The sequence below is a fragment of the Hyla sarda genome, chromosome 7, assembly GCF_029499605.1.
Source record: "Hyla sarda isolate aHylSar1 chromosome 7, aHylSar1.hap1, whole genome shotgun sequence".
Taxonomy (NCBI): Eukaryota; Metazoa; Chordata; class Amphibia; order Anura; family Hylidae; genus Hyla; species Hyla sarda.
The window spans coordinates 215,758,278-216,018,454 of NC_079195.1; the positions used below are offsets into that span (position 1 = coordinate 215,758,278).

At 44.1% G+C, this 260,177-nt stretch overlaps 5 protein-coding genes across 32 annotated transcripts in view; 2 read left to right on the plus strand and 3 right to left on the minus strand.

Annotated features, from left to right (window-relative positions):
* The window catches only part of NEXN (nexilin F-actin binding protein), a 48,908-nt gene extending 31,630 nt beyond the window's left edge, over window positions 1–17,278 (minus strand). For 4 of the 12 annotated variants that reach the window (XM_056532642.1, XM_056532637.1, XM_056532636.1 and 1 more), the window contains exons 1-2: window positions 17,029–17,277; window positions 626–707 (exon numbers count right to left, since the gene is read on the minus strand). In XM_056532642.1, coding sequence (XP_056388617.1) covers window positions 626–652 — 27 coding nt within the window. In that variant the 5' untranslated portion in view covers window positions 653–707; window positions 17,029–17,277. Of the gene's footprint in view, window positions 1–625; window positions 708–5,557; window positions 6,273–13,040; window positions 13,152–17,028 lie in introns of those variants that run through there. The other 8 variants (XM_056532641.1, XM_056532638.1, XM_056532632.1 and 5 more) reach the window with 5 other exon arrangements.
* Window positions 17,279–27,891: 10,613 nt separating this feature from the next.
* Window positions 27,892–126,058, minus strand: MIGA1 (mitoguardin 1). 5 transcript variants are annotated; one of them, XM_056532647.1, is made up of 16 exons: window positions 125,704–126,058; window positions 98,388–98,511; window positions 97,649–97,826; window positions 95,282–95,412; window positions 91,189–91,315; window positions 87,002–87,138; window positions 85,811–85,934; window positions 73,999–74,099; window positions 61,637–61,755; window positions 60,904–60,976; window positions 54,484–54,570; window positions 52,052–52,150; window positions 50,055–50,189; window positions 41,186–41,239; window positions 30,222–30,338; window positions 27,894–28,956 (listed from the first exon to the last, which is right to left on the minus strand). In XM_056532647.1, exons 2-16 carry the CDS (start codon window positions 98,493–98,495, stop codon window positions 28,747–28,749), a joined length of 1,800 nt encoding a protein of 599 aa, XP_056388622.1. In that variant the 5' UTR covers window positions 98,496–98,511; window positions 125,704–126,058; the 3' UTR covers window positions 27,894–28,746. The 5 variants fall into 5 exon arrangements, with proteins under 5 accessions (XP_056388623.1, XP_056388622.1, XP_056388621.1 ...); XM_056532646.1 differs by having other exon boundaries at window positions 125,602–126,058; XM_056532644.1 differs by lacking the exon at window positions 125,704–126,058 and adding an exon at window positions 117,535–117,560.
* USP33 (ubiquitin specific peptidase 33) lies at window positions 112,048–184,642 on the plus strand. Of its 6 annotated transcripts, XM_056532625.1 has the most exons (24): window positions 112,048–112,172; window positions 119,638–119,741; window positions 125,668–125,721; window positions 125,809–125,871; window positions 138,051–138,188; window positions 138,280–138,382; window positions 139,817–139,886; window positions 142,281–142,394; window positions 143,261–143,339; window positions 146,711–147,125; window positions 147,214–147,342; window positions 149,191–149,303; window positions 151,090–151,262; window positions 151,354–151,424; window positions 152,875–152,908; window positions 153,686–153,731; window positions 153,903–154,083; window positions 155,776–155,902; window positions 157,160–157,329; window positions 163,917–163,998; window positions 167,053–167,161; window positions 176,285–176,387; window positions 177,716–177,784; window positions 179,855–184,642. In XM_056532625.1, the coding sequence occupies exons 2-24, from the start codon at window positions 119,661–119,663 to the stop codon at window positions 180,004–180,006; spliced, it is 2,676 nt and encodes an 891-aa protein (XP_056388600.1). In that variant the 5' UTR covers window positions 112,048–112,172; window positions 119,638–119,660; the 3' UTR covers window positions 180,007–184,642. The 6 variants fall into 6 exon arrangements, with proteins under 6 accessions (XP_056388600.1, XP_056388603.1, XP_056388605.1 ...); XM_056532628.1 differs by lacking the exons at window positions 112,048–112,172; window positions 119,638–119,741; window positions 125,668–125,721; window positions 125,809–125,871 and adding an exon at window positions 126,148–126,223; XM_056532630.1 differs by lacking the exons at window positions 112,048–112,172; window positions 119,638–119,741; window positions 125,668–125,721; window positions 125,809–125,871 and adding an exon at window positions 126,219–126,310.
* Window positions 184,643–196,473: 11,831 nt separating this feature from the next.
* On the plus strand, window positions 196,474–241,856 carry ZZZ3 (zinc finger ZZ-type containing 3). Of its 6 annotated transcripts, none has more exons than XM_056532650.1 (12): window positions 196,474–196,560; window positions 211,272–212,752; window positions 220,443–220,581; window positions 224,687–224,834; window positions 225,458–225,567; window positions 226,600–226,668; window positions 227,866–227,967; window positions 228,134–228,229; window positions 230,233–230,394; window positions 232,629–232,763; window positions 240,016–240,116; window positions 240,308–241,856. In XM_056532650.1, exons 2-12 carry the CDS (start codon window positions 211,323–211,325, stop codon window positions 240,450–240,452), a joined length of 2,637 nt encoding a protein of 878 aa, XP_056388625.1. In that variant the 5' UTR covers window positions 196,474–196,560; window positions 211,272–211,322; the 3' UTR covers window positions 240,453–241,856. The 6 variants fall into 6 exon arrangements, with proteins under 6 accessions (XP_056388625.1, XP_056388630.1, XP_056388628.1 ...); XM_056532655.1 differs by lacking the exon at window positions 196,474–196,560 and adding an exon at window positions 205,458–205,507; XM_056532653.1 differs by lacking the exon at window positions 196,474–196,560 and adding an exon at window positions 205,595–205,706.
* An 11,791-nt stretch (window positions 241,857–253,647) lies between these two features.
* Window positions 253,648–260,177, minus strand: part of AK5 (adenylate kinase 5) — a 230,351-nt gene continuing 223,821 nt past the window's right edge. For all 3 annotated transcript variants that reach the window (XM_056532657.1, XM_056532656.1, XM_056532658.1), the window contains one exon: window positions 253,648–256,034. In XM_056532657.1, coding sequence (XP_056388632.1) covers window positions 255,966–256,034 — 69 coding nt within the window. In that variant the 3' untranslated portion in view covers window positions 253,648–255,965. The remainder of the gene's footprint in view (window positions 256,035–260,177) is intronic.

The following is a 260,177-nucleotide window of genomic DNA, read 5'->3' on the forward strand; positions in this document are numbered from 1 at the left end:
TCTCTCTACAGCCAGCATCCTGCTCTGATATATCATATAAAAAATTAAGCTATCATAAAAATCCCATCTACACCAAAATTGTACTAATAAAAACTACAGATCACAGCGCAAAAAAAAGCCCTTATACAGCCGGGTATAAAGAAAAAATAAAAAAGTTTAGAATAGGGAAATTATGTCAAATAAAATAAAAGCTATGTACACATGGGTGTCATTGTAACCATATTGACCCACAGAATAAAGAAAATGTATCATTTTTATCGTAAAAAGGTAACCCCACAAAAGTTGCAAAATTAAGGCAGGATTTTTCAATTTCTTCCCACAAATTATATATATATATTTTTTTGTTGTTTCGCTGAACATTTTATGGTAAAATGAAAGGCGTCATTGCAAAGTACAATTGGTTTTGCAAAAAATAAGCCCCATATGGGCCTGTGGGTGGAATAATAAAAAAAGTTATGACTTAAAATGCGAGTAGGAAAAGAAATGCAAAATTTAAAATTGGCCACAAGGGGTTAAAGTAGCATATTGAAAATCATGATACCAGTTCTTACAGTATAACAATGGGTCCCATAAACACACAAGTACACGTCATGCACTATTACACAGTCATTTGTAATGTACCTACCTCAGTCTTTTGGGCCACGTCATTCATGATTATTTTCCCTTCCCTGAGGTTCCCCCGTAAGTCAGATATTTAAATTTTAAACCTAAAATTGAAAATTTACATTAATTTTCTTCATATAGACAACCATTAGGAGTAAGGAGTCCTCAAACCATATTTTCTAAACTAACTAAATTACCTAACTACTCCTAACACCCCTCCTGCCCCTCTGTATCATACCTTTGCCCTTAATCACATTGTGTGACCTCCCGGCAAGAGAAATTGGGCGTTCCCCAGCAGGCGTGACGTCACTGAAGCCTGTGAGAGCTGGGCCTCACCGTGCCCCACATGCATTTCCTCAGTTTGGTCTACTGCCAGGCCGGGAAAAGACCAAACTAACTGTTTGACTTGTGCAGGGTACAGAACAGAGCCACCTAGTGGCTGTTTTTTCAATCACATTAAAAACATAAAGGATGAGAATTTTAACAGCAAGTTAATAGCAAAGTGTCTTATAATTACACTCATGGCCGTAAATGATGGCACCCCTGAAATTTTTCTAGGAAGTATTTCTCACAGAAAAGGATTGCAGTAACACATGTTTTGCTATACACATGTTTATTCCCTTTGTGTGTATTGGAACTAAACCAAAAAATGGAGAAAAAAAGCAAATTGGACATAATATCACCAAACTCCAAAAAAGGTCTGGAGAAAAGTATTGGCACCCCTTCAAAATTGTGGGAAAATAAGATTGTTTCAAATATGTGTGGGCATTGTGTGTCAGAAAGAGGAGAAGAGAACTGTCTGAGGACTCAAGAACCAAAATTGTGGAAAAATATCAACAATCTCAAGGTTACAAGTCCATCTCCAGAGATCTAGATTTACCTTTGTCCACAGTGCGCAACATTATCAAGAAATTTGCAACCCATGGCACTGTAGCTAAATCCTTCTGGGAAAATGTCTTGTGGACAGATGAGACCAAGATACATGAGGCCTTCAAAGAAAAGAACACAGTACCTACTGAGGATTACCAACGGATTTTGGGTCGCACTGTATAGCCCAGTGTCAGAAAGCTGGGTTTGCGTCCGAGATCTTGGGTCTTCCAGCAGGACAATGACCCCAAACATATGTCAAAAAGCCCCCAGAAATGGATGGCAACAAAGCGCTGGAGAATTCTGAAGTGGCAGCAATGAGTCCAGATCTAAATCCCATTGATCACCTGTGGAGAGATCTTAAAATTGTGTTGGGAAAAGTCGCCTTCCAATAAGAGAGACCGGGAGCAGTTTGTAAAGGAAGAGTGGTCCAACATTCCGGCTGAGAGGTGTAAGAAGCTTATTGATGGTTATAGGAAGTGACTGATTTCAGTTATTTTTTCCAAAGGGTGTGCAACCAAATATTAAGTTAAGGGTGCCAATAATTGTGTCCAGCCCATTTTTGGAGTTTGGTGACATTATGTCCAATTAGATTTTTTTTCCTCCCTTTTTTGGTTTAGTTCCAATACACACAAAGGGGATAAACATGTGTAAAGCAAAACATGTGTTTCTGCAATCTAGGGATCGACCGATTATCGGTTTGGCCGATATTATAAGCCGATAATCACGATTTTGGGCATTATCGGTATCGGCAATTATCTTGCCGATAAGCTGATAATGCCCCGCACCACGGCCGCCCCGACCCGCCGCACTGCACTGCGACCGCCCCCCCGAACCCCCGCACCGCCCCGGCTCCATTGCCTCCCCCAACCCCTGTTTTATTATTACCTGTTCCCGGGGCCCACGCTACTTCTGGCTCCTGCTGCGTCCTGCGTTACGCTGTGCGCAATGACGAGTGACGTACGCGACGTGACGTCACCGTCAGTGCGCACAGAGACAGCTCAGGAGGACGCCACCGGAGCCAGATGTAGAGTGGACCCCGGGCCCAGGTAATTATAAAACCGGGGATGGGGGAGGCAATGGGGCCAGGGCGGTGCGACGCGGCGGTAGGGGGTGCGGGAGCGGTGGTGATAGGACTCAGGACCCCCGGACAGGCAGGGGGAGAGTAGCGGGTGGCGGCGGCAGTCTATGGCACCACAAAAGCCACTGCAGTGCATTGATTTAAAGCGGCCGCTTTAAATCAATGATCTGCAGCGGTGTCGCAGGGGGATAAATAGCCGATAACTTATACCGAAATATCGGTATAAGTTATCGGCTATCGGCCCTAACCTCCACAGATTATCGGTATCGGCAGTAAAAGAACGATATCGGTCAATCCCTACTGCAATCCTTTTCGGTGATAAATACTTCATTTTCTAGAATAATTTCAGGGGTACCAACATTTACGGCCTTGACTGTACATAAGGAACAATATATTAAAAGTTTGGTGACAGGTACCCTTTAAGTTCATGAACAGTATAAATACATGGAGAGAAAAAGGTCCCATAGCAAAGGTTAAAATAGGCCTCTTATTAGGGTGTATGATTTTGCCCCCTAAAAGAAAGGTGTATATTTTCCTTGGCTTTCCATGACCCATTGGTCTGTACTGCCCTCCATTAATTTGGTGACAATGCAGTTCCCCGGAGATAGATCTGTGCAGTTTTTTTTACCAATAGAAAAAGAAATAGGGACAACTAAGACAAGGGCCCCATAGCAGTCACATGGTCTGCTGCTATGCTATGTACGCCGTGTAATTTCACTTATGTAAAGGTATAACATGACTCCTGACACTAATAGCTATTACACTGTGTCAGCGGTTTTATGCACTCAAGCTAAGCAACGGATCCACTTTAAAGGGGTACTCCGATGTCCAGTTCAGAAACCACCAAAAATCTATTTGTGTTGTGCATCTGTAATCCTCTCCTATACCATGTCAGAAACACTACTTGCTTTGCACTAAAATTCCCAGAATGAATTGCTTTTCCTCATCATGGCTGTCTTCTGGTTCCCCACCAAGGGCTGCTGCAGAACATTGCTCTACAGAGGAAATCAGTCTGCAGCACCTGCTGTATTCACTCCTTGTCTGCTCCTCTGCCTGTGACATTGTTCAGCACAAGGCAGCACGCTGATATCACACCCAATTTTCCCTAAATGCCCCAATAAACATGTATATGTGTATGTGACAGGAAGATAGTGATATAGGCTGAAGGGACTGGTCAGGGGTGGTGGCATCACTCAGGGGGCAGGGCTAAAGCCAGATCCAGCCACGCCTTCTGAGACAGCAGAGGACAATGAATTGTCTCAAAAGAGAGGCAGGAGTCAAGGAGCTGGAGACAACACCACATTGACCATGAGAGGACTACACAACCTTCTTTTTGGAGAGAGGAAGGAGTCTGAGAGGACCTGAAACAACACCACACTGACAAAAAAGAGGACTACACAACTTCTTGTCAGTGGCGAATTAAGCAAAAAAACATGCTGCCCCCAGAACAATTTGTGATAACACTATATCAGTAAATTATATGAGGTGAGTTATTTTAAAAACAACTTTATAGTATCGGAACACCCCTTTAAGCACAGAAGCATCATTTTCTAGAATAGTACTGATGGGAATTCATGGAGTGTCTGGTATCTGACATTCCATTATTCTTTTTGAAGCCCTGCACTTGGCGGCTCGTGTTCATAAAGAGATAGGAATGAAAATAGTAATGAGGCACCGTACGGAAAAAGAACTAGAGATATGGCCGAGGGGCCCCGCACTCTGTATAACTCATAATCTGCTACCAACTACTGACACTGTCTGGACAATCTGCTAAACGACCTGTTTTTACATTTAATATTTTACTTGCCAATAGTAACAAACAAGAGCTCAATATTATATTACACATTTTTGGAAAGCAAAGCAACAATACACAGGAGTCACATGGCTTCAAAATATGTAATGTCAGCAAAAAGTACGGGATCATTGCATTCCCTATCCCAAAATCTGTTTCTCTCTCACACATACAGTGGGGTCTAGCTGAGGGTCACTCACACATACAGTGGGGTCTAGCTGAGGGTCACTCACACATACAGTGGGGTCTAGCTGAGGGTCACTCACACATACAGTGGGTTCTAGCTGAGGATCACTCACACATACAGTGGGGTCTAGCTGAGGATCACTCACACATACAGTGGGGTCTAGCTGAGGGTCACTCACACATACAGTGGGGTCTAGCTGAGGGTCACTCACACATACAGTGGGGTCTAGCTGAGGGTCACTCACACATACAGTGGGGTCTAGCTGAGGGTCACTCACACATACAGTGGGTTCTAGCTGAGGATCACTCACACATACAGTGGGGTCTAGCTGAGGGTCACTCACACATACAGTGGGGTCTAGCTGAGGGTCACTCACACATACAGTGGGTTCTAGCTGAGGATCACTCACACATACAGTGGGGTCTAGCTGAGGGTCACTCACACATACAGTGGGGTCTAGCTGAGGATCACTCACACATACAGTGGGGTCTAGCTGAGGATCACTCACACATACAGTGGGGTCTAGCTGAGGGTCACTCACACATACAGTGGGGTCTAGCTGAGGATCACTCACACATACAGTGGGGTCTAGCTGAGGGTCACTCACACATACAGTGGGGTCTAGCTGAGGGTCACTCACAAATACAGTGGGGTCTAGCTGAGGATCACTCACACATACAGTGGGGTCTAGCTGGGGGTCACTCACACATACAGTAGAGTCTAGCTGGGGGTCACACACATACAGCAGATTTGGGTTATGATCTTATCTGGGGAGGTAAGCTGTCGCCAGAGGTGTCTGGCAGTGGTTTCCTCCCCATACAGAATGCTTGGCCCAGCAGAGCGTGCATGTGTATCTGTTGGCTGAATAGATATCTGAGAATGTATGTCCAGCTTAAGATTCTCGTGGGGATGTGGACTGGGACTAGCGATGATGTTACTACTATCATGATGAGATCTCTAAAGCCATAGACAAAGATTTAATCATAGATAATAGATACATCACATAGACAAAAGTATTGGACTCTACCTCTGAAACACCGAATTTAGATTTCATTCAGCCCCATTCCCAAAAGTGTATAAAATCCAGCACCAACCAATGCAGTCTTTTTACCAATATTTAGGAAAGACTGGGTCATTCTAAAAAGCTCACTGTACTCCAATGAAAGTCAGGTCCTGGAGTTTCTTCCCCCTAGATCTTCCCCTATCGGCTGTGAGCTGTATCATTGAGAAGGTGAAGCCTTTAGGAACGAAGTGGAGACTAGAGAGCGGGGCCACCAAGTGCTGAGGCGTATAGTGCAGACCTAGGTATGCCTGATGAAGATCTCAGTTCGGGATTGAAACGCGTTGCAATGAATACTATTATCACATCCACTGGGACAGGCAACTTCATTCAGAGGAACCCATTTCCATATTGTGTCCGTACGGGACAGACTGACGTCATTCCGGGAAGTTCCTCGTGGCAGCGGTCCAGCAACTTTCTCTCCAGACGCCACTGTAGGTGTTGTGCCCTGAGCGCAACACTTGGGGGTAAGGACACTACAGTTTTTTCAATTTATCTGTACCCCAAAAAAGTCCTCACTAGGGGCGCACCCCGTGTTGTTTTTTCTGTTTCATTCATTCACCAAGAGCTTCATGGCAATGGCGTCCATAGCTGATTAGCTGCATGCCGGCCCTACATCACCAAGCACCGGATGGAGAGTCTCCAATGGACTCCACCAAAGCTTTGTAGACATGTTCTGGGGAGCGATGAATAGCACTTCTCTATCTGGCATCTGATTTGTGAATGCCCGGAGAACGTCACCTGCCTGACTGCAATGTCAGGGGGAGATTTATCAAAACCTGAGTTACCCATAGCAACCAATCAGATCGCTTCTTTCATTTTTAACAAGGCCTCTGCAAAATGAAAGCAGCGATCTGATTGGTTGCTATGGGCAACTGGGCAGCTTTTCCTCTGCACAGGTTTTGATAAATCTCCCCCATTGAGGGGAAGTCTGATGTGGTAGAACTTGACTGGCCAATCAGAACCCTGACCTCAACCCCATCCAACACGTTTGGGATGAACTAGAATGGCGATTGTGTACTAGGTCTTTTTCTCCAACATCAGTGTCTGACCAAACAAATGCTCTAAGGGATGAACGGGCCAAAAAATTATCACTTACACCTCCAAAATCTTAAAAGGGGTACTCCAGTGAAAAAAAAAATATTTTTGAAAATCAACTGGTGCCAAAAAGTTAAACAGATTTGTAAATTACTTCTGTTAAAAAATCTTAATCCTTCCAGTACTTATCAGCTGCTGTATGTTCCACATGAAGTTGAATAGTTCTTTCCAGTCTGACCACAGTGCTCTCTGCTGACACCTCTGTCCGTGTCAGGAACTGTCCAGAGAACCAAAACCAACATAGTAGATCATAATGAAACGATACTAATTCAAAAAAGAATTTTATTGAAATACAAAGATCCATAAAAACACATAAAATTTTATATTTTTTATGTGTTTTTATGGATCTTTGTATTTCAATAAAGTTCATTTTTATTTGAATTTGTATCGTTTCATTATGGTCTACAATGTTGTTTTTTTAATTGACCATATGATATAGGGTCTCAGATAGTCATATATCTTTTTGGGTAACTGTCCAGAGCAGGAGCAAAAATCCCCATAGGAAACCCCTCCTGCTCTGGACAGTTCCTGACACGGACAGAGGTGTCAGCAGAGAGCACTGTGGTTAGGCAGAAAAGAACTACTCAACTTCCTCCAGAGCAATACAGAAGCTGATAAGTACTGGAAGGATTAAGATTTTTAAATAGAAGTAATTTACAAATCTGTATAATTTTTTGGCACCAGTTGACTTAAAAAAAAAAAAATTCCCACCGGAGTACCCCATGGACAACCCTTGGAATATGCTTATAATTTATGGTTGTACTTATATAGCAAATGCAACGAAGCAGAAGAACATTTCAGAACATTTATCTTTATAATATCGAGCGGCACCTAATGTGGGGGGAACACTGCTGCACCTAATGTTGGGGTAACACTGCTGCACCTAATGTGGGGGGAACACTGCTGCACCTAATGTGCGTCGTATCGACGTTCGCTCACGTTGCGCTCCCAGAATTCAAGGGCCGGCGTTACTATGTCTGCCGGCCCCAGAGCGTGACGTGTGTGAACATCAAGGGGGGGGGGGAGGCAAATTCCTTCAAACTGCCCTGAGTACAAAGACTGAGTATGACCCTGAACGTGGTATTATAATCCCGGCCTTCTGTGTTTTGTGTATTAATAAGCGATCAGATAAACCTTTCCCGCTTCTCCTAGTATGTGAACATTAGGATGATCAGCTGATCACAGAGCATCCGGCTGCTAGAATGGTTGTGATTAGTATAGAATGACTATACGTTCTGTTTTATTTAATTTTTTTTTATTTCAAGACTTTCATCCTTTTATTAAAACAAAACAGTACAAGATTAACATTTCAGCTTTTTTATGCGCTTCACCAGCTACTAATCCCTGTTCTTAAAGTGACCACAGCCCGTGCTGCCTGATGCACCTGTACTGTGCCGGATGACTGGTGATGCGGGGCGGAGGCTCGTGATGTCAAGCCCCACTCGTGGTGTCACGGCCATGCCCCCTCAATGCAAGTCTATGGGAGGGGGCATGATGGCCGTCACCCCCCCCTCCCATAGACTTGCATTGAGGGGCGTGGCTGTCACGCCACGAGCAGGGCGTGGCTGTGACACCACGACCCTCTGGCTCTGCACCCGCAGCTTTAAATGAACACCGGTTGTAGCAGCCGGACCCCCGCAATCAGACATCTTATCCCCTATCCTTTGGATAGGGGATAAGATGTCTAGGGGCGGAGTACCCCTTTAAACTAACGTGAAGCCTCCTAAGTGCTCCAGAGAAGCTCTCTTTTCTGGATAAAATAAAGGAGGGACCACCTTCTATTAACTCAGTACAGCCTTATAAGTTGTTTCTTTGTTAGTTTTTTTTAGTTTAGGTTTACATAAAGTGCAGCTTCCATTATTACTGGCATCCAAGCTGCATCTGTCACACAAGCCTGTGGTATCTGTGTTTCCTTGAAGCGCTGGGATCCTGGGTTCGAATCCAGCCAAGGGCAACATCTGCGCAGAGTTGATATGTTCTCCTCGTGTTTGTTTGAGTTTGCAGTTTAGATATAAACCTATTGATGGGTTCATTGGGTTATGTATGTGATATATGCAATGTAAATATTTTGTGTCACTGTCTATACATGACATCTGCACCATATCATCTGGCTGAAAGATTTATATCCAGAGTATGAAAAAGCCCTAACAATCAGGGGAAGATCGTTCTCCGCCTTAGAAACTTACTAACTTTGTATTCGCTTAGCAAAATGCAAATCATTCTACTAAAAATTACTAAAGGTTTCTAGGTCGTTGTTTACGTTCTAGATGACATCGTCGAAGACCAGATCTCGGAACTGTGCAGCAGAAACAACTACAACAAATGGACCGGTCCGCTTGTAGAAGAGCGGGTCAGCTTGATGTAGGGCTAAGTGTTTTGGTTAGAAATAACAATGGAGAACAAAAATGGTTTCCTGGAAAGATCACGGCACAAACTGGCCCACAAGTACGGCGTCCATTTTAGGACATCGTCAGTCGTCAAACATAACTCCGTCCTCAGTCAGGGGAAACGGCGTCCCGCCTCGTCCCTCGGACCAATCGCCATCAGTCGTCAGCCGCAACTCCGTCTTCCATCAGGTGAAACAGCATCCCGCCTCTTCCCTCGGACCAATTGCCGTCAGCCGCAACTCCGTCCTTCGTCATTTGAAACGGCATTCCGCCTCCTCCCTCACACCAATCGCCATCCTCCCTCAGCCACAACTCCCTCCTCCCTCATCCGAAACTCCGTAGTCCAAAACGCCGTCATGCCTCAGACGATTCTCCCTCAGATGCAACTTCCTGCCACGTAGCAGAGCCGAAACTGAAACTTGCTTGTGTTCTACAGACACTACATGTGCTACAGAGTCTGTATAGCAGAGCCGACACTGAATAGCGTGTACAGCAGAACCCGTATAGTAGAGAGACGACACTGACTCGCCTCTGCTACACAGCAGGAAAGTTTTTCGTCTGAGGGATGACACAGTTTCGGATGAGGAAGTTTAGGATGACAAAGGAGGGAGTTGCGGCTGACTCGTGATGGAGATTGGCCCGAGGGAGGAGGCGGGACGCCGTTTCACCTGACGGAGGACGGAGTTACGTCTGACGACTGACGATGTCCTAAAATGGACACCGTACACAAGAGAACTATGTTCACTAGATTGTTTGAATTGGACTCTTATCGTAGTGAGGATGTAACTTAGATAACCACTGGTTCCAACCAAGGTCTGCAGAATACCATCTCTGACCGCACAACACATCTAACCTTGAAGCAGATGGGCTACAGCAGCAGAAGACCACACAGGGGGCCGCCACTCCTGTCAACTTAGAACAGGAAACAGGCTACAATCCATCCTGCCTTGTATCAGCGGTTCAGACTGGTGGTGGCGGTAAAATGGTATGGGGGGCATTTTCTTGGCTGGACACAGAGGTGGCATCTAAGGTTTGACCTCATAGGGTCCAGAAGCCACACTAAGGATGCAAAGTGCCACCAAAATATATTGACAACACTTATAAAACTACAGTACGAGTCAATACCTGATATTTCTGGCAGGACATAGTGGCTCAAAGGGTCACATGGACCATGGACTAACACAACATACTCCATGAGAGAAGAGGAAATAGTTAATGGATTTCCTAATTATTTACAAATAATAAAAAATCTGAATAGTGTGGGTATTTTTCCCTTTAGGTTGGGTTCACATGTTAAAGGGGTACTCCTAAACTGTGCCGAACGCTGGAGCCGGCGCCGGGAGCTCGTTACGTAATAGCCCCGCCCCTCATGATGTCACCCCCCACCCCCTCAATGCAAGTCTATGGGAGGGGGCGTGACGGATGTCACGCCCCCTCCCATAGACTTGCATTGAGGGGGCGTGGCGTGATGTCATGAGGAGGTGGGGCTATGACGTCACAAGCTCCGGGCTCCAGCGTTCGGAACAGTTTGTTCCAAACACTGAGCAGCGGAGTACCCCTTTAAGATACCACAGCTAATTACCGTGTGCATTTTTCCTGGAACATCCAAAATCGCAATAAAAATTTTACATTCACCCCAATTATGTTAATAAATGAAATTGCACAACTTAATTTTTTTACGCGATTTTGGCAATTCCCTGCAAAAACGCACGCGGTACTTAGTTGCAGTACCGCAACGTGTAAACACAGCCTGACTGTGAAACCCCTAACAAAAATCTGCAACATAACAAGTAACATAATTAGTAAATAGGATCCTCCTGTCTGTAAATGGATCTTTTGTACAGATACACCTGTTCTGTGAAGGCCTCATAGTTTGTTAGAGAGCATTACTGAACAAACAGCAGCATGAAGACCAAGGAGGTCTCTTCTGAGATGTTCCATTGGATTCGGGCTTTGGCCGGATGTTCGGACTATTGAAGGGGAACTCCGGTGGAAACAAGTGGAAAGCAAATGTTTTCAAATCAACTGGTACCAGAAAGTGAATCAGATTTGAGAATTACTTCTATTTCAAAATCTAAACCCTTCCAGTACTTATCACCTGCTGTATACTAGAAAATTGTGCAGTTCTTTCCAGCCTGACCACAGTGCTCTCTGCTGACACCTCTGTCCGTAGTACAAGCAAATCACCATAGAAAACCTCTCCTGCTCTGGACAGTTCCTGACACGGACAGAGGTGGCAGCAGAGAGCACTGTGGTCATACTGGAAAGAACTTCACAAATTTCTCTGTAGTATACAGCAGCTGATAAGTACTGGAAGGATTAAGATTTTTAAATAAAAGTAATTTACAAATCTGTTCAACTTTCTGGCACCAGTTAATTTGAAAAAAGAAAAAAAGAAATTTCCACCGGAGTACCCCTTTAAAGTTAAAGGGGTATTTCGGGATTATACATCTTATACCCTATGCAAAGGATAGGGGATGAAATGTATGATCGCAAAATTGATGAACTTGGTGCAGCCCCGGGCCGTCACGCCCCCTCCCATAGACACGAATGGAGGGGGCGTGGCGTAATATCAAAAGGGGCGTGACCGTGACATCACAGAATGCCGGGGACTGCACCGAGAGCCCAGCAGCGGGACCATTGCAATCATACATCTTATCCCTATCCTTTGGATAGGGGATAAGATGAATAAACCCGGAATACCCCTTTAATGTGGGGGATTTAGCAAAACCTGTGCGGAAATCAGATCGCTTCTTTCATTTTTTTTTTTTTTTTTTTTTTAAAAGGCCTCTGAAGAAGCGATCTGATTGGTTGCTATGGGCAACTGGTCAACTTTTCCTCTACACAGGTTTTTATAAATCTCCTCCAATGGCTGCACCACAGGTTATCCGAAATGCAAGTCAGTGATACCTTATTGCAGTTACCCCATCGATCTACGCTGAAAATGTAATGTGAATGGGGTCTTAGCAACATTCTCCAATAACTACTGTATTAGAAAATACCATAACAGCCACGTTGCATTCACGTTCTGGTTCCAACTATAATAAAAAATATTCGGATCTCGTCATTGGCCTGAAAAACATCAGGTATTTGCTGCCAAAGGGAGCGCGTAACATATTCACGAGTCTCCGTGCGGGATGTAGAATAAATATTGTTCTTTTTTCAACATATACAGATATTGGGGGAGATTTATCAAAGCCTGTGTGTGATAGCCTGGGGGAGTAGGGTATCTATTCGTGACGCCAGGGTGAGGGCTCCTCTGTAATGCTTGTCCTACCGCCACACTTCCCAAGAGCGATAGGGAGGTAGAGAATAATTGAATGTCCACAACCGGAGAGTTTGCTGAAAACAGTTGGAACTTTACTGAAGATTTTATGCAAGCTTCATAAGCGGAACAGTCTCTATACAGGCAAAGTCTCTTAGAGATTGAAAGTGGTTGGGACCTTAAGCGTTTTAGAGTCCGTAGACTGATATGCGCTGTTCCACTGGATTTAGGGGATTTAGTTGCAGTCCAGTAGTCACGCTAGCTTTAGCGGGGATTAGTTTAGAACTCACGGTTTAGTTTAGGCTGAGGCCTTAGGTTTTATGGCCTAGCGTGTCTTTGAAAGTTGCGCAGATCCGTCCTACTAGTCCGGCATCCACAAGAGCAGCCACCCAAGAGAGCGATCATTGGCTACAGCTCCCTTATATGAGCAGGGGCTGGACTAGAGATAATGGGTCCAATACTTCTGTCAATCACCTTCACATAGAATTATGGGTAGCATGTGACCCAAGGACCTCCAAAGGTCCTCTAACATACCATAGAGGAATTAACATAGTCACATGACTGAAGGTCCTGCGACGCCAACAAGGTAAGCATACTATACATTATATTAAATATACATTATTAAATATGTACATAAAAACATTATAGAATTAGAGTAGAGAAGAGGCGACTAGGGGCTGTCCCACCTGGGGGACCCTACCTGAGCGTAGTTACTCTGACTTTGGGGACCACCATACAAGGTACGGTATGCAATACAGTACCGGGACACCACATGTGCAAAGGAAAAGTTACCCAGTTGCCCATAGCAACCAATCAGATCACTTCTTTCATTTTGCAGAGGCCTTGTTAAAAATGAAAGAAGTGATCTGATTGGTTGCTATGGGCAACTGGGCAGCTTTTCCTCTGGACAGGTTTCAAGAAATCTCCCCCATTGTTATATATACTTCTACGGTTTGAAAAAAAAGTATTACGAGACACGCGTCACTATTGTTTTCCTGTACAAGCGGCTCCAAGTGTGTGGAAAGGTCTAGAAAAAAAAAAATCAGGAGCTGCCGGGACGGCGAGGGGAGGGGAGGGGGTGGGGGTCTCAGCTGTGTGAGGCCGAAAATAGCCAAACTGTGCATTGCTGCCTGTGCTGACCTACAGTCTCTCAGACAGGGCACGGGGCCAGGACAAGAGGCGGCCAGGACCTCCCCGCCCCCCATGGGGCCGCATAGAAAATAGAAAGAACACAATTAAATTATTAACGCGGTTCAGCAGGTCCACAGAACGTATACAGTAAGCCCGGCGAGTGCACAGAATCTACAGAATGTGATACCGTAACAATAAACACGCGTAGAATACACAGCTGTAGGTAGGGCCGGGGCTACGCGAGGATAGAGGTCGTCAGATGTCGCGCTGTGTGCGCCGCCACACCTCGTCGGGCCCTATTAGAAACTATTAACCCGCACTAAATGCTCGGTACTTTAGGGTCAGCTCTTCCAGATCCACCCCAATAATGAGATTTTAGGGTTAACTGACGCGCGCAAATTGCAGTAAATTCACGGTTGCGGCCCGACAACTGTTTCCGTAGGGACGAAAGTCAAAAGTTCCGTTATTGAGAAAATGTAAGTACAATTAGCGTCCGCGTTCGATTTCCCCCTGCTGCGCCGCCACAGGAGTTAATAAACAATTACACCAGTATCCATTCAAATTCAGTGGGTTGCCATGGTAACGAAGGACAGGATGGGTCCTCCAGAGAGAGAGAGAGAGATGCTGTCCGGGCATGCTGGGAGTTGTAGTTTTGCAACAGCTGGAGGAACACTGGTTGGGAAATACTGCCTTAAAGGGGTGTTTCAGAGGAAATAAAATGTTTTCAAATCAACTGGTGCCGGAAAGTTATGGGAGCGGCCAGTGACGGGAGCGGCAGCTGTCACCTGTTGTAAGGACTCATCCCGTGTCCTGTGACATTGCCCATACTCTGCAGGGACCGACTCTGTTCAGACTCGATATAAAGCCTGAAATCCTATATTAAGAAAATGTACATGGTGCGGTATAAGGTGACCGGCTGTCCCAATCATTATCATGTGACTGCGAGGACTCTGCTTAATAATATTACCGCCATATCATCTGCATTAAAACAAACAGAACACAGGTTCTCACGAAGAGAAACATGGAAAGCTGTGTTTTCTTAGGATTTGTGAAATGGATATTACACAAATTATTTCATTTACTTAAATTTTTTTTCAAAAACCACAGACCCATCGCTCAAGTAATAATATCCGGTGACCAACATTTTTTATCCAAAACAATAAGAAATCCAGTATAAATAGTAGTGAAGAGCGGCAGGGGCCATATTCGAATTCGCGATATTTTGTGAATATATGGACAAATATTCATCCTATGTTTGCGAAATTCGCATATTCACTATGTTTGTTCTTTTTTTTTTTGATGCAAAAATTCGTAATGAAATTCACATAGTGCGCATGCGCGATTATATCTTTCACCTAAAACAAGGGAGGGATCAGCGTCCTCTGACTGGAAGTGTCGATATTCGTGAATATTTGCATATTCGCATATTCTCATATATTCGCAAAAAAAAAAAAAAATATTCGTCATTACAAATATAAATCACTATATTCTAAATATTCGCGAAGTGACTATATTCGCGGTAAAAATTCACATTTCGAATATTCGGGCTCATTGTGTTAAAGTTCACCATAATTGTAATGCCCATCTTCTTGCATCCCAGTTTTCTAATAATTTCAGCACATTAAAGGGTAATTTCGCCATATAGTGCCAAGGCAATAGTGCGATATACAGATCACATAATAGAGTCCTATCATTATATGGGACCACGACAGTACTGCTATGTATACAGACGACATCATATTGCCATACAGTGCCAAGACAATACTGCTATAAAGAGATCACATAATAGAGCCCTACCATTATATAGGTCCACAACAGTACTGCTATATACTGACCACATAATAGTGCCTTATCACCGTATCGCGAAGGCAATAGTGCTGCACACAGATCACATAATAGTGCTATACCATTATATAGTGCCAAGACAATACTGATATATACAGATCTCACAATAGTGCCATACCACCATATCGTGCCAAGACAATACTGCTATATACAGATCACATAAAAGTGCTATACCACCATATAGTGCTAAAGAAATTCTGCTATACACAGCTCACATAATAAGCCAAACCACCATATAGTGCCAAGGCAATACTTCTATATACAGACAACATAAAAGCGCTATATCACCATCTAGTGCCAAGGCAATAGTGCTATATACAGCTAACATAATAGTGCCATACCACCATATAGTGCCAAGGCAATACTGCTATATACAGATCACATAATAGCAATATATCACCATATAGTGCTAAGACAATACTGCTATATACAGTGCTATACTACCATATTGTGTCAATGTAATAGTGCTACATACAGCTCACATAACAGTACCAAGGCAATAGTGCTAATTTCTCGCTAACATCATTTCTCGCTAACATAATAGGGCCATACCGCCATATAGTGCTAAGACAATACTGCTATATACAGTTATATACTACCATATTGTGTCAATGTAATAGTGCTACATACAGCTCACATAACAGTACCAAGGCAATAGTGCTAATTTCTTGCTAACATCATTTCTCGCTAACATAATAGGGCCATACCGCCATATAGTGCTAAGGCAATACTGCTATATACAGCTCACATAATGGTACCATACCACCATATAGCACCAAGACAATACTGCTATATACAGCTCACATAAAGGTGCCATACCACTGTAGTAGTGCCCAAAAAATAATGGTATATACAATCCCCATACTACCACCAAACAATGCGCAGCATTTAAATAATACTCCCATAAAAAGACCACATAATACTGCGACTTAATTCTAACAACTATTATCAATCACTGTTCAATAACAATTAATTTCTATTTTATTAATTTCTCCTCCTAAAATTGCTGCTGCCGACAACAAACCCCCATTGGTTTTGTGGTGCCCGATGCTGTTGTGGGTCTGGGATATTTGCCTGGGAAAAGCTGGCAGCGCCACACTGGGGCCTATGGCCGACACCGTGGCCTTCTCTATCCATCATAATGACAGTCGCTGGATTATAACTTCAAAGTCAACGGATGGCGACTGCTCCCTTCAGAAGTATCAATTAGTGCCCCCCATTAAGGTACAGTACTCGTCCTATCATTTCCATTCATCAAGGCAAAGTTTTCCCAACCAACGTGCTTTCAACTGTCTCAACACTACAACTCCCAGCATGCCTTCGGCTGTCCAGGGATGCCGGGAGTTGTAGTTTTGCAACAGCTGGTTGGGACACACTGATCTAAGGAAGCACTAGCACCTCTCTCCTTGTAGTATATCTGTTATTTACAGAGCTGGGTAAGATGGATTGAACTTTTCCTGGTGCCAAGTTGAAAGGTGTCCACGCCTTAACTGGTGCCATGCCACAAAAAAAAACTCATTTTAATAGATTTCACTCACACTTTCAAAATCTTTCTACAAGTTCACACGACAAGTAATTCCGAAGCGATAAGTCCAAGAAAGAACAATGACCAGTCCTTATAGGTGGGCAGGAACACCCGTTTGGCCAGACATGCCCTTAGTGCCCCCTTGGGCTCTTGTGGCACCCCTACGTTCATGCATTTGAAAACTTACCGTGCTCCAGTGAAAGGGCCCAGTGCCCAGATGAGGGTCTCTAGACAAGGAAAATCAGTATCCCTGGCGGAGCTGTCCTCTCGCTGTGCCAGGCCGGGTGACCCTGTGATGTGTGGCCCCCCCAGGCAGTGTTATAGAGAAGATGAGCACCACACTCTAGTCCCTAGTCTGAGCTCTTCTGCTCCTCTCATCAGACTGGATGCAGTTTGGCTGCAGTAACTCCCCAGCCTGTGAGTTTCCATAAAAGTCCTGCTTGTCAGGTCATCTACCACATTCCAGACAATCCAAAAGCAGCTCTCAGCTGTCGAGTGCTCAAATGTTCCCAGTGCGACCCCCTGCACGGGGGAAACCACACTTCATTCTTCAGCTATGAATGAGAAGAAGGGGTGTAGAAAAAGGGGTTCGGTCTGGAAGGGGTTAATTCTTGTTCAACCTTTTTTTTTTCTTTTTTTTTCTCGTTACGGATCTGTAGGACTGTTTATGGGGATCGGTCGCCTTATTACCGTCGCTTACTAGGTCGGGATTATAGTTCTTAAAAAAAATGAAGGTTCGCCGTTACTTTGGAAAACAAAAAAATAGAAATAAAATGTAAAAAATAATGTACAAAATTATATATATAAACTTTCAGAAACATAGAATGTGTCGGCAGATAAGAACCACTTGGCCCATCTAGTCTGCCCAATAATCTGAATCCTATCAATAGTCCCTGGCCCTATCTTATATGAAGGATAACCTTATGCCTATCCCATGCATGTTTAAAGGGGTACGCTGTAGCCAGGAGCTTGTGACGTCATAGCTCCGCCCCATCACAACGTCATGCCCCACCCCCTCAATGCAAGTCTATGGGAGGGGGCGTGACGGCCGTCACGCCCCCTCCCATAGACTTGCATTGAGGGGGGCGGGGAGTGACGTCATGATGGGGCAGAGCTATGACGTCACAAGCTCCCGGCTCCAGCGTTCGGAACGGTTTGTTCCAAACGCTAAGCAGCGGAGTACCCCTTTAAACTCCTTCACTGTATTTGTAGCTACCACTTCTGAAGGAAGGCTATTCAATGCGGCTACTACTCTCTTAGTAAAGTAATACTTCCTGATATTACTTCAGAATCCTTTGCCCCTCTAATTTAGGGGTTAGGTCTGGAAGGGGTTCCTTTTTGTTCAACTTTTTTTTTTTTTTTTTTTATTGTTGGTTACGGATCTGTAGGACTGTTTATGAGAATCGGTCACCTTATTACCCTCTCTCACTAGTTCTGGATTTTTTGCCCTTGAAAAATGAAGCTCTGTTGTTACTTTGCAAAACAAACAAAAAATGAAAAAAAATTAAATATAAATATATATATATATAATTTTTTTTTACTTATATACACTGGTCAAAAAAATAAAGGGAAGACTTAAACAACACAATGTAACTCCAAGTCAATGACACTTCTGTGAAATCCCACTGTCCACTCAGGAAGAACACTGATTGACAATCAGTTTCGCATGCTGTTGTGCAAATGGGACAGACAACAGGTGAAAATTATAGGCAATTAGCAAGACACACCCAATAAAGGAGTGGTTCTGCAGGTGGTGACCACAGACCACTTCTCAGTTCCTATGCTTCCTGGCTGATGTTTTGGTCACTTTTGAATGCTGGCGGTGCTTTCACTCTAGTGGTAGCATGAGACGGAGTCTACAACCCACACAAGTGGCTCAGGTAGTGCAGCTCATCCAGGATGGTACATCAATGCGAGCTGTGGCAAGAAGGTTTGCTGTGTCTGTCAGCGTAGTGTCCAGAGGATGGAGGCGCTACCAGGAGACAGGCCAGTACATCAGGAGATGTGGAGGAGGCCATAGGATGGCAACAACCCAGCAGCAGGACCGCTACCTCCACCTTTGTGCAAGGAGGAGCAGGAGGAGCACTGCAAAATGCAAAAAGCAGGTCACAAATGTGCATGTGTCTGTTTCGGTCAGAAGCAGACTCCATGAGGGTGGTATGAAGGCCCCATGTCCACAGGTAGGGTTGTGCTTACAGCCCAACACTGTGCAGGAATTTACCAGAGAACACCAAGATTGGAAAATTTGCCACTGGCACCCTTTGCTCTTCACAGATGAAAGCAGGTCCACACTGAGCACATGTGACAGACGTGACAGAGTCTGAAGACGCTGTGGAGAACATTCTGCTTCCTGCAACATCCTCCAGCATGACCAGTTTGGCGGTGGGTCAGTAATGGTGTGGGGTGGCATTTAGTTGGGGCCACACAGCCCTCCATGTGTTTGCCAGAGGTTGCCTGACTGCCATTAGGTACCGAGATGAGACCCTCAGACCCCTTGTGAGACCATATGCTGGTGCGGTTGGCCCTGGGTTTTGCTAGATCTCATGTGGCTGGAGTGTGTCAGCAGTTCCTGCAAGAGGAAGGCATTGATGCTATGGACTGGCCGCCCGTTCCCCAGACCTGAATCCGATTGAGCACATCTGGGACATCTCGCTCCATCCACCACAGACTGTGCAGGAGTTGGCGGATGCTTTAGTCCAGGTCTGGGAGGACATCCCTCAGGAGACCATCCTCCACCTCATCAGGAGCATGCCCAGGCGTTGTAGGGAGGTCATACGGGCACGTGGAGGCCACACACACTACTGAGCCTCATTGGGACTTGTTTTAAGGACATTACATAAAGTTGGATCAGCCTGTAGTGGGGTTTTCCACTTTGATTTTGAGTGTGACTCCATATCCAGACCTCCAGGGGTTCATACATTTGATTTCCATTGATAATTTTTGGGTGATTTTGTTGTCACATTCAACTATGTAAAGAGGAAAGTATTTCATACGATTAGTTCATTCATTCAGATCTAGGATGTGTTATCTTAGTGTTCCCTTTATTTTTTGAGCAGTGTATAAATAAACACTCGGGGAGATTTATCAAAACCTGTCATGAGGAACAGTTGCTGAGTTGCCCATAGCAACCAATCAGATCGCTTCTTTTATTTTGCAGAGGCCTTGTTAAAAATGAAAGAAGCGATCTGATTGGTTGCCGTTCGGCCCTTTTTTCTTTGTTGCTCTAAATGGCCCCAAAAACGAGTCAGAGCACAACGGACTCTACTGGGTCCCGACAGATCCCACTGACGATTTGAATGGGGTCCATCAGAGATCTGGTAGATTACACTATGCGTTATAATTTTTTTTCTCTGCTAAAGGTGATGGAATTGCCGACAGAGCTCCACATAGCGGAGCCCGACAGCAATGTGTAAGAGGCCTAAGTATCGTACAATCACATATGTGATCACAATTATTGTTTTACAACTTCTTAATTGTGGTTGTAGTACAGAATAAGTTATTAAACTACTAGAAAATGCTGGAATTTATATAACCTACTAATATGATTAGAGATGAGCGAACTTACAGTAAATTCGATTCGTCACGAACTTCTCAGCTCGGCGGTTGCTGACTTTTCCTGCATAAATTAGTTCAGCTTTCCGGTGCTCCGGTGGGCTGGAAAAGGTGGATACATTCCTAGGAAAGAGTCTACTAGGACTGTATCCACCTTTTCCAGCCCACGGGAGCACCTGAAAGCTGAACTAATTTATGCAGGAAAAGTCATCAACTGCCGAGCCGAGAAGTTCGTGACGAAGCGAATTTACTGTAAGTTCGCTCATCTCTAAATATGATAGAAGTTCAAAGGAAATATATATATATATATATATATATATATATATACACACACACAGAATCACTGATTTGGTAAGTGCTATTTATGCAATTTCCTATTATAGTTTATAGGATCCTCAGAGATGGGCGGCATTGCACAGTTAGGCTAGGTTCACACTACGGAATTTCCGCCTGCAATTCCGCTTTGAAATTGCGCTTGCTAAAATGTATAGTGTAGTGAATGGGTTTTGCGTTCACAAATTCACACTTCGGAATTTATGAAGCCGAATTTGTGAACAGAAAATCCGCTTGAAAATTTCCGTCTGAAGAATGGTGTTGCTCCTTTTTCAGGCGGAAATACTCGCGGAACACATTGCAGTCTATTGGAGACTGCAGTGTCCACGCGGTCCTAGCGCCGACCGATTCAGCTGGCCGCACTTGGAATCTCCGGGCGGAAATTTTCTGCCCGGAGATTCCGTAGTCTGAACCTAGCCTTTAGGGTCTATTCACACTAAGGAATCTTTGGGCAGAATTTCTGCCGGAGACTTAGCCGGCGGCACTAAGACCGCACGGACTGCATTGCCGTCCCCATGGACAGCAAAGCATTTCTGGGTGGATCTTTTGGGAGATCTGCTCAGAAATGCATTGACGTCTATGGGGACTGCAATGCAGTCCGCGCGGTCCTAGTGCCGCCGGCTTGATCTCCGGTAGAAATTATGGATAGAAATTCCACAGTGTGAACCCAGCCTTAGGGTCTATTCACACGGCAGAATTTCCACTTGCAAAATTCCACCTCAAATTAAAGCCCATAGTCTCCTATGGGATTCCGCACTCCCATTCACACTTCTGAATTTCAGCTTGCGGAATTCCGCCAGCGGAATTCCGCAAGCAGAAATTCAGAAGTGTGAATGGGAGTGCGGAATCCCTTAGCAGTCTATGGGCTTTAACTTGAGGTGGAATTCCTCGAGCAGAAATTCTTCCGTGTGAATAGACCCTGTAAGAGCGTCACCGTAAATACAGTTTAGTAAATAAAACAATTCCAGTCATCGCTCAAAGATCTCTTTTTTTCCAATAATGTTTTTATTCAATAACCAAAACATATGAATATAGACATAGCAACAGCAGTGATTTACATCGGTACAAACGTTCTACGAGACGCACGTGAAAATAGATGCGTATACATTGTATATAAACATTCACTGCAAATCTGGGTAAAAAGAGTCAAATATCAAAACAAGAGGTCGGCGCAGCGACAAAGCGAAGTGTCAGCCTTCATTAATGTTGGTTCTGTCGTCCACAAACCCTGCATCTTTATCATATATCTATTGCTATTTTCTTTTTCTTTTTTCCACTTTTTCCCTACACCATGCAGAAGTTAGTTACTACATGGAAACCATAGGTTGGTTTTCTAGTTGCTGTTTTTTTATTTTTATTTTATTATTATTATTTTTTTATTATTTTTTATTTTTTTATTATTATTATTATATATATATTTTTTTTTCACTGCACCATGCAAAATTAACCATATGGAAACCATCAACAGGTAGGATTTCTGATGTTACCAGATCTGATAGTAGCTTTATGTTCTAATTATTGTCAGGTCTGCTGACATTTGTAGTTCTTCCTTCCTTGTGTCCCAATTGCTTAGACTCTAACGTCTCCTACGACTGTATATAAAGCAGCTTCTTGTAATAATAATAATGTTATATAAGACGAAAGATTTTGCATTTGCTTACTACAAAGCCAACATCCATTAAAGGTGAAGCTTCTATTTAATGCAGCATTTTCCAACCAGTTGCAAAACTACAACTCCCAGCATGCCCGAGCATGCTGGGAGTAGTAGTTTTGCAACAGCTGGAAGCATCCTGCTTGGGAAACACTGCTTTAAAGGAGTACCCCGGTGGAAAAACTTTTTTATTTTTTTTATTAAATCAACTGGTGCCAGAAAGTTAAACAGATTTTTAAATTACTTCTATAAAAAAAAAAAAAATCTTAATCCTTCCAGTACATACTAGCGGCTGTATATTACAGAGGAAATTCTTTTCTTTTGGGATTTATTTTCTGTCTAACCACAGTGCTCTCTGCTGACACCTCTGTAAATCTACTGTTGCCAGAAAGTTAAACAGATTCGTAAATTACTTCTATATAAAAAAAAAATCTTAATCCTTCCAGTACTTACTAGCGGCTGTCTATTACAGAGGAAATTATTTTCTTTTGGAATTTATTTTCTGTCCAACCACAGTGCTCTCTGCTGACACCTCTGTCCATGTCAGGAACTGTTCAAAGCAGGAGAAAATCCCCAGAGTAAACCTATCTTGCTATGGACAGAGGTGTCAGCAGAGAGCACTGTAGTCAGACAGAAAAGAAATCCAAAAAGAAAATAACTTCCTCTGTAGTATTCAGCAGTTGATAAGTACTGGAACGATTAAGATTTATTTTTTATAGAAGTAATTAACAAATCTGTTTAACACTTTTTTGGCACCTGTTGATAAAAAAAACAAAACAAAACAAAACAAAAAAATATATAAATATATATATATATATTTTCCACCGGAGTAACCCTTTAATCAAACCTCTTTACACCGAGAAAAATAGATATATTGTGATATATTATGCCAAACATAACCAGGCCTCATGCATACAATCTACCCAAAAAGAAGACGCATACAACAACCAATCGAAATCAAGCATTTTCTAATAGCACTGATCTGATTGGCTGATCAACGTTTCCCCTTTTAATACACAAGGCCCATAGAGCACAGACATTCTGTATGAAACGGTATAAAGGGCATCTATCATCAAAAAACTAAATCTACTCGTACAGATGACTGTAGCCCAATCTTTCCTAATCAGGGTGCCTCCAGCTGTTGGAAAACTACAACTCTCAGCATGCCTGGACAGCCGAAGGCTGTCCGGGCATGCTGAGAGTTGTAGTTTTGCAACAGCTGGAGGTGCCCCAGTTGGGAAACACTGACATATACACAGGGCTCAAGTCCTGCAGGAACGTGAGGGAACTGAGTTCCTGCACTTTTTCCAGAGCAGGAACACCATTCCCATTAGCAGGAGTTCTGCAGAGCCAGCCCTTGAGTGGAAATCTTGGGCGAGTTCCTGCACTTTTTTTCCCCAGGACTTGACCCCTGCATATACACCTATATTACGTACCCTGTAATGACTCCATGATGATTGCCTTTTAAGTTCACACAGCTTAGTAACTGAATTAAAAGACAAGGCCACATTACGTATCCATTCATACCACGTGCTATAGATTGTAGATAAACGCACACGTCATATATATATATATATATATATATATATATACACCATGTAATGACCAATGCTGCACTCCGCTTCACTCGCTCCCAGCAGTTAATACCAGGGATATAGCTTATTTTGGCACCTTGGTAGACCACCCCAGACCATGCAGCGCACGTAATGTCCGCCAGCAGTGCCTTCCCCCCAGTCTGTGCAAAACAGGCCGCAACGTTCTACCGTCACATACTGCAAGTCCGCAGTGCACATCTATTACACACCGGATTAACAGTCCGCCATAATAAGACACACATAGGTAACAGGTAGATAACAGTCTCCTTCAGGGGCTTATTCACATTTGCTCAGTCGCACATCAGAACTACATTCATTCAGGTGTAACCCCCTCCCCAGGCCGCCATATTGTACGGTATTACTGGTTGTTACTATCAAGGCTCATCCTTACGAAGGAATGTCTTCTCGGAGACATTCCACATACAGCAAACACCACTATAATAAATTGTCGCTATGACATGCACCCCCCACATTGACTGCAATGTACTACGGGCAAAACAGCACCCAAAAATGAACGTGAAATTCCACCGCGTGTGCAGATAGACGATATGTTCGCTTCATTGCAGCGGAATTTCCGGGCAGAATTCTGCTCGGAAACTTCATCGCGTCAAGATGTGCAGATGTCAACGTTTTTACGGTATGCGTCTCTGGTGACGTTTATTCTGATGTATATTATTGTGCGGTGAGCATTTTGGCATTTTTGCTATTAATATTGTACATTAGCATGGTTGCTTGTGGCTATTTCGGAGGACTGTGACTTTCAGGATTGCAAATTGAGACAAGAACGCCATTGTGTACATTCACGTACATGCGTCACGGTGACATCCAGGTATCTTAATTCTGTTCAAAAGGTTTAATGTAAATAAAGTTTATTGGGGGGGAAAAAAATAACAAAAATACACTCTGGGCCTAGTTTATCAAAACTGATTAACAGATGAGCAGGCCTTGTTGTCCATGGCAACCAATCAGAGCTCAACAGTAGTCTCCAAACTGTGGACCTCCAGCTGTTGGAAAACTACAACTCGCAGCATGCCGAAACAGCTGCTGGCTGTCCGGGCATGCTGGGAGTTGTAGTTTTGCAATAGCTGGAGGTCCACAGTTTGGAAACCCAGAGTATAAAGAGTATATTACATATTTGAGGTACTTGGGCCTTATTTATCAAAACTGTATTATATTAAGGCTATACTTGTCGCCCATAGCAACCAATGAGCCCTCAGCTTTCACTTTATCTTACAGCTGTGCTATGATAGGTTGCTATGGGCGACGAATAGGCTTTACTGACAATTTTCATTAAAGTTTTTTGTCAATAAACTTTATTTACTGTGAACTGAACAAACACGGAAAAAAAAATGCTTTTTACTTCATTGCTTAGGTTAGATTTGCCATGAAATCCTAATTTTGTGGAGAAAGAATGTCCCATTGACTTCAATTGCAGCGGAAATCTTCAAAAATATTAAAAGGGTACTCCGGTGGAAATTTTAGCTGCGTAACGTCTGCAGCGAAAATACTGCAACGTGAATGGGGCTGCGGGATCCTATTGAAGACAATAGGCTATAAACACATGCAGAATTTCCATGTGGATTTCCAGGCGGAAATTCTGGTGTGTGAACATAACCTTAGGGTAGGTTTACGTGGGATGGGATCTTCTGTGTTTCACGTTGCGAGTTTAGCCTCCGATGATGGTCCTGGCAGTAGGATTCATGCATGAATTTTACAGGAATTTCAGAGCCCAACACTTGTCTCGAGGCAACGTGATCAGGAGACGGATTTGACAGAAGTCCAAAAGACTTGCATGGGACTTCTGCAGCCGGGACCATGATCAGAGGTACACCTTTAAATCTTGTAAAATGGCAGACACCATGACTGAAACCCAACAGACCCCACTCAAATCAATGGAGGTCCATTGGGTTCCGTTGGTGTCTGGTGGGCAGTAGACCCGCCGGGCTCAGTTTACTGCCCAGATTTCAGCTTTCGGCGACCATATGATCTTGTCCTAGTAGGGATATATGTATACATTATTTGATGTAGGGTGCGTTCACACGGCCGTCTGTCCCCGTTTTTTTTTTTTTTTTTATCACAGTTTCAGTTCCGTTCTTGCAGGCTGTAAACGGATTAAAAACAGTAAAAAAAAATCCCATTCATGTCTTTTTAAAGGGGTATTCCAGGAAAAACTTTTTTTTTTTTTATATCAACTGGCTCCAGAAAGTTAAACAAATTTGTAAATTACTTCTATTAAAAAATCTTAATCCTTTCAATAATTATCAGCTGCTGAAGTTGAGTTGTTGTTTTCTGTCTGGCAACAGTGCTCTCTGCTGACATCTCTGCTTGTCTCGGGAACTGCACAGAGTAGAAAAGGTTTCCTATGTGGATTTGCTTCTAAACTGGGCGGTTCCCGAGACAGGTGTCATCAGAGAGCACTTAGACAGAAAAGAACAACGCAACTTCAGCAGCTCATACGTACTGAAAGGATTAAGAATTTTTTTATAGAAGTAATATACAAATCTGTTTAACTTTCTGGAGCCAGTTAATATATATTAAAAAAAAAGTTTTTTTTCCTGGATAACCCCTTTAAATCCGTTTGTACCAGTCTGCACTCATTTCCGTTTTTTGACGGCAGAAAAAAACGGCACATGCGGTATTTTTTCTTCCGTCTATGGAAAACGGATGAGCCTTTAATGTCATCCACTTGCATCCATTTTTTGATCCATTTTTAATTCTGAGCATGCTCAGAACAAAAAAAAAATTTGTACAAAATGTACAAAATCAACAAAAGATGTAACGATAATAAATGTTGCACACCGCTAATAATCAGGGGACCTCACTGCCAGGCCAAGTGCCATAAAGTGCAATAATCTGTGACACTAAATCAACCGCATACACAGACACACACACATATGTACACGGTATATACAACATGTAAACCAGGCCAACGCAACATACAGCTCTCCAGCCTTGTTTAACGGACATCTCCCAGCATGCTTTTGAAGCAGGATGTATTGCTGGGACATGTAGTTTAAATGGTGACTCATTAAAACTAATTTTTGCTATTGCACTCCTTATGGTAAATAAAAAATATTTCTAATATACTAATATACTTTCTAAAAATATTTCTAATATACTAAGTTTTCTAGGTTTTATTTGTGCTTAAAAAAAGCTCAAGAGCATATTTTCCCCCATCCTATACACAGACTTTGGACCGAAGTCCAAACACAGGAAGTGCAGCCTGAGGGGGGGTGTGTCCAACCAACAGCATATGGCAGTTAAGTGTGAGAGGAGCTATGATTGGATGAGGCTGGACACACACCCCTCAGCACTCTAGGCTGCACTTCCTGTGTTTGGGCTTCGGTCCAAAGTCTGTGTATAAGTTGGGGGAAAATGTGCTCTAGAGCTTTTTTAAGCACAAATAAAACATTGAAAACATCATTTTTTATTAAACAAAGTATATTAGAAATATTTTTTTATTTACCATAAGGAGTGCAATAGCAAAAATGTATTTTAATGAGAGTGACCCTTTAAGAAGAGTCGGAGTGCTGCAGGCCGCTTACCTTTGACGTAAACATCAAGTCTTGGTCTTATTGTCTGCGACAACCTCCCTGAGCACCAAGTAAAGCGACATTTACAAGGTGTACAATTAGCACCCTTCATTCAAGGCCTCCACGCATCCCAGTAGATGTAAGGACAAAACGTAAAAGGCATCTGGTCCCCTCACATGGTGCATGCAGCCATTTTTAGGGAGGGTGGGTATACCCTTTACAAGAAGGTAAGCTACATATATATATATATATATATATATATATAACAGTGTTTCCCAACCAGGGTGCCTCCAGCTGTCGCAAAACTACAACTCCCTGCATGCCCGGACAGCCTTTGGCTGTCCGGGCGTGCTGGGAGTTGTAGTTTTGCAACAGCTGGAGGCACCCTGGTTGGGAAACACTGATATAGGAGATAGGGAAACTGCACAAAACACTCAAAATGCAACAATGTCTGCCACCAGACACGGGTAGAGGAAGGAAATAAAACAAAAACAAAAAAAGAACGCAAAAGTAGAATTCACAAATTTCGATCAAGTAAGTTAAACAGTAAAATTCCAATAGGACCACTAAAGTGCCTGACCATTTCAGATAACTAGAAGTTGTCCCAGAATTGCCCTGGTAACAAGAGGAGATGACGTACTTAGTTGAACAGCGGCGAGTGTTGGACCGCGCAAAAGTGAGCACTGAAAAATAAAATGGTCAAAAGTAAACCAGAACGTTCCGACAGGAAAAACTGTGGCTGCATCATTAAAAGGATGGATCAGAGTCAACCTCCTCTACAAATGGTTGGTTGTGCTCCTCACATAGGTCAAGGGGAGCAAATTAGCCCCAAAAGGAGCCAAATGACAGGGCTGCCAAACTGGCACTGAGCATCAAAAGTCCAGGAAATTTTAACTATTTACTGACAAAAGAAAAAAAAAACAACTTTATGTATTCTTGTAGGGGAAAGGCATATCATTTATTATGGGAGACCTATTTGGGCAGTAGGCGAACCAACTTCTCCACAGAATAAAGGGCAGTGTTTCCCAACCAGGGTGCCTCCAGCTGTTGCAAAACTACAACTCCCAGCCATCGGCTGTCTGGGCATGCTGGGAGTTGTAGTTTTGCAACAGCTGGAGGCACCCTGGTTGGGAAACAGTGATATAGGGTGATACTGGAACAAGTGTTATCTTTACATGAAAACTGATCCTTTATAAATAGTAGTGCGGTTCAGGGGATGGCTGCTGGCAGGCGTGCAGACCCTAAATGTGATTTCGGGGATCAGTTTTAGCAGATCTATATCTATGGGGATGGACACAAGTGGACTTCGAAGAGTATTCTCCCACGTACAGCCCCAGTGACTCTGCACGCTGATAGATGTTCTGCAAAATGTCTTCCGACAAATTTTCGACGCTGGAATAGCGGACCTTCTCCAGGTCAAAGATGTCTTTGAGGAAGTGCAGGATCTGATCCTATATACAAGAGAGATGGGAAAAAAGGAAAATCAGTCATATTCCTGTTCTGAGAACGCTACATAACGCAGTCATCCTAAGTGCCCATTCACATGGCGTCATTTCCGAGCGGAAACTAGTGGGAAAAATTCTGCTCGGAAATTTTGATGCAGCAGCCTCCCATTGTTTTCAATGGGATTTGTCTGCCCCCTGAACACAGCAGAATTTCCGCGGCGGAAACATCTGCCAGGGAAATTCAAATTCCGGACTTAGCAGAAAAAAAAGTAACCTATCAGTCTGTGGAGACGCCACATTTCTGAACTCTTAGTGCTGACTGATTTGGCGCCTGCGACGGACAGAATTCTGTGCACCTAAAATTTTCCCAGGCAAGCATTCTGCCATGTGAATGGACCTTAAAGGGAATATCCAGGAAAAAAAAACTTTATATATATCTCAATATCAACTGGTTCCAGAAAGTTAAACAGATTTGTAAATTACTTCTATAAAAAAAATCTTAATCCTTTCAGTACTTTTTAGCTGCTGAAGTTAAGTTGAGCTCTTTGATTACACGTGTCTCGGGAACTGTCCAAAGTAGAAGCAAATCCCCATAGCAAACCTCTTCTACTCTGTGCAGTTCCTGAGACAAGCAGAGATGTCAGCAGAGAGCACTATGGCCAGACAGATGAGAACAACTCAACTTCAGCAGCTGATAATTATTGGAAGGATTAAGATTTTTTAATAGAAGTAATTTACAAATCTGTTTAATTTTCTGGAGCCAGTTGATATATATAAAAAAGTTTTTTCCTGGAATACCCCTTTAAGATCTCCCACAGGTGCCGCAAAACAGCTTTCCTAGGGTACCCAATAGTGTGTATGTATATTTATATATATATATATATATATATATATATATATATACACACACACACACACATACATACATACAGATATATAGCAGTACAGTATAGGAGATAATGCACTAATAATAATAAAGTAATTATTATTATCATTATCAATAATACTAATAAATATATATTACAATAATAATAATAATAATAATGATGTTGTTATTATTATTAATTTAGCGCAAACAGATTTCGCAGCACTGTACACTCATATTAGTTCCTGTCCCCATTGGGGCTCACAATCGGAAATGAAATGGCTGTCGTATGGGATGTCTCACCCAGCTTTTCCAGAGACAGATAAAACTATGATAAATAATGTTTTTTATTTATTTTTTGGCCAGAGTGAATGAGGGAAAACAAAGTGCAAATGTTTACTTCTACCTTATAAGAGCAGCACAGCTCATATAGTGCATTTCTGGGCGCAAGAAATCCCCAAGCCAACACCGGGCATATCTCCTCACAGACGGCGTAGAAATGTGCAAAAAATCCATCTGGTGACTAAAAGTAAAAAAAAGATAGCGTTATGATCATCGGTAGTGGTGGTAGAGAGGTGTTACAAATAACTTGAATAGAGTTTAATCCATTTGGTAAAAGTAGCAGGAAGGTGCCATAGACAAGGCGGACACATCCCCTGGTTTTAAGCTACCAGCCGGTCTCCTAGGGGCGCACCTACGTGCAATGCATCTTAGTAACTCTCCTTGTGTATGTCCTGTAGCCTAGAATAGTGGTCTCCAAACTGCAGACCTCCAGATGTTGCAAAACTACAACTCTGGTACAGAGTATAATAGGATTGTATTATACAGTGGTCCCTCAACATACGATGGTAATCCGCTCCAAATGGATCATCGTTTGTTGAAACCATCGTATGTTGAGGTTTTCGTGCTATGTAAAGTATAGGACAGTGGTCTACAACCTGCGGACCTCCAGATGTTGCAAAACTACAACACCCAGCATGCCCGGACAGCCAACGGCTGTCCGGGCATGCTGGGAGTTGTAGTTTTGCAACATCTGGAGGTCCGCAGGTTGAAGACCACTGGTATTGGAGGTTATACTCACGTGTCCCCGCCGCTCCGGACCGTCACCGCTGCCCTGGATGTCGCCTTCCATCGCTGTCGCCGCGTCCCCGAGGTGTCCCCGACGCCCCGGCAATGCCTCTGCCTCCCCGGCATCCTCGCTCTCAGTCGCCACCATCACATCGCTACGCACGCCGCTCCTATTGGATGACAGGACGGCGTGCGCAGTGACGTGATGACGACGATGGAGAGCGCCGACGATGCAGGGGATCCCGAAGAGTATGCGCCAGAGCCCCGGGGACAGGTAAGTGATCGTCAGCGGAGCACACGGGGCACCGTAAACGGCTATCCGGTGGCAGCTGAAGCAGTCTGCCCTGCCGGATAGCCGTTTATGCGATGGCCCCGTAGGTCGGGGGGGTCATTGTACTTATGTTAAATAGTTGGGCCTTTTTGGGAGATGTAGTTTTCTATGTATAAAAGCATTGTTTTATAGGTAAGTTAAATGGTTGGGCCATGTTGAGGGTTGTAGTGTCCTATGTATAGAGTATAATAGCATTGGAATATAGGTATGTTAAAGAGTACCTCTCATGATCTTGTTAAATTTTATAATCCCCCCCAGTTCACTGCCCCCATCATGATAAACCAACCCCTGCCTTTATTTTTATTATTTGTTAGTTTTCTACCTTGATATTGCTCTGTATTTTCTGCTCAGTCAGATTCACAGACTGGGAAGGGGTGTTCCCCAGCAGGCGTGACATCATCTGAAGCCATACAGGGGAGAACTTCCTCCCTCACTCTGCTACACACAGCCCAGAGCAGTTCAGCGTGAGATGAGCTATGATTGGATAAGGTTGCACCCCCCCCTCATCATTTCCTGATTTTGGACAGGCCGGCAGGAGTCCAAAGTCTGTGCAAGAGATGGAGGGAAATGTGCTCTGGACAAGTAGGGAGACACCTAGTGGCAGCTTTTTTAAACACAAATAAAACATAGAAAACATCTTTTTTTTTTTAAAACATAGTACATAGTATGCTGGAGGCAGCACCGGGAACTCGTGGCGTCATAGCCCCACCCCCTCATGACGTCACATCCCGCCCCCTCAATGCAAGTCTATGGGAGGGGGCGTGACAGCCATCACGCCCCCTCCCATAGACTTGCATTGAGGGGGCGGGGCGTGACATCATGAGGGGGTGGGGCTATGATGTCACAAGCTCCCGTCTCCATCGTTCGGAACAGTTTGTTGCAAACGCTGAACAGTGGAGTACACCTTTAAGGGTTGTATTGTACTATGTATAGAGTATAATAGCACTGTAATAATGGTATGTTAATTGGTTGGGCCATGTTGAGGGTTGTAGTGTACTATGTATAGAGTATAATAGCATTGTACTATCAGCACTGGCCTAGAACAGCACAGTTGCAATACCCAAAATGTGCATAGTGCAGTGAGTGTAAGTAAGTCCATCAGGATACTAAGGACTCATTCTCACTACTGAAATCCGGAAGCAGCATTTTCCATTAGTGGCACTGGGAAATCCCGCTGCACAGTGCACACTGCAGAGTTTTCGGGGTAGACTTTCCGCCCGTAAAATCCCCTTTGAAAAATTCCACCAGAATGCTGAACAAGTTCAATGTTCAGGCAGAATTTTTCAATGGGATTTTCCGGATTTCCGCTCCGCAGACACTGACTTCTATGGGGATGGCAATGTCTGCGCGATCCTTGCACCGACAGTCAGCGCTGGCCTAGCTATGAATCTCCGGGCAGATTTTGGAAATTCCGAAGCGTGAACCCAGCCTAAAAGTCCATTGAGGTCAATGGGACTTTTTTTTTATTTCTGAAGAAATCAGTTCGGAGCGGAATTGAAGTGGAAATGGACGAACTTTCTCACTAACATCATTTGCTTCTCCTCCTGAATTCTGGTTGCAATTCCTGCTTCAATTCTGCTTCCAATCAGCGGCAAGCAGAAAATTGCAAATTTCATTATTTTCCTGACCAAAATGATTCCACTTCAATTTCTCAGGAGAACGCTGGCGAAAACCAACTTATTCCCAATCCACAGAATAGAGGAAAAGTAGCTGATTGTGGGGGTCCGACCGGTGGGGCCCTGCAATCTCCAGGACGGGACTCTTGCGCTCTCAGTGAGGAGCGCTTATCCTCTACCGGTAGACAGCACACGCTCCATTCATTTCTATGGGAGCGCCGATCATGCCCGAGAGCTGTATTTGGGTCTTTTTGGTGCTCCGACAGAAATCATTGGAGAATGTGCTACGTGCCAGGTCTTGTCCCGGAGATCGCAGGGGTTCCCAGTGCTACTTATTAGGGATCGACCGATATTGATTTTTTAGGGCCGATACCAATAATCTGTGGACTTTCCGGCCGATAGCCGATAACTTATACCAATATTCCGGTATAAGTTATCGGCTATTTCACCACTCTTCCCCCCCCCCCCACCCCAGCCCTACAGAAGCTGCTGCAGATCAATGATTTAAAGCGGGCGCTTTAAATCAATGAACTGCAGCGGCCTTTTCGGGGCCAGAAACTGCCGCCACCACCCGATACTCTCCCCCTACCTGTCCTGGGTTTAACCACCGCCGCTGCCCCATTGCCTCCCCCATCCCCGGTTTTATAATTACCTGTTTCCGGGGCCCGCGCTACCACCGCCGCTGCCCCCCCCTGCCCAGAGACCGCCGTCGCCCGGTTCTCTCCCCCTACCTGTCCTGAGTTTAACCACTGCCACTGCCCCATCCCCGGTTTTATAATTACCTGTTCCCGGGGTCCGCGCTTCTTCTGGCTCCCATCCTGAGCTGTCACTGTGTGCACTGACGGTGACGTCGCGTTGAGGTCATTGCGCAGCGCACAGGGTAACGCAGGACACCGCAGGAGCCACAAGTAGCGCGGACCCTGGGAACAGGTAATTATAAAACCGGGGATGGGGGGGGGGGCAACGGGCAGCGGCGGTGTGGTGGGCGGTGCAGTGGGGGACGGGCATTATCGGCCCAAAATCGTGATTATCGGCCGATAATATCAGCCAAACCAATAATCGGTCGATCCCTACTACTTATCCCCTATCCTGTGGATAGGTGGATAAGTAAATTTTTGCCAGAGAACTCCTTTAATCCATCGGTGCTAGGAGCGCATTGACATGTGCCGTCACCACTGACCCCAATGCAGTTTGCATGGAATTCTGACTAAAGAATCCTTAACCGCCGAAATTCTGAAGTGTGAACAGGTCTATGGAAAGCCCAATCACACCAATGTTATCCTAATGCAGCGGAATTTCCAAGCAGGATTTCGGAGCAGAATTCTGTCAGGAAATTCTGAAGTCAAAATGTAGCCTAAAGGCAGAGTACCATTATTTTCAATGGGATTTGGTTGTTCTGTTCAGGCTGCGGAATCGCCACAGCGGAATTCTGCCGGCGGAAAGTGCGTCCGGTCAAAGGATGAACATGTTTCACTGGGACTACATTGCAGTCTATGGAGATGGAACATCCGTAAGGTCCTGCTGCCGATGGAATGTCTGACGGAGAGGCCTAATAACCGGCCACAGCTCCTGTCCATACACTGATAAATAGTAAACTCCGACACTGCCTAATATTACCGCTCACACTGGAAGCAGCATGTATTATAAACCCGTAAGGACTAGTCAGGTGTAATTTGTGGCTCCCATTTCCTGAACTCTTTGGCAGAAGTCGAGGGACATGAAATCCTTTTCAGCTGCCTCTTATTCACCGCGAGATCCGAGTGTTGTTTGAGGTTCTCCAGTTACCGCAATCCTCCGAAGTACATGGAAGACAACTGCTATTTACACCGATCCCGAACCTGACGGCAGCCGCGGGACAGGTCACAGTTCTTCCCTTACAACGCTCTCCAGACCCCAAAATTTACATTAACTTATGGGTAACATAGAATGTGTCAGCAAATAAGAACCATTAGTCTAGTATCTAATATAAATAGTCCCTGATCCTATCCTATATGAGGCATAGTCTTATACCTATCCCTATCTTATATGAAGGATAGCCTTATACCTATCCCTATCTTATATGAAGGATAGCCTTATACCTATCCCTATCTTATATGAAGGATAGCCTTATACCTATCCCTATCTTATATAAAGGACAACCTTATACCTATCACTATCTTATATAAAGGATAGCTTTATACCTATGTATATCTTATATGAAGGATAGCCTTATGCCTATCTCTATGTTATATAAAGGATAGCCTTATACCTATCCCTATCTTATATAAAGGATAGCCTTATACCCATCTCTATCTTATTTGAAGGATAGCCTTATACCTATCCCTATCTTATATGAAGGATAGCCTTATACCTATCCCTATCTTATATAAAGGACAACCTTATACCTATCACTATCTTATATAAAGGATAGCTTTATACCTATCTATATCTTATATGAAGGATAGCATTATGCCTATCTCTATGTTATATAAAGGATAGCCTTATACCTATCCCTATCTTATATAAAGGATAGCCTTATACCCATCTCTATCTTATTTGAAGGATAGCCTTATGCCTATCTCTCTTATTTGAAGAATTGCCTTATGCCTATCCTCCTCTTATATAAAGGACAGTCTTATGCATATCTCTATCTAATATGAAGGATAGCCTTATGCTTATTTCTATCTTATATGAAGGATAGCCTTATGCCTAGCTCTATCTTATATGAAGGATAGCCTTATGCCTATCTCTATCTTATATGAAGAATTGCCTTATGCCTACACCTATCTTATATGAAGAATTGCCTTATGCCTATCCCTATCTTATATAAAGGATAGCCTTATGCCTATCCCTATCTTATATAAAGGATAGCCTTATGCTTATTTCTATCTAATATGAAAGATAGCCTTATGCCTATATCTATCTTATATGAAGGATAGCCTTATGCTTATTTCTATCTTATATGAAAGATTGCCTTATGCCTATATCTATGTTATATAAAGGATAGCCTTATACCCATCTCTATCTTATTTGAAGAATTGCCTTATGCCTATCCTCCTCTTATATAAAGGACAGTCTTATGCATATCTCTATCTAATATGAAGGATAGCCTTATGCTTATTTCTATCTTATATGAAGGATAGCCTTATGCCTAGCTCTATCTTCTATGAAGAATTGCCATATGCCTATCCCTATCTTATATAAAGGATAGCCTTATGCTTATTTCTATCTAATATGAAAGATAGCCTTATGCCTATATCTATCTTATATGAAGAATAGCCTTATGCCTATTTTTTTATGCTTAAACCCCTTCACTCTATTTGCGGTGGCGGTCCCACCTCTGGGACTTCTAGCTATATGCTATCACTTGACTTGATGGGAACAGCTCTATATAGAGGTAATCCATTGCTTATCCCCTATCCATAGACATGAATGGTGGGGAGCGTGGGGCAACGTCATGAGGGGGCATTGCGTCACATCACGACCACAGCCGCCCCAACCCAGCGTTCTGAACGCCGGTTGACTGCACGGAGATTGTGGGAGGGTCCCCAACGGCCGGACCCCCGCGATCAGATATCTTGTCCCTTATCCTTTGGATAGGGGATAAGATGTCTAGCAACGGAGTAACCCTTAAGCTGTAGGCAGGGTCGGTAGCTAAGACAGCAAGAACACCAAAGATTTATCTGTGTTTGGTTAGAACAATACCTAAATCCAAGTCTATCGCTGATGCCAGATTTCCAGGCAGGAACATCGGAACTGCTGAAATATTTATAGATAAAGAGCATCACATACTAAACTAAAACCCACATGTGTGCTCGGATATATCCCTGAAGTTTGTAAGAACGGAACGTATGTGATATAAGAGGGGTATAAGAGTATTAGGCCAGTGTTTCCCAACCAGGGTGCCTCCAGCTGTTGCAAAACTACAACTCCCAGCATGCCCAGACAGCCTTCGGCTGTCTGGGCATGCTGGGAGTTGTAGTTTTGCAACACCTGGAAGCACCCTGGTTGGAAAACACCGTGTTTAGCAAAATTAAATTCACAACGCCCCTCCTTAATAAGAAGCCAATATGTAAGCGCTTACTTCTCACAGCTGAGGTTTTGCTGCAACTCTATCCAGTCTACGCAATCCTTTGTAGCAGCTAAACATAAGTGCAACACAACAGGTGATCTTATAGTTTGCTATAAGGTGTCAGTGCAAGTAAAGAGCTGTCTAGGCTGGATGTGACAGTATTAAGTCCTCATAGGCTTCAATCCCCCGGAAGAAAACAGGAATACCCTCATTCACTGACAGCAAGCAGGGATGTTACAAAATGCAAGCTTTTCAAGCACAAAAAGGGGGTACTTATTCATGTCTGCGCCCTGCGCGGACTGCAAAGGGTCTTAGAATTTTTGCAAAAGTTCACGGCAAGTGCCGAAATTTAACACTGGGTACTGGTGCCCAATGGATCCCACTGACTATCATTTAAAGGGGTACTCCACTGGAAAAACATTTTTTTAAAGGGGTAATCCACTGGAAAACATATTTTTTTTAATCAACTGCTGCCAGAAAGTTAAACAGATTTGTAAGTTATTCTATTTTAAAAAAATCTTAATCCTTCCAGTACTTATCAGCTGCTGTTATGATCCACAGGAAGTTCTTTTTGAACTTCCTTTCTGTCTGACCACAGTGCTATCTGCTGACACCTGGTCAGACAGAAAGGATCATAACAGCAGCTGATAAGTACTGGAAGGATTAAGATTTTTAAACAGAAGTAATTTACAAATCTGTTTAACTTTCTGGCACCAGTTGATTTAAAAAATCCAGTGGAGTACCCCTTTAGCAATTGTGTTGCATACAGCAAATCAACAATAGAGGCAGTGAAGATACAAAAAGACCTTGTGCAAAAGTTCACGGCAAGTGCAAAAATTTTGCACTGGGTACTGGTGCCCAATGGATCCAACTGACTATCATTTAAAAGGGTACTCCACTGGAAAACATATTTTTTAAATCAACTGGTGCTAGAAAGTTAAACAGATTTGTAAATTACTTCTATTTAAAAATCTTAATCCTTCCAGTACTTATCAGCTGCTGTTATGATCCACAGGAAGTTCTTTTCTTTTTGAATTTCCTTTCATTCTGACCACAGTGCTCTCTGTTAACACCTCTGTCCATGTCAGGAACTGTCCAGAGCAGGATAGGTTCTCTATGGGGATTTGCTCCTGCTCTGGACAGTTCCTAAAATGGACAGAGGTGTCAGCAGAGAGCACTGTGGTCAGACAGAAAGGATCATAACAGCAGCTGATAAGTACTGGAAGGATTAAGATTTTTTTTTAATAGAAGTACTTAACAAATCTGTTTAACTTTCCGGCACCAGTTGATTTAAAAAAAAAAATAATAATTTTTCCAGTCGAGTACCCCTTTAAGTCAACTAGTGCCAGAAAGTGAAACAGATTTTTAAATTACTTCTATTTAAAAATCTTAATCCTTCTAGTACTTATCAGCTGCTGTATACTACAGAGGAAGTTCTTTTATTTTTGAATTTCCTCTGCTGACACTTCTGTCCATGTCAAGAACTGTCGAGCGCAGGAGAGATTTGCTATGGGGATTTGCTCCTACTCTCGAAAGTTCCTGACATGGACAGAGGTGTCAGCAGAGAGCACTGTGGTCAGACAGAAAGGAAATTCAAAAAGAAAAGAACTTCCTCTGTAGTATACAGCAGCTAATAAGTACTGGAAGGATTAAGATTTTTAAACAGAAGTCATTTACAAATCTGTTAAACTTTCTGGCACCAGTTGATTTAAAGAAAATGTTTTCCAGTGGAGTACCCCTTTAAACAATTGTGTTGCATACGGCAAATCAGCAATAGAGGCAGTAAAGATACAAAAAGACCTTGTGTACATGATACAAGAAAACCACTTAACTCCACAGCAAATGGTGAGAAGACAAACTATAGGTTTACTGCCCCTTTAAATGAGAGTCAGCTGACAGGAGTCCTATAATGAGTTTACGGAGCCCTGATATATGGGGCGGCTGGTAACACAACAGATGGGGTCAGGTGACAGCTGACAACAGCAGTGATCCTAGTGATTGAGGCTGCGGCCTGCTGTATGCACTCGGGTGTATGTGCTTCCTCACCCATCCCAGGTGCTCTCCTGTTCTCATTACAAGAAGCACAATTAGGTGAGGGCCACGGGGCCACGGGTGCACAACATGAAGATCACAATGTAAATGTGGCGACTTGCGACAGTTGTCCAAAATCCAAATTGGATGGATCTTTGCTTGTAGGTTGAACGTGATTCTGTCAGCACTGACCTCAATGCAATTTGGAAGCGACAGCGACCTGCTTGTGACCTCTTTGCCATTTGACTTTTTTGTTTGTTTCTTTAATTTTTTACATTATTATTACAGTCAAATTGCAACTGTAATAAAGTCGTGAGACAGCAAGTCGCAGAAATATTTTGATCAAGCGTCTTAGATCCACATTTCTGTCCTGCAACAGATGTCTATTACTGTGTTCTACTATTTCATACACTAAGACCTGACACTGGAGTAACCTGCTTTCCTGGTGTTCCTACCTAAAACTTGTGGAAGAGGAAAAGCAACAATGACGCTTTTTATCCTCCTATTCCGTCCTCAAATCTCATGTCCTGTCCTTATACCCCGATCTCGTATAGTGGACAATCGTCAGGGTGTGTTAAATTCCTGGGCAAGCTCTGCAGCCTGAGTGTAATGTGATCAGGAGATGTACCAGAAGCCCCGTAGACTTGCATGGGACTTCGGAGATGAAACCCCCCTCCCCCACACCCCATTAGCAAAGTCAGTTTGCATTAAGGGTGCGTTCACACGCTATTTGTTTTTGAGGGTTTTCCGCTGCGTATTTGAAAGGGGGCGGGCTCTTCTCGGCTTTCCGTAGCAGATTTTCCGCGGTGGAATTTACGCTGCAGAAAATCCGCCGCAGTCCCTACTGACTTCACAGGGGTTTGCGGCGGATTTTCCACAGCGTAAATTCCTCCATGAAAAATCTGCTGCGGACAGCCAAGAAGAGCCCGCCCCCTTTCAAATACGCAATGGAAAACCCGCAAAAACAAATAGCGTGTGAACGCACCCTAAAGTTTTCTGGGACTATAATATTTATGGCAGATTCTCCTCAGCCTGTCTAGCTGTAGCTTCATAGCGTTTACCAGACACAATGCTAAACATATGGTCGTGGCTGTGCCCGGTACTGCAGCTTTAGCCCCATGTAAGTAAATGGAACTGAGCTGTAATACTATGGACAGACTCTACCAATTGCATGGCGTTGCTGCGGACTCTTTAGACCAATCGGTGGGGATACCTTGAATAAGTTTCCCACAAATCTGATTTCAATGGCCTATTCTGGGAATAGGCCATCAATGTTAGAGTCACTCTTTAAAGATGCTTTTCTCATGTTCATTTTGCAAAACGCTACAAGAGGCCCTAGTGTTTAAAGGGGTACTCCACCGCTAGACACCTTATCCCCTTTCACTGGGGACCCCCGCGATCTCCCTGCTGCACCCGGTGTTCGTTTAGAGCAGTGGTCTCCAACCTGTGGACCTCCAGATGTTGCAAAACTACAACTCCCAGCATGCCCGGACAGCCAACGGCTGTCCGGGCATGCTGGGAGTTGTAGTTTTTGCAACATCTGGAGGTCCACAGGTTGAAGACCCCTGGTTTAGGCTGCATTCACACCTCGTTTATTACATACAGGTGCCTGATCCGGCTGGTGGAGGTGCAAACCGGGCGCTCCCGTACCCCAACCGGATCAGCCCGTGACTCCATTTACTTTAATGAACCGACTGGAATAAAACGGTGACTCCGGTCGGCTCAGTTTTGACCCGTATGCGGTTTCCTGACCGGACCTAAAACCGTAGTATACTACGGTTTTAGGTCCGGTCCAAAACCGGATAGGGGTCAAAACTGAGCCGATCGGAATCACCACTTGACTCCGGTCGGCTCATTAAAGTAAATGGAGTCACGGGCTGATCCGGCTGGGGTACGGGAGCGTCCGATTTGCCCCTCCCCTGTATGTAAAAAACGAGGTGTGAATGCAGCCTTAGAGTGTCAGGTGCAGTGCAGGAGGCTTGTGACATCACAGCCACGCCCCCTGAATGCAAGTCTATGACACGCCTCCTCCTATAGACTTGCATTGAGGGGGCGTGACCATGACGTCACGAGCCCCCGCCCCGCATCGCCCAAAGTTCGCTCCGTGCACCGGATGTCTGGCATGCATTAGCCGAGATCAGACATCTTTAGATAGGGGGTAAGATGTCTAGGGGCGGAGCAACCCTTTCAGGCTGATCCTCAGGTTCCCCGGCCAATATAAGAATCGCAAAACTGCAGAGGTCCCAAAAAACATGGCAGTAATGGCGACTTACCTTCACCTGCTGTTTCTTTTGCTTGATAACAGTCCAGCAGCTGGAGGTGACAGCCTGGGGACGAGAAGAGTGACACCTACAAGTGAGCGCAGCAACTGGACAAACAAGAAACCTCAATATATAGAAGTGCTAATTAGAAACAAACAAATAAAAACGACAGAAAAATAAGAAGAAAAACACCCAAGACGCAGAAGAACGCTAATCCCTATCTACAGTACAAAGACTTTTATCTGCAATTAAAGGGAGACGAAACACAAATAATGATCAGATATTAAAATGTCCATGTAAAAGAAATATAAAACATTCCTATCGTTCCAAAAGAAAAGCATACGCTGCCTGTTCGGTGATCGGGTCCAGGCCTCAGTAATACCGCAATACACATGCCTGAACACAGCAATGCAAGGACATACCGCGAGAAAGAGATCGGATCCATCTAGCCATCTGTCTTGTGTCTGTCTGTCTCCATCTTGTATCTTTCTCCCATTAATTTATGTAAATACGGCCCAAAGATGTATTTACAGAATACAGAATGCAAGAACCCCCCAAATGGCGCAAATTCCCATTGAAAGCCGCTCAGGTGAATGTAACCCTTTCCGCTGCAAGTTTGAATGGGGGCAGGCTCTCCGCGGGAAATTTTTGGCTAGACCCCATTGAAGTCGATAGGGTCTGCAGCTGATCTTTAACAGCGGAAATTCGCTACGGAAAATTTGCTGCGGACAGCCTGTCTACATTCGAACCCGCTGCGAGTTTGAAAGTAATTATGCTGGTGTGAATTCACACTTAGGATACGCCCCCACACGTGCGTATTTTGCTTCGTAATATGCTGCATATGTTGCTGGAAAGCAGCAGGAAAAGAAAAACAAAAAAACTGCTGCAGCAAAATCTGCCCATGTGAACGTACCCTTAAAGGGGTGCTCCGCGGCTCAGCGTTTGGAACAAACTGTTCCGAATGCTGGAGCCGGCGCCGGGAGCTCGTGACATCATAGCCCCGCCCCCTTTATGATGTCACGCCCTGCCCCCTCAATGCAAGTCTATGGGAGGGGGCGTGACGGCTGTCACGCCCCCTCCCATAGACTTGCATTGAGGGGGCGGGGTGTGACGTCATGAGAGGACGGGGCTATGATGTTACGAGCTCCCGGCTCCAGCGTTCGGAACAGTTTGCTCCAAATGCTGAGCCGCGGAGCACCCCTTAAAGGTTTGTTTACAGGGGCTTATTTTGCTGCAGATTTTCTGTTGCTTATTTTCTGCTACCTTTTTTTACCATTTTCAAACAAGCAGAAAATAAGCAGAGAATAAGCAGCAGAGCACACGTACATAATTTGCTGCAGATTGTTGCAGCAGATTTAATGCAGACCCACTGAAGTCAATGGATAGCAACATAATCTGAAATTACGCAGCGGATTATGTATGTGTATGTTTGCACAAACTGCAGATTTTATGCTGCAGCTTTTATTTTGAGGATTTTAGGATTGATTTACCAGCATTAAATCTACAGTGTAGAACATATCCTTACATATAATTGCCAGATTTCCACTCATGGCTATATATCTGGGTGATTCTGACAGTAGGTGTACATATCTTTTAAAGAGAACTGTAGTGCAAAATACCTTATCCCCTATCCGAAGGGGGTCCGACCGCTGGGACCCCTGCGATCTCCTGTACGGGGCCGCGGCAGTATGCTGGAAGGGGGTGTTCTGTCCCCGCATGATGCGGCGGCCGTCACGCACCCTCCATGTATCCCATAGAGATACATGGAGGGGGCGTGTCTGCCGCGGCTTTCTGCTGGGGACAACATGGCGCTTCCTGCAGACTGCCATGGCCCCGTACAGGAGATCGCGGGGGTCCCAATAAGTGATATTGCACTCCAGTTCTCCTTTAAGGACACCAAATCCATTCACCGCTTATATTCACTGACTGGACGGCTCTCAGGAGTTGTCCCAACGCCCATGGACCCAGCACCGCAGCTTCTGTGACGGCTCCAATCACAGTATACAAGCTGCTAGAAACGCCATTCTCTGCATATTTGTCATTTGAAGAATCTCCAGTAATAACATTATAATAGGCGATTGCTCATAATGCAATTCCCTAATGTAATTAAATGGCAAAGTCAGCGTTTTTCCAACCAAACATTCCTTTAGTTATCAGGGCATTACTGGAAGTTGTAGTTTTGCAACAGCTGGAGGCACCGAAAGCATAATCATAAGTCAGTTTCTGCCTTGTGCAGGCAAGAGGGTCTTAAATTAGAGCAATGTTAACAAACCAGGGTGCCTCCAGCTGTTGCAAAACTACAACTCGAAGCCGAAGGCTGTCCGGGCATGCTGGGAGTTGCAGTTTTGCAACAGCTGGAGGCACCCTGGTTGGGAAACACTGGTGTATGGATTTTGTTGTACCGCTATATACTGTATATGGATTGTGTTGTATATCTATATACTGTATATTGATTTTGCTGTACCACTATAGAGTGGGTTTACATTGTGCTGTACCTCTGAATATACTGTGTATGGCAGTGTTTCCCAACCAGGGTGCCTCCAGCTGTTGCAGAACTACAACTCCCAGCATGCCTGGACAGCCTTTGGCTGTCTGGGCATGCTGGGAGTTGTAGTTTTGCAACAGCTGGAGGTACCCTGGTTTGTTAACATTGCTCTACTTTAAGACTCTCTTGGCTGCACAAGGCAGAAACTGACTTATGATTACGCTTAGGGTGCCTCCAGCTGTTGCAAAACTACTGGATTTTGTTGTACCTCTATATACTGTACATGGATTGTGCTGTATATCTATATACTGTATATGGATTGTGCTGTATATCTATATACTGTATATGGATTGTGCTGTATATCTATATACTGTATATGGATTGTGTTGTATATCTATATACTGTATATGGATTGTGCTGTATATCTATATACTGTATATGGATTGTGCTGTATATCTATATACTGTACATGGATTGTGTTGTATATCTATATACTGTATATGGATTGTGCTGTATATGGATTGTGCTGTATATCTATATACTGTATATGGATTGTGCTGTATATCTATATACTGTATATGGATTGTGTTGTATATCTATATACTGTATATGGATTGTGCTGTATATCTATATACTGTATATGGATTGTGTTGTATATCTATATACTGTATATGGATTTTGCTGTACCACTATATACTGGGTTTACATTGTGCTGTACCTCTGACTATACTGTGTATGGCAGTGTTTCCCAACCAGGGGGCCTCCAGCTGTTGCAAAACCACAACTCCCAGCATGCCCAGTCAGCCAAAGGCTGTCCGGGCATGCTGGGAGTTGTAGTTTTGCAACAGCTGGAGGCACCCTGGTTGGGAAACACTGGTGTATGGATTTTGTCGTCCCTCTATATACTGTATATGGATTGTGCTGTATATCTATATACTGTATATTGATTTTGCTGTATATCTATACTGTATATGGATTGTGTTGTATATCTATATACTGTATACTGATTTTGCTGTACCGCTATATACTGGGTTTACATTGTGCAGTACTTCTGAATATACTGTGTATGGCAGTGTTTCCCAACCAGGGTGCCTCCAGCTGTTGCAAAACTACAACTCCCAGCAAGCCCGGACAGCCAAAGGCTGTCCGGGCATGCTGGGAGTTGTAGTTTTGCAACAGCTGGAGGCACCCTGGTTGGGAAACACTGGTGTGTGGATTTTGTCATACCTCTATACACTGTATATTGATTTTGCTGTACCACTATATACTGGGTTTACAATGTGCTGTACCTCTGAATATACTGTGTGTGGCAGTGTTTCCCAACCAGGGTGCCTCCAGCTGTTGCAAAACTGCAACTCCCAGCATGCTGGGAGTTGTAGTTTTGCAACAGCTGGAGGTAACCTGGTTGGGAAACAGTGGGCTAAGTGAAAGTTCCCTTTAAATGGAGTCAGACTAGGGATCGGGAGAAGCCAATTCCTGATAATTGAACCCACCAGTCTGGCCCCGGAGCAGATGTGTCCGTGCCGCTTCTCTCCGCCCATATGCTTAGCATTCTGCTGCTTCTGTTGCGTGCGCTCCGGTGCCAAACTGAGCGCATTAGAACCAAGGAGATCATTCCAATGGAAAATACAGGAATGTGGAGAATATGATATTTCTCTTTTTTTTTTTCTCTTCAAAAGTTTCTGATGCCAAACATGAAATAGTTTAGTCAGGCTCAGTAATTTGCCCAAATATGGACTCGAATCTGTAACGTAAGGATCAGGGACGGCAGATGCGGTATTATTCACAGAAAAGAGACGTTTTCTTTACTCAGACTTTGTCGCCGGTCCGGTCATCCATCCTCCCGTCCTGTAAGAGACGGCAGTAAAAATCGCTTCCTAAATACAATACAACATAAGGCGGTGGAGAGACCGCAATCCCTTCCTTGTGATGTATACAAATAATACCGCAGGGAACACTGGGAATTGTACTGCATAGTTTGGGGTCTGTGCGCTGTCTGGGGGGGGGATGTGTGGAATTAATTTATTATTAGTTTTTGTTTCATTGCAGCGTGTTCTGCCAGGATATTCTGAACGAAAACCTCACACTGCATTTCAGATGTACAGATTGTGGATCCTATTCACACTACGTATTTTCCGAGCAGAATTCCGTTGTGAAAATCTATTGCAGCAGCCTCCCATTGTTTTCAATAAGATTCTGCTGCACCGTGCACACTACGAAATTTCTGCAGTGAATGGTGCGCCAAAAGAATGATCTTACGATCTTTTTTTTTTTTTTTGTCAGAATCCTCTCTTAAAGGGGTTATCCAGGAAAAAAAAACTTATATTTATATCTATCTATCTATCTATCTATCTATCTATCTATATATAAAACTGGCTCCAGAAAGTTAAAACAGATTTGTAAATTACTTCTAATAAAAAAAAAAATCTTTTGAGCTGCTGAAGTTGAGTTGTTCTTTTCTGTCTAAGTTCTCTCTGATGACACCTGTCTCTGGGACTGTCCAGAGTAGAAGCAAATCCTCATAGCAAACCTCTTCTACTCTATGTAGTTCCCGAGACAAGCAGAGGTGCCAGCAGAGAGCACTGTTGCCAGACAGAAAAGAACAACTCAACTTCAGCAGCTGATAATTATTGGAAGGAATAAGATTTTTTAATAGAAGTAATTTTACAAATCTGTTTAACTTTCTGGAGCCAGTTGTTATAAAAAATAAAGTTTTTATCTGGATAATCCCTTTAAATGCATTGTTGTCTATGGAGATGGTGCAGTTTCGAGTGGTCTTAGTGCCGGCTTGTTCTGCCCATGCTTGCTGCCTATGGTGTCTCCCAAATTCCTTCCAAATTATTAAAGGAGTACTCCAGTGGAAAACATTTTTTTCTAATCAACTGGTGCCAGAAAGTTAAACCGATTTGGAAATGAGTTCTATTAAAAAATCTTTACCCTTCCAGTACTTTTTAGCAGCTGTATGCTACAGAGGAAATTCTTTTCTTTTTTAATTTCTTTTTTGCCTTGTCCACAGTGCTCTCTCTGCTGACACCTGCTGCCTGTATCAGGAACTGTCCAGAGCAGGAGAAAATCCCCATTGCAAACCTATGCTGCTCTGGACAGTTCCTGACACGGACAGAGGTGTCAGCAGAGAGCACTGTGAACAAGACAAAAAAAAAAGAAATCAAAAAAGAAAAGAATTTCCTGCTAAAAAGTACTGGAAGGGTAAATAATTTTTAATAGAAGTCATTTGCAAATCTGTTTAACTTTCTGGGACCAGTTGATAAAAAAAAAAAAAAAAAAATTCCACCGGAGTACCCCTTTAACCCCTTAAGGACTCAGCCCATTTTGGCCTTAAGGACTCAGACAATTTAATTTTTACGTTTTCATTTTTTCCTCCTCGCCTTCTAAAAATCATAACTCTTTTATATTTTCATCCACAGACTAGTATGAGGGCTTGTTTTTTGCGCGACCAGTTGTCCTTTGTAATGACATCACTCATTATATCATAAAATGTATGGCGCAACCAAAAAACACTATTTTTGTGGGGAAATTAAAACGAAAAACGCAATTTTGCTAATTTTGGAAGGTTTTGTTTTCACGCCGTACAATTTCTGGTAAAAATGACATGTGTTCTTTATTCTGAGGGTCAATACGATTAAAATGATACCTATTATTATATACTTTTATATTATTGTTGCGCTTAAAAAAAAATCACAAACTTTTTAGCCAAATTAGTACGTTTATAATCCCTTTATTTTGATGACCTATAACTTTTTTATTTTTCCGTATAAGCGGCGGTATGGGGGCTCATTTTTTGCGCCATGATCTGTACTTTTTTTTTATACCACATTTGCATATAAAAAACTTTTAATAAATTTTTTATAATTTTTTTTTTAATAAAATGTATTAAAAAAGTAGGAATTTTGGACTTTTTTAAATTTTTTTCGTTCACGCCGTTCACCGTAGGGGATCATTAACATTTTATTTTAATAGTTCGGACATTTACGCACGCGGCGATACCAAATATGTCTATAAAAAATGTTTTTTACGCTTTTTGGGGATAAAATAGGAAAAAACGGATGTTTTACTTTTTTATTGGGGGAGGGGATTTTTCACTTTTTTTTTACTTTTACTTTTACATTTTTTTACATTTTTTTTACACTTGAATAGTCCCCATAGGGGACTATTCATAGCAATACCATGATTGCTAATACTGATCTGTTCTATGTATAGGACATAGAACAGATCAGTATTATCGGTCATCTCCTGCTCTGGTCTGCTCGATCACAGACCAGAGCAGGAGACGCCGGGAGCCGGACGGAGGAAGGTGAGGGGACCTCCGTGCGGCGTTATGAATGATCGGATCCCCGCAGCAGCGCTGCGGGCGATCCGATCGTTCATTTTAATTGCGAACTGCCGCAGATGCCGGGATCTGTATTGATCCCGGCACCTGAGGGGTTAATGGTGGACGCCCGCGAGATCGCGGGCGTCGGCCATTGCCGGCGGGTCCCTGGCTGCGATCAGCAGCCGGGATCAGCCGCGCATGACACGGGCATCGCTCCGATGCCCGCGGTTATGCTTAGGACGTAAATGTACGTCCTGGTGCGTTAAGTACCACCTCACCAGGACGTACATTTACGTCCTGCGTCCTTAAGGGGTTAATGGACCCTAAGATGGAAATGGAGCATTCACTTTCCTTATAACATATGTTGTCGGTATGATAGCTAGCAAGGGTCAAGTACTGGGAAAAAAAACTCACCCAAGATTTCCACCCTAAAGCTGGTCCTGCAAGAATTCCAGCTAATAGGAATGGTGTTCCTGCTGTGGATAAAGTGCAGGAACTCAGTTCCCATTGGTTCCCATTGAGCCCTGATAGTTGGGTTCTGCCTACATGACATTTGAGCCCTACATCCACACCAAATACATATATACTGGATACATGGGGTCAATGTAGTGACCCCTGGCGATGATGTCAGACGTCTCCCCATGTTTGCTATGCATACAGCTGTAGTGCAAGATTTTTTTTCTCGCACTTTCCATTAGTAAAACGCCTATAAAATCTTTATTAGTATCAAATAAAGATAAAAAAAATACATGCGGGTAAAAATGAATGAATTACGGCAAGTAACAAAAGGAGACACCATGGGACATCCAGGCAAAAATACACAAAGTTCAGCGCACAAACGTATTAGGTAAGGCTAAGGTGGGTGGGCAGAGGTGGGTCACCGCTGTGGCCAATGATTGATTGAGCAGGCATATCCTATACAGGTGTGTGTTGACAGTGAAGACTGGCGCAGTTGGAACGGTACCAGAAGTGGATCGGCAGCAGAAGAGTAATATAGGTTCTTTATTTTATCCCTTACTTTGAGAAGTTTAGCAATAGTTTTCCGGAAAACCGCTTAAAGGGGTACTCTGCAGTTTATACAGTTTGTGCGAACATACACATACATAATCCGCTGCGTAATTTCAGATTATGTTGCTATCCATCGCCTTCAGTGGGTCTGCAGTAAATCTGCTGCGACAATCTGCATCAGATTATGTACGTGTGCTAATCTGCTTATTCTCTGCTTATTTTCTGCTTGTTTTAAAATGATAAAATAGGTAGCAGAAAATAAGCAACAGAAAATATGCAGAAAAATAAGCCCCTGTAAACAGACCTTAAAAGGGGGTACTCCGCTGCTCTGCGTTTGGAACAAACTGTTCCGAACGCTGTAGCCAGCGTCGGGAGCTCATGACGTCATAGCCCTGCCCTTTATGACGTCACACCCCGCCCCCTCAATGCAAGTCTATGGGAGGGGGCGTGACGGCTGTCACGCCCCCTCCCATAGACTTGCATTGAGGGGGCAGGGCTATGATGTCATGAGGGGGCAGAGCTATAATGTGCTCCTGGCACCGGCTACAGCGTTCGGAACAGCTGAGCGGCGGAGTACCCCTTTAAGGGTTAGTTCACAAGTCCTTTTTTGGCACAGATTTGCTGCAGCAGATTTTGCTAACCATTAAAGTCAATAGGCAGCAAAATTGCAGAAGCAAAAAATACAAATAAATAAATATATAAATAGACTCCCACATATAGTATCCTACACATATTTGATGCTGCCTAATTCAGTGTAAATCTACAGCATAAAATCTGCGGCTATAAATATGCACAGGATACTGTACGTGTGAATACGCCCTTGCTGATGAACCACAAGTCCCAGCATACAGACTTGTCCTAATGGACGTTTAGCTCGCTATCAGTCAGTGTTTTATAAGGCTGCTCTGTACTAGTTCACACTCGGTGCTGACAGAACAATAGCCCAGATATGTCAGCCCTTTATCTGCACTCACTTCCATACTTGGGCTGACAAGTTTCCTATCGGTATTTATCTGCAGACACCATTAATCGTTGTCCTAAAAATAGCGAGCACTCACTGTTTCTTTGAAGGAGGAGTTTAACCAGCGGTTATTTACAACGTTCTGGATGGACAATGGCGGATTTTCTAAATCTTCAAAAGAATCCATCACAATGAAGTCCAGAAAGATGTCGTAAAAATTTATATTCTTCACCTGGCGGTAGAGAATGGACAGCGGGCAATGTTACATTAAGACACAAACAGTAGTATTCTATTATTCTACCATATAATACAATCATCCTGCGCTATCTGATACCTGATAATCCAACATTCTGTAAAATCAAATCTGTCAAGTCTGATCATGTGGAATATCTGATGTGAATGTAGCACAGGTTGTAGTTCCTGTATACTGGATGGAGATGTAATGGTCATGTGACAGCTGCACGCCAAGTAGAGGTGTCTACACAGGGGTCAAGTCCGGGGAAAAAAGTGTGGGAACTCACCCCAGATTTCCACTCAAGGGCTGGTCCTGCTAATGGGAATGGTGTTCCTGCTGTAGAAAAAGTGCAGGAACTCAGTTCCCACACGTTCCTGCAGGACTTCAGCCCTGTGTCTACATAATGACATGCATATGCCCTAATAAAAGATGGCTTAGATGGGTATAAAGAAAAGGTATAAGGTGGCTAGAATCATTATCATAACTCCGCCTCTATGGCTAGCATCATCATAACCCTGCCTCTATGGCTAGCATCATTATCATAACCCTGCCTCTATAGCTACCATCATTATCATAACCCTGCCTCTATAGCTAGCATCATTATCATAACTCCTCCTCTATGGCTAGCATCATTATCATAACCCTGCCTCTATAGCTAGCATCATTATAATAACTCCTCCTCTATGGCTAGCATCATTATCATAACTCCTCCTCTATGGCTAGCATCATTATCATAACTCCGCCTCTATGGCTAGCATCATTATCATAACTCCGCCTCTATGTCTAGCATCATTATCATATCTCCGCCTCTATGGCTAGCATCATTATCATATCTCCACCTCTATGGCTAGCATCATTATCATAACTCCAACTCTATGACTAGTATCATTATCATAACTCCGCCTCTATGGCTAGCATCATTATCATATCTCCACCTCTATGGCTAGCATCATTATCATAACTCCAACTCTATGACTAGCATCATTATCATAACTCCGCCTCTATGGCTAGCATCATTATCATAACTCCGCCTCTATGGCTAGCATCATTATCATAACTCCGCCTCTATGTCTAGCATCATTATCATAACTCCGCCTCTATGTCTAGGATCATTATCATAACTCAGCCTCTATGGCTAGCATCATTATCATAACTCAGCCTCTATGGCTAGCATCATTATCATAACTCCGCCTCTATGGCTAGCATCATTATCATATCTCCACCTCTATGGCTAGCATCATTATCATAACTCCAACTCTATGACTAGCATCATTATCATAGCTCAGCCTCTATGGCTAGCATCATTATCATAACTCCGCCTCTATGTCTAGCATCATTATCATAACTCCGCCTCTATGGCTAGCAACATTATCATAACTCAGCCTCTATGGCTAGCATCATTATCATAACTCAGCCTCTATGGCTAGCATCATTATCATAACTCCGCCTCTATGGCTAGCAACATTATCATAACTCCGCCTCTATGGCTAGCATCATTATCATAACTCCGCAACTATGTCTAGTATCATTATCATAACTCCGCCTCTATGGCTAGCATCATTATCATAACTCCACCTCTATGGCTAGCATCATTATCATAACTCCGCCTCTATGGCTAGCATCATTATCATAACTCCACCTCTACGACTAGCATCATTATTATAACTCCACCTCTATGGCTAGCATCATTATCATAACTCCACCTCTACGACTAGCATCATTATCATAACTCCGCCTCTATGGCTAGCATCATTATCATAACTCCGCCTCTATGGCTAGCATCATTATCATAACTCCGCCTCTATGGCTAGCATCACTGATGACTAATCTGATCCTTTCTGTAAAAATTCTAAACTTACCCCTCTTCCGAAGAGCTCATTTTCCATGGTGGACCAGGAGTGGGGATTGTTCAGAAAGCAAATCATCTCGTCATAAGCCGCTTCAAACTTCCTGGGATTCTGTAAATGACATCAGAACATTGAGGGCCCGTTCTGCAGAATCCAGGTGTATAGAAAACAACATGAATAGAACAATGTCGTCTGCACATCACACTACGGTCAGTGATGACTGCAGCCTGCAATAAACTTACAGCTTCCTAAATGGCTGCCTCAGGGGTCAAGTCCTGGGGAAAAAAAATGTGGGAACTCACCCAAGATTTCCATTTAAAGGGGTACTAGACATCTTATCCCCTATCCAAAGCATAGGGGATAAGATGTCTGATCCCGGGGGTCCCGCCGCTGGGAACCCCCATGTTCTCCCTGCTGCTCCCGGCGTTCGTTTAGAGCGTTGGGTGCAGCACCGGAGGCTCGTGATGTCACGGTCCCTCAATGCAAGTCTATGGGAGGGGGCGTGAAGGCCGTCACGCCCCGTCCCGTAGACTTGCATTGAGGGGGCATTACTGTGATGTCACAAGCCTCTGCCCTGCATCGGCAGTCATCCGGCATGGACCGAAGTTCGCTCCATGCACCGGATGTCTGGGGTGCTGCAGCCGAGATCGTGGGGGTCCCCAGCAGCGGGACCCCAGCGATCAGACATCTTATGCCCTATTCTTTGGATAGGGGGATAAGATGTCTATGGGTGGAGTACCCCTTTAAGGGCTAGGCTTGCAAGACTCCTGCTAATGGGAACTGCATTTCTGCAATGGAAAAAGTGCAGGAATTCCGTTCCCATGAGTTCCTGCAGGACGTGAGCCCTGGGCTGCTGCCAGGCTAAAGGAAGTGTCCACCATTTATAAATTTTAATTGTTATGTCTAAAATTCTGTACATAGATCGCGCTCCATATCAGAAAAGAAATGAAGCTCTGGCTGCTATAAAGATACATAAAAATTGGCAAAAAAATATTTCATCTATTTAGATTTAAAAAAATATATAAATAAATGGCAAGTGATGCCTATAAAGGCTATTTAGAGTACACACTCACTGGCCACTTTATTAGGTACACCTTCCTAATCCCAGGTTGAGACTATTTTGCCTTCATTCTTCGTACAATACTCTCTACAAGGTGCTGAAAACATTCCTCAGAGATTTCACTCCATATGGACATGATGACATCACACAGTTCCTCCATATGGACATGATGACATCACACAGTTCCTCCATATGGACATGATGACATCACACAGTTCCTCCATATGGACATGATGACATCACACAGTTCCCCCATATGGACATGATGACATCACACAGTTCCTCCATTTGGACATGATGACATCACACAGTTCCTCCATATGGACATGATGACATCACACACTTCCTCCATATGGACATGATGACATCACACAGTTCCTCCATATGGACATGATGACATCACACAGTTCCTCCATATGGACATGATGACATCACACAGTTCCTCCATATGGACATGATGACATCACACAGTTCCTCCATATGGACATGATGACATCACACAGTTCCTCCATATGGACATGATGACTGTATGAGATGATGTCATGTGACCTCATTGTCCTGTATGAGATGATGTCATGTGACCTCATTGTCCTGTATGAGATGATGTCATGTGACCTCATTGTCCTGTATGTGATGATGTCATGTGACCTAATTGTCCTGCATGAGATGATGTCATGTGACATGGGGCATTATCCTGCTGGAAGTATCATCAGAAGATATAGTGTCCACTGTGGTCATAAAGGGATGGACATGGTCAGTAATAATCCTCAGGTAGTCTGTCGTGTTTATACCATGACCGATTGGTACTAAGGGGCCCAAAGTGTGCCAAGAAAATGTCCCCCGCACCATTACACCACCACCAGCCTGAACCGCTGATACAAGGCAGGAGGGATCCATGCTTTATGTTGTTTACACCAAATTCTTAATGTTTCAGTTGGAATCGAGACACCGTACACCATACACCGTTCTTCCATCGTGGCCCCAGTTTCCTGTTCTTAGCTGACAGGAGTGGCACCCGATGTGATATTTGCTGCTGTGGCCCATCTGCTTCAAGGTCAAGATGGTAGTCTGCATACCTTGGTTGTAACTAGTGGTTATTTGAGTTACTGTTGTCCTTCTGCTATCACAAACCAGTCTGCCCATTCTCCTCTGACATCAACAAGGCATTTTTGTCCACTGGGTATTTTCTAGTGTACCTAATAAAGTGGCCATTGAGTGTATTTTTTTTATTTTTTATTTTACAGGATATCGATTTACACAGCTAATAAACAAGACACCAAATACCTCCTGCCTCACTATGTAGAATTATGCCCTGTATTAAGTAAAATGTGGGTGAGCACCCTGAACGCCTCCATATATTTTCATTTTGGCGCTGATAATTTACCTTTTTGGCCTTGAGAATCACCAATGATAAGATTCTTCTACAGACGCTTATCAGAAATTCTCTGTTTTCGACTTTCGAAAGTATCATCTGCAACAGGAAAAATGTCAGAATCAGCCTGGCGGGAGTCCACCGCAACCTTATTACCTCAGGGGAACCAATCGATAAATCGCTAATCGAAACAGAGAACGCTCTGGAGCAGGAAAGCAATATAAATCCCCGCATCTTGTACTCACATGAACTCGGCCGTCTCCATTAAAGGGGTATTCCAGGAAAAAACTTTTTTTTATACATATCAACTGGCTCCAGAAAGTTAAACAGATTTGTAAATTACTTCTATTAAAAAAATCTTAATCCTTTCAGTACTTATGAGCTTCTGAAGTTAAGGTTGTTCTTTTCTGTCTAAATCCTCTCTGATGACACCTGTCTCTGGAAACGCCCAGTTTAGAAGCAAATCCCCATAGCAAACCTCTTCTAAACTGGGCGGTTCCCGAGACAGGTGTCATCAGAGAGGACTTAGACAGAAAAGAACAACCTTAACTTCAGTTGGTTTAACCCCAAAACTCAGCGCAACTGGACTTTTGGGGTTAAACGATCGGACTGATTTGGCAGCTTGCTTCTAGATAGAAGGGTAACTCCCCCTCCTTCCCATGTTATCGGGTCATGTGACCCGGATTCAGATGAATGATTGGAAGCGCACCTTCACTTACCTGTATATAGTCACAGTCTAAGGTTTGGTTAACATGGCCGGAGGAAGCACGATCACCGTGCGAAACGGAGCTTGGTCGCCATCCTGTGTCCCCCCAGTACCCTCTTCCCATGTAACATATTAGTGAGTATGAAATAAAAGAAGATTTCATTCAGCTGGTTGCGGTGAGTTGCCGATTATTTTCCTGCTCTCTTGAAACGTCTTCTACTGTCAATCAGAGCACCACCTCCAGCATTCCTAGTCCAAGTCTGCCATTTCATCATTGTTCTATACTCAGAAAGGGAAGCAGTGCCGTGCTGGCTATCTACGAACTGTGTCTAAATACATATTACTACCTCACACAATATCACAATACACCTCTCCTGATATACTCTGTACTGATATAAATACATATATTACTACCTCACACAATATCACAATATACCTCTCCTGATATACTCTGTACTGATATAAATATATATTACTACCTCACACAATATCACAATATACCTCTCCTGAAATACTCTGTACTGATATAAATACATATTACTACCTCACACAATATCACAATATACCTCTCCTGATATACTCTGTACTGATATAAATATATATTACTACCTCACACAATATCACAATATACCTCTCCTGATATACTCTGTACTGATATAAATACACATATTACTACCTCACACAATATCACAATATACCTCTCCTGATATACTCTGTACTGATATAAATACACATATTACTACCTCACACAATATCACAATATACCTCTCCTGATATACTCTGTACTGATATAAATACATATTACTACCTCACACAATATCACAATATACCTCTCCTGATATAAATACATATTACTACCTCACACAATATCACAATATACCTCTCCTGATATACTCTGTACTGATATAAATACATATTACTACCTCACACAATATCACAATATACCTCTCCTGATATACTCTGTACTGATATAAATACATATTACTACCTCACACAATATCACAATATACCTCTCCTGATATACTCTGTACTGATATAAATACATATATTACTACCTCACACAATATCACAATATACCTCTCCTGAAATACTCTGTACTGATATAAATACATATTACTACCTCACACAATATCACAATATACCTCTCCTGATATACTCTGTACTGATATAAATATATATTACTACCTCACACAATATCACAATATACCTCTCCTGATATAAATACATATTACTGCCTCACACAATATCACAATACACCTCTCCTGAAATACTCTGTACTGATATAAATATATATTACTACCTCACACAATATCACAATATACCTCTCCTGATATACTCTGTACTGATATAAATACATATTACTACCTCACACAATATCACAATACACCTCTCCTGAAATACTCTGTACTGATATAAATACATATTACTACCTCACACAATATCACAATATACCTCTCCTGAAATACTCTGTACTGATATAAATACATATATTACTACCTCACACAATATAACAATATACCTCTCCTGAAATACTCTGTACTGATATAAATACATATATTACTACCTCACACAATATAACAATATACCTCTCCTGAAATACTCTGTACTGATATAAATACATATATTACTACCTCACACAATATTACAATACACCTCTCCTGATATACTCTGTACTGATATAAATACATATATTACTGCCTCACACAATATCACAATATACCTCTCCTGAAATACTCTGTACTGATATAAATACATATTACTACCTCACACAATATCACAATACACCTCTCCTGAAATACTCTGTACTGATATAAATACATATTACTACCTCACACAATATCACAATATACCTCTCCTGATATACTCTGTGCTGATATAAATACATATTACTGCCTCACACAATATCACAATATACCTCTCCTGATATACTCTGTACTGATATAAATACACATATTACTGCCTCACACAATATCACAATATACCTCTCCTGATATACTCTGTGCTGATATAAATACATATTACTACCTCACACAATATCACAATATACCTCTCCTGATATACTCTGTACTGATATAAATACATATTACTACCTCACACAATATCACAATATACCTCTCCTGATATACTCTGTACTGATATAAATACATATATTACTACCTCACACAATATCACAATACACCTCTCCCGAAATACTCTGTACTGATATAAATACATATTACTACCTCACACAATATCACAATATACCTCTCCTGATATATTCTGTACTGATATAAATACATATTACTACCTCACACAATATCACAATACACCTCTCCTGAAATTCTCTGTACTGATATAAATACATATTACTACCTCACACAATATCACAATATACCTCTCCTGATATACTCTGTACTGATATAAATACATATATTACTGCCTCACACAATATCACAATATACCTCTCCTGATATACTCTGTACTGACATAAATACATATTACTACCTCACACAATATCACAATATACCTCTCCTGAAATACTCTGTACTGATATAAATACATATATTACTGCCTCACACAATATCACAATATACCTCTCCTGAAATACTCTGTACTGATATAAATACATATATTACTGCCTCACACAATATCACAATATACCTCTCCTGAAATACTCTGTACTGATATAAATACATATATTACTGCCTCACACAATATCACAATATACCTCTCCTGATATATTCTGTACTGATATAAATACATATTACTACCTCACACAATATCACAATACACCTCTCCTGATATACTCTGTACTGATATAAATACATATTACTGCCTCACACAATATCACAATATACCTCTCCTGATATACTCTGTACTGATATAAATACATATATTACTACCTCACACAATATCACAATATACCTCTCCTGATATACTCTGTACTGATATAAATACACATATTACTGCCTCACACAATATCACAATATACCTCTCCTGATATACTCTGTACTGATATAAATATATATTACTACCTCACACAATATCACAATATACCTCTCCTGATATACTCTGTACTGATATAAATACATATTACTACCTCACACAATATCACAATATACCTCTCCTGATATACTCTGTACTGATATAAATACATATTACTGCCTCACACAATATCACAATATACCTCTCCTGATATACTCTGTACTGATATAAATACATATATTACTACCTCACACAATATCACAATATACCTCTCCTGATATACTCTGTACTGATATAAATACACATATTACTGCCTCACACAATATCACAATATACCTCTCCTGATATATTCTGTACTGATATAAATACATATTACTACCTCACACAATATCACAATACACCTCTCCTGATATACTCTGTACTGATATAAATACATATTACTACCTCACACAATATCACAATATACCTCTCCTGATATACTCTGTACTGATATAAATACATATATTACTACCTCACACAATATCACAATATACCTCTCCTGATACACTCTGTGCTGATATAAATACATATTACTACCTCACACAATATCACAATATACCTCTCCTGATATACTCTGTACTGATATAAATATATATTACTACCTCACACAATATCACAATATACCTCTCCTGATATACTCTGTACTGATATAAATACATATATTACTACCTCACACAATATCACAATATACCTCTCCTGATATACTCTGTACTGATATAAATATATATTACTACCTCACACAATATCACAATATACCTCTCCTGATATAAATACATATTACTGCCTCACACAATATCACAATATACCTCTCCTGATATACTCTGTACTGATATAAATATATATTACTACCTCACACAATATCACAATATACCTCTCCTGATATAAATACATATTACTACCTCACACAATATCACAATATACCTCTCCTGATATAAATACATATTACTGCCTCACACAATATCACAATATACTGCTCCTGATATACTCTGTGCTGATATAAACTCATTGACAGGTCACTGCCTCACACAGCTAGGGTCGTCAACTTTCATGCAAAAAAAACATTCCGCCCATGTTAATTTGCATAATAAATTATATATGCATAACATCAGAGGATATACATATGTGGGGGAAATTTTGTCCTGTTTTGACCCCTATAACTTTTTTTTATTCCTCCTTATACGTGCCTGTATGAAGGATCATTTTTTGCACCCTGATCTGTAATTTTTAAAGGGGTACTCCGCTGCTCAGCCTTTGGAGCCGGCCCCAGGAGCTCGTGATGACATAGCCCCGCCCCCTCATGATGTCATGCCCCGCCCCCTCAATGCAAGTCTATAGGAGGGGGTGTGACGGTTGAGCAGCGGAGTATGTTTTTAACAGTAACATTTTTGTTTTGATGTGACCTTTTGATCGCTTTTTTTATTATTTTTTTATTAAATTCGGGAGTTGCAGTTTGTTACTAACTACAACTCCCAGCATGCCCCGATACAGCCTGTGGCTCAGCAGCTGCCCCAAACAAAAACTACAACTCCCAGCATGTTGGACTATATAGTAGTATATAGTATAAGTCAGTGTTTCCCAACCATGGGTGTCTCCAGCTGTTGCAAAACTACAACTCCCAGCATGTTGGACTATATAGTAGTATATAGTATAGGTCCGTGTTTCCCAGCCAGGGGCGCCTCCAGCTTTTGCAAAACTACAACTCCCAGCATGTTGGACTATATAGTAGTATATAGTATAGGTCAGTGTTTACCTACCAGGGGTATCTCCAGCTGTTGCAAAACTACAACTCCCAGCATGTTGAACTATATAGTAGTATATAGTATAGGTAAGTGTTTCCCAACCAGGGGTGCCTCCAGCTGTTGCAAAACTACAACTCCCAGCATGTTGGACTGTATGGTAGTATATAGTATAGGTCAGTGTTTCCCAACCAGGGGTGCCTCCAGCTGTTGCAAAGCTACAACTCTCAGCATGTTGGACTATATGGTAGTATATAGTATAGGTCAGTGTTTCCCAACCAGGGGTGCCTCCATCTGTTGCAAAGCTACAACTCTCAGCATGTTGGACTATATGGTAGTATATAGTATAGGTCAGTGTTTCCCAACCAGGGGTGCCTCCAGCTGTTGCAAAACTACAACTCTCAGCATGTTGGACTATATGGTAGTATATAGTATAGGTCAGTGTTTCCCAACCAGGGGTGCCTCCAGCTGTTACAAAACTACAACTCCCAGCATGTTGGACTATAAAGTAGTATATAGTATAGGTCAGTGTTTCCCAACCATGGGTGTCTCCAGCTGTTGCAAAACTACAACTCCCAGCATGCCCGGACAGCCAACGGCTGTCCGGGCATGCTGGGAGTTGTAGTTTTGCAACAGCTGGAGGTGCTCTGGTTGGGAAACACTGGTATAGTATATGGTGTAACATTCCGGGAGTTGGAGGATTGGTTGGATAAATACCAACCACTGCTTTGCCTGTATTTCTAATATATAAATACCGGCAGGGTGGCCAAAATACCGGCCAGGTGGCAACCCTACACACTACGTTAGAGAAGTCTTCTCCTGAAATACTCTGTGCCACTATAAAGACTGACAGGTCACTGCCTCATCGCACACTCCTCTCCTGAAATACTCTATAAATACATGGGATCAGCACTCTGGTCTTCTTCCCACAACATCATCATCATCTACAACAACAACACCATGCACAAAGGTGAACAGACATTGTACCTGAAAAGCCTGACGGACGCAGTGAAGCTTCGCAAGGAAATCGCTGTCCCCGCCGCACTCCAGCAAGTCCGTCCTAAAGAATCAAAGAAGGTCAATCAGACAAAAGACGATAACCCAGGGTTCACACCACGCTTTTGCAATACAGTTGCCGTTTACGTTTTCAATGTGAAACCCGTACAGAACCGTATTGAAAACCGTATGCCAAACGATGCATCCGGTTGTGTCCGTTTTGCATTCTGTACGGTTTTGTCAGTTGTTTTCCCGTACCCAAAACCGTAGTCTACCACGGTCAATACGGTGAAAAACCGTATTGAAACGTATACGTTTTTTTTTTTAACATGGGAGGCAATAGGAACCGTACAGAACCTTATGTGCGTACAGTTCCATCCTGTTTTCACCGTACGGTTTTTGACTTTGCACAGTTTTTTTTTATTGGAATTTCAATCAAACAAGTGAAACTTTATTCATAATGGAGTGAAAAGTAAAAAATTTATACTTTTTTTTTCTTAAAAAACTGATGCAATCGGACATAATTTTTAAAACTTTATACTGTTTTTAATTGTATATGGATTAAAATTTGTACACAGGTTTTAAGGAATCCGTTTTTTTAATCTAAAAAACCTGATACGGGAACTGTATTGCAAAAACGTGGTGTGAACCCAGCCTAACACAGATGATGAATGCGTGCAGGGCTCAAACCTATACACTGCAGAACATCTCTCCTGTGGCTTACCTTAGTGCTCTGCAGTATATTCCCCCCTCCTCTGCCAGTAACATGGCTTCCTCGTATAGGGGGCAGTGGTAAAGGGACGGCAGGCCGCCGCTGCCACTCATCTCTCTGTTCTCCGTCAGCTGTGAGGAGCAGAACATATACATCACATTAGTACAGGGACAGTGGAATTTATTTATTAGCAGGGACACGGCAAGGCCTGGTTTAAATAGAAATAATAGATTTTTTTGGGACATTATTATGAGGGTGTCCATCTTGCCCAAGCTGGTTTTTTTTTACAGCATTTAGGGATATGCTTTAAGGCAAGCCTCATAGGCCATGTATAACATAAGGCTGAAGCTGTTCTATTCACATGACTTGGAGACTGCACTGAGCATTTTCTGTGACCTTTTCACACCACATGGAGGGTGAGGCTGATCCGTGAGCAACAGCTATTGTGTGTACCTCTATTATCTATACACTGGTGTCACCAGTCTGTACTCCTAACTGTGATGATAAGGAGGAGACAGCTTAGAAGTGATCTGTACAGAACAGCAAGTCTCAGCTTAGTTTTGGGCCTTGTGGCCAGCATGGAAACTGCAAGATTTTGGGATTATTACAAAAAATCTAGATAGTAAAATGGAAAATTTGAAAGAAAAAAAAAAAAAAGTCACCTAAAATTCGTAAAACATATTTTGACATAAAAACTTGATTTAAACAGTAGGTAATGACACATTCCCGTCAGACCTGACCAATTATAATGTAATAATGTATGACAGGGTTTCCCAACCAGGGTGTCTCTAGCTTTTGCAAAACTACAACTCCCAGCATGTCTGCACGTATACATCTATAGGTCTTAAAACCATTAAAAGAAGCATATACTGAAGCATATTCCCTTACCTGCCCTCGACATGGCCATAGGCCTCAATAGACCGAACATAGGCTACAGCACGATCCATATACAGTATATTCAGAGGTACAGCACATTGCAAACCCAGTATATAGCGGTACAGCAAAATCGATATACAGTATATAGAGGTACAATAAAAATCCAAGCACCAGTGTTTCCCAATCAGGGTGCCTCCAGCTGTTGCAAAACTACAACTCCCAGCATGCGCGGACAGCCAAAGGCTGTCCGGGCATGCTGGGAGTTGTAGTTTTGCAACAGCTGGAGGCGCCCTGGTTGGGAAACACTGCCATAGGGTGCGTTCACACTGGGTAATTTAAGAGGAATTTACTCGAGTAATTCCTCTTGAATTCTCCGCTTAGAAATAATTAACATCTGCTTTGCCACTGACTTCAATCTATTTTACTCTGCACTGTTCATACTGTGTTAATTCCGCTCGCGGAATTCCGCCGAGGAATTCCGTTCCGCTAGAAGAAAGAACATGTTCATTCTACTTGCGGAATACGCAAGCAGAAGTCCATTGAAGTCAATGGTAAAAAAAAAAAATTTCTGCTTAAAATCGTTTTTGCACAGAATTTGCACAAAATTTGCGTGAAGCTTCTGCACGAAAAAAATAAATAAATAAATAAATAAAAAGGGAAACTGTAGTTGGTGGTTGTAGTCCAGCACAAAATATTCTATATTCACTCCTATATTCCACGCATACATTTTTGGTGCAAATTTCACCCGAAAAAAACCCCCTTAAATTCCGTGGGATTATTTCTTAGTGTGAACGCACCCTTAAACAGTATATTCAGAGGTACAGCACAATGTAAACCCAGTATATAGCGGTACAGCAAAATCAATATACAGTATATAGATATACAAAACAATCCATGTACAGTATATAGAGGTACAACAAAATCCATACACCAGTGTTTCCCAACCAGGGTGCCTCCAGCTGTTGCAAAACTACAACTCCCAGCATGCCCTGACAGCCTTTGGCTGACTGGGCATGCTGGGAGTTGTAGCTTTGCAACAGCAGGAGGCACCCTGATTGGGAAACACTGCCATACACAGTATATTCAGAGGTACAGCACAATGTAAACCCAGTATATAGTGGTACAGCAAAATCAATATACAGTATATAGATATACAAAACAATCCATGTACAGTATATAGAGGTACAACAAAATCCATACACCAGTGTTTCCCAACCAGGGTGCCTCCAGCTGTTGCAAAACTACAACTCCCAGCATGCCCTGACAGCCTTTGGCTGACTGGGCATGCTGGGAGTTGTAGCTTTGCAACAGCAGGAGGCACCCTGATTGGGAAACACTGCCATACACAGTATATTCAGAGGTACAGCACAATGTAAACCCAGTATATAGCGGTACAGCAAAATCAATATACAGTATATAGATATACAACACAATCTATATACAGTAGAGGTACGACAAAATCCATACACTAGTGTTTCCCAACCAGGGTGCCTCCAGCTGTTGCAAAACTACACCTCCAAGCATGCCCGGACAGCCAAAGGCTGGAGGCACCCTGGTTGGGAAACACTGCCAAACACAGTATATTCAGAGGTACAGCACAATGTAAACCTAGTGGTACAGCAAAATCAATATACAGTGTATAGATATACAACACAATCCATATACAGTATATAGAGGTACAACAAAATCCATACACCAGTGTTTTCTAACCAGGGTGCCTCCAGCTGTTGCAAAACTACAACTCCCAGCATGCCCGGACAGCCTTTGGCTGTCCGGGCATGCTGGGAGTTGTAGTTTTGCAACAGCTAGAGGCACCCTGGTTAGGAAACACTGCCATACACAGTATATTCAGATGTACAGCACAACGTGAAACCCAGTATATAGCGGTACAGCAAAAGCAATATACAGTATATAGATATACAGCACAATCCATATACAGCACAGTGTATCCTGAGAATATGAATTCCCCCCAATGCACTGCAGTGATAACCCGCAGCTTCTCCATACGAGAATAAGCAGACTGACAATAAGGAAAGCGTTTATTTTAATATTCCAGCTCCATGTGGATGGGGTTTGGAGAACACCATTTACTTGTATGGTCCTGTAAATTGCTGCAGATTTGTGGGTCAGAATCCACCCCCCACCCATCATCTGAGGAGACCACCAACACATCCCCATAGAGGAGGATGAAGACCAATCAGAACGTTCCTCCGCAGTCAGATCCTCAGATACAGAACAGGAAATATCTCAGCCATGAAAAGCTGCCGGACGTTTACCCTACAGCGCTGATGTATACGCCAACTATATTCTCATGCACTTATGATTTATGTCATCCAGAAGCCAGAAACAGTGACATTTTATTTGCAATATTTATGTCTACAATCCCAGTCGCGCTGGAGACTCTTGGCTGACTTTCCAGTAATAAGCAACATATAAACATCTGATGTTTGGATTACAGCTCCCATGTTAATCTGTCACATTAATCCGGATTCTCACTGCAGGAGATCCATACCGTACAATAAGCCATCAGGAATTTCTTAAAAAAGGAACTGAATACCAGGATGAGTTCTTTTGGATACATACTGCATGCCCCCCCAACTGTCCTGATTTGGGCCGGAACGGTCCCGATTTTGGGGTGCTCTTCCCCTGTCCTACATACACTGGTCGCTTCATTTGTGCAGGACCCAGGTGCATGTATATGGCAGCTCCTCTTCCAGTAGGGAACCCGTCAGTAAAGTCCGGACATGCTGACGGACTCCACAGATGGACATTTTTCGTGGTTCCAGCATACAGCTGCCATAGGTCCTCCATTTTTTTAATTGGAAGATTCACATTTTGTAAAATAGAGCTTGAGAGAGGGGATTAAAAAAAAAAAAAAAAAAAAAAAAACAGGGGGCGCTCCCTGATAAGGTGTATCCACTGGTGCGTACCCTTCACCACACCCAGGTGATGTACCAACCTAGTAGGTAGCTGCGCTGGGATGTGCAGCGCTGGGGAGAGTAGAGATGTTTGCGTTGACTGGCTGCCGCACTCTTGCCGGTATCAGACCCCAATATTGGTGACCGATGGAGAACAGTGGAAGAAGTAATATGGTAAAAAAAAAACGGTTGGGTGAGGCGCTGCTTATTTTGGTCAAGAAAGAAGGACTCGAGTAGCACATTAAGTGTTTCCTTACCGTGTGCCCCCAGCTGTTGTAAAACTACAACTCGCTATCTGGGCATACTGAGAGTTGTAGTGTTGTGACAGCTGGAGGCACACTGGTTGGGAAACACTGCATTAGATGATCAGCTGGTCCCGCCAAAATCTTATGGGCATCTATAGTCGAGTAGCACAGGACAATAATTTTTTTTTATTGGTATAGCAGGGACAACGCGTTTTGGCATACACTAATGCCTTCCTCAGGTCCACTTACAGTTCTAAAAGCAAAATAAATACATATATACACACAGCTTTTAGAACTGTAAGTGGACCCGAGGAAGGCATTAGTGTATGCCGAAACGTGTTGGCCTGCTATACCAATAAAAAAAAATTTATTGTCATGTGCTACTCGACTACAGATGCCCATAACATTTTGGCGGCACCGGCTGATCATCTAATACAGTGTTTCCCAACCAGTGTGCCTCCAGCTGTCACAAAGTTCAACGCTCAGTATGCCCAGATAGCGAGTTGTAGTTTTGCAACAGCTGGGGGCACACGGTAAGGAAACACTTAATCTCATGTGTATGTGTGCATCTCAAATTTCCCTCAGCCAGCAGATTTTGACTTTCATCTTGAAGTTTTTATTTAATTTTTTGTGAACCTTTATGGGGGCTGCCATCTTGCATGAGCTGTTTACAAGAGAAAATAGTTCACCCTCGCTATATATCCGGATAACAACGTGTATGCCGGGTCTCGCCTCTATTGCGAAAAGCCAGCTAAGAGCAATGGAGGCTGATACGACGAGTATCCTCAGAACTGGATCACAGATTCGGGTAAGTGATACCACATTGTAATCCCGTTCACCCATAGTAGAGCCACATTTCTTTATTTGGCTTTTTTTTTATTTTTGTTAACCAACAGGCATAAGTTCTGGCCATCAGACCTCCGATAGGCAGTAGTATGGATGCGTGTGCAAATGTAATACCACCCATGTGAATCCGCCTAATGGAACACTCATGGGTGATGGTCTAGCTCTTGGATGCCCCAGTAAGTCTATGTTCTTGTCACATATACAGGCTGGGGTTGTCCTGATGGAGATGCCATTAAATCTTTTAAGACTATGGGTGGTCAGCACAAACATCACCTTGGCCTTATTATTTGCACCCACCTGGGCTGTGCGCCCCCTTCTCTCCTCTCTTCTCTCAGCCATGTCTGGTCTTCAACTGTCAACTGTAACCTAACAGACTGAGGATGGTATATACCCTGCGACTTATATTTATAGGGACGGACTGGTCCATCATGGCTGGGGAGGGGGGTGCCAAGGATAGAATCTTGGTAGACCCCAAGATAATAATACTATGGTCAATTATTCAGATGCCCCCAATTTAAACCTATGATGTAAATAACAAAGAGAGAGCGAAAATCTCTTCCAATCTGCACATTTTTGGGAGGGTGGGTGGGGCTAAAGAAGCTTTAAATGTTTTTTTTCAAGAAGAAAAGTTGGTATAGTCAGAAGTGTAGCACATACAGTATGTAGAGGAGGACAAATTTTACGTAAAGTAACTTATATCCCTGTGGAGTTCTTCTAGCCCGTGGACATGATTACTCCATGGTTTTCTACAAATGGTTGTCAGGCAGCATGTCCCTAGCAACCAGTCAGGCTCACATTTCTCAAAGGTGAAATGGCACTAAGATAAGGGTACGGAAGAGACAACATGGCTCGGTCAGGCTTAAACCCACGCCATCCTCTTTATCACATTACCCTATTTATCTGATTTTTGTAAGAATCGATCATGTTGAGAAAAATGGACTTTCACACATCGTTCCTTATTATTTCCCCTCAGGGTTGTAGTAGGGTTGTAGTATGCACCGGCCTTGTTATACGTAGGGTTGTAGTATGCACCGGCCTTGTTATATGTAGGGTTGTAGTATGCACCGGCCTTGTTATACGTAGGGTTGTAGTATGCACCGGCCTTGTTATACGTAGGGTTGTAGTATGCACCGGCCTTGTTATACGTAGGGTTGTAGTATGCACCGGCCTTGTTATACGTAGGGTTGTAGTATGCACCGGCCTTGTTATACGTAGGGTTGTAGTATGCACCGGCCTTGTTATACGTAGGGTTGTAGTATGCACCGGCCTTGTTATACGTAGGGTTGTAGTATGCACCGGCCTTGTTATACGTAGGGTTGTAGTATGCACCAGCCTTGTTATACGTAGGGTTGTAGTATACACCGGCCTTGTTATACGTAGGGTTGTAGTATGCACCGGCCTTGTTATACGTAGGGTTGTAGTATACACCGGCCTTGTTATACGTAGGGTTGTAGTATGCACCGGCCTTGTTATACGTAGGGTTGCAGTATGCACCGGCCTTGTTAAACGTAGGGTTGTAGTATGCACCGGCCTTGTTATACGTAGGGTTGTAGTATGCACCGGCCTTGTTATATGTAGGGTTGTAGTATGCACCGGCCTTGTTATACGTAGGGTTGCAGTATGCACCGGCCTTGTTATATGTAGGGTTGTAGTATGCACCGGCCTTGTTATACGTAGGGTTGCAGTATGCACCGGCCTTGTTATATGTAGGGTTGTAGTATGCACCGGCCTTGTTATACGTAGGGTTGTAGTATGCACCGGCCTTGTTATACGTAGGGTTGTAGTATACACCGGCCTTGTTATACGTAGGGTTGTAGTATGCACTGGCCTTGTTATACGTAGGGTTGTAGTATGCACCGGCCTTGTTATACGTAGGGTTGTAGTATGCACCAGCCTTGTTATACGTAGGGTTGTAGTATGCACCGGTCTTGTTATACGTAGGGTTGTAGTATGCACCGGCCTTGTTATACGTAGGGTTGTAGTATGCACCGGCTTTGTTATATGTAGGGTTGTAGTATGCACCGGCCTTGTTATACGTAGGGTTGTAGTATACAGCGGCCTTGTTATACGTAGGGTTGTAGTATGCACCGGCCTTGTTATACGTAGGGTTGTAGTATGCACCGGCCTTGTTATAAGTAGGGTTGTAGTATGCACCGGCCTTGTAATTTGTAGGGTTGTAGTATGCACCGGCCTTGTTATACGTAGGGTTGTAGTATGCACCGGCCTTGTTATACGTAGGGTTGTAGTATGCACCGGCTTTGTTATACGTAGGGTTGGAGTATGCACTGGCCTTGTTATACGTAGGGTTGTAGTATACACCGGCCTTGTTATACGTAGGGTTGGAGTATGCACCGGCCTTGTTATACGTAGGGTTGTAGTATGCACCGGCCTTGTTATACGTAGGGTTGTAGTATACACCGGCCTTGTTATACGTAGAGTTGTAGTATACACCGGCCTTGTTATACGTAGGGTTGTAGTATACACCGGCCTTGTTATACGTAGGGTTGTAGTATGCACCGGCCTTGTTATACGTAGGGTTGTAGTATACACCGGCCTTGTTATACGTAGGGTTGTAGTATGCACCGGCCTTGTTATACGTAGGGTTGTAGTATGCACCGGCCTTGTTATACGTAGGGTTGTAGTATACACCGGCCTTGTTATACGTAGGGTTGTAGTATGCACCGGCCTTGTTATACACACAGAGATATTCTGAGATCCTGAAACATTTAGGAACAGCTGAATTCTTCAGCAAATGCTTTCCCTAAAAAAAATTCCTAGAAATCTAGAGAATGTGGAAGGAAGGGAGAGGATGAGAGGGCTCTGGTTTCAAGTTCAACCAATATATATTTTATTGGATTGTTAGTCTATAGTGGGGTCACACTTGTCTATAGGGGGGCATTTATTATTGTCATACTTACATTGCAATGATTCCTGTACAGGGCAGGAATGGATGCTATATATTATAAGAAGGGTGCGGAATAGGTTTCCAACTCTTAAATAATCAGATACTGAATTGAATTTGATGTATATTACTAGCTGAGGTATAATTGCCCACTGAGGTATATTACTAGCTGAGGTAGAATACCTGCTGAGATATATTACCCGCTGAGGTATATTACCCGCTGAGGTATAATTGGCCGCTGAGGTATAATTGCCCACTGAGGTATATTACTAGCTGAGGTATAATTGCCCACTGAGGTATAATTGCCCGCTGAGGTATAATTGCCCGCTGGGTTATATTACCCGCTGAGGTTGCCAAGTTTTCCTACCTAAATCTTGTAGGAGAGGTAAAGCAACAATGATGCTTCTGTCCTTACATCCTGACCTCAAAACCAACGTTCCCTCCACCGGCTAAGGTGGGACATCGGTGTTGTCGGTGGCTGACTGGGCCGTCACCCCATAGACAGGTACGTCTAAAGAAGGTTAACTACTAAGGAAAACTACTAAAGGTGGGTGTTCCCCATTATTAATCAGACACCAATTTCAAGCAATATGAGGAAGAAAAATGATCTCTCTGCTGCCGAAAAGAGTGAAATAGTTCAATGCCCTGGACGAGGTACGAAAACATTAGATGTTTCACGAAAACTTAAGCATAATCATCGCACTGTTAAGAGATTTGTGGCTGATTCAAAGCACAGACGGGTTTGTGCAGATAAAGGCACATTGAGAAAGAGTTCTGCCAGATCCATGCATCAGATCAAGAGAGCAGCTGCTACAATACCATTACATTGCACCAAACAGATATTTGAAGCTGCTGGTGCCTCTGGAGTCCCACGGACATCAAGCTGTGGAGTCCTCCAGAGTCTTGCAACTATGCATACATTTTTTATTTGGCCAAGCAGAAACGGCTGCAATGGGCAGATTCATTATCAAACTGTCCTGTTTACTGATGAGTGCCATGCAACCCTGGATGGTCCAGATTTATGGAGTAGTGGATGGTTGGTGGACGGCCACCTTGTTCCAACAAGGCTGTGACAACAGCAAGGTGGTGGAGTCATGTTTTGGGCCGGAATCATGGGAAGAGAGCTGGTCGGCCCCTTTAGGGTCCCCAAAGGTGTAAAGATGACCTCTGCAAAGTATGTGGGATTTCTGACTAACCACTTTCTTCCCTGGTACAGAAGGAAAAATTATGCTTTCCATATTAAAATCATCTTCATGCATGACAATGCACCATCTCATGCTGCAAAGAATACCTCTGCATCAATGGCTGCTATGGGGATAAAGGGAGAGAAAGTCATAGTGTGGCATCCATCCTCCCCTGACCTCAATCCTATTGAGAACCTTTGAAGCATCCTCAAGCAAAAGATCTATGAGGGTGGGAGGAAGTTTACATCCAAACAGCAGCTCTTGGAGGCTATTCTAACATCTTGCAAACAAATTCAAGCAGAAACTGTTCAAAAACTCCCAAGTTCAATGGATGCAAGACTTGTGAAGCTGCTATCAAATAAGGGGTCCTAAAATGTAAAAATGTAACGTGACCTGTTAAAATGTTTAAAAAGTTAAAATGTTGTTAAAAGTTTGATAGAAAAAGCTTTTGATTTCAGTAAATGCTGCAAACACAACAAATGACAATTTTCAGTTTATTTACAACCTATAAAGTGCTTTGAAACTTACTGTGCGTAATCATTTGGAACAGTGTATTGTGACTTTTTTTATGTTTAAAAATAATACTGTTATTAGGAGGTTTGTTCAATAACATTTTAATTGTACTCTTAATAGTTGATAACATGAGAATTATGCTGAATGTTATTTACATCAATTATTTAGGTAAATGAGAAAAATATAATTTGCATAATAATTTGGAAGAAGGTGTATTCCCTATACACATATGATAAAGGATACGTTTTTACAAACTGGAGTCCCCCTTTAAGGCAGAGTTCACACAGTGTGTGTTTGATGTGTTTTTATGGCTTTTGTTCTGTTTGGATTGAAAGAAAAATTCTTATGTGTTTACCACAAATTGCTGTGGTTTTGCAAAGGAGTTATTACCAGTGGCTTTTTTAACAGGATAATCACAGTAGTGGGGTTCCACCTCTGTAATACTTTAAAGAGGTACTCCGCTGCTCAGCGTTCGGAACAAACTATTCCGAACGCCGGAGCCGGCGCTGGGAGTTTGTGATGTCATAGCCCCGCCCCCTCAATGCAAGTCTATGGGAGGGGGTGTGGCGGCTGTCACGCCCCCTCCCATAGACTTGCATTGAGGGGGTGGGGGCGTGACGTCATGAGGGGCGGGGCTATGACGTCACAAACTCCCGGCGCAGGCTCCAGCATTCAAAACTGTTTGTTCCAAACGCTGAGCAGCAGAGTACCCCTTTAATATGTCATGTCTACAATTTTGTGGGTAATGTTCCAGGATAACTTGTCATTTATTCATGTAAATCTCTGCTCATTCTGGGCTTAGTAGTCATGTGGTTGGATTTGCAAGAATACAACACATTAAAAACACAGTAGAAATGCATGAAATCACAATAAAAAAAAACAAAAAACTCTTGGTGTGAACCCCGTCTAATAAATCTTCCCTAATTCTGCTCAGACCTTCTTCAGGCATCTTGGGCCAGTCAGTGAAATGGACATCTGACCATTCACCCAGGTTTCAGGACCCCTTTATTAAAGGGGTACGCCACTGGAAAACATTTTCTTTTAAATCAACTGGTGCCAGAAAGTTAAACAGATTTGCAAACTACTTCTATTAAAAAATCCTTCCAGTACTTATCAGCTGCTGTATGCTCCACAGGAAGTTCTTTTCTTTTTGAATTTCCTTTCTCCCTGACCACAGTGCTCTCTGCTGACACCTCTGTCCACATCAGGAACTGCCCAGAGCAAAAGAGGTTTGAAAAGGAGATTTGCTCCTGCTCTGGACAGTTCCTGACATGGACAGAGGTGTCAGCAGAGAGCACTTGTGGTCAGGCAGACAGGAAATTCAAAAAGAAAAGAACTTCCTGTGTATTAAACAGTGGCTGAAAAGTACTGGAAGGATTTGGATTTTTTTAATAGAAGTAATTTACAAATCTGTTTAACTTTCTTGCACCAGTTGATTTAAAAGAAAATGTTTTCCAGTGGAGTACCCCTTTAAGGGTAAAGGTGGGTGTTTTCAGGTAGCTTCCTATGGGGTTCAATCTCGGTAACACTCTGATATGTCTATATCAGTGTTTCCCAACCAGTGTGCCTCCAGCTGTTGCAAAACTACAACTCCCAGCTTGACCGGACAGCCAAAATCTGTCCGGGCATGCTTGGAGTTGTAGTTTTGCAACAGCTGGAGGCACACTGGTTGGGAAACACTGGTCCAGGGTCCCATTTCAAAATTCTATGGGGAATCTAAAAACTACAAATGTGAAACAACTTACAAGTCTAAATTAATCAAAGGCTGATCCATAGAGGTCAATTAAGCAATGCCCCTAGTGACAACTTTATGGTATTGCTCCAAAAAAAAAAAACACCTAAGGAAAGTGGTCTTAGAGTTGAAGATTGGAGACCACTTTCCTAAGGTGATTTTTTTTATTTTTATTTTTTTGGAATAATCCCATAAAGTTGTCACTAGGGGCATTGCTTAAAGGGGTACTACGGTGGAAAACGTATTTTTTTTTTTAATCAACTGGTGCCAGAAAGTTAAACCGATTTGTAAATTACTTCTATTAAAAAAAATCTTAATCCTTCCAGTACTTATTATCTGCTGAATACTACAGAGGAAATTCTTTTCTTTTTGGAACCCAGTGCTCTCTGCTGACATCACGACCACAGTGCTCTCTGCAGACATCTCTGTCCATTTTAGGAACTGTCCAGAGCAGCATATGTTTGCTATGTGGATTTTCTCCTACTTTGGACAGTTCGTAAAATGGACAGAGATGTCAGCAGAGAGCACTGTGGTCATGATTCAGCAGAGAGCTCTGTGTTCCAAAAATAAAAGAATTTCCTATGTAGTATTCAGCAGCTAATAAGTACTGGAAGGATTAAGATTTTTTTTATAGAAGTAATTTACAAATCTGTTTAACTTTCTGGCACCAGTTGATTTAAAAAAATAAATAAATAAATAAGTTTTCCACCGGAATACCCCTTTAATTTACATTTATGGTAAAGACATAGGCTACATGCAAGAGGTTGCAAGTAGTTAAGTGAATCTACACTAAGATTCGCCAAACCAGAATCTAATGGATCAGCCTTTGATTAATTTAGCCCTGTAAGTTGTTTCGAGTTCCTAGTTTTTAGATTCCCCATAGTTTTTTGAAATGCGACCCTGAACCAGTGTTTCCCAACCAGAGTGCCTCCAGCTGTTGCAAAACTACAACTCCCAGCATGCCCGGACAGCCTTTTGCTGTCCGGGCATGATGGAAGTTGAAGTTTTGCAACAGCTGTAGGCACACTGGTTCGGAATCACTGGTCTAAATAGGCCAGAAAAATGCTTTGCATTCTGTCTGGATATCTCAGTCTGTAAAATACACCATGTAATTGGTCCCAGGTGCCACATAGCAAATAAGTAAATCCCCCTCTGTACCTCCGTGGCAGACATGAAAGAGTCGTTTGAAGCGGTGCTTAATGTGTCTCTCATCCCAAAATCACCTCCGTTATCCATCACCGTGACGTCCGTCTCTTTATCTTTAAAAAAAAACCAAACAGAATAAAAGTTTGAATAATTTCAGATAATCCATTGAACTATAGGTCAATGATTCATGTACAGTATAAAATTATTTTTTGGTACATAAAACCAAGAACCTGGCTGAATGCCTGAACTGTGAGGTTATCCGAGGAACATTCTTGTCCTTATGACAACACTTCCTGCTCTGGCTTCTTAGTTGTATCACAGGTCACTCATCAGTTGCTTTGCTTGTTTAGTAAAAAAAAAAAAAAAAATCAATCAGTCAAATTGGATTCTAACATAAGGACTGGTGTCCCTATGACAAAGTTTCCCAACCAGTGTGCTTCCAGCAGTTGGAAAACTACAACTCCCAGCATGCCCGGACAGCCAAAGGCTGTCCGGGCATGCTGAGAGTTGCAGTTTTACAACAGCTGGAGGCCCCCTGGTTGGAAAACAATGATGAAGAACTTGGCAGGTGTTCAATTCCACAACAGCACTCCCAGAGGGGAGATTTAGCATTGCATGCTGGCCATTAAAAGGAAAAGACTATCCATGCAACTGATCTCTGCGCTTTAAAAGGGTTATCCAGAAAAAAACTTATATATATATATATATATATATATATATATATATATATATATATATATATCAACTGGCTCCAGAAAGTTAAACAGATTTGTAAATTACTTCTATTAAAAAATCTTAATCCTTTCAGTACTTATGAGCTTGTGAAGTTAAGGTTGTTCTTTTCTGTCTAAGTGCTCTCTGATGACACGTGTCTCGGGAACCGCCCAGTTTAGAAGAGGTTTGCTATGGGGATTTGCTTCTTAACTGGGCAGTTCCCGAGACACGTCATCAGAGAGCACTTAGACAGAAAAGAACAACCTTAATTTCAGAAGCTCATAAGTACTGAAAGGATTAAGATTTTTTAATAGAAGTAATTTACAAATCTGTTTAACTTTCTGGAGCCAGTTGATATATATATATATATATATATATATATATATATATATATATATATATAAAAGTTTTTTCCTGGATAACCCCTTTAAGTTCACTTGCTGCCAAAGGCTGTCTGGGCATGCTGGGAGTTGTAGTTCTGCAACAATTAGAGGCACCCTGGTTGGGAAACACTGGTCTATAGGCACATTGGCATATACCATAGATACGGTGACACTTTATTCTCACTGTCAACAGAGGTTTTACAGGTCAGGGTCAGGTTTACGGTGGAGCTGGAGGCGACGAGATGCTGGACAGGTGTCCTCCATCTGTGGATGGCTTAGTAGTGAGTATTGGTTTTCATTGGCCAGGTCTGAATGCGTTGTAGAACTACAAGACCCAGCATATGAGCTGAAGAGATGGAGGTTGTATAAAGCTGGGAGTTTTGCAACAGCTGGAGGCACACTGGTTGCGAGACACTTCCCTAAAATAATACTGAGTGCCAGGACTATAGGTTCAGGAAGTGTCATCATGAGGAACAGAAATGAAGGCTCATCATAAACAGGATTAAAATAGATCCTAAAATATTTTAGTCTAGTCCTACAAAATAAAAAAAACATAAAAAAAAATATTTCCCTTTCTCCAATTTAAAAAGTAAACAGTTTCTGAACAAGCCATAATGAAGCAGAAGATACAAATAATCACAGCAGCACAAAGTATTTCAGGAGATGCATGTGTTACAATAAAATGTGCCGATGACTGCCTGGGAATGCTGGAACTTGTAGTTTTGCAACAACTGGAGAGCCAGAGTCTCTTCAGCTCTTGTGCTGGGTCTTGTAGTTCTACAACGCATGCAGACCTGACCAATAATAACCAATACTCACCACTAAGCCATCCACAGGCGGAGGACACCAGTCCAGCATCTCATCGCCTCTAGCTTTACCATAAACCTAACCCTGACCTGTTGCAGTGAGAATAAAGTGTCGCCGTATCTATGGTATATGCCAATGTGCCTATAGACCAGTGTTTCCCAACCAGGGTGCCTCTAATTGTTGCAAAACTACAACTCCCAGCATCCCCCTTTGGGAACAAGTGAACTTAAAGAGTACCTATCACGATCTAAACTCTCCCTAATACCCCCCAAATCTGTCCCTGACTCTCACTGACACTATCCCTGTGTTTCTTTTCATTCAAAACCCCCTCTTTCTCCCTTATTTATTGTCTTCTTGGCTGCTCATTCAGCTGTCCTAGTGTGAGGGAGGAAGGGGGCGGGGCCCAGCATAGAGGCTGTGAACACAGCAGCCGGCAGCTCTGAATCTTCTCCTCTCTGTTTACAACTGCATGTGCAGAGAGAAGAAATATCTGAGCTCAGATAGTAAAATAAATGAGGGCATGCTGTAAGGCAGAGTCAGGAGTATGCCCTGCTGTGCTATGAGCACAGTGCTGGCTCCTGCCCGTCTGACTCACAGGCAGGGAGCAGTGCTGAGCTTGTCTGTGTCCCGGCTGCAGTCTGAGATTTAGAACTCCAGCATGAGTCTGAAATAAAATAAAAAAAAAATTAAAATAAAAAAAAAAGGCTTGCTTGCGGCCAGGACTGCTAGGGAGACCCCTAGTGGTAATTTTTTCAAAATGGAAAATTAAATAGAAAGAAGCTTATTTTTTAATAACATGCTATTGGAAAGTTATCTTGCATACATTAATCTATAATATATCAAAACGTTTTTTTTCGATGAAAGGTACCTTTTAAAGTGCAGAGATCAAGTGCATGTAGAGATGAGCGAACTTACAGTAAATTCGATTCGTCACGAACTTCTCGGCTCGGCAGTTGATGACTTATCCTGCATAAATTAGTTCAGCTTTCAGGTGCTCCGATGGGCTGGAAAAGGTGGATACAGTCCTAGGAGACTCTTTCCCAGGACTGTATCCACCTTTTCCAGCCCACCGGAGCACCGGAAAGCTGAACTAATTTATGCAGGATAAGTTATCAACTGCCGAGCCGAGAAGTTCGTGACGAATCGAATTTACTGTAACTTCGCTCATCTCTAATTGCATGGATAGTCTATTCATTTTAACGGCCAGCATGCAATGCTAAATCTGTGGAATTGAACACCTGCCAGGTTCTTCATTAGTGTTTTTCAACCAGGAGGCCTCCAGCGGTTGCAAAACTACAACTCCCAGCATGCCCGGACAGCCTTTGGCTGTCCGGGCATGCTGGGAGTTGTAGTTTTGCGACCGCTGTAAGCACACTGGTTGGGAAACACTGTCACAGGGACACCAATCCTTATGTTAAAATCCAAATTGAGTGATTTCCTTTTTAAACATATGGAGGTGCACAGTCTTACAGTCCTGAAAACATCCATACTTCCTAGACGCCCAAGCGAGTTCCAGGACTACGGTATTACGGTATTACATCCTATACCTGTACCAGCAGACCCCGTCAGGCCACATATTCTTCACCACAAACCCCATCTCCTCCAGGACGTGCAGAAATCTTAGACTCTGGCAGCCGTCAGATGACTCAGGAAAACTCTGCGACATTTCAGTTTGACGAATATTTTTAGTAATATTAAACCAGGCGCATAAATCAGAATATTGTTTCCTCTGCGGAACGATGGATTTCATGGACTTGTATGGTGAATGAGATGTTAGTTTTACCCTCTGGATCATTTCCATTCTTTTGAGCTTTGAGACCGGTTCTGGGGGGGGGGGGCAGTCATACATCATGATGTCTAAACCTCAGACATTACGCGCCGGAGTCTGCTTTACCTCCGCCAGCCACAGGATCTGACGCTTTATCGGAATAACACTCAAATAAACATAAAAGACTGACCTAGAAAAAGACTGGCATGTTATGTATTACTACACTGAATTCTAAATAGCTCATTACCCTATTATGTGCCCCCACCAACATAAAATTTTAGGGTACCTACATTTGCCTCTAGGGGGAGCTTACTGCATACAGATTTATTCAGCTCCCACTGTGTCCATAGTAGTTAAAGGGTTTTATCCAGGAAAAAACTTGAGATATATATATATATATATATATATATATATATATATATATATATCTCAACTGGCTCCAGAAAGTTAAACAGATTTGTAAATTACTTCTATTAAAAAATCTTAATCCTTTCAGTACTTATGAGCTTCTGAAGTTAAGGTTGTTCTTTTCTGTCTAAATCCTCTCTGATGACACCTGTCTCTGGAACCGCCCAGTTTAAAAGAGGTTTGCTATGGGGATTTGTTTCTAAACTGTGCGGTTCCCGAGACACTCGTCATCAGAGAGCAGAAAAGAACAACCTTAACTTCAGAAGCTCATAAGTACTGAAAGGATTAAGATTTTTTAATAGAAGTAATTTACAAATCTTTTTAACTTTCGGGAGCCAGTTGATATATATATATATATATATATATATATAAAAAAAAAAAAGTTTTTTTCCTGGATAACCCCTTTAAATAAATCTATATATGTTGAAAAACACAGCCCCCTAATAAAGATATCAAATTCAGAATTTTGGATCTAGAAATGGAGTCTTGCTAAGTGGCCCTATTTTTTTCTGTGTACGCTCCTGGTCCAAAATGTGTGGTGTCCAAGTACAGCAGCTACGACTGCTAACCGCTGGACACACTAGGACCCCTGTGGTATATCACCACCACAGGGGTCCAAGCGCATCTTAGCCGTGAGGTCTCCAGGGACTTACGGCCTCTAGTGATGCTGCCTATATAGATAGATATTTGATAGGAAGATAGATAGATAGATAGATAGATAGATACATAATAGATAGCTAACTAGCTAGAGAGATAGATGAGTTAATGGCAGTGTGACTATATGTACTCCACACAATGTGACATCATTTCCATGACGTGAACGACAATCCACGTGATCACAATGGTTTTCACTGACGTTGTAAATTGTAGTGCACGGCCCCAGAACACGGGGTGAGAGCAGCCTGCTTACAAGTGTCTGAGTAATAGGGGCAGGTGGAGGGCGGGGGGGGGGGGGGGGCATCCAGCTATCATACGCCTAAAATTAACTTGAGGGCGACGGGTGACAAAAGTCTGCTGCCAGGCGTCACGTCGTATTTTGTGCCGTGGTTCACTGCGTTTGGAAAGTATACAGATAATCTGCTCAGCAGATGTGTGCGGGGGTATATAAGGTCCCCTGGTGTCTTACACTACTACTACCTCAAATATAGAGACTCAAATATAGGAAACAATGGCTACCTTGTAAGAATGCTGTGCGAGGAAAGGGTTAAAGGGTTTCTTCCACATAACACGACAGACCATGCAAGTCCCTTCCCTATATCAGTCGTACACATGGCAGCTCACAATATTTAGGATTATATGGGGTTTATGAGCTGGTACAACCATCGGCCTACCAAAATGCAAAGGTTAACTCCATCGGCGCTGAATGGATCAGAGAAGCAGGACAGCAGGACCTTCAGGTAAGTATCTTTTATTGTAGTTCCAGCATGCAACGCGTTTCGCTGCGCATGCGCAGCGAAACGCGTTGCATTCTGGAACTACAATAGCATTGCTTCCATCGGCCAACAATTCCTAGTTAAAGGGGTACTACGGTAGAAAAGTATTTTATTTAATTTATTTTTTTTAAATCAACTGGTGCCAGAAAGATTTGTAAATTACTTGTATTAAAAAATATCTTAATCCTTCCAGTACTTATTAGCTGCTGAATATTACAGAGGAAATTATTTTCTTTTTGGAACACAGAGCACTCTGCTGACATCACGAGGACAGTGCTCTCTGCTGACATCACAAGGACAGTGCTCTCTGCTGACATCTCTGTCCATTTTAAGTACTGTCCAGAGTAGGAGAAAATTCCCATAGAAAACATACGCTGCTCTGGACAGTTCCTAAAATGGACAGAGATGTAAGCAGAGAGCACTGTGCTCGTGATGTCAGCACAGTGCTCTCTGCTGACATCACAAGGACAGTGCTCTCTGCTGACATCACAAGGACAGTGCTCTCTGCTGACATCTCTGTCCATTTTAAGTACTGTCCAGAGTAGGAGAAAATTCCCATAGAAAACATACGCTGCTCTGGACAGTTCCTAAAATGGACAGAGATGTCAGCAGAGAGCACTGTGCTCGTGATGTCAGCAGAGAGCTCTGTGTTCCAAAAAGAAAAGAATTTCCTCTGTAGTATTCAGCAGCTAATAAGTACTGGAAGGATTAAGATTTTTTAATAGAAGTAATTTACAAATCTGTTTAAAGGGGTACTCCGCCCCTAGACATCTTATCCCCTATCCAAAGGATAGGGGATAAGATGTTAGATCGCCGGGGTCCCGCTGCTGCGGCACCCCGCTATCATTACTGCGCAAAGCGAGATCGCTCTGCACGTAATAACGGGCAATACAGGGGCCGGAGCATCGTTACGTCACGGCTCCGCCCCTCGTGACGTCACGGCCCGCCCCCGTCAATACAAGTCTATGGGAGGGGGCGTGACGGTCGTCACGCCCCCTGCCAGACTTGCATTAAAGGGGTAGTCCAGTGGTGAAAAACTTATCCCCTATCCTAAGGATAGGGGATAAGTTTGAGATCGCGGGGGGTCCGACCGCTGGGGCCCCCTGCGATCTCTCTGTACGGGGCCCCGGCTCTCCGCCGAGATAGCGGGTGTCGACCCCCGCACGAGGCGGCGGCCGACACGCCCCCTCAATACATCGCTATGGCAGAGCCGGAGATTGCCGAACGCAGCGCTTCGGCTCTGCCATAGACTTGTATTGAGGGGGCGTGTCGGCCGCCGCCTCGTGCGGAGGTCGACACGCCCCCTTCCAGCGGGCTGTCGGGGCTCCGTACAGGAGATCGCGGGGGGCCCCAGGGGTCGGACCCCCCGCGATCTGCAACTTATCCCCTATCCTTAGGATAGGGGATAAGTTGCTCACCACTGAATCACCACTGGACTACTCCTTTAAGGGGACGGGCTGTGATGTCATGAGGGGCGGAGCCATGAGGTCACGCTGCTCCGGCCCCTGTATCGCCCGTCATTACGCACAGAGCGAACTCGCTCTGTGCAGTAATGATGGCGGGGTGCCGCAGCGGTGATCCCCGGGGTCCCCAGCAGCGGGACCGCAGCGATCTAACATCTTATCCCCTATCCTTTGGATAGGGGATAAGATGCCAGGGGCCGAGTACCCCTTTAACTTTCTGGCACCAGTTCATAAAAAAAAAAAAAAGTTTCCCACCAGAGTACCCCTTTAACTGCAGCTTTGCTTCTTCGTTAAAGACTGAATTTGAGAATGGAGGCCTCGGTTCAGGATCCTCATCTCTTGGCCAGGTAAGGAGTTACAAAGAGCGTCTCTGGCTCTGAAGGATCTGTTCTCTCCTGTATTACACTCCTGCAATTCTTACTTTTCCCAGTGGTGGCGCTGTAGTAAAAGTGAACACTGCTTGTTGTTCCCAACTTGTCTTTTGGACTTCCCAGCCCCTTCCAAACTTCCTGCATCTACCGAAGGTGGTCAGGAAGCCGAAAAACAGTCGAATCGGGTGATTAATGTAATTTGCGTAACTCCTATTGACTTTTAGCCCCACGAGCAATGTTTTAAAGGACTCCAGGAGTTACGTAAACAGCATAGATAGCAGGGCTACGACATTTGCGCAACTTCCAATAAAATCAATAGCAGTTTTGATATTTGTGTAACCCACCTGCTTTGGCTGTTTTGGGCCCCTGCAGTGCCACCACTGGAAAAATTAGGAATTACACAGTGGCCCTCATTTACTATTGCAAACCCGACATGTTTTGTCGGGTTGTGCGCCAGATTCTGTCGCATTGCACCAGAAATTCTGTCTGCGCCAGAATTTGCGTCAGAATTGAAAATACCCCAACTAACTCCCCATTTTGCTGTGAAAACCCGAAAAGGGGCGTGTTCCCGACATTTTCACAAAAAGACAACATATTCACTAAGGTTTCTAAAGAAAATGTGGTGGATGTGAGCTGGAAAATGTAGGGAAACCTTAGTAAATACCGTAAAAAAAAATTAATTGTTGGGAATTAAAACCCACAAAGAAACCTACACAACACTCTTAGTAAATAATGGCCACTGTCTATTGAAATCAATGGACTGTCTGTGTAATACGGGACAGAACAGGTTCTTTAGAGACAGATATGCCCGTTGTAACCTGTACGGTTTTGTCAGTTTTTTTTCCCGTACCAAAACCGCAACCTACCACGGTTTTTGGTCCGGGTGAAAAACCATATTGAAACATATACTTTTTTTTTTTTTTTTTACATGGGAGTCAATGGGAACCGTACAGAACCGTATGTGCGTACGGTTCCATCCGGTTTTCACCATACAGTTTTTGACTTTGCACAGTTTTTTTTTCTTGGAATTTCAAACAAACAAGTGAAACTTTATTCATAATGGAGTGAAAAGTTAAAAACGTATCCCTTTTTTTTTTCTTAAAAGACGAACGCAACCGGACATCATTTTTCAAACCATATACGGATTAAATGTGTACACATGTTTAGTCAGGTTTTGAGGAATCCGTTTTTTTTTATCAAAAAACTGATATGGGAACTGGAATTGCAAAAAACGTGGCGTGAACCCAGCCTAATTCACCGACTTTTATGGCGACTACCATGACGGTAGAATGACAGAACCCACCGACTTATATAGGATGCATTGGGTTCCGTTGTAATGTAAAACATTTTGACAGCCTCTAAAGGTTATGTACATGAATGTTTGTCTACTAGTCTAATGGTCTCCAAACTGTGGACCTCCAGCTGTTGCAAAACTACAACTCCCAGCATACCCGGACAGCCGTTGGCTGTCCGGGCATGCTGGGAGTTGTAGTTTTGCAGCAGCTGAAGGTTCACAGTTCGGAGGCCACTGGACTAGTCATCCTGAAGGGACTGATAAACATGAACAACGAGTCCTAGATATTAATGGAAATGTCATAACACACATCTCATAGGTGCAGCATGAGAATATATATATATATATATATATATATATATATATATATATATATATGTTGTCAGTCTGAGCAGATGCACTATCTGAGGATATATATAGGACGTGCTGTCAGCTGCTGTGAACCTGGAGAGTGTCACCCCTCCCCCAGTCTCCCGTGCAGCACGTGAGAAAACCTTTCCCATGTGCTGGAACAATTTATGGATCCCATGCATTGAGTGTCGTAGTTACAATTTCCATATAGTCAAGGTGTGTAGTCAGTTGCATGCTGAATTATAGGAATAACCAACAAAACCTGGTTTAAAGTATTCCTTGTGTGTACATGAGGAGCTGCACTACTTCTGGCCATTATATTACTTGTATATAATATTTTACAGCAGATTTCTGCTCTACAGGCTTCATCTATAATTTGCAATTCTGTAAAAGCTAGTGGGTGGAGCTCCTGCCATAGACTGGTATTGCTTATCTTAAGCTCCCCGTCCAAAGACTTGTATTGCTTGTCTTGAGCTCCCTCCTCCCCCCTCTATAGACTTGTATTGCTTATCTTGAGCTCCCTCCTCCCCCTCCATAGACTTGTATTGATTATCTTGAGCTCCCCTCCTCCCCCCCTCTATAGACTTGTATTGCTTGTCTTGAGGTCCTCTTCTCCCCCTCTATAGACTTGTATAGTTTATCTTGAGCTCCCTACTCCCCCTCTATAGACTTGTATAGCTTATCTTAAGCTCCCTCCTCCCCCCCTCCATAGACATTTACTGCTTATCTTGAGCTCCCCCTCTATAAACTTGTATTGCTTATCTTGAGCTCCCTTCCTCTCCCTGTATAGACTCGTATACCTAATCTTGAGCTCCCCTCCTCCCCCCTCCATAGACTTGTATTGCTTATCTTGAGCTCCCTCCTCCCCCTGTATAGACTCTTATACCTAATCTTGAGCTCCCCTCCTCCCCCTCTATAGACTTGTATACCTAGTCTTGAGCTCCCCTCCTCCACCCTCTATAGACTTGTATACCTAATCTTGAGCTCCCTCCTCCCCCTCCATAGACTTGTATAGCTTGTCTTAAGCTCCCTCCTCCCCCCCTCCATAGACTTGTATTGCTTGTCTTGAGTTCCCCTCCTCCTCCCTCCATAGACTTGTATTGCTTGTCTTGAGTTCCCCTCCTCCTCCCTCCATAGACTTGTATTGCTTGTCTTAAGCTCCCACCTCTGTAGACTTGTATTGCTGGTGTTGAGCTCCCAGCTCCCTCCTCCCCCCCTCCATAGACTTGTATTGCTTGTCTTGAGTTCCCCTCCTCCTCCCTCCATAGACTTGTATTGCTTGTCTTGAGTTCCCCTCCTCCTCCCTCCATAGACTTGTATTGCTTGTCTTAAGCTCCCACCTCTGTAGACTTGTATTGCTGGTGTTGAGCTCCCAGCTCCCTCCTCCCCCCCCCCTGTAGACTTGTATTGCTTGTCTTAAGCGCCCCCCCCCCCCCACTGTAGACTTGTATTGCTTGTCTTAAGCGCCCTCCCCCCCCCCCCTGTAGACTTGTATTGCTTGTCTTAAGCCCCCCCTGTAGACTTGGATTGCTTGTCTTGCAGACACAGGACATTTCAGAGTGGAATACACTCTCATAGGAGACGGAAAAAGGTTATTTACTGGAAAAAGAGGTATATTTCTCTAATAACATATATTACAAAGTTTTTTGGTTTTTTTTTTATATTCGCATGTACTATTGATCTACACAAAGTTTATTCATAAGACACAGCGCCTGTTTAAGTTACAATATACCCAAGTGGCAACTTTTTGAGATTCTCCCACTTCACATCCTCTATTCCAGACTAAACATGTAGATGGGCAGCGACCATCACCTTAACACTTTCCAGACTCCATTAGGAGATTCCAGGCGGGTTCTCTGCCGTGTCAAGAAGAGAAGATTCTCCATTTACTATAATACGGCTATAAGAAGTATTTAAAGAAGAGTAAACACAGATATCGCCTGTAGCAGGGGATTTTTATCTCTGTGACACTCTGCCATGAACTTCTAGAAGCTGTATGTGAATACTTCATCAGATTGCTACCAAGATATTACAGAGCTTGTCCAGGAATAGAAAAACAGATGTTTAATGTCTTCCAAAAACAGCGCCACCCCTGTCCTCCTGTTGTGTGTGGTATTACAACCTGGCCCCATTTGCTTCAATGGAACTGAGCTGCAATTCCGCTTGCAACCTGAAGACAGGTGTGGAGCTGTTTAAAGTGGTTATAACAAGAAAACAACTTATCACCTAGCCACAGGGTAGTTGATCAATATGCAGCGGGGGTTCCCAACACTGGGATCCCCAGTGATCATGCAATTTCAGTTACCATTCCTCCCCAGATTAAAGGGGTATTCCAGGAAAAAAACTTTTTTTATATATATCAACTGGCTCCAGAAAGTTAAACAGATTTGTAAATTACTTCTATTAAAAAATCTTAATCCTTTCAGTACTTATGAGCTTCTGAAGTTTAGATTGTTCTTTTCTGTCTAAGTGCTCTCTGATGACACGAGTCTCGGGAACCGCCCAGTTTAGAAGCAAATTTCCATAGCAAACCTCTTCTAAACTGTTCGGTTCCCGAGACAGGTGTCATCAGAGAGCACTTAGACAGAAAAGAACAACTTAAACTTCAGAAGCTCATAAGTACTGAAAGGATTAAGATTTTTTAATAGAAGTAATTTACAAATCTGTTTAACTTTCTGGAGCCAGTTGATATATATATATATATATATATATATATATATATATATATATAAAAGTTTTTTCCTGGATAACCCCTTTAAAAACTGGTTAAAAGTGATATCCAAAGCACTAGCCATAGCTACAACAGCCATGTGCAGCCTAATCATTACTTACCAATATCATTGGCCAAAGACGCCGGATCAGAACCTCCAAGAGAGGCCTCGAATTCCTCCTGGAGTCGGTAAGCGCGCTGCAGTAAAGATTCCAGTTTGTGGATAAACTCAGCACTTATGATATCCTGGAATAACACAAATTATAGAGGATTTAGGGCTGATACTGGGAAGAGTCGTAGACCGCTACTCATCTAAGATGTCCACCTGTGCTATAGAGAAAAAGAATGAGGGGCTCCAAGTGAATGGGGCTGAGCTGCAGTACCACACACAACCTGTAGACAGGAGTTGTGCTGTTTTTGCAATAAATGGGCAGTATTTTCTAATCCTGGACAACCCCTTTAAATGGACACTGTCATAAATAATGTGATATGTCAGAGCGAACCAAGAGAATTGTGCTTTTAGCGCGTTCTCTCCTGGCTTTGTTTTAAGTGACCCTGAAATAAACTTAAAGGGGTGCTGCGGTGGAAAACTTTTTTTTTTTTTTTTAAATCAACTGGAGCCAGAAAGTTAAACAGATTTGTAAATTACTTCTATTAAAAAAAAAATCTTAATCCTTCCAGTACTTATTAGCTGCTGAATACTACAGAGGAAATTATTTTCTTTTTGGTACAAAGAGCTCTCTTCTGACATCACGAGCACAGTGCTCTCTGCTGACATCTCTGTCCATTTTAGGAATTGTCCAGAGCAGCATATGTTTGCTATGGGGAATTTTCTCCTACTATGGACAGTTCTTAAAATGGACAGAGATGTCAGCAGAGAGCACTGTGCCCGTGATGTCAGCAGAGAGCTCTGTGTTCCAAAAAGAAAAGAATTTCCTCTGTAGTATTCAGCAGCTAATAAGTACTGGAAGGATTAAGATTTTTTTATAGAAGTAATTTAGAAATCTGTTTAACTTTCTGGCACCAGTTGATTAAAAAATAAAGTTTTCCACTGGAGTACCTCTTTAAAGTTTTGATCGGGTGAGGTTTTGGGTGCTCAGACCCAGCTAAGAGAAATGTGCACTAAGGGCTCATTTACACTACGGAATCTCTGCCCAGAAAAATTCTGTCTGCGCTTTTCCACGCTCATTTCAACTTTTCACATATCACTACCGCGTCAAAAGTTTCTGGAAGTTAAAGGTCCGCTTTGAGTTGTCATTCTCTGCACTTATTTCTATATTAAACCATCAAAATTGGCGCAAAGCAGATGGTACCTCCACGTTTTCTTCAGCAATGGCATCACCAGCCCCCATTCTGATAGATTCGCAGCCCGCCTCATCTTCCGCCTGCCTATTTCGGAAGGAGAGGGCTTGTTCCCACCTTCTTAGTGCCTCTTCAAATAATTCCATTCCTTAACAAAAAATAAAAAATAAAATAATATGTTTCTGTAGAAAGGTATTCAAATTTGCAACTAGAGTCAAGCGATGACATTTGCAATAGCAATAGCATTTGTTGAACCCAAACCTAATAAATTGTCCATTGATTCTTTCAATCTTGTAGAAGTAATTCCGCTTTTACAGAGATGTCAGGCATGAGACAGTCCAGGGCAGTATTTCCCAACCAGGGTGCCACCAGCTGTTGCAAAACTACAACTCCCAGCATGCCCGGACAGCCTTCGGCTGTCCGGGCATGCTGGGAGTTGTAGTTTTGCAACAGCTGGAGGCACCCTGGTTGGGAAACACTGGTCCAGAGTCCCATTTAAAAATTCTATGGGGAAACAGATTTGCTAATTACGTCTATTAAGTCTATTAAAAAATCTTAATCCTTTTAGTGCTTATGAGCTGCCGAAGTTGAGTTGTTCTTTTCTGTCTAAGTGCTCTCTGATGACACCTGTCTCGCGAACTGTCCAGAGTAGAAGCAAATCCCCACAGCAAACCTCTTCTACTCTGTGCAGTTCTCGAGACAAGCAGAGATGTCAGCAGAGAGCACTGTTGCCAGACAGAAAAGAACAACTTAACTTCAGCAGCTGATAATTATTGGAAGGATTAAGATTTTTTAATAGAAGTAATTTACAAATCTTTCTGGAGCCAGTATATATATATATATATATATATATATATATATATATATTTAAAGTTTTTTCCTGGAATACCCCTTTAACTCTACCTGCAACCTCTTGCATGTTGCCTATGACTTTACCATAGATGTCAACTAAGCAATGCCCCTAGTGACAACTTTACGGTATTGCTCCAAAAAAACACCTTAGGAAAGTGGTCTCCAATCTGCCACTCTACAGCTCCTGGGAAAATACACCAGCCAAAATATCCTTACAACCTGGGGCACAATGTAAATGGTTTAGAAAATTGGTGTTAAAGGGGAACACCACTGGAAAAAAATGTTTTTTAAATCAACCAACTGGTGCCGGAAAGTTAAACTAAAGAAGTAAATGACTTCTATGAAAAAAAAAAAAAAATCTTAATCCTTCCAGTACTTATCATCTGCTGTTATGATCCACAGGAAGTTCTTTTCTTTTTGAAATTCCTTTCTGTCTGACCACAGTGCTCTCTGCTGACACCTCTGTCCATTTTAAGAACTGTCCAGAGCAGGATAGGTTTTCTATGGGGATTTGCTCCTACTCTGGACAGTTCCTAAAATGGACAGAGGTGTCAGCAGAGAGCACTGTGGTCAGACAGAAAGAAAATTCAAAAAGAGAAGAACTTCCTGTGGATCATACAGCAGCTGATAAGTACAGGAAGGGTAAAGATTTTTAAATAGATGTAATTTACAAATCTGTTTGACTTTCTGGCACCGGTTCATTTAAAAAAAATAAAATAAAAATGTTTTCCAGTGGAGTACCCCTTTAATGCTGTTTGTTGATATGTTCAGTGCATTAATGCAGATAAGGCAGTGTATTCAGTGAATATCTGATGAAGTAATGCACACTGTTTGCATTCTTTATCCAAAATCATAACAAGGCAGCTGCTGATCCAGCATTAAATCCAGACACTGATCCTAATCCATACAAACAATAGGGGAGTCGGGAAGAAAGATTTCTGTACCCAATGACTAAAACCAGACTCTTCATGTTGTTTGTGTAAGTTTAATGCTTTATACTCTGCGTCTCTCTGCCGCCATCTACCATGGTCCAAATAAAATACACTGCCTGCAAAAATAATAATAGCATTGGAGCATCGCAGTAACGGTGCTGTAATACAGAGACACGTAGAGAAGACTAAAGCTCGGGGTGGATCGGATAGATAAACATAAAGGTACAAGAAAAAAAAAAATTACTATTACATACCGTATATACTCGAGTATAAGCCGAGACCCCTAATTTCAACCCAAAATCCCAGGAAAAGTTATTGACTCGAGTATAAGCCTAGGGTGGGAAATACATCATCCCCCCCTGTCATCATCCAGACCCCCGTCATCATCCAGACCCGTCATTAACATCCTCATCATCATCACCGCCTGTCATCATCCAGACCCTCATCATCATCACCTGTCATCATCCCACACATCCCCCCTTCATCATCCCCTTGTCATCATCCCACACATCCCCCCTTCATCATCCCCTTGTCATCATCCCACACATCCCCCCTTCATCATCCCCTTGTCATCATCCCACACATCCCCCCTTCATCATCCCCTTGTCATCATCCCCACCCCCCTTCATCATCCCACACACCCCCCTTCATCATCCCACACCCCCCCCCTTCATCATCCCACACCCCCCCCCCTTCATCATCCTCTTCTCATCATCCGCCCTCAGTGGTCTTCAACCTGCGGACCTCCAGAGGTTTCAAAACTACAACTCCCAGCAAGCCCCGGCAGCCATCGGCTGTCCGGGCTTGCTGGGAGTTGTAGTTTTGAAACCTCCGGAGGTCCGCAGGTTGAAGACCACTGCGGCCTTCGACATCATCCATCCCCCTCTCACCCCCTTTAGTTCTGAGTACTCACCTCCGCTCGGCGCTGGTCCGGTCCTGCAGGACTGTCCGGTGAGTAGGTCGTCCGGTGGGATAGTGGTTCCGGGCTGGTATCTTCACCGGGGGCACCTCTTCTCCGCGCTTCCGGCCCGGAATAGAGGCGTTGCCTTGACAATGACGCAGAAGTACGTTGGCAATGAACGCACCTCTGCGTCGTTGTCAAGGCAACGTGACTATTCTGAGGCCGGGCCCGAAGCGCTTAGAAGAGGCCTCCCCGGTGAAGATAGCAGCCCGGAACCAGTATCCCACCGGACCACCTCCTCACCGGACAGTCCTGCAGGACCGGACCAGCGCCGAGCGAAGGCCGCAGTGGTCTTCAACCTGCGGACCTCCGGAGGTTTCAAAACTACAACTCCCAGCAAGCCCGGACAGCCGATGGCTGCCCGGGCTTGCTGGGAGTTGTAGTTTTGAAACCTCTGGAGGTCCGCAGGTTGAAGACCACTGCGGGTGGAGAGTTCACTCGAGTATAAGCCGAGGGGGGTGTTTTCAGCACGAAAAATCGTGCTGAAAAACTCGGCTTATACTCGAGTATATACGGTAATAAGTGATAAAGCATTGTGTGAGGCTACGTTCACACTGCCGACAGTGTGAAGTCCGTTATTTTAGGATCGAGAAAACAGTCTCTTTCTACGGTTTTTCTCTCCAAAAATAACGGCGGCTATAGAATACAATGGGGTCCATCGGGACCCGTTATTTGCCAGTATGCTCTGGCAAAATTACGTCCGGCAAAATGCAAAAAAAAAATATAAAAAGAGGCCGAATTTTTGCAGGAGCATACCGACAGTGTGAAAGAGGCCCTAAAGTGATACTAAAAAAAGATTTGGAGCTATGGTGAACAGTAAACTCAACTTTAGCAATCAGTGCCAGGCCGCTGCTGCCTGACCACATAAAGCTACCGTATATGATGCATGGAACAGCAGCATAAAACACTAGACAAAGAGAAAAAAAAAATGAATTCTGTATACGAACACATTGTCTCCGTGCAGCATCCGGCATTCTGTGCCGGGCCGCTGCTCCAGTCTTGGAAACCTCTGATTTTCCGAAACTGGAGACATGAGACAGTGCCCCCTTGTGCCTTCACGCCACGCCCCCTCCAGACGAGAGCAGAAGACCCCGGGAGACGGACGGAGCCAGGTGAGGGGACCTCCGGCCGCCATGCTGGATGATCAGATCGCCACGGCAGCGCTGCGGGTGATCCGATCATCCATTCAAAGTACCGTATTGTATTGATCACGGCATCTGAGGGGTTAATGGCGGACATCCGCGCGATCGCGGATGCCCGCCATTACCGGCGGGTCCCTGGCTGCTGATAGCAGCCGGGACCTGCCGCGCATGACGCGAGAACCACTCCGTTGCTTGCGATCATGGCGGCGCGTAAACGTACATCAGGGTGCGCTAAGTACCAAGTCACCATGACGTCCATTTACGTCCATTGTCGTTAAGGGGTTAAATCCATGAGCTCTTCCTTCACCTACCCATCAGGTAGAGGTTCTCTGGTGTGGTGACTGGGATGTTTACAAGCTTAATATCCTCTTCTTCCCCTTTGTCCCAGGGATTTGAGTTGACACAGCCGCAGCTTTGGTAGGAGTTGATACTTCGAACCTAAAAATCACAAAACATTATAGCGGACAGAGGAAAGTCAATATAGGGTGGAAATAAATATACCGCAGGGAATGAGTAAATTCTACTGTCATATAGTCCCCCATGTACCAAGAATAAAAACAGACGTGAATACAGATAAATATTTTATTAGAATATTCTTGTGTGTAATAGACTATTATGGTACCAGATAGAATGTAACTGTATGATGGACAGTAGAGATGAGCGAACTTACAGTAAATTCGATTCGTCACAAACTTCTCGGCTCGGCAGTTGATGACTTATCCTGCGTAAATTAGTTCAGCTTTCAGGTGCTCCGGTGGGCTGGAAAAGGTGGATACATTCCTAGGAAAGAGTCTCCTAGGACTGTATCCACCTTTTCCAGCCCACCGGAGCACCTGAAAGCTGAACTAATTTATGCAGGAAAAGTCATCAACTGCCGAGCTGAAAAGTTCGTGACGAATCGAATTTACTGTAAGTTCGCTCATCTCTAATGGACAGCTGCATGGAATAAGATTAGGGCCTCCCAAATACAGATGCGGAATAGGCTTGTGTGAATAAGGGCAGTGTTTCCCAACCAGGGTGCCTCCAGCAGTTGCAAAACTACAACTCCCAGCATGCTCGGACAGCCAACGGCTGTCCGAGCATGCTGGGAGTTGTAGTTTTGCAACAGCTGGAGGCACCCTGGTTGGGAAACACTGGTCCAGGGTCCCATTTCAAAATTCTATGATTTTGCTGTACCACTGTATACTGTACCACTATATACATTGTGCTGTACTTCTGAATATACTGTGTATGGCAGTGTTTCCCAACCAGGGTGCCTCCAGCTGTTGCTAAACTACAACTCCCAGCATGCCCGAGCATGCTGGGAGTTGCAGTTTTGCAACAGCTGGAGGCACCCTGGTTGGGAAACACTGACATAGGATGGGGATGTGGCTTGACGCCGAATGCACTTACCCACCGCAAAGGGCAGTGATCTGCAACCTATGGCTCTGCAGCTGATGCCGAACTACAACTCCTAGCATGTCCTTAAAACCAAAAGCTGTACTATAGCAGTACATTAATTTTATTCTGTAAGGCCCCTTTCACACTAACAGTTATCATCCTGGGAAAAACCTCCGTTCTTACTCCCGGCAAAAAGTCCTGAAAACGGCCGTCAAAAAATCCCATTCATGTCAATCGGATTTTTTAACCATCCTTTTTCATCAGGCATGTCCGTTTTTTTACTAAGGTCAGTTATTTTTGCTGGCACAAAAGACGGTGCATGCACTTATTTTTGGTCCCACAAAAATTTTTTTTTATAAAAAGGTGAAAAACCGGACATAAAAATTTAACATTGAAGTCAATGGAATCAGATGTTCAAAAAAAAAAAAAAATTAGTTATTGTCAGGTTTTTTAACATTCGTTTTTTGTACTGAGCATGATCAGTACAGCTTTACAAAAAAAGGGTTAAAAAACTGATAAAAAAAAAACCCCGAATGTAACTGTTAATAAGAGATGATAACGGATAAACAATTTTAGTTTTTTTTAAGAAAAAACCCATTAAAAATAACGGATGATGGTCATCAGTTATCATCCGTTATTACCAGTTATTGCATCCGTTTTTTTTTCATCCATTATTGTAAAATAATGGCAGTAAAAAAGCAGGATGATACCTGTAGTGTGAAAGGGGCCTTACTGCTGATAAGATAAAGACAACGTGAAACAGCTGGACCAAATTAAAAAATAAATTTTAATTTTCTTTTAAATCAACTGGTGGCAGAAAGTTAAACATATTTGTAAATTACTTCTATTAAAAAATCTTAATCCTTCCTTTACTTATTAGCTGCTGAATACTACAGAGGAAATTATTTTCTTTTTGGAATGCTCTCTGATGACATCACGACCACAGTTCTCTCTGCTGACGTTATTATAATAATAATAATGCTTTATTTATTGCTGTCCTTAGTGGGATTTGAACCCAAGTCCCCAGCACTGCAAGGCAGCAGTGCTAACCACTGAGCCACCATGCTGCCCTTAGCATACATCTGCTATGCATCTGCTATGCATGGTTGCTAAAATGGACAGAGATGTCAGCAGAGAGCACTGTGTTCGTGATGTCATCAGTGTTCCAAAAAGAAAGGAATTTCCTCTGTAGCATTCAGCAGCTAATAAGTACTGGAAGGATTAAGATTTTTTAATAGAAGTAATTTACAAATATGTTTAACTTTCTGCCACCAGTTGATTTAAAAGAAAAAAGGTTTTCACCGGAGTACCCCTTTAATTGATTAGGCAAAATTACAATGAAACACGCATATACATAGCATCTCCCACATATCCCACCGGCATATGCAATTTGATCAGATAACAGCATTGTCTTTGACGGTACGTTCCCACCTGGCGTATTTGCTGCGTATTTTATTTTCCCATTGAAGTCAATGGGTAGGAAAATACGCAGCAGCAAATACGCAGCAAAATACGCCAGGTGGGAATGCACCCTAAGGGTGCATTCCCACATGGCGTATACTCAGCATATTTCACGCTGCGCAAAATTTACGGCAGCAGTGGGAAATACGCTGCAAATTCCGTGCCCACTATACACACAGGGCTTTCCGGTGGGAGCCCTATGTGTGTAGTGAGTTTTGGAGGCGGAGCTGCGCGTCACAGTCACGCCGGGACACGGCCCCGCCTCTAAAACTCACTGCACACATAGGGCTGCCGCCGGAAAGCCCTGTGCGTACAGTGAGCAAGGAATACGCAGCGTATTTCCCACTGCTGCCGTCAATTTTGCGCAGCGTGAAATATTTCACGCTGCGTATACGCCGTGTGGGAACGCACCCTTATAGTGTAAATTGTCCATTATGACATAGTTCAGCCAATCCGGAGACAAAAAACACCTACATTGTATAGTCTTCATACCTTCATTCCATATGGTTCTTGCCAGGGCGTGAGGACATGGGCGTATTACACTCATAAGCAAAACTTGGAAGGAGTAAATTTTGTAAGAAAAACAAAAAATTCTCATGACAAAGCGAAGTGTAATTGTTTCATTGTCTTTTAAGAATCAACTTGATATTAAAGGGGTATTCCAGGAAAAAAAATATTATTATATATCAACTGGCTCCATTAAGTTAAACAGATTTGTAAATTACTTCTATTAAAAAAATCTTAATCCTTCTAATAATTATCAGCTGCTGAAGTTGAGTCGTTCTTTTCTGTCTGACAACAGTGCTCTCTGCTGACACCTCTGCTTGTCTCGGGAACTGCACAGAGTAGAAGAGGTTTGCTATGGGAATTTGCTTCTACTATGGACAGTTCCCGAGACAGCAGTCATCAGAGAGCACTTAGACAAAAGAACAACTCAACTTCAGCAGCTCATAAGTACTGAAAGGATTAAGATTTGTTTAATAGAAGTAATTTACAAATTTGTTTAACTTTCTGGAGCCAGTTGATATATATATATATATATATATATATATATATAAAAAGTTTTTCCTGGATAACCCCTTTAAACTCAGGAAAGGTGGGAGAAATTCATTGATTTCTTTAACACTGTCCCTTATGCATTGCTGCTAGTTGTACTGGGAGTTGTACTGCTGCACCGGCCACATGTTGCAGATCACTGTTCTATAGCACAACCTGCTGGGAGTTGTAGTTTTGGGTCCAGTTCAGCCAAGCACTTCCTAAATTTTCGTTTTCAGCCCCAAATTTTCAGTTCAGTGCCCCACTAGTCCTCGTGGTGAAGCATCCTGAAGGAGATAGGAGGGGTACAGATGGGCATAGCGATGCCTGAGGGATAAAGTAGTGCCCCCAGTGCCCCAAACAGCTGATTTGTATACTGAATTAAAAAAAAAAAAAAAAAAAAAAAAACGCTTTCCTGTGCCAGCAGATGGCGACACTAAAGGTGGTTTCCATTACACAGTAACGTCCCCTATTCTGCAATACTAGCTGTTTAATACTGTCAAAACTGGGGGTAAAAAAACAACTTACTGAAGCCAGACTCTGCACAGATCCTGAATATCTGCTGTTCAGTCCTCCATTAATATGGACCTGGGATCCCTTGTCCTTCACCGACATCAGGGACAGGGTCAGGTTCTGCCGGCTACTGGAGCAGCTGGATCCTGCAGGACAGAAACGAGGAGAAGATGTTGGAATGTCTCCATTCTCCTCCACATTGTCCCTCTCACATACAGTCATTATTACTAATAAAATGGTCACTGCCTCCCAACACACTCCTCCTGAAATACTCTGTGCCGCTGGGACCCTGCTCCTACTATTTATTACCTGCATCCCTCTTCACAAGGTTTCCCGGCTAAAACCAATTCTGCCATTATCACTGTACCCTAAATCACGAGTAGACGTGGTCAGAACGCTACTCCTGAAATACTCTGTGCTGCTGGGCATTCTACTCTTTTCTTATTTATGAGATCTCATGTAAATTTAGACCCTCTTCACATGAAGACATTGCCCATTTTATGTGGTCTTGTTACTTGTGACATAATGCCCTGGATGCGGTGGGCACACTCCTCTCCTGAAATACTCTGTGCTGCTGTGGGCCCTTTTCTGTCACTATCTAACTCTCAGCTTGTACTCTATTCCCATTTTCTACTCTTTTCTTATTTATGAGATCTCACGTAAATTTAGGCCCTCCTCACATAAAAACATTGCCCGTTTCATGCAGTCTTATTTTTGACATAAATGCCTTGGACAAAAGCACAAAAGCTCCCCTCCCGAAATACTCTGTGCTGCTGTGGACCCTGCTTGGTCGCTACCTAATTCTACTGTGGTGACCTCTCAGCTTGCACGCCATTCCCTCTTTTACATGACAACAATAATCACATCATTGGACAAGTCTATCACATGTCTCTCCTGAAATACTCTGCGCTCCTGTGAACACTACTCCCTCACTATATACATTAGTTCTATGGCTGTGGCCTCCCCATGTCTCCATTCCTTCTTTTACACTCCACTTTTCAACCTGCTCTTAAAGGGGTACTCCGATGGAAAAAAAAAATGTTTTAATAAAATCAACTGGCGCCAGAAAGTTAAAGGAGTATTCCAGACAAAACCTTTTTTTTTATCTATATCAACTGGCTCCGGAAAGTTAAACAGATTTGTAAATTACTTCTATTAAAAAATCTTAATCCTTCCAATAGTTATTAGCTTCTGAAGTTTTCTGTCTAACTGCTCAATGATGATGTCACGTCCCGGGAGCTGTGCATGATGGGAGAATATCCCCATAGGAACTGCACAGCTCCCGGGATGTGAGTCATCAGAGAGCAGTTAGACAGAAAACAACAACTCAACTTCAGAAGCTAATAACTATTGGAAGGATTAAGATTTTTTAATAGAAGTAATTTACAAATCTGTTTAACTTTCCGGAGCCAGTTGATCTATAAAAAAAAGTTTTGGCCTGGAATACCCCTTTAAACAGATTTGTTTTCTAAATTACTTCTATTAAAAAATCTTAATCCTTCCAGTACTTATTAGCTGCTGAATACTACAGAGGAAATTATTTTCTTTTTGGAACACAGAACTCTCTGCTGACATCACGAGCACAGTGCTCTTTGCTGACATCTCTGTCCATTTTAGGAACTGACCAGAGCAGTATATGTTTACTATGGGGATTTTCTCCTACTGGACAGTTCCTAAAATGGACAGAGAGCAGAGAGCGCTGTGCTCGTGATGTCAGCAGAGAGCTCTCGTTTCCAAAAAGAAAATAATTTCCTCTGTAGTATTCAGCAGCTAATAAGTACTGGAAAAATTAAGATTTTTTAATAGAAGTCATTTACAAATCTGTTTAACTTTCTGGCACCAGTTGATTTAAAGTTTCCACCGGAGTACCCCTTTAATAATATAATCACATTATTGGACAAGATGAGAGCACTTGTCCTCCTGAAATACTCTGTGCTTCTCTGAACACGGCCTCCTCATTATCTTACTTTAAAGGGGTACTCCGCTGCTCAACGTTTGGAACAAACTGTTCCGAACGCTGGATCAGATGCCGGGAGCTCATGACGTCATAGCCCCGCCCCTCACAATGTCACGCCCCGCCCCCTCTATGCAAGTCTATGGGAGGGGGCGTGACAGCCATCACGCCCCCTCCCATAGACTTACATTGAGGGGGCGGGGCGGGCCGTCATGAGGGGGTGGGGCTATGATATCACGAGCTCCCGCGTTCAGAGAGTTTGTTCCATATGCTGAGCAGCGGAGTACCCCTTTAAAGCAGTGTTTTCACCCTGTCCTCTTTAATAAATATAAATCACATGAATGGACAAGATCGGTATACTCTACTCCTGAAATACTCTGTGCAGCTCTCCTGACACTACTTAGGACAACCTAAGTATGTGAACCCACCTTTCTCAAAGGTCATATTCTTGGTACAGTCCAGTAAGAGATTGCCGGGCTCCCAGGGAGGATCCTGGATTTTTTTCTTCCCCCGTCTTCTTTTAAAGTGATGAGCCAAAAACACAATGGACACCGCGCTGACGGCAGTAACCGCAAAGATTTTCTTTAGCCCGGGATAAGATTTTAGCTGTAAAATAAAAGTTAAAACCATCCACTACATACAATATATTAAAGTATAATAAAGCAACTTACTAATATAATGTTATTAGCCATAGCACAGTGATGGTCCATATAAGCTATGCCTTATCCCTTGTAACCTGTGACTTTACGTTTACGCTTTACGCTCTGAATGCAGAATTCTCGTCCATCCTCCCCACTCCCCTCTTTTCAGCACAAGACCAGACCAGTGATGTGAAGGGGGTGGGCTAGAATAACTGCTCACTGGTGTTAAGACTCATTAGATAAGGCAGCAGGGAGCCTGTTCTGTGATTGAGAAAGGCTTCCTGCTGCCTTATCTAAGAGTTATAACTTTAATGAGCAGTAATACCAGCACTCACCTCTCACATCACTGGACTCGCTGACAGAAGAGAAGGAGTAGACTGATTTCAGAGCCTGTGATATGGGAAAGAGCACAGCTGATAAGGAAGATCTCTGCCCTATGACTACTATCATTAAATTATGGCTTTTAACATTAAATTAGTACGTTGCCGTAGATATAAAATAATTAATAGACTTTTTAGCAACTTACTTGTGAAAGGAAGTTGTAAAAGGACGTAGGAAAATCCATGACATGCAGGGCGGCCATCTTGAGTGGGTGCTGGGGGGTCTCCATCATTGTGTCTTCTAGTGAGGCCATACATTTCCTGTAACCTCTGGGGATAAAACAATGATATATAAATATAAAGTGCATACAAGACTAAGGCCCTGTTCACATTATATTTTAGGGCTCCTTTGCCAGTTTACTTTTAGACAGCGATGGGCTTTAGTTACAGGGCGGTATTTCCTAACCAGGGTGCCTCCAGCTGTTGTAAAACTACAACTCCCAGAATGCCCGGACAGCCTTTGGCTGTCCGGGCATGCTGAGAGTTGTAGTTTTGCAACAGCTGGAGACACACTGGTTGGGAAACACTACTATAACGGGCTAAAAAGAACTTTATTTAAACAGAAAATTATGAATTCCCCTCTTATTAAAGGGGTACTCCACCCCTAGACATCTTATCCCATATCCTTTGGATAGGGGATAAGATGCCAGGGGCGGAGTACCCCTTTAAATAGTAAAGGCTAAACATAATAATATAACGGTTTATGAGGTGAACAAGATGGGACGTCAGATTCCTACACAATTGGAATGCGAATCCCACGCATTTCACCACCCACCAGTGGCTTCTTCAGAAGCTCCCTGCATCGTGCTGCGTCACAGCTTATGGAAGTGAATGGCAAGTGGCGGTTCTGGCCATCTGCAGGTCACAAGATGACCCAGTTCACACACGATGGAGAGGACACAACAATCTTTGGTCGAGTGAACTAGTAGTGATGTAGCCCTAGCCTAAAAAAACTCAAAATTTTACATAGTTTTATAAACTATGGCTACTTTTGCGCTCGTAACAGAGAGTGAGAGAGAGAGAATGGTTGGTAGTGCAGCGCCTCCTGCTGGGTAAAAGAACTCCCAGCTAGGTACCAATCATGTAAAAAACAGCAGGACAGAAGAATTAGGCTATGTTCACACGTCCTGAATGTCCGCAGGAAAAATCTCCATGCGAACATTCCGCAGACTGCGGGCGCCGGCATAACAATGTCTGTGCTAAGACCTCAAGGGTATGCGCATCTCACAGGTGGTTATGCATTCCATGCGGATTCCGCAGAAAGAATGGACAGATTCGGAATCGGAATTTCCATCAGAAACACCTGACATGGATACAATGGGACTCTGCTGCTGCGGGACCTCCTGTGGAATTTCCGCACGGAAATTCCGGACGTGTGAACACAGCCTAAGGGTAAGTTTACACGGGCAGAACTTTGGCAGAATGTCCGCACAGACATTCCGCTGCTGATTTCAATGGGATTCTGCTGCACTGTTCGCACGGCAGAATTTCTGCCGTGGAATTTCTGATTCTGACGTTCGCAGAAAGAATAGACAAGTCTATTTTTTCTGCGAAATCCGCAAGGAAATGCATTGCCGACTATAAGACAGCACATTTCTGAGCGTTCCTAGCGCCCGCCAGACCTGGCAAACATCCGCATATTTTTTTGTGCGGACATTCTGCATGTGTGAACCCCGGCCTCAAAGTTTCTGCAGAGTATTCTCCCCCTCTGTGACCGAATTCTTGCATTACTGTTGCTGAGTAGCCTTATGTTGCGTTCACACCATGTTTTTGTTTCCATTTCTCCCTCCGCTACGTTTGCTGTATGCAAAAACTTAGGCAACTATGCTATTGTGCCCGCCAAAAAAGAAAAGTATAAGTTACAACACTGTTTCCCAACTAGGGTGCCTCCAGCTGTTACAAAACTACAACTCCCAGCATGCCAGGACAGCCTTTGGCTCATTTTAAAGGGCTACTCCGGTGGAAAACATATATATATATATATATATATTTTTTTTTTAAATGAACTGTTGCTAGAAAGTTAAACAGATTTGTAAATTACTTCTATTAAAAATGTTTTAATCCTTCCGGTACTTATTAGCAGCTATATACTACACAGGAAATTCTTTTTTTTTATTTTTTATTTTCTGTCTGTCCACAGTGCTCTCTGCTGACACCTCTGTCAGTCTCAGGAACTGTCCAGAGAAGGATAGGTTTCCTATGGGGATTTTCTCCTGCTCTGGACAGTTCCTTACATGGACAGAGGTGTCAGCAGAGAGCACTGTGGACAGACAGAAAAGAAATCCAAAAAGAAAAGAATTTCCTATGTAGTATACAACTGCTTATCAGTACTGAAAGGATTAAACACATTTTAATAGAAGTAATTTACAAATCTGTTTAACTTTCTGGTGACTTAAAAACCGGAGTACCCCTTTAAGACCGTATCCAGTTTTGTTGATGGACTAAAAAAAAACACAGGCTGCCCGGGCATGCTGGGAGTTGTAGTTTCGCTAAAGCTGAAGCCACACTGCTTGGAAAACACTGGGCTAAAAAGTACCTCATTCGAAGCTCTCCAGATATAACAAAATTACAACTCCCATCATTCCCAGACTGCAAAAGGAATTATGGGAATTGTAGTTTTGCAATAGATTGCATAACTCTAGTTCAGTGTTTCCAAACCAGTGTGTCTCCAGCTGTTGCAAAACTACAACTCCCAGCATTGCCTGGACAGCCTTTGACTGTTTTTTTCTGTCATATATGAGTAATGTTCATCAGGAGCTTTCTGGTTCATGAATAGAATCCCAGAACTACAGTAAGGAATGACACAGAGCAGTATAGAGGGATGGAACACACTACAAAGCATATACATGTCCTATAGAAAGCTGGGTGACTATATACAGAGGTCACCTGCCACAGAGACCTCAATACAAGGGGTTTTAGAGATTGCTTTATGTTGCATAGTACAGGGATTCCCAACCAGGGTGCCTCCAGCTGTTGCAAAACTACAACTCCCAGCATGCCCGGACAGCCTTCGGCTGTCCGGGCATGCTGGGAGTTGTAGTTTTGCAACAGCTGGAGGCACCCTGGTTGTGAAACATTGGCATAGCACATAGCCATTGACCTGCACATGCTATCTCCGGCACACACCATGCATCCTCTGTATACAGTATTGCTTATCCTGTGATGTAAGATACAAAGTAATGATTATGCGTTCAGCAGCCGGAACCGCTGGGTGTGTACAGGGCACCTGCAGCCTCCTCCCGCTCTGTCTATGGGGAGCACACACCGCAGCACGGAGCACATACCTGTCACACAGGCGGCGGCTATCCTCAGCACTGATGGAGGGAGAGGGGGGAGGGCAGGGACTGCTTCCGGGGCTGGGGCCGCCCGGGATGGAGAGATGTGGATGATGTGTGAGGAGCGACTGAGGCGATAGAGGAGACACCGGCTACTGAACAGATGATACATGTGGTGTGGGGGAAAGGGGGCACAGTGAGGGGACAGAGGAGAGACAGTGAGGAGAGACAGTGAGGAGAGACAGTGAGGAGACGACTGAGGAGAGACAGAGGAGACACCGGCTACTGAACAGATGATACATGTGGTGTGGGGGAAAGGGGGCACAGTGAGGGGACAGAGGAGAGACAGTGAGGAGAGACAGTGAGGAGAGACAGTGAGGAGAGACAGTGAGGAGACGACTGAGGAGAGACAGAGGAGACACCGGCTACTGAACAGATGATACATGTGGTGTGGGGGAAAGGGGGCACAGTGAGGGGACAGAGGAGAGACAGTGAGGAGAGACAGTGAGGAGAGACAGTGAGGAGAGACAGTGAGGAGACGACTGAGGAGAGACAGAGGAGACACCGGCTACTGAACAGATGATACATGTGGTGTGAGGGAAAGGGGAAGAGACAGTGAGGGGACTGAGGAGAGACTGAGGAGACAGTGAGGAGACAGTGAGGAGATACCGGCTACTGAACAGATACATGTGGTGTGAGGGAAAGGGGGCACAGTGAGGGGACTGAGGAGAGACTGAGGAGAGACAGTGAGGAGACGACTGAGGAGAGACAGTGAGGAGACAGAGGAGAGACAGAGGAGACACCGGCTACTGAACAGTTGATACATGTGGTGTGAGGGAAAGGGGAAGAGACAGTGAGGAGACAGTGAGGGGACTGTGCAGAGATTTAGGAGAGACAGTGAGGAGACTGAGGAGAGACTGAGGAGAGACAGTGAGGAGACGACTGAGGAGAGACAGTGAGGAGACAGAGGAGAGACAGAGGAGACACCGGCTACTGAACAGTTGATACATGTGGTGTGAGGGAAAGGGGAAGAGACAGTGAGGAGACAGTGAGGGGACTGTGCAGAGATTTAGGAGAGACAGTGAGGAGACTGAGGAGAGACAGTGAGGAGACTGTGGAGAGATAGTGAGGAGACTGAGGAGAGACAGTGAGGAGACTGAGGAGAGACAGTGAGGATACTGAGGAGAGACAGTGAGGAGACTGTGGAGAGATAGTGAGGAGACTGTGGAGAGATAGTGAGGAGACTGTGAAGAGACAGTGAGGAGACTGTGGAGAGATAGTGAGGAGACTGTGGAGAGATAGTGAGGAGACTGTGGAGAGACAGTGAGGAGACTGTGGAGAGATAGTGAGGAGACTGTGGAGAGATAGTGAGGAGACTGAGGAGAGACAGTGAGGAGACTGGAGAGATAGTGAGGAGACTGTGGAGAGACAGTGAGGGGACTGTGCAGAGACTTAGGAGAGACAGTGAGGAGACTGAGGAGAGACCGTGAGGAGACTGTGGAGAGATAGTGAGGAGACTGTGGAGAGATAGTGAGGAGACTGTGGAGAGATAGTGAGGAGACTGAGGAGAGACAGTGAGGAGACTGTGGAGAGATAGTGAGGAGACTGTGGAGAGATAGTGAGGAGACTGTGGAGAGATAGTGAGGAGACTGTGGAGAGACAGTGAGGAGACTGAGGAGAGACAGTGAGGAGACTGGAGAGATAGTGAGGAGACTGTGGAGAGACAGTGAGGGGACTGTGCAGAGACTTAGGAGAGACAGTGAGGAGACTGAGGAGAGACCGTGAGGAGACTGTGGAGAGATAGTGAGGAGACTGTGGAGAGATAGTGAGGAGACTGTGGAGAGATAGTGAGGAGACTGAGGAGAGACTGTGGAGAGATAGTGAGGAGACTGTGGAGAGATAGTGAGGAGACTGTGGAGAGATAGTGAGGAGACTGAGGAGAGACAGTGAGGAGACTGTGGAGAGATAGTGAGGAGACTGTGGAGAGATAGTGAGGAGACTGAGGAGAGACAGTGAGGAGACTGAGGAGAGACAGTGAGGAGACTGAGGAGAGATAGTGAGGAGACTGAGGAGAGACAGTGAGGAGACTGTGGAGAGACAGTGAGGAGACTGTGGAGAGACAGTGAGGAGACTGAGGAGAGACAGTGAGGAGACTGAGGAGAGACAGTGAGGAGACTGTGGAGAGATAGTGAGGAGACTGTGGAGAGATAGTGAGGAGACTGTGGAGAGATAGTGAGGAGACTGTGGAGAGACAGTGAGGAGACTGTGGAGAGATAGTGAGGAGACTGTGCAGAGACTGAGGAGAGACAGTGAGGAGACTGTGGAGAGATAGTGAGGAGACTGTGGAGAGATAGTGAGGAGACTGAGGAGAGATAGTGAGGAGACTGAGGAGAGACAGTGAGGGGACTGAGGAGAGACAGTGAGGAGACTGAGGGGAGACAGTGAGAAGATACCTGCTACTCAACAGATACATTTCATGTGCAGGATATGAATGTCAGGAAGAGGGTATAGAGCAGTGTTTTCTAACCAGGATGCCAACAGCTGTCCAGGCATGCTGGGAGTTTGTAGTTTTGCAACTGCTGGAGACATCCTGGTTGGGTAACACTGGTGTAGAGACTGAGGAGAGCCAAATGAGATCCCTGCTTCTGAACAGATACATATAATGTGCTGGATAGTAATGTGAGAAAGAGGGTCAGAGACTGAGGGGACTGAGAAGAGACTGTGCAGAGAATGAGGAGACACCTGCTACTCATCATCTACATAATGTGCGGATATCCGTGTGAGGAAGAGGGTCAGAGACTGAGGGGACTGAGAAGAGACTGTGCAGAGAATGAGGAGACACCTGCTACTCAACATCTACATAATGTGCGGATATCAGTGTGAGGAAGAGGGTCAGAGACTGAAGGGACTGAGAAGAGACTGTGCAGAGAATGAGGAGACACCTGCTACTCATCATCTACATAATGTGCGGATATCAGTGTGAGGAAGAGGGTCAGAGACTGAGGGGACTGAGAAGAGACTGTGCAGAGAATGAGGAGACACCTGCTACTCAACATCTACATAATGTGCGGATATCAGTGTGAGGAAGAGGGTCAGAGACTGAAGGGACTGAGAAGAGACTGTGCAGAGAATGAGGAGACACCTGCTACTCATCATCTACATAATGTGCGGATATCAGTGTGAGGAAGAGGGTCAGAGACTGAGGGGACTGAGAAGAGACTGTGCAGAGAATGAGGAGACACCTGCTACTCAACATCTACATAATGTGCGGATATCAGTGTGAGGAAGAGGGTCAGAGACTGAGGGGACTGAGAAGAGACTGTGCAGAGAATGAGGAGACACCTGCTACTCAACATCTACATAATGTGCGGATATCAGTGTGAGGAAGAGGGTCAGAGACTGAGGAGAGACAGTGAGGGGATTAAGGAGAGACAGAGAAGACCGTGCAGAGACAGAAGAGACTGAGGAGAGACAGTGAGGGGATTAAGGAGAGACAGAGAAGAGCGTGCAGAGGCAGAAGAGACTGAGGAGAGACAGTGAGGGGATTAAGGAGAGACAGAGGAGACTGAGGAGAGACAGTGAGGAGACTGATCAGATGCTGAGGAGATATATGGGGGGAGATTAATCAAAACCTGGGTAGAGGAAGAAGAGTGGTGCAGTTGCCGATAGCAACCAATCTGATCGCTTCTTTCATTTTTGAAGAAACCTTTGAAAAATGAAAGGGGCAACCTGATTGGTTTTCCATGGGCAACTGCACCACTCTTCCTCTACACAGGTTTTGATTAATCTCCCCCATACTGTGCAGATTCAGTGAGGGTATATTCTGCACGGACATTCCGCTATAGCAGAGTCCCATTGATTTCAATGGGATTCTGCTGCACTGTTCACATTGTGGAATTTCTGCGGAAATCCAGATTCTGGTATCCCCAAAAATAATAGACTTTGTCTGTTTATTTTGTGACTATTGCTCGGTAATGCATTGCCGTCTATGAGACAACACATTTCCGAACATGGCTTGAGGGTGGACTTTGCAGAGATTGTAGATAGACAGTGAGGGGACTAGGCAAAGACTGAGGAGACTGTTCAGAGACAGTGAGAGGGACTGTGCAGGGACTAAGGTCATGTTCACGCGTCAGAATTTCTGCGTGGAATTCCGCTTGGAATGTCAGTACAGAAATTCCGCTGCAGCAGAGTCCCATTGAATTCAACAGGATTCTATTGCGCTGTTCACACGGCTAAATTTCCGTGCCAGATGTTTCCGGCATTGAAATTCCATTTCTGTGTCCGCACAAAGAATGAACCCGTTCATTCTTTGTGCGGAGTTCGCATAGAATTCATAGCCGTCTATGAGACGGTGCATTCCTGTTCGGTCTTAGCGCCAGATATTTTACTGGCGTCCCGCAGTTTGCGGAATGTCTTCACGGAGAATCTCCATGCGGACACATTCCATTGTGTGAACTAAGCCTAAGGGGGAACAGTATAAGGGACTGTGCAGAGATTTAGGGAGGGGGGAGTAGTGTAACGTACTGTGTAGAGACTGACGAGAGACAGTGAGGGGACTGCAGAGACTGAGAGGGGCAGTGTAAGGACTGTGCAAAAATGTTAAGCAAATTTTGCTTGTAAAACAAACCAATTTTTGAGCCTTAAAGAGTTCCTGTCACCAAATAAAACTTTTAATATAGCGTTCCTTGTGTAATTAGAAGACACTTTCCCATTCACTTGCTTTTAAAATTATCAAAAGAAATCTGTTTAAAATGTATTAGAAAAAACGGCCACTAGGTGGCTCTGTTCTGTTACCTGCCACAATTAATACAGTGATTCTGGTCTCCTCCCCGCCTGGAAAGGGTCCAAACTCAGGAAGTGCCTCTGGCTGCACTGAGCTTGATTGACAGCTGCACAGAAAGTGAAAGCTCCACAGATTGTCACAGAAAGCTGCACAGACTGACAGCTGCAGGAGAGCCTCACTGATAGCGACACTGACTAAAAGCTGCACAGAGCTTTTTGAACAGCTGGAGGTCCACTGTTTAGAGACCACTGACCTATACACTCAGAATGGATGTAGCCACAGCAAGGGGGACTCTGGCTCGATATTGCGAGCATGAGTCTCCGTACAGAATACTCCTCCTCTGCTGTCACTGAAAGCTCTGCCGTCTTCCGTGCTCTTCGCAGGCTGGATTCACACCACGTTTTTGCAATACAGTTCCCGTATACATTTTCAATTTTAAAACCGTATGCATTGACTCTCCATTGAAAACTGTATGCCAAACGATGCATCAGGTTGTGTCCGTTTTGCGTCTTGTACGGCTTTGTCAGTTTTTTTCCCGTACTCAAAACCGTAGTCTACGGCTGGGTTCACATCACGTTTTCTCCCATACGGGAGCGCATACAGCAGGGGGGAGCTGAAACCTTGCGCTCTTGTATGCTTTCGTATGCGCTCCCATATGTAATTCATTTCAATGAGCCGGCCGGAGTGAAACGTTCGGTCCGGTCGCTCATTTTTGCGCTGTTTGAGCTTTTTCCCCGGACCTAAAACTGTGGTCAACCACGGTTTTATGTCCGGTTGTAAAAGCGCATACAGCGCAAAAATAAGCCGACCGGACCGAACTTTTCACTCCGGCCGGCTCATTGAAATGAATGACATACGGGAGCGCATACGAAAGCATACGGGAGCGCGAGGTTTCAGCTCCCCCCTGCTGTATGCGCTCCCGTATGGGAGAAAACGTGATGTGAACCCAGCCTACCATGGTTTTTGGTCCGGGTGAAAAACCGTATTGAAACGTATATGGTTTTTTTTTAACATGGGAGTCAATGGGAACCGTACAGAACCGTATGTGTGTACGGTTCCATCCGGTTTTCACCATACGGTGTTTGACTTTGCTCAGTTTTTTCTTGGAATTTCAATCACACAAGTGAAACTTTATTCATAATGGAGTGAAAAGTTAATAACGTATACAGTTTTTTCTTAAAAAACAAATGCAACCGGACATCATTTTTCAAACCGTATACGGATTAAAATTTGTACACACGTTTTGATACAGTTTAGACGGATTTTGAGGAATCTGTTTATTTTATTTTTTTGTTTGTTTTGTTTTTAATCAAAAACCTGATACGGGAACTGTATTGCAAAAACGTGGTGTGAACCCAGCCTAACTGTTTCCCATCCAGAACGTCTGCACTATTACTGCCAGCTACAATAACAAAAGCTTCATACAACCTCTTATGTTGGGTTTTGTAGTCCTACAACTCATACTGACCAATGATAACCAATACTCTGCCAATAAGCTGTCCAAAGATGGAGGACGCCTGTCAGTATCTCATCGCCTCCAGCTCCATCACAAACCTGCCCCTGACCTGTAAAACCTATGTTGGCAATGAGATAGAAGTGTTACTATATCTATAATATATGTCGATGTGCATGTAGACCAGTGTTTCACAATCAGGGTGCCTCCAATTGTCGCAAACTACAACTCCCAGCATGCCTGGAAAGCCTTTGGCTAAAAAGACAATCTCTCACTCTCTGGAGGACCCAGCGTGTCCATGCATTACATGGATAGTCTGTTAACCCCTTAACCCCTTAAGGACCGGAGGTTTTTCCGTTTTTGCATTTTCGTTTTTTGCTCCTTGCCTTTAAAAAATCATAACTCTTTCAAATTTACACCTAAAAATCCATATGATGGCTTATTTTTTGCGCCACCAATTGTACTTCTACGTTAGTCATTTTGCCCAAAAATCTATGGTGAAGCGGGAAAAAAAATCATTGTGCGACAAAATTGAAAAAAAAAACGCTGTTTTGTAACTTTTGGGGGCTTCCGTTTCTACGTAGTACATTTTTCGGTAAAAATGACACCTTATCATTATTCTGTAGGTCCATACGGTTAAAATGATCCCCTACTTATATAGGTTTGATTTTGTCGGACTTCTGGAAAAAATCATAACTACATGCAGGAAAATTAATACGTTTAAAATTGTCATCTTCTGACCCCTATAACTTTTTTATTTTTCCGTGTATGGGGCGGTATGAGCGTTCATTTTTTGCGCCGTGATCTGAAGTTTTTAACGGTACCATTTTTGCATTGATAGGACTTATTGATCACTTTTTATTCATTTTTAAATGATATAAAAAGTGACCAAAAATGCACTATTTTGGACTTTGGAATTTTTTTGCGCGCACGCCATTGACCGAGCGGTTTAATTAATGATATATTTTTATAATTCGGACATTTCCGCACGCGGTGATACCACATATGTTTATTTTTATTTTTATTTACACTGTTTTTTTTTTTTTATTGGAAAAGGGGGGTGATTCAAACTTTTAATAGGGGAGGAGTTAAATGATCTTTATTCACTTTTTTTTTTCACTTTTTTTTTGCAGTGTTATAGGTCCCATAGGGACCTATAACACTGCACACACTGATCTTCTATGTTGATCACTGGTTTCTCATAAGAAACCAGTGATCAACGATTCTGCCGGATGACTGCTCATGCCTGGATCTCAGGCACTGAGCAGTCATTCGGCGATCGGACAGCGAGGAGGCAGGAAGGGGCCCTCCCGCTGTCCTGTCAGCTGTTCGGGATGCCGCGATTAGCCGCGGCTATCCCGAACAGCCCGACTGAGCTAGCCGGGAACTTTCACTTTCACTTTTAGCCGCGCGGCTCAGCTTTGAGCGCGCGGCTAAAGGGTTAATAGCGCGCGGCGCCGCGATCGGCGCTGCGCGCTATTAGAGGCGGGTCCCGGCTTCACTATGACGCCGGGCCCGCCATGATATGACGCGGGGTTACTGTGTAACCCCGCGTTATATCAGAAGAGCAGGACCAAGGACGTACCGGTACGTCCTTGGTCCTTAAGGGGTTAAGGACCCGGGGTTTTTCCGTTTTTGCATTTTCGTTTTTTTTCCTCCTTACCTTTAAAAAATAACGCTTTCAATTTTGCACCTAAAATTCCGTATGAGGTCTTATTTTTTGCACCACCAATTCTACTTTGTAATGACATCAGTAATTTCACCCAAAAATCTACCGCGAAACGGAAAAAAAATCATTGTGAGACAAAATTGAAAAAAAAAAAAAACGCCATTTTGTAACTTTTGGGGGCTTCCGTTTCTATGCAGTACATTTTTCAGTAAAATGACACCTTCTCTTTATTCTGTAGGTCCAGACGGTTAAAATGATCCCCTACTTATATAGGTCATTTTGGCGTACTTCTGGAAATTAATTATAACTACATGCAGGAAAATGTATACGTTTAAAATTGTCATCTTCTGACCCCTATAACTTTTTTATTTTTCCGCTTATGGGGTGGTACGAGGGCTAATTTTTCAGTTTTTATCGGTACCATTTTTGCTTTGATAGGACTTATTGATCGCTTTTTATTCATTTTTGTATGATATAAAAAGTGACCAAAAATGCACTATTTTGGACTTTGGAATTTTTTTGCGCGTACACCGATCGGACAGCATGGAGGCAGGTAGGGATCCTCCGGCTGTCTTGTAAACTGTTCGGGATGCCGTGATTTCGCTGCGGCGATCCCGAACAGCTCCCTGAGCTAACGGCATTGTTTTACTTTCATTTTAGACGCGGCATTCAAAGTTCAAAGTTGAGCGTCTAAAGGGATAATAGTGCGCGGCGCCGGGATCAGTGCCACGCGCTATTAGCCACGGGTCCCGGCCGTTGTTAGAGGCCGGTCTGACCCGCTATGACGCGGGGCCATGCCGTGGCCCCGCGTTATAGAACGGGAGTGGACTCATGACGTACCGGTACGTCATGGGTCCTTAAGGGGTTAAAGGGGTACTCCGGTGAAAACTTATTTTTTTAAATCAACTGGTGCCAGAAAGTTAAACAGATTTGTAAATTACTTCTGTTAAAAAATCTTAATCCTTCCTGTACTTATTAGCTGCTGAATACTACAGAGGAAATTCTTTTCTTTTTGGAACACAGAGCTCTCTGCTGAATCACGAGCACAGTGCTCTCTGCTGACATCTCTGCCCATTTTAGGAACTGTCCAGAGCAGCATATGTTTTCTATGGGGATTTTCTCCTACTCTGGACAGTTTTAAAATGGACAGAGATGTCAACAGAGAGCACTGTGCTCGTAAATTCAGCAGAGAGCTCTGTGTTCCAAAAAGAAAAGAATTTCCTCTGTAGTATTAAGCAGCTAATAAGTACTGGAAGGATTAAGATTTTTTAATAGAAGTAATTTACAAATCTGTTTAACTTTCTGGCACCAGTTGATTTAAAAAAAAATAAGTTTTCCACCAGAGTACCCCTTTAAAGGAGATCTCCAGTTAAAAAAACATATCCCCTATCCTAAGGATAGGGGATAAGTTTCAGATTGCAGGGGGGGGGGTTGGTGTCCCGGCAGTCCGCGGTAAGGGGGCGTGTCGGCCACCGCACAAAGCGGCGGGTGACATGCCCCCCTCAATGCAACTCTATGGAAGAGCCGGAGCACAATCTCCGGCTCTGCCATAGCACTGTATTGAGAGGGCGTGATGGCCGCCGCTTCGTGCGGTGGGCGACACACGCTCTCTGGCCGTAGAGAGCAGGGGCTCCGTACGGGAGCTGGGACCCCCCACGATTTGAAACGTATCCCCTATCCTTAGGATATGGGATAAGTTTTACAATACTGGACTACTCCTTTAATTTTATTGGCCAGCATGCAATGCTACATCTCCCCTCTGGGAGTGCTGTTAGAGAACTGAACGCCTACTGCCAGGTTTCTCATTAGTGTTTTCCAATCAGTGCGCCTCCAGCTGTTGCAAAACCGCAACTCCCAGCATGCCCGGACAGCCGAAGGCTGCTATATGTTCCAGAGGAAGCACTTTTTGAATTTCCTTTCTGTCTGACCACAGTGCTCTCTGCTGACACCTCTGTCCATTTTAGGAACTGTCTGGAGCAGGATAGGTTTACTATGGGGATTTTCTTCTGCTCTGGAAAGTTCCAAAAAATGGACAGAGGTGTCAGCTGAGAGCACTGTGGTCAGGCAGAAAGGAAATTCAAAAAGAAAAGGTCATACAGCAGTTGATAAGTACTGGAAGGGTCAAGATTTTTAAATAGAAGTAATTTACAAATCTGCTTAATTTTCTGGCACCAGTTGATTAACAAAAAAAAAGTTTTTCAGTGGAGTACCCCTTTAAAGTAAATGGATACACAGCATTCTACGTCATGTGAATGAGGCCTATTACCGGATTACCGGACAAATATATTAAAAAATAGTCTATGAATTTCTGAGAATTTTTACTATGTCAGATCTAATACACAACTGTAATTCCAACTGTTGTATAACTACAATTCCCAGCATGCCCATGCTGAAGCTAACAGAACCTAGTCCAGTGTTTCCCAACTGGGGGGCCTCCAGCTGTTGCAAAACTACAATTCCCAGCAGGTCCGGACAGCCTTCGGCTGTCCGGACCTGCTGGGAGTTGTAGTTTTGCAACAGCTGGAGGCCCCCTGGTTGGGAAACACTGCCCTAGTCCTAGTCACTTTGTCTGATGGTGATTGTAGTCCTGCCCAGTGCAGAGCAGTACTGCAGGCTGACACTAGATGGCGCTGTGTGCCGGGCCCAGCCCCGGAAGCCGCCGCAAAGATAGAGACGGGAGAGACTCCGGGAGGGGGAACTGAGACTCGGGCCCTGGGGCCACACACACTGGACACGGGCCCGGGCCGGGTGAGTGCACTGCGGGGGGGTGACCGGGGAGGTCAGGGCATTGGGGGGACATGGTGGAGGGCAGCATAGCGCCCGTATATTGGGTTACACGCCCGCAGACAGCTTTAGGTGATAGAGCACAATCCAGGCAGCTGCTATATACAGGTATAATGTATTATACTGACCTCTATATACTGTACAGAGCTGCTATATACAGGTATAATGTATTACACTGACCTCTATATACTGTATAGAGCTGCTATATACAGGTATAATGTATTATACTGACCTCTATATACTGTATAGAGCTGCTATATACAGGTATAATGTATTACACTGACCTCTATATACTGTATAGAGCTGCTATATACAGGTATAATGTATTATACTGACCTCTATATACTGTACAGAGATTATATATACAGGTATAATGTATTATACTGACCTCTATATACTGTACAGAGATTATATATACAGGTATAATGTATTATACTGACCTCTATATACTGTACAGAGCTGATATATACAGGTATAATGTATTATACTGATCTCTATATATTGTACAGAGCTGCTATATACAGGTATATTGTATTATACAGTGTACAGAGCTCTATATACTGACCTATATATACTGTACAGAGCTGCTATATACAGGTATTGTATTATACAGTGTACAGAGCTCTATATACTGACCTCTATATACTGTACAGAGCTGCTATATACAGGTATAATGTATTATACTGACCTCTATATACTGTACAGAGATTATATATACAGGTATAATGTATTATACAGTGTACAGAGCTCTATATACTGTACAGAGCTGATATATACAGGCATAATGTATGATACAGTGCTCTATATACTGTACAGAGTTGATATATACAGGTTTAATGTATTATAGTGTACAGAGCTCTATATACTGACCTCTATATACTGTACAGAGCTGCTATATACAGGTATATTGTATTATACAGTGTACAGAGCTCTATATACTGACCTCTATATACATTACAGAGCTGCTATATACAGGTATATTGTATTCTGACCTCTATATACTGTACAGAGCTGCTATATACAGGTATATTGTATTATACAGAGCTCAATATACTGGACAGAGCTGCTATATACAGGTATATTGTATTATACTGACCTCTATATACTTTACAGTGCTGCTATATACAGGTATATTGTATTATACTGACCTCTATATACTGTACAGAGCTGCTATATACAGGTATATTGTATTATACTGACCTCTATATACTGTACAGAGATTATATATACAGGTATATTGTATTATTCTGACCTCTATATACTGTACAGAGCTGCTATATACAGATATATTGTATTATACTGACCTCTATATACTGTACAGAGATTATATATACAGGTATATTGTATTATACAGAGCTCAATATACTGGACAGAGCTGCTATATACAGGTATAATGTATTATACTGACCTCTATATACTGTACAGAGATTATATATACAGGTATATTGTATTATACAGAGCTCAATATACTGGACAGAGCTGCTATATACAGGTATATTGTATTATACTGACCTCTATATACTGTACAGAGCTGCTATATACAGGTATATTGTATTATACAGAGCTTTATACTGGACAGAGCTGCTATATACAGGTATATTGTATTATACAGACCTCTATATACTGTACAGAGATGCTATATACAGGTATAATGTATTAGCGTACAGAGCTCTATATACTGACCTCTATATACTGTGCAGAGCTGATATTTACAGGTATAATGTATTATACAGTGTACAGAGCTCTATATACTGGACAGAGCTGCTATATACAGGTATAATGTATTATACAGTGTACAGAGCTCAATATACTGGACAGAGCTGCTATATACAGGTATAATGTATTATACAGTGTACAGAGCTGCTATATACAGTATAATGTATTATAGTGTACAGAGCTCTATATATTGTACAGAGCTACTATATACAGGTATAATGTATTATAGAGTGTACAGAGCTCTATATACTGACCTCTATATACTGTTCAGAGCTGCTATATAGGTAGAATGTAGTGTATACTGTGCTCAGACCCCTATATACTGTACAGATTATACTACATAATGTACAGAGCTGCCATATACAGAAATAATGTACTATACAGTGCACATACCCCTATATACTGTACAGAGCTGCTATATACAGGTATAATGTGTATACAGTGCACAGACCCCTATATACTGTACAGAGCTGCTATATACATGTATAATGTGTATACAGTGCACAGACCCCTATATACTGTACAGAGCTGCTATATACAGGTATAATGTGTATACAGTGCACAGACCACTATATACTGTACAGAGCTGCTATATACAGGTATAATGTGTATACAGTGCACAGACCCCTATATACTGTACAGAGCTGCTATATACAGGTATAATGTGTATACAGTGCACAGACCCCTATATACTGTACAGAGCTGCTATATACAGGTATAATGTGTATACAGTGCACAGACCCCTATATACTGTACAGAGCTGCTATATACAGGTATAATGTAGTGTATACAGTGCACAGACCTCTGTATACTGTACAAAGCTGCTATATACAGGTATAATGTAGTGTATACAGTGCACAGACCCTTATATACTGTATAAATGTGCTATACAGGTATAATGTAGTGTATACAGTGAACAGACTTCTATACTGTACAAAGCTGCTATATACAGGTATAATGTAGTGTATACAGTGCACAGTCACCTATATACTGTACAGAGCTGCTATATACAGGTATGTGTATACAGTGCACAGACCCCTATATACTGTACAGAGCTGCTATATACAGGTATAATGTAGTGTATACAGTGCACAGACCTCTGTATACTGTACAAAGCTGCTATATACAGGTATAATGTAGTGTATACAGTGCACAGACCCTTATATACTGTATAAATGTGCTATACAGGTATAATGTAGTGTATACAGTGAACAGACTTCTATACTGTACAAAGCAGCTATATACAGGTATAATGTAGTGTATACAGTGCACAGACCCCTATATACTGTACAGAGCTGCTATATACAGGTATAATGTGTATACAGTGCACAGACCCCTATATACTGTACTGAGCTGCTATATACAGGTATAATGTAGTGTATACAGTGCACAGACCACTATATACTGTATAAATGTGCTATATACAGGCATAATGTAGTGTATACAGTGAACAAACCTCTATACTATACAACCTGCTATATACAGGTATAATGTAGTGTATACAGTGCACAGACCTCTATATATTGTACAAAGCTGCTATATACAAGAATAATGCAGTGTATACAGTGCACTGACCTACTGTACAAAGCTGCTGCAGTCATGGCCGTAAATGTTGGCACCCCTGAAATTTTTCAAGAAAATGAAGTATTTCTCACAGAAAAGGATTGCAGTAACACATGATTTGCTATACACATGTTTATTCCCTTTGTATGTATTGGAACTAAACCAAAAAAGGGAGGAAAAAAAGTAAATTGGACATAATGTCACCAGACTCTAAAAATGGTCTGGACAAAATTATTGGCCCCCTTTCAAAATTGTGGAAAAATAAGATTGTTTCAAGCATGTGATGCTCCTTTATACTCACCTGGGGCAAGTAACAGGTGTGGGCAATATAAACATCACACCTGAAAGCAGATAAAAAGGAGAGAAGTTCACTTAGTCTTAGCATTGTGTGTCTGTGTGTGTCACACTAAGCATGGACAACAGAAAGAGGAGAAGAGAACTGTCTGAGGACTTGAGAACCAAAATTGTGGAAAAATATCAACAATCTCAAGGTTACAAGTCCATCTCCAGAGATCTAGATTTGCCTTTGTCCACAGTGCGCAACATTATCAAGAAGTTTCCAACCCATGGCACTGTAGCTAATCTCCCTGGGCATGGACGGAAGAGAAAAATTGATGAAAGGTGTCAACACAGGATAGTCCGGATGGTGGATAAGCAGCCTCAAACAAGTTCCAAAGATATTCAAGCTGTCCTGCAGGCTCAGGCAGCATCAATGTCAGCGGAAACTATCTGTCTACATTTAAATAACATGAAACGCTATGGAGGAGACCCAGGAGGACCCCACTATGGAGGAGACCCAGGAGGACTTCACTATGGAGGAGACCCAGGAGGACCCCACTATGACAGGAGACCCGGGAGGACCCCACTATGGAGGAGACCCAGGAGGACCCCACTATGACAGGAGACCCGGGAGGACCCCACTATGGAGGAGACCCAGGAGGACCCCACTATGACAGGAGACCCGGGATGACCCCACTATGGAGGAGACCCAGGAGGACCCCACTATGACAGGAGACCCGGGAGGACCCCACTGCTGACACAGACACATAAAAAAGCAAGACTACATTTTGCCAAAATGAACTTGAGTAACCAAAATCCTTCTGGGAAAACGTCTTTTGGACAGATGAGGCCAAGATAGAGCTTTTTGGTAAAGCCCATCATTCTACTGTTTATCGAAAACGGAATGAGGCCTACAAAGAAAAGAACACAGTATCTACAGGGAAATATGGTGGAGGTCAATGATGTTTTGGGTTGTTTTGCTGCCTCTGGCACTGGGGGCCTTGAATGTGTGCAAGGCATCATGAAATCTGAGGATTACCAATGGATTTTGGGTCGCACTACAGCCCAGTGTCAGAAAGCTGGGTTTGTGTCCGAGATCTTACGTCTTCCAGCAGGACAATGATCCCAAACATATGTCAAAAAGCCCCCAGAAATGGACGACAACAAAGCGCTGGAGAGTTCTGAAGTGGCAGCAATGAGTCCAGATCTAAATCCCATTGAACACCTGTGGAGAGATCTTAAAATTGCTATTGGGAAAAGTCGCCTTCCAATAAGAGACCTGGAGCAGTTTGTAAAGGAAGAGTTGTCCAACATTCCGGCTGAGAGGTGTAAGAAGCTTATTGATGGTTAAAGGTGGCCACTGATTTCAGTTATTTTTTTTCCAAAAGATGTACAACCAAATATTAAGTTAAGGATGCCAATAATTTTGTCCAGACCATTTTTGGAGTTTGGTGACATTATGTCCAATTTGCTTTTTTTCCTCCCTTTTTTGGTTTAGTTCCAATACACACAAAGGGAATAAACATGTGTATAGCAAAACATGTGTTACTGCAATCCTTTTCTGTGAGAAATACTTCATTTTCTTGAAAAATTTCGGGGGTGCCAACATTTACAGCCATGACTGTATTTTTCTATCTATCTATATTTATCTATATAGATATTTGGCGCCTCTATTGTCCCCCGTCCAGGCCTTCGCTGTAAACACACTAGTGATCCATGCAGCGGCTCACACTACATATGTCAGACAGTATGGAGGTGGATACATTACGTCTTATACATTATTGATGACTCCTTGGTCAGCTGCCAGCGAGGTGCTGACGGAGGGGATACGTCCGCCCGTGGTCAGCAGCTTCCAGCGCTCTGTGTTCTGAATCTGTCAGGTTGTGGGATATGTTGTATTATTATTGCTCCTCTGTGCAATTATATACTAATGTATATTATAATAATATTACAGTATTTATTATTTTTAATATTAACATTAGTATTATTATTTTTTATTTAATTAAAAAAAATTATATATATATTGTTGAAAAATAAATATAGACAATTATAGAATCATACAAGGTCATAGAGACTCAATCACGTGGTTTAAAGCGGGAGAGGATGGGCTTAGCGCAGACTTATCTAGTGATTGGTCAAGGTGCTCAGCACGTATGTCTTCCCAGCTGTTGCAAAGCTACAGCTCCAAGCATGCCCACACAGCCTAAGGCTGCCTGGGCATGCTGGGAATTGTAGTTTTACAACAGCTGGGAAGACACTGTTTGGAAAACACTGCTCTAAACCCTGTGATAGTCCCGTACACTTACATTACGAGACCGTCTCAGTTCCATAGACATCTTCTCCCAGCTCATTCTAGAGATCTGCTGGGGTCTAAACACTCAGGCCGATCGCTTACACTTAAAGGGGTTATCCAGGCAAAGACATCTTATCCCCTATCCAAAGGATAAGATGTCTGATCGCGGGGGGCCCCGCCTCTGAGACCCCCCCCCCCCGCGATCTCCATGCAGCACCCGCATTCTATGTGGGGCTGCGTCTCCAGTCTCGGAAAGCTCTTTTCCGGGACTGGAGACGTAATGTACTGCCACGCCCCCTCGTCACGCCATGGCCCCCTCCATCCATGTATATAGGAGGCGGTGTGGCAGCCGTCTTATCCCCTACCAGACATGAATGGAGGGGGCGTGGTGTTAAGTCACATCTCCAGTCCCAGAAAGAACTTCCTGAGACTGGAGACACAGCCCTGCATAGAATGCAGGTGCTGCATGGAGATCGCAGGGGGTTCCAGCGGTGGGCCCCCGTGATCAGACATCTTATCCCCTATCCTTTGGATAGGGTATAAGATGTCTTTGCCCAGATAACCCCTTTAAAGTAGGGGAATGGTACTTGTTGAGACCAGGCTATGGCCTAGATATCAGTGATGGTTACAGCAGTTCTACTGTATAATGACCAAACAGCTTTAGGCTATGTTTTACGTGCCATCTATAGTAGAGTTCTGTATACATGCCCTGGCAGAGTACCAACCTGTTAAGGGCACTTACAGCAGTCGTTAGCAGAGAGGAGTTGATGCTGTGATTGGCTAGATGGATAAGAGAGGAAATAACTGTGTGTGTACTGCTGGCAAACAGCTTAGTGCTGGTCCCACCCCTTGAAATGGAGAGAATGAGAAATAGCTGCGCACTATGGAGGGGAATTATTGGGGCTCAATGGTTCTTTCCTTGGCTGTGGTCTTTATTCACTTGTATGTATCTATCGGTAATGACTGTTACTATGATCAGAATGTTTTTTTCCTAGGGAATATTTTCTTAGGGTGGTTTCACACCACGTTTTGTACTTACGGTTCCCGTATACGGCTGGGAGGAGAGGGCGGGGCTTAATCGCGGCACCCGCACTCAGCCGTATAGGGGAACCGTATTTAATGCATGTCTATGAGCCGACCGGAGTGAACCGCAGCCTCCGGTCGGCTGCGTTTTCGGCCGTATGCGGTTTCCCGACCATAGGCAAAAACGCGGTCGACCACGTTTTTGCCTGCGGTCGGGAAACCACATACGGCCGAAAACGCAGCCGACCGGAGGCTGCGGTTCACTCCGGTCGGCTCATAGACATGCATTAAATATGGTTTCCCTATACTGCTGAGTGCGGGTGCCGCGATTAAGCCCCGCCCCCCTCCTCCCAGCCGTATACGGGAACCGTAAGTATAAAACGTGGTGTGAAACCACCCTTACTGAAGCGATTTGTTTGTTGTCCCATTACTGGGAATGTAGGTCATGTGATCAGCGGTAATTCTGTGCCTCTGCGTCCAGCCGTGCACCGTAGCATCACAAAGACTTTTGCTTTATACAATACATCGAATTTTCTTTTTTCTTTTTTTTCGCAGAACAAGAAGCTGCAGACTTTAAAATGTCCTCCTTGGCATGCGCCTGCCCCCATCTAGAGTCTGTGGGTGAGGTGACCAAAGAAGCTCTCATTCAGAAATCTCACGTGAGTATCCATCGCTCTTACACACGATGGGACTAGGGCTACTTTGTTGGGTTCTTATCATGGTCCAGTCTGCTTGGATATTACAATGGCGTTACTAGTTGGGCACTGAATTCACTGGTTTAGGTTATAACTTCTGTATAAGGAGAGTTCAGGACTACTGTTTTAGATGCTAAATTTTGCTCACCCTACAGGATCACTATTTGGGTCTACTAGCTTGGTAGTGGGTTGGGCACTGGGTTAGGAACTACTATATGGTGACTGGCTGGGGTTACTTCATAGGCGCTAGATATGGCTGTAACTACTTTGTGGGCATTCTAATAACTTCATGAAAATGGGCCACGGCTACTGTTTGGGTGCTGATTTTGGTTGAATACAGAAAAGGGGTTAGGTGGGTTCTTTTTGATTGGCTACTGGGAAGGGAGGGGTTCCTGTTTTTTGAGTATTTAGGTGCCGTATATTTGGTTGACTACTATTTAGGTGACATTTGGTTGACTACGTTTAGGTGCCGTATACAGTGGTCCCTCAATGACGATACAATGGTAATCCGTTCCAAATGGACCATCGTTTGTTGAAACCATCGTATGTTAAGGGTTCCGTGCAATGTAAAGTATAGGACAGTGGTCTCCAACCTGCGGACCTCCAGATTTTGCAAAACTACAACTCCAAGCATGCCCGGACAGCCGTTGGCTGTTTTGCAACATCTGGAGGTCCGCAGGTTGACAACCACTGGTATTGGTGGTTATACTCACGTGTCCCCGCTGCTCCAGACCGTCACCGTTGCCCTAGATGTTGCCCTCCAGCGCTGTGGCCACGTCCCCGGGGTGTCCCCAACACTCCGGGAAGGTCTCTGCTGCCTGGGAACGTCGCTCTCCATCGCTTCCATCACGTCGCTACGCACACCCGCTCCTATTAGATGACGGGACGGCGTGCGCGGCGACGGGATGACGGCGAAGGAGAGCGACAGTGATGCAGGGGATCCTGAGGAGTACGCTACAGAGCCCCGAGGGCAGGTGAGTGATCGTCAGCGGACCACACGGGGCACCGTAAACGGCTATCCGGTGGCAGCTGAAGCAGTCTGCGCTGCCGGATAGCCGTTTATGCGATGGCCCCGACATACAAAAGCATCGTATGTTGATGCTGCCTACAACATGCGATGGCCTCTGAGAGGCCATCGTATGTTGGAATGATCGTATGTCGGGGCCATTGTAAGTCGGGGGGTCACTGTATTTGGTTGACTACTATTTCACTGACATATTTGGTTGACTACTATTTAGGTGCCGCATATTTGGTTGACTACTATTTAGGTGCCATATATTTGGTTGACTACTATTTAGGTGCCGTATATTTGGATGACTACTATTTAGGTGCCTTATATTTGGTTGACTACTATTTAGGTGCCATATATTTGGATGACTACTATTTAGGTGCCTTATATTTGGTTGACTACTATTTAGGTGCCGTATATTTGGATGACTACTATTTAGGTGCCGTATATTTGGATGACTACTATTTAGGTGCCGTATATTTGGTTGACTACTATTTAGGTGCCTTATATTTGGTTGACTACTATTTAGGTGCCGTATATTTGGATGACTACTATTTAGGTGCCTTATATTTGGTTGACTACTATTTAGGTGCCGTATATTTGATTGACTACTATTTAGGTGCCGTATATTTGGATGACTACTATTTAGGTGCCTTATATTTGGTTGACTACTATTTAGGTGCCTTATATTTGGTTGACTACTATTTAGGTGCCGTATATTTGGATGACTACTATTTAGGTGCCTTATATTTGGTTGACTACTATTTAGGTGCCTTATATTTGGTTGACTACTATTTAGGTGCCGTATATTTGATTGACTACTATTTAGGTGCCGTATATTTGATTGACTACTATTTAGGTGCCGTATATTTGGATGACTACTATTTAGGTGCCTTATATTTGGTTGACTACTATTTAGGTGCCGTATATTTGATTGACTACTATTTAGGTGCCGTATATTTGATTGACTACTATTTAGGTGCCGTATATTTGGTTGACTACTATTTAGGTGCCGTATATTTGATTGACTACTATTTAGGTGCCGTATATTTGGATGACTACTATTTAGGTGCCGTATATTTGATTGACTACTATTTAGGTGCCGTATATTTGGATGACTACTATTTAGGTGCCTTATATTTGGTTGACTACTATTTAGGTGCCGTATATTTGGTTGACTACTATTTAGGTGCCTTATATTTGGTTGACTACTATTTAGGTGCCGTATATTTGACTACTATTTAGGTGCCGTATATTTGATTGACTACTATTTAGGTGCCGTATATTTGATTGACTACTATTTAGGTGCCGTATATTTGGATGACTACTATTTAGGTGCCGTATATTTGGATGACTACTATTTAGGTGCTGTATATTTGATTGACTATAAAGGTGTTCTTATTGATACTGTGTTGAAATCTGAATGGGACTTACTAAAGTGTCTTCAGCCTAAATCTTGGCTGCCGGCTCCATTCTGAGCTACTATAACCTGGGAATCTGTCCAGACCAGTGTTTCCCAACCGGGGGGGCCTCCAACTGTTGCAAAACTACAACTCCCAGCATGCCCGGACAGCCAACGGCTGTCCGAGCATGCTGGGAGTTGTAGTTTTGCAACAGCTGGAGGCACCCCGGTTGTGAAACACTGGTCCAGACCTTTGATTTTGGACAGTTTTGAGGTATGAGGCTCAGCGTGCGTCTGAGGCTCAATATATATTCCTTAGGATTACAATTATTAATTGGTTCTTTACCACATGCCCACAGCGCATTTCAAAGCCCAGTGGTCTCAAGTGTCTGGGTGCCCATTCCAGCAAAGTAAGCAACTTCCTTTCTTTTTGTGCTCCGAACTTTTCATTCAGTCCCACATTAATGTTTAACATTAATATTTCTGTTCTTAACTAGAAATGTGCAGCTTTTTCAGTTCTTTAGGTTATGTATAGGCCCCAGGCACAGTGGATCGTGGGCGTTTCTTCCTTTTTGGAGGAGATCCTGGTTTTACTAATAGAGTCCTATTTCAAGGCTCTTATATGAGTTACTTTAAAGGGTAGCTTTCATAAAAAAAAAAACTTTTGATATATTATAGATTAATGTATGCAGAATAACTTTCTAATTGCATGTTATTAAAAAAAATATGCTTCTTTCTATTTAATTTTCCACTTTGCAAAAATGGCCACTAGGGGTCTCCCTAGCAGTCCTGGCCGCAAGCGCCCCCCCCCCCCCCTTTTTTTTTTTTTTTTATAGATTTCAGACTCGTGCTGGAGTCCTAAATCTCAGACTGTAGCCGGGACACAGACAAGCTCAGCTGGCAGCTCTGAATCTTCTCTCTGCACATGCAGTTGTAAAAAGAGAGGAGAAGAAAGATCGGAGCTCAGATAGTAAAATGAATGAGGGCATGCAGTAAGGCAGAGTCAGAAGTATGCCCTGCTGTGCAATGAGCACAGTGCTGCTGGCTCCTGCCTGTCTGATTGACAGGCAGGGAGCAGTGCTGAGCTTGTCTGTGTCCTGGCTGCAGCCTGAGATTTAGGACTCCAGCATGAGTCTGAAATCTATAAAAAGGGCTTGCGGCCCGGACTGGTAGGGAGACCCCTAGTGGTAATTTTTTCAAAGTGGAAAATTGAATAGAAGGAAACATATTTTTTAATAACATGCAATTGTAAAGTTATTCTGCATACATTAATCTAGAATATATCAAAAGTTTTTTTTTATGAAAGGTACCCTTTAAAGAGGTACTCCAGGACTTTTAAACTTGCTATTTACAGGATGAGACAAGAACATTTAGCGCTCAGTCGAAGGTCCCGTATAAAGTGTACCTTTCGGAAAAACAAAAAGTGTAACTTGGAGAAACTTTTGACGTGTCCTAGCAACAAGTCGAAAGTTTGAACCGGGATCTGAGAGTTCAGACCTCTGCCGATCAGGAGAACAAGCTGGGAGAAGTCTGCGCTGCCCCGCACTCCTCTCCTGCCCTGTGTCACATGGTCAATACACACTCCATAGACTTACATTGAAAGTGTGTTTCAATCACGTGACATGGAGCCGGGAGAGAAGCCGCAAACTTCTCCCGGTTTGTTCTCTTGTTAGATAGTGGTCTGAACACTCAGACCCCCGCTGATCCAAACTTTTGACATGCCACGTTTTTCCAAAAGTTTTTCCAAAAGACAGTGACTATTTAAAGTGGTACTCCACTGGAAAACATTTTTTTTTTTTTTTTTAAACAACTGGTGCCAGAAAGTTAAACAGATTTGTAAATGATTTCTATAAAAAAAAATCTTAATCCTTCCAGTACTTATCAGCTGCTGTATGATCCACAGGAAGTTCTTTTCTTTTTGAATTTCCTTTCTGTCTGACCCCAGTGCTCTCTGCTGACACCTCTGTCCATTTCAGGAACTGTCCAGAGCAGGAGAGTTTCCCTATGAGGATTTTCTCTTACTCTGGACAGTTCCTGACATGGACAGAGGTGTCGGCAGAGAGCACTGTGGTCAGGCAGAAGTTGATTTAAAAAAATAAAATAAAAAATAAATAAATTATTTATATATATATATATATATATATATATATATATATATAAAATATTTTTATTTTTTTTCCAGTAGAGTACCCTTTTAAGGATTAATTAAAACATTACAGCAAATGTCACCATACAAGACCAGATGCTTGACATGTTTTGAGGAGAGTTTACCCCTTAGTCATAAGCTCAAGGGGTAACCTCCAAAACGCGTCAAGAACGTGCTCTTGTATTGTGTTAGTCTGCTGTAATGTTTTAATGGATCCTTAATAAAAAAAAATAATAATTATAAGTTGCCTTAGACTGAGCGCTGGATTTTCTTCTCTCGCTTTCTAAGGTTAACTAACTGCACTTGCGACTATCAGTGCACTCTTGAAGGAATACAACAGTGAGAGAACTGACGCTATCCTTTTGTTTATCTACAGGGTAGGGCAGTGTTTCCCAACCAGGGTGCATCCAGCTGTTGAAAAACTACAACTCCCAGCATGCCTGGACAGCCTCTGGCTGTCTGGGCATGCTGGGAGTTGTAGTTTTGCCACAGCTGCAGGCACCCTGGTTGGGAAACTGGGTGTGAACCCAGCTAAAGCTGTTTTTTGCAATACAGTTCCCGTATCAGGTTTTTGATTTAAAAAAAAGGTTTCCTCAAAACCTGACTAAACTGTATCAAAACGTGTGTACAAATTTTAACCCGTATACGGTTTGAAAAATTATATCCGGTTGCGTCCGTTTTTTTAAGAAAAAAAAAAATGTATACGCTTTTAACTTTTCACTCCATTTTGAATAAAGTTTCACTTGTTTGATTGAAATTCCAAGAAAAAAAACTGTGCAAAATCGAAAACCGTATGGTGCAAACCGGATGGAACCGTACGCACATACGGTTCTTTACATGTCCCATTTAAAAACAAAAAAAATAATAATAATAATAATTATACGTCTCAATACGGTTTTTCACCCCGACCAAGAACCGTGGTAGGCTACGGTTTTGGGTACGGGGAAAAAAAACTGACAAAACCTTACAGGATTCTAAATGGACACAACCTGATGCATTGTTTTGGCATACGGTTTTCAATGGAGAGTCAATGCATATGGTTTTTCAAATTGAAAACGTATACAGGAACTGTAGTGCAAAAACGTGGCGTGAACCCAGCTTAAGTCCTTCCCACCAACAATCTCCGGAACAGGGTTCCGGTTCACACTTTGCATGGAACGGTGGGGTCAGCACACGCTCGTTTTGACCACACTGCTAATTTGCGTACTCCCCCCGTAAAGCGTACACCAGCTAGATCTGATCAATAAAAATCAGTACCCCCTCTGACCTGTAGGGGGTGACATTTTCAGAATCTCCTTGTGTAACGGTTTTGTTCCCTTTTTTTCCTATGTAGGGAAGCTGTCAAGACTGCAAAGTCAAGGGACCAAACCTTTGGGCTTGTTTAGAGGTAAGAAAGTTCCTTCCGACGTTCTTCGCCGTTGCCGGCCTGAATACTGCAGCTTTGTAAACTCTTGCTCTCTCTTTTTCCGGATAGAATGGCTGTTCCTATATTGGCTGCGGAGAGTCGCACGTGGACCATAGCACTACTCATTCTCAGGTCAGTCTGAATGTAAATGACATTTTAGTATGGGAAGAATCCTACAGGTAATGCACGTAGTGGGTCCGTTTCATCTATATGATTTGGCGCTGGAGACACAACTGAGTTGACTACGATTTGCCTCCGAATCTTCTTGCGGTTCATATAGGGGGAGATTTGTCAAAACCTGTCCAGAGGAAAAGATGCTGGGTTGCCCATAGCAACCAATCAGATCGCTTCTTTCACTTTTGAAAAGGCCTCTGCAAAATGAAAGCAGCGATCTGATTGGTTGCTATGGGCAACTCGGCAACATTTCCTCTGGACAGGTTTTGATAAATCTCCCCCATAATCCGTATTCTCCATGAAGCTGCAGGTTTGACTGTTGGCATGAAGGATCTTAGGGTGCTGATAATTGTAGTGTAGGCCTTGGCACCCACCGACACACGGACGGGCACATGCTGTACTGACTGGATAATTATTCGATAGTTCAATCTGTATTAGGGTGCGTTCACACTGCGGAATCTCCGCTCGCTGAATTCAGCAAACGGCCATTCCGTCTGGCAGCCGCCGCCAAAAATACTTCGGCGCTAGGGCCACGGGGTACTGAGCCATCACCATTGACAGCTATGCAGTGCTCGCGGAATCCGCGCAAAGAATGAACATGTTCGTTCTTTGCGCGGAACAGTTTCAGCGGCGGAATTATCCGCCACTGAAATTCAGCAGTGTGAACGGGTCTCGCGGAAACCCATTCACACTAATGTTAAGTTCGCCTGTGGACTTCCGTGGGAATTCCGTAGTGTGAACGTATCCTTAGGCTGCATTCACACCACTTTTTTACAATACAGTTCCCGTATCAGGTTTTTGATGAAAAACGGATGTGTACAAATTTCAACTTGGATGCAGTTAAAAAACCGTATACGGATTGAAAAATGATGTCCAGTTGCATCCGTTTTTTTTAAAGAAAATAACGTATACGTTTTTAACTTTTCATTCCATTTTGAATAAAGTTTCACTTGTTTGATTGAAATTCCAAGAAAAAATTAAACTGTGCAAAGTCAAAAACCGTATGATGAAAACCGGATGGAACCGTACGCACATACGGTTCTGTACGGTTCCCATTGACTCCCATGTTTAAAAAAAAACAAAAAATAAAAAAACTTATGCGGTTTAACACTGTTTTTTTTTCACCCGGACCAAAAAATTTGGTAGTCTATGGTTTTAGGTACGGGTTAAAAACCGGACAAAACTGTATGAGATGCAAAACGGACTAAACCTGATGATGCGTTTGACATACAGTTTTCTATACGGTTCCGTACGGTTTTTAACTTGAAACCGTATACGGGAACTGTATAGCAAAAACATGGTGTGTATGCACCCTTAGGCTGTATACAGTACCCCTGAATGTAATACTGGTGGCCTATCCTTACAATAGGCCAGCGTTTGCCAACCAGCGTGACTCCTGATGTTGAAAAACTACAACTCCCATCATGCCCGGACAGCCAAAGGCTGTCCGGGCATGCTGGGAGTCGTAGTTTTGCAACAGCTGGAGGCACGCTGGTTAAAAAAACACTGCAATAGCCCTTAAAGGGGTACTTCACTGGCCAGCGTTCAGAACATTTAATTCTGAACGCTGTGGGGGTTGACCACGCCCCCTCGTGCCGGCATGACACACCCCCTCGATGTAGGTCTATAGGAGGGGGCGGACCCCCGCAGCGCGCACACAGCGTTCAAAACTAAATGTTCCGAACGCTGGCCAGTGGAGTAACCCTTTAAAGGAAATCTGCAGTGAAAACAACTATCCACAGGATACTACTCTATGCACCCCTCCATTTAGCTAAACTGAAGAAGCTGATGTAGTGCAGCGTAGGTTATTATTAGAGAATAATGTAGAGGTTCTTGTGTATGCCTTGTGCTTACCTGTTTAAAGGGGTACCCTCGTGGAATTTTTATTTATTTATTTATTTATTTTTAAATCAACTGGTGCCAGAAAGTTAAACAGATTTGTAAATCACTGCTATTATAAAATCTTAATCCTTCCAGTACTTTTTAGGGGCTGTATACTAAAGAGAAATCCAAAAAGAAATGCATTTCCTGTGCTGCCCTGACCACAGTGCTCTCTGCTGACCTCTGCTGTCCACTTTAGGAACAGTCCAGAGAAGTATATGTTTGCTATGGGGATTTTCTCCAGTTCCTAAAATGGACAGCAGAGGTCAGCAGAGAGCACTGTGGTCAGGACATCACAGGAAATGCATTTCTTTTTGGATTTCTCTTTTTAGTATAAAGCCCCTAAAAAGTACTGGAAGGATTAAGATTTTTTTAATAGAAGTGATTTACAAATCTGTTTTACTTTCTGGCATCAGTTGATTTAAAAAAAAAAAAAAGTTTTCCACGGGAGTACCCCTTTAAGCAGATGTTGCATGGGAATCATGGGAAATGCTACCTACATTTCCAATTAATTCCTCTGGCTTTGCAGAGAGAAGGGGGGGAAGGGTCTTATCTCTGCAATTCACCTAATATGATCAATCTAATCACCTGGCTAGACTCCACTAGAAGCTTAAACTGCTGAGACTCATAAGTGGGTTGGTGTCCGTTCACACTATGTCTCTTATTAAGTGTTATTTTTTTTAATTTTTATTTTTTAAGTGAAATATTGCCATAAAAGGAAAGTGATTTAGCCTATAATCACAATTGAGGGGTTTTATGAAGATTTGAAGTTTTCAGGCTGTGTTTGCTTATTGCTTTTTTACAGTATACAGTATATATTTCAAAAAATATATTTTTTAACTGCATTTGGCCTTGTTTTTGCTGTGATTTACCAAAGATCACTGTAAAAATGACTTTTTTTTTTTTTTACCAGACAAGAGCACAATTTTTACTCTATTACTCTTATACAGATAGAGCTGGAGGGGAGGTGTATAACTACTATAGGATCAGGATATATAAAGATAGCAGCAGTATACAGATTAAGTTGTAGGGGAGGTGTATGAATGTGATAGGGGATGTCATCCTGTAGTTTATAGGAAGTCAGCAGACCCAGGACACACATTAAAGGGGTACTCCGGTGGAAAATTTATTTTTGTTTTTATTTTTTTATTTTTAAATGAAATGGCGCCAGAAAGTGAAACAGATTTGTAAATGACCTCTATTAAAAAATCTTTACCCTTCCAGTACTTTTTAGCAGCTGTATGCTACAGAGGAAATGCTTTTGATTTTTGAATTTCTTTTTTGTCTTGTCCACAGTGCTCTCTGCTGACACCTCTGTCCGTATCAGGAACTGTTCAGAGCAGGAGAAAATCCCCATTGCAAACCTATGCTGCTCTGGACAGTTCCTGACACGGACAGAGGTGTCAGCAGAGAGCACTGTGTTCGTGATGTCAGCAGAGAGCTCTGTGTCCCAAAAAGAAAAAATAATTTCCTCTGTAGTATTCAGCAGCTAATAAGTACTGGAAGGATTAAGATTTTTTTATTAGAAGTCATTTACAAATCTGTTTTACTTTCTGGCACCAGTTCATTTAAAAAAAAATTATGGTAAGTTCATCCGGTCTAAGTTGGTGTTTCCCAACCAGGCTCCCTCCAGCTATTGCAAATCTACAACCCCCAGTATGCCCGGACAGCCGAAGGCTGTCCGGGCATGCTGGGAGTTATAGTTTTGCAACAGCTGGAGGCACCCCAGTTGGGAAACACTGGTCTATGTATCAGGCTTAGTTCATACATTGCACTGTGGACAAGACAAAAAATAAATTAAAAAAAGAAAAGTATTTCCTCTGTAGCATACAGCAGCTAATAAGTACTGGAAGGATAAAGATTTTTTTTTATAGAAGTAATTTACAAATCTGTTTAACTTTCTGGCACCAGTTCATTTAAAAAAAAAAAAAAAAAAAAAAAAAAATGTTTCCCACCGGAGTACCCCTTTAAGCACCATGCTCTTCCTTGAGTCAGACTCACATGACTCAGTTACAGTAATAAAAAACATGGATTCAGCTATGCTGAAATGAAACAAATAACGCTGTAGGACTAGTGAGGGTGAGTGTACATATGAGTTGCTAAAAAAAAACGGAAAAAAAAACTGGAGTGCTGCTTTAAGGTTCCAGTGTATCATTGTTTACACTATAGCGCCGTTCATGTGGCTGTGGCTGTGGCTGGTACTGCAGTTCTCTTGAATGGGACTGAACTTCAGTACTAGGAACAGCCCTGAGTATGCTTGGACAGGCTCAGTGATGACCCTAATAGGGTGTACCATAGTCATGAACTATAAAAGAGAGATATATATATATATATATATATATATATATATATATATATATATGAATTAGAAATATGTGTGTGTGTGTGTGTATATGTGTATGTGTATATATATGTGTGTGTGTGTGTATATATATATATATATATATATATATATATATATATATATATATATATATAAATAAAATATTATGTGTCGCCAGTTTGCACTCCCAGCAGATTCTGTACCTGAGCCCCTGATGGTTGTTGGTTTTGCAGTCAGACTTTCTGAAGGGTTGAGCTCCTTGCGCTTGCGTTATTCGGAACAGCAGGTAATAAGCAGATAACTGAGCAAAATCCGACTTCCCCGCCGTGAACCATTTGTCTCTTACTCCGCAGTTCACCAGCGGGATCATTTTCACAGTCGGTGACTTTTCCGCGGCGGTAATTGAGGTCGGGGATCCAGAATGTTTTTTGCTCTCACAATGTCGGGGGCAGCCGGTCACTGTTCATCGTGATTCTTCATGTTCAGCTCGTGTACACGGGGATTAACATTAGAGATGAATGAACTTACAGTAAATTTGAATCGTCACGAACTTCTCGGCTCGGCAGTTGATGACTTTTCCTGCATAAATTAGTTCAGCTTTCAGGTGCTCCCGTGGGCTGGAAAAGGTGGATACATTCCTAGGAGACTCTTTCCTAGGACTGTATCCACCTTTTCCAGCCCCCCGGAGCACCTGAAAGCTGAACTAATTTATGCAGGATAAGTCATCAACTGCCGAGCCGAGAAGTTCGTGATGAATCGAATTTACTGTAAGTTCGCTCATCTCTAATTAACATACATGTGGCTGCACTCCTGATTATAGGGAATGTTTAAAAAAAATTTAAAATAATAAATAAATTAAAATATATGTGTGTGTGTGTGTGTGTATATATATATGTGTGTGTATATATATAATTTTTTTCATATTTACCCCTTTACTCAATAGCCTGTTTTGACAATCTGACATGCGTTAACTTATTTGGTAATAACTTTGGAACGCTTTTACTTATGAAAGCGATTCTGAGACAGTTTTTTTTCTTTCTTGACATATTGTACTTTACAATAGTCGTAAATTTTGATTGATATTTTTAGCGTTTTTTGAAAATAAAATAAAAAAATAAAAATAAAAAATCCAAAATTCTGCTAAAAAAATTAGCATTTTTCTAGACTTTACATTTTCTGCTTGTATGATAAATAGCCACGCCGCACCAAATTAATGATTAATTCACATCTACAATATGTTTACTTTATGTTCCCATCATTTGATAAACATTCTTTTACTTTTTTAGAATGTTTAGCAGCAATTTTTCGGATTTTCAAGAAAATTTCAAAATCAGATTTTTCAGGATCTGAAGTGCAATTGAGGGGCGTGTATGTTAGAGACCCCCCATAAATCACCCCATTTTATAAACTGCACCCCTTAAAGTAGTCAGAATGACATTAAAGAAGTTTATTAACCCTTTAGGCGTTTCACAGAAATGAAAGCAAAGTGGAGGCTGATTTATACCCTGAATTCTGACGTATTTAGAAATGTCCCATACGTGGCTTTTATGCGCTACGTGTCTCACACAGGCCTCAGAAATGAAGGCGCGCTGTGTGGATTTTGGGGCGTACTTTTAGTTTAGGATATTTTGTTGGCATCATATAAAGTCGCAAAGGTCTTTGGGTGCAAAAATATTTTTGGGAGACAAGTTGCTGCTTTCATTGGTACCATTCTGGGGTACATGTGACACTCTGATCGTTTTTTATTTTTTATGAGGTGGTATACATAAAATAATCTATTCTGCGGTTGTCTTTTATACTTTTTTTTTTTTTTTTTTGGGTCGTTCATCATGCGGTATAAATGACATGTTAACTTTACTCTGCAGGTTGATACTGTTATGGCGATACCAAATTTCTATACTTTTTTATTTTATATAATATATATATATATATATATATATATATATATATATATTTATTTATTATTTTTTTAGTTCATTTATAGCATAAAAACTATTTTTGTAAAGAAAATCACGTTTGTAAATCGCTGTATTCTGTGAGACGTTACTTTTTTTATTTTTTCACTGACGCAATTGTGTGAAGACTTTTTTTGCGAGACATGTTGACATTTTTTTCACATTTTTTTTTTTTTCACGTTCTTATATATATTTTATTTTTATTTTTTTATACTATAATACACATAATTCAATGGAGTACACCTCTGTAGGATAGGTCAGTCACTACCTTAGGTAAAGACTGATCTGTTGCTATGACAACGGAGGCCACTGTCAGTCCTCCGGTTGAAACACGGCAACCATCGGCGCTTTGCTTACACTTTGCAGAACGCTGCTTGGTGACAGAGGGAGCTCCCTCCCTCTGTTATCCTAATAGACGCTGCAGTCACAGTGACTGCAGCGTCTACAGGGTTAATTCAGGATCGGAGCGCGGAGTGCTGCAGATGGCCTCCCCCCCCCCCGACGGGGCCCCCCTCACCATCGATCACTTCACCATGAGGGGGAAGGAGGATACCCCCGCCAGATCCCTGCTATTGGTCCGTCTGTACTGATGGACCAATAGCAGCAATCGCCGGCAGGGGACAGCTGCGATTGGTCCCTGGCCGGCTTCAGGGAGGCTCAGCTGTGCAGCTCAGCCGACCTCCATAAACTGTCACAGCACCTGGCGCACCTTGCGGCACTGTGCCAGTTTTTTTACATCAGGTACATGTACGTGGTGATTCGGGAAGTCACCGCTAATCGTCAGGTACATGTACCTGATTTTGCATAAACGGGTTAAACTTAATTTTTAAAGGGGTTATCCAGTGGTCAAAAATTGATTCCCTATCCTCAGGATAGACCAGTGTTCCCCAACCAGGGTACCTCCAGCTGTTGCAAAACTACAACACCCAGCACGCCCGGACAGCCTTTGGCTGTCCGGGCATGCTGGAAGTTGTAGTTTTGCAACAGCTGGAGGCACCCTGGTTGGGAAACACTGCGATTGATCATCAGTATTAGATTGGTGGTGGTCCAACTCCTGGCACCACCAGTCGGCTGTATGTAGAGGCTGTGGTGCTTCTGCAAACACTTCAACCACTTCAATGGTACCTTGGCTTCAAGTCTTGTTCAAAAATAAGATAAAGGGCCTAGATAACCGCCCAGTTTTACTCCTTTAGCGGGTTTTTGCCTCGAGGACACCACAAATTCGTGAAATGGGAATTGGACTGAAAATATGCAATTTTGCTACTTTTGGGGTGGGGTGGGGGTTCGTTTTTATGCAGCGCACCTTATGGGAAAAATCACATGTAATCTAAATTTGGTTGGTCAGTTTGACTTAAAGGGGTACTGCATGCTTAAAAAAAATCTTATTCCCTATCCAAAGGATAGGGGATAAGATGTCTGATTGCTGGGACCCTCCGCAATCTCTGGCGCGGCAACCCGGTCATCTTGTGCACGGAGTGAACTCCGCTCCGTGCCGGATGATTGGTGAACACAGCTGTTGCGCTCCCCTCCATTCATTACGGAGAAGGCGTGACAGCCACATACTAGCCACCCTCCCTCCCATAGACATGAATAGAGGAGGAGTGGCATGACATCACAAACACAGAAGCTCCAAGCTTCCGTGTTCAGAACGGTGTGGTGCCGCCCTAGAGGTTGCGAGTTTAGACATCTTATCCTCTATCCTTTGGCTAGGTGATAATCTTTTGGTGGCGGAGTATCCCTTTAAACCATACCCATTGATACATGCTTTTTTATTATTGAACTGCTTAAAGGGGAACTCCGCTGCTCAGCGTTTGGAACAAACTGTTCCGAACGCTGGAGCAGACACCGGGAGCTCGTGACGAAATAGCCCCGCCCCCTCATGATGTCACACCCCGCCTCCTCAATGCAAGTCTATGGGAGGGGGCGTGACTTGCATTGAGGGGGCGTGGCTATGACGTCACAAGCTCCCGGATCCAGCGTTCGGAACAGTTTGTTCCAAACACTGAGCAGCGGAGTTCCCCTTTAAAAAAGAAAAAGAAAAAAAATAGTCGCTTTTTTTTTAACCAAATGAGTATGCTTAAAATTGTCCTCTTTTGATCCCTATAATTATAATGTGATTATATTTTTTTATAGATTTTATAATATATATATACACTTTAATATATTTTAATATAATAATCTCTATAATATGGCGATGTATCAGGGTCATTTTTTGCGGTGTGATCTGTAGTTTTTATTGGTACCGTTTATGTTTTGTTGAAACTTTTTGATCACTTTTTACTTTTCTTTCATATATCATGTGACCAAAAATAGTATTTCTGGCATTCATTTAATTTATTTTTTTATGTTTACTGTTCAGGAGCATTAACATGTTTTATACATAGTTTGGAAATTCTACATGTGGCAATACCAAATTAGGGGAGGAGCTTATTCTTTAAATTATTCTTTTTACACTTTTTAAGTATCCTTAGTTAACTATTAGGGCCCATTCACGCCACGGAATCTCCGTCCGGAGATATTTTAGAGGGAGATTCTGTCTGGAGCGCGTGCTGGCAAAACAAGCCAATGCTGGGACAGTTTGTAATTCCGCCGTCTTAATAGACAACTATGCATTTCAGAGTGGATTCCGCCAAAAGAATCAAGTTCATTTTTTCGGCGGAGTCCGGGCTCCAAAATTTTTGCGCTGCAGATTCAGTAGTTTGAATCAGAAACCCATTGAGAAAAATAGGAGACTGCTGCACAATATTTTCACCACTGTGGTGAAACAGAGGCTTGGAGCAGGGACCAGTAAGTATCATCGTCACCTTTGGCTGTCCGTGCATGCTGGGAGTTATAATTGTGCGACAGCTGGAGGCACACTGTTTGGGAAACACTGGTATAGCATTTTAAGGAATACTCCCCTGGAAAAAAAAAAAAAATTTTAAATCAACTGGTGCCAGAAAGTTAAACAGATTTGTAAATGAATTCTGTTAAAAAATCTTAACCCTTCCACTACTTATCAGCTGCTGTATGATCCACAGGAAGTTATGTTCTTTTTGAATTTCCTTTCTGCCTGACCACAATGCTCTCTGCTGACACCTCTGTCCATTTCAGTAACTGTCCGGAGCAGGAGAGGTTTGCTATGGGGATTTGCTCTTACTCTGGACAGTTCCTAAAATGGACAGAGGTGTCAGCAGAAAGGAAATTCAAAAAGAACAGAACTTTCTGTGGAGGATACAGCAGCTGATAAGTATTGGAAGGATTAAGATTTTTTAATAGAATTAATTTACAAATCTGTTTAACTTTCTGGCACCAGTTGATTTATTTTATTTTTTTTAAATAATGTTTTTCAGGGGAGTACCCCTTTAAACAAGAAGATGACTCAAGGATGGTCTGCATGTTCCTATAAAGTTCTGGGAATGAGGAAGTTGCTTCTTGCACTGCAGGTTCCAGGGGCAGCGGTCGGGCAGCGTGCCATTGTTTCTTGCTGTCTGGTGAAACCTGCTGACATTTTTTCCAGCGCTGTGTATATGTGATGGTGCAATCCATCCTCCGGGGTGTAAGTGTGTGTGATGGGTTATTATGGAGAGGAACGTTTGTGTGATAGTTTTTTTTGTTTATTCATATATATATATATATATATATATATATATATATATATATATAAGAGGGCGGCACTCCAAAGATATAGTGAAAACCCAGTGGGTGTATTTATTCACACATCTGTACAAAACGTGACGTTTCGGCCCATCAATAGAGCCTTTCTCAAGCTTGATTGAGAAAGGCTCTATTGATGGGCCGAAACGTCACGTTTTGTACAGATGTGTGAATAAATACACCCACTGGGTTTTCACTATATCTTTGGAGTGCCGCCCTCTTCTATTTATCTGAATCTTTTGGGGCCTGGTCAGACCCTGGAGCTGAGCACCCAACCCGGATCTGGAATCCCTCGCATGGTGCTCCTTTGTTCCATATTTCTTCTATATATACATACCACACACACACACACACACACACACACACACACACACACGGCACCACTGGTCACTGGCTTATTGGGGGTTAATTCTTATCAGGAACGGAATAGCAGTGCAGCAATTGCAGATAATCCAATGCTGAGTCTATGATGGTGCTAGGATGTAAAGCAAAGGACAGATTTGATAAATATGCAGTAGGAAGGATAAATAGAGACATCCGCACTCACTGCAGGGTACAAGACTCAAAGCCCCTATGTGGAAATGGCGGTAGACCGGGACTGCAGAGATGTGTGTGCGCTCACAGGCAATCATCTGTAATTTTGCGCATCTTCCGGCCTAAGAGGCCACGCATCTCTGCATTCACAGTCCACCGGCATTTCCACATAGGGGCTTCGAGTCTATCAGAGGCCATCACATGGTGAAGGCAGCATCAACATACGATGCTTTTGTATGTCGGGGCCATCGCATAAACGGCTATCCGGCAGCGCAGACTGCTTCAGCTGCCACCGGATAGCCGTTTATGGTGCCCCGTGTGGTCCGCTGACGATCACTTACCTGTCCTCGGGGCTCCGGCGCGTCCTCTTCGGGATCCCCTGCATCGTCGGTGCTCTCCATCGTCGTCATCACGTCGCTGCGCTCGCCATCCCGTCATCCAATAGGAGCGTTGTGCGTAGTGACGTGATGGCGGTGACGGAGAGCGAGGATGCCGGGGAAGCAGAGGCCTTGCCGGCGACAACGATGAAAGGCGCGACATCCAGGGCAGCGGTGACGGTCCGGAGTGGCAACAACACGTGAGTATAACCTCCAATACCAGTGGTCTTCAACCTGCGGACCTCCAGATGTTGCAAAACTACAACTCCCAGCATGCTGGGTGTTGTAGTTTTGAAACATCTGGAGGTCCGCAGGTTGTAGACCACTGTCCTATACTTTACATTCCATGGATCCCTCAACATACGATGGTTTCAACAAACGATGGTCCATTTGGAACGGATGCGAAGGGTTCCAGCATTTGGACCTATTGCACTCATGGGGTCCAGATGCGTTCACACTGAGTAATTAAAGAGGAATTTACTTGAGTAATTCCTATTGAATTCTCCGCTTAGAAATAATTAACATCTGCTTTGCCATTGACTTCAATGTGTTTTACTCTGCACTGTTCACACTGCATAAATTGCGCTCGCGGAATTCCGTTCCGCTAGAAGAAAGAAAGATGTAAAAAATTTTTCCACTTGAAATTGTTTTCGCACTGAAATAAAAATAAAAAGGGATATTCCAATTGGTTGTTGTAGTCTATCAAAAAAAAAAACAGAACAGTTTCCTCCTGTATTCCATGCGGAAAATCTGCACAGAATTCCATGTTAGTTCTGCGCAATGTTTGCACAAAAAAAAAAAAAATATGTAAATTTCGCTGCTGAATTTTTATGCAAGGATTCCACTCCAGACGAGCAGATTTACAGCGTATTTTATGCTGCGGACCTCTATATGCTGCCTTTACATGTGCCTGCTCGGAGCGGCAATACGCCACTACGAGCAGACACACTGAAGCGAAGTGCGAGTCGCTGCACATGCGCGCAGGTACTCTCACACATCGCCACCGCTCCCCCTGGTCCATGAGCAAGGCCGAGAGCTGCCGCGATGTGCGAGTATACTGCGCATGCGTGCAGCAGCTCGCACATCGCAGTGTGTGTGCTCGTAGCGGCGTATTGCCGCTCCGTGCAGGCACATGTAAAGGCAGCATACAGAGGTCCTTCAGCGGCGAATACACGCAGAAAATCCGCTCGTCTAAACGTACCCTTAGGATGTATTCGCATGTACAGTATCCTATGCGTATTTGATCCGCAGGATTTGAAGCTGCAGAGTTCAATGTAAACGAAATGACTGAAAACGGCTTCAGATTTGCGCAGGATACTGTACTGTGAATAGACCCTAAAAAAACTATTTTTTTTTTAAATCACACAAAGCATTGAATGGTTCCATATGGCGGTAATATCCCCTATAACATTTTGTCCATCTTTTGCGTAGGACACCAAACATTGCCTCACTGTGAATCTCACCACGCTGCGAGTCTGGTGCTACACCTGCAGTAAAGAAGTGTTCCTGGATCGGAAGCTAAGTGCGCAGTCTCCTGGCGCCAAACCTCAGGATAACAACCTTGTCCAGGTACTCGCCGCCATCTATGCTTTTTCCGTTGCCTAAAAATGTTCGTACGTGTGAGATCTGTGGTCAAAATGTATTTTATTCAAATTTAAAGGAATCAAAAATGACATCAAATCTGACTTTAAAAACGCCCCCCGCGGTGATCTACGACAACCTGGATGTGGAACTGGAAGAAGAAGACGAGCTTAAAACCAGAGGTGAAGTGACTTCCCAATTTTAGGATAAAGATCTATCCCAAAAATACATATAGGCGATTCATATACAATACAGAGCAGTGTTGGGGCCCATTGGAGGACCAGTTATGGTTTTATTATTTGTGACCACTAGGGGCACTGTTGCAGATTTATTGTTGCAAGTGCACCAGAAACGGTAACGTATGACTTGCACTCCGTTTATTGTGTATTTTAGACACTTTTGTGGCTTAAAGGGGTACTCAGGTGGAAAACATTTTTTATTATTATTATTATTATTATTGTTCTTATTATTTTTTTTTAAATCAACTGGTGCCAGAAAGTTAAACAGATTTGTAAATTACTTCTTTTAAAAAATCTTAATCCTTCCAGTACTTATTAGCTGCTGAATACTACAGAGGAAATTATTTTCTTTTTGGAATACAGAGCTCTCTGCTGACATCACGAGCACAGTGCTCTCTGCTGACATCTCTGTCCATTTTTAAGAATTGTCCAGAGTAGGAGAAAATCCCCATAGCAAACATATGCTTCTCTGGACAGTTCCTAAAATGGACAGATGTCAGCAGAGAGCACTGTGCTCGTGATGTCAGCAGAGTGCTCTGTGTTCCGAAAAGAATTTCCTCTGTAGTATTCAGCAGCTAAAAAGTACTGGAAGGATTAAGATTTTTTTAATAGAAGTAATTTACAAATATGTTTAACTTTCTGGCACTAGTTGATTTAAAAAAAAAAATAATAATAATACAAAAAAATTTCCGCCGGAGTACCCCTTTAAGCCACAAAAGTGTCTAAAATACACAATAAACGGAGTGCAAGTCATACGTTACCGTTTCTGGCACCAGCTGATAAAAAAAAAAAAAAATGTAAAAAAAATTATATATAATGTATGGTAAGTTTTTCCTGTCTAAGTCAGTGTTCCCCAACCGGGGTGCCTCCAGCTGTTGCAAATCTACAACTCCCAGCATGCCCGGACAGCCGAAGGCTGTCCGGGCATGCTGGGAGTTGTAGATTTGCAACAGCTGGAGGCACCCCGGTTAGGGAAAACTGGTCTATGTATCAGGCTGAGTTCATACATTGCAGTTTTTATTAGATTTTGAAGGTCAGGGGGAGAAAGAAAAACAAACACATTGCAAAAGCGCATACATATTCTTTAATATGTGAACAGAAAGTAATCTTTGGTGCATTTTTTTCAGGATCAGTAAAGTAAGAAGTAAAAGATTATAGAGGATTAGGAAAACATTGTTGCTTTCTTCCAGAGACAGCGCCACACCTGTCCTCAGGTTGTGTGTGGTATTACAGTTCAGCTCCATTCACTTCAATGGAACTGAGCTGCAGTACTCCTCATAACCTGAGTACCAGAATGGCGCTGTATATGGAAGAATGCCTTGAACTTCTATTGCGCAGTCTTGATAATATTTTTAATGACTTATTCTTGCTGCCTAGGTCTCACTGGACTGAAGAACATTGGAAACACTTGTTACATGAATGCAGCTCTGCAGGCTCTGTCCAACTGGTGAGCAGCATGATATATATAGAATATATGTATGGATTGGGTTCTGCTTAAAGGGGTACTCCGGTGGAAACAAAATGTTTTTAAATCAGTTGGTGCCAGAAATTTACATTTTGTAAATTATTTCTATATAAAAAACTTAATCCTTCCACAGTATGCATTATGATCCACAGGAAGTTGTGTAGTTCTTTCCAGTCTGACCACAGTGCTCTCTGCTGACACCTCTGTCTGTGTCAGGAACTGTCCAGAGCAGGATAGATTTGCTTTTATTCTGGACAGTTCCTGACACGGACAAAGGTGGCGGCAGAGGGCACTGTGGTCAGACTGGGAAGTACTACACAACTTCCTGTGGCGCATACAGCAGCTGATAAGTACTGGAAAGATTAAGATTTATAAATAGAAGAAATTTACAAATCTGTGTAACTTTCTGGCACCGGCTGATTGGAAAACATTTCTACCTGGTTTAGTATAGTTAAAGGGGTACTCCGGTGGAATTTTTTTTTCTTTTTTTTCTTTTTAAATCAACTGGTGCCAGAAAGTTAAAACAGATTTGTAAATTACTTCTATTTAAAATTTGTAATCCTTCCAGTACTTATTAGCTGCTGAATACTACAGAGGAAATTCTTTTCTTTTTGGAACACAGAGCTCTCGGCTGACATCATGACCACAGTGCTCTCTGCTGACATCTCTGTCCCTTTTAAGAACTGTCCAGAGTTGGAGAAAATCCCCATAGAAAACATATGCTGCTCTGGACAGTTCCTAAAATGGACAGAGATGTCAGCAGAGAGCACTGTGCTCGTGATGTCAGCAGAGAGCTGTGTTTCAAAAAGAAAATAATTTCCTTTGTAGTATTCAGCAGCTAATAAGTACTGGAAGGATTAAGATTTTTCAATAGAAGTAATTTACAAATCTGTTTTAACTTTCTGGCACGCGTTGATTTAAAAAGAAAAAAAAAAAGTTTTCCACCGGAGTACCCCTTAAAGATTGAGAATTGTGTGAATGCCACTTTGCCATTTGATCCAAAGCTTCTCTTGTTGGGTTGTTATGAATATTGGAATTCCCATAAGGGCACCTTTTCTATAAAAAATATTGTTTATTGGAAGACTACTGGTTTGGAAAAATTGGATGTCTGTAACAGGTGCCACCTTAAGGGTACGTCCCCACCTGGCGTATTTTGCTGCGTATTTGTTGCGTATTTGCTGCTGCGTATTTTCCTACCCATTGACTTAAATGGGAAAATAAAATACGCAGCAGCAAATACGCAACAAATACGCCAGGTGGGAACGTAACCTAAAAATGTGGGAAGCCGAAGTAGATAAAACTAAAAATAAAACTAAAAATATGGAAAAATATAGAGGTACATCAGCTAAATTATTAGTACAATGGGGGAAAGTATGGAGTTTCTGGAAAGATTAATAGGGTTTAGGGAGAAATTTTTTGAGAGAGAAATTTTTTTTATTTTTTATATTTTTTTTTCAATCTCCTCGTGTTGTGGGGGGGTGGGTATGGGGTTAAATGTTTAAAGACTTGTATTGAGTCTAATAACTGTGGAGAAGATGGTAATTGCAACTGTATAACTGTAAATCGATGTTTTTTTTTCTAATAAAGAATTTTAAAAATAAAAAAAATGATGGAAATGGCCTCTGAAACTTTCTAGTTTGACAACAATGGGATATTCCGTAGTGTGCATGGGCCCTTAAAGGGGTATTCCTGGCAAAAAAAAACTTTTATCCCCTATCCAAAGGGACCCCTGCGATCTCCCTGCAGCACCCGCATTCTATGTGGGAGCCACGTGTCCAGTTTCGTAAACTTCCGGGACTGGGGACGTGACGTCACGCCTACTCCATTCATGTCTATGGGAGGGGGCGTGACTGCCGTCACGCCCCCTCCCATAGACATGAATGGAGTGGGCGTGATGTCACGGCCCCAAACCCGGAGGTTTCCGAAACTGGAGACGCAGATCCCGCATAGAATGCGGGTGCTGAAGGGAGATCGCAGGGGGTCCCCAGCGGCGGCCCCCCCCCCCCCCCCCCCCCCCTGCGATCAGACATCTTATCCCCTATCCTTTGGATAGGGGATAAAAGGTTTTTGCCCGGAATACCCCTTTAAAGTACGAAGAGCCACAGGTTGGGAAACACCACCTCATTGTTTCACAACCAGGTGTACCTACAGCTGTTGCATGCACAGTATGCCAAAGGCATGCGGTGTGTTGTAGTTTTGCAACAGCTGTAGGCACCCTGATTGGAAAACACTTCATTACCCTATAGTAAATAGTGACCAAAAGGTTCCTTATTTATACTCTTTTTATCTGTTGCAAAATGACTAACATTATACTGCAAAATTGAGACCTATTTGTGTCAATGTAGATTTTGACATCACTTTTTTTTATTTTTGCAGTCCTCCTCTCACACACTTCTTCCTGGACTGCGGAGGGCTGGCACGTACGGATAAGAAGCCCGCGCTCTGTAAGAGCTACCAGAAGCTTATGTCCGAAATCTGGCACAAGAACCGGTAGGTCCAGACTAGCAGCCCCTTATGTCCGACTAGCTTATACCCGCTGACATCCCCCCCCCCCCCAATGTTTTGGTCCTTGGCATTGACTAAAACCACTAGGATACCTTCACACGTATGCAGATTTGACGCGCAGGATTTTCTGCTGCAGATTTCAATGTAAACTAAATGACTGAGCGCAGCTTCTAATCTGCAGTTACAAATCCTGCGCATCAAATCTGCGCAGGATCCTGTACGTGTTAACGTACCCTAAATAAAGTTAAAGGGGTTATCCAGGAAGAGACATATATATATATATATATATATATATATATATATATATATATATATATATATATATATATATATATAAACTGTCTCCAGAAAGTTAAACAGATTTGAAAATTACTTCTATTAAAAAATCTTAATCCTTTCAGTACATATGAGCTGCTAAAGTTGAGTTGTTCTTTTCTGTCTAAGTGCTCTCTGATGACACATGTCTCGGGAACTGTCCAGAGTAAAAGCAAATCCCCATAGCAAACCTCTTCTACTCTGTGCAGTTCCCGAGACAAGCAGAGATTTCAGCAGAGAGCAGTGTTGCCAGACAGAACAACTCCACTTCAGCAGCTGATAATTATTGGAAGGATTAAGATTTTTAATAGAAGTCATATACAAATATGTTTTTATTTTTAGATCAACTGGCTCCAGAAAGTTAAAGTTTTTTCCTGGAATACCCCTTTTAATAGAAATAAGCCAGCACTTCCTGTCAGATTGTATCGTTGAACAATATCTGAAATGTCGTCATCTCAATTTGTTTTCTAATTAATCTGGTTAATAATCTAACAGAACCCTCTCCTGGTCTTTGTCCTTCTCCCCGTTCTCCTCAGGCCTGGCTCTGTCATACCTACTAATCTGTTCCAAGGCATAAAAACAGTAAACCCAACTTTTCGCGGCTATTCCCAGCAGGTAAGCGTCCTCTGCTCTTGGTGCCTCTCGGGAAAGGTATCGCAGGTGGGAAGGTCCTAGGAGACCGTCTAGTATCACACGGCGTACGGTAAATTGTACCATCACGTCATATGATTATATAGGAAGGGCTGGTAAATAGGAAAAATAGAATCGGCTGCAAGTGTTTCTTTTCTTTGGCGCTAAAGGTGACCATATACATTACATAAGTGTCAGCAAAACTGACCAGATCTAATGCAGTGTTCCCAAACCAGGGTGCCTGCAGTTGTTGCAAAATGACAACTTCCAGCATGCCGAGAGCTGTAGTTTTGCAAAAGCTGGAGCCACGGAGGGTGCGTTCACACGGAGTAAATCAAAAGTAATTCACGGCGAAAAATTTACGTACAAAAATATTTATTTATTTTTTCGTGCAAAATTTGCGCAGAAATGGGGGAGAAAGAAATGAAGGGTTTTTCAGCCATTTCCATGCAAATTCCGTGTGGAAACTATGTCGGGCAGAATTTTTTTTTTACCATTGACTTCTATTGATTTCTGCTAGCGGATTCCGCTTGAAGAATGAACATGCTCATTCTTCAAGCGGAACGGAATTCAGCGTCTGAATACCGCTAGCAGAATTTCTGCAGTGTGAACAGGGCAGCCGAAAAAACATTAAAGTCAATGGGCAGAGGAGATGTGCATTAATTTGGAGCGGAGAATTCAAGAGGAATTACTCGAGTAAATTCCTCTTCAATTACTCAGTGTGAACGCACCCTAATGTGTATGGTGGCCTCCCGACTCTTTAAAAATATCGAGGGTGTTGGAGTTTTCATACTCAGTCCTTTTGTTCCACTTAGATATAATCCGTCGCCAGAGGAGTCTGGCAGCATCTTATCTCTCCCTCTCTCCATTGAAAACCTAATCCCGCTCAGTGTGTATATATATGTCCCTAGAATATGTTAAAAACATTTTAAGTCACAGGTAAGCTTTAAAGGGGTATTCCAGGAAAATAAATTTTTTTTATAAATTATCTGGCTCCGGAAAGTAAAACAGATTTGTAAATTACTTCTATTAAAAAATCTTAATCCTTCTAATAATTATCAGCTGCTGAAGGTGAGTTGTTCTTTTCTGTCTGGCAACAGCGCTCTCTGCTGACATCTCTGCTTGTTTCGGGAACTGCACAGAGTAGAAGGGGTTTGCTATGGGGATTCACTTCTACTCCGGACAGTTCCCGAGACACGTGTCATCAGAGAGCACTTAGAAAAGAAAAACTCAACTTCAGCAGCTCATAAGTACTGAAAGGATTAAGATTTTTTTAATAGAAGTAATTTACAAATCTGTTTAACTTTCTGGAGGCAGTTGATAGATATATATATATATCTATCATCTCTCTCTCAAGTTTTTTCCTGGGTAACCACTTTAAGAATAACCATGTCTGTGCAGCTGGGATTAACGAATTTAAAATGATCACTCACTAGGTCAGTGTTTCCCAACCAGGGTGCCTCCAGCTGTTGTGAAACTACAACTCCCAGCATGCCCAGACAGCCTTCGGCTGTCTGGGCATGCTGGGAGTTGTAGTTTTGCAACAGCTGGAGGCACCCTGGTTGGGAAACACTGCACTAAGTGGTCAGTTTGTAGGGCATCCCTTATATTTTTATTCCTTTTTTTTTTAATCAACTGGTGCCAGAAAGTTAAACAGATTTGTAAATTACTTCTATTAAAAAAGCTTTACCCTTCCAGAACTTTTTAGCAGCTGTATGCTACAGAGGAAATTATTCTTCTTTTTTAATTTCTTTTGTCTTTTGCTCTCTGCTGACACCTCTGTCTTTGTCAGGAGCTGTCCAGAGTAGCATAGGTTTTCTATGAGGATTTTCTCCTGCTCTGGACAGTTCCTGATACAGGCATCAGCAGAGAGCACTGTGGACAAGACAAAAAAGAAATTCAAAAAGAAAAGAAGATCCTCTGTACCATACAGCTGCTAATAAGAACTGGAAGGGTAAAGATTTTTCAATACAAGTAATTTACAAATCTGTTCAACTTTCTGGCACCAGTTCATAAAAAAAAATAAAAAATAAATCCACCTGAAGGAAATAAGCCAGAAGTAGGTTATATACCGTATTTTTCGCCGTATAAGACGCACTTTTTCTTCCCCAAAACTGGGGGGAAAAAGTCGGTGCGTCTTATACGGTGAATACACCCCTATCGCGGCGGTCCCTGCGGCCATCAACGGCCGGGACCCGCGGCTAATACAGGACATCACCGATCGCGGTGATGCCTTGTATTAACCCTTCAGACGCGGCGATCAAAGCTGACCGCCGCGTCTGAAGGGAAAGTGACACTAACCCGGCTGTTCAGTGGGGCTGTTCGGGACCGCTGCGAATTCACCACGGCGGTCCCGAACAGCCCTACTGAATAGCCGGGTTAGTGCTTACAGGACACCGGGAGGGACCTTACCTGCCTCCTCGGTGTCTTCTCCGTTCAGGGATCCCCTGTATGGCCGGCGCTCTCCTTCCTCGTCATCACGTTGTCGGCGTGCGTCGGCGTGCGTAACGACGTGATGGCGGCGACGGAGAGCGAGGATACCCGGCCGGCAGCAGAGACGTTCCGGAGCGACGGGGACACGGCGACAGCGATGGAGTGACATCCAGGGCAGCGGTGACGGGTCCAGAGCGGCGGGGAAACGTGAGTATTACCTCCTATGCAGTGGTCTTCAATCTGCGGACCTCCAGATGTTGCAAAACTACAACTCCCAGCTGGGAGTTGCAGTTTTGCAACATCTGGAGGTCCGCAGGTTAAAGACCCCTATTGGGTTCAAAATCTTAATTTTTTTAGATTTTGCACCTAAAAATAGGGTGCGTCTTATACGCCGGTGCGTCCTATAGGGCGAAAAATACGGTAATAGTAAAATACTATTACTCATTGTTAAATCCTTGGCCGCTACAATGCCACCGCCGGCCCTGGACTGATGACATCACTTACATTATTTATATGACCACAGCCGCCAATCACTTGTCTCGGCATTGATACTTCTATAACCAGTGCTTTGTTGCAGCAGTTATGAGTTGTATGTGATGTCATTGCGGAAGGGGGTTTTTAACAGGTAAGTAAGGGGGTTTTATTACCAACAATACTTATTATCTATCCTGTATATAAAGTGATGTGTCTGGTCACTGGGACCCTCACTGATCACCAGAACAGGGTCCCATGTCTCCAATTTGAATGGAGCAGTGGTCAGCTGCACAGTGTTCCTGGCTTTCCATGCTTTTTTTTTTTTTTTCAATGCTGCAATTTCCGCATTCAAGTTATTAGTAAGGTATTGCGACAAAAGTAAGATGTATAGGGCATGCAGGGCTATGGAAGAAAAAAAAAAAACACTTACATCTTACTTAACCTTGTAGGATGCCCAAGAATTCCTGCGCTGTCTGATGGACATACTACATGAAGAACTCAAGGAGCAGGTGTTTGTGGCAGAAGAGGATCCTCAGCCGGGGATCTTGGAGGAGATCATGGAAGAGGAAAAGAACCAATCGGACAACGACTTCCAGTCCTGCGAGTCCAGCTCCAACAGCGATCACAATGAAAACGAAAGTCGCAAGTTATCTGAGGAACTTTCAGAATCCGCCATGTTAATTCAAGAGGACCAAAAGGAGCAGGAAACGGTGAAATCCTGGCAGAAAGATAAGAAGAACTCCAACCACTCGAGCCAGAACAACTGCCTGCAGGATCTGGAGAAGAACCTCGAGAGCCTAGTGGAGGACAATGATTCTTCTTCTCAAGGGACGGTCAAGGTCCAGATCCAGAGTCGGATATCAGGTAAGTGATAGACTTGGGGGAAGTCGGTGCCATGACCTCTGCAGTGTCAGACTTTGAAGGACTAAGCATTAAATGTCTTTTATTGTAGACTACGCAACAGAAGTGATTATGAACGACCTGTCTGCTTCTCAAACGCCGTTACTCGGTGAAGGCTCTGCTCCCCACCTGTCAAGCAGTCCCCCCAAATTTGGGTCTCTTTGGACAAGCCATAAAAAAGGTATCGTTTTACCAATCCCATTACGTGCTGCCTATATTTATCATGAGCGGCAGATCTCCAAAGCTGCAACATGATCGCTGTAGTGCAGAAATGCTGCGGATTTTCACCACTGATTTACGACTTTCAGAAGGTTAAAGAGGTATACTGGAGTACCCCTTTAATTTGCTGCACAATCGACATGTAACATAAAAATCAGAGATTGTGGCAAGATCAGCGGTAAGAATTTTTTTTCATGTGTAGACTTGCTTTAAGGGCACGTTCACACGCTCGTTACCCGAGTTACGTTACCATTTACTTCAACGGGTCCCACGGCAATCTTCAAATGTGCCGCTATTGCAGACCTTCAGCGGACCCATTGTAAATGGTACCTCACAGCAGATTTCCTAAAGTACCCTTAATCTGAGCATTCTCTGTTTTCTCTGTTAAAGGGGTACTCTGCCCCTAGACATATTTTCCCCTATCCAAGGATAGGGGATATGAAGTCTGATCGCGGGGGACCCCCGCAATCTCTTCTGCAGCTTCCCCCCCCCCCCCCCCCCTGAATCATCAGCTGTATGGAAATAATTTTGCGCCGTGGCTGATGACTCACGATACAGCGGCCGTCGGTTAGTGTCGTCACGCCCTGCCCCGCCCCCTTAATGCAAGTCTATGGGAAGGTGCTTGACAACGGCCACGCCCCCTCCCATTGACTTGCATTAAAGCGCAACTGTCATGAAATCTGGGTGCTATAACCTGCACTCAGCCTTTGTACTGTGTGCAGATGGTGTGTACGCCAATGTTTTAACCTAATTTTTGCACGCTTTCATGACTCCAAAAAATTAGTCGGATAGGAGTGGCGTGAGGTACGCGATGCCCCCCGCTGCCATGCCCACCCCCTGTATGTCAATGGTGGGACCGCTGTGTGATTGACACACAGGTCCCAGCACATGTGCCCTTCAGCTCATCTAACGTGCGCGCCGCCGCGTTTTATCCAGCGTTTTATCCCGCTGTCTGCCTCCTCAGTGCGCCTGTAGTGCTAGATGCAGAAAGCGCGCTTCCTCTCTGCCCCTAGTATCGAGAACTGAAGGGCGCATGCGCTGGGACCTGTGTCTCAATTACACAGTGGTCCCAACGCTGACATACTTACCTCGGGCCATGCCTATCCGACTGTCAGTGGCTGTGATTTTTTTGGGGATCGTGAAAGCCTGCAAAAATTAGGTAAAAAAATAGCTGTACACACCATCTGCACACAGTACAAAGGCTGTGTGCAGGTTATAGCTCCCAGATTTCATGACAGTTGCGCTTTAAGGGGGCGGAGCTGTGACATCACGAGGGGTGGAGCCGTGACGTCACGATACTCTGGCCCCTGTATCGTGAATCATCAGCCATGGCGCAAACTTAGCTCCATACAGCTGATGACTCGGGGGTGTTGCAGGAGAGATCGCGGGGGTCCCCAGCAGCGGGGCCCCCACGTTCAGACATCTTATCCCCCGTCCTTTTAATAGGGGATAATATGTCTAGGGCTGGAGTACCCCTTTAAGCCTTCTGTATTGGTAAAATTCTGTGCCCAGAATAAGGGCTGGGATCTCTTTTTGGACATTGGATGCTGGATTAAATCAGTGTTTCACAACCGGTGTGCCTCCAGCTGTTGCAAAACCAAAGGCTGTCTGGGTATGCAGTTATAGTTTTGCAACTGCTGGAGGTACTCTGGTTCGGAAAAACTGGATTATAGGAATTTCAACGTATTAGGAATCTGCTATTTGTGTGATTCCCTTAATTTTTTTTTTTTTTTACATGGGTTCAAAGGAAGCTTTGATTTTTGACTCATGGTGTCACATGTGATTTGAACAGTCTTGCTCTTTCTTCCAGCGCCTACAATTTGCCTTCCTAAGAAGAAGAGGCAGAAGAGGTATCGCAGTGTGATATCGGATGTTTTCGATGGAACCATTGTGAGCTCAGTGCAGTGTCTGACGTGTGATAGAGTAAGTTCTGCATATTCGACCAATATGCCATCAGTTTATGAGATGTAGAATCTGCCTGGCACGCACTATACTGCAGTGTTTCCCAACCAGGGTGCCTCCAGCTGTTGCAAAACTACAACCCCCAGCATGCCCGGACAGCCAACGGCTGTCCGGGCTTGCTGGGAGTTGTAGTTTTGCAACAGCTGGAGGCACCCTGGTCGGGAAACACTGCGCTATAATATAGGATGGTGTTTAAAGGATTAAGTGGGGGAACATAACTCATCCCCTATCCAAGTAATAGATCTCGTGGGTCAGACCGCTGGGACCCCCCACGATCTCCTTCCCTGCTCCCCATTCTTCTTGTGCACAGAGCGATCTCCGCTCAATGCAAGGCGCCTCTCGACCCCCGCACGTTGCGATGGCCGACACACCCCCTCCATGTATCTTTATGGGGGAGCCGGAGATGCAGTGTTTGGGTATCTCCAGCTCTCCCATAGAGATATATGAAGGCGGCGTGTTGACCACCACTTTGTGCGGGGGGTCGACAGTCACCTTGCACAAAGTGGAAATCACTCCCGTGTTTAAGGAGGAGCGGGGCACTGGAGAGGAGATCATGGGGGGGCCCCTGTGGATGGATCCCCGCGATTAATCCCTTTTTTTGCCCCATACTTTGGAAAGGGAATGAGTTATGCTCCACTACAGTATTCCTTTAATGGCCATGCAGACATTAAATGGGTACTCCAGTGGAAGAAATGTATTTAAAATCAACTGGTGCCAGAAAGTTAAACAGATTTGTAAAAAATTACTTCTATTAAAAAATCTTTTCCCTTCCAGTACTTATTAGCAGCTGTATACTACAGAGGAAGTTCTTTTCTTTTTGAATACATTTTTTTGTCTTGACTACAGTGCTCTCTGCTGATACCTGATGAGCGTATCAGGAACGGTCCAGCCAGAGCAGGAGAAAATCCCCCATAGCAAACCTATGCTGCTCTGGACAGTTCCTGACACGGACAGAGGTGTCGGCAGAGAGCACTGTGTACAAGACAAAGAAGAAATTCAAAAAGAATAAAGTTTCCTTTTGTAGCATACAGCTGCTAATAAGTACTGAAAGGGTGAAGATTTACAATTCTGTTTAACTTTCTGGCTCTAGTTTATTTAAATAAAAAAAGTTTTTCACCGGAGTATCACTTTAAAGGGGTATTCCGCCCCTAGATATTTTATCCCCTATCCAAAGGATAGGGGATAAGATGTCAGTACGCCGCGGCCCCGGGATCCCCGCTGCGGCACCACGCTATCATTACAGCACAGAGCGAGTTCACTCTGTGCGTAATGACGGGCGATACGGGGGACGGAGCAGCGTGACGTCATGGCTCCGCCCCTCGTGACATCACTGCCCGTCCCCTTAATGCAAGTCTATGGGAGGGGGCGTGACGACCGCCACGCCCCCTCCCATAGACTTGTATTGAAAGGGGCGGGCCGTGACATCACGAGGGGCGGAGCCGTAACGTAACGATGCTCCGGCCCCTGTACCGCCCATCATTACGTGCAGAGCGAACTCGGGGTCCCCAGCAGCGGCACCAGCGGCGATCTGACATCTTATCCCCTATCCTTTGGATAGGTGATAAAATGTCTAGGGGCGGAATACCCCTTTAAGAGCCGATTCTGGAGGAGACATGCGGAATCCATTCTGAATTTCCTTGTGTAACTTCCGTAGTGTGAACATAACAATAATCTGATTTTTCTGCTGATTTTGGAAGAGAATTTCTTGTAATAATTCTGTTTATTCTCTGATTTATGTTCTCTTCAGATCTCTGTAACACTGGAAACGTTTCAGGACCTTTCACTCCCAATCCCCGGGAAGGAAGATCTGGCGAAGTTGCACTCGTCCAGCCATCAGACTTCTTTAGTTAAGGCCGGCTCCTGTGGGGAGGCGTATGCACCGCAGGGATGGGTAGCTTTCTTCCTAGAATATTTTAAGAGGTAAGGATTGGAATCTTAGGTTTCTTATAGGAATTTCCACCCGTATCCTATTGTATCTTATTGTTGTGTTTTTTTATTGTGTTTTTCACAGCTGGTTTTGGGGTCCCACTGTTACACTACAAGATTGCCTTGCAGCTTTTTTTGCCAGAGATGAACTTAAAGGTTAGTAACAACCATCTATTAGCTGCACTATGCCCACTCGTATGACGAATACACTGGGGGGAGATTCATCAAAACCTGTCCAGAGGAAAAGTTGCTGAGTTGCCCATAGCAACCAATCAGATCGCTTCTTTCATTTTAAAATAGGCCTCTGAAAATTGAAAGAAGTGATCTGATTGGTTGCTGTACGGGTTTTGATAAATCTCCCCCAATATGTTTTTTTTATTGATGCTTTGCACATCTGTTGCTATTATTGCTGTAGTCATGCTGGGTTTCATCTTAAAGGGGTACTTCACTGGAATTATTATTATTATTTTTTATTTTTTTGGTGCCAGAAAGTTAAACAGGTTTGTAAATTACTACTATTAAAAAAAAATCTTAATCCTTCCAGTACTTATCAGCTGCTGTATGCTCCACAGGAAGTTCTTTTCTTTTTGAATGTCCTTTCTGCTAAACCACAGTGCTCTCTGCTGACACCTCTGTCCATTTTAGGAACTGTCCAGAGTAGGAGCAAATCCCCATAGAAAACCTCTCCTGCTCTGGACAGTTCCTAAAATGGACAGAGGTGTCAGCAGAGAGCACTATGATCAGACTGAAAGGAAATAAAAAAAAAAACTTCCTGTGGAGCGTAACTGCAGCTGATAAGTACTGGAAGGTTTAAGATTTTTTAATAGAAATGATTTACAAATCTGTTTTTGTAAACTTTCTGACACCGGATGATTTAAAAAAAAAAAAAAAAAAAAATATGTTTTCCTTTTGAGTACCCCTTTTAAGGCCGCGTTTTCAAACAGTATGCCTCCGGCTGTGGCAAAACTACAACTCCCAGTATGCCCGGACAGCCTTTTGCTATCCGGGCATGCTGATGGTTATAGTTTTACAACAGCTGGAGACACACTGTTTGGAGAGCACTGTCATAAGGGGAAACCTATCACTTTCAAAATCCAGTCCAGTCCAATCTGCCGGCATCATAGAACAGGAAGAGCTGAGCAGATTGATAAAGAGGTTGTGGGAAAAATTTCAGGATGACTTCATATTTATTTATGTAAATCTTTGCTCGTTCTGGGCTAAGCAGTCAAGTGGGAGGTATCTGTGTATACGTGTGCAGATAAAGCGATCAGTCACCGACTAGGACCACCCACTTGACTACTTACCCCATCAGATCGTGTGTGTGCATATATATATATATATATATATATATATATATATATATAGTGTTCATATCGATCTAAGTGCTGTTTTAGGGTTTATTCACACGTACAGTATTCTGCGCAGATTTGATGCGCAGGATTTCAAGCTGTGTTCGGTTTACATTGAAATCTGCAGCAGAAAATCTTGTGCATAAAATCTGCGCAGAATACTGTACGTGTGAATAGACCATTAAAGGTCAGAATAAGAAGCCAGCTTGATAACTATGTAAATGGTAAAGCGTAGTCATTTAATTCTTCTTTTGCAGGTGACAACATGTACAGCTGTGAGAAATGCAAAAAGTAAGTATTGTCTTGGGGTGTTTTTTGTTTTCGTAAACATTTTTCATTAAAATCTCATTATGATTAATTTAGGGATTGTCTCCCAAAGATCACCGTTCTCCGTATGCCTCACATGGATGCTGTAGGAAGGGGTCCCCCACTAAGACCCTGCTCGATCATTCTGTACCGTAAAGTGCTAGCCGCGCCTCTCCTTGTAGCAGACGGTCCCGTCCATGCATTACATTATAGGTGTCAAACTAGCGGCCCTCCAGCTGTTGCAAAATTACAACTGACAGCCCTTGGCTATCCAGTCTTGCTGGAAGTTGGATTTTTGCAACCGATGGAAGATTGACACCTATGCATTACATGGTTAAAGGGGTACACCGCTGCTCTGCGTTTGGAAGTAGCTGTTCCGAACGCTGGAGCCAGGAGCTCGTGACGAAATAGCCCCGCCCCCCTCATGATGTCACACCCCGCCCCCTCAATGCAAGTCTATGGGAGGGGGCGTGACAGCGTCACGCCCCCTCCCATAGACTTGCATTGAGGGGGCGGAGTTTGACGTCATGAGGGGCGGGGCTATGACATCACGAGCTCCCGACTCCAGCGTTCTGAACTATTTGTTCCAAACGCTGAGCAGCGGAGTACCCCTTTAACTATTCTTTTTATTTTCAAGCCTGTCAGTTTAAAGCATTATGTGCAACATTGTTTTGTTTTTTGTTTGTTTTTTGGGGATATGAACTACTTTATATATGAATATATATGGACCAACCGTAATCAAATTTCCCTTTTTTTTTTCAGGTTAAGAAATGGTGTCAAATTTTGCAAAGTGCAGAAGTTTCCTGAGGTGAGTTCTTCATTCCTTTTGCTAAATATGCATGCTTTAACCAAATGTGATCTATATGTAGTGGCTTTCAGAAGCTGGGATGCAGAGCATGCTGGGATATTATTATGTTGCTGTTATGCAAGTTGTTTCAATTTTTAATTGCTGGTTATAAGTAATATCTGACTATTTCAGATACTTAGCATACACCTGAAGAGATTCAGACATGAGCTCATGTTCTCCACCAAAATTGGGACCCATGTGTCTTTCCCATTGGAAGGTCTGGACCTGCAGCCGTTCCTTGCAAAGGAGAGCCTTAGTCAGATCGTCACCTATGACCTTTTGTCTGTCATCTGTCATCATGGCACCGCCAGCAGTGAGTTTCTGTCCTTGTTTTAAGGGGTTATGCTACAGTCAGATATATCTTGTATTATACTCCAGAGCTGTACTCGCTATTCTGCTGGTGAGGTCACTGTGTTCATACATTACATTACTTATCCTGTACTGATCCTGAGTTATATCCTGTATTATACTCCAGAGCTGTACTCGCTATTCTGCTGGTGAGGTCACTGTGTACATACATTACATTACTTATCCTGTACTGATCCTGAGTTATATCCTGTATTATACTCCAGAGCTGTACTCGCTATTCTGCTGGTGAGGTCACTGTGTACATACATTACATTACTTATCCTGTACTGATCCTGAGTTATATCCTGTATTATACTCCAGAGCTGTACTCGCTATTCTGCTGGTGAGGTCACTGTGTACATACATTACATTACTTATCCTGTACTGATCCTGAGTTATATCCTGTATTATACTCCAGAGCTGTACCCGCTATTCTGCTGGTGAGGTCACTGTGTACATACATTACATTACTTATCCTGTACTGATCCTGAGTTATATCTTGTATTATACTCCAGAGCTGTACTCACTATTCTGCTGGTGAGGTCACTGTGTACATACATTACATTACTTATCCTGTACTGATCCTGAGTTATATCCTGTATTATACCTCAGAGCTGTACTCGCTATTCTGCTGGTGAGGTCACTGTGTACATACATTACATTACTTATCCTGTACTGATCCTGAGTCATATCCTGTATTATACCCCAGAGCTGCACTCACTATTCTGCTGGTGAGATCACTGTGTACATACATTACATTACTTATCCTGTACTGATCCTGAGTTATATCCTGTATTATACTCCAGAGCTGCACTCACTATTCTGCTGGTGAGATCACTGTGTACATACATTACATTACTTATCCTGTACTGATCCTGAGTTATATCCTGTATTATACCACAGAGCTGTACTCACTATTCTGCTGGTGAGGTCACTGTGTACATACATTACATTACTTATCCTGTACTGACCCTGAGTTATATCCTGTATTATACTCCAGAGCTGTACTCACTATTCTGCTGGTGAGGTCACTGTGTACATACATTACATTACTTATCCTGTACTGACCCTGAGTTATATCCTGTATTATACTCCAGAGCTGTACTCACTATTCTGCTGGTGGAGTCACTATGTACATAAATTACTTATCCTGTACTGATCCTGAGTTATATCCTGTATTATACTCCAGAGCTGCACTCACTATTCTGCTGGTGAGATCACTGTGTACATACATTACATTACTTATCCTGCACTGATCCTGAGTTATATCCTGTATTATACTCCAGAGCTGCACTCACTATTCTGCTGGTGAGGTCACTGTGTACATACATTACATTACTTATCCTGTACGGATCCTGAGTTATATGCTGTATTATACTCCAGAGCTGCACTCACTATTCTGCTGATGGGGTCACTGTGTACATACATTACATTACTTATCCTGTACTGATCCTGAGTTATATCCTGTATTATACTCCAGAGCTGCACTCACTATTCTGCTGGTGAGATTACTGTGTACATACATTACATTACTTATCCTGTACTGATCCTGAGTTATATCCTGTATTATACCCCAGAGCTGCACTCACTATTCTGCTGATGGGGTCACTGTGTACATACATTACCTTATGTATCTTGAAATGATCTTATGTTCCAGGTGGCCACTATATCGCCTATTGTCGAAACAACCTGAACAATCTCTGGTATGAATTTGACGACCAAAGCGTCACAGAAGTGTCTGAGGCCACAGTCCAGAACGCGGAGGCCTATGTGCTTTTCTACAGGTAATCATATCTTTCAGAATGACATTCATTTCATTCTTAGTCTTTGGTTATTGTTCCTCTCACTGTTATAACACTTACCGTCTTATCGAGCCGAACCTGTCCAGACAGTATTGTTGTAAGGCATTGGCATTCAAGACTCCCTGGTTATCGCTGGCAGGGAAGTTGGCATACCAAACTTATTGCTGCCTTACATCTGAAAATAGGAAACAGTAGAGTTCTGCGGAGAGAATTTATAAAGGGGCACTCCGCTGCTCAGCATTTGGAACAAACTGTTCCGAATGCTGGAGCCGACGCCGGGAGCTTGTGCCGTCATAGCCCCACCCCTCATGACTTCATGCCCCGCCCCCTCAATGCAAGTCTATGGGAGGGGGCGTGACGCTGTCACGCCCCCTCCCATAGACTTGCATTGAAGGGGCGGGCATGACATCATGAGGGGGCGGGGCTATGACATTCTGTGTGGTATTACAACTTTATTCACTTCAATGGAACTGAGCTGCAATATCAAAAGCAGCTATATTAAAGGGGTTATCCAGGAAAAAAACTTTTTTTTTTTATATATCAACTGGCTCCAGAAAGTTAAACAGATTTGTAATTTACTTCTGTTAAAAAAAAAAAATCTTAATCCTTTCAGTACTTATGAGCTTCTGAAGTTAAGGTTGTTCTTTTCTGTCTAAGTGCTCTCTGATGACACGTGTCTCGGGAACTGCCCAGTTTAGAAGCAAATCCCCATAGAAAACCTCTTGTAAACTGGGCGGTTCCCAAGACACGTGTCATCAGAGAGCACTTAGACAGAAAAGAACAACCTTAACTTCAGAAGCTCATAAGTACTGAAAGGATTAAGATTTTTTTTAATAGAAGTAATTTACAAATCTGTTTAATTTTCTGGAGCCAGTTGAGATAGATAGATAGATATATATATATATATATAGATATATATATATATATATATATATATATATATATATATATATATATATATATATATATAAAATAAAGTTTTTTCCTGGATAACCCCTTTCAGCTTCTGTGTTATACATTCATGGACCCCATGCTGCCATTGTAGCTTTGTAACAGGCTGAGACTCCTCTTCTAAATGAAAAAGTACAACAAATATTGGGAAACACCACAGCTAAAACAAATCCACCCTATAGCACTAAGGTAGATGCGATGAGGAAAATATCATAGGGCTATGTAGAGGGAACAGCATGCGTATGGAATTGTAACTCCGACGCTTTTCTTGTTTTTGTTTTTACCCAGAAAGTCAAGCGAAGATGCTCAGAAGGAGCGGAGGAGAGTGACCAGTCTGCTGAACCTGACAGAACCCAGCCTCCTGCAATTCTACATCTCACGCCAGTGGCTCAATAAGTTCAAGACGTTTGCAGAACCGGGACCCATATCAAATAATGACTTCCTCTGTGTTCATGGTGGTACGTACCGAGTTAGAATTTTAGTATTCTTTCTTGTCATAGATTCTGGGTCTCCAAACCGTGGAGCTTCAGCTTCAAACAACCTTAACTTCAGCTTCAGCTTCAAACCTTAACGCCCAGCATGCCCAGACAGCCAAAGGAAGTGCATGCTGGGAGTTGTAGTTTTGCAGCAGCTGGACTATAAGGCTCATCATAGCGAGGGTGGGAATTAGCCTGGATGTCTCTATTGAGATTCAGATAGTCAGTCACCCTCGTAGAGCAGATACAAAAAACCTTGGGGATATAACTCCCCTCAGGGTAAACCCTGAATAGAGACCCTCTCTGGTCTAAAACTTAACTTTTAATTTGTCAAATAATACTTATAATACTGTGCTCAAATTGCCCACTAGGTGACAGTGTGTGATTTAAAATTACAATCCTGTATTCGTTTATTTTCAGTTTTTTAGCATATCATGCTTGGATGTTTCTGACCGTGGGGCTCTGTTTGCAGTTCTCTGCTCAGATGCCGTCTACAGACATGGCATCTCAGAGCTCCGTGGTCCATCGATTTATTAATGCCGGGATTGAGCTAAAATCTCTTCTCCTCTATATCAACATTTCGCCGGTGAGACCCGGCTTTTTCAAGAGTCCTCGTAGAGCAGCTGAAGCTTTAAGCGGCCATTATAATATAGTGTTGTACATTACCCGTTCTTTTGAATTCCTGATAACAAAACACTTGGTCACATTAAAGGGGCACTTTGGTAGAAAACACGTTTCCCTTTCGCCATGACAGCACCATCTGAGAGAGAGGGACTCCGCCCCTAAGGACAGGAAACCTAGAGGATAAAAGGCAGGTCCCTCTTCCCCAGCCTCAGTGGTTTCCAGTCTTTTGGACGCCTAATGGGGCAGGAGTTCCTGTCCCTGTTGGATAACTGAAGGCTGAGGGAATCGAGCTAGACCCTGTAGAGCTGGCAGTGTTCCTCTTCCACGTTGCTACGGCCATTTTGGAGGAGGCCGGAAGTGACGTAGAACGCTGGGGGGCGTTGCATCGGAAATGAAGTCGTGCACAGGTCGGGAAGCCTGGCGTGGCAGTAAGGAGCCCGGAGATGACGTCAGGCGCGGCGGAAATGGCGTCAGACGCCGGGATCTGTGCGGAGGGTGGTCTGTGTATTTAGGTGGCCATAAAGGAGAAGATCATCATGAGCTCCAAGGAGGACCCCAAGCGGGACTCAGCTGAGGTCTCTGTAAAGATCCCGTCCACGGTACCTGTAGGTTTCCAGGATACCTGAGTGAGTGTATTCTTTCCGTTTTTTTTTTTTTTTTTTTATTATAGTTTTTTGGTTTTTTTTTCCAGTTTTTTAGGGAGATGTTGTGCCCAAAAAAATTCTTACAAAATCTAAATAGAAGAAATGTTGTTCTTGTAAGGGGAAGATGCCTCCTAACAATTAGAGTCTATGTGTCCAGCCTGTATAACTAACATCATGGCAGCAGAAAGATCCTCCACATCCATGCAGGACATGATTAAAAAGGAGATAAGTGAGGCTCTTAAAATTGCACAAGAACCTCAGCAAGGTGTGGTCGCAACCCCTGTATCTGTTCCTGTTTCCATGACCGGTGATTCTGTGAACTTACCGTCTCATGTGGTAAATTTAGGTTCTGAGGAAGAGGGTGTCATCGAACCTTCCTCTGAATCTGAAGGAAACTCCTCTTCTTCTGAGGATGATGCCTCGGGAAAGCCTGTATTTTCTGCTGAAGAGACAAGTATGTTAAATTGGCCATGAATATTGTAGAAGAGAAACAGCCAAAATCCATACAGGATATGATGTTTGAGGGGCTTGAATGTAAGAAATGTAGAATTTTCACAGTGCGCAGAAGTATTTCTGCACTTATTAAGAAGGAATGAGAGAATCCTGATAGGAAAGTGTTCCTTCCTAGGACACTGAAGAGTAAATAATTGGGGGGGAAACTCCTAAAATTGATGCAGCCATTGCAAAAGTGTCAAAGAAAGGTGCTGTCCCTTTCACCGGAAGCATTTTTGAAGAAATCGTTCAAGCCAAATGTAGCCGCAGGATGTGTGTCTAGAGCAATGTTGCTTTGGAATGATCAGTTAGCAGCAAATATACAGAATAATGTACCTCATGAGCATCGTCTTGCTTCTCTTCCTTTAATTAGGAAGTCTGCTGCGTTCCTTGCGGATGTCTCCTCAGATGCCCTCAGGTTGTCTGCAAGGTCGGCGGCTTTGGCCATTTCTGCCCTTAGGGCGCTCTGGCTAAAAAACTGGTTGTACTACAACATAACAATTTTTTGATTTCATGACAGTGCCCATTTAATCCAAAAAGAAGTGCTGGTTCCAGTCCCAAGGGAAGTAAAGGGGCAGGGGTTTTACTCCTCACGTTTTCAATTTAAAAAAAAACAGACTCTTCAAGTTGAGCAATAATAAACCTGAAACCTCTAAACAAGTTCCTGTGATTTGTCCTTCTTTGTCCTTGTTGTCTTGTGTACATGTTTTTTGGGTTGTTCGTGGGGATTCCCCCCCGGATTGTCCTATTGTCTATTAGTTTTTGCCCCTTCCCTTGTTTTAATAGTCTTACCTCAGGGGCTTGTCTTACTAAAGTTTGGCTTTGGCCTTGTGTGAGATGGGTGTAGAACGGGTAATGCCGCTGCTCGTTCTCATGTCACCTGTCTCTTATCTATTTGGCCCCTGGATACCTCTGCAGTGTTTTTGCCTTATTTTTTTTTCTTTTTATGTAACATGAAAATACTTTAATAAAAATTTACAGTTGAAAAAAAAAAAGTGCCTGATTTATCAAATTCAGAATGGAAACCATAAAGTCTAATGTAAATCTGTTAACCAAAGACTGTGTTATGGTCTCACTAGACCTAAAAGATGCCTATCTACATGTCCCTATTCACCAGGATTATCAGAAGTATCTGAGGATAGCAGTGTTATTAAACTCAGAAGAAGTGCATCTGCAGTTCCGGGCCCTGCCCTTCAGTATCTCCGTCTCCCCAAGGATATTTACAAAAATCATTTCAGAGATGGCGGCCAATGTGAACCGGTCCGGGCTGTACTTCTTCTCCGGGGGTCTTCTCCTCTCAGGGCAGGCTCCGGCCTAGTACGCTGCATAGACGCCGCTACACCGTGACGTCAGGTGCGTCGCTGCGCAGCGGCGTCTATGTAGCGTTACTAGGCCGGAGCCTGCCCGGAGTGGAGAAGAGGATCCCCGGAGAAGAAGTACAGCCCGGACCGGTTCACCCTCCACCCGGAATGCCGCCGGACACTACAGTAAGGATGGATGGCCCAGCTCACCCTCCCCGGACGATCCCTGCAGCAACTGGGAAGGTGAGTCGGGGTTCTGGGATGGACAGGGGTCTGTATAATATACTATACCTACAGTAGGCCCTCCAGCTGTTGCAAAACTACAACTCCCAGCATGCCCGGACAGCCAACGGCTGTCCGGGCATGCTGGGAGTAGTAGTTTTGCAACAGCTGGAGGCACCCTTAGGCGCGGTGCGGATCGGCGGGGGGAGCGGTGGCGGTGATAGGTCTCAGGACCCCCGGACAGGCAGGGGGAGAGAAGCGGGTGGCGGCGGTGGCCTATGGCACCGCAAAAGCCACTGCAGTGCATTGATTTAAAGCGCCCGCTTTAAATCAATGATCTGCAGCGGTGTCGCGGGGGGATAAATAGCCGATAACTTAAACCGGAATATCGGTATAAGTTATCGGCTATCGGCCCTAACCTCCACCGATTATCGGCCCTAAAAAAACGATATTGGTCGATCCCTATTAGATACCGCAAATCTTTTAAAGGGTCTGGAGTGGAGAAGACAGGATCTAGTTCTCCTAACTACAGATACCAGTTCTTATGGCTGGGGGGGCTCACATTATGGACACAATTTTTCAGGGAAGATGGGGAAAGGAAGAGTCTTCCCTTTCTTCAAATTGCAAAGTGTTAGTGGCTGTACAGGCCTTGTCTGTTCCAAAGAAATGTCAAAATTCTATCAGACAACTCCTCAGTGGTTGCGGTAATTGCCAAGGCACCACAAAAATCGAAAATCTCCTGTCTATTGCTACTCAAATGTTTTCTTTCACAGAAGATCATCTTTTGTCTCTAACAGCAGTAAACCTGAAAGGAAGTCCGAACGTAAAAGCCGATTTTCTCATCCTTCACAGTCTACACCAGGGATAATGGAGACTGAACCCGGACATCTTCCAAAAGATTACACAGCTATGGGGAGTACCACAGGTGGAATTATTTTCCACAAGGCAAAACCGGCAAATAAGAACTTTTTGCGCCCTAAACCCAGCAGAAAGGCCCTGGACGGTGGATACCTTAACTCACAGATGGGACTGGAACATAGCCTATGCATTCCCCCCAATACAGCTTTTACCGAGGGTGATGAGCAAAATCAAAGAGGAAAAGATTATTAGAATAGCCCCATTCTGGCCCCAGAGGGCTTAGTTCTCGGCTCCGAGGTCAATGTTGCAGGCAGATCCATGGGTGCTGCCAGAAGTAGAGAATTTACAATATCAGGGGCCGATTGTTCATCCTCATGTAAAAAAAAAAGCTTAATTTGCCTGCCTGGCCCTTGAAAGGTTGATCCTGAAAAACACAAGGGTCTCTCTGAGGCAGTGATCTCTACAGGCTAGTAGAAAATCTGTAACATCTACTTCAGAATTTGGAAGGCTTATTTACATTTTTTGAACAAGCCGCTCGTAGATCTGTTTTCCTAAGACATGTCCAGTATTCTGAGCTTCTTGCAGAGGGAGTTGGATAAGGATCTTAAATTGGCCATCCTTAAAGTCCAGGTCTCAGCTCTTTTTGACAAAAAGATAGCAGCAAATCATCCCTGGGTCATTAGGTTTTTTAGGGCAGTTAAAAAACTCACCATTTGGTATTTTCTTAAGCCACCTTCTTGGGATCTCTCCCTAGTGTTAAACGCCTTTATGTCCGATCCCTTTGAGACCCTAGATGCTGTACCTATCAGAAATCTAGTGTTTAAATCTGCTTTGCTAGTGGCAATAACATCCGCCAGGAGAGTTGGGGACCTGTTGGCCCTTTCCAGTGTAGAGCCCTATACTAAAATCCTAGATGATCGGCTCATCTTCTAGGCTGATCCTGCTTACTTACCAAAAGCAGTGTCCAAGTTTTGCGTCTCACAGAATATTGTTTTGCGATCCTTCTAATGAAAAAGAAAAACTTTTCCGTAACTTAGGTGTAAGGAAGTGCATTCTAGAATATCTGGAGAGAACAAAGTCCTTGTCCTTATTTATTCAGTTTTCTGGCCCAAATAAAGGGAAGTGAGCAGGCAAGAGTTCTATTGTTAGGTGGATTAAGAAAGCTATAGCCCTAGCTTTGTAGCTTCAGATTCAGGAGTTTCTCCTCCTTCAGTTCTTAGGGCTCATTCCACTAGATCAGTGGCCTCCTCTTGGGCCGAGAGAAGAGGAGCTTCCATAGACTGGATTTGCACGGCGGCCACCTGGTTGTCTCCACTTACCTTTTTCAAGCACTACAGCGTGGATGTGGGCAATTCTTACTCTACTTTTCTTTTGGCCGGAAAGTCCTCCAGGCTGTAGTCCCACCCTAGGTGTTATTTCTTTCTTTTGGTGCTGTCATGGCGAAAGGTAAAGCCAGTAATTACTCTCCTGCAATTGTGTTTCCCCGAGCCATGACCGCATCGGGGCATTCTTACCCTGTGTTTTGGGAGAATTATTTTAGTGTTTTTTCTGCACTGGTATGGGGTTCACCCTTATTATCTTCTTCCTATTTTTGTAGTATTATGTATATTTTGTATACTAACCAATGGTAGGCCCTTCAAGTCTCAAAAATTCACTGAGGCTGAGGAGGGGGGACCTGCCTTTTATCCTATAGGTTTCCTGTCCTTCGGGGCGGAGTCCCTCTCTCAGTTGGTGCTGTCATGGCTCGGGGGAAACACAATTACCGAGTGAGTAATTACCGGCTTTTCGGATCACCTGGTGCCAGAAAGTTATACAGTAAATTACTTCTATCGTAATCCTTACAGTAATTATCACTGTCTGACCACAGTGCTCTCCGCTGCCCCCTCTGTGCGTGTCAGGAACTGTCCAGAGCAGGAGAGGTTCGCTATGGGGATTTGCTTCTGCTCTGACAGCTGGAGTATCCCTTTAAGTCCAATTAGAAGCAACTGTCCATTCTGGCTTAGTAAGAGGAATCTTTAATACTATACATTCAATAATATCCATATGCCCAATAAGGGACAAATCCATCACAGTGAAGTTATACATTGTGGTTTTTTTTTACATAATTTTGTATTTTTTCCCCCCAATACTTTTAAAGCATACACCCATCGATGCTCAGGCAGCAGGACATATTTTTTAAATTCCCGGGCAGCTTCAGAGCCTAATACTTACTTTGAGACTATGGCGATCTGGATGTCTATTTGCTGGAAGTCCAATGCAAGTCTATGGGACCTCCGTCAAATCTGTATGCCGATCGTGATAGTCTCAGGCTCTAAAGTTTCCTTGGGATGTTAATAAGATGTCCTGCTGCCAGCGCATCGCTGGATGTACACTTGTAGAGTTCAATCAAGACTCTCAGTTAGCATGTGTGCCTTTGTCTGGTTTGCAGGTGTCCCACCACGTAAGGCTGGCCTGATCGAAGACCTTGTCGTGATGCTGCCGCAGAATATATGGGATTATTTATATGGCAGGTGTGTATTGTGTCCATTGTGTCCATCTCCTGGACTGCAATGAAAACGGAGAAATACAGAATGTAAAGAAATCTTCTCTGTGTATGTTAGATCAGCCATTCTTCCACCTCACTGTTCTGTGGTGTGGGTGTAATTCAACTGACTGCAGCAGGAGCCTCCCCCACCTATGCCCTAGATTTTAAAGCCCCGCCTGCAAACTAAGCCCCACCCCCTCTGTCATTCACCAGCAGAAAATGAAACAGATCATCAGCAAATTAACCTCTCAGGATTTCTACAAGACTGTTTATTCCAGGGTCATGCAGAAAATGCTGCAGAATTAGTTACAGCCGGGGGCACGATTATCTCCCGATTACTGTTATCATTCATTTCTACATTTTACCTTCCCTTTATTTCCCCCATCATGCTGCAGTATAAGGCTTGGTGTAGGGTGTTTTGGGGGCATGTTTGCTACACATACTTTAAATTGGAGGCTTCTTTTTTTTTTTGTTTGTTTTTTTGCTGCTCCCTTTGCTCCCCGGTGAGAGGTGTGGGGCTTAGGCCTTTGTTCTGACTTGAATGAATTGTTTGGTCTGGATTAAATGATTGTCGCCTACAGTTTCCAGATTCTCATTGCTCTCAGGTTACACTCTGTGGCTCAGTGGGAAAGATGTTTGGGGAGGGGGGGGGGGGGATAAGTGTGGAAATAGCATGTACAGTCAGACGCAGTGCTACGGACATTAAAGGCCTTTTCAGTGGAGAGATGATTGCACGAATGAATGATCATATGAACGCTCCTTCGCGATCATTGTCCAGCATAAACATGCTCAATAATCGAATGACAAATGGAGGAACGGTTGTGCATACAGCGCTTAACTATCTCCCGCAGCTCCCATAGACAGTCAATGGAGTCTATCGTAATCCTTACAGTAATTATCACTATCTGACCACAGTGCTCTCCGCTGCCACCTCTGTGCATGTCAGGAACTGTCCAGAGCAGAAGAGGTTCGCTATGGGGATTTGCTTCTGCTCTGACAGCTGGAGTATCCCTTTAAGTCCAATTAGATGCAACTGTCCACTCTGGCTTAGTAAGAGGAATCTTTAATACTATACATTCAATAATATCCATATGCCCAATAAGGGACAAATCCATCACAGTGAAGTTATTATACATTGTGTTTTTTTTTTTTACATAATTTTGTATTTTTTCCCACCAATACTTGTAAGAAAGCACAACCGGGGCTATATCAGGTGAGATATGAAAACCAACAGGAGAAAGCAAGCAACTATATAATGATGCACACCCAGAACAATAAATATAGATGATTAACCAAATATATTTTATTGGACACAAAAAAGAGCACAAAACAATAAAATAAAAACATTAAAAATATGCACACTAAGTGGAGGAATGTAATCCTACCACACTTAACCCTATATAGTAGGATTATATTCCTCCACTTAGTGTGCATATTTTTTATGTTATTAATTGTTTTGTGCTCTATTTCGTGTCCAATAAAATATATGTGGTTAATCATCTATATTTATTGTTCTGGGTGTGCATCATTAAATAGTTGCTGGCTTTCTTCTGTTGGTTTTCATATATTCTTTCAGCAACTGGTTGCACCCTCATAATTTGTATTTTCAGCGGTGCCTGTCCCTTAGTGTATTTAAAGGGGTACTCCGGTGGAAATTTTTTATTTTTTTAAATTTATTTATTTAAATTAACTGATACCCTATGTAAAAATCTCAATCCTTTCAGTACTTTTTAGCAGCTGTATGCTGCAGAGGAAATTCTTTGCTTTTTGAATTTCTTTTTTTTTGTCTTGTCCACAGTGCTCTCTGCTGACACCTCTTTCCGTGTCAGGAACTGTCTAGAGCAGCATAGGTTTGCTATGAGGATTCTCTCCTGCTCTGGACAGTTCCTGATACGAACATCAGGTGTCAGCAGAGAGAGCACTGTGGACAAGACAAAAAAAAAAAAGAAATTTAAAAAGAAAAGAATTTCTTCTGTAGCATACAGCAGCAGCTAAGTACTGGGAGGATAAAGATTTTTTTCATAGAAGTAATTTACAAATCTGTTCAACTTCCTTCGCCAGTTGATTTAAAAAAAAAAAAAAAAAAAAAAGTTTTCCACTGGAGTACCCCTTTAACTTTCTGGTGAGAGACTGTTCTTGAGATTACAGGTGGTCCCAGCAGCAGGAGCCCCCTCCATCATGTACTTATCTCCTATCAATGGCTAAAACACCCCTTGACTGTCCACTCCTGAACACCATTCTGTTTTTAATATCTTAATAGATTGAGCTCTGTGCTGATTACTTTGTGTATGTATCTTCCTAGAACAGTGTTTCCAAACCAGGGTGCCTCCAGCTGTTTCAAAACTTCAACTTTCAGCATGCCCGGACAGCCTTCGGCTGTCCGGGCATGCTGAGAGTTGTAGTTTTGCAACAGCTGGAGGCACCCTGGTTGGGAAGCACTGTCCTTGAAACTCTACATGCCCTGCATAATAGTAGAGGTCAATTGCCAGGTTCTAAGCCTTGTTTTAAAGGGGTCATCCAGGAAAAACTTTTTTATATATATATATATATATATATATATATATATATATATATATATATATATATATATATATATCAATCAACTGGCTTCAGAAAGTTAAACAGATTTGTAAATTACTTCTATTAAAAAATCTTAATCCTTTCAGTACTTATGAGCTTCTGAAGTTGAGTTGTTCTTTTCAGTCTAAGTGCTCTCTGATGACACGTGTCTTGGGAACCGCCCAGTTTAGAAGTATATCCAGATAGCAAACCTCTTCTAAACTGGGCGGTTCCCGAGACACGTGTCATCAGAGAGCACTTAGACTGAAAAGAACAACTCAACTTCAGAAGCTCATAAGTACTGAAAGGATTAAGATTTTTTAATAGAAGTAATTTACATATTTGTTTAACTTTCTGGAGCCAGTTGATATAAATTTTTTTTTTTTAAGTTTTTTTTTCCTGGATAACCCCTTTAAGGTTCCTACATATAATTTGGCAGCAACAAAACTTTCCCCTATCTCTGCTTGTATAATATCTGCAGATTTGGTGGGGGCCCAGCCGTCAATCACCTCTATGTGTGTCACACTTGTCAGACCGAATTGGAGAAGATTGAAAAGAGGCGGAAAATGGAACTGGAGATGTTTATTCGGGTAATTTTTTTTTATAAATGTTGTTTTCTTCCCAGTTTGCTTAAAATTTTTTTTTTATTTCACATGGGAAACCTGATAGATCAGTGATGAAATAATGCGCATTTTCCAAGGTAAAAGTCGTTCAGACATTAGATACATTGACTTTTTTTGCTTCAGGAATAAAGAGTTTTTTCCAGCTCCTCTCTGCATTGCCTCTGCAGTACATGTGCTAGAACATTCTCAGTAGAGATGAGCGAACTTACAGTAAATTCGATTCGTCACGAACTTCTCGGCTCGGCAGTTGATGACTTTTCCTGCATAAATTAGTTCAGCTTTCAGGTGCTCCGGTGGGCTGGAAAAGGTGGATACAGTCCTAGGAAAGAGTCTCCTAGGACTGTATCCACCTTTTCCAGCCCACGGAAGCACCTGAAAGCTGAACTAATTTATGCAGGAAAAGTCATCATCTGCCGAGCCGAGAAGTCCGTGACGAATCGAATTTACTGTAAGTTCGCTCATCTCTAATTCTCAGCAATGCAGCAGAAATTGGAAGGAAACCCTATAGAAGAAGATTTATCATTCTTTTCAAATGTATGGCTTTTATATGCCAATTTTGTTTAAAGGGGTATTCCAGGGAAAAACTTTTTTTATATATATCAACTGGCTCCAGAAAGTTAAACAGATTTGTAAATTACTTCCAATAAAAAAAATCTTAATCTTTTCAATAATTATCAGCTGCTGAAGTTGTTGTTTTCTGTCTGGCAACAGTGCTCTCTGCTGACATCTCTGCTTGTCCCGGGAACTGCCTAGAGTAGAAGAGGTTTGGTATGGGGATTTGCTTCTAAACTGGGCGGTTCCCAAGACACGTGTCATCAGAGAGCACTTAGACAGAAAAAACTCCACTTCAGCAGCTCATAAGTACTGAAAGGATTAAGATTTTTTAATAGAAGTAATTTACAAATCTGTTTAACTTTCTGGAGCCAGTTGATATATAAAAAAAATTTTTTTCCTGGATAACAACTTTAACTTACTTTTGCTTACATGCAACCTATTTATCAATTAATCGCACGACCTTGATAAATAAATCACACATAAGCAAAACCCGGGAAACCTGCTTACAAAAGCATTTTTTAAAGCAGAAAAGTTTTCCCTCATGTTAATAGCCGAAGTTATTTATCTACCCTTTATTACCAGTAGCATTGCTAGAGAGTAATGGGGAGGGGGCGGGGGGGGGGGGGGGGGGCGGCGTACCGTATCGGGTGACACCCTGACTGGCACTAAATAGCTGCACTCCAACTATCCCGCAACCACCCATCCACCCTTCTCAGAGATTAAAAAATATTAAAAACATACTATTCCGCATCATGAATATCTGTGCTCTGGAGGCTTTTTTTGTTTAATTTTGAGCCCGCATTTTGTGATGCTGGTGGGCGGAGTCTTTACGCACAAAAAAATCTACTATGGAGGTTCATAAATGTCCTTGATAGTCGTCGGTCATGTCTTATGTAGCCAGCTGGTATATACTGGCACAGTGCACACGCTTGCTAATCTTCAGCAGCATAAGTTACAAACTCGGGATATGGCCAAGAAGCTGATATCCAGGATGCCAGGGAGAATTGCTGAAGCCTTGGAAAAGAAGGGTCAACACTATTGAGTCTTTGCATAAACTTTATGTATTTGTCAATAAAAGTTTAAGATCTTAAAACAGGGAAGCAGCAAACTTAGATGACAGTACATGGGAGATACAAGGACACCAATGTGAAAGCAGGTAGCGCTGAATCCAACTTAATAAATAGCAAACCTATAGCCTTTGGCAGTGTGGATCTAACATTGGAATGAGTTATCCACTTTGTATTTATCTATTTTATCGTCTCCCTACTATTTCCCTATAATATTTGTTGGTGTCTGAGCACTGGACCAAGTGGTGTCCGCCTTGAAGGGGTCTTCCCTGCGCAGGATCTCTGAGAGGGCCCGCTCCTCAAGCATACTAGGGGTGCCTCCTCTGACTCTTCCATTGAGTCTTCAGATAGACGTGAGCGTTCCCCCCCCCCCCCCCTGTCATCTGGGCACAAATGTCGCTCCTCCAGAGGACGTTATCGGAGTCGCCACTCTGCCACGCCAGAGACGCGTACCCAGTCAGGGTCGCCCCCCTCCAGGACTGCCTCTGATCATTCTCATTCCCCTGATGAACTGGTGGACACCTTTCCTTAAAGGACCCAGGATCTTCGGATGTCAATCCAGAAGTATCCTTCATCGTGCTAAGCCAGCACCTCAAAGGTTCAGCTCTCACGCTGACTTTAACGACATTCTAGAATCTGCATGGAAACATCCAGACAAGAGGTTCCCGGAATCAAGACAATTCAAGAACGTTATCCATTTGACAAAGTATTTGTCGCTAAGGTGGTTTTCCCTCTCTCAGTGGATCCACCAATCTCCCGGATCTCTAAGGCGACTACACTGCCTCTGGCAGATGCCGCTGCCTTCAAGGATTCCACGGACAAGAAGGTAGAATCCTTAGCGAAGTTTGCTTCTGAAGCAGCTGGCTCTTCTCTTCTTCCCATCTTCGCCTTGACTTGGGTGTCCCAGGCATTGTCGGAGTGGTGCCAAAAGCTCCATCAGGATATCTTAGCGGGATCCTCTCCTGAGGATCTATCTGCTCTGGCTCTCCAATGCTCTAAAGCTGGGGACTTCCTGTGCGCAGCTTCCATGCAGTCAGCCCGTTGTTCTGCCTTTGCAGTGGGTCACCTAGCGGCTCTCCGACGCTCTATGTTGCTTAAATCTTGGAATGCTGATACCGCTTCCAAAATGTCTCTCACGGAGCTTCCCTATACGGGGGGCCGTCTTTTTGGCAATCGCCTTGATGAGATTATCTCTGAGGCAACGGGAGGTAAGAGTTCTTTGTTACCTCAAAATAAGGCTCGCCCTACTTCCCAAAGAAAGTCCTTTTCCTCGGTCCTTTCGGACCTCTGGCTCCAGCAAGGGTCTGGGCAGGCGTCCTCGCGGGACAAGAAGGCTCCCTCGTTCCGGGCACGCCCGTCTTGGAAGTCCGGCCATTTTTGCGCCTAAATCAAGCAACCGCAAACCTACGTCTGCATGAAGTGAGGCCTCCACCCGCTGTTTCTTCTCGGGTGGGAGGTCATCTCTTGCTTCTTCGAGACATCTGGACCTCGCACATTCAGGATTTTTGGGTCAGGGACGTGGTGTCCAACGGTTACCGAATCAAATTCGCCTCCCTTCCGAGGGATCGCTTTTTTCGATTCCGGGCCCCCCGGTCTCCTCCTCTGGCGAAGCAATTTCGAGCAGCTCTCCAGTCTCTGCTTCTCCAGAGGGTGATTGTTCCCGTTCCTCCAGGGGAACGGTTTCGAGGTTTCTATTCAATTCTTTTTGTGGTCCCCAAGAAGGACGGTTTTGTGCGACCAATCCTAGACCTCAAGTGTCTCAACCGTCTTCTTCTCATCCGCCACTTCCGACTGGAATCTCTCTGTTCGGTGGTGGTGTCTCTGAAACAAGGGGAGTTCCTTCATCGGTGGACATCAAGGATGCCTACCTCCATGTGCCAATATTCCCAGACCATCATCGGTACCTCCGCTTTGCGGTTCCGGAGGGGCACTTTCAATTCGTAGCCCTCCCCTTCGGTCTAGCCACGGCTCCTCGGGTCTTTACAAAGATCCTTGCGCCAGTGATGGGCCTGTTTCGGTCGAGGGGAATCTCGGTGATACCCTATCTGGATGGCCTTCTCATCAAGGCTCCAACCAGAGCCCAGACTCTGGAGAAGCTGGACGTCACTCTCCACACTCTGACTCGCTTCGGGTGGATGGTCAACCGGGACAAGTCAGTCCGCCGTCCTACCCAGTCTCTGACCTTCCTGGGTCTCCGATTCGACACAGCCTCTGCCCGAATTTGTCTTCCGCCTGACAAATGTCTGACGCTCCGGTTGGGGGTCCGCTCCCTTTGGACCCGTGTATCGGTCTCCATCCGCACTTGTATGGAAGTCAGAGGAGGTCTCCTCTGTCCCTCGATCGTCAGATTGTTCTCCCTTGCAGGGTCCGTCAGACTCTGCTCTGGTGGCTCCGCTCCCCCCTTCTTTCCCAGGGGCGGTCGTTCTTCCACTTCACTGGCAGGTTGTTACAACGGATGCCCAGGGGCGGCGTGTTCAGGGATCGGACAGTTCAGGGACTCTGGTCTCCCCAGGAGACCCTTCTTCCGATGAACATATTGGAATTACGGGCGATTCTTCTTTGTCTTCTTCATTGGCAGGCCCGTCTTCAGTCCCGTCCTGTCCGCGTTCAGTTGGACAATGCCACGACCGTGGCGTACATAAATCGACAGGGCGGCACTGGCAGCTCGGCAGCCATGGCCGAGGTAACCAAGATTCTCACCTGGGCGGAGAACAATGTTCCGGACATTTCGGCAATTCACGTCACAGAAGTGCTCAGCTGGGAAGCGGTCTTCCTCAGTCGGTCCTCACGACCCCGGCGAGTGGTCTCTACATCGGGAGGTTTTCGCGGAGCTCTGCGACCTCTGGGGCTTTCCGGAACGTGGATCTCTTCCCGTTCCGCCACATTCGGAAGATTCTTCCGTTTGTGTCAAAGTTCCGGGACCCTCAGGCTCTGGCCATGAACGTCCTTGTGATTCCCTGGACGGGGTTTGCCCTACCCTATCTGTTCCCTCCTCTTCCGCTCCTTCCCAGGGTGCTGAGGACGCTCAATGCAGAGGAGGTCCCCGCCATTCTGGTAGCTCCAGATTGGCCTCTAAGGTCCTAGTACGCCGACGTAGTCAGGCTCCTGGACGACGCTCCACTGCGCCTTCCGCTCCGCCCGGACCTGCTCTCTCAGGGTCCTCTTTGCCACCCCAATTTACAGTCGTTGCATTGACTGCGTGGCAGTTGAGACTGCGGTTTTGAGGGCCCGCGGGTTCTCTTCCCAACTCATTCACACCATGCTCAAGGCTCGTAAGCCCTCTTCCGCAAGAATTTACCACCGTACTTGGCGGTCTTATTTCCGTTGGTGTGAAGCTCAGGACTTCTCCCCGGTAACCTTCTCGGTTCCCCGTCTTCTCTCCTTTTTGCAGTCAGGGTTGGAACTGGGGTTGTCTCTCAGTTCACTTTAAGGTCAGGTTTCGGCCCTTACTGTTCTTTTCCAGCGGCCCCTGGCTTCTAATCCTCATATCTGGACCTTCCTTCAAGGAGTGGCGCACGCTGTCCCTCCTTATCAGTCACCCACTCCCCTTTGGGACTTGAATTTGGTTCTGAGTGCCCTCCAGGGTGCACCCTTTGAGCCCATTAGAGAGGTGTCTCTCCGTCTACTTTCTTGGAAAGTGGCGTTTCTTGTTATCACCTCCATCCGGAGGGTGTCTGAATTGGCAGCTCTTTCCTCTTGGTGATCCACCAGGACAAGGTAGTTTTCAGGCCAGACCCTTCCTTTTTGCCTAAGGTGGTCTCGGCCTTTTCATCTCAATAAGGACATTGTCCTCCCATCCTTCTGTCCTGCTCCTTCTCATCCTAAGGAGCGCTTACTACATATGTTTGACGTAGTTCGGGCGGTTCGGTCTTATCTCTCCATCACTTCTTCGTTTTGTCAGTGTGCTTCCTTTTTCGTCCTTACGGTAGGTCGTCGCAAGGGACAACCTGCTTCCAAGGCCACCATTTCTCGGTGGATTCGGTATGCCATTTCGGAAGCCTATCGCTGTAAGGGAAGATTCCTTCTTTCAGGGTTGTGGCTCATTCCACACGTTCTGTTGGGACATCCTGGGCTCTCCAGAACAGAGCCTCGGCCTCGCGGATTTTTAAGGCGGCTACCTGGTCGTCTTTGCACACTTTCTCGAGGTTTTACCGGGTTCATACATTCGCATCGGCTGATGCTAGTCTGGGCCGTAAACTGCTGCAGGCGGCAGTGGAACAGCCGTCTGCCTGACTGATTGTCTGCCCACCCAAGAGACGACTTTGGTACGTCCCACGGTCTGTGTCACCCAATGGAGCCGATAGAGAAAAGGAGATTTTTTTAAACACTTACCGTAAAATCTCTTTCTCGAAGGATCCATTGGGGGACACAGCTCCCGCCCTTTTTGGGCTTTTTCCTTTGGTTCTCTGTCCGAGGGTGTGTTCAGTTATGTTTTTTCTTCTGGTCCTCGGACAGTTTGGGGTTTTTCTTTGACCTGATGGTCTCCTCCTATTGCTCTGGAACTTAAACTGATTAGCTCAGAGCCTGAAGGCTGGTATATCCTGCTGGGAGGAGCTGACTTTTTTTTATTACCATAGTGTCACACCTCCTAGAGACAGCAGCATACACCCACGGTCTGTGTCCCCCAATGGATCCTTCGAGAAAGAGATTTTACGGTTAAGTGTTAAAAAATCTCCTTTTTGCTTTGTTTGGATTCTGTGTACATGGAAGATGACAGTAACAAGCTGTAATTGGTTGGAGCAGTGTTTTCCAACCTGTGTGCCTCCAGCTGTTGCAAAACGTTAACGTCCATCATGCCCAGACTGCCTTCGGCTTTCTGGGGATGTTAGGAGCTGTAGTTTTAAACAGCTGGACGCATCCTAGTTGCGAAACACCAGGCTTGGGGATTATAGCATCTAGAAAAGTCCCTGTACAGATGGGGTGTGAGATGAGAGTGCCAGGCTGTGATTGGTAACAGGGGGTCATAACATGAAGAAAAGTTCCTGTATCCCTGTTTGGGAGTCACGAAAGATTGTACAGGGTAGAGATGACAGTAATAGGTTATGATTACCGTGGGTCATTGGCTGTACAAGGGAGAAGGGTCACTAAATAACAGATTGTGATTGAGGGAGTGTCATTTTACAGGAAAGAGCTGACATTAAAGGGGTACTCCGGCAAAAATCTTTTTATTTATTTATTTTTTTAATGTTTTTTTATTTTGCTAATATGCCCAGGCTGCCGCAATTAAAATAAATAATTAATAAACCTGGACAAACCTCCAGTATCGCTTTCCCTTTTTCCGCTGCAATCTTATTCCTGTTTCTGGTGCCAAAATGCAGCTCAGCATGAACAGCAGTATGACACACTCACACTCACACACACACACACACACACACACTCTCACACACACTCATACTTACTTATAGGGATCGAGCACTCGAAAAAAGACCAGTATGTCATATTGGCGGTCAGCCAATTACTAGCACAGGCAGGACATAGCTGCATTTATTTATGTCGGCACCGGTAGCAGGAATATGGAAAGACGGTCGCAGCAGAGGATGGGACAGCTGATACCCAGGCAGTGGCGGAAGGTATGTCCAGGTTTATTTTTTTGATTGTGACAGAAAAAAAAAAAAAGATTTTCACCGGAGTGCCCGTTAAACAGGCTGTTATCTTGCAGCTATATCATGTTTGCACTGACACTAGGAAAAAAAAAAGTCTGCTCCTCCCTGGCAGGATTTACCCGCCCACTGGAAGTGAGGTAATCAGTTTTAGTTAGTGTCAGTAGGAGGCAGACACAGGTCTAGGAGCTCCTATTACTATTATTTTCTAGTTACGTATGTCTAGTTAGGTTCCTTTTCCTTTGTTTTATTTTCCTAGGTTAGGAGACAGGGACATGGCGCTACGTAATCTCCCACATGTGACAAAGGGGCACAGAACATAACAGTATGGGCTGTCAACTCCTTATTGCCATCGGCCAGCGCCTGGAGGTTGTAACCTGGGTCCGGGTCCCCTACTGCCCATGCCCTCCTTGCTATGGCAGCCTGGCATGATGCAGCACGGCTGGCTGAACAAGTACAAAAGACGAGCACCACTGCAATGACTGCCGGGGGGGGGGGGGGGGGGGGGTGATGCCAGTGGTTACATGTAGGAAAGGAGACAAAAAAAGAAAACAGCTAGCCACTATAAATAGATGCACACCACAATATATACAGCAGCTCCACGTGTTTTACTGTATATATTGTGGTGTGCTATTTATAGTGGCTAGCTTTTTTCTTCTTTGTCTCTAATGCTGACTGAAGATATCAAGGGGTGAGTATGTGGGGACATCTGAGGTGAGTATGTTAGTTTTTGCGCTATGTTCTCTTGAGCCAGTAGACTCTGGATGGGGTTCTCTTGTTGTGCCCCTTTTCCATTTTTGTTTTCCAGCCAGGCTAGCCCTCTTTCTGGTTCTGCGTTTTTTGGAGTTGATTTTCTTCCTCCTTCCGGGATGGTTCCAGCCCATCTGGCTTCCTAGTCGCCCTTTTCTTGGCTCTCTACCTGGACCATAAGTCAGAGTCTCTGCAATGATTGGTCCCTTCCTTTTGGCTTCCTAGTCCATCCTCCTGGACAGGGGTTCTCCCGGGAGCTCAGTTTCTGAGCCTCTGTTATCTCTGGCCCCGAATCTCGTCCGCAGGCAATACACTCAAGTGGGTTCGGTCTCTGGACTGATTCCCTTTCTCTGGTGGTTTTATTCCAACCCTAGGGGACTGCTTTGGTACATCCCATCAGTATAGGTGTCCCCCAATAAAGAGTGACCGAGAAAAGGAGATTTTTTTTTTGTTGTACTCATACTCACCGTAAAATCTTTCTCGTAGCCTTCATTGGGGGACACCGCACCCACCCATTTCTTTAATTTTTTTGTATGGATAATCCTTTCCGATTATTGGGGTTTTTAATAATTATTTTCTAGGGTCCTTCAGACTTATTTCTTCTTTGGCTTCTCCTACTGCTTTGTGACAAAACTGATTACCTCACTTCCAGTGGGCGGGTATATCCTGTCAGGGAGGAGCAGACTTTTTTTCCTAGTGTCAGCGCCTCCTAGTGGCAAGAGCATATATCCATCAGTATAGGTGTCCCCCAATGAAGGCTAAAAGAAAGAGATTTTACGGTGAGTACAAAAAAAATATCTCCTTTTTGCATGTCAGGTCTGGATATCTTCTTAATGTCCCTGGCAGGGCTTTAGATCAATCAATACCCAGCTCAGGCAGGCTTAGACAAGCTGATTGAAGTACGGTCTCTACTATACTGTTAACCATGGGATAGCGTTTTATTGTCCTAGGTAATTGCGTTTCTATAATACACCACCCGCCATCAGCTCGTACAGAGTGCGATTGTCTCCTGCTAAACGATGCCCCGTAATTACTCTTCTGACAACATTGTGAGCCCTTTAATGCACTGTCTATGGCCTCTGTAATCCGCTAAGAGCTTAATATCTGTATTTCCACAGCTAAATAAAGCTTTCCAAGAAGAGGACTCTCTGGCTGTTATTTATTGCATCAGCATGCACTGGTTCCGGGAGTGGGAAGGATTTGTAAAGGGCAAAGATATTGGTAAGTGTCATTTATCTTTTTTTTTATGGAAGGAATAGGTGATGTGTTTATTGTTTTTTATGCTGTGACCTTACATTTCATTTATAGGGAGACAGAATAAACATAGGCAACTAAGAAAATTGGAAAATAAGTTGTTAGACTGGTATTTGCGCAAACATTATATTGCGAGAAACATTATATTGTATGAAATAATAGAACAGTGATCTCCAGCTGTTGCAAAACTACAACTCCCAGCATGCCGGACAGCCTTTGGCCAGAGCGCATTCCCCCATCTCTTGCACAAACTTTGGACTCCTGCTGGCCTGGCAGAAGTCCATAATCAGGAACGGCAGTCTGGAGTGCTGAGAGGAGTGTGTGCAGCCTTAGCCAATCATAGCTCATCTCACACTGAACTGCTCTGGGCTGTGTGTAGCAGAGTGAGAGAGGACGTTCTCCCCTGTATGGCTTCAGATGATGTCATGCCTGCTGGGGAACGCTCCTTCCCAGTCTGTGAATCTGACTGAGACTGAGCAGAAAATATAGAGGTAGAAAGCTAAAAAAAATAAATAAAGGCAGGGGGTGGTTTATCATGATGGGGGCAGTGAACTGGGAGGATTATAACATTTAACGAGATCATGAGAGGTACTCTTTAAAGGACAGGTCAAGCCAAGACTAACTCCTCCCCTATTCACAGGATAGGGGATGAGTATATGATCTGATCTCCAGAACGGGAGCCCGGCTCTCAGTGAGGAGCATGTGCAGTAGATGGCACTTGTTCCATTCATTTTTATGGGAGTGCCGGAGATGCCCGATTCCTGTGCTCGGATCTCTTTGGCGCGCTCATAAAAAGAAAGGGGCTTCTGCAAGATACTTTGCTTTGGCAATGGTGTTCAGCTGCTGGGTTAAAACTACGGGATTGAAAACTTTATCCCCTATCCTAAGGATAGGGGATAAGTTTCAGATCGCGGGGGGTCCGACCGCTGGGGCCCCCCACGATCTCCCGTACGGGGCCACTCCTCTCTGCATAGAGAGCGCGTGTCGACCACCGCACGAGGCGGCGGCTGACACTCCCCCTCCATTTACTGCTATGGGAGAGCCGAAGCTCTGCCTTCAGCAATTTCCGGCTCTCCCATAGCAGTGTATGGAGGGGGAGTGTCGGCCGCTGCTTCGTGCGGTCGTCAACACGCCCTCTCTAACCAGAGAGCCGGGGATCTGAAACTTATCCCCTATCCTTAGGATAGGGGATACATTTTTCAATCCCGTAGTTCTCCTTTAAGGTAATATAATGTGATCTGTCATCCAGAGATAAAATGTTTGCTAAATCCAAAATTGTGTGTGTTTTTGTGCAGAACCTCCTGGTGCAATTGATAACTCAAAAATAGCAGTCACGAAGTGCGGCCATATAACTCTGAAACAAGGTAAGTGACCTCTTGCTGCCTCTGAAAGTTTGAGTGTTCTCATTCACGGACAGCAAACCGTTATCATAGTGTAGAATTAAAACACAATTGGGGAGATTAATCGAAATCTGTGTAGAGGAAGAGTAGTGCAGTTGTCCATAGCAACCAATCAGATCGCTTCTTTTATTTTTAAAAAAGGCCTCTGAAAAAGAAGCAATTCTATTGGCTGCTCCCCTTTTCCACTACACGGGTTTGATGATAAATCTTCCCCCATAGGAAGAAGTTTAGGAGCTTTTTAATTTCCCAGCCCCCACTGGCCTGTTTGCAGCCCCCCAGAGGGGGTCAGGAAGCAGGAAAGAGCTAAGGTGGATGAGTTATGCAATTTGAAAAACTCCCATTGACTTTAATGGGAGTTGTGCCAGCTGTGTAGCGCCATGTGCTATGCTATTTACACAATTTACATAACTCGCTTCGGCTGTTTTCGGGTTCCTGGCCACCTCTGACTACAAGCTAGTGTAGAATAATGCTGTCATTTGCCCCAATTTTCTTGGATGAATTATTCAGGCTGTGGGAGGACATGCCCTATTGCCAAGGTGGGGCTTGGTGGTAGAAGCATGTCCTCCCACTTTTCACATGATTTTGCGCAACTGAGGCTTGGGCAAAACTTTGTGGCTGTCGCACAGTGGAATATGATACAGTCAATTTCTTGCTAAGTTTTAAGAAAAAGTTGTAGAACATTTCATTTATTTAGTAAGCAGAATATATTCACATAAAACTTAAAGGGGTACTCCGCTGCTCAGCGTCTGGAACAAACTGTTTCAAACGCTGGAGCCAGGAGCTCGTAACGTCATAGTCCCGCCCCCTCATGATGTCACTCCCTGCCCCCTCAATGCAAGTCTATGGGAGGGGGCGTGACAGCTGTCACGCCCCCTCCCATAGACTTGCATTGAGGGGGCGGGGCTATGACGTCACGAGCTGCCGGCTCCAGCATTCGGAACAGTTGGTTCCAAACACTGAGCAGCGGAGTACCCCTTTGAGCCCTCTTCATGACTTGAATAGGCTATTTATAGGGGGAAAAAATCTGACTCTTTTTGCAAACTTTATATATCCCCACATTGCAACTTCTACTGATTTTGCAGGGGGTCCAATATTTTTGCAGTAATATAAATAACTTTTAGGTTTTGTTTGCTAGCTAAGTTTTGCAAACCCACCATGGTTTTGGAATTTGCTAAATGGGGTGTGTCTGCTTGTGTCCAACTCATTTTAAAGAGGACCTGTGGCCAACCTCAAAAAAGCTGTGATGTTTGGCTCCTTTCACACTACAGGTATCATCCTGTAAAAAAAAAACCTCCGTTATTACTCCCGGCAAAAAGTCCTGAAAACGGCCGGCAAAAAATCCCATTCATGTCAATGGGATTTTTTGAACATCCTTTTGCATCAGGCATGTCCGTTTTTACCAATGTCAGTTATTTTTACCGGCACAAAAGTCGGTGGTTTTCCAGCTTTACAAAAAGGGTTAAAAAACCTGATTTAAAAAAAAACACAGATGTAACTGGTAATAACGGATGGTAACGGAAGATAATGGATGAACAACATCAGGTTTAAGAAAAAAAAACATTAAAAATAACAGATGATGGTCATCAGTTATCATCCGTTATTACCAGTTATTGCATCAGTTTTTTTTCATTCGTTATTGTAAAATAACAGTAGTGTAAAAGCAGGATGATACCTGTAGTGTGAAAGGGGCCTTACTGTCATAAAACAGCTTAGTGTACCCTGATTTCACACACACAGGCTCTAAGGGGGAGATTTATCAAAACCTGTCCAGCGGAAAAGTTGCCCATAGCAACCAATCAGATCGCTTTTTTAATTTTTTTTAAATGCATCTGCAAAATGAAAGCAGCGATCTGATTGGTTGCAATGGGCAGCTGGGCAACTTCTCCTTTGCACAGGTTTTGATAAATCTCCCCCTAGGTCTCCAAACTGTGGACCTCCAGCTGTTGCAAAACTACAACTCCTAGCATATCAAGCACAATCTCATAGACACCAGTTTTCATAAGTTTCTTGAAAGATTCACTTTGTGACCTACAGGAGCAGATTCTGGGCAGATATCAGAAGAAACCTGGAACTTCCTCCACTCCATCTATGGTGGGGGTCCCGAGATTACCCTAAGACAAACTGTCCCAGTCACCGAAGCCGTTCAATCGGAGGAAAAGATCGACGTAGAGACACGGAATGTATAATCCGCTTCACTGGCGCCTCGTCATCGGAGTCATTTAATATATTTTTGTGTCTTGATTTTTACTGCTGACCTGCATTCCTACAGTTCTGGTATACATTTAGAAGGCATTACTATTATTTTTGGCTGTCCTATTTATGTTTTCTTAAAGCGAGAGGAGTAATTTTTTTTTTTTTTTTTTTTTAAGAATAGACCTATGTAAATGTATTAAAATTCTTTAATTCTTTTTAATCTTCCTTTTAATCCTGCCGACTTGTAAATAGTAACCAAAATGGAATCTGGGAAGCCACATTTCGTTTGAGGCTGTGCATGTAAATTGATTGCGCAACGCCTTGTGCTCCCATTATATGAGTGTCCAGCCCCACCCCTATCCATGCCCCATGTTGTCAGCCGGAAACGGTGTGTACGTGTGTGTGTTGAGACAGATCTCGGGTGCCCCCCTACCCACCTTTGAATTTTCTTTTATATTATTTGTCATTGCGCATTTCCTCGGAATGTGTTGCGCAATCCAAAAAAGCACTTTTTCCGATTTACTTACAAGTGAATTCTATACCCCTATGGTTCCCTTTTTACCCCCTTTAATATAGTATTTTTCTATATAGTTATGAATTTATGCCTGGATTAATTGTAATGTGACTCATGTTGTCAGGGTTTGGGGGATGGGTGTCTGTGATTACGTAAAAAAAGGAGTAAATGAAGGAACCTTGGTTTATTTTATATTTTTTTTATGGAATGTTTAACCTTTTAGCCCGGGATATGTTCTAGTCTAGTGCATGGCATGCCCTGACGTCTAAGAAGGAAAAAAAAAATCGGTTTTATTTTGATATTGAGTATGGACCTTGGTAGATGCGTTGGCCGTATATTTATGTAATTGAGTTTTATTTTTTGCTGGTTTTGCAATGACCTTCTCCGTAAGTAGAAATCCACTTAGGTCCGAAGAGCACAGGTTCAGGAAAGGCGCGAGGTGCCCAAGAGTGACTTCCCCCTCCCGTATAGAGGTCCCAGCCCCCCCTTTTAAAATGGACCAGCATAGAATAAGACAGCACAGCGGGACCAATCTGAAGTTTACCTGAAAGCACAACCGATCGTTCATGGTCACAAAATACATTTGTACAAAGGATGGTGATTGTCGCCATTATAGAGTAGTTTGCACTTGTCTATATATTCGCCTAGACCTCTAGTGAAGTCCATGGAGCATTATTTTATACCTCCAATCCCCCCCCCAACCCCCCCTCCCCTTTCTTCTCTTACCCCATGGTGGAAAGCAACTAGCATATTTTTTTGGGAGGGGTCTGACACCTCCTATTGCTTCAAAGCTGTATGGGAATTCCATGCACATACACAGTGATGGGTGTACTAGGAGAAACCCTTAGCCACTTAGTCTACAACCATTGGTTCCTCAGCTGTTGGTAAATTCCCAGGATGCCCGGATAGTCCAAAAGCTGGAGGAGCAGAGGTTGTGGACCAATGTGTTAGCCAATTCTTGGTTTTATTGGCCATATACTTATCTGCCAGCCCCTTCCTGTGGTGTAGAAACCAAAGCAAGGGGTTGTCTGCTTTGCGCAATCCCTTTTTGTTAGAAGTTGCCCCCCTCCTCTATTTGCTGATCATTGGGGTGTGGAATCCCCAGGGAACAACTGTAATCTCCCAGCTTGGGAGAAAGGGTGAAAAAACACAGGGGGTGCTCCCTTGGAAGTAGCTGCGCTGGACTGTGCCACGCTTGAGAGGGTGGAGATACTTGAGTTTACTGGCTGCTGCACCAGGGTGGTGTCCGATAAAGGACAATAGCAATAAAATAAGAAGAAAACGGTTCGGCGTGGCGCTGCTCAGTGTTCGGTCGATAAAGAAGGACTAGAGTGGCACAGGACAATAAAAACTTTATTGGTGTAGCAGGACAACGCGTTTCGGCATCCACTGATGCCTTCCTCAGGTCCACTTACAGTTACCAGTGCTTGCTATGCGCTGGGTTGCTGGAGAAGAGTCCTGGAAACGTAACTGCATGGAAATATAACCGGACTCCTCTCCAGCAACCCAGCGCATAGCAAGCACTACAACAGGGAACTGTAAGTGTACCTGAGGAAGGCATTAGTGGATGCCGAAACGCGTTGTCCCTGCTACACCAATAAAGTTTTTATTGTCCTGTGCCAAACTCTGAGCAGCGCCTCGCCAAACCATTTTTATCTTTTTTTATTTCTATTGTAATCTCTCAGGTAATTCGGCAAGCCTTCAGTTTCCCTGCAGTGCCCCCACAGGACAAAAAAAGCATTACACATTTTTTTATTGAAAAAAATGGGCATTGTATGTAATGCCTAGGCCTCCAAACTGTGGACCTGCAGCTGTAGCAAAACTACAACTCCCAGTATGCCCGGACAGCCGTTGGCGAGTTGTAGTTTTGCAACAGCTGGAGGGCCACAGTTTGGAAGACACTGATGTAATGCATAGAAAGTGAGACAGGTGGCCTTTGTAGCCATTATGGCATATAGATTAGGGGCACCCCACTGCTAAGTTTAGGCAATGATTCCAAAATTCCAAAAATGTTTAATTTAAGCCAAGCTATAGACAGATTCTCAGGACAAGACAAGGATTTTTTTTCCCCCTAATAGAACATCTGTATAAAATTTTGGGCACCTCTAGCTAGTGGGAATGCTTAGTATCCTTGTACCCAAAAATGTGACACCGTGTATGGCCTTCTCTTTTTAAGGAGCACCTGTCACCTTTCATTGTTCCCTTTCATTGTGCAAATTGAAAGAACTTTTTAAAAAATATGAAGGAAAAAAATAAATAAAAGCTTTGTAATTTGCACTGGTTAAGCTACTAAGGAGAAATGTTTTGTATTTTTGTAAAGAAGACTGGGTCTCTTGGACTTGAGATTCGGACCACAGCCTTTGTTCCATTTCTATACATTCGTACAGTGCTAGTATTTAGTTTTCTTTGTACAGACTATAAAAGAAGCTGGGGTGGGGGATGTATCTCTACCGCAGGTCTCCAATTAGGAAGGTCACATGCTCCCTTTAAGTAAATTATACGTTTCTGGCCTTAAAGGGGTATTCCAGGAAAAAAACATGACAGATTTGTAAACTACTTCTATAAAAAAAAATCTTAATCTTTTCTATAATTATCAGCTGCTGAAGTTGAGTTGTTCTTTTCTGTCTGGCAGCAGTGCTCTCTGCTGACATCTCTGTTTATCTCGGGAACTGCACAGAGTAGAAGAGGTTTGCTATGGGTATTTGCTCCTACTCTGGACAGTTCCCCAGATAAGTGTCATCAGAGAGCACTTAGACAGAAAAGAACAACTCAATTTTAGCAGCTCATAAGTAGTGAAAGGATTAAGATTTTTTAATAGAGGTAATTTACAAATCTGTTTAACTTTCTGGAGCCAGTTGATATATAAAAAGTTTTTTTTCCTGGATAACCCCTTTAAATGCCATGTACAGCGGCCTGTCCCAAAAGTTTCCATAGGGCCTATTTTTTTCACGCTAAGTTCCGTTGCAGCGGGCTCCCATTGTTTTCAATGGGATTCTGCTGCACTATTCATACTATGGAACATCTGCCATGGAAATGCAGGATCCCAGACTCCGCTGAAAGAATAAACATGTTCATTCTTTCGGCGTAATCTGCTCGGAAATTATTTGCTGGCTATGGAGACGGCACATCTAGCGGTCCTAGCACCGACTAAATAGCCGATCACTAATACAGTCGGCGCTTCCTACAAGATGGAACCTCTACTGATATGTCTCTGTGGTGTGAATGGGCGCTTAGTGTACCCTAGGTGACTTATTATGGTGCCGATTAAAATCACTGGTCAACAACATTATACTTGTCTGTGCGGAGTTCTTCAGAACACATCTCCATTCTGTAAAATAGGCTTGATCCCCCCCCCCCAATCCAGCAGATAATTTGGCCTTGTTGCCCTTAGCAACCATTCAGGCCCCAGATTCCATCTCTGAAGCTGCATGGTGATTGGTTGCTATGAGCAACAAGACTTGTTTTTTGGTTTTGTCAGACAGATTTGACCCCGCAGGGCCTCATTTATCAAAATTGTATAACAGGAAAAAAAGATATTGTTGCCCATAGCAACCAATAACAGGGCAGAGTTACAGATGGAGCCTAAGGCCTACTTGGTTGCTATAGGCAACAAGACCTATTTTATTTCTGTCATTTTGGATAAATGAAGCTTAGTAGGCCTCCTGTCAAAACTGCCTGACAGAAGAAGCAGGTCATGTTCACTAGTCCTCAGGTTCCATCTATAAAACGGCACGGTGATTGGTTGCTATGGCAACACAACCTTCTTTTATGTCTAGTCTTCTATTATTAAACTGCATAAGTTGCTATGGGCAACGCTATGTTTTGGACCTTTTTGCGATGAGGCCCGGGAACCACTCCTAATGCAGTTTAGCAGCTGGAAGCTGGGTTTCGTTAGTTGCTATGGGCAACAATAATAGTTTTTCTGTTAGTTTTTGTAAATTTGTCAAGTTGTTTATTTTTGCCGTCCATAGCAACTTATCACTACAGTTTAACAGAATCTGAGGCCTGGTTGGTTGCTATGGGCAACAAGTCCTACTTTTTCTTTTTGTTTTTTTAATTTGCTTTAAGGGGTATTCCGGGCAAATTTTTTTTATCCCCTATCCAAAGGATAGGGGATAAGGTGTCTGATCGCGGGGGCCCCCTGCTGAGACCCCCCTGCGACCTCCCTGTAGCACCCGCTTGCGGGTGCTACAGGGAGATCGCGGGGGATCTCAGCAGTGGGCCCCCTGCCATCAGACACCTTATCCCCTATCCTTTGGATTGGGAATAAAATATTTTTGCCCGGAATACCCCTTTAATTTTTTTTAATAGAAGGCCTCAGGTTGGCAACCAATGAACTGAATAGTCTGTAGATAATTTTCAGGAATAGATCATTGCCATTTGTTGCTCAAAATTTAGTTGATGTAGTAAGTGCTTTTTTTGTGCCCACTAAACTGCCACGTAAAATGTTAATTACGGAGTAACGTCTTCATCATCCTTGTAGATCAGTGGCCTCCAAACTGTGGGCCTCTAAAGGTTGCAACACTACAACTCACAGCTTGCCTGTCCAGGCATGCTGGGGGTTGTAGTGCTGCAACATCTAGACGTCCACAGTTCGGAGGCCACTGTTGTAGATAAAGCTTTTTAAAAGCGTCGGCTGCAGATCAGCAAATTCAGAGCGGAGGATAGAAACCTGACAATTGTCACAACATAGCGCCACCTCCCTATCTAATAGACGGCATTCTGTGTCAAGTCTTGTCCCAGATATCCAGGGACAAGGAAGCGTTGGAAGGCTTTTGGGGTTAGAGCTCCTTGGTGATGGGGGGGGGGGAGTCTGACCTCTCACACCTTCAGCAATGCTGTCTTTTGGACTTCACTATAAAACAATGGTCTCCAAACTATGGACCTCCAAATGTTACAACACTACAACTACCAGCATTGCTGATCGGGCATGCTGGGAGTTTGTAGCGTTGCGACATCTGGAGGTCCACAGTTTGGAGACCTCTGGTATAGAAGGTGCTTTCTCTAATATCTTGATTTTCCAAGACCTTGCACCCTTATTGGCACAAATATATCCTGATGTACTCAAAAAAAATCAGTGCCACAAATGTGAAAGTGTTGTTTTTAATAAATAGGGCTGAGCTGCACTACCACACACAGCCGGTAGACCCGTTTGGCACTGTTTTATGGAGGAAAGCCATGCTCGCAGTATGTAATCAACAAAAAAAAAGGAACTCCGGCTCACCACCTCTTAGCCGTGCTCTGATCCCGTGCCCGGCAAGGCACTCCGATGCGAAACAAAGAGACTATGATCCAGCACTTGCAAAACGAAGACAGGTTTATTGAAGATCACTGGGCACCGATAAAACCAACCATATCATCAGACACGTTTCGAGCGCATGCGCTCGAAACGCGTCTGATGATATGGTTGGTTTTATCGGTGCCCAGTGATCTTCAATAAACCTGTCTTCGTTTTGCAAGTGCTGGATCATCGTCTCTTTGTTTTGCAGTATGTAATCCCTTACGTATTGTGAACTCCTGCTAAGTTCAGTAATTACATTTTCCATTTATGCAGGAAGTACTTGGAGCTGGTTGTGGGAAGAACACACTATCTGCCACCTATACATGACCACTACTATAGAAGTGACACCCCAGGGGTACCCGCATTTCATTGTAAGATCTGCTGAAAGTCCTGGACAGTGGGTCGTCTCAAAAAAAAAAAAAAAAAAAAAAAAATGTCCCTTCTGTAGCTTGTCCTTTCTATTGCACAGAAGCAAGTCGTTGAATGGCTAGATGTGATTGTTAGCATGTTGTGAATGTTCGTTTTTTTATTATTTAATTGCTCATTGTAAATCATCAATAAAAGACAAGTTTAATTCAACGCCTGTGATTTATATATATGTGTGTGTGATCAGGCTCATGGGGGGGCGCGATTCTTTCCAGATCAGAGAATAGGCACCCTTTCGTTTGTATACATCTCGTACATTGGGGTTAATTATGAGGTTAATGGCAAGGTCTTCTGTAGTTAGTTTTCACCATAAACATTCATCTATTCATGCCTTAAAATGAGTGAACACCATTATTCGACTATTCAGTAGAGATGAGCGAACTTACAGTAAATTCGATTCGTCACGAACTTCTCGGCTCGGCAGTTGATGACTTTTCCTGCATAAATTAGTTCAGCTTTCCGGTGCTCTGGTGGGCTGGAAAAGGTGGATACAGTCCTAGGAGACTCTTTCCTAGGAATGTATCCACCTTTTCCAGCCCACGGGAGCACCTGAAAGCTGAACTAATTTACGCAGGAAAAGTCATAAACTGCCGAGCCGAGAAGTTTGTGACGAATCGAATTTACTGTAAGTTCGCTCATCTCTACTATTCAACCATAACTTAAAAACCACTGGCGGGTGAGGTAGATAACGTTGATCATCTTTTGACAGGAGTGGCAGAAAGTAAAAAGTTAGTTCTTGAAATTGAAGTGTTGGAAGCAGGAAAAAAAGGGCACATGTTAGGATCTGAGCGACTGTGACAAGGGCCAAATGACTAAGGGTCAGGAAGACCCCAAATGTGTTGGTGATTTTTAGGAAAGACAAGTAGTGACAAGATAGTGGGCATCCAAGGTTCATTTGATTTGTTTGGGGAATTAAAGGAGAAATCTGGCAAAAATAAACACATCCCCTATCCCTAGGATAGGGGATAAGTAGCAGATCACGGGGGATCTGAGTGTTGGGACCCTAAACCCACCCCCCGTTCACTAACCAGGATGGGACCCTGTGCTCAGTGAGGATCATGTGCTGTAGGTGGCATGCACTCCATTCATTTCTATGGGAGCGCCGAAAAGACCTGAGTACAGCACTCCGGCATCATTGGCGCTCACATAGAAATGGAGGGCGTGACGTCTACCAGTAGATGACATGGGCTCCTTACTGACAGAGCCAGGGTCCCGTCCCGGAGATCGCTACTGTGGATATGGGGTAAGTTTACTTTCGCCAGAGTTCTCCTTTAAAGGCAAGCCCGTTTTTTTTTTTTTTTTTTTTACTGTAATGCAGTGGTCTCCAAACTGTGGACCTCCAGATGTTGAAACATCTGGAAGTCCATAGTTTGGAGACCACTGCTGTAGAGAAAACTGCTGAAAAAGTTCCTGCTGTCTGGTATAAAGGGGTTGGATCACATGCTGATGCCTGTCAATTGCTGATAGCGCCTATAATGGGCACTGAGCATCAGAACTGCAGCATGGGGCAGTGGAAAAAGGGGGCCTGGTCTAATTAATCTCACTTTTCAGATCGTCCTTCATGACAGCACCACATGAGATTGCCTCCTATCTGCATAGGAACAGTAAGCACAAGAGAGGTTAAAAGGCCCCTCCATCCATTCCCCCTCAGTGTTTGCTGTTCCTATGGAGCAGGGGTGCAGAGAGGTCTGTACCTGTGGGTTTTTTTTGCGGGCTGCAGGTGGTGGAGCTCAGGTGGGGTGAGTCGGTGGCCGTTGGCCTCCCGCTCCATTCATTATCCCGTACCGGGTCGCGGCCTGTTTCTGCTGGTGCCTCCCGGTCCCGCTCTCTGTTCCCTGTGGCGCTCCAGGAGTTTATGCAGGGGACCTAATTCAGCTAGCCGGCCACGGCTGCCCTGGTTCCCCCAGTCGCTTCTGGGCTCTGCAGGCGGGGACGTTGCACGTGACGTTGTACGCCCTCTGTGATTGGCCGGAGACCGGAAGTCCCGCCTCCAAGATGGCGGAACCCACCGGAATTTGGATTTCGGGGGGGCGGACAGGCGAGACATATAAGGAAGCCAAGGTCTATCCAACATTCTCTGGATCACCATGGATAGTTCGGTCTCTGCATCTCTGGAGTGCACAGGACCCAGCTCCCCAGTAAGTAGCTGACCCTTTATTTTAATTTTTTTTTTGGTGGTGGTGGGGAATTGTATTTTATAATTCCCTGTTCTTATGGGTTTCCTTCTCTCCTTTCAGGGAGACAAGGAGGCCCCGAAGAAATCTAAGGATAAAGAACCTAGAGTTAAGCATAAGACATGTGGGCTTTGTGCTATTATACTGCATGAAGGATATAATAAGCCCTTATGTAAAGCCTGTATGGATAAGATAATTCAGCAGGAATCGCCATCTTTTTTGGTGGAACGTCGTTCTATTATAAAATCTGAAGTTCAAACTTCTGTTGCTGCGGCACTGCCTAAAGCTCAGATTATTGATCCATCTCCACCAGTTGATCCCTCACATAGTTCGGATCTTCCTTCATTTTCGAATCCTCCTCCTTTCAAAAGAGGGAAAACCAATGTGTTTATAAATTCTGACTTTTTTTTTTTTTTCTTGTAAATTCTGCAGTAGATATCGTTTCTTTGGGTTCCAATTCTCAAGAGGAAAGGGGAAGTTATTGAACCTTGTTCGAAGAGGAATGATAGAGATATTATTTCTCCTCTGAGGACACAGAAATTCTGGTTAATGATGTCAGAAATGCTATGAACATTCCTGAAACCGCAGATTCCACTTCTATCCAAGATCTCATGTTTGCGGGGTTGAAACATAAAAAACAACAGGTTTTCACAGTTCAGTTCACTATTAAGGATCTTATTCTTGAGGAATGGAAAGAACCTGAGAAAAGACTGTTCTTTCCAAGGAATTCCGTTCCAGATTTCCGTTTAATGAGGAGGATGCGAAGTTACGGAACAAAATTCCCCAAATTGACGCATACGCGTTTCCGCCAATTCCTCTTATCATAAAAGCTCTTCAGAAGGTGAGATTGGAAGAGGAAAATGAATCTTCGTAGCCCCAATGTGTCCGAAAAGAAGCTGGTTGAGTCTTCTTAAAGAACTTTCCATAGTGGAGCCCATTCTTCTTCCTCAGAGGGACGATCTATTGTGCCAGGACCCTCTATTCCACAAAGATCTAAAGAATCACCAGCTGTCAGCCTGGCTATTGAGAGGCTTGTGCTAGAACAAAAGGGTCTCTCTAAGAAAATGGTTGATACCCTCCTAAAAAGTAAAAATTATTCTACAGCCTCCATTTACCTTAAAGGGTACTCCGCTGGTCAGTCTTTGGAACAAACTGTACCGAACGCTGGAGCCGGGAGCTCGTTACGTCATAGCCCCGCCCCCTCATGATGTCACACCCCGTCCCCTCAATGCAAGTCTATGGGAGGGGGCGTGACGGCAGTCACGCCCCCTCCCATAGACTTGCATTGAGGGGGCAGGGTGTGACATCACGAGCTACCGGCTCCAGCGTTCGGAGCAGTTTGTTCCAAACGCTGAGCAGCGGAGTACCACTTTAAGCAATGAAAAAAAAAATGTTATCCTGGTTTGGCTCCCCTCCTCCAGATCTTCTTAACCCAGATATTCCCAGAATATTAGATTTCCTTCAGGATGGTTTTGATTTAGGTTTATCTTTTAAGTACACTTAAAGTTCAGACGGCAGCCCTTGGCTGTGCTTTTTTGATGTCCGCATTGCTGAACACAAAATGGTCAAAAGGTTTTCTTCAGCAGTATCCAGAATAAGACCGAAAATATTTAATCTTGTATTATCATCTCTAACTAAAAGTCCCTATGAGCCTTTATCGGAATCAGCTATCAAGTTTCTTACCTGGAAAACTGTTTTTCTAGTGGCAATAACATTTGCCAGAAGAGTAATAGAAGTCCAAGCCTTTTCTATTGATTATCCTTACCTTACAGTGCTTGATGATAAGATCATTCTAAAGCTCAATCCTGCCTTTCTCCCAAAAGTCGTATCTAATTTTCGTAGATCTCAAGACATAATTCTTCCCTCTTTCTGTGCCAATCCCAAGAACAAAAAAGAGGAAGAGTTCCATAAACTGGATGTCAGGAGAGCGGTCTTACACTATCTAGAGACTACTAAGACCTAGAGGAAAGACTCTAACCTGTATGTTCAATATCAAGGACCAAATAGGGGGAAGAAAGCATCCAAAAACTCAATTTCCAGATGGCTCCAGTCTGCAGTAAGTCAGTAATATACTGCTGCGGGTCGAAGTGGTTCCGGTAGCATTCAAGCTCATTCTACTGTTTCAGTCTCCTGGGCCGAGAGAGCTTCGGCCTCTCTAGAACAGATATACAGAGCGGCTACATGGTCTTCTCTGAAAATTTTCTTCAAGCATTATAAGCTGGATGTGGCCTCTTCTGCTGCAGGCCGTGGAGAGGCCTATTTGGGTTAGTGGTAAAAGTGTACCTAAACATTAGGCTATGTTCACATCAGCATTTGAAGCTCTGTTTGCTGATTCCATTGAAATGATGGGACTGGCATGTCAGGTTTTTTCTTTGCTAAAATCATGAAAAAAAAAAAAAATTATTTAACCATGACAGACCCCATTAAAAGTGTATTGGACCAGTTGGGTACCGTCAGTGTCCGGTGTCACAAACTCCCTCCCAGACCATTTATTAGCAGTTGTGAACATAGCCTTATGTGTGTGTATGGACACATATACAAGAACATTACACATATTAAGATCAAACAGAAGAATAGAGTGACCCGTATCTGTCTCAGATTAGAGTGACCCGTCTGAAGGTAAGAGAAGTCTCAGATGTTGGATAATTTACTTTTCTTACAGCAGTGCCATGTTTATATCTTACATATGAATGCCTGCCCTTCTCCCGTAGTTGCCCCTGCCCTTAGAGTATGTATGCTGTATGCACTGCTGACCTATTTCTATAATCCCTTCACACTAGATGTTCTGTCTGGTTAATGACATTTCTTATATAAATCAGAGCAAACTTGTAAAGCGCATACAAGAAACATTGTCTGCACCCCTCTTCTATCACACCCTGCTCCCCTATAACACTGCACCCCTCTTCTATCACACCCCGCTCCCCTATAACACTGCACCCCTCTTCTATCACCCACTGCTCCCCTATAACACTGCACCCCTCTTCTATCACACCCTGCTCCCCTATAACACTGCACCCCCTCTTCTATCACACCCTGCTCCCCTATAACACTGCACCCCTCTTCTATCACACCCTGCTCCCCTATAACACTGCACCCCCTCTTCTATCACACCCCGCTCCCCTATAACACTGCACCCCTCTTCTATTACACCTCGCTCCCCTATAACACTGCACCCCCTCTTCTATCACACCCTGCTCCCCTATAACACTGCACCCCTCTTCTATCACACCCTGCTCCCCTATAACACTGCACCCCTCTATCACACCCCGCTCCCCTATAACACTGCACCCCTCTTCTATCACACCCTGCTCCCCTATAACACTGCACCCCTCTTCTATCACACCCCGCTCCCCTATAACACTGCACCCCCTCTTCTATCACACCCCGCTCCCCTATAACACTGCACCCCCTCTTCTATCACACCCTGCTCCCCTATAACACTGCACCCCCTCTTCTATCACACCCTGCTCCCCTATAACACTGCACCCCTCTTCTATCACCCACTGCTCCCCTATAACACTGCACCCCTCTTCTATCACACCCTGCTCCCCTATAACACTGCACCCCCTCTTCTATCACACCCTGCTCCCCTATAACACTGCACCCCTCTTCTATCACACCCCGCTCCCCTATAACACTGCACCCCTCTTCTATCACACCCCGCACCCCTATAACACTGCACCCCTCTTCTATCACACCCTGCACCCCTATAACACTGCACCCCCTCTTCTATCACACCTTGCTCCCCTATAACACTTCACCCCTCTTCTATCACACCCTGCTCCCCTATAACACTGCCCCCCTCTTCTATCACACCCTGCTCCCCTATAACACTGCACCCCTCTTCTATCACACCCTGCACCCCTATAACACTGCACCCCTTCTATCACACCCTGCTCCCCTATAACACTGCACCCCTCTTCTATCACACCCTGCACCCCTATAACACTGCACCCCTCTTCTATCACACCCTGCTCCCCTATAACACTGCACCCCTCTTCTATCACACCCCGTTCCCCTGTAACACTGCACCCCTCTTCTATCACACCCTGCTCCCCTATAACACTGCACCCCTCTTCTATCACACCCTGCTCCCCTATAACACTGCACCCCTCTTCTATCACACCCCGCTCCCCTATAACACTGCACCCCTCTTCTATCACACCCTGCTCCCCTATAACACTGCACCCCCTCTATCACACCCTGCTCCCCTATAACACTGCACCCCCTCTTCTATCACACCCTGCTGCCCTAACACTGCACCCCTCTATCACACCCTGCTCCCCTATAACACTGCCCCCCTCTTCTATCACACCCTGCTCCCCTATAACACTGCACCCCTCTTCTATCACACCCTGCTCCCCTATAACACTGCACCCCTCTTCTATCACACCCTGCACCCCTATAACACTGCACCCCTTCTATCACACCCTGCTCCCCTATAACACTGCACCCCCTCTTCTATCACACCTTGCTCCCCTATAACACTGCACCCCTCTTCTATCACACCCCGTTCCCCTGTAACACTGCACCCCTTCTATCACACCCTGCTCCCCTATAACACTGCACCCCCTCTATCACACCCTGCTCCCCTATAACACTGCACCCCCTCTTCTATCACACCCTGCTCCCCTAACACTGCACCCCTCTATCACACCCTGCTCCCCTATAACACTGCACCCCTCTTCTATCACACCCTGCTCCCCTATAACACTGCACCCCTCTTCTATCACACCCTGCTCCCCTAACACTGCACCCCTCTATCACACCCTGCTCCCCTATAACACTGCACCCCTCTTCTATCACACCCTGCTCCCCTATAACACTGCACCCCTCTTCTATCACACCCTGCACCCCTATAACACTGCACCCCCTCTTCTATCACACCTTGCTCCCCTATAACACTGCACCCCTCTTCTATCACACCCTGTTCCCCTATAACACTGCACCCCTCTTCTATCACACCCTGCTCCCCTATAACACTGCACCCCTCTTCTATCACACCCCGTTCCCCTGTAACACTGCACCCCTTCTATCACACCCTGCTCCCCTATAACACTGCACCCCCTCTATCACACCCTGCTCCCCTATAACACTGCACCCCCTCTTCTATCACACCCTGCTCCCCTATAACACTGCACCCCCTCTTCTATCACACCCCGCTCCCCTATAACACTGCACCCCCTCTTCTATCACACCCTGCTCCCCTATAACACTGCACCCCTCTTCTATCACACCCTGCTCCCCTATAACACTGCACCCCTCTTCTATCACACCCCGCTCCCCTATAACACTGCACCCCTCTTCTATCACACCCCGCTCCCCTATAACACTGCAGCCCTCTTCTATCACACCCCGCTCCCCTATAACACTGCACCCCTCTTCTATCACACCCCGCTCCCCTATAACACTGCACCCCTCTTCTATCACACCCTGCTCCCCTATAACACTGCACCCCTCTTCTATCACACCCCGCTCCCCTATAACACTGCACCCCTCTTCTATCACACCCCGCTCCCCTATAACACTGCACCCCCTCTTCTATCACACCCCGCTCCCCTATAACACTGCACCCCCTCTTCTATCACACCCCGCTCCCCTATAACACTGCACCCCTCTTCTATCACACCCTGCTCCCCGATAACACTGCACCCCCTCTTCTATCACACCCTGCTCCCCTATAACACTGCACCCCCTCTTCTATCACACCCTGCTCCCCTAACACTGCACCCCTCTATCACACCCTGCTCCCCTATAACACTGCACCCCTCTTCTATCACACCCTGCTCCCCTATAACACTGCACCCCTCTTCTATCACACCCTGCAACCCTATAACACTGCACCCCCTCTTCTATCACACCTTGCTCCCCTATAACACTGCACCCCTCTTCTATCACACCCTGTTCCCCTATAACACTGCACCCCTCTTCTATCACACCCTGCTCCCCTATAACACTGCACCCCTCTTCTATCACACCCCGTTCCCCTGTAACACTGCACCCCTTCTATCACACCCTGCTCCCCTATAACACTGCACCCCCTCTATCACACCCTGCTCCCCTATAACACTGCACCCCCTCTATCACACCCTGCTCCCCTATAACACTGCACCCCCTCTTCTATCACACCCCGCTCCCCTATAACACTGCACCCCCTCTTCTATCACACCCCGCTCCCCTATAACACTGCACCCCCTCTTCTATCACACCCCGCTCCCCTATAACACTGCACCCCCTCTTCTATCACACCCCGCTCCCCTATAACACTGCACCCCTCTTCTATCACACCCCGCTCCCCTATAACACTGCACCCCTCTTCTATCACCCCCTGCTCCCCTATAACACTGCACCCCCTCTTCTATCACCCCCTGCTCCCCTATAACACTGCACCCCCTCTTCTATCACACCCTGCTCCCCTATAACACTGCACCCCCTCTTCTATCACACCCTGCTCCCCTATAACACTGCACCCCCTCTTCTATCACACCCTGCTCCCCTGTAACACTGCACCCCTCTTCTATCACACCCCGCTCCCCTATAACACTGCACCCCCTCTTCTATCACACCCCGCTCCCCTATAACACTGCACCCCCTCTTCTATCACACCCTGCTCCCCTATAACACTGCACCCCCTCTTCTATCACACCCCGCTCCCCTATAACACTGCACCCCCTCTTCTATCACACCCCGCTCCCCTATAACACTGCACCCCTCTTCTATCACACCCTGCTCCCCTATAACACTGCACCCCTTCTATCACACCCTGCTCCCCTATAACACTGCACCCCTTCTATCACACCCTGCTCCCCCATAACACTGCACCCCCCTTCTATCACACCCTGCTCCCCCATAACACTGCACCCCCCTCTTCTATCACACCCTGCTCCCCTATAACACTGCCCCCCTCTTCTATCACACCCTGCTCCCCTATAACACTGCACCCCTCTTCTATCACACCCGCACCCCTATAACACTGCACCCCTCTTCTATCACACCCTGCTCCCCTATAACACTGCACCCCTCTTCTATCACACCCTGCTCCCCTATAACACTGCTCCCCCTCTTCTATCACACCCTGCTCCCCTATAACACTGCACCCCTCTTCTATCACACCCTGTTCCCCTATAACACTGCACCCCTCTTCTATCACACCCTGCTCCCCTATAACACTGCTCCCCCTCTTCTATCACACCCTGCTCCCCTATAACACTGCACCCCTCTTCTATCACACCCTGTTCCCCTATAACACTGCACCCCTCTTCTATCACACCCTGCTCCCCTATAACACTGCACCCCTCTTCTATCACACCCCGCTCCCCTATAACACTGCACCTCTTCTATAACACCCCGCTCCCCTATAACACTGCACCCCTCTTCTATCACACCCCGCTCCCCTATAACACTGCACCCCTCTTCTATCACACCCTGCTCCCCTATAACACTGCACCCCTCTTCTATCACACCCCGCTCCCCTATAACACTGCACCCCTCTTCTATCACACCCTGCTCCCCTATAACACTGCACCCCTCTTCTATCACACCCTGCTCCCCTATAAAACTGCACCCCCTCTTCTATCACACCCCGCTCCCCTATAACACTGCACCCCCTCTTCTATCACACCCCGCTCCCCTATAACACTGCCCCCCTCTTCTATCACACCCTGCTCCCCTATAACACTGCACCCCTCTTCTATCACACCCTGCTCCCCTATAACACTGCACCCCTCTTCTATCACACCCCGCTCCCCTATAACACTGCATCCCCTCTTCTATCACACCCTGCTCCCCTATAACACTGCACCCCCTCTTCTATCACACCCTGCTCCCCTATAACACTGCACCCCTCTTCTATCACACTGCACCCCTCTTCTATCACACCCCGCTCCCCTATAACACTGCACCCCTCTTCTATCACACCCTGCACCCCTATAACACTGCACCCCTCTTCTATCACACTGCACCCCTCTTCTATCACACCCTGCTCCCCTATATTCCACTAGACGTGCACGTGCAGCAGTGCAGTTCCTCCCGGTCTCCAGCAGATGTCACTCTATCAGAAGCGGAAGTGGCGTCGGCGTGGAGGGGGCTTCCGGCGAGTGTGCAGCGGCCTGGCTCCCCGATGAGGATCCGGCGGACAGCGGGTACCAAACAGGTGAGAACCCCCGGGCATGAGGGGCCACTTCCTGTCACACACAGGGCATCGTTGTGCACTCCTCTGGGCGTCAGGACAGGAGCCGCACCTGCTGCACTGCTCTGTATAGTAATGGAGGAGCTGCAGTGTGTACAGGGCTCTATGATAGAGGGGGCTCTGCTGTATACAGTGCTGTATTGGGGGTCCTGTGTATGCACTTGTTGGGGTCCTTCATGCAGAGTGAGTGATGCTCTGCAGTGCATGTGTTGGTGCTAAGCTTATCTTCTATAGAAGCTGCACTATGATTTCTGCTCTGGAGGCTTTTCATTAAATTTTCTCTAAATGGTGTGAACCATACATCTGATGGTTTTGCCAGCTTTAGGTCAGCATTTCCCAACGGCTGTTGAAGAACTACAACTTCCAGCATGCCTGGACAGCTTAGAGCTGGGAGTTGTAGTTCTGCAACAACCGGAGAGCTACAGGTTAGGAAGCAGTACTTTAGCAGTGGTCTCCAAACTGTGGAGCTCCAGCTGTTGCAATACTACAACTCCCAGCATGCCCGGACAGCCAACGGCTGTCCGGGCATGCTGGGAGTTGTAGTATTGCAACAGCTGGAGTTCCACAGTTTGCAGACCACTGTCAGATTTTTTTTATTTATTTTAAAGGCTTTTTCATTTACATTTTTTTTCTCCATGAGCTGTAATTTTTACCGGTACCAAAAAAATAAATAAAATAAAAAAATTCTCATGTCACAAAGTAAAAAATAATTTTGCAATTGTTAGCATTTGCGCTGTCGATCGTTCTAGTTTGGACAATCCTACATGTGGTGATACTGAATATTTTTTAGTTGAAAAAATGGAAAGGGGTGTGAAGGGGGTTAAAGGGGTACTCCGGTGGAAAAACATTTTTTTTTTTTTTTCTTTTTTAAATCAACTGGTGGCAGAAAGTTAAACATGTTTGTAAATTACTTCTATTAAAAAATCTTAATCCTTCCAGTACTTATTAGCTGCTGAATGCTACAGAGGAAATTCCTTTCTTTTTGGAACACTGATGACCTCACGAGCACCGTGCTCTCTGCTGACATCTCTGTCCATTTTAGTGACCGTGCATAGCAGATGTATGCTAAGGGCAGCATGGTGGCTCAGTGGTTAGCACTGCTGCCTTGCAGTGCTGGGGACTTGGGTTCAACAATAAATAAAGACTTATTATTATTATTATAAAGTCAGGAGAGCACTGTGTTCCTGATGTCATCAGAGAGCATTCCAAAAAGAAAATAATTTCCTCTGTAGTATTCAGCAGCTAATAAATACAGGAAGGATTAAGATTTTTTTAATAGAAGTTATTTACAAATATGTTTAACTTTCTACCACCAGTTGATTTAAAAAATAAAAAATAAATTGTTTTTCCACCGGAGTACCCCTTTACATTTTTTTTTTTTGGGGGGGGGGGGGGAGAGGGGAATTTTTTTATATTTAAATAAATAAAAAAATTTTTTTTTTTTTTTTTTAAGCCCACCTACTGACCTATTGTAAGCAATTGTTAAAGTCCTTATATAGATCAATGTAATGCATATGCATAATATTGATCTATGAGATTGGCTCTCTATTGCTAAAGCCCGCCTGAGGTAGGCTGCATCAATCGTCAACTCACCGCCTGCGTTGAGACCTAGTACGGGCCTCGAGCTGGCCTGAGAACCCATTGGCACCCCGCAATCGGGCCACCCGACCACCAGTTATTTATGCCATATATGCGGCATGTAATCAGTAAAATAACGGACCTCGGAGTGATCTTTGATGTCCGTCCTTACTGGCAGATGTCCACTGCAGATAGCGGTACCTGCCTGGTTTGGCGCGAGCCCACCTCCCTGGCATCTGCCCGGGTGGACTTTATGCATATAGCAGGTGCCGGCAGAATATGCTGGCACTAGGACCACTCAGAAATGCTCCGTCTCCATAGACGGCAGTTAAATTTTAGAACGAATTCCGCTAAAATGATTGCCATGTCATTTCTTTCAGCGGCTGCCGTAATCGGAATTTCCACGGCAGATATTTCCACCGCGGAACCTCCGCTATGTGCACAGTGCAGCAGAATCCTGTTGAAAACAATGGTACTCTGCTGCAGCGTAATTTCCAAGCTGAATTTCTTTGCTATATTACGCTTGGAAATTCTGTTGTGTTATCATGGCATAATCCTATACCAGCAGGTTAGTGCTGCTGTCAGCGTTCCTTTAAAGGGGTACTCCGGTGGAAAACTTTTTTTTTTTTTTAAATCAACTGGTGCCAGAAAGTTAAACAGATTTGTAAATTACTTCTATTTAAAAAAAAATCTTAATCCTTCCAGTACTTATTAGCTGCTGAATACTACAACTTTCTGGCACCAGTTGATTTAAAAAAATAAAAATAAAGTTTACCCCTTTAAAGGTAACCTGGCATCTCTTTCATGCTGCCTGAACTACCAGTCATTGGGTCATTGTGTCCCCGGTGGCTTTCCTTGTCCAACCAGCCTTAATTGACAAATCTCACTATAGCCAAACAAAGAAAGATCTGTCAATCAATGTCGGCAGGGGAAAGCTGCTGGGGAACACTCCGATGCCTTGTCATTTGGTAGGATTAGCCTTACAGAGTGGTGACAAGGTGAATGTAGTGATCTTGCTGCTGTTATTGAGCTCCTTTAAAGGGGTAGTCCAGTGGTGACAAACTTATCCCCTATCCTAAGGATAGGGGATAAGTTTGAGATCGCGGGGGGTCCGACCGCTGGGGCCCCCTGCGATCTCCTGTACGGGGGCCAGGCTCTCCGGCCAGATAGCGGGTGTCGACCTCCGCAGCGCTTTGGCTCTGCCATAGAGTTGTATTGAGGGGGCGTGTCGGCTGCCGCTTCGTGCGGAGGTCGACACCCGCTATCTGGCCGGAGAGCCTGGCCCCCGTACAGGAGATCGCAGGGGGCCCCAGCGGTCGGACCCCCGCAATCTCAATCTTATCCCCTATCCTTGGGATAGGGGATATGTTGTTCACCACTGGGATCACCACTGGACTACTCCTTTAAAGCACATCCCATGGTGCACAGCTATTTCTCCCCTCTTTCAGGAGGCTGGACTGATTGCCAGCAGTAAACTCACAGGTACCTCCTTTCCCTTAGTTGTCTGGCCAATCACAACACCTGCTATGCCATGATATAGTGCTGGGGAAAGAGCATTGGACTGATTGTGCTGCACTGAGCTGGGGAATGATTTACATAGAACACTACTATAGATGACATGTGAGGGGACTGGGTTTACTAGGTGCTATGTAAGCAGAAAGGAAAAACAGCAGCAGCTCAGCAAGGGATTAAAGGGGTACTCCAGCCCTAAGACATCTTATCCACTATCCAAAGGATAGGGGATAAAATGTCTGACCGCCGGGGTCCTGCCGCTGGAGACCCCCGCAATCTTGCATTCGGCACCCACCTCTTTGAGCTGCACGCCGCGCTGCTAGCTCACAAACTGCCGGGGCCGACCAGGGGGCCGGAGTATCGTGAAGTCACGAATCCGCCCCCGTGTGACATAACGCCCCCGCCCCTGCTATGAAAGTCTACGGGAGGGGGCGTGATGGCCATCACGCCCCCTTCCATAGACTTGCATAGCGGGGGCGGTGTCGTGACGTCACTATACTCTGGCCCCGTGGTTGGTACCCGGCAGTTTGTGAGCTGGCAGCGCGGCTCAAAGAGGTGGGTGCTGAATGCAAGATTGCGGGGGACCCCCGCAGTCAGATATCTTATCCCCTATCCTTTGCATAGGAGATAAGATGTCTTAGGGCCGGAGTACCCCTTTAATTGCACAGAGCTGTTGCTAAGAGAGGGAAGACTTGATTTACTATTCAGGGACAGTCTTGATCCTCTGAAAGAGGCAGACAGGCTCAGTTATTGCAGGTTTTTCATCCCAGTGTCCTCCACTCTTCTGTGCTCCGTACTGGCCTGTTTGCTGCTATTGATGGACTGAGTCTATAATACAAGCAGTGCACAGCAGTTTGCAGTAAAGTGAGACACCTAGTGGCCAATAATATAGGGCTTTTTTTCTGGGGTAAGTAATCATTTTTGGCAAATAAAGTGATTTACAAATAAGTTACAGGTCACATGGAGGACAGTTGCTTTAAAGGGGTACGCCAGTGAAAAACATTTTTTTTTTTCATATCAACTTGCTCCAGAAAGTTACACAGATTTGTAAATTGCTTCTATTAAAAAAAATCTTAATCCTACCAGTACCTATCAGCTGCTGAAGTTGAGTTATTTTCTGTCTGACAACAGTGCTCTCTGCTGACACCTCTGTCTCTCTCAGGAAGTGTCCAGAGTAGGAGCAAATCCCCAAAGCAAACCTCTCCTGCTCTGGACAGTTCACGAGTCAGACTGAGGTGTCAGCAGAGAGCACTGTTGTCAGACAGAAAATAACTCAACTTCAGCAGCTGATATGTACTGTAAGGATTAAGATTTTTTTATAGAAGTAATTTTCAAATCTGTTTAACTTTCCGGAGCCAGTTGATATGAAAAAAATTGTTTTTTTTTACCGGAATACCCCTTTAAACTCCTGTGACCATTTCAATTAAATTTACATATTCTTAAGTATATCTGAAGAGGCAAATCTGATCACATCCTTACAATTTGTTGCAGATTTGCAGCAGAATTTAAAGGCATTTATATGTGGATTATCTGCAGCCGACCTGTCCTGTGTGAAGTGCAGCGCCCTAAGGATATGACTGCGGGTTGTGTGCAGCGGACAACTCGCAGCGTTTCCATACAGAAATCCACAACAGAAATTCTACACCAAATTGCGCAGGTTTTGGTGCAGCTTTGTTGCAGATTTTCCCCTGCAGATTAGGCAATTTAAAAAGAAACCAATGGGGCAGATTTACTTTGATTGACATTTCATAAGCTAATTTTATGTAAAACTCCGCTGTGTTTACTGCACTGGAATTACTGCCCGTGCGCCAGCTGCAGAAATATAATCCAGCGCTGAGCTGCCATTGATTTTTTTTTAATGCAATTTTCGCCTGTTTAGCGCTTGTGGATGCCTGTTTCGTGCACAGCTGCAACCCCTTCCTTACCACTTGGCATGAACTGTACAGATGCAGTCTCAAGATGGAGGCCTAATGCAGACAATAAAAAAAATTCCCCCTGTTGTTTAAAAAAATTAGCAATAAATCCACCGATCTGATCCAAAGTTAAAGGGATACTCCAGAGGAAAAAAAAAATTCAAATCAACTGGTGCCAAAAAATTATACAGATTTGTACATTACTTCTATCTATATATATATATATATATATATATATATATATATATATATATAATATATAAAAAATCTTAATCCGTCCAGTACTTATCAGCTTCTGTATGCTTCAGAGGAAGTTGTGTAGTTCTTTCCAGTTTGACCACATGACTCTCTGCTGCCACCTCTGTCCTTGTCAGGAACTGTCCTAAGTAGAAGCAAATCACCACAGCGAACCTCTTCTGATCTGGACAGTTCCTGACATGGACAGAGGTGGCAGCAGAGAGCACTGTGGTCAGGCTAGAAAGAACTACACATCTTCCTCTGGGGCATACAGCAGCTGATAAGTACTGGAAGGATTAAGATTTTTAAATAGAAGTAATATATAAATCTGTATAACTTTCTGGCACCAGTTGATCTGAAAACATGTTTTTTGCTCCGGAATACCCCTTTAACACGCTGCCGATTTGAAATGCACACTGCAGGTCGTATTTTACACTGATTTTGAGCAGATTTTTTCCAGTGTGCGGCTGACTTTTGTTTAAAATAAATAAATAAATAAATTCTGCCCACTTGCCTGGTACTGTTAATTCTGCAGATTTTCCATATCGAAAATCTGCAGAGTTTCGGTTGTGTGCAGTTGTAACTCTTTGGGTATGTTCACATAAGGTTGGATTTTTGCAGTGGATTTGCATGCAGAAAATCTGCAGAGTATTACAGTTGTAGCAAAGTTAGCAGAATTTGTTGAAATCTCCCAAGGATAGGGAATAAATGTTAGATCGTAGAGTTCTGACACTTATCCCCTATCCTTAGAATAGGGGATAAGTTCTTAGATCCCGGAGTTCTCCTTTAATGAGCTTGTACAGTGATCCCTCAATTTACAATGGCCTCAGGTCTGGTCATTTCTGGACCATTGTAACTTGAAACCACACTAAACATACAATGTACGAACAGTCCAGATCTGTGAAAAGTGTCAATGGCTGGAAGAACCGACCAATCAGAATGGGCATTCACTGGTAAAACCCCTGTATTACTGAAGTGTATGCACTGACTGGTGTCTGGTAGCGCCCCCTACAGTACAGGGAGGTATTACATGTTCTGTACTACTCTTTACCTGTATTACTGAAGTGTATGCACTGACTGATGTCTGGTAGCGCCCCCTACAGTACAGGAAGGTATTACATGTTCTGTACACTTTACCTGTATTACTGAACTGTATGCACTGACTGGTGTCTGGTAGCGCCCCCTACAGTACAGGGAGGTATTACATGTTCTGTACTCTTTACCTGTATTACTGAAGTGTATGCACTGACTGGTGTCTGGTAGCGCCCCCTACAGTACAGGGAGGTATTACATGTTCTGTACACTTTACCTGTATTACTGAAGTGTATGCACTGACTGGCTGTCTGGTAGCGCCCCCTACAGTACAGGGAGGTATTACATGTTCTGTACTCTTCGCCTGTATTACTGAAGTGTATGCACTGACGTGTGTCTGGTAGCGCCCCCTACAGTACAGGGAGGTATTACATGTTCTGTACTCTTCGCCTGTATTACTGAAGTGCATGCACTGACTGGTGTCTGGTAGCGCCCCCTACAGTACAGGGAGGTATTACATGTTCTGTACTCTTCGCCTGTATTACTGAAGTGCATGCACTTACTGGTGTCTGGTAGCGCCCCCTACAGTACAGGGAGTTATTACATGTTCTGTACTCTTTACCTGTATTACTGAAGTGTATGCACTGACTGGTGTCTGGTAGCGCTCCCTACAGTACAGGGAGGTATTACATGTTCTGTACTCTTCGCCTGTATTACTGAAGTGTATGCACTGACTGGTGTCTGGTAGCACCCCCTACAGTACAGGGAGGTATTACATGTTCTGTACTCTTCGCCTGTATTACTGAAGTGCATGCACTGACTGGTGTCTGGTAGCGCCCCCTACAGTACAGGGAGGTATTACATGTTCTGTACTCTTCGCCTGTATTACTGAAGTGCATGCACTGACTGGTGTCTGGTAGCGCCCCCTACAGTACAAGTAGGTATTACATGTTCTGTACTCTTTACCTGTACCAGGATTAGCTGCTCCTTTGGACACCAGGTGAGGGCGGCTCCATGTTACTTTTTTAGGACACTGTGTACTGCACAGGACCCTGAAGAAGCTCCTGTCCTCTACATAGACAGTGATTACAGCTCCCAGCAGATCTTTATTACTTTTATATGTAAGGATTTGCTTTATCTATATTAGTTATCTACTTATTTTTCTATAATCCTCACTTTTTCCTATTTTTGGATGACATTTTGGTGCCTTTAGAACCAATTACCAGGTTTCCATAGAGTTCTGGTCTCAACATACAATGGTTTCAACATACAATGGTCGTCCTGGAACCAATTAATATTGTAACTTGAGGGACCGCTGTAAAGGCATGACGGAAAGGAGTCAGATTTTTCCATATTACAAAGTTTCTTTTCACAGACAGAACAGGTTCACACCATGGAATTTCCGCCCAAAATTCCCGCCAGAGATCCCAAGGGCGATGCTAGGACTCCACGGACTGAACTGCTGTCCCTATAGACTGCAGTGCATTTCTGAGCAGTTCCACCGGAGATTCCGTGGTGCGAACAACGGCCTGACAGTCAGAGGGGCAGTGCTGAGCCGCAGCAGCCACTCCTCCTCCCTCCCTCCCTCTTCACTGATTTCGTAGCCGCCACCTGTGATGCGCATTAAAAAAAACCTTCAGGTGTCCAATTATTTTGTCATTGATTTCTCAATTGAACCCAATGTGGAAGGTAAAATTTCGACCATATTCCTAGATGATTTACTGCAGATTATTCACGTTAATCCTAAAAATAATGGCAGACATGCGCCTGCAAAATTGCGTGTGCGGTGTATTTTTATTTTGCGCTGTTTTTGTGCTACTTTTATGTTGGCGTCATCATTTTAATTGTTTGTTTTTTTTTTTTTTTTTTGGGTGCTTTGGGCCGTGTTTAACAGGTGCATTGGCTTGTGCACTGAATTTATTATTTGCGCAATACGTTATATTTTTTATGCGCAAAAGTATTCGTGTGGCCAACCGGCGTAGGAATCTGAGAGGGGGAATTACCCCCCCCCCCCCCCCCTTTTTTTAAATTTTTTTTTTTGTGTGCACATCAGGGGCTTCCTGTAATTTGTGTTAATTTATAGAGTGACCTGCTCCAAATTTTGCGCACCAATTGCCCCCTCCCATGTGTCTAACACAACTGTATGTAAAACAAATGCCCCATAAAAATTACATTTTCATTTTGCAGTATATTTTATTGCTAAATAAAAATTTGACCTACCCAAAAAATTTAAAAAAATAAAAAAAATGGCGTTATGGCTCAAAGAAGACGAAGAGGAATAAACGTAAGCGTAAAAACTAAAATTGCTGCAATGAGAAGGACAGAACTAGGCAGACTGCTTCATACTGCAGTGTACTCCAAGCTGTAGCCCTCCAGCTGTTGCAAAACTACAACTCCCAGCATGCCCAGACAGCCTTCGGCTGTCTGGGCATGCTGGGAGTTGTAGTTTTGCTACAGATGGAAAGCATAGCTTGTAGTACACTACTATACTGGCTGCTTGTCTTTGTTATGATGGAGCCAAGTCACGTGTTCTCAGGTGAAGCTGCCAGGCCCCGCCCACGTGATTCTGGAAGCATGGCAGGAGCTCATCAGCACCGGAAGGGGAGGAGTCTACATACACGTTCCGATTCTGTTGCTAAGTGCGTGTTAGACTCCACCTAATCACGTGGGAGGGGCGTGGTCAGCATCAGTCTGTTGCTATGCGCCTATAAGCCACGCCCAGTTTATAGACGTGCACGTTGCGTTGCTGCGCAGCAGGGGGGGGTGGAGTCACTACTGTTGCTATGGGCGCGTCTGGTTACGCTCGCTATCTTTTGCGTCGTGTTACCCCGCCCACAAGTAGGCGGAGTCTGACTCAATTATAATGAAATATGGGTGGAGGGGAGGGGGGGTTGGTTTCAACCTAAGCTCGCGAGAATACTCTCCTCTCGCGGGAACGTGATGGGAAGACATGTCCGGGGGAGTGAGGCGTGAAGCGGGACCGGTGATGGGGAGGAGCGTGTGTGTATGTATATAACGCGAGGTGGTCACATGGTGGAAGGGACGGGGGTGAGGTCAGGGGTGACTCTACGTGCCTGGCGTGAGTGGAATTAGGGTGGAGGGGGCGTGGTCTCTGCAGGCTGTGGGCGGGGCCTGTGGGTATGTAATGTATATGGGGCACTTGAGGGGTTCAGTCTGTGTCACACAACAGGGAGTTACAATGCTGGGGGTCGTAGTGCACTTCTCAGCTCCCTGTGTCTGTTCTGCATCTACAGCTCCTGGCATGCTGGGTGTTGTAGTTCTGCAGAACTACATGTGGAAGAACCCCAGAGACCCTTCAAATAGCCATAGTGTTGCATTGCACCCCTGGGTGACTGTGTAGTTCAGTGTTCTCCAGGGGTTGCAGAACTACTACTCCCATCATTTCTAGGGCAATTATAGATTTTTTTTTGTATAGAATAGTTTTGCAACCGTTGAAAAGATGAAGGCAGGTAGGACATGATGGGAGTTGTAGTTTTTGCAACGGCTGAAGTGATGCACGCTGGGACGCATAGCCAAGGACTGTCAGGACATGATGGGAGTTGTAGTTTTGTTCCAGATGGAGAGATGCGGGTTGGGGCACACAGCTGAATGCTGTCAGGACATGATGGGAGTTGTAGTTTTTGCAACGGCTGAAGAGATGCAGGCTGTGGCACAAAGCCAAGGGCTGTCAGGACATGATGGTAGTTGTAGTTTTGCAACACCTGGAGGCACCCTGGTTGGGAAACACTGCACTAGAGAGATGCAAGTTCTCACACACAGCTAAGGACGACTGTCAGGTCATGATGGGAGTTGTAGTTTTGCAACAGCTAAAGCTATACAGGTTGGAGCATGTAGCTGAATGCAGGTAGGACATGATGGGAGTTGTAGTTTTGCAACAGCTGAAGAGATGCAGGCTTGGGGCACATAGCCACGGACTGCCGGGACATGATGGGAGTTGTAGTTTTGCTCCAGATGGAGAGATGCGGGTTGGGGCACACAGCTGAATGCTGTCGGGACATAATGGGAGTTGTAGTTTTGTTTCTACTGGAGAAATATAGGTAGATGCACAAAGCGAATGACTGCCAGGACATGATGAGAGTTGTAGTTTTGCAACCTACAACTACCAGCATGCCCGGACAGCCAAAGGCTGTCCGGGTATGCTGGGAGTTGTAGTTTTGCAACCCCTGGAAGTACCCTGGTTGGGCAACACTGCACTAGAGAGATGCAAGTTCTCACGCACAGCTAAGAAGGACTGTCAGGTCATGATGGGAGTTGTAGTTTTGCAAAAGCTAAAGATATACAGGTTGGAGCACGTAGCTGAAGGCAGGTAGGACATGATGGTAGTTGTAGTTTTGTAACGGCTGAAGAGGTGTAGGCTGGGGCACACAGCTGAATGCTGTCGGGACATGATGGGAGTTGTAGTTTTGTTTCTGCTGGAGAAATATACGTAGATGCACAAAGCTAAGGACTGCCAGGACATGATGGGAGTAGTAGTTTTTCAACACCTGGAGGCACCCTAGTTGGGAAACACTGCACTAGAGAGATGCAAGTTGGCACACACAGCTAAGGACTGTCAGGTCATGATGGGAGTTGTAGTTTTGCAATAGCTAAAGATAGACAGGTTGGAGCACGTAGCTGAAGGCTGTCAGTGTGTTGAAGTTTGGTCCCAGATGGAGAGATATAGGTAAACACACATCTGAACACTGCCAGGACATGATGGGTGTTGTAGTTTTGTTCCTGCTGGAGAGATGTAGGTTTGCACACATATCTGAACACTGTCAGGACATGATGGGTGTTGTAGTTTTGTTCCTGCTGGAGAGATGTAGGTTTGCACACACATCTGAACACTGTCAGGGCATGATGGGTGTTGTAGTTTTGCATTTGCTGGTGAGATTCAGATTGGTGCACATAACCGAAGGCTCACAGGACATAAAATTGGTAGCAGTTGCAATACCACAAACAACCTGTGAAAAAAATGTGGCACTGTTTGTAAAAGAAAACTATGTAGAACCCCTATAATGCCGTATGAGATGGAGGTGCTGTTTGCTCCCATTCACTGATAAGAAATGTATTGTGGGACTTTGTGACCATTATGAAAACTTTTGTATAGTTCCTTAAAGGGGTACTCCGGTGGAAAACATTTTTTTTCTAAATCAACTGGTGGCAGAAAGTTAAACAGATTGGTAAATTACTTCTATTTAAAAATCTTAATCCTTCCTGTACTTGTCAGCTGCTGTGTGCTCCACAGGAAGTTATTTTCTTCTTGAATTTCCTTTCTGTCTGACCACAGTGCTCTCTGCTGACACCTCTGTCCATTTTAGGAACTGTCCATAGCTGAAGTAAATCCCCATAGCAAACCTTTCCTGCTTTGGACAGTTCCTTACTTGGGCAGAGGTGTCAGCAGAGAGCACTGTGATCAGATGGAAAAGAAATTCAAAAATAAAAGAACTTCCTGTGGAGCATACAGCAGCTGATAAGTACTGGAAGGATTAAGATTTTTTAATAGAAGTAATTTGCAAATCTGTTAAACTTTCTGGCACAGGTTGATATAAAAAAAAAATGTTTTCCAGTGGAGTACCCCTTTAACCTGTGTTATGGATAAGCAATCATGTGGTGCCTCCCAGATTGTTATAGTTGCAGGATGATGGGGGCGCAGGGTAATGGGGGGTGCAGAGCACCTATATTTGTCTTCCTCTCCCCCTAGCAGTGACATTGGCTCTCGATGGGAGTTTGCAGGGAGGTGATGTGTATCGGTGCCAGCCTTTCTACTTCATGCACACGCTTTGCTGAAATGGCAGGAATGTAAATCTGTGGCTGCGGGGCGTGAAAATCATGCGGTGGTCGAGCCGGGAGCAGCAGCCATAACTGTGCCTGGAAGTAATCACTGTGAGAAAAGAGGACAGTCAGCGAGACCTAGTGTCACTTGTGAGCACCGCCGCATATGTGGTTCATTAAGGGTCTATTCACACGTACAGTATTCTGCGCAGGATTTCAAGCTGTGTTCAGTCATTGAGTTTACACTGAAATCTGCAGCAGAAAATCCCGCACATCAAATCTGCTCAAAATACTGTACGTGTGAATAGACCCTAAAGGGAGAGTCTCATCTCCAAGTTATGGTTTATCACTAGGACAGTGTTTACCAAACCAGGCCACCTCCAGCTGTTGCAAAACTACAAATCCCAGCGGGGGAGATTCATCAAAACCAGTGTAGAGGAAGAGTGGTGCAGTTGCCCATAGCAACCAATCAGATCGCTTCTTTCATTTTTAACAAGGCCTCTGAAAACTGAAAGAAGCAATCTGATTGGTTACTATGGGCAACTGCACCACTCTTCCTCTACACTGGTTTTGATGAATCTCCCCCAGCATGCTTCTCTTTGGGAGTTATAGTTTTACAACAGCTGGAGGCACACTGGTTGGGAAACGCTGCACTAGGAAATGTCATCGGGACCCTGCCAATTAGCATCTTCCGCTTGCACACTGGCTCGCCCAGCCATCCCTTGTACAGGATAAGTGCATCATAGTTACATTTAAAGGGGTACTCCGGTGGAAATATTTTTTTTTTAAATTCAACTGATGCCAGGAAGTTAAACAGATGTGTAAATTACTTCTATTTAAAAATCTTAGTCCTTCCAGTACTTATCAGCTGCTGTATGCTCCGCAGGAAGTTCTTTTCTTTTTGAATTTCTTTTCTGTCTGTCCACAGTGCTCTCTGCTGACACCTCTGTCCATTTCAGGAACTGTCAAGAGCAGGAACAATTCCCCATAGAAAACCTCTCCTGCTCTGGACAGTTCCAGACATGGACAGAGGTGTCAGCAGAGAGCACTGTGGTCAGACTGAAATGAAATTCAAAAAGAAAAGAACTTCCTCTGTACTATACAGCAGCTGATAAATACTGGAAGGATTAAGATTTTTTTTTTATCAGCTGCTTTTTTCTTTCCAGTCTGACCACAGTGCTCTCTGCTGACACCTCTGTCCATGTCAGGAACTGCCCAGAGCAGGAGAGGTTTTCTATGGGGAATTGTTCCTGCTCTTGACAGTTCCTGACATGGACAGAGGTGTCAGCAGAGAGCACTGTGGACAGAAAGAAGATATTCAAAAAGAAAATAACTTCCTGTGGAGCATACAGCAGCTGATAAGTACTGGAAGGATTAAGATTTTTTAACAGAAGTAATTTACAAATCTGTTTTAACTTTCTGACACCACTTGATTTATAAAAAAAAAAAGAAAAAAAAAAGTTTTCCAGTGTGGAGTACCCCTTTAAGTGAATGGGGCAGGCTGCAGTTTCCTGCACAGCCAAGTGACCCGGTTTAGCTGTCCTGGAAAAGACTGAAGGCAGCCACAGCTCTGGATAAGCACCAGTTCAGACCTCCCGCGGTCATAAAATGTAAGATAGGAACCCCAAAGGTGTCGCCTCTCGATGTCTAGTCTATCCATGTGCTGTATGAAGCCATTTGGGCATCTTGGAGCCAACAGCAAGGAACGTGACGAACATGAAAGATGTGCAAAAATTAGATTATACAGTAACTTTGGCGCTAGGCAGTGAACAAAGTAAAAGCAACACAGTTCACGCAATTGATAAATTCTCCCGCCATGATTGTAAAGGTTATATGTAGCTGTTACCTCTAGACACCAACATGCTGTGATGACATTGTGTGTATAGACCAGTGTTTCCCAACCAGGGTGTCTTCAGCTGTTGCAAGACTACAACTCTCAGCATGCCTGGACAGCCGAAGGCTGTCCAGGCATGCTGGGAGTTGTAGTTTTGCAACAGCTGGAGGCACCCTGGTTGGGAAAACACTGGTGTATAGACCAATGTTCTCCATCCTGCTGCTCTCCAGGTCAGGGCATGCTGGGAGTTGTAGTTTTGCAACAGCTGGAGGCACCCTGGTTGGGAAACGCTGGTATAGACCTATGTTCTCCATCCTGCCGCTCTCCAGCTCAGAGCATGCTGGGAGTTGTAGTTTTACAACAGCTGGAGGCACCCTGGTTGGGAAAACACTGGTATAGACCAATGTTCTTCATCCTGCCGCTCTCCAGCTCAGGGCATGCTGGGAGTTGTAGTTTTGCAACAGCTGGAGGCACCCTGGTTGGGAAAACACTGGTATAGACCAATGTTCTCCATCCTGCCGCTCTCCAGCTCAGAGCATGCTGGGAGTTGTAGTTTTGCAACAGCTGGAGGCACGCTGGTTGGGAAACACTGGCATAGACCTATGTTCTCTATCCTGCCGCTTCCCAGCTCAGGGCATTCTGGGAGTTGTAGTTTTGCAACAGCTTGAGAACCACAGATTGGAGACCAAGATCTGTAGAGACAAGTTTTCTTCCACTGAAAAGTGTTTGTCTGTCAGGTTTTTGACTTGTTGCATAGATTTCCTAGACTGGACTAACTTGTCTTTGTCTTCCAGGTTTCCCAATGAGAGGATCATGTCGATCTCACAGTTGGGGTGATCCATAGCATGGCTGCTTCCCGATCGACTCGCGTCACAAGATCTACCGTGGGGTACAACGGATTGGACGAAAGCTTCTGTGGGCGCACCCTGAGGAACCGCAGCATCGCTCACCCGGACGACGTCATCCCACCGTCGCTTCTAAGATCGAGGTCCCCAAAGAAAAGGCCCGAACCTGCCCAGGTCCAAAAGGGAAGTATTACCAAGGGCGGCGCAGAGGTGAAGCAGCCGGCTCCTCGGGAATCTTGGGTCAGCCCAAGAAAGAGGGGTCTATCTGTTTCCGAAAAGGACAGCAACGAAAAAGACAGCGTGGAAAACAGCGACAAAAAGTCCAGCGGACCGCTGTCCCCTGTGCTGAAAAAAATCAAGCGTTACCTGCGATCTGAGGAAGCAGGGAGCCCGGAGGAGGAGGAAGAATTGCCCAGTACATTTAAGACAGACTCCTCGGAAAGGAGGATATCGGAGTCGGACAATGAAACAGAGAGTCCCCGCTCTAAGCGAACTCATCGATGTTTTCTATTGGATGATAGTAACCAAAGGGAAATCAAAAGCGAATCGGGGTCCGACAAACTTGTGAAAAAAATCCTCCCTGATGGGGACGTGTTCAATCATCAGGCTGTGAACGGTATTGACAATGAGACTGCTGCTGTAAATTGTAATAACCGCCCTTCGGGTGGAAGTGTTAAACAGAATAATACTAGTGTGTTCCCTCCCCCCAGGGAGTTAATCGTAACGGAGAACGGGAACTTGTTGACGCCTTGCCCCGTGCTCAGTGTCGGCAAAAAGGACGCGCTATCAGACCACAATGTGCCTTGCACGCACTCCCAGGAGCAGGCAGACAGACTGGACCATGAAATAGTTAACAACTGCCTACCTATTGACTTCATAAACCAGACCAATGAAGGGGCGGGGGTCCCCTGTACGGAGCAGACTGTACGGGACTCTGAGGAGGAGCTGGACGTAGTGGGTGACAGCGTCTCCAAGGAACAAACCTCTCCAAGCCCCACTCAGGAGAAACCGGTGTCTGCAGAGGCTTCGTCTGGTTCACCAGGGTTGGAGGCGGTTGCCTCTCTGGAGACTTGCTTCTCGGACACTAAAGAACATAGATATACTTTAAGAACTTCCCCCAGGAAGCCTGTGTCTGTGAAGGACAGCCCCTCTCTGTGCGGGGAGAACGGGCAGGCAGAGGAGGGTGCTGGGGAGAGCAGCGGACAGGATGGTGTTGTGAACGGCGCCGGGGTTAATCCGGACAGTGACAAAAAGCAAAGCGGTGCTGCAAAGGGTTCACAGGAAAAACCCGCCGGTCCCGCCTCCAGCGCAGAAAGTGCTGCACCATCCGCCAAGGAGAGCGGCAGTGCCCAGCCTGCGGAGGAGGAGGACGAGGAGCCCGATGTCTATTACTTCGAGTCCGACCACGTGGCGTTAAAACACAACAAAGAGTATGTGTAACCACGGTAACTTTGATTTCCGCCACCCGGCAACGTGATATGGTTTCCGTTCCGGAAGGTTTCTATAATTTTACTTATCTGAAACATTGCTGTTATGCTTGGTGCAGGGCATGGTGGGGGGTCGGGGTCTGTCATTCCATCTCTCCCCCCCCCCCCCCCCCAGACCCTTTATGAAGTACAACACTTTGTGTATAAGTTTTTTGCATTTTATTTTGTCAGTTTATTGGTGTCCATCACCTCCAGCTGTGATCTCCAAAGTGTGGACCCCCAGATGTGGCAAAACTACAACTCCCAGCATGTCCGGACAGCCAAAGGCTGTCCGGCCATGCTGGGAGTTGTAGTTTTGCCTCATCAAGAGGTCCACATTTTGGAGACCACAGGTATAGAGCACCAGTTCTTCTAAACCAACCCTAGGTCATCTAGAAACTGCTCCCAATGTGTATTGGATTGACAGACATGACAGAGCACATTCTCTATCAATCCCATAGACCTTTTGTTCAAGGTTTAAATCGCATCAAGTCTCAGCCTCAATCGCAATTTAAAGCTGCCAAAGTGCACAGCACCGAGCTTCCCTGCTTCCCTGGCTGCCAAATCCGGCTCATGTTCTCTTATAGTCTATGGGAATGAGTGGAGCTTGAGTGAGCTGCATACTTCACCCGTCTGCTTCCCTTTTAGAAGTTGTTACAAATGACAGTGATGCTTTAGGGTGTATTCCTAAGTACAGTGTGAAGCTGCAGATTTGAAGCGGTGTTCAACCATTTAGTTTACATTGAACTCTGCAGCTTCAAATATTGCTCATTAAATACTGTATGCGCAGGATACTGTACGTGTGAATACACCCTTAAGGTTTACACAGGAAAATTCACCCCCTATCCAAATGTTAGGGGATAAGTATCTGTTCTGATCTCCTGCATGGCACCCCGGCAGTCCCCAGGAGCAGAACGTGTCGACCCCCGCACAAAGCATCTATCTTTATGGGAGAGCCAGAGATACCCCAACACTGTATCTCCAGTTCTCCCATAAAGATACATGGAGGTGGCGTGTCCACCGGCGCTTCTTGCGGGGTTGCTATGCCCCCTTCAGGGGGACTGCCAGGGATTTTCTGCTGCAGATTTCAGTGTAAACTGAATGACTAAACACAGCATAAAATCCTGTGCATAAAATCTGCGCAGAATACTGTACGTGTGTACAGACCCATAGGGTGTATTCACACATACAGTGTGAAGTTGCAGATTTGAAGCTGTGTTAAACCATTTAGTTTACGTTGAACACCTGCAGCTTCAAATATTGTGCATTAAATACTGTATGCGCAGGATTCTGTACATGTGAATACACCTTTAGAGATACATGGGGCGTGTCCACCACTGCTTCTTGTGGGGATTGCTATGCCCCCTTCAGGGGGACTGCCAGGGTGCCATGCAAGGGATCCCAGTGGTCGGACCCCTTCCTTGATCAGACACTTGTTCCCTTATCGTTTTGGATAGGGGATACCTTGTTCTGCATGTTAGTCTAGTCCAGCCATACCTGTGTTTAGTTTGTAGAGCTTGTTGTCTCCATTAAACAGCTCATGTAATCTAGCCAGGAGTCGTCCGACTAGTCAGAGAGGCCTGGCCTAAGGTCCGCTATTCTGCGGGGGCCGCACCACTTCTCTCCGCTTACATCACACTGTTGATATACATGGCTCGCCCACTGCACGATGTATACAGAGAAAGGTGGTGCAGATCCCGGGCCACGTCTCTCCGACTATTTAGACAACTTTCGGCCAGGTTACAAAAGCCTTCTTTATGGGGATAACGAGCGCTGCAAAGTAAACAAATGTATGGGAGGATTAGACTTGGTAAAGGGGTGCTCTGGAGGGGAAATAATGTTTTTAAATCAACTATTGCAGAGAGAAAAAAAATCCATAAAATCACATTTGTCTGATTTTTAAAGAATTTATTTTGCAAATTATGGTGGAAAATAAGTATTTGGTCACCTACAAACAAAGCAAGATTTCTGGCTCTCACAGACCTGTAACTTCTTCTTTAAGAGTCTCCTCTGTCCTCCACTTGTTACCTGTATTAATGGCTCCTGTTTGACCTTGTTATCAGTATGAAAGACACCTGTCCACAACCTCAAACAGTCACACTCCAAACTCCACGATGGCCAAGACCAAAGAGTTGTCGAAGGACACCAGAAACAAAATTGTAGACCTGCACCAGGCTTGGATGACTAAACCTGCAATAGGCAAGCAGCTTGGTGAGAAATCAACTGTGGGAGCAATTATTAGAAAATGGAAGACATACAAGACCACTGATAATCTCCCTCGATCTGGGGCTCCACGCAAGATCTCACCATGTGGTGTTAAAATGATCACAAGAACAGTGATAAAAAATCACAGAACCACACAAGGGGATCTAGTGAATGAACTGCAGAGAGCTGGAACCAAAGTAACAAAGGCTACCATCAGTAATACACTACGCCGCCAGGGACTCAAATCATGCAGTGCCAGATGTGTCACCCTGCTTAAGCCAGTACATGTCCGGGCCCGTCTGAAGTTTTCTATAGAGCATTTGGGTTATCCAGAAGAGGATTGGTAGAATGTCATATGGTCAGATTAAACCAAAGTAGAACTTTTTGGTAAAAACTCAACTCGTTGTGTTTGAAGGAAAAAGAATGCTGAGTTCCATCCAAAGAACACCATACCTACTGTGAAGCATGGGGGTGGAAACATCATGCTTTGGGGCTTTTTTTCAGCAAAGGGACCAGGATGACTGATCTGTGTAAAGGAAAGAATGAATGGGGCCACGTATCGTGAGATTATGAGTGAAAACTTCCTTCCATCAGCAAGGGCATTGAACATGAAACATGGCTGGGTCTTTCAGCATGACAATGATCCCAAACACACCGCCCGGGCAATGAAGGAGTGGCTTCATAAGAAGCATTTCAAGGTCCTGGAGTGGTCTAGCCAGTCTCCAGATCTCAACCCCATAAAAAACCTTTGGAGGGAGTTGAAAGTCTGTGTTGCCCAGCAATAGCCCCAAAACATCACTGCTCTAGAGGAGATCTGCATGGAGATATGGGCCAAAATACCAGCAACAGTGTGTGAAAACCTTGTGAAGACTTACAGAAAACAATTGACCTCCTTGCCAACAAAGGGGATATAACAAAGTATTGAGATGAACTTTTGTTATTAACCAAATACTTATTTTCCACCATAATTTGCAAATAAATTCTTTAAAAATCAGACAATGAGATTTTATGGATCTTTTTTTCTCATTCTGTCTCTCACAGTTGAGGTTATAACCTATGATGAAAATTACAACTTTTTAAGTGGGGGAACTTGCACAATTGGTGGCTGACTAAATACTTTTTTGCCCCCATTGTAGTTTTCCAAAAGCTATAGGCACCTTGGTTGGGAAACAGTGATCTATGGGGCAGTACAGGTCTCTGCCACAGAACAGGGAGAGAAGAGCCCGGCTATGCAGTTCTTTCCCCTTGCTCTTCTCTCCCTGCTCTGTGTCTATGAGACCTGAACGGCCCCATAGACTTATATTATGAATCACCTGACGCAGAGCTGGTACAGAACGCGCTAAGCACAGGTTTTTAGCGCTATTTTTTGGTCCTCCTGACCTTGTCACCCTTTTATCCGGACCAGGTGTCCTGAGAGAGATTTTCCGTTTTCTCGTGTATTTTGCCCCCAGTCCATCTTTGTGAAGACTTTTCAGTGCCATTTTTGGCATTTTTGATGTTGCTGTTATAATTATCTAAACACCAGATGGCGCTGTTATTCCATTTTATGCGCGGTATAAAGCTATATCCGCTTTTACATTCGCTTTGGCCTTGTTCACACCTGTGTATTTTGCATGGTGCACAAAGCTTTTTACGTTTCAGGTTGGCACGTGCATTGGTGACTTGGTTGGGGGTGCACCAACCACAAACATAGCAAGTGCAGCGTAGCGGGAGCGGCTCAGAATGGCGGAAGAGCATTTAAAGGGGCACTCCGCTGCTCAGCGTTTGGAACAAACTGTTACGAACGCTGGAGCTTGTGATGTCATAGCCCCGCCCCTCATGATTTCATGCCCCACCCCTCAATGCAAGTCTATGGGAGGGGGCGTGACTGCTGTCACGCCCCCTTCCATAGACTTGCATTGAGGGGGTGGGGAATGACATCATGAGGGGGCGTGGCCATGTCACGAGCTCCAGCGTTCGGAACAGTTTTTTCCAAACACTGAGCAGCAGAGTGCCCCTTTAAGCTTATGGGTATGAATGCACTAGCCAGGGATAAACTGCTATATACCTTTTTGTTGGTGGCCTGATGTGTATAGTGTTTGTTGACAAAAAACAGATGTGGATGGTCCATAGTCTAGTGTGAACGCCATTGTCAGTCTGCAGTGACTGGAGAATAATAAAAGGCATGACGGAACAGCAGAATAGTGAGTGCAGCTCTGGAAGTGACTGGAGTGTAAGACAAGATATAAGAGCAGAATAGTGAGTGCAGCTCAGAAGGTGACTGGAGGAGAAGACATGATCTAACAGCAGAGTAGTAAGTGCAGCTCTAGAGGTGACTGGAGCATAGGATATGGTGCAACAGCAAAATAGTGACTGTAGCTCTGGAGGATAAGACATGATGTAAGAGCAGAATAGTGAGTGCAGCTCTAGAGGCGACTGGAGTATGCCACACAATGTAACAGCAGAATAGTAAGAGCAGCTCTGGAAGGGACTGGAGCATAAGATATGGCATAACAGCAGAATAGTGAGTGCAGCCCTGGAAGGGGCTGGAGCATAAGATATGGGATAACAGCAGAATAGTAAGAGCAGCTCTGGAAGGGACTGGAGCATAAGATATGGCATAACAGCAGAATAGTGAGTGCAGCCCTGGAAGGGGCTGGAGCATAAGATATGGGATAACAGCAGAATAGTAAGCACAGCTCTGGAAGGGACTGGAGCATAAGATATGGGATAACAGCAGAATAGTGAGTGCAGCCCTGAATGCAACTGGAGTATAAGACACAGTGTTACAGCAGAATAGAGCGCAGCTCTGAAGTGTGTTCTCACTGCAACTGATAGTTGGGGCGATCTTCAATTTGGAAAACCTTATAAAAGAATTTAAAAAAAAAATCCTAATAGAAGAACAGAGGCGTAAATTAGCTAAAACAACTGGCGAGCTACATATACAGCTAATAGAGGGGACAAATCCCTGCTGTGGGGGCGGGGCTCACCGTTCTCAGCGCCAATTTAATTAATTTCACGATTCTGTGAATTCTAAATCGGTGAATTAATGAAATGAATTCTGTTCGTCGCCCCCGAATGAAAGTGCAGATCTCTTCATTATACTTTGTTCTCGTCAGGATACAGCGCTGGTTTTGGGCTTAGAAACAATAATGCGAAATACTGACGCGCGGTCAAGGTCTCGTTTTTTATTTATTTTTTTCGTATAAATTCTGATAAGGCCCTTGTATTGTATTGAGGTGTAACTGAATCAGCCCTGAAAAATACTTTCCCAAATGTAGGTTACACAAAAGAGCAGCGTTTCCCAACCAGGGTTCCTCCAGCTGTTGCAAAACTACAACTCCCAGCATGCCCGGACAGCCAACGGCTGTCCGGGCATGCTGGGAGTTGTAGTTTTGCTATAGGCAATGCTGTTAATTTTGTAGTTGAGTTGTAGGCTGGATTCGGACTAACATTTTCGTGTCCACGTCCCACGGACAACAGTGTATAAATAAGATAGGATCGGGCCATTTACAATATGTGACGGTCCTTGTGGAATGACCTCTGCACAGTGCATGCCTAGTAAACTATCCCAGTCATGTCAATGGGTCAGCTCCAGGCTATTGTGTCTATGTCCGTGGGGCTTACTGTAAAGCAGAACTCTAAATGCCGTTAAAACGAACCTGCAATAGTGTTGAGCACAAATATTTGTAATGCGAATTTTTATGGCGAATATCGGCATTTTGCGAATATTTAGGATATAGTGCTATATATTCATAATGACAAAAATTCGTTTTTTTTTTTTTTCACGTGAATTTTTATGCAATTTTTTATGCAAATTTTATACGCGATCATAGGACTAATAATCGTCAATAAATTCGCAAAATATTGCGAATTCGAATATGGCCCTTGCCGCTCATCACTAATCCGCAAATCCTGTTCCAAACTGCTGACACTGTTAGGACCTGGCACCTTTCGTATATCTGTCTGTGCTTCCATATAGTAGACAAAAGCTTTGATCATCTGGTGCCAAGTGTCAAAGAGGCGTTCCCAAGAGCCTGAAGTGCTGAGGACAGGAGCGCCTCCTCGCTTCCCCTCCTGTCACGGTCCCTGATTGATTGACAGTCCACTGAAAACCCATCTTCCGGCGCTGCGCATACAAATTGTGTGCAGGTGCAAGACTTGGAAACAGGGCTTGTCTTCCAGCTCACTGTCAATCACACAGGGATGGGAGGGGGAACAAGGAGGCATTCCAGCCTTTTTGATTAAAGGGGTACACCGCTGCTCAGCATTTGGAACAAACTGTTCCAAACACTGGAGTCTGCGCCGGGAGCTTATGACGTCATAGCCCCGCCCCCTCATGCCATCACGCCCCACCCCCTCAATGCAAGTCTATGGAAGGGGCGTGACAGCCGTCACGCCCCCTCCCATAGACTTTCATTGAGGGGGCAGGGCGTGACGCCACGAGGGGGTGGGGCTATGACGTCATAAGCTCCCGACGTTCAGAACAGTTTGTTCCAAACGCTGAGCAGTGGAGTAGCCCTTTAAGAATTGATTGATTTCATTCGTTGAAGAATTGATTCCTATCGCCACCTAGAGGCTGTTTTGAAGAAATACTCGTGAATGATAGCTTGCAGTGAAATATGTATAAGTGCTGCTTCACATGAATCTATTTTGGAGCATCTCTAAAGCAGTTTGCTATGATTAGGGTTCACCATTGTAACCCCTTATTGACTGGCACAAAATTGGTGGTCATAAAGGGGTCTTTGCTTCTCCAGCTGTTGCAGAACAACAAGTCCCATCATGTCCTGACAGATTTTGACTGTTACAACACGATGGAAATTGTATTTATGAAGCAGCTGGAGAGGCGCAGCCATTTAACCCCTTGGTCACCTGCTGTGTGACCAGAGGGGTGGGGGGGCTCCTTCCTTTGGAGGGGTCAGCACTTTATTTTAAAAAAAATCAACTGGTGCCAGAAAGTTAAACAGATTTGTAAATTAATTCTATAAAAAAAATCTTAATCCCTTCCAGTACTTATTAGCTGAATACTACAGAGGAAATGGTTTTATTTTTGGAACACAGAGCTCTCTGCTGACATCACGAGCACAGTGCTCTCTGCTGACATCTCTGTCTATTTTAGGAACTGTCCAGAGTAGGAAAAAAAATCCCCATAGCAAACATATGCTGCTCTGGTCAGTTACCAAAATGGACAGAGATGTCAGCAGAGAGCACTGTGCTCGTGATGTCAGCAGAGAGCACTGTGTTCCAAAAAGAAAATAATTTCCTCTGTAGTATTCAGCAGCTAATAAGTACTGGAAGGATTAAGACTTTTTTTTTTTTAAATAGAAGTCATTTACAAATCTGTTTAACTTTCTGGCACCAGTTGATTTAAAAAAAAAAAAGTTTTCCACTGGAGTACCCCTTTAAGCCCGGAATACCCCCCTTTTTTTTTTTTTCTCGCTCTCACCGCTCTTTTGCTTTGTCCTTGCAGTTATCAGCGGCTATTACAGACGATTTCCGTGCTGGAGGCGCAGCGCTCTCAAGCTCTTCTCGACCTGGAAAGGTTATCCCAGCAGCAGAGGGACGCCCTGGCCGATCCGATCGGATTTGTTGAGAAACTTCAAAAGCAGGTAGAGTGCAGAAGGCTGCCGTAAGCGTTCAGCAGGGGGCGCTCCCCTGACACTGTCTATGTCTGTGTATATTCCTCGGCATAAGAGAGATGCGGAAAATGTCACAGGCTGTGAGTTATATGTAAGAACAGAGTCAGCGTCTGTGCACTGCTGGGAATGCTACAGGCGCCGTTATATTGTCTGCGCGCCGGTCCGCTGTGCCGTCTCTAATACGCAATTACAGCTGCATGGCAGAAGCCTGACCACTGACGCCGTTGGATATGTAACTTGTGTGGCTGTACATAGTGGTAGAATAGCAGAGAAAATCATCTTTAAAGGGGTACTCCGTTACCTTGGTGTCGGAGCTCCGCTTTCCAGCGTCCGGAAGTTATTGTTCCGAACGATGTGTGTGTGTGTGCGTGCTTCTGTGTTCAGGGCCGCCCCTTCAACGAAAGTCTATGGGAAATTCTATTCCTTTTGAATTTTTTTGTCTCGTCCACAGTGCTCTCTGCTGACAACTCTGTCCATGTCAGGAACTGTCCAGAGCAGGAGAAAATCCTCCTAGCAAACCTATGCTGCTCTGGACAGTTCCTGAGGCAGACAGAGGTGTCAGCAGAGAGCACTGTGGACAAGACAAAAAAGAAATTCAAAAAGAATAGAATTTCCTCGCTAGCATCCAGCTGCTAATAAGTACTGAAAGGATTAATATTTTTAATAGAAGTAATTTGCAAATCTGTTTCACTTTGTGGCACCAGTTTATTTAAAAAAAAATAAAGTTTTCCACCCACAGTGCTGGTAAGTGTCCACTGGGCATTTCTAAGCCACGGACGTGTCCTAGTTGTTCATCTCTCCACCTTCAAGATGGGTCCATCTTGCAGAAAATGATGACCTAAGGCAGTGTTCCCCAACCAGTGTGCCTCCAGCTGTTGCAGAACTACAACTCCCAGCATGCCTGGAGTTGTAGTTTTGCAACATCTGGAGGCACACTGGTTGGGGAACACTGGACCCATCACACAAGATGTGGGGGAAGATTATTGCCCAAAAAATGTCAGGACACTCCTCTGGTTTGGACCCACCAACTATGTTCACACGGCGGAATTTCCGCTGAATAATTCCATTGAAAATACAGCCAAAATCTAAATCCTATTATGTTTAAAGGGGTACTCTACCCCTAGACATCTTATCCCCTATACAAAGGATGTCTGATCGCCGCTGGGGACCCCCACAATTTCTCCTGCAGCACCTGTGTCTGATGACGGGCGATACAGGGGATGGAGTATCGTGATGTTACGGCTCCGCCCCCTCGTGACAACACTCTCCGCCCCCTCATTGCAAGTCTATGGGAGGGGCGTGGCAGCCGTGCAGCTGAGGAACAGGGTCCTGCAGGAGAGATCTTGGGCGGGACCCCTGTGATCAGACAAGTCTATGTCACGCCCCCTTCCATAGACTTGCATTGAGGGGGCGGGGTGTGACAGTATGAGGGGGCGGGGTTATTACGTCATGAGCCAGCGTTCGCAACAGTTTGTTCCTAACGCTGAGCAGCGGAGTACCCCTTTAATTATTCTCTGGGGTTAACTTAAAATTTTGGGTTGGACCCTTTTAGACATCCTATACCCTATTGATGGTCTGTCTGGTTTGGGTTATAGCCAATAAAGTTGATCGTTTTTCAAAACTGTTTAGGAATAATTTTGATATAGGTTGAACAGCGCGTCATTCCTTCCTTCTGCTGGTTGCTATGGTAATGGTTATCACCGTGGTGACAAGGATGCATGGGAAACAACGCTGCTGTCTGTATATTGCTGTGTTTCCCAACCCGGGTGCCTCCAGTTGTTGCAAAACTACAACTCCCAGCATGAACTGGCAGCCAAAGCCTCACCCAGATGATGAATGCAACAAATAAACACAATCACCAGTTTGTGTACAATAATTATTCACAATTAATGGCCGGAAGTGTAGAAAAGGCTTCACAGATCTGTATTTGTTGCTTGAAAAAAAAACTCTCGAGAGAGTCGAATCGTCGCTGTTCACATTATGATGGAATAAAACCCTTTTTTAGTATGTGTGTATATATATATATATATATATATATATATATATATATGTGCAATCTCCACCACAGCACAAATAATCAGAGGTCCAGTATCAAGTGGAAAGGCTTCCAAGTTTATTCACACCATAAATGTGATAGCGGTGCAACGTTTCGGCAAACTGCCTTTGTCAAGCATGCTTGACAAAGGCAGTTTGCCGAAACGTTGCACCGCTATCACATTTATGGTGTGAATAAACTTGGAAGCCTTTCCACTTGATACTGGACCTCTGATTATTTGTGCTGTGGTGGAGATTGCACATTTATGGACTGCTGACCTGCCAGTTGGCTGACCACGTGCACTTACAGAGGGGGTCTTTGCTGGCTCTTTCGCTTGGAGTTATATATATATATACACTGCTCAAAAACATAAAGGTGACACTTAAACAGCACAGTGTAACTCCAAGTCAATGACACTTCTGTGAAATCCCACTGTCCACTCAGGAAGAACACTGATTGACAATCAATTTCACATGGAACAGACAACAGGTGGAAATTATAGGAAATTAGTAACACACCCCTAATAAAGGAGTGGTTCTGCAGTTGGTGACCACAGACCACTTCTCAGTTCCTATGCTTCCTGGCTGATGTTTTGGTCCCTTTTGAATGCTGGCGGTGCTTTCACTCTAGTGGTAGCATGAGACGGAGTCTACAACCTACACGAGTGGCTCAGGTAGTGCAGCTCATCCTGGCACATCAATGTGAGCTGTGGCAAGAAGGTTTGCTGTGTCTGTCAGCGTAGTGTCCAGAGCATGGAGGCACTACCAGGAGACAGGACAGTACATCAGGAGACGTGGAGGAGGCCGTAGGAGGGCAACAACCCAGCAGCAGGACTGCTACCTCTGCCTATGTGCAAGGAGGAGCACTGCCAGAGTCCTGCAAAATTACCTCCAGCAGGCCACAAATGTGCATGTGTCCACTCAAATGAACAGAAACAGACTCCATGAGGGTGGTATGAGGGCCCGACTTCCACAGGTGGGGATTGTGCTTACAGCCCAACACCGTGCAGAACATTTGGCATTTACCAAAGAACACCAAGATTGACAAATTCACCACTGGAGCCCTGTGCTGTTCACAGATGAAAGCAGGTTCACACTGTCACGTCTGTCATATGTGCTCAGAGTCTGGAGATGCCGTGGAGAACGTTCTGCTGCTGGTACATCCTCCAGCATGACCGGTTTGGCGGTGGGTCAGTAATGGTGTGGGGTGGCATTTCTTTGGGGGGCCGCACAGCCCTCCATGTGCTTGCCAGAGGTACCTGACTGCCATTAGGTACCGAGTTGAGACCCTTGGACCCCTTGTGAGACCATATGCTGGTACGGTTGGCCCTGGTTTCCTCCTAATACAAGACAATGCTAGACCTCATGTGGCTGGAGTGTGTCAGCAGTTCCTACAAGAGGAAGGCATTGATGCTATGGACTGGCCGCCCGTTCCCCTGAATCCGATTGAGCCCATCTGGGACATCTCGCTCCATCCACCACAGACTGTCCAGGAGTTGGCGGATGCTTTAGTCCAGGTCTGGGAGGACATCCCTCAGGAGACCATCCTCCACCTCATCAGAAGCATGCCCAGACATTGTAGGGAGGTCATACGGGCACGTGGAGGCCACACACACTACTGAGCCTCATTGTGACTTGTTTTAAGGACATTACATAAAGTTGGATCAGCCTGTAGTGGGGTTTTCCACTGTGATTTTGAGTGTGACTCCATATCCAGACCTCCATGGGTTGATACATTTTGATTTCCATTGATAATTTGTGTGTGATTTTGTTGTCAGCACATTCAACTATGTAAAGACGGAAGTATTTCATACGATTAGTTCATTCATTCAGATCTAGGATGTGTTACCTATTTTTTTGAGCAGTATGTGTATATATACATATATATATATATATATATATATATATATATATATATATATATGAAAGAAAGAGAGCGAGATATATATAAATTGATATGTAGGGTCTTGTGGACCCCCACAGAGACCTTTTTAGATATGCTGATATTAATAGCTATATTATGTATCGTCTTTTTTGCCAGGAGGACATGGGAATTCCTCGCCCCCAGAGGATTGTCCAGTTACCAGAGATTTCTTGGGACCAGTACACCACAACCCTCGGGAACTTCGAGAGAGAGTTCAGGAACAGGAAAAGAAACTCGAAGAGAGTAAAGCTGATTTTCGATAAAGGTCAGTAGTCTGGGGTGTAAGAGACCTGAGCAGAGGGCAGTCACTTAAGCAGCACTTCCCTTTTGTCTGTATCGGTCTCTTTAGCTGTTGTAAATGGTTACTATCATTAAGGAAAACCTTTGACGTGTTACCCACATGTCACAAGTTTTGATCGCACCTGCTCACTTATGACCCGTTGCGATCTTTGGCTATAAATTGAGGAAGTTTGTGGCAGAGATCCACTCACTTCTTGGCTGTCAGTCAAATCCAACCTTTTCGCTATATAAGTCTACGCAGTGAAAAGGTCTGATCTGCCGCCCGGGGAGTAAAATGCAATGTTGCACACTTTCCCACTTATAACTAGAAATCACAGCTGGTCTCAGGCGTTAGACCCGGTGCGATCAAACTTTTGACCTCTCTGTGCAACAAATCAAGTCTTTTTTAATGATTGTAACCCTTTAAACCAGTGGATTACCACCGCTCACTTTCCAGCTGTTGTAAAGCTACATCTTCCAGCAAGCCCTGACAGGGCACGCTGGGACTTGTAGTTTTGCAACAACCGGAGAGCCACTACTTTTTATAGATAACTGAAGACCTAATACACACTAGCCATACTAAATCGCCCACATTGGTTGCTGTTGCAGTTGGGTTACACGCCAATTCTCAAAGAGCAGCAGATAAGGAAGGAGAATCGTCATCTTATTCTGTTCTACCCCAAAGCGACAGTCAAGAAAGCTCTGCGAGCAACCTACAGGTATGTCAGGTGTCAGTAAAAACACTTTTAAAGGGACATGTCCATTAAATATCAGCTTTTTTTTAATCAAAAATATTCACCATTTTATAAAAATGCTGCAGTTTTTAATGTTGGCCACTAGATGTCAGCATAGCAGCATACAAGCCTGACATGCATTATGTCTCATCACAAACAATCTATTTTAAGGGTTTATCAGCAGAACTTAGCCTATTGTGTAGTACAGTGTTTCCCAACCAGGGTGCCTCCAGCTGTTGCAAAACTACAATTCCCATCATGCTCGGACAGCCTTCGGCTGAAATTTTTAAATAGAAGTAATTTACAAATCTGTTTTACTTTCTGGCACCAGTTGATTTAAAAAAAATTTTCTACTGGAGTACCCCTTTAAGGATTTTTCCAATTTTTGTTTATCAGGTCTTCCTCAGTATGCCTCCACCATTTTCAATTAGCTTGTAATCCCACACAACAGTGCCTAGACGACGAGACCATCAAGGGCTCAGTTGAAAAGGTTTCATCACAAGTATAAAGTCGTCTCACATGTTCCACTGTTAAAACTTAGCAACTCTGTTTACCTTCTCTTTTAGTCTGTGGAGTCTCAAATTGAGTTTTTCCATTCATAACCTATTCTTGTACTTGTCTTTTAGAAAAACTTTTGACATGACATGGAGACATGTCAAATTATTTGATCTGTGGGGGTTTTGGTGCTGAGACCCTCACTGATCAGGAGAAGCACTCGGTAGAAGGTTATACTTCCTGGCTTACACTATTTCTGTCCAACTTCTTCATATGGCCCCATAGTCTTATAATTGGGCCGCAGGACGGAGATGGCTGTGAGCCGAGGAGTGAAGCACACTACAGGACTCTTCTCCCTGCCCATTTCCCTGATCGTGGGGGTCTCAGCACTGAAACCCCAACAAATTAAAACTTTGTTCATGTCTCTCTGATGTTTCAAAATGCAGTTTTTCTGTAAAACTTCTGACTTGTGTGTAATGTTCGGTGGCCTTGTTAACTCAGTACTGTTATGTTTTACCACAGATAAGAGGCCGGTTTTGTGTGGACTCTAAACCTGGGACCTTTAATCAGTTATGGACTGTAGAGGAGCAGGTAAGTCATTGTGTTAATGTATTACATAGAAGTGATTCTGAGTTATATCCTGTATTATACTCCAGAGCTGTACTCACTATTCTGCTGGTGAGGTCACTGTGTACATACATTACATTACTTATCCTGTACTGATCCTGAGTTATATCCTGTATTATACTCCAGAGCTGTACTCACTATTCTGCTGGTGAGGTCACTGTGTACATACATTACATTACTTATCCTGTACTGATCCTGAGTTATATCCTGTATTATACTCCAGAGCTGTACTCACTATTCTGCTGGTGGGATCACTGTGTATATACATTACATTACTTATCCTGTACTGATCCTGAGTTATATCCTGTATTATACTCCAGAGCTGTACTCACTATTCTGCTGGTGAGGTCACTGTGTACATACATTACATTACTTATCCTGTACTGATCCTGAGTTATATCCTGTATTATACTCCAGAGCTGTACTCACTATTCTGCTGGTGGGATCACTGTGTATATACATTACATTACTTATCCTGTACTGATCCTGAGTTATATCCTGTATTATTCCCCAGAGCTGTACTCACTATTCTGCTGGTGGGGTCACTGTGTATATACATTACATTACTTATCCTGTACTGATCCTGAGTTATATCCTGTATTATACTCCGAAGCTGTACTCACTATTCTGCTGGTGAGGTCACTGTGTACATACATTACATTACTTATCCTGTACTGATCCTGAGTTATATCCTGTATTATTCCCCAGAGCTGCACTCACTATTCTGCTGGTGAGGTCACTGTACATACATTACATTACTTATCCTGTACTGACCCAGAGTTATATCCTTTATTATACCCCAGAGCTGTACTCATTATTCTGCTGGTTGTCATTAGACATAGTCTATAAGCCTCACATTCTTGCTCATTTAAGCTGATAGTCTGCAGAATGGTTAATGCATTTCTTGAGTATTATATAGCTTGTGTTAAAAGGGAGATGGGTAAAAAAAAATTTAGAGCAGGGTCACACTTGGCCCATCCGCAGTGTATTTCACGCTGTGGATGCGCCCGACAGCAGTCACTAGTGATTTCTGGTGTTTGTTCAGATTTCTATGGCTCCTGGTTACAGTTCTCCTTTGAATCTGTTTTTTGAACATCATTTACTTATCTGGACTAAAATCGCAAAGCCAATCTCAGCAAGATGTCTTTGTGATTTGTTTAGAAAAAATTGGAGCAGCTTCTCCTGAAGTTTCCACCAGAAGAGATTGAGTCAAAGAGGTGGCAGAAGATTGCGGATGAGTTAGGGAACCGGACTGCCAAGCAGGTGAGTGGTCCTTGTATTATATTCTCCATTATAGCCTATAGGTGACCTCTGCCCCATCTCATCCTGTGTGCGGAGTTATAAAGTAGCAGTGATGATGGAGCATTACATGACAATTCACATATAATCTGTAGATAAAATCTCTTAATATTTTCTGTTATTTTGACAGGTTGCCAGCCGAGTTCAAAAGTATTTTATAAAATTGACCAAAGCTGGAATCCCGGTACCGGGACGGACCCCAAACCTGTACATGTATTCTAAGAAGGTATAAACTGTAAAAATGTCTTATTGTGACTACCTATTTTAAAGCTTTTTTTTTTTTTCTATGGCAACATAGCAATGTGCTAGCCGTGAATAGGGCCGTGCTGGAAACTAAAGGATAGAGGAGCCGTGCTGAGGACTGAGGGTAGAGGAGCTGTGCTGGGGACTGAGGATAGAGGAGCTGTGCTGGGGACTGAGGATAGAGGAGCTGTGATGGGGACTGAGGATAGAGGAGCCGTGCTGGAGACTGAGGATAGAAGAGCCGTGCTGGAAACTAAAGGATAGAAGAGCCGTGCTGGGGACTGAGGATAGAGGAGCCGTGCTGGGGACTGAGGATAGAGGAGCCGTGCTGGAAACTAAAGGATAGAGGAGCCGTGCTGAGGACTGAGGGTAGAGGAGCTGTGCTGGGGACTGAGGATAGAGGAGCTGTGCTGGGGACTGAGGATAGAGGAGCTGTGCTGGGGACTGAGGATAGAGGAGCCGTGCTGGAAACTAAAGGATAGAGGAGCCGTGCTGGAAACTAAAGGATAGAGGAGCCGTGCTGGAAACTAAAGGATAGAGGAGCCGTGCTGGAAACTAAAGGATAGAGGAGCCGTGCTGGGGACTGAGGATAGAGGAGCCGTGCTGGGGACTGAGGATAGAGGAGCCGTGCTGGGGACTGAGGATAGAGGAGCCGTGCTGGGAACTGAGGATAGAGGAGCCGTGCTGGGGACTGAGGATAGAGGAGCCGTGCTGGGGACTGAGGATAGAGGAGCCGTGCTGGAGACTGAGGATAGAGGAGCCGTGCTGGGGACTGAGGATAGAGGAGCCGTGCTGGGGACTGAGGGTAGAGGAGCCGTGCTGGGGACTGAGGATATAGAGGAGCCGTGCTGGGGACTGAGGATAGAGGAGCCGTGCTGGGGACTGAGGATAGAGGAGCCGTGCTGGGGACTGAGGATAGAGGAGCCGTGCTGGGGACTGAGAGGATAGAGGAGCCGTGCTGGGGACTGAGAGGATAGAGGAGCCGTGCTGGGGACTGAGGATATAGAGGAGCCGTGCTGGGGACTGAGGATAGAGGAGCCGTGCTGGGGACTGAGGATAGAGGAGCCGTGCTGGGGACTGAGGATAGAGGAGCCGTGCTGGGGACTGAGAGGATAGAGGAGCCGTGCTGGGGACTGAGAGGATAGAGGAGCCGTGCTGGGGACTGAGGATAGAGGAGCCGTGCTGGGGACTGAGGATAGAGGAGCCGTGCTGGGGACTGAGGATAGAGGAGCCGTGCTGGGGACTGAGAGGATAGAGGAGCCGTGCTGGGGACTGAGAGGATAGAGGAGCCGTGCTGGGGACTGAGGATAGAGGAGCCGTGCTGGGGACTGAGGATAGAGGAGCCGTGCTGGGCACTGAGGATAGAGGAGCCGTGCTGGGGACTGAGGATAGAGGAGCCGTGCTGGGGACTGAGGATAGAGGAGCCGTGCTGGGCACTGAGGATAGAGGAGCCGTGCTGGGGACTGAGGATAGAGGAGCCGTGCTGGAGACTGAGGATAGGGGAGCCGTGCTGGGGACTGAGGATAGAGGAGCCGTGCTGGAAACTAAAGGATAGAGGAGCCGTGCTGGAAACTAAAGGATAGAGGAGCCGTGCTGGGGAGCCAAGTTTTTTTTTTTTTTTTTTTTTTTTTTTTTTTTGTATGTGACCAGGTTTTGTTTTACACTTGTGGTTGCCGGTGACATGAGAGACTGTACATTGCTTGGCGTCTAATTGGAAAGTACATGATGGAGGAGAATTGTAATTCTGAGAGCACTATAGACCAGCAGGGCAGCTGACTATCCTTTTCGGTGGGATGAAGGCTTAGTATTCTACACACATCACACAGTACATACACATATTATATATATACATATATATATACATACACACACACACACACAAGAATGTGATTGGCTGCAGTAAGAATCCATTACTGATGGGATTTGACCCCAGTTATTCTTTCTCTTTGGGTTGTGTATGATTTCTCTTATTCTCTCCCCCTCCAGGCATCAAGTAAGCGGCAGCACGTCCTCAACAAGCATCTGTTCAAGCCGTCCACCTTCATGACGTCCCATGAACCTCCGGTGTTTATGGAAGAGGATGACGACCACTCCAGTTTTCACAGCCGGGACCTTGATAATGTGGCGGACGAGGATGACGACATATCGGTAAGGAGCCCGGAGGAGACATTCCGCTCCCTAACCCCTTAACACACCACGACGTACATTTACGTCCTATACATAACCGCTAGCATCGGAGTGATGCTCGGGTCATGCGCAGCCAGGGACCTGCCGGTAATGGCAGACATCCGCGATCGCGCGGATGTCCGCCATTAATCCCTCAGATGCCGTGATCAATACAGATCACGGCATCTGCAGCATTGCGGTCACTAAAATGGATGATCGGATCGCCCGCAGCGCTGCAATCCGATCGTCCAGAACAGCAGACGGAGGTCCCCTCACCTGCCTCCGCTGCCTTCCACGGGTCTTCTGCTCTGGTCTGAGATCAACCAGACCAGAACAGAAGATCACCGATAATACTGATCACTGCTATGTCCTATACTTAGCACTGAACAGTATTAGCAATCAAATGATTTCTATAAATAGTCTCCTATGGGGATTATTAAAGTGTAAAAATAAAAGTAAAAAAAGTTTAAAAAAAAAAAAAAAAAGGGAAAAACCCCCTCCCCCAATAAAAATGTAAATTGTCCCATTTTCCCTATTTCACCCCCAAAAAGTGTAAAAAAATAAAAAGTAATAGGTAAAAAAAGTTATACATATTTGGTATCGCCGCGTGTGTAAATATTAGAGATGAGCGAACTTACAGTAAATTCGATTCGTCACGAACTTCTCGGCTCGGCAGTTGATGACTTTTCCTGCATAAATTAGTTCAGCTTTCAGGTGCTCTCGTGGGCTGGAAAAGGTGGATACAGTCCTAGGAGACTCTTTCCTAGGACTGTATCCATCTTTTCCAGCCCACGGGAGCACCTGAAAGCTGAACTAATTTATGCAGGAAAAGTCATCAACTGCCGAGCCGAAAAGTTCGTGACGAATCGAATTTACTGTACGTTCGCTCATCTCTAGTAAATATCCAAACTATTAAAATATAATGTCATTGATTACTGTACAGTGTACGTAAAAAAAAAAAAGTCCAAAATTGCTGTTTTTTTTATAACCTTTTTATAAAAAAAAAAAAAAAAATTTGATAAAAAATGTATTAAGTTTTATATAAGCAACTATGGTATCAATAAAAAGAAAAGATCACGGCACAAAAAATGAGCCCTCATACTGCTGCTTATATGGATAAATGAAAAAAGTTATAGGTCTTCAAAATAGGGGGATTTTAAACTTACCGTACTAATTTGGTTAAAAAGTTTACAAATTTTTTATTTTGTTTTTAAGTGCAACATTAAAAGAAAAGTATGTTATCATGGGTATCATTTCAATCATATTGACCCACAGAATAAAGAACGCATGTCATTTTTACCGTAAGTTGTACGGCGTGAAAACGAAACCTTCCAAAATTTGCTCAATTGCGGTTTTCTTTTTAATTTCCCCACACAAATAGTATTTATTTTTTTTGTTTGCGCCATACATTTTATGGTAAAGTGAGTGATGGCATTACAACGGACAACTGGTCGCGCAAAAAACAAGCCTCATACTAGTCTGTGGATGAAAATATAAAAGAGTTATGATTTTTTGAAGGTGAGGAAGAAAAAACGAAAAAATAAGATTATCCGTGTCCTAAAGGGGTTATCCAGGAAAAAACTTTTTTATATATATATATATATATATATATATAATATATATATATATATATATATAAACTGGCTCCAGAAAGTTAAACAGATTTGTAAATTACTTCTATTAAAAAATCTTAATCCTTTCAGTACTTATGAGCATCTAAAGTTAAGGTTGTTCTTTTCTGTCTAAGTGCTCTCTGATGACACCTGTCTCGGGAAACGCCCAGTTTAGAAGAGGTTTGCTATGGGGATTTACTTCTAAACTGGGCGGTTCCTGAGACAGGTGTCATCAGAGAGCACTTAGACAGAAAAGAACAACCTTAACTTCAGAAGCTCATAAGTACTGAAAGGATTAGGATTTTTTAATAGAAGTAATTTACAAATCTGTTTAACTTTCTGGAGCCAGTTGATATATATAAAAAGTTTTTTTCCTGGATAACCCCTTTAAGTTAGTGTTGTCCAGCTGTTGCAAAACTACAACTCCCAGCATGCCCGGACAGCCAAAGGCTCTCCGGGCATGCTGGGAGTTGTAGTTTTGCAACAGCTGGAGGCACCCTGGTTGGAGAAACACTGACTGAAAATTTTGGCTTCAACCTATTTGTGAATTTCCACGACATGCTGGGAGTTGTAGGGTCTCAACATTGCTCTTCTCGTTCTCAGGATGAAGAGGGTATTCCCACCTCTTACCGCGAACTCGCAGAATATAAAGAACTACTTGAACTTAAGAAGTTGAAGAGGCAAAGGCTCAATGAGATGGAGGCAGAGAGCGGCTTTGTGCAGCACGTTGGCTTCAAAGTAAGATCTGGTTGTCTCCTCCATGGCCGCTCTTGGCTCCTCACATGGTGTCGGCAGCGCTGGTATAAATACCTGTCCGGGGTCTGGTGGTGATCACACCGGTGGGCGGCCCATTGTAGTTATCACTTGGGTGCACATGACCAGAACATAGTAAGTGGGTGAGCTGGATGTCTACAGAAATACTGCAGCATTTCTGTACGTAAATCTGCACTAAATTGCCAATATATTTTTGGCAGAATTAATGCTGTGGGTAATGGTAATGTTTAAAATTGAGATATATATATATCTATATAGAAAAATAAAGATGATGCAGCACTCCACAAATATGCAAAAGGTGGTTGTTTATTCCATCATGTGCAAAGACAACGTTTCACCAGTCTCACTGGCTTTCTCAAGTTTCTCAACTTGAGAAAGCCAGTGAGAGACTGGTGAAACGTTGTCTTTGCACATGATGGAAAAAACAACCACCTTTTGCATATTTGTAGAGTGCTGCATCATCTTTATTTCTCTGGATTAAGGAACCAGGGGTCCCAGGTTCCAGGAATGCGGGCACCCCATTTTCATTTTCTTCTATTCTGAACGACTGAGGTGCTGACTTTATCTATTTGCGCTATATATATATATATATATATATATATATATATATATATATATATATACAGGGATGTGGAATTTCTATCGCCCGACGCCCCGGACTAGCAGTTTTGGGCGCCGGGCAGTTGAATTTGTCCGGCCCTTAGCCCGGCTTCGGGCAAGCAGGGCCGGACCTGACAAGTGCGGCGGATCTGCAGTCTGTATGGAGCGGGCTCCTGACTCCTGCCCGCTCCATACTCTGCAGCCTGTGTCCTCGGAAGCAGAGCAGGGGAGATGAGAAGCTGTGTATTTGTCTTCTCTCCCCTGCTCTGCAGACGTGCGGGGGGGGGAGGGAGATGAGGGGGCGTGGCTTATTTCTACCCATGCAGACCTGCAGTCCTCTGCCTCCGCTCCCCGCACGTCTGCACGGGGAGACTGTATGCGGCGCTCACAGGGGAGTATGGAGCGGGCTCAGGATTCCTGCCCGCTCCATACTCTGCAGCCCCCGGCTGTTCTCAGTAGCCGGGGGCCGCCGCTAATAGCCAGCATGCGGCGATCGCCGCGGCTGGCTATTAACCCTTTAGATCGCCGCTGTCAAAGCTGACAGCGGCGTCTAAAGGGAGATGTGAACGCTCCCTGGTGGGCTAGTGGGGTGGATCGCCCCCCTGCAGCGTGATCGCAGGGGGGCGATCCACTATAGAGGTAGCCGGAGGACTTGCCTCTGCTTCCTGCAGTCCCGGCTCTGTCATTGATAGATCCTGGCTGGACCAGGCTCTATCAATGGATCACAGAGCACACAGATCAATGGAGTTCAATAGAACTCTATTCATCTGTCTGAGGAATCGAATGATTCCTTAAAAGTCTAATAAAGTGTCAAAAAAAAAATAAGAATAATAAATAAAAGTTTTAATAAAAGTTTGAAAGACACATTAACCCAGTGGTCTTCAAACTGTGCCCCTCCAGATGTTACAAAACTACAATTCCCAGCATGCCAGGACAGCCGTTGGCTGTCCGGGCATGCTGGGAGTTGTAGTTTTGCAACATCTGGAGGGCCACAGTTTGAAGACCGCTGCATTAACCCCTTCCATGTTAAAAGTTCAAATCACCCCCTTTTCCTATATAAAAACATGCAAACATAATAAAAATAAACATATTTGGTATCGCTTCGTGCGTAATTGTACAACCTATCAAAATATAACATTATGTATCCCGTACGGTAAATGTAAAAAAAATACCAAACCACAGATTTGAAATTTTTATAATATCCCAGAAAAGAAAAGTTAAAAAGCGATTAAAAAGTCAGATCAATACCAAAATGGTACCGATACGAAAAACAGATTATGGCGCAAAAAATGAGCCCTCATACAGCCTGGTATGCGGAAAAAAAATAAAGCTGCAGGGGTTAAAAAATGGCAATTAAAAAAATTAGAAAAAGTCCAGAATTTGTAAAACATGACGTAAACGATACAAATCTGGTATCGCTGTAATCAGGCGCCTAAAGTATAAAACTAACATGTTATCTGACCACAAGGTAAATGGCGCAGAAAAGAAAACCACCAAATCTGCAAAATTATCTTTTACTATTTCAATTTCACTTCCATATATATATATATATATATATATATATATATATATATATATATATATATATATATATATATATATATATATATATAATTTTTTTTTTTGGTTCGGAGAATACGTTATTGAAAAATTAAAAGGTCTCATTATAGTAGGTAGTAGTTTTTTATAAAATTTCCACACCCCTGATATATATATATCACACTGACTGGTGTCTGGTAGCACCCCCTACAGTACAGGGAGGTATTACATGTTCTGTACTCTTTACCTGTATTACTGAAGCGCATGCACTGACTGGTGTCTGGTAGCGCCCCCTACAGTACAGGGAGGTATTACATGTTCTGTACTCTTTACCTGTATTACTGAAGCGCATGCACTGACTGGTGTCTGGTAGCGCCTCCCTACAGTACAGGGAGTAATTACATGTTCTGTACTACTCTTTACCTGTATTACTGAAGCGCATGCACTGACTGGTGTCTGGTAGCGCCCCCTACAGTACAGGGAGGTATTACATGTTCTGTACTCTTTACCTGTATTACTGAAGTTCATACACTGACTGGTGTCTGGGACCCTGAAGAAGCTCCTGTCCTCTACATAGACAGTGATTTACAGCTCCCAGCAGATCTTTCTGACTTTTATATGTAAGGATTTGCTTTATTTATATTAGTTATCTACTTATTTTGGTTTAATCCTCACTTTCCTATTTTTGGATGACATTTTGGTGGCTTCAGAACCAATTGCCAGGTTTCCATAGAGTTATGGTCTCAACATACAATGGTTTCAACATACAATGGTCGTCCTGGGACAGATTAATATTGTAACATGAGGGGCCGCTGTATGTTACTGTGATGACACAGGCTCATCTCCTGAGCCCCTGCTATTTGCGCACTGTGTATATATACAGTATCCTACACCAGGGCCCTATATACATTGTGATTGTAGGGCAGTAAGGGGGGCGTCCAGTTTACAATACCAAGTTTGTGAATTCTCAGTTAATAGATTGGGTTCTGTCAGAATGTTTAGGTATATATGAAAACTTATCCCTTATCCCCGGCTCTCCGCCCAAATAGCGCAGCCGACGCGCCCCCTCAAATGAAGATCTATGGCAGAGCCGGAGATTGCTGAATGCAGCGCTTAGCCTCTCCCATAGAGTTTTACTGAGGGGGCAGTGGTCAATCACGTCTCCTTCCTGCGGACTGCCAGAGCTACATACAGGAGATCTCGGGGGGTCCAAGCAGTCGGACCCCCCGCGATCTGAAACTTATCCTCTAAGGACAGGGGATAGGATTTTATATACCACAATACGCATTTAATATTATCACCGTCTTTTCGTATCTGCAGAGGCAGAAGCTTCTTTTGGATATATATATATAATATGGGAATATGCAAATCAGCTCATTACACAACCTTTTCAGGTAATGTTCCCTGGTATCAGCTTGGCTCCTGTTAAGGAATATAAAAAGCTGATCGGGATTGATGCCAAGCCAGACTACTCCCCAAAAGGGAAGTTTCTACCCATCTGCAGACAGCTGTTTCGTGGTTTTTGCCACTCGTCAGTACGGAGCAGGGTGATCTGGCTTGGCTGGGGTGAGAGGCCTGAGTGCAGCTAAAGGGGATGAGTATTTACCTCAGGGCGAGGCCACCACTTGTGTGTGTGTGTGTGTATATATATATATGTGTGTGTGTGTGTATATATATATTATACACACACACACACACATATACACACACACATATATACACACACACACATATATATACACATATATATACACACTCACACATAATGTAAGGCTGGGTTCACATGACATTTTGCCCATACAGGAGCGCATACGGCAGGGGGGAACTAAAACCTCGCGCTCCCGTATGCAGGATAAGTAAGGTAATGTATGTACACAGTGATCCCACCTGCAAAATAGTGAGTACAGCTCTGGAGTATAATATAGGATAAAACTCAGGATCAGTACAGGATAAGTAATGTAATGTATGTACACAGTGACCCCACCAGCAGAATAGTGAGTACAGCTCTGGAGTATAATACAGGATATAACTCCGGATCAGTGCAGGATAAGTAATGTAATGTATGTACACAGTGATCTCACCAGCAGAATAGTGAGTACAGCTCTGGAGTATAATACAGGATATAACTCAGGATCAGTACAGGATAAGTAATGTAATGTATGTACACAGTGACCTCACCAGCAGAATAGAGAGTACAGCTCTGGAGTATAATACTGGATATAACTCAGGATCAGTAGAGGATAAGTAATGTAATGTAATGTATGTACACAGTGACCTCACCAGCAGAATATTGAGTACAGCTCTGGGGTATAATACAGGATATAACTCAGGATCAGTACAGGATAAGTAATGTAATGTATGTACACAGTGACCTCACCAGTAGAATAGTGAGTACAGCTCTGGGGTATAATACAGGATATAACTCAGGATCAGTACAGGATAAGTAATGTAATGTATGTACACAGTGACCTCACCAGCAGAATAGAGAGTACAGCTCTGGAGTATAATACTGGATATAACTCAGGATCAGTAGAGGATAAGTAATGTAATGTAATGTATGTACACAGTGACCTCACCAGCAGAATATTGAGTACAGCTCTGGGGTATAATACAGGATATAACTCAGGATCAGTACAGGATAAGTAATGTAATGTATGTACACAGTGACCTCACCAGTAGAATAGTGAGTACAGCTCTGGGGTAGAATACAGGATATAACTCAGGATCAGTACAGGATAAGTAATGTAATGTATGTACACAGTGACCTCACCAGCAGAATAGAGAGTACAGCTCTGGAGTATAATACTGGATATAACTCAGGATCCGTACAGGATAAGTAATGTAATGTATGTACACAGTGACCTCACCAGTAGAATAGTGAGTACAGCTCTGGAGTATAATACAGGATATAACTCAGGATCAGTACAGGATAATTAATGTAATGTATGTACACAGTGACCTCACCAGCAGAATAGTGAGTGCAGCTCTGGGGTATAATACAGGATATAACTCAGGATCAGTACAGGATAAGTAATGTAATGTATGTACACAGTGACCTCACCAGCAGAATAGTGAGTGCAGCTCTGAAGTATAATACAGGATAAGTAATGTAATGTACGTACACAGTGACCTCACCAGCAGAATAGTGAGTACAGCTCTGGAGTATAATACAGGATATAACTCAGGATCAGTACAGGATAAGTAATGTAATGTATGTACACAGTGACCTCACCAGCAGAATAGTGAGTGCGGCTCTGGAGTATAATACAGGATATAACTCAGGATCAGTACAGGATAAGTAATGTATGTACACAGTGACCCCACCAGCAGAATAGTGAGTACACCTCTGGAGTATAATACAGAATATAACTCAGGCTCAGTAGAGGATAAGTAATGTAATGTATGTACACAGTGACCTCACCAGCAGAATAATGAGTACAGCTCTGAAGTATAATACAGGATATAACTCAGGATCAGTACAGGATAAGTAATGTAATGTATGTACACAGTGACCCCACCAGCAGAATAGTGAGTACAGCTCTGGGGTATAATACAGGATATAACTCAGGATCAGTACAGGATAAGTAATGTAATGTATGTACACAGTAACCCCACCAGCAGAATAGTGAGTACAGCTCTGGGGTATAATACAGGATATAACTCAGGATCAGTACAGGATACGTAATGTAATGTATGTACACAGTGACCTCACCAACAGAATAGTGAGTGCAGCTCTGAAGTATAATACAGGATAAGTAATGTAATGTATGTACACAGTGACTTCACCAGCGGAATAGTGAGTACAGCTCTGGAGTATAATACAGGATAGAACTCAGGATCAGTACAGGATAAGTAATGTAATGTATGTACACAGTGACCCCACCAGGAGAATAGTGAGTACAGCTCTGGAGTATAATACAGGATATAACTCAGGATCAGTACAGGATAACTAATGTAATGTATGTACACAGTGACCTCACCAGCAGAATAGCGAGTACAGCTCTGGAGTATAATACAGGATATAACTCAGGATCAGTACAGGATAAGTAATGTAATGTATGTACACAGGGACCTCACCAGCAGAATAGTGAGTACAGCTCTGGAGTATAATACAGGATATAACTCAGGATCAGTACAGGATAAGTAATGTAATGTATGTACTCAGTGACCTCACCAGCAGAATAGTGAGTACAGCTCTGGAGTATAATACAGGATATAACTCCGGATCAGTACAGGATAAGTAATGTAATGTATGTACATAGTGACCTCACCAGCAGAATAGTGAGTACAGCTCTGGAGTATAATACAGGATATAACTCAGGATCAGTACAGGATAAGTAATGTAATGTATGTACACAGTGACTCCACCAGCAGAATAGTGAGTACAGCTCTGGAGTATAATACAGGATATAACTCAGGATCAGTACAGGATAAGTAATGTAATGTATATACACAGTGACCCCACCAGCAGAATAGTGAGTACAGCTCTGGAGTATAATACAGGATATAACTCAGGATCAGTACAGGATAAGTAATGTAATGTATGTACATAGTGACCTCACCAGCAGAATAGTGAGTACAGCTCTGGAGTATAATACAGGATATAACTCAGGATCAGTACAGGATAAGTAATGTAATGTATGTACATAGTGACCTCACCAGCAGAATAGTGAGTACAGCTCTGGAGTATAATACAGGATATAACTCAGGATCAGTACAGGATAAGTAATGTAATGTATATACACAGTGACCCCACCAGCAGAATAGTGAGTACAGCTCTGGAGTATAATACAGGATATAACTCAGGATCAGTACAGGATAAGTAATGTAATGTATGTACATAGTGACCTCACCAGCAGAATAGTGAGTACAGCTCTGGAGTATAATACAGGATATAACTCAGGATCAGTACAGGATAAGTAATGTAATGTATGTACATAGTGACCTCACCAGCAGAATAGTGAGTACAGCTCTGGAGTATAATACAGGATATAACTCAGGATCAGTACAGGATAAGTAATGTAATGTATATACACAGTGACTCCACTCTAATATATACTCTCTTCTCCGGTTTCAGTGTGATAATTGCGGCATAGAACCAATCCAGGGTATTCGGTGGCGCTGTCAGGATTGCCCTCCGCAGATGTCTGTGGATTTCTGTGACTCCTGCTCCGACTGGTAAGTGTGTGTGTGTGTACAGGGGGTCTCCAGCTGTTGCAAAACTACAACTCCCAGCATGCCCGGACAGCCGAAGGCTGTCCGGGCATGCTGGGAGTTGTAGTTTTGCAACAGCTGGAGGCACCCTAGCTGGGAAATACCTGTGATTTTTCTATTTTGTGTGTTTATTATCTTCATCGCTCTCTTTACAGTTTATACGAGACACAAACCCACAAAGAGGATCATCACCTGGAGCCGGTGTATAAAGCAGAGACATTCCTAGACAGAGATTACTGCATGCCTCACAGCACCAGCTACAACTACCTGGACCCCAACTATTTCCCAGCCAACAGATGACGTGAGCCGGCCAGGAACGCTCGGCAATCTCTCTCTCTCTTCTCCAAACGCAAAGGGGGTAGCGGAGCAGTCCCGCCGTTTCCGGAAGTCACATGACTGAACGCACCTGCTCTCACAGCATGATCCCTATGTGGAAAGATCCATTATACTCCACCTGCACCCTACAGCAGTAGAACATTCCACGGGCGCATAATGACCTCACCCATCGCCGGGAGCCTGCCCCCTAGTGACAAGCCCGTTTTCAAGAACAACATAAAAATCACAGTGCACGTTACGGACACGGACATCTATTTTTTTTTTCCAAAGGCTTCCGGAAAGAAAAAAAAAATTGTCAAAAAATGTGAACTATTTATATTAAAACCGGTTTACTAGCTTGCAGTTTTTTGTGAAATATATTTTTTTTTTTATCTTCTTAATTTTTTTTTTTGCACAAAAACTGACATTTTCGGAAGGTTTTAACCAATCACAGTGTTCACGTAATAGACGCTACTGTTAAGGATGACAGAACTTTTGACGTTTGCCCCATTTTCTCCCCCCCCCCCCTCCCCCTTCCTTACGGATTAACTCTTACTTCTGCTTGACTCTTGAGCTGCTTTTACATGATGGATGATGATGATGAACTACAATCAAGCACTACAGATGGGGGTCTGTGGCCGCTTCTCTAACCAGCTCGTCCCGTGTGTGTGTGTATGTATGTATGTGTGTGCGCGCGCGTGTGAATGTCGAAGATTTTCACTCAGATCTATTTTTTAAATGTAATGTTCAAGATGACCATGTGACGTGTAAAAAAAAAAGAAAAAAAAAAATGGTGAAAAAAAAAAAGTGCCACTCGTAGTTACTGTGTAAAGTCTAACACTTTCTTAGGTCCTTCCTAGAAAAAAAATAAAATAAAAAATAAAATAATACACAGCCTTCTGCCTCCAGTCTTTGGGAATCTTTAATGTGGCCCACCCAAGGATGAGAAAAAAAAATTATAATAAAAAATTTATAAATAAATAAAAAAAAAAAAAAAAAAAATTAAATGCTTATTGTAAATCCTCTATGTATTGTATTTTTTTTTTATTATTATTATTATTTTTAGTCGCACAAAATCCATAAAAACAAAAAATAGTATTTTTATTAATATTTAAGCAAGCGGTTGTTATACATAGATCTATACGGAGGAGCTACACGGTCACGTCAGACATCGTCCTATAGACTGTTCTCCGAGTGATGGACTTTGAGGATCTGTGACTTTAAAAACTCTCCGGCAGGGAAAGAGTAGACATTTTGTAAACTTTTATTTTAAATATTTTTTTTTCCAGTTTTTTGTTTTTTTATTTTAATTTTTTTTCTCTGTGTAAAACCGTATGTTCTTAACTCGGTTGTCAGGAGGACTGTAAACAATAAACTGTGTGAGTACTATCTGTTTTGTACGTACAGTTGTCGTTTTTAGTGTCTCGGCATCTCACCCCAGATACAATGCAAAAGAACACACACAAAAAAATATATATATAAAAAAATCGGCAGACATGTGAAACTCATTCCGATGCAATAAATTCATACCAAAACAGAAGTTAGATTTTATTTCATGGATAATTTATTTAATTACATTTTTTTTTAATTATTATTATAATTAAAAAAAATTTTTTTTTTGCAGTAACGTCATTACATCACATGACTTGAAACTTTTTACAATTTTTGTTGTACAGATACTCGTCGTCCTCCGTTGTACACGGTCTCTCGGCTTTTGATCATGCAGGTTTTTACGCTGTGAAAAAAACTTCACTGAAAGGTTCATGATGTCACCGAGATAACTATAGAAGAGCGAGCGCAAAGACGTATCCCGGCAGGTAGCAATGGGCAGAAAGAGCGCAGCGGGGGAGGATGCAGGATCCGGTCGTTCACCGAAGGTTTTTGTCATTTCTTGGCAGATCGGTGTCTTATTAATTTTTCCCCACTATTGATTGATTTTGACTGTAGCTTTGATGATGTGAAGGGAAATTATACTAAATGTACAAACCTATAAAATAACTTTGCAGTCTTCTCCAAATTGTGCACCACCAGTTGTTGCAAAACTACAACTCTAAAAAAAAACTCTAAAACTACAACCGTTGGCTGTCCGGGCATGCTGAGAGTTGTAGTTTTGCGATATCTGAAGGGCCACAATTTGCATAGCACCAGACTGGGAGCATCTGACCCAGTTTTTAATAACGTACTAGGTTTGTATTAGGGATGTCCCCATACTAGTAACGGTATCGGGGCCGATACCCGGCATTTGCATGGTATCGGGGACTCATTCAAGGCCGATACCTGCTGCAGAGTGCGGCTGTCAAATGCCCCACTCCGCGGCCCTGTTCTGCCGTCCGAATCATGGCGTCCTATGGAGGATCATGTGACACACACATTACTCCACCTCCTCCCCTGCGCCCAGCGTAACGCTACGGAGGAAGCAGAGTGACGTAGATGTCACATGATCCTCCATAGGACGCCATGATGCTGACGGGAGAACTGGGCAGCGTAGTGGAAACCGCAAGTGAGCAACTACCGTGGGGGCACTGTCTAGAAAGGGTGCACTGTTTACAACGGGGCATTGTCTACAAGGGGGGCACTGTCTACAAGGGGACGGGCTGCTGTTTACAAGGGGGCAGTCTACAAGGGGGCACTGTCTACAAGGGGGGGCCTGCTGTTTACAAGGGGGCAGTCTACAAGGGGGCACTGTCTACAAGGGGGGGCCTGCTGTTTACAAGGGGGGGGGCTTCTGTTTACAAGGGGGGCACTGTCTACAAGGGGGGGCTGCTGTTTTTAAGGGGGCACTGTCTACAAGGGGGGGGGGCTTCTGTTTACGCAATCGGCGCAATGGCTCCGGAGATGTCCGTCTCGACATCAATGCAAATTCCCTAATCTGTCCAATGGAGAAGAGAGAAATCTTGGCTCATACTACAGCAGCCGCCTCCATTGTACACAACAAGGACCCACATATACGGTAAACAGCGCCAGAAACCGCGTCACCCTGGTGTCAGATTCCCTTTAAAATATAAGTACTCGTATTTGGTATTGGCGAGTACTAGAATTATACAGAACGTAATGTGACTACGACACTTGTTGGACACCAATGCGTCTCTGCGTAGGGGTTCAATCCCATTCCTGAAGGGGTTATCCAAAGATAGGTGATAATATTTAATCGGCGGGGGTCTGAGAGCTTGAATAATCACTGATTATGAGAACGGGGTCTCCTTGAGTGAATAACGTGGTGGTCAAGAATGTGCGCTAACTATCTGTTCAGTTAAAGGGGTACTCCGGTGGCATATTATTTTTTTTTTTAAATCAACTGGAGCCAGAAAGTTAAACAGATTTGTAAATTACTTCTATTAAAAAAACGTAATCCTTCCAGTACTTATCAGCTGCTGTATACTACAGAGGAAGTTGTGTAGTTCTTTCCAGTTTGACCGCAGTGCTCTCTGCTGACACATCTGTCCATGTCAGGAACTGTCCAGAGAAGGAGCAAATCCCCATAGCAAATCTCTCCTGCTCTGGACAGTTCCTGACATGGACAAAGGTGTCAGCAGAGAGCACTGTGGTCAGACTGGAAAAAAAACTACACAACTTCCTCTGTAGCAAACAGCAGCTGATAAGTACAGGAAGGGTTAAGATTTTTTTTTTTAAGAATCTTTCCCAGTAGGCTACATTGGGGGACACAGACTGTGGGTATATCTTGCTGACACTAGGCATACAAAAAGAAGTTGGCCCCTCCTGGCAGGATATACCCCGCCTACTGACTCTGAGCGAATCAGTTTTAGCTGAGTGTCAGCACGAGGCTCAGACAGACATGGTCTTCTTTTTTATTTTCTAGCTATAGGTTTTTCTCTCCTTTTCTGCTTTTTAGGTGGGGGTTCAGGAGCATGGTGCTACCTATTCCCCCATATGCAGCTAAGGGGCACGGGGCATAGAGTATGCACCATTAACCCCTTCCTGCCAGCACCTGGAGTTGCACCTTGGGTCCCCCTGTTTTCCCTGCCCGTCCCGCTGTCTCAGCCTGATATGATGCAGGTCACCATAGCTGGCTGAAGGCATCTTAGGTGAGTGTGGCTGTATGCAGGGTGAGTATATTCCTCAATTCGATCTGTGTTCAGCTGCCTGCCTCTTCCGCTCCGGTCTCAGGAAAGCTCAGTCTGCTTCTCAGCTTCAGCTGCAGGACACAGGACCTGGGTGAGATTGCTCCATTTTTTTTGCTGTCTTCGTGTTTACTAGCTCCTATGTCTGACTTTAGACCCGAACCTCCTCCCAGACAGGCGCAGCAGCCCTAGTCATCTACTATTGTGTGGGCTGCAAGACCAAAATGGCCAGTGGTTCCACTGAATCCGCCTGCTTCACCACACGCTTCATCCCTCCTGTACTTGATTCCCAGGATGCCCCCCTGGAACACGTGTTATACACCCCCCCCCCCCCCCTCCTGAGTGGGTTTCCTCATTTTCCCATTCTATTTCCGATCTGGCTAGGGTCTCTAGGAGAGTGGTTTCAGCCTTAGAGCAGTCTTACCTGTGCTTTTCCCCCGGGGAGTCCCGCTCAGTTTCTCCTGACACCCACTTCCAGTGCTTTCACAAGCGCCCAAAAGTGCTTTCTTCAGGCTCTTCTCCTGAGCCACACAATTGGGATAGCCATTCTTCCTGTAGATCTCAATCCTCTTCCCCAGCTCACCTGCAGCTCCCCTGGTGATCGTCCCAGGTCTCCGACTCACCGCTCAAGGTCCAATACGCCTCAGTCTAAGGGGACCTCCGCCCGCTCCCACTCTCCAGGGGAATTAGCGGATGACTGGTCAGACGCCACCTCGGATCAAGTGGAGCACTCAGCCGTGTCTGATATGGTGGACACTTTGGTGTCAGCCATCAGGGACATGTTTAACCTTGAGGATCCAAGAACTTCGGATCCTGACCTGGAACTTTCTTTTCGCCGCTCTCGTTGTTCCCCCAAGGCTTTCAGCTCTCATGCTGAATTTGACGCCTTGCTAGACACAGCTTGGAAGCATCTGGATAGACTGTTTCAGGGGACCAAGAATATACAAGCTCAGTTTCCCTTCCCTCAGGATCTGATTTCCAAGTGGGCGACACAGCCGGCAGTTGATCCTATGGTTTCGCGTCTGTCCAAGTCGACTACTCTGCCTCTGGCGGATGCAGCATCCTTTAAGGATCCGGCGGACAAAAAGATCAAGAACTTGGCGAAGTTTGCCTTTGTCCTTGTTACCTACCTTCGCTTCCGGCTGTTGCGGTTTGGGCTTCTCAGCTGCGCCAAGGCATCCTGTCTGGTGCTCCTCATGAGAACTTGGCGCATCTCTCTCGTCAACTCTCTCAGTCCAGGGACTTCCTCTGTTCAGCTGTTTTGGAGTCTGCGGGATGTTCGGCCTTTGCCTCAGGTAACTTGGTTGTGATTCGTCGCTCCATGTGGCTGAAGGCATGGGATGCAGATGCTGCTTCGAAGAAATCTCTCACTGAGTTGCCCTTCTCAGATTCTTAGCTTTTTGGGAAACGGCTGGATGAGATCATATCCGAAGCTACTGGAGGTAAAAGCTCTCTGCTACCGCAGAACAACCCCAGCCGTTCTGACCCCCATAGGAAGACTGCTTCCTTTCGGCCCTTTGAATCGGATCATCCTTCCAAGCAGGCACCCTCCCAAGCATGCAAAGCCCCTTCTTTCAAAGCACGTCCTTCCTGGAGGCAAGACAACCATACTGGCGGTTTCTCAGCCAAGTCTGGTAACCGTAAGCCTTCGTCTTCCTGAAGGGACACTCCCACCCATATCCTCTTCTCGGGTGGGAGGACATCTGTCTCTTCTCCATGACATTTGGCTAGCGCAGATTTAGGGTTCCTGGGTTCGGGACGTCATACCCAATGGTTACCGGATAGAGTTGCTTCTTTTCCCCGGGACCAGTTCCGATCCCGTCCTCGTTCCCCTTCTTTGGCGGCTGCCTTTCAGGTTGCTTTGAGTACCCTCCTTGCTCAGGGGGTGTTAGTTCCAGTTCCTCCCGGGGAATGTTTTTCAGGGTTCTACTCAAATATGTTTGTAGTCCTCAAGAAAGGGGGCTCTGCTCATCCCATTCTGGACCTCAAGTTGCTCAACCGCCACTTGTGGCTATGCCACTTTCGCATGGAGTCCCTCTGCTCGGTGTTCGCATCCATGGATCAAGGGGAGTTTCTTTCCTCAGTAGATATCAGGGACACCTGTCTGCACATTCCCATTTTTCCTGTCCATCAGCGTTTCCTCCGCTTTGCTGTTCCGGTGGGTCACTTCCAGTTTGTGGCTCTTCCCTTTGGCCTGGCGACAGCTCCCAGGGTTTTCACCAAAGTCATGTTGGCGGTGATTGCCATTCTTCGGGCTTGGGGGATCTCGACCGTACCTTACTTAGACGATCTTTTGATCAAAGCTCTGTCCCGGTCACAAAACATGAAGAGCCTTCATTTCACTGTGCAGACTCTGTCTGCCTTCGGTTGGATGATCAACTGGTAAAAGTCCCACCTTTCTCCCACTCAGACCCTTGTCTTTCTGGGTCTCCTTTTCGACACGGTGGCTGCCCGTCTTCATCTTCCGCAGGACAAGCTGCAATCTCTGTTGTAGGCTGTCTGTCAAATATGGCACCCTCTCCTGTTTCGATTTGCTTCTGCATGGAAGTGCTGGGCCGGATGGTGGCGTCTATGGAAGCGGTTCCTTTTGCCAAGTTCCGCTGTCGCCCACTCCAACTGGCCATCTTGACCCGGTGGGGCATGTTGCCGTCCACTCTGGATCGACAGATTCTTCTCCCCCCCCCCCCCCCCTCCGTTTGTCGGTCTCTTCTGTGGTGGCTCCACTCTCCCCTCCTCCAGGGGCAGTCATTTCTCCCCCTCCACTGGCAGGTCATTACGACTGATGCGAGTCTCCTAGGTTGGGGAAGTGTGTTTCGGGATCTGACTGTCCAGGGTCGGTGGTCCTTTCAGGAGGCTCGCCTCCCCATCAATATTCTGGGGATCCGTGCCATTTTTCTTTGCCTCCACCATTGGGAGATCCTCCTTCAGGGTCATCCCATTCGAGTCTAATCGGACAACGCTATGGCTGTGGCTTACATCTATCACCTGGGCAGTAGGCGCAGCTGCTCAGTGATGGAGGAGATCCTCAAGATTCTGCTCTGGGCTGAGACTCGAGTACCTGCTCTTTCAGCCACCCACATTCCGGGCGTGGAGAATTGGGAAGCAGACTTTCTCATTGCGGATCCAGGGTAGTTGTCTCTCCATCCGGAGGCATTCGCGCAGATCTGCGCTCTTTGGGGGACCCCGGATGTGGATCTCTTCGTATCTTGCCACAACAGACAGGATCCCTGCTTTGTAGCAAAGTCATGCGGCCCTCTGGCGGTGGACATGTTTGTAATTCCACAGTCTTCCTTTAGTCTTCACTGTTTGGAGGAAACTCAAAGTGGAGGGCGTTCCCACCATTCTAGTGGCCCCAGACTGGCTTAGACGCGTGTGGTATGCAGAGGGTACCTCTGTGTCTTCCAGTTCGCCCCAATCTGCTCTCCCAGGGTCCTCTCTGCCACCCCAATTTACTGTCGCTGCATTTGACAGTGTAGCGGTTGAAACCGCGGTTCTGAGGGCTCAGGGGTTTTCTTCCAGGGTGATTCGCAACATGCTGCGGGCTCATAAGCCTTCCTCCGCTAAGATTTACCACCGCACGTGGCGGGCCTATTTCCGGTGGTGTAAGGCTCAGTCCGTCTCTCCAGTTATCTTTTCCTTTCCGCGCCTCCTGGCCTTCTTGCAATCCGGTCTGGATCAGTGTTTGGTGCTCAGCTCCCTTAAAGGTCAAGTTTCGGCTCTTTCTATTCTCTTTCAATGGCCGTTGGCTTCCAACCCTCACGTCCCCACCTTCCTGCAGGGTGTGGCCCATGCGGCTCCACCATACCGGTCTCCCACCTCTCCTTGGGATCTCAACCTGGTGCTCGGTGCTTTTCCATTTGAGACGCTTCCCTACGCGTTCTTTCCTCGAAGGTCGCCTTCCTCATCACCATTACCTCCATTAGGAGGGTCTCTGAGCTGGCGGCTCTCTTGTCGCTCTCCCTTATTGGTCCTTCACCAGGACAAGGTTGTTTTTCGTCCGCCTCCCTCCTTCTTGCCCAAAGTGGTCTCCTCCTTTCACGTGAAGATTGTTTGTTTATTTGTTTTTCCTTCCTTCTTCCGGCTCCATCCAACACCAAGGAACGTTCCCTCCATTGTCTAGATGTGGTTCGCACTGTCCTGATCTATCTTTACGTCACCTCCTCTTTCCGGCAGGGTGAGGCTTTCTTTGTGATTCCGGAGGGTCGTCGCAAGGGTCTTCTGGCTTCCAAGATGATGATCTGTTTCACCATCTCGGAATCGTGCCGTCGTAAGGGGAAGGTCCTTCCCTTTCGGGTGACTGCGCATTCCACACGTTCCGTTGGGGCTTCTTGGTTGCTACCCAATAGGGCTTCAGGCTTGCAAGTTTTAGAGGCAACCACTTGGTCATCTTTGCACACCTTCACCAGATTCTACCAGGAGCACACTTTTGCGTCTGTGTTTTGCGGGTCGCAAGTTGTTGCAGGCGGCAGTGGCTCAGTCTTCTGCCTGATTCTGTTTTGGGTATTTTTCCCATGCTGGGGACTGCTCTGGTACATCCCACGGTCTCTGTGTCCCCCAATGGAGCCAACCGAGAAAAGTGTTTTATTTTTTTTATTTTTATTTTATTTTTTATTTTTTCCTTAGCGTAAAATCTCTTTCTTGGACGATCCATTGGGGGGGGGACACAGCACCCACCCTTCTGTTTTGGTTACTATGGTTTGTTTTTCTGTCCGAGGGGTAGTGTTAGGTTATTTTTTGCCTGGCTTCTTCGGACACCTGCTGGTTTCTTTCTCTGTTGGTCTTCTCCTACTGTTTTGGGACTAAACTGATTACCTCAGAATCAGTAGGCGGGGTATATCCTGCGAGGAGGGGCCGACTTATTTTTGTATGCCTAGTGTCAGCAAGATATACTTACAGTCTCTGTGTCCTCCAATGGATCCTCCGAGAAAGAGATTTTATGGTAAGCACAAAAAAATATATACTTTTTTCACCGGAGTACCCCTTTAATATCGCATGGCTGAAGATAGCCAAGTACTGTACTCAATGGATTGACAGTGTGCATGCTCAACCTCTGCTACATCCACTTTGGGGACAAGGAACCCTCCTCTTATGATTGGTGGGGATCCCATCACTTGGACCCCGACAATCAGATGGCTGATTTATGTAATGTGTATTGAGGCCTTTTCAAGGGGATATCCAGGAATGGAAAAACAGCTAAAAAAATTTCCCCAAAAACAGCACCACACTTCAATGAAACTGGGCTGTAACACCATACATAACCTAAGGACCTTTTTAGTGCTGTTTTTCTAATCCTGGATAACCCCTTTAGGTCTCCTCCAATGAAAAGCCAGAGCAGAGAAGAATCAGACATATTGGATTTCAAATGCCTAATCCTTTAAGGGGTTTTCCATAATAAAAAAATATTTTTGATTTTTTTCTTCAAAAACAGCTCCACAACTGTCCTCAGGCTGTATATGGTATTGCAGCTCAAAATTGTCATACCACACGTACTCTGAGGACAGTGGTGGTGCTGTTTTTGGAAAAAATAAGCTCAGTTTTAATATTCCTGGATAACCCCTTTAAGCAACCAAAAGAAGAATCAGCATTGCAAACACATGCACTCTCATCTGAGCTGACCATGCATCTTTGTTAAGCAAATCTAGAGAGAAGATGTTTTGTGTGTATAGAAAGCTTAAAAAAAAAAAAAAAAAAATGGTGGTGGTATCTGGCCAGAGCACGGCCATGTCTGTGAACTCTTGGCTTTTGACTGATCCACCACTGCTCACCACTGTTTTGAAGCCCAAAATTCTCCACCGATTTACTTATCCAGGAATAGAAAAACTGAGCAAATTTCTTTCAAAAATCACTCCGTCTGTCTGTCTCCAGGTTGGGTGTGGTGTTACAACTTGGCTCCATTCACTTCAATGGAATTGAACTGCAGAACCACACACAACCTGGAGACAGACAGGGAGCGGTTTAAAAAAAAAAAAAAATTTGCTCTGTTTTTCTATTCCTGGATATCCCCTTTAAACCTTTGTATGGTTAGTGTTTGTAGCCTAGATTTTCCGATACACAGCTCCAAATCCTCAGTAGAGCTGTAGATTTCAAAGATAACATGCCAGCTGTCGGCACTAGAGGGAGCTCTGGAGTCCATAAAATACAGTGTGCAGTAAACTACGCAGGTTCCTCCAGTGGTGTCTACAAGAGGTCACCATTGCTGTAAATCTACTTTTATGCTGGGGATTTGGTGCTCTGTATCAGAAAAATAAATCTCCATCTTTCTATATAGATATATAAGCATTTTGCAAACCCAAGATAATCCCTTGCTTAATTTCCTCTGTGATAAAAGCCTGCCCTGATACACTGTAACAAACCTTGCACCTGTGATAGAGATAATCAACATGGCCAAAAACAACGTTTCTTGTCCCGGGCCTTACTCAAGTTATGAACGTGTGCTCTCCAGCTGTTTGCAAACTACAACTCCCATCATGCCCTGACAGCCGAAGGCTGTCAGGGCATGATGGGAGTTGTAGTTTGCAACAGCTGGAGAGCTGCAAGTATTAAAGGGGTACTCCACTGGAAAACATTTTTTTTTTTCAAATCAACTGGTGCCAGAAAGTTAAACTGATTTGTAAATTACTTTTATATAAAAAATCTTAATAATTCCAGCACTTATCAGCTGCTGTATACTACAGAGGAAATTATTTTCTTTTTGAATTTCCTTTCTGTCTGACCACAGTGCTCTCTGCTGACACCTCTGTCCATTTTAGGAACTGTCCAGAGTAGGAACAAATCACCATAGGAAACCTCTCCTGCTCTGGACAATTCCTGACATGGACAGAGGTGTCAGCAGAGAGCACTGTGGTCAGACAGAAAGGAAATTCAAACAGAAAAGAATTTACTCCGGAACATTCAGCAGCTGATAAGTACTGGAAGGATTAATATTTTTTTTAAATAGAAGTAAGTTACAAATCTGTTTAACTTTCTGACACCAGTTGATTTAAAAGAAAATGTTTTCCAGTGGAGTACCCCTTTAAGTACGCTGACTTCCAGCATCATTTCCCTACTCTGTGCTACTGTACCATGAGGCGGAGATACACGCGCTAGAAATTGACTGGCAAAACTACAACTCCCATCATGCACGTGGCTTTCATCGAATTCATATCACTGCCGGTGCAAACTAAATAGACTCACACAAAATACACTTATAAAGAAGATTTTACTCCATATTGGGTACAATCCGTAAAAGCCGCGATCGTACAGACGATAGCTGGGGGGGGTGGCGGCGCGCGCAGCGATTTCCCGTCAGGTTCGCCCACTTGCATGCACTTTACCAGCGGTGCTGTAACGCATATGAAAGGAATACGTTTTTTCAATTCTCCCCACTTAAAATCTCAAAGACGACTCCAGCGGGGCGCCGGCAGCTTCTGCCAATTACTGCGTTAAGTAGTACAAATAGATGCGCTCCCACTTCATCCGGCTTAGCCCCGTTTTTTTTTCTTTTTTCCCCTTCATCCTGAATTTACCCGCAGTTAAAGAACCACTCCGACCGCACTCACACAGGGACAGTGGGGGAGATTTATCAATGTCGGTGTGAGGTAGAAATCATTTAAGGACGGAGCGTTTTTCTGTTTTTGCACCTTTCTTTTTAAAAATCATAACCCTTTCACTTTTGCACCTAAAAATCCATATGAGGGCTTATTTTTGGGCCACCAATTCTACTTTGTAATGACATCAGTCATTTTACCCACAAATCTACAGCGAAACGGAAAAAAAAATCATTGTGCGACAAAATGGAAGAAAAAAATGCCATTTTGTAACTTTTTGGGGCTTCCGTTTCTACGCAGTACATTTTTCGGTAAAAATGACACCTTATCTTTATTCTGTAGGTCCATACGATTAAAATGATACCCTATTTATATAGGTTGGATTTTGTCGCACTTCTGGAAAAAATAACTACATGCAGGAAAATTTATGTTTTTAAAATTGTCATCTTCTGACCCCTATAACTTTTTATTGTCCTATGTACGGGCCGTTATGAGGCTCATTTTTTGCGCCGTGATCTGAAGTTTTTATTGGTTTAATTTTTGTTTTGATTGGACTTTTTGTTTGCTTTTTATTAATTTTTTTATGGTATAAAAAGTTACCAAACATATGCTATTTTGGACTTTGGAATTTTTTGGCGCGTACGCCATTGACCGTGCGGTTTAATTAACGATATATTTTTATAGTTTGGACATTTACGCACACGGCGATACCACACATATGTTTATTTTTATTTACACAGTTGATTCAGGGGGGATGATTCAAACTTTTATTAGGGAAGAGGTTAAATGATCTTTATTAACTTTTTCTTTTTACTTTTTTTTTTTGCAGTGTTATAGGTCTCATAGGGACCTATAACACTGCACACACTGATCTTATACACTGTTCACTGCAAAGCCATAGCTTTGCATTGATCAGTGTTATCGGCGGTTGATTGCTCAAGCCTGGATTTCAAGCTTGGAGCAATCAATCGGACGCGCAGGAGGCAGGTAAGCCACCCTCCTGCTGCGTCCTAGCTGATTGGGACATCCCTATGTTATCGTGATGGTCCCGATCAGCCCGACTGAGCAGCTGAGACGCTTTTACTTTCACTTTTAGACGCGGCGATCAACTTTGATCGACGCGTCTAAAGAGTTTATGCCGGACATCAGCCAGATCGGCAATGTCCGGTATTAGCATGGGTCCTGGTTGCTTATAGCAACTGGGACCCACCGGGTATGACACGCGCTCATCAACTGGTGCCAGAAAGTTAAACAGATTTGTAAATTACTTCTATTAAAAAATCTTAATCCTTCCAGTACTTTTTAGGGGCTGTATACTACAGAAGAAATGCTTTTCTTTTTGGATTTCTCTGATATTACGACCACAGTGCTCTCTGCTGTCCATTTTTGGAACTGTCCAGAGTAGGAGAAAATCCCCATAGCAAACATATGCTGCTCTGGACAGTTCCTAAAATGGACAGCAGAGGTCAGCAGAGAGCACTGTGGTCGTGACATCAGAGAAATCCAAAAAGAAAAGCATTTCCTCTGTAGTATACAGCCCATAAAATGTATTGGAAGGATTAAGATTTTTTTATAGAAGTAATTTACAAATCTGTTTAACTTTCTGGCACCAGTTGATTTAAAAAAAAAAAACGTTTTCTACGGGAGTACCCCTTTAAACCCGGTTAGCGCTTTCTATGTGTTGCATGTCTGTCCAAAATTTATCAACCGTGCGCCAGCTTGTTCATAAATTTTGCTCAAACAGAGATTCCTTCAAGTTTTTACTGTCTGACACATTTGTACGCGCACTCCTCGGTGTTCTATATTTGTGCAAAATTTGTTGCCTTTGCGGTTTTAGGTTTAGGTTTAAGGTTTTAATATCTAAACAAAAAGGGGTAAACTCAATGATAAATGTCCCCCATTGAGTTAAAAAATAATAAAATTAAAAACTCTGCCTAAATAGTTCCTGCAGTTCGTACAATGGGGCGCATTATCAATAATGTAGGATACAAGGATTTAGGAACAAGCGCACGTGACACGATAAATTTAGCGTGACTTGCTAAGCATGTAAGACACACAATCGTGTACAGCACATTTGCACCAGTATGCTGCTTTAAAAAAAAAAACTCCACTCCCCGTTTTCCGTGTAGTATCCAATGCCCAGTGTGAGCCGCGCCTGACGCGCTTGTACACTGCTCAAAAAAATTAAGGGAACACCTAAACAACACAATGTAACTCCAAGTCAATGACACTTCTGTGAAATCCCACTGTCCACTAAGGAAGAACACTGATTGACAATCAATTTCACATGCTGTTGTGCAAATGGAACAGACAACAGGTGGAAATTATAGGCAATTAGCAAGACAACCCCAGTAAAGGGGTGGTTCTGCAGGTGGTGACCACAGACCACTTTTCGGTTCCTATACTTCCTGGCTAATGTCACTTTTGAATACTGGCGGTGCTTTCACTCTAGTGGTACAATCCACACAAGTGGCTCAGGTAGTGCAGCTCATCCAGGATGGCACATCAATTGCGAGCTGTGGCAAGAAGGTTTGCTGTGTCTGTCAGCGTGGTGTCCAGAGCATGGAGGCGCTACCAGGAGACAGGCCAGTACATCAGGAGACGTGGAGGAGGTCGTAGGAGGGCAACAACCCAGCAGCAAGACTGCTATCTCTGCCTTTGTGCAAGGAGGAGCAGGAGGAGCACTGCCAGAGCCCTGAAAAATGACCTCCAGCAGGCCACAAATGTGCATGTGTCCACTCAAACGGTCAGAAACAGACTCCATGAGGGAGGTATGAGGGCCCGATGTCCACAGGTGGGGGTTGTGCTTACAGCCCAACACCGTGCAGGACATTTGGCATTTGCCAGAGAACACCAAGATTGGCAAATTCTTCACAGATTAAAGCAGGTTCACACTGAGCACATGTGATACACTTGACAGAGTCTGGAGACGCTGTGGAGAACATTCTGCTGCCTGCAACATCATCCAGCATGACCAGTTTGGCGGTAGGTCAGTAATGGTGTGGGGTGGCATTTCTTTGGGGGGCCGCACAGCCGTCCATGTGCTTGCCAGAGGTACCTGACTGCCATTAGGTACCGAGATGAGATCCTCAGACCCCTTGTGAGACCATATGCTGGTGCGGTTAGCCCTGGGTTCCTCCTAATGCAAGACAATACTAGACCTCATGTGGCTGGAGTGTGTCAGCAGTTCCTGCAAGAGGAAGGCATTGATGCTATGGACTGGCCGCCCGTTCCCCAGACCTGAATCCGATTGAGCCCATCTGGGACATCATGTCTCGCTCCATCCACCACAGACTGTCCAGGAGTTGGCGGATGCTTTAGTCCAGGTCTGGGAGGACATCCCTCAGGAGACCATCCCCCACCTCATCAGGATCATGCCCAGGCATTGTAGGGAGGTCATAGGGGCACGTGGAGGCCACACACACTACTGAGCCTCATTGTAACTTGTTTTAAGGACATTACATAAAGTTGGATCAGCCTGTAGTGGGGTTTTCCACTGTAATTTTGAGTGTGACTCCATATCCAGACCTCCGTGGGTTAATAAATTTGATTTTCATTGATAATTTTTGTGTGATTTTCTTGTCAGCGCATTCAACTATGTAAGGACAAAAATATTTCATACGATTAGTTCATTCAGATCTAGGATGTGTTATCTCAGTGTTCCCTTTATTTTTTTGAGCAGTGTATTTCCTCAAGTGACTGAAGCCTGCAGCATTCCATGTGACGTGTATAGCATAGACCATAGAGCGATCGGCGATCTTCCACTAGAGTTCAGACAGCATGCACTGGTGGAAGGAGGAGGCGCCCACAGATGAGTAAATATACAAGATGTCCACATTCCTCCGAGGCTCTGTTGCCGACTCTGGGTCAATTACGCCCACTCCCCGTGATCCTCAGAAAATTGAGTCCATTGATGCGCAGAGCTGAAGGAAAACCTTGTCCGGAGATCTCTCGGCATTGATCTAGAAAAGTGAAGAAGAAAAAAGATTTATCATCTATATAGAGGTATTCCGCTATCAGAAAGTTGAATTTAAATAAAACTATCTTCTCAAGATATATAACTTACTAATATAATGTTATCACAAATTGTACTGGCCACAGCAGGTTTTTGCTTGAAATACCCCTGACAGGAAGTTGTGTAGTCCTTTCATTGTCGGTGTGGTGTTCCCTCAGCTGCTCCTTGGCCCCCCCTTCACCACCTCCATCCTACCAGGAAGTTGTATAGCCCTCTCATTGTGAGTGTAATGTTGTCCCAGCAGCCCTGGCTCCTACCGCTCTCCCGAGACAACATGTCATTATCCGCTGTCTCAGAAGGCGTAGCTGGATCTTGTCTCTGAGCTCTAGCCACACCCCCTGAGTGATGTCATCACCTCTGACCAGCCTCTACAGCCTACATCACCATCTCCCTGTCATATATATACATTTATTTCTTTATTGGGACATTTAGGGAAGAATGATGTGTGGTTACTGGTGATGAGCATCAGGGGCCATATTCGAATTTGTGAGCTATATAGGAGAACCATTTTGTAGGCACCGCATGAGGGAGTTTTCTCATAAAGACAAGCGCTGTTCATTAGGGCATATGGACGTTATAGATAACGAGGTCTCTGGTCTATCAGAGCCAACGCTTCATTGTCAGATCCATAGACATTGGCCCTCATTTACTTAGACAATTGGGTTGTAAGTCTATGTTGCTTTCTTACCCGACTGCTTTTTTCCCCTGATATTTATTATTATGTCGCATCCTGTTTGTCGCACGTGGGTTTTGTTGGTTTTGGTTTCCAACTCCTCTGAGTTGTCGGGAAAAAATCCACAACAATTCAACAAATTCGGGTTGTAAACCTTTATAAATACGTGGGAAAGCTCAGAAATGTCGGGTTACGCCCCTTTTTCGGGTTTGGGAGAATCCACATCGGGTCCGTCGGGAAAAAATGTCGCATCATGTCGCAGACTGGAGCACAATGTCTGCGACATATCTCAGACAAAGACGCCAAAAAAAAAACGACAAAACAAGTCGGGTTTAGAATACCGTAGTAAATGAGGGCCAATGTTTCCTTCTCTTCTTAAATGATAACATCTGTCTGCAAATAATCCTTTTTTATGTCCCGATCAGAAAACAAATCCTATTTCCCAGGTTTCTCGGTCTCGCTAAAGTATTTCTGATCTATCTTTCGGGCTGACAAACCTGCCGGAGCTGATCACATCCAGGTCTGCACTGACCTTTAAGGCTATAATAAATAAGTAAAGGTCACCGATCACTAAAGGCTTCACACTGTGTCACTGATGTATTGTGTGATCCACCTCGTTCTGAAGGGAAGATGACTGGACCCTCTTATCTCACTAAGGCATTTATACTAGTTTTTTGTATTAGGTATACAGTACTATGATTATTTTTTTATTATTACAGTCGCCCAAGAGTGGAGGTACAGCTATCAGTAAGACACATTTAAAGAACTAAACCAAGAAACCAATGACTGAGTTGTAGTCCCCAATAGCGTAAAAGAAAATGATTTGACCCCCTGCTGATTTAGTTCGATTGCCTACTGACAAAGACATGATCGGTCTATAAGTTTTAAGGTCATTTATTTGAACAGTGAAAAAAATCCCAAGAACTGTGTCTTTTATACAGGTAGCGTGCTGAGATTGGGAGCACTCTCTTAAAGGGGTACTTCGCCCCAAGACATCTTATCCCCTATCCAAAGGATAGGGGATAAGATGTCAGATCCCCGGGACTCCCGGGATCTCGGCTGCAGCACCCACCGGTTGCGGCTTCCGGAAACGCTGGAGGCTTCGGCTCCCGACCACGGTGACGTGAGATCGTGACGTCACGACTCCACCCCCGTGTGACATCACGCCCCGCCCCTCAATGCAAGTCTATGGGAGGGGGCGTGACGGATGTCACGCCCCCTCCCATAGACTTGCATTGAGGGGGTGGGACGGATGTCACGCCCCCTCCCATAGACTTGCATTGAGGGGGTGGGACGTGATGTCACACAGGGGCGGAGTCGTGACGTCACGATCTCACGTCACCGTGGTCGTTAGGATGAGAGCCTCCAGCGCTGCCAGAAGCCGCAACAGGTGGGTGCTGCAGCTGAGATCCAGGGGGTCCCCAGCGGCGGGACTCCTGCGATCTGACATCTTATCCCCTATCCTTTCGATAGGGGATAAGATGTCTAGGAGCAGAGTACCCCTTTAAAGGGACCTGTATTAAAGACCCCTGTCCACAGAATCAACCAGATTCAAAGCTCTTTACTTTGGCAAAGACCAAAGAGCTGTCCGAGAATGTCAGGGAAAAGTTTGGGACCTACACAAGGCTGGAATGGGCTACAAGACCATCGCCTAGCAGCTCGGTGAGAAGTTTACAACACCTGGTGCGATTATTCACAAATGAAAGAAACACATAATAGATGTTAATCTCCCTCGGTCGGGGGCTCCATGTAAGACGTCACCTCAGGGAGTGTCAATGATCATGTGAACGGTGAGGAATCAGCCCAGAACTACGCAGGAGGATCTTATCAATGTCAAGGCAGCTGGGACCATAGTCACCAAGAAAGCAATTGACGACACATTACACCGTGAGGGACTGAAATCCTGCAGCGACCGCGAGGCACCCCTGCTCAAGAAAGCATCTGTCCAGGCCAAAGACCATCTGAATGATTCAGAGGGGAAATTAAAGTGTCGAGGTCAGATGAGACCAAAACCAACCTTTTTGGCATCAACTCAACTTACTTTGGAGGAGGAGGAATGCTTCCTATGACTCCAAAAACACCATCAAACATGGAGGGGGAAACATTATGCTTTTGGGGTGTTTTTCTGCTTAGGGGACTGAACAACTTCACTGCATCAAAGGGACAATGAATGGGGCCATACGCCATCAAATCTTGGGTGAGAGCCGCCTTGCCTCAGCCACGGCATTGAAAATGGTTCAGGAATGGGTAGTTCGGTCAAGGCAATGAAGTAGTGGCTCTAGAAGAATCACATTAAAGGGGTACTCCACTGGAAAACAGTTACCTCTAAATAACCTCTATTAAAAAATCCCAAACCTTCCAGTACTTATCAGCTGCTGTATGCTCCACAGGAAGTTCTTTTTGAATTTCCTTTCTGCCTGACCACAAGTGCTCTCTCCTGACACCTCTGTCTATGTTAGGAACTTTGCGGAGCAAGAGAGGTTGGCTATGGGAATTTGCTCCTACTCTGGACAGTTCTTAAAATTGACAGAGGTGTCAGCAGAGAGCACTTGCGGTCAGCCAGAAAGGAAATTCAAAAAGAAAAGATTGTACTATACACTGGAGTACTGGAGTATTTCCTGTGTATTATAAGTACTGGAAGGATTGGGATTTTTAATAGAAGTATTTAACAAATCTGTTTAACTTTCTGGCATCAGTTGATTTTAAAGAAAATGTTTTCCAGTGGAGTACCCCTTTAAGCTCCTGGAGTCGCAGTGTCCAGACTTTGATCCAATAGAAAATTTGTGGAGGGAGCTGAAGGTTTACGTTGTCAGGCTTGAAACTTTTATGACCGAGGGGATCTGCAAAGAGGAGTGGGACAAAATCCCTCCTAGCTGTGTGCAAACCTAGTGGCCAACCACAAGAAACTGACCTTGGTGATCGCCAACAAGGGTTTTGCCACCAATTACTAAGCCATGTTTTGCAAAGGGGTCAAATACTTATTAAAATGCAATGTGTAAAACGCAAATCAATGCATAACTTGTTTTCCTGGATTTCTTTACCATTAAAATTATAGACCGACCATTTCCTGACTTGTATACTGACCTGTATATGTTTTGTGCCATGCCACCATGGTATAGGTCCTGACCCATTGCTTTTTGCTTTGCCCCCAGCTTGGTGTGTTTTATTTCTGTGTTTAGTCTTGTGTGATCTTGTACCAAGGTATCCTGATCTGTATAGTGGCCTGGCTTCAGTTACATGTTCCCTAACCTTCATATTCCTGATACTCTATATACCTGCCGCTATATCTTCTTAATATAAGTTTGGTACCACTTTGCATTTCTGCCGTTATATATTATCCTGGTGTCTAGGGTGGATAAACAAGTAGGCAGGGAAAGTGGTTCTAGGTGAGGCCCCTTCATAACTTTTTTGAAATGT

What these genes read in the sequence shown, in the direction of transcription:
- MIGA1 (XM_056532644.1), bottom strand. An exon ending in TTGCTGAAGAAAACGTGGAG is followed by an intron (nt 85,935 to 87,001) that starts GTACCATCTGCT and finishes GTGTTATTCCAG; the next exon opens with GATATCATAAGTGCTGAGTT. An exon ending in GCGTCCGTCAGGCTTTTCAG is followed by an intron (nt 54,571 to 60,903) that starts GTACAATGTCTG and finishes TTCCTGTTGCAG; the next exon opens with ATGATACTTTCGAAAGTCGA.
- USP33 (XM_056532625.1), top strand. Translation starts at nt 119,661, where the DNA reads ATGTCCTCCTTGGCATGCGCCTGCCCCCATCTAGAGTCTGTGGGTGAG. An exon ending in AGTGTCTGACGTGTGATAGA is followed by an intron (nt 149,304 to 151,089) that starts GTAAGTTCTGCA and finishes TGTTCTCTTCAG; the next exon opens with ATCTCTGTAACACTGGAAAC. An exon ending in CCATATAACTCTGAAACAAG is followed by an intron (nt 177,785 to 179,854) that starts GTAAGTGACCTC and finishes TGTGACCTACAG; the next exon opens with GAGCAGATTCTGGGCAGATA.
- ZZZ3 (XM_056532650.1), top strand. Translation starts at nt 211,323, where the DNA reads ATGGCTGCTTCCCGATCGACTCGCGTCACAAGATCTACCGTGGGGTAC. An exon ending in GGAACCGGACTGCCAAGCAG is followed by an intron (nt 227,968 to 228,133) that starts GTGAGTGGTCCT and finishes TTATTTTGACAG; the next exon opens with GTTGCCAGCCGAGTTCAAAA. An exon ending in ACGAGGATGACGACATATCG is followed by an intron (nt 230,395 to 232,628) that starts GTAAGGAGCCCG and finishes TCTCGTTCTCAG; the next exon opens with GATGAAGAGGGTATTCCCAC.